This window comes from Chrysemys picta, chromosome 6 (genome assembly GCF_011386835.1).
Source record: "Chrysemys picta bellii isolate R12L10 chromosome 6, ASM1138683v2, whole genome shotgun sequence".
Lineage (NCBI taxonomy): Eukaryota > Metazoa > Chordata > Testudines > Emydidae > Chrysemys > Chrysemys picta.
The window spans coordinates 96,328,611-96,616,968 of NC_088796.1; the positions used below are offsets into that span (position 1 = coordinate 96,328,611).

The following is a 288,358-nucleotide window of genomic DNA, read 5'->3' on the forward strand; positions in this document are numbered from 1 at the left end:
AATGTGGAGTAATTCCATTGATTTCAATGAGATAATAAACCTCATGCTTAAGGGTTTAAGGTAGTCTCTAACTATTAGGCATACGTTGCATGGCAGGTTATTCCACATCTGCCTCCTGTGGAGTTCTTGAACCTTCCTCTGAAGCATCTGTACAGGCCACTCTCAGAGACAGATACTGAACTAGATGGACCATGGATCTGATCCAGTCTGGTACTTCATAGACTTTAATGTCAGAAGAGACAATCATGATCATCTAGTCTGACCTCCTGCACGTTGCAGGCCACAGAACCTTGCCCACCCACTCCTATAATAAACCCCCAACTGAGTTACTTAAGTCCTCAAATCATGATTTAAAGACTTCAAGTTACAGATAAATCATTTGCACTAGTTTAAACCTGCAAATGACCTTTGCCCCATGTTGCAGAGGAAGGTGAAAAATCCCCGGGGTCTCTGCCAATCTGCCCAGTGGGAAAATTCCTTCCTGACCTTATATATGGCAATCAGTCGACCCTGAGCATGTGGGCAAGACCCACCAGCCAGACACCTGGGAAAGAATACTCTGTAGTAACTCAGAGCCCTTCCCATCTAGTGTTCCATCACCCACCATCAGAGATATTTGCTGCTTGCAGTTGTAGATCAGCTACATGCCATTGTAGGAAGTTTCATCATACCATCCCCTCCATAAACTTATCAAGCGCAGTCTTGAAGCTAGTTAGGTTTTTGCCCCCACTTCTCCCCTTGGAAGGTTGTTTCAGACCTTCATTCCTATGATGGTTAAAAACCTTTCTCTAATGTCAGCCTAACTTGTTGATGGCCAGTTTATATCCCTTTGTTCTTGTCTCCTATGTTTAACAGAGACACCCCAATTTACACTAGTGCAAATGAGAAGAATTTGGCTCAAAGCTTTGTTTACTCAGTCCCATCCAACTATGTTCCATCTATCTATGCAACTTGTCCTTTGGACCTGCTCAAATTTCTGATTTCCCCCATGTGGATTCAAAATATTTGTTCATTTCACTTCCCATTGTGTCTACGAATGAGCAATGTTGCAGATGAAAATTTTGGTTGAAGTCTCTCCTCTATATATTAAATTGTTAAATCACTTTGTGAGATCTTACATACACATCTTGAAAGTACCAGTCTAGAAAAAGTAATGTATTTTCTTTCCATTCTGACTCTGAGGTCACATGAGAACCCTGGAGTGATGTCAGGAATGACAAAAATCATTACTATGTTGGATAATAGAGGGTTATTAATAATTTTCCCTCTTGATGCCAGATGACTTAGTGCTATTAACTGAGATATTAAATTGGGCTTGTGCATTTATCTTTGGGGGGGGGGAAATCAATAAATGGACCTGAACCTAAGTACAAGTGAGAAAAGGTCACTAGCTCAATAAATTTTCATGCCCATTCATCTGAACTAGAAATCCAATCAAACAGGTATTTTAGCTATGCTGTCTAATGGCACTTAACAGAGCTAAGAAAAGCTAGATCTCAAGCCCATTTTCTGTCAGGAGTAGTCTATATTTAATCCTCCTCTTCCTCACATGCCCCATAAGAATCTGGGGATGTTTATCAATTGATAAGATTTCTTTGTGGATCAAGAGAGGCAAATTTTGATAAACAAATAAAACCCCTATTAAATAATTTGTTTTCACCACTCCACTTTTCCTGATTGAAAATAAGGGAAGAATAATCCAATTATTTATCCTAGTTAATTGTTTCTAAAAGCTTTAGGTTAGTGCTGGTTAAGAATTCTGCATCTAATTTTTTTCAGTGGAAAACGCAGTTTCTGAAAAGTCAAAATTTTCTGCAGGAAAATTTCATATTGAAACGAATTAATTCAGTTCAGCATTAATCTGTGTCTGAGCTGCTGTAGTGCCTCACGGGAGTTTTAGTTTGAGAGACTCATGCTCCCGTTCTCCGACATGGGCAGTGCCCTGTCTGGACTACATCTTCCATGACGCACTGCAGTCTCTCCTCTGGTAGAAATTCCATGGTGCTTCATTGAAGTCAAATGGCTATTGTGCATCATGGGAGATGTAGTCCAGTCAGGGAGCCCCCAAGCTGGAACCAAGCCAGAAGAAAATGTTTTAATTCAGAAATGTCTAAATGTTTCATTTTGATTGAAAACGTTAAAATAAAAAATTGATTTTCCAAAAAATCTTGATTCAAAACTTTCCATTAAATGAAAATGTCAATATTTCAAATTGAATCCCAATTTGAGATGAAAATAAATGTCAGAATATCAGAAATTCTGATTTTTGACCAGCTCTACTATAGGTACATTATTTGCTTTTATACAATTTGGAGAAGCCTGAGTGCAGGATGATCTTCAAATAATGAGTGCAATCCTAGGACATGAACAGAGGTCAGGGCTATTTTTAAGTGCATCATTAATCTTGATTTTTTTTTTTTTTTTGCAATTGTGGACTGATATTTGATTAACTGAATATTTATATTAGATTCAAAGTTTTTGGAACTGACCTAAAGGGATTACATTTGCATTGTTATTGTAGCCATGTTGGTCCCAGGATATAAGAGAGACAAGATGGGTGAGGTAATATATTTTATTGGACCATCTTCTGTTGGTGAAAGAGACAAGCTTTCAAGCTACACAGAGCTCTTCTTCAGGTGACCTTGGGCAAGTCATTTCACCTCTCTGTGCTTCTGTTCCCCCACAATCTCATTTTTTGCCTCTCTTATCAATTTAGACTGTAAACTCTTCAGGCCACAGACTGTCTCTTACTACTTCTTTGTAAAGTCCTTCACATAATGGGTTCCTGATCGTGGTTGAGGCCTCAGGTGCTAAAAATAAATGATAGAGAGGTATTGGTTTCACCACTAGACCTCAATCTTGCAATGAGCTGTGAACATAGACCCCCCTCCCTCATACTCAGCCTCATTAACTACACTGGATCTCTGGGCAAGTGCAAGGAATGGATCCACCTGCATGGACCTCACAGCAGGATTGCGATGTAACAGGTCTTAATACAAATTTAGATTTCCAGCATCAGCTGCTTTATTATAACTAATGATTTATTATTGATCAATTATATAGCTCCTCAGAGTGAGACACAGCTTTGTAGACACATACGACAATCGATAGATCCTTGCCCCAGAGAGCTTGCAAGCTATGGGTTTGATCCTGCAAAGAGATCCTCTTGAATGGACCCCCACTTCCCACACAGGGTCTCACTGGAGCCAAGGGGACTGAATGGGATCTGGGTCTGAATGTGCAGATCTTTTTGCAGGACTGGGCAAACACTGAGAAAAAGGAATGAAAAAGAAATGGGAAGGGATGCAGAATGAGCCCTTCCCCCCCTTTTTCTGGTAGCATTTTATGGCCACTGTGAGGAATAATTGGAGCAAGGAACATTACCAGTTATACTCTCTCAAAGAGCCTGAAAGAGAGCCTCATATTAATGGATCCAATGTCCTGCTCCCCATCCTCCATCTCACTGATGTTGGGTCCAGATGCCCACCTAGGGTGTCAGCTAAGACCTTTACCTTCACAGGCCCTGGTGCTTTCACTTAAAGCCAGCTGAGAGGCAGCTAATAAGTCACCTTTGCAGTGGGCCCTGCTCCTTAAATGGGCCAGTCACCCTGTGACAAGCTGGGAGAGATAGAGATGCAGCAAACAGCAGCCAGTTCTAGCATGTCTGTGTTAGAACTGCAGTTGTGTCTCTCTGCCAGTTTTAAAGCAAGCACTGCTGGGAAAATTTACACATCATCTTACACGTTCTTTTGCTTAATGCATGAGCACTCTTCAGTCTTTGAAAAAATGCTGTAATGTTGGATTTTTTTTTTAGGGGCGTTGTGGCAAGCAGCAAGAGAATTTGCTCCCTGCCTTAATCTCTCTGTCAATTTGGGGTCTGAGTTGCTCTCTTGGAACTGGAAATTGGCATTTGGGCTGAGGTCTGTGAAAGAGAAGTCAGCCTGCATGCTGTTTGTGACATCTCTGTTCCAAAAAACAAATTGAACTGAGAACATCACTGATATAGTCTCAAGTGGGATGCCAACTTGCAAGGCCCTGACATCCGATATCATTTGGCAAGGTGAGTTCTTATCAATTAGGGAGTCATCAAGGAAGTTGCCCAGTTTCAATGGTTTGTTTCAAAACATGTAATGCTTATCTAAAATCACCAGATTATTCTGAGTGGCTGGACTCCTCTTTTGATCAAGGTGCATCAAGTGTTCAGTCATAACTGTCAAGGAGTTAGTTATTATTTAGTCATAATAATAATAATAGCCTATATTGAACAAAGGCTGGTGCATCAGGAGGTACATAAATTCAAATATTTACTCTTCTTCAGTCCTATCATAATGGTGGCTGTTTGTCTGTCCTGTCTATGAGTAATGTTTGTTTCTGATGAAACATGAAAGAGAGCCCGCAACACATTGAAACCCATTTCTGGTAGGTAAGTCTCACTGAAGTCAACTCCATACCAACAAACCCCTTGCTCATGTCTCCTCTAGCCTGCCTGTTTCCAAAGCTTTCTCTTTGGAAAGTTTTTGCTACTTTAGCTGTGTTCTGCCCTCTACCCCTAAAAACCCCTGTTGTATTTTGGCTAGCACATCCCCTAACTCTCCCTGTTCACTGTATGAGCTCTGGTAATAATGTGCAAAAGCAGCTGTGGTCTCTTCTGCTTTCTAGGTCAGTTTATTATACTGTGGGTGAATCATCTTTGTCACTGCCCTTTGAGGACTGTTTCATTAGCTGGAATATCAACAGTCAACCCATTCTATTCCCAGGTCTGTTTATTGGACCTGTACGCCTGTCCAATATTTCATACACCAAGTGATTTATGTCTTTCCTACAAGACTGTGTAACACTTTGACTGAATCAGTTTATGTTGGGCTTCCAGCTCTTTAATTTTTTGTTTCCAGAGCAGTTTATTCGTCAAGCCCCTGTTTCTTTCTCTGCCAGGCAAAGGCTATAATTCAGCCTCTGAGAACGTTCTTTAGGGCCTCCCACTAAGTTCCCAGAGAACTATCATTCCCAATTTTCAGAGAGCCTGCTTTCACTCTGACAGTTATTTTAAAGTGGGCTTTTCCTTAAAAGGAATGATTTAAATGTCAGGTTTTAGTAAATGGGTATTAGCAGCCTTCAAGCCAGCAGAACTGGTACATGCCTTGAATGAAAAGAGGGGACATTGCAACAATCATGCAGGTCTAACAGGTGGATTTTTCAGGAGGAACCTCTCCTGGAATGGATACTAGGGACTGCTGAGAAGCAAATTTTGTGGATTCATCTTTTACAGCATTAAATTCAAGCTCCTCATCCTCCCCTTGAAAACCCGATATAATCTCACCCTAATCCTTAGCTCTGTTCTCATTTGCTGGTCTTGCTTCTTACATTCCTGCAATTTCTCTCGCCTTCTTTTTCTCCCACATGGCTTTTATGCAGTCCCCTACACCTGGATCAGTTACCCCCTTCCGTCCCCTTTTTGGCTGCCAAGTTCTTGTGCTTCAAATCTCTCCATAAACCCTGCTTTGTCATGGAATTATCTTTTTAGCCACACCAGTAACCCCTGCACCCTCAGTGTCTTGAGTGGTTTTTTTCCATCTTGCCTTATCTTAGGATCTGAACCTCCAACAGCTTGGGTGCTCGGTAACCAGGGGATTCTAAGAGCTACATTTATTTGGCCTGCTTCTCTTGCCATGACATACTGCCACAGCTGTGGTCAGCAGCAGCCAAGCTAGATCCTCCTCATTATTAAAAAAAAAAGAGGGGGCAGCTGGCAAGGTGTTCTCTGGCAGGGCTGCAGGGAGTCTCTCTCCCACTTGGTCTGAAATAGTCAGAACTTGGTGATGTTCCAGGCATACTACAAAAGACAGCTATTTGAGAGGGCTGAGGGTATGCTTCTATAATGAAAGAGGGGTGGAAAGGAGCTTTGAAGGTAGCTGGCTGGCTACATTCCTGTTCAAATGATTACTTGAATGTTGCTGCAATTTTATTGCATTACTAATGGTGTAACATGGCAGGGCTTCTTGTCAGCCCAAGCATACACTGCCATGCCCAGTCTCCTTTAACAATGTTTATTGTACAAACATAAGCAAATAAAAACATTCCCTTAACTCACCAACTGTCTGAAGTGTTCACAGCTGTCCCACCCAGGGTCTCTGGTGATCCTGCTTTGAGTCTTACAGCTTCCCAGTAGCAGCCAGCTCTGCTACTTCCCTAAGCTCCTAGCACCAGGCACCCACCACAGGTGTTAACTCCACATCTCTGTGGTTTCTACTCCTCAAGCACAGCCTGTCTCATTTACTCCTCCTTTCCTGCTCTCTGACAGGTCTTTATAGCCCCAGGTGTAGCCCTTCCCCCTTTAATTAGCTCAACTGGGTTACCAACTCTGACACACAAGAGCTATGCCAGGTCTACTCAGAGAGACGAGCTGTTCTGTGACAGTTGAATCGGTGTCTTTTCATTATTTAAATCTAATATATAAAATAAATTTGGCAGGTGCCTCAGGAGCAATCAGTTTTTAGCTTTGAAAAAAGGCAGCTAGACCACCTCTCCTGTGAACCTTACTCTAAAATGGTGGACACAACTTTACAAACCTGCTAAATAACAGATGCCAGTGAGAGGGCCTGATCAGCCATTGCCCTTCTCCTGTTGTATACCATTGACTTCAGCAGACTTGCACTGGCAAAAACCAGGAATAACACAGTAGTGAATGAGGGCCAGAAAGAAAGGGTCTCTTTAATTGCATCTGCAATACTTATAAGCATAAGACCTCATTTATGCATGCACAAACTAAGTAAGTACAAGCCATTATACCTATTTGAACATGCCATTGACAAAGGTTGTGCCTGTGGATGGATGGAGTCCATAACGTCGTGGCATAGTTAAGGAGACCCTTAGAGCATAGCACAGGGGTCGGCAGCCTTTCAGAAGTGGCGTGCCGAGTCTTCGTTTATTCACCCTAATTTAAGGTTTCGCGTGCTGGAAATACATTTTAACGTTTTTAGAAGCTCTCTTTCTATAAGTCTAGAATATATAACTAAACTATTGTTGTATGTAAAATAAATAAGGTTTTTAAAATGTTTAAGAAGCTTCATTTAAAATTAAATTAAAATGCAGAGCTCCCTGGACCGGTGGCCAGGACCCAGGCAGTGTGAGTGCCACTGAAAATCAGCTCGCGTGCTGCCTTTGGCACGTGTGCCATAGGTTGCCTATCCCTGGCATAGCACTTTCAATGAAATGTTCACATGTAGCCCCCAATTCCCCGTCCACCTCCCCCGAGCTCCTGAGGACAGCCTTAGACAGGTTGTAACCACTGCAGTTCTGCTGCATGGGTGGGGAGGGACAGAATACCAGGAGTCAACTCAGGGGATGTGCCCCTTATGTGCTCACAGAGTGAAGCCTTGACCAGGGCTTCTAGTGTGACTGAAGTTAGGAGCTCTTTAGAGGCAGCGTGGGTTGTTGCTGCAGGATCTACTGCTCTGAATATCCTCCAGTTTAAACCCCTCTCCCTGCTGTGGAGAGTGCAAGTACAAGGGCTAGGGAAGTTGTAGTAGTGCCACAAAGTGGCTCTGCTCCTGTCTGTACTCTGGAGAGGACTCCTCCAGTACCCAGCTGAGTTACTCAAACTGCATATTGGGGCAGGATTTGGACCTTTATGGATAAGAGCTTCCATATATTCTGAAACTCTCCTGAGTTGAATGTGTTTGTCAGACAATTAGACCTGATTGACCTTCTTATGTTACCTGGGCTACAGTACCTTGGTTTGCCTCATTCAGACATATCTCAAATACTTTGGACAAACACAAACATGTTTAGTCTTTTAGCCTTATTTAATCTCTTTACATTAGCAGTCCTTGAGAACAACTTCAGCATGGTATCAGATTAACCCAGTGTTAGACATGCCTCCACTGGAAAATATTGTGTATTCCTCTTTGGCTGAAGGACAGAGTTTGCCTTTACATAAACACACACACTCATCTGACCCAAGATGTTTGCAAAGACAGGAGCGTAAAGCCAGTGTGAGATGCCAGCTAGCTTTGTATGTCCAATTTTCAAATGATATTTAGTCATTGAAAGAGGGCACTCTTCATCTGCAAAATTGGAAACATGTTCAGATTTCTTTTGTGTTAGAAACTGCCAAACCACAAAACCAGATTCAAAATACTGCATAAAGCTCTAACAATTTTTAAAAACTGAAGGCATGAGAGATATATGCATATATCTCAGGACAGATTTCAGCCTCTCCAAAAGCCCTCTGTTTCTATGCCTTCTTTTCTTTTTCTCTTTCTAGGGTGAAATTTCAGAAAGGTGGTCACTGCTGGCTTAACTTTGCTCCAGTGGGCCTTTTGCCACTGACTTCAGTAGGAGCCAACAATCATAGCTTTATAACATCCTAACTCTAGACTCCACTTTGCCTTGTATCTTGCCAAATCTTTAATTCTTTTTAGTATCCATGTTTCCGCTGACTATTTTTTCTACAATTTTTTCATCTTTAAATGTTTTGCTTCATTTTCCCCCTCCTGAACCCCTCCTTCCTTCTTTCTTTCAAGAAGGTTTTCTTTTCTGATTTGGCCTCTATTTTACCATCAGTGTTTTCTCTCTTGCTCTTTCCCCCTCAGTACAATCTCCCTCAACCACTATCACCGTGCATTTCTATCACTGTTGATTCCCCCTCTACTTTTCTCTCTGCTCAATTTCTTCTACAGCCCCTTAGTCTTCTGCTGATGGGAGCTGGAATGTGGATCCTGCTTATTCTCCAAATGTGGGTGGTGATGAGACTGTTCTGGAGCATGAATGAGTTGATTTTGTGGGTATCATCTTCCAGAAAAGGATAATATAGAATCCTGTGTAGAGATAGGTCTGGCCACCAAGACTGGATCCTGATCTTATCTTCCCCAAAGTCCAGGGGAGTTTGTTAGTATCTGGAGAAGGAGCCAGATGTGAAGTTCCAATCATAAGCTATGTCTACACTGCAACGTAAGCCCAAGGTTAGTAGAAGTCAAGTTAGCAGACTCTGGGTTCTATAACCCAGGGCTTCAGTGTCTACACTCATCTGTAACCCCAGGTTAGGAACTGGTGAACCCTGGGTCCCAACCTGGGGTTCCAGAATCTACATTGCATTATGCAGGCCCGAGTCCAACCACCCATATCTCAGATGTCCTAGCGCCTTCCCAAAATATGGCTGCTCTAGCCCTTTGTTTGTGGTGCAGTGTGGGAAAACTTGACAGTACACCAAACTTGACTGTGTAAAGGACAAAGAAAATTGACCTGTGGGATACTTTTGGCAGACTTCCAGAGCAAGAGTCCAGTAGGGCTGAGTCTACAGTGCAAAGCAATAGGGCTCAAACCCAGGGTCTTGGCTTGATTCAAGCTCAGACCATCCACCTCATTAGAATCCTGGTCTGAGCCCTGGGTTAGCATGATTTGTGTATAGACAAAAGGGGAGTTAGGCTTGAGTTTGAGCTCAGGCCCTGGGCTTACACTCCAATGTAGATACACCCCTAATAAATAAAATCCTCTTCCATTCTGTACAGTGCAACAGCCTCTGTATTGTACATATTTTCTGTTTACTAATGTACCATATCCTGGCTAATGGACAGACTATAGTTGTAGGGCTGTCAATGGGGAGGGAGAGCCAGTGCAACTGCCCTGGGTCTTGACTTCAGCAGGGTCTAGGACCACTAAGCATATCTGATAGTGGGTCTGTGCTGTTGCAGCACTCTCTGTGCCGCACAGTGCAACTCCAGGTCTAGCTAGTGCCTGCTGGGGTTGCTGCAGGCAGCCTGCAGTGGGAGGGTGTGGGCAGAGGTGCTGTATGATAATATCAACACACTGTGCTTCCACCACATAGTACGAGGAGCCCTATTGTGTGAGAGTAAAAATAGGGGCAAGAGAGGCTGAGAGAAGGAGATGAACAACAAGAGGGATCAGGAAGAAGAGGAGGGGAAATAATGGAGAGATGAGGTTAAAGAGAACAGTTGGAGAAAAACATTGAGGGGTGTGTGTGTGTACACAAAGTGGAGAAGAGAAACAGGACTGAGAGAGATAATGCAGGTGTACCACCCCAAAGGAACCCTGCTTCTACTTCTTGTCTGTCTTTCTAGGGGTTTATACCATGTTCATGACTGAAGTCCTTATTTGGGGGCAGCTAGCCCCTCCCACTGCATGGCTACACTCTCTCTTTAGCATGGCAGCTCAATTAGAGCTAGTTTGAGTATGTCACCTCAAGTTGCAATTTGCACCTCCACTTTTAAGTGTAGACATACCCTAAATGCTGGACTCAGATTATCCTGGTCTCTGTATACCTATGTATTTGTTACAGTTTTCTTCTATAAGTAACATTGTCAAAGAATTAGGCTTTCCTAGAGCCAACTTAATATATTTCTAATGACTTAAGCACATTTAGTTGAGAGTACTGCCTATTCTGTAGCATCCAAAGTGTACTGTACAGTGCTCAGTGAACACTACTGCCATTTTAAATGTCAGTAAAAGAAACAATATTAGATTTGAAGGTAGATTTTAATAAGGTTTACATCCAGATTACATGTGTGGAGTACTTAACATGATAAACAAATTCAGCATTCTTAGATATGTATCCAGAGCAAATCTATGATTTTCCAAAGAGACAGAGAAGAATATCGATTTGATAGTAATTTGTAAGTGCTTTTGCAAAGGTCCTGAAATGTAAAGCCAGCTTGCCATCTAATATTTAGAATAGCACATTAAATCAAACTGCACAAGCTGTATGTATTGGAAAAAAAGACATTTTCATAGCACTACAGATATCTCCCATTGAAAAAAATAGTTCTTTCTCAATAAGAATTTCAAAATTTGTTCGCTATGTTCCAGGCATTAAAATGTTCCTTTCTCAGTTAATTACATGTAAAGTTTCTACATTAATCTCAATCATGTTAACGTAAGCAAATTCCTTATTTGCAAGTTAATGAATAATTTGGGATGTAAAAATTTTCACAACACAATTAACCTTTGCAGATTTGCTTAGCATTTTGAAGATGCTAAATTCCGCCCTGAAGCAACATTATGAATTCTTCTGTGGAATTTTGATTGTGACAGTCTTAACTTCTGTATATTCATGAATGCCATATTCTCCCCTAGATAAACGAGAAACAACAATAGCACTCGCTGCAATGCTGATCATATTAGTGATGTCTCAGAATGGATCTGTTATAGTACTGTGCAACTGGCCACATTTTCTTGGTCACCTTGGAAGTTTTCAGTATAGCTAGGCTACTGCTGGATGCTATTTTCAACACAAAAGCAATTGCTTCCCAGGAAAAATGTGTCAAAGGACTTCCATTTTGGTATGAAACAATGTTACTGAAGCAATTTAGCACATCTTTAAACTGCATTTCTGAGCCCCAAATCAGGAACTTGTCACAACATACACCTGCATGCTTACAGAGTCCCCTTGCAGGGCTTCCTCAGCTGTCTGAATTTTCCTAAGATTCTTATTCTCAGGTGAATGAAACACATAATTAAACCATTATGGGAACTTTTAGTTAGCGAAGAAATTGTATACAACATTATGTTTAAATATTGTTCAGGCTTTGACATAAACCAACAGAAGTCAGGAAACAAAGTTAAATCAGACTGACCCTTAACCTGTCATGATGGCCCTTTAAATTTCACATTGTGAAATCAGGATGGACCTGTATGCTTTAATTTCAAGTTACCTAGATGTTATACATTTTATGCCATACTGTCTAGACATAATTGATTGTTTTATAGCATATTAAGCTAGACCTTGCTAGAATCTAATTATATCTTGGCTCCTATAACCATACTATTAAGTATTCATATGAGAAAAGCTGAGATTTATCAACCATCAGGACCCTACACTGAGAAATCCTTTACTGAGATTACTTTCACAAGGCAACTTGGACATTCATAGCATTCATTTATTTACTTTGTAACCGCAAAATTGTATAACCTTCACTGTAATGGTTACCTTCTAAGTTTTCTTTTAGCTTTAGTTCTAGATATAGCCTGGCACATTTACTTTCTTGTTCACTGTGTTATTTATCACACATTGAAAATGTTTTTGCCAAATGTTGTGTATAGAAATGGATATAAACTGGCCGTGGGGAAGTTTAGGCTTGAAATTAGATGAAGGTTTATTGGAACGACCTTCCGAGGGAAACGGTGGGGGCAAGGGACCTGTCTGGTTTTAAGATTAAGTTAGATAAGTTTATGGAGGGAATGGTTTAATGGTAAAACATATTAGCTGAGGAATACAGAGTTATGGAAGGTAAATAGTATAATGGCTAACAAGGGTCAGGCTGGTGACTCTTGCCTACATGCTCGGGGTCTTGCTGATCGCCATATTTGGGGTCGGGAAGGAATTTTCCTCCGGGGTAGATTGGCTGAGGCCCTGGAGGTTTTTCGCCTTCCTCCGCAGCATGGGGCAGGGATCGCTAGCATGAGGGTTCTCTGCCAATTGAAGTCACTAAAACACAGGATTGGGGACTTCATCAGCAGAATCAAGGGAAGGGTAGGGACGGTTTTGTGGCCTGCAGCATGCAGGGGGTCAGACCAGATGATCATAATGGTCCTTTCTGACCCTAAAGTCTATGAGTCTAAATATAACATAAAATTTTATTCTTTTCCATATGACTTTTCTCCATAAATTCTCATTCTCTCTCTCTCTCTCGCTCATGTTTGGTTTACTTATGACTCAGATTCCCACGTTAGACACCCAAGCCAATGGAAATGTTGCCTCCTCATTGTCCTTTTATGTCACTCCATTAACTTTGATGATGCACTCCTACACAACATGAGGGAGGAGATTTTCAAAGGCACTAATGGGAATTAGATGCTCAACTTCCTTAAAAACCCTTATTATAGAGAATACCAGTGTTTACATTATTTTTGTACAATTTCCAGTGGTGAAATCATTCTCTAATAACTGTATGTATCTCCTGATTTCTGGAAGGGGGAAAAAAGAGTGGTTTCTAAAGACAGTGGTTCAGAAATGGCTGCCTCAGGTATTTGACACATACCAAATTTAAAACAGTCTTTGATAGCAATAGCTTAAATCATCATTTGTTCACTTTGGGTGGGATTTTCAAAAGTGCCTAGCTGTTCCCTTCAACATTACTGGGAGTTTTGCCAAAAGGAGCAGATTGAGGCCAATACTGAGCGCTTTTGAAAAATCCTTCTCGTTATCTCTAGAACGAGAGAGCATTAACTCAGATACAGTACACCTGTACATATGTTATTATCAAATTAATTCTGTTTTTCGATGCAAGTATCTATCATGAGACTTAATAAAAGGGAAAATATTTATTGTTTTGGCTTTACCCTTCAGTTAACAAATTAATGTAGATGGAACATTGCTGCTGTGATATATTGGTGTTCTTTAGAAACTTGCAAATGGCTGCTCTCAATGTATGTTCTGAAAATCAGAAGGCATAATGCTATTTAATGCCACAGGCTTACATGATGTCAGGTGTTTCATGATATTACTCATTACATGACTCATCACATTTGCTAATATTACAAGTGGGAATGAGTGAGCTGGCTCAGATAAACCAACAAGTGATCCAAAAGGAATATGAACCAAACTTCAGAGATTCAAAAGAGTCGGTTCGCTTTTCATTTGTATGCACCTTTCCACTTTGTGGTTTGGGTCAAAACCAGAGGTAGAAGGACTGGAAGACTGTGAAAGGCTATTTCTGTGGATACTTTTGAGTAAAGTGGAACTGGGAAGCAATTTAAAAATGTTGCCATAAACCTGCAAACCTGGAAACGTTCATCTAAACTAAAATGAACCTCCAAAACTTTTGAAATTTGTGCCTCACTAGTTATAATATGCAGGATGGGTTGAATTTTCAAAAACTGAGCACCCAAAGTGGAATCCACAAATTATACAGGAGCATTCAGGTAACTGCATGAAAATATTCCTGTGTGCACGCTAAATGGAAAACTGCACCCACAAATACCAATTTTGCATGTACATGTGAGCCCTTATACCTCACCACAAGTGCTCATGCTTTGAGACACTGGCTACAGTGTCAATAATTTAATTACTGACATTTATGAAATGATTTGCCTGATGCTATATGTAATAACAGGAAAGCTCTGAACTTTAGCTGAAATATATGACACTAGAGACACTAGGTAAAGCGTTCTAGTGAGAAATGGTAAAAGTGGTCCCCCAAAGTTGAGTTTTAGAATTCCTGGGAATGTCATGCAGCTAAACCCTAGTTTACAGATCTGAAGCATTACTTACAGTTCTCGTCCATTTCCTGACATTTTAAATCCTCCAAAAGGACACTGAGCAGATGCTGCACCATAGCAGTTAACCCTGAAAAAGAAAGATGACTTTACACATCATGGGCCAGATTCTCAGCTGGTGAACATCAGTATAGTGCCTTTGGTTTCAGTAGAGCTATGGTGATTTCCACCAGCTGAAGATCTTAAATATACTTACCAGGTATGTCGTTCATAATTCAGTGAAACAGTAATACTTGCATTTGCAGTAGTAGATATTGGATTTGTACTACAAATTTAGGGTCTTCAAGGGATAATGATGATTTTGTATTTGTAACTGACAACTATAACAAATCTTCCCCCTATTGAAAATCTGTGAAGTTCTGGCACCATTTTTCAGAGCCCAAGGAACAGTCAGTGTCTTTCAGGTTTGTTCTCAGAAACAAAATCTAGGGTCATTTCACTATTCACTCAGGATATTCTGTTGGATTCTGCATGACAGTTCCACTACACTATATTATTTGCTGTTGAGGACAAGAAACCTCAGTAGAAGTGTAATTACCTATGGCAAATATTGTTAATAGGGCTGGAAACTAGCAGAATTAATAGTGTGGGCAGAGGGAGCCTTCTACTGGTTCAATTGATTAATTGACTCAGTCCTCCAGAATTTTCAACTGAGGGATTCTTCATTTCTACATCTTCTAATTCCCTTCTCTTTCACTGCCAGGTCCCACTGACTTCAACATTGGCAAGTGAGGATTAGGAAGAAAACAGAGATTTCCATGGAGAACAACATTTATTTGAGACAAGAAAATATTTTTATTTAAATTAGTCTCTTTAAATGTTTTTGGTTATTGACTACTGGGATGTGCCACACTGTCTCTCTCGCTAAAGGGTTTATACAATTTTAAATAACCTAAAGAAAAATACTTACTCTTGAATCAAAACCCTAAAATTACTTTTGTAAGAAGGTGCATTTGTTTGGTTTACCAGTAACCATACATTATTCACAAAAGAATACAAATCTTAGTGGACAGGGGACTGGTGCTAATTGTGTGGTGTTTAAGATCTAACACAAAATAAGGCCAAGCTTTGGGTCCTTGAAAAATCTGTCTACCCCTTTCACTACCATGTGCCACTTTACTGGTGCACCAGGGCAACTCTCAATGGGGAGAACTGCATTAATTATTTGAGTCTTTCTCTCCATTCAGCTCATCCCCAGGGTGCCACTCCACCAAGGTTGATGTCTGAAGCATTTTAAGAGAATGGGCTTTTTAAGGTAACGTGGGAAACTGAGTTTTATGAACTGAGTTTGACATGCATCTGATGAAGTGGGTATTCACCCATGAAAGCTTATGCTCCAATACATCTATTAGTCTTAAAGGTGCCACAGGACTCTCGGTTAAGTTCATATTGTGCTACCACAGTATTGTGTATGAAGAGTCCATCAAGTCACCTGGACTTTCTAACGGGCAGATTCATGAGAAATACTACATAATAACAAATGAGGTATTGGAGGGCAAGGGGATGGAATCTGCCTCCCTAGAGTTCAGAAAGGTTTAGAAGAAAAACATATATAGTAAGTCACGCAATAAAGTGTTGTTGAAATGGCCTACTATTTCAGCATAGGCTACTTTATAAATATTATCAATGAGGGATAATTAAATCATTGTTACATACCATACTGTTCCAGCCTGAAGAGCAGTTGCAAATGTCAATGCTTTATCAAGGTCTTTGGTAAAAACTGCTGCTGCTAATCCATACTGAGTATTGTTTGCCCTCTTGATCACTTCATCTACAGTTTTAAACTTCATGATTTGCTGCACTGGCCCAAAAATCTATTTCACATCCGGAAAAAAAAAAGTTAAAATCTGTGAAAACTTCAGCATGGTTTACTGTTTGAAATAATTTATTTCAAAAGTATTTATTTCTGTCAGATGAGTCTTATTCCTATGTTATTAGTCAAATCAAGAAAATAGACTTTAGGGCATGATAACTAAATGTTCAGTACTATCCTAAGTGCAAGTGAAGTTAGAATAATATGGAGTCTACAATTAATTAAAGTAAGATGATTGTAAACATGAAAATAATTAAAGAGAAACAGAAGATCATCTAACATGAAGTTACAGAATGTTACCAGATCTGTTCAGTGTTCCAGTGAACTCTTAAATTACTTATTTTTTTGTCAACTCCATTTTTAAAATTGAAAAAGACATTCAGCTTTTCCTCTCATAAACCTTTTATTAGCATTTTATCTCCACAAGTGCCTGCACAACTAAACAAGGAAGCCAACTAAAATAACTAATTCTACTCTCCTTCTGGGTGTTAACTATTATACAGGAAAATATTCCATTAGACTCAGCTCTTCTTCTGTTATTGGGCAATTAATTCAGCTCTGTATTCTCAGCCAGAAATTGCAATGCTGCACTAGTTAGTACTTCTGTAACTAGGGATAGGAGACTAGTACTACATAGGCTCAGTCTTGCTCCCACTGAAATGAATGGGAGATTTGTGCATGACTTTACTAGCAGCAGCATCTAGTCCTAATTTTGCAAGTAAGGGTATATGAATTGGTTTGGATAAAAGAAGCAGCCACCTGAACATCCCCTCCCCCCCGCCTCCCAATTAAAATTGAAAGTCAACCTCTGAGGTTCAAAATTGTAAATTAAACTTGAACATTTTTAAATTGTCTCTGCCCATCCTGGTTTCGTCTAGATCAGTGCAGATAACAGAGAGGCTATTCTTGTGGGAGTGATGTTCTAACGGAAACCAGTAAATCTGGTGAGGAAGTATATTTCTGTGAGATTTCCCACCTGACTTCTAGACAACAAACAAACAAACGTTCCAAAACAGCTTTCAAATCTATTTGACTGAGAGGTTATTTTAAACCACTCTCCTGTTGCGCCTGGCCCCTCAGCATTCATTCTAGAGGCACCAGGGCTTTTTTATTCTCTTTAAGTTAATCTGTTGACAGCCAAATTGTGAACCCATGGGGGTGCAGCTACTCAACAGAATAGTTCCACTGAAGTCAATGGGACTACTGCAGCAAATAGCTTCTCATCAAAGGGTTCACAAGCTGTCCCTGAAAGATTTGTTTTCTCTGTTATGTGTTACCTTAGCTCTGGCAGTATAGGGTGATGTAACTAACAATTCCAACCACTGTACCTGTTGTCTCATATAGACTCTAACTGGAACCTTTTTTAGCCAGGCAGATTATTCTCCTTTTCCAGCACATTTCATTGAGTTGACTAAGCGAATGTAAGTAACTAAGAAAGAGATACTAAATGGAACCAACCTAAAATGAAAGATTTATTGTGAAAAATTTTATCTACTAAATTGACCTTTTAAATGGATATTTTGTACAGACATTTAAGCAGAGAACTGCGTGTGAAAGTACAGACTGTCATGAATTTATTTACCTCTTCTTTGGCGATGCGCATATCATCTGTAACATTAGAGAAAACCGTGGGCTGGATGAAGTAACCTTTGTCTCCCCATGGACGTCCTCCACATTCCAGTTTGGCTCCTTCTTTTTTCCCACTCTCAATTAGGTCGAGGATTTTATGAAACTGCTCCTCATTAATCTAAATGAAAATATATTGCAGGAGGGATAAAAGTAGCATGTACTGATAGCAATCCCTTCCCAACCCATTAATCGCTCCTTAACAATGCTGTAGCTTCATTAAACCTTACATGTTGAAATGAAACAGCTGGCATGCCCCATAAATTTTTTCGTCTTTAACTTCTCAAAACTTTACAGGCTTTTCCCACTGGTATATGTGTGGAGTACTTAACATGATGAACAAATTCAGCATTCTTAGAAATGTATCCAGAACATATACCGGTATATCAGTAATTAGAAATATAAGCACAGTACAAAGGGTTAAATGTTCTAAACGAGCTGATATTCTAATTGCATAAAAAATAAAGATTCTCCTTTATAAAATACATTAATTGCAGACTTCTGTCTGTACTCTGAAATCTGTGGGATTACTATTGGCCCATGCAAGTTGGCATCACTGAGACTGATCCTGCAATCCTAATATAGGGCCCGATCTAGCACCTACTGACGTCAGTGAGATTGTTTGGGATCAAGTATACCGGCAAGCCTTCCCAAGAACTGCTGGATTGGTCACACTCTTCTACTAACACTAGTAGAGGGAGAAAACACAGCAGAATTTGAATTCAGTACTATTTAATTTTGTTCTATGACTGGAAGTTGCTGGAATACAGAATAACTGTTGGCATTGAGCTTGAATGGCAGTTTGTTTATCGTGTTACACCAAAAACAAATGCAAGCAACGCCAAGCATATATCAACTTGGCAGGTCCATCCGAGCAAGATGTGGAAGGAACAGGCATTTACAATGGGAATGCAACTGAGACAAGCCATTCCCAACAAAATGGCAAAGTTGATAACAGAAAATAGAGTTGGACCATGTTAGAAAGTTATTATTGTGGCAGCAAAATAAACACTCTATTGTACAAAATTTCCCTACAGAAAGGAATGGACAAGTAACTCTGTATATGTTTCAAAATATAAAACCAACAACACAACCTGTTTCTTATAGGTTGAGAACCTTCCTATCTTGTCCATTTTCTTTGTGATTTTTTTTCTGCGTGTTTTTGGGGTTCAGCCCTACAAACACCCAGTCATGAAGACAATGAAAGACTACTCCCATGAGTATGGTTACCCCTATCCATTAGTGTAGATAGGGTCCTTACTCTGGACAGCACAACACTCAAAGTGAAATCCTGGTCCCAATGAAGTTAGTGGCAAAACTCCCATTGATTAATTTCAGTTAGGCACACTATGTTTACTTTTGCCCAGCATTTATCAGCATTCTTATTGCGCAGTTTTGCCCATTATTATATCATTTTGCTGAGGGGGGGAAGGGAGTTCTATCTTCTTGCTTAAGATGATATGTACAGTACTTTAGAGAGCTGAGGTGACAACTAAACTCTTGCTACAGAATTTGACTTCAAGCCAAATCTCACTGTAATACTCACATGATTTGTCCAGTTCTTAAAATTGTCAACTGCTAAAACCATTGTTTACAGTTATCAGGGTTGTGTTTTGAAACCTTACTGGTAGAGTTTCTAAGTAAACGCTTACTTAGTTTAGTAATAAGTAAACTCTTTGGCTAATAAAGTATACACAGAAAAGTTTATCTGGGAAGCAGTTTTTCTTCTTTTTCATTCTTTGTGGTCTGATATCATAATTCACCATGGATGTTTTGCACCTCATCCCTTTTCCACACAGTAGAGAAGGGGACCGGAGAGTTGATTAAGCAAACAGAAGGACAAGGCGGGAGGCCAAACACTTCAGCTTAATCAGCTCTAGTATTATCACATTCATTCCCATAAAACAGTATTTTTAAAAGGCTTTGGAGAACCCTGGGTCATTTCAGTCTATTTTGTAAGGTTCCAACCTACCCAATGGTTCAATAAAAGCTATGAGAAAAGCTTGAAAATATTTAAGAGGATTGAAGTCTAACTGTTTTCCTACCTTGGCCACCCACTATACTTTTAAGAAACTGCCTTATTGTACCCAATAGATATACAAGGTTACTGTTATCCTCATAGGCAAAATATCTTTGATATGTGCAACATCATGAAGAATAGAAAATATTGAATTGAAATAGCTGGCAGTTGTGTCCACTTTCCAAATTAACTCTTTGGGGACTTCAGTTATAATGTAAACTAGATTGTAAGCTGTTCAGGAAAGACTCTGTTTCATACTATTTGTTTGGACAGCACCCAGCACAATGGAGCCTTAATCTAATAGAGGCCTCTGGGCCCTATTGTAATACCCAAATAATAATAAGTGATGATAATGTGTGAGTCAATGTGCATGTACATATGAATGAATATATGATGATATAGTGTGCTCCCATGAGTACCACTGTGCAGTACCTCCCAAAATAACATCAAGTGTCATAACATTGACAATAGAAATGAAAGTGTCATGACCAGGCCCTTCCAGTATAAGAGACAGATTTCACAGAGAAGCTGGGAAGCTTCGCTTCCCTATGGAATAAAGCTCTCATTCTTAGCCTTACATGGTTGTTTGATAACACTCTTGGAAATGATTAGACTTTTGCATATAGAATCTCAGATAGCAATCTTGCCAATCCTGGGTATTGGGCTAAAGAGGGAACATTTCTCTAGCAGGTCAATTAAAAAAACTAAAATAAAATGAACCTGTGTCTCCTACATGTTAGAGTTTAGCTGGAGACACCGATTGTCTACATTCTGATTGGGTCCTTTTAATGACATCACATCTGCACACAAATCTCCAGTGGAACCAAGATTTTCCAAACTGGGTCCCTCAGACACCAAAATAAGTGGCCTATATGGGAGCTGCTGGGTGCTCTGAACTTTTCAAAGTTAGACCTCTTAGGGTACCTAAAAATGGACTTACAAATTTTAAGCACGCACTTTGCAAAATCTTGGTCCTGGTACCTCAATAATGTAAAGAACAAAACACACACATCCCATGCTCATTATATTTAATGGATATGGGGGAGGAGAAACAAGAAAAATAAAAGCAGCATGAGAGGATGAAGAGAGGCAGCTAGAGTAGAAGGGAAATGGGCAGAACTAAAAGTAAGAGTTTTAAGCTACCTCCTCCCCCAAAGTGCACAGCTACTCTTTCAACTCCAGGGTCTGGCCCACCCGTCACTTTTAACTCACTTTCCAGTACAAAAAATATCAATATTTCAATTGGAGCTCTTGGTGAGGTGAAAGAAGCGGCTGCATCACAAACTGCTGCTGCCTTTTGGACTGAGAAGAGGTCGAAAATAGGGACTTACAGAAAAAAGGGAAGGGTTTGAAATAATTACTAAACAATACTGTAGTTACTGTCCTGAATGTGTGTAACTGTTGTTCACCATGTCCAGCTGAATCCAGTCCATCATCCCTTTTTCAATTCAGTTTTGAAAAACAGTGTAAGCAATAGTATAGTATAGTGATTCTGGGGATAAAAGTTCTGCTGGCCTGGGAGGAAGATAAGGGGTGCTGGTGAGCTGAGAATGAAAATGAGGGCAAGAAAGGGACATGGTGGGAGTGGGAAGAAAAGGTTTTTTTATTTTCCTTTTAAACCTCTTCAGAAATGTACCTTTCAGCAGTTTGACCAGTCCTTTTGATTGTGGTAGGTTTGTTTTCCTCTTTCATATCAAGCAGGAGTACTTAATTTTAAACTCAGTACAGCAACAATAACATGAGGGTGGCTTCATGTTAGCTTAGTATTAGTCACACACTAGACTAAGAAACACACACACACCTTAATTCTCTGAAGTTCAGTGTTATGAACACCACATTCCTTGGTGTTTATTCAACCCAGGATATGGTTGTTACTTCACTAACAGGATACACCTTTCAAACTCCCCAGCTAGGATGGTTTTGGATGTATTTTTCCATTTTTTGTGATGTCTTTGATTATTCCAAGTGTCAGTACAGTTGCCAGGAAGAGGAACATTTTATAACCATTAATTTTGGGGAGTTTTCTTTGCTCAGCTCTAGTTTTATCATCTCTAAGAAGATACTTTTATTCTATAAGGAGCAGGTACACAGTGAGTAAAAAAAGTATATTTACAGTACATACCCTACAGTGCCTGCTCCCATTTTAGTCAGACTTTAGACAAGGAACAATCTAACAGCTCTATAAAGTAACCTAAAAAGAATCCTTATCAGTTGCATAATGTTATATTTTAAAATATGCTTAATTGGTTATTTATGTAACAGGCTAAGGTTCTGCAGAGCAAAATGGGTCACCACCAAATTGTGATACAATGTGTTTAAAATTTGCAATAGTTTGGGGAGCAGAACTGGAAGCACAAGAGCCTTGGAGGAGTGGGGAAAATATCAGTAACTGACTTCTGCACAGTTGTTCACTTATAATACAGTGGTAATACTTAAATATATTATTGTTAGAGGTCTCTGATTAGTATAGATGGGTAATAATAATTTGAACTTCTACAATGGCCTTCATCTGAGTTTTCTCAAAGCACTTTATGGGGTGGGTAGGTATTATAGTATTATCACTATTCTATAGAAGAGGGAACTGAGACAAGGAGGTGAAGTATGTTGCCCAAGAACCTTTACTTAAAGATAGTAAGGCATAAAATGCCGGTCTCCTGGTATGTAATCCTCTCCAGGACTCTAATTTGTGATGTTGCACCCCATAACGCTTTATGGAAATATGCTTATGAATGTAAATATGACATCATTGGAATATGTTTTATGCTACATATGCCATGTAACATATCTCTGCAAGTTATGATCTACTGAATATATTCATCCTATTTGTATGCATGTATCATTTTTGTATTTGAAGTTATGAATATTGGCTATGTACTTGTGTACCTGGTGTGGGGGGGGGGAACTGTTCATATCTCTCTATCAGTGTTATAGAGGGCGAACAATTTAGGAGTTTACCCTGTATAAGCTTTATACAGTGTAAAACAGATTTATTTGGGATTTGGACCCCATTGGGAGCTGGGCATCTGAATGCTAGAGACAGGAACACTTCTTAAGCTGTTTTCAGTTAAGCCTGCAGCTTTTGGGAGACGTCGTTCAGACCTGGGTCTGGGTTTGTAGCAGGCTAGCATGTCTGGCTCAAACCAGGCAGAGCACTGAAGTACCAAGCTGCGAGGGAAAATAGGCTTAGAGGTAGTCTCAGCACATCGGTTGGCAGTCCCAAGGGGGTTTCTGTGATCCAACCCATCACAGTAATTAATAATAGAATATATTTTAAAGTGTGGTGCCTGTCACAGAGGCCCACTCACTCCAGGAACCACAGTCTCCTCTTTGTGACCCAGCCCTCCAGCCAGGTCACTATGAGTGTTTCCCCTTCCGGGGCAGGGTGAAAGGGTGAAACAAAGACTTTCCAGAACAAATTGTCCCAGGCAGTCCACTGTCCTCTGCCTGGCCTGTGTCATGTCCCCAGTGGCTGGTAGGGGAAACCGGGCTCACTCTCTCCTCGGGGTTCCAGCGCAGGGACCCTCTAAACAGCAGCCAAGGTCTACACTCCTGTTCCTTGCTGCTTTTCCTCTGAGCCTTCTTCTATCTTCCTGGCTTCCCCGCTCTTTGGGTTTGCCAGACTCCCAACACTCCTCCCAGGGAATAACTGTGGACTATTCTCGATAGTCCTAACACACCTCTGTTCTTCCGAAGGAGTGACTGCAGCCTACTTCCCTACAGCCTCCTTCTGTTGCCAACTACCTGGCTTTATACAGGTCCCTCCTGTTCCTATCCAGTTGAGCCTCATAGCTGATTAATCACTCCCTGCTCCCTGGCTGCTCCTCCAGGTGCTGCCTATAGGTTAATTGGGCCTAATAGACCCTCTCAGGGCCAGTGTGGGGAGTACACCTCATCCCAGTGCCTCTTTGCCATAGCATTACAGGACCATAAAAAGTTAGAGAAGTATAACTTACCTGGGGACCGTGATTTGCATTACAAGACAGAGGATCACCAAGGATAATTTTCTTAGCTCGCTCAACGCTCCTGCGGACAAACTCTTCATAAATAGGCTCTTCCACAAAAATCCTAGAGCCTGCTATGCAGCATTGACCCTGATGGTAGAACAGACCAATGTGTGCAGATTCCACAGCATTGTCCACTGCAATGAAATGAATATTTAATCAAGTCTCATTTCTTTACCGTCTCTACATATACTGGTTTTGAATGCTCAGAACATGTGGAAAATCTGCCTTGCCTCCCTTTGTCATGCCACCTCATTTGTAAAACTTTCCACTAGGTGGTCTTTTAAGGCACAGATGATCACCTGCTTACATGTATTCAACGCTACTATTCAAAAGACATCTAAATATGATACACTTAGACAAGTGCACCTTTGAGTACATGGTACAGAATTTTCATTCCACATTTTCTCATGATGCTGGGTCAACAGTGCCAAAAGGAGCATTCATTTGTGGTAGCTGAAAATGATCAACTTTCAGCTATCCATCTGCCTGAGTTAGCAGCACTCTTGCCATTGGTCCAGAATCTCATGGATTTATATCTCACAACAGAAGCTAGTTTTGTAACCAAAGCTGATACTATCACACATTACTAAGGGCTGACACACTGACAGAAGTTCTGTCCTTCCATGAATGTCAGATCAAGATCCTTTTTTCCAATTTTTAAGTGAAAATTAAGTTAAAGGTCCTGAGGCATGACTAGAAAAGAATGAAGGATCCCACACGGGTACTGGACAAATGCAAAATGTGGTACACATAGAAAAGAAATAAAACAAAAGTGATTTGGATACATTGTCTAAGACCAAGAAGCAAAAGAGGAAGGTAGCTGTAACAGGAAAAAAGATAAATAGAACTACTAACAATCTGCATCCGCAAATATGATATTAGGACTTTTCCCTCCAAGTTCCAATGTAACCCTCTTCAGATTACTCTTTCCAGCAGCTTCTGTGATCAGTTTGCCAACCTAAAATGTAGCACAAAAGAGAATTTCATCTAAACATTTTCATAACAAAACCCATAAAACTTAAAAGTGTCGTTCCATCCCCAGCTCTCACTTTCCCCAAAAAGTGAAGGTTGGGTTAGTAACTGTCCAATAGGAGAATCATTAAAAAAACATTTTTGGGGGATCAGATGGTGGGATGGGTCCCTGAGTTTTATGTCCCCCAGGAATTCCCCCATCCTCAAACCAGAGATAAGCCCAGGTCCCACTAATGAATGCATCTGTGAAGGGTTATTCTGTGGCTCCCTCACGTGGACACAGCACCTCCCTCACCAATCATGTGCCTGTCTTGGAGCAGCACTGAGCACTAACATCACCCTCACCTCTGTAACACAGGCATTCTGAGATAGGGGGCAGGAAAAGTTGCAGTCACAGGGCACCAGGGCTCTGATCTCCCACCTTCTCCCATTCAAGCAGCCTTCCTCTACTCCAGGCAGTGGGAAAGACTTTTGAAACACCATATGTGGGAGGGAGCTGTGGAGAGGGGAGCTCTGTCTGCACAGGCCACTCTTTCCTGGTCCAACTTCTACCTCTTCAGTGGGATGAGGTAAGGAGGCCCAGAGGGGACTAGAGAATATGGGAAGGGCAGACACAGCCCATGACACCATTCTGTTTCCCCTCCACCTATTGCATTATTAAGGGGACTCCCCTGCAAACTGGACTGGAGAAGGTAGGGTGGCGATGCCAGCTTCAGTGTGAGGGATAGAGTCGGTAGAGTCCTGTTGGCTTTCGTTGCAGCTGGATAATTTGTGGGAATTGGTAGTGCCTAGATCTTCCAGCTTCCAGGAACAGCTGCTCTTTCTTGCTGCTAAGTTACTCTGTGAGGGAAGGAATTGTCATTGATTCCTGGCCTGGTCTCTCATGACTGCAGGGTTTGGGGGTTTCCTCCACTTCCCCTGCACCAGCCAGCTGTAAGAAGCTCTGGAGAAGCTCCACCTGCTGCAAACTAGCAGCTAATGGGAAGCATTATGTTGCCAACCCCTTACTGATCTCCATTAGGAAGGTCCGTGGGGGTTCTTCTCAGACCTAGAGATTCCTGGGAGGAAAAGCAGCTATTGCAATCAGTGGATATGGACCCTTGTCATATGAGAGGTGTGTTAACCTTTGGATGCTACACCCTTGATAGATAAGTATATTCAGTCTCTTACTCACACTCTTGTGTGGCACACTCTTATAACATTGGTGTTCTTAAACCTCCCACAGAAAACAAATACAGTATAATTAAATAATGCCCTTACTGGGCAACTATTAGCTCAGATCCTCGCTTTTTTGTAAAGTGAGGATTGGGGAAATTATCTGCAACCCCTCTTTAAATTATTGAATGGAAACATTATCAAATGCACTTTTCTTCTCAAAGAAAATTTCCTTTGATATACAAGTTATTAATGCCATCACTCATTTATGTCATGGTAAAGGCCTAAGCAGGGGTAGGCAACCTATGGCATGCGTGCTGAAGGCGGCATGCGAGCTGATTTTCAGTGGCATTCACACTGCCCGGGTCCTGGCCGGGTGGCTCTGCATTTTAATTTAATTTTAAATGAAGCTTCTTAAACATTTTAAAAACCTTATTTACTTTACATACAACAGTAGCTTAGTTATATATTATAGACTTATAGAAAGAGACCTTCTAAAAACGTTAAAGTGTATTACTGGCAAGCAAAACTTTAAATTAGAGTGAATAAATGAAGACTCGGCACACCACTTCTGAAAGGTTGCCAACCCCTGGCCTATGGCATTAGTGATCATCTACACTAGTGGTTCTCAAACTTTTGTACTGGTGACCACTTTCACACAGCAAGTCTCTGTGTGCAACCCCCCTTATAAATTAAAAACACTTTTTTTATATTTAACACTATTATATGTGTTGGAGGTGAAGCAGGGTTTGGGGTGGAGGCTGACAGCTCATGACCCCCTATGTAATAACCTCACAACCCTCTGAGGAGTCATGACCCCCAGTCTGATAACCCCTGATTTAAACAGAGGCCCATCCTGTAAAGACTTATGCATAAGTTTGACTTTACACATGTGAACAGTCCAATTGACTGTAATAGGATCACTCACGTGCACACATATGCATAAATCTTTGCAAGATTTGGGCCTAGATTTCAGGTGGTTTTCCCTACCAAAATGCCATTGTTGAAATTAAATAGTAGAAAGTTCCATTTGTTGCATTTTCAAATTTTTAAGACAACCTCACCCCCCAAAAAAGATATGAGAATAATATTTTAAAAAAGAAGCTTTAAAATAGTACTGCTAAATTAGAACCAATTGTATCTCATTGGATTCCTTTGTTTGAAGAGGCCTTCCTACAGTACAAACATCGTTTAGATATGTTTGAAGTTTTCAGTAACTAACAAATCATTACACAGACTTTGTTTAACAAAACAGCAGCCAAAAAAGAAAAAGTTAAAATAATTACATAAAGCAAGCTAGACACTAAATCATTACTGAGAATCAGAGGAGAAGAGCACTCCAGTTTATAGTTACTTGCATTCAGAATAATACCTGTGTAGAGCCTGTGAAAGCCACTTTATCTATGTCCATGTGGTGAGAAATTGCTGCTCCAGCTGTGGGTCCAAAACCTGGCACAATATTCACTACCCCTGGTGGAAATCCAGCCTAAATTGTAAAAACCAACAGAACTATGAGTTAACGATGAAGACTGGATCAGCACTTCTATTACTCTGATTAAATTGTTTCTATTCTACAGCTCCCCAATAATTTTTCCCCAACCACCCAATAAGTCATTCTCACCCCCAACTCAAATATTTTTCTATTTGACAGTTTTGTCTTTTTTGCTTTTCTTGCAGACTAGGTATCTTGCTCCAATCCATTGCAGACATTCTTTTGGAAAAGCAGACTCATTTTCTGTCATTATTTCAATGCTTTTGTCAAATGGTGAAACAGCATTCATTCAATATGCCCCTCCCCAAGTCAGAAAATGTTTAATGACATGAAAACTGGTTAATATCTTTTTCAGCTTCATTAAGGCAATTCCATTCATCAGACTAAATCCATCTGATTTAGAGTGAGATTCTGCTCTGGAAAGTGACTGTAAAAATGTCATTGAAGTGTGCCACACAGAATGGCTTGCTTCTTTCCATTGGCACAACCTGAGCTGTAGGTCTTTGGTGGTTGACTGCTAGCAAGGAACTTTCCAATACAAAGTGGGTGGATCTGGCTAGTGAGGAGGCATGTCCGGTGTACCTAGGAAATGGGCTGTTTAGCCTCCGTTTAAAAGCATTCTGTTTAATGCTGTCCTTCTCCCTGGTGTACAAATTTTGGCTTGACTCAAACCCATTGTCTCTCAGTGACTCCAGATGAAATTTGCTCAGTTTACAAACAGCATATATCCCCCCCGCAACTGCCACCCCAGCAAACTCCCACTAGGGTCTCTGAATCAAGTTGGGTTCCCTTCCTGCTCATGAATCCTCACTCCTAATTTAGACCCAGCTGAGGTGTATGGTAAGTATAGTTAAGGTGGGTCTCAATTTCATAGAATGGGTCTGCAGGGCTGGCAGTTAGCAGAAGATTGTTTTACTTTACATGAAACAAATGTGGCATGGAATCACTGAAGGTAATAAACATGGATCCCTCGTGTTATCACTTTAACAGAGTCCCTTTTTAGAGTAGAACTGGGACTTTGAAATAAGAAGCCTTTGAGGCACTTAATAGTGAAATATAACTCCCAGACAGACATGTTTAATTAAGAATAACACATAGCTGAGACTCATACACATATTGTATATATTTTTTAAAAGTTATTTCATATTCCCTAACATAATAGCACCCTGACCCTAGTTAGCTTCTAGGCCCTACTACAATATACATGTTAAATTATAATATCAAATGTAATATAATAACATATATAAGCAGGTTTTTTAATTTCTTTTTAAACTTAGTCTTTTTAAGTGCTCATTAAAGGTTCCAGATTGACGTCATTGGCAACTGAAGTCCTCTGTTTAGCCACAGAATGGGTCTGTAACAATGAAATCTTCTCCATGCTGCCTTAGCTGTGTTTTGTCCCTAACCTAAAAGGACCACCGTTAGGGGGGGAAAATGAGAGTGTAGGGTCTAAAAATCGATTCCCTCACTCATCTCCATAATGAGACTGCCAATGAGGATCACCAATTGGTTTCACATAAAGCAGCTATCAGAGTAACAACTTTTTGCCACTACTACTAAGCTCAGATTTCAATAGGTGATTCAGATGCAAAAGCAGAGCTGCGATGAATTTTGGTTCACAAATTTGGACTCAGAAACAATTTGACAACTTTGATAAGAATTTGCACATTTTAGTGCCCTATAACTTATATCGGAGCATCCATCAAAAATATTCAATTTGGATATATTCAAACTTCAGATATACCTGAGCTTTCAACAGGTGAAATTTGGATAAAGAAAACAGAAACAAAATGAAAAATGATAAAACTTGATTTTTTAAAAATTAAAAAAGTAATTCTACTCCATTCTATATAAAACTGCCATAGTATTATATCAGTTATACTCTGTTGAACAACAGCACTGAGATTTTGAATACAGTCGACTCTTTATTGCAGGAATGTTAATCTTATATTTAGAGAGAGATGGTACTTCATCAAGGTCAGGGTAGAACTAAGTTAATTTCTCTTTTATATTGCTTTTCAATGGAGCCATCATCTTTATTTTAGCTGTTTAAAATGAACAGATGGAATACTTTGAGCAGTAAAAGCAATTCCCCCAAATTGTATTTTCTAGTAAAGTTTTCCTGTGTGACTCACTATGAGCAGCATTTGGCTTTTTTGTGAATCTCGTCCACTTCATCATATTTTTATGTTTGCCCTAAACGTACTATGGGCTGTATTTGTGATGAGTCATTGTTATGAGGCAGAACACTAAAATGTGCTGAGTCAGGGCTGGTAGTACTTGGGGAAGTTACTGACCTGGTGATTATTGACCTTGGTGGCAGTAATCACATCTAGATAAAGTTTTTAGTTTGTTTTATTGACCGTAACGAGAGGCAGTTTAACCATTTCAACACTCTTCTCTGGCGTCGCTTCTATGCTTGGTGACACCCAGTAACATTACTTTGAAACCAATGGAATGTTAAGGAGTATTATACTTGAGACATTCAGAAGCACAGGAGGTGTATTATACCTGGACATATTGTACATGAAGTTTGGCAGCAGTCAAGCAGTTTAATTTTATCCTCATTAATCATAAACCCAGGTGAACAAAATATGTGTTCCGTAAAATCACCCACACAGATTTGTTACTAAGATAACCATGATGATAAACTAATCACAGTCATCTCCAAAAGCTTCTTGTTTGCTTTGAACTTTGAAAGGTATGATGCTGTTATAAAACAGTCATTTGCCAAGAAATTTAGTTTACTAGATTGTTAATGTGATGGGATTTTTTTTCAGTAGGCTAGATTGTAAAATATGTAAGCTTTTCACCCTTCATTTGCTTCAGTGGTTTGCAGTAAATTCCATAGTACAAGGCTAGATATGCTATTTTCTATTTTGGCACAGTGCAAACTAGTTCTTACTACTGTACTGGCCTTTTCGAAAAGTGTAATAGTTTGCTGTGGCAAACTTACCTCTTTAATTAAAGATCCCATGTAAATAGCAGACAGTGGAGTTTCTTCTGCTGGTTTGATGACCACTGTGTTTCCACAACAAAGGGCAGGAGCAATCTTCCAGACAAACATAAGCAAAGGGAAGTTCCACTAAAAGACAGATGAGAAGATGTATCCTATTTCTAATACAACATTGTATTGCATTTGCTTTCCCTTCAATAGAAGCACGAACTGTCACATAGGCTGTGCAAAACCCACTGATTTGGGTTTATGCGATTTCAGTGCACTCAAACTGGCAGTTAGAGATCAGACGAGGCTGAAAATATCTAATGCAACTCAAGCGAAGCATGACAAAAGTTGCTAGTTTAGTGATGAAACTGGTGAATCTTGCCATCACCTTCTCTCTCTAATATCTCACCAGAATTGGCCTATTGAAGGGGATGGGGTTGTAAGTTGCAACCTCTCACCTCCGCATGGCTTTGGTGAATGGTTGATTGGTTCTCTCATTCTCAGGAGTCTTCAAGAAGCGGCTGGTTGGCTTGCTCCCCTTGCTGTGCATCTCCGGAGAGTCAACTGATTGGTTTGTTGTCTCACAATCAACAGGAAATAGCTTCAGGGTCACTAACAGCCTGTTCCTCCACCCCACAACCTGCTGTAGCTGGTATTTGAAAAGGTTTACCTTCTACTAGGGTTGGTATGTACTGCTATCATAGGGAATGAACATCATGGGGTACATAAAGGGTCTTTAAATCATCCACACAGCACCGGAGAAACATCTCCTGGTCAAGCTGCTGCAGACTATGTAACTGGGGCAAGGTGGGCCAGCTGTCTGTTCTTTTGAAAATACTTCATGCAGGCAGGAGGCAGTGGGTCTCTGTGCCTGCAGCTAGGGACAGAGGAGGGTACAATGTGCCAACTGGCCACCTCTGAAGATCTGTGAGGGGTGAAGTGGCCAGTGAATACACCAAAAGGTACTTGGAGATTTACAACTTATTATAAGAGATAATGCAGATTGTTTTGTTTACTCCTTGTCTGCCTGTATCCATCTGTTATTTCTTGTCTCATACTTAGATTGTAAGCTCTTTGAGGACAGGGACCATCTTTTTGTTCTGTGTTTGTACAGCACCTAGCCCAGTGGGTCTTTGTCCATGACTAAGACTCCTAGGCACTACAGTAGGGAAATAATTTATTTTACATTCTAGACTGTACATATTTTAAACCGTGCTATATTTTGTGAGGGGTTTACCCTTCATATGTCAAACACCTTCTGATTTTAGCACAGCTCCTCTCAGGGTCAGGTCCAGAAGCAGTCTGGCCTGAGAAGGAAGGTTCTGATGGTTAAAGATCCATACATTCATTCGTGCAGAGATAAATTTGAAAGCAACTCCTTTTAAATAAAAAACATTTTTTTTAATGTAAAGGTTCCAACTCACAGGAATAATTTGGCCACACACACCAATGGGCTCATGTCTCGTAAATGTGAAAAAGTTTCCATCTAAACAAGAGGAAAAAAAGACTACAGTCAGACAAAAGCTTTTGTGAGAAACAGCTCAAGTATAAAGAAGATAAACTTAGTTACCAAACATAGCTACATACTCTTGTACTTATAAACGATATTTTCAAAATTTAAGTATGCAACAAAAAAATACATCTGGATTCAATCTGGACCTTCCCTATATGCCTCAGTGTTTGAGTCTGCCCAGCCTGGCTGATTTTTTCCTAGTGGCAGCTCTGCTTCTGTCTGTGTGGTGGGTAGGCCTCCTGACGCGGTGTGTAAAGCACACCCACTCAGCATTTTTAATTCCTTCTTCTCCCCTCCCCCCCCCCTTTTTTTTGAAAGTGTTTTTTAAAAAAAAGCTACTCACAATCCTAGGTGCTTATCAGACATTTTTTAATATTAGATTTTAGCTGGTGTGAAATCCATTAAGTATAAAATCCTCTTGGTTTCAAATAAACGTGTTCCAGTAAGCCTATTATAGAGGTCTGTGTGATGCAAAAATCTCTGAAGTTTGAAGTATTTGTCACTCTAGTTTTCCCTAATTCCTCCTTCATCACAAATCTATCTTTCTTAGAGAGAAAGCTGGGCAGCCAAATTCCTTAGAGTTGATCAATGGAAGGGACAACAGAATGGGCTTTGAGCTAAATCAGGTGAATTTCTTCCCTTCCCTTCTTCCAGTCAGATTCTTCCTCATCCACCCTCAAATAATGGAATCAAAGAATAGTAGGGCACCTCACTTTCTTCTGGCCCAGGTCTTAGTCTTTATTGAGCCAAAGTCCTTTCTTAACATCTGGTTTCCAATACTGTTACACTGTTATGTGTAACCTCTACCACTAATATTGTCCATTTAAAAAAACTCTTCATATTTACTTTCACATGTAGAACCTAATATTTCTCTAGTAAATAATTCATATTATTTAGTTGAATAAATACCAAAAATGTAAATAAGTAAGTTATGTTAACTGTGCCAAATGTGTAAAAAGAGGCATCTGATAAGGCTTAACCAACCCATATTAATGTTTGTCTGAAATCTTTCCCAAGGCAAGATATTTTTCCACATTACAGAATTTTTAGCAGGAGGCAGTTCAAAGGCACAGCACACTCATATCAGTTCTGACTTGAAAAGTCTCTTAAAACTACTCACCCACTGGAATGGTACGACCTTGAACTTTATCAGCCCAGCCTGCACAGTAGTGTAAAGTTCTAAGGCAGGCTCCTAAATCCATTAAGTAGGCATTGGGAAAAAGTTTTCCACCATCAATGGCTTCCAATGTCTAGAAGAAAACATATCAGCCATGTATTAATAATGGCAGTTACTTTTTATATCTATCACTTGTTATTGGCTGCCCAAATTATAGATTTGCAGCTCTGGTATATTCACTTTCTAGAAGGCAAATCACTTTCTGAAGGAAGCAGAGCCACTGAAAAATCAATTTGGAAATCTGCAAACGAGACGTTTCCCTAGGGCTTTACTCTCAGTGATTTATGCAGATAATTTGATAGTGGTGCATTTTAAATGACGCAGGTTCTGGGGAAAAAAAAACAGATTTCTGTTAGCTGAGTAAGTGAAGCTGCTGTAGTTTAGACTGAGTATGCTACTGATATGTATAAAAAGAGCTACAACCGGAAGCTCCTGGCTCAGATGATATGAATGGATCCATAAATACTGAGCCAGTGGGCCTTCTCAGTCTGCACTCTCTGCACCAGCTTATTCAGAGCTGGTTAATCCTTCTCAATGATGTCCAAGGAATGCAGAAGCTCCCAGCAATGACAACACCACTCAGGTGTCATTGCACTAGGATACTGTGGTTCTTCAGTATTGTGGGAGACCTTCTATGGACCCTCAATGAAAGAGTGAATAATCTGCAAATAATATGAGCAGGGTTCTACTGTGGAGGGCTCCCAGGGCAGAATGGCATCCAAAACCAAACCAAAGTCTCCCAGTCTGCATATGAGAGCCCTGTACACATGAGGAGCCTTTGATAGAGAGCATTTCAGTATGGAAAAATAAACACCTCCTAAACAATGGATTGTCTTTTATTGGCTAGCTACATAGTGGTAAATGAATGAATAAAATCCTCTAACTTGGTTTCCACACTCAAACCCTCCCTCCACCCCTGGCAAATACCATCCAAAACATTAACTCTCAGAGTGACAAGTTACTGATTCCAAATCTGTAATATTCCCCTTGATCATGGATGCCCACTTCTGTCAGTACTCCAGCCCAAGAGTTAATATTAAAGAAATCCCACATTCCACTATATTTTGACTTCATTTTACTAAAACTTTTCAGAATAGCAAAGATGTTGTTATAGAAAAAATAAACAGTTAAAATTAGGGTTGGAAAGTAGGTTAACATAAATTAAGAATGGACCTGAACATTTGCCCATAGTTCAAAATAAATCAGAACTGAACTTTTAAAACATTGTTGATTTGTGTTTTTCACATTCATCCAGCTGTACACTTACTGCTTTTTGAGATTTCTGACCTAAATGGCCCCAGAATGTACAAGCAATCTCACAGAAACACCTATTGCTAATAAGGCAGATTCCCAGGCTGAGACACAGATCATGGAAGTTTGAGTTAAACCTCTAAAGGTTGGGATGTTTCACTAAGCAACCAAAGGTGTACATGTTCATCCAGAACTAAGCTGAAGATTAAGCAAACTACTCAGAAACCTCTTGGAGACTGAAATATTGTTAGAACAGTTTTTCTCATGTCTCCCTATGCACAAGGATACCAGGGGTCTTAAACTGTGTGAAGGCTCTTGTGGGGATCATCAGTAGGAGAAGCACCTTGTATTTCCTGCTCCCAGTTAGGCCAGAAATCCCAAAAAATCCTCATGTACTGTATCGGAGTTTCAGCATTTATGCTTTTGGTCCTGGCCAGACGTGCAAACTCATGCAAAAAAAATGTTTTTTAAATGAAATGAACTAAAATCAAAACAAAACAAAAAACCTTTGAATTCTCCTTAAGTTTTGATCAATGGTGTTTGCAGGGGTGCTCTAAGTCTACCCAAATTGGTTCAGCTTTGGGAAGGGAAAAGTCTCAAACTATTGTTGATGAGGTCTGGAAGGCACTGCATTCAATAATAATGATGCAGAAAAGGCAGACTTGTTCAATAAATATTTTTGTTCTGTATTTGGGGGCGGAGGGGGGGGAGGGGAAGAACCAGATCATGTACGCATATCATATGATGCTGACACTCTTTCCATTCCACTAGTATCTCAGGAGGATGTTAAACAGGAGCTACTAAAGTTGCACATTTTTAAATCAGCAAGTCCAGATAACTTACATCCAAAAGTTTTAAAAGAGCTGGCTGATCTTGCTGGACTGTTAATGATGATTTTCAATAAGTTTTGGAACACTGGAAGTTCCAGAAGATTGGGAGAAAACTAATGTACCAATATTTAAAAAAGGTAAACAGGAAGACCTGGTAATTATAGACCTGTCACTTTGACATCAATCCCAGGCAATGTAATGGAGTGTCTGACAGAGGACTTGACTAATAAAAAATAATTAATGTCAATCAACATGGATTTATGGAAAATAAATCCAGTCAAACTGACTTGATTTCTTTATGAGATAATAAATTTGGTGTATGAAGGTAATAGTGTTGATGTAATAGACTTCTGTAAGGCATTTGACGTGATACCACACAACATTTTGATTAAAAAACTTGAATATAAAATTAACACGGCACACATTAAAGGGATTAAAAGGTGACTAACTGATAGGTCGCAGAATAAAATTGTAAACAGGGAATCATCATCAAACGGATGTGTTTCTAGAGGAGTACTGCAGGGATTGGGTCTTGGCCCTACATTATTTCACATTTTTATCAATGTTTATGAAGAAATGTAAAATTATAATTGATGAAGTTTGCTGATGACACAAAAATTGGGGGAGTAGTAAATAATGAAGGGGACAGGTCACTGATACAGAGTGATCTGGATGGCTTGGTAAATTGGGAACAAGCAAACAGTATGTGTTTTTAATATGGATAAATATAAACGTATACAACCTGGAACAAAGAATGTAGGCTATGCCTACGGGATGGGGGAACTTTATCCAGGATAGCAGTGACTCCAAAAAAGATTTGAGGGTCATGGTTTATAATCAGCTCGACATGAGCTGACAGTGCAATGCTGTGACCAAAAGGGCTAATGCATAAACAGGGGAATTCTGAGTAGGAGTATAGAGGTTCTCTTGCTTCTATATTTGGGACTGGTACAATTTCTCTTGGAATACTGTGTCCAGCTCCGGTGTCCACCATTCAAGAAGGATATTGGTGGAAAGGGTTCAGAGAAGAGCCATAAGAATGATTAAATGATTAGAAATCATGCCTTATAGTGATAGACTCAAGGAGCTCAATTTATTTAGCTTAACAAAGAAAATGTTAAGGGATGACTAGATCACAGTGTTTAAGTACCTACATGGGAAACAAATATTTGGTAATGGGCTCCTCAATCTAGCAGGGGAAGGTATAAAATGATCCAATGGCTGGAAATTGAAGCTAGAGAAATTCAGATAGGAAATAAGATGTAAATTTTAAGTGTGGGTAATTAGCTATTAGAATAATTTACTAAAGGTCATGATGAATTCTCCAACATTGATAATTTTAAAATCAAAATTGGATTTTTTTTTAAAAAAAAGATATGCTCTCGGATTTACTTTCAGGAAGTTCTATGGCTTTTGTTATACAGGTGGTCATCTCAGAGGTCTTGGAATCTATGAGTTTATGAACACTTCCTATCTAAAATGAAAGAGGGATCCAATATCACGTGGAAGGTGTGGGAAATAAAAACAAATTAAGGAAAACAGAGACGTAAAAGAGGTTTTGGTAGGGGAGGGAAGGAGTAATTAGATATTATAGGACTGGCAAGTAAAAAACAAATCTGACTGCTTCAGCTGTCTTGTGAAAGTAGCTTATTTTCCTTTTCTCTTCATAGAGCTGGACGGGACCTCAAGAGGTGATCTAGTCCAGTCCCCTGCACTCAAATCAGGACTAAGTATTATCTAGACTATCCCTGACAGGTGTTTGTCCAACCTGCTCTTAAAAATTCCCAATGATGGAGATTCCACAACCTCCCTAGGCAATTTATTCCAGTGCTTAACCAACCTGACAGGAATTTTTTCCTTATGTCCAACCTAAACCACCCTTGATGCAATTTAAGCTCATTGCTTCTTGTTCTACCCTCAGAGGTTAAGAACAACAATTTTTCTCCCTCCTCCTTGTAACAAACTTTTATGTACTTGAAAACTATTATCATGTCCCCTCTGAGTCTTCTCTTCTCCAGACTAAACAAACCCAATTTTTTCAATTTTCCCTCATAGGGCATGTTTTCTAGATCTTTAATCATTTTGTTGCTCTTCTCTGGACTTTCTCCAATTTGTCCACATCTTTCCTGAAATGTGGCACCCAGAACTGGACACAATACTCCAGTTGAGGCCTAATCAGTGTGGAGTAGAGCAGAAGAATTACTTCTCGTGTCTTGCTTACAACACTTCTGCTAATACATCCCAGAATGATGTTTGCTTTTTTTGCAACAGTGATACACTGTTGACTCTTACACCTATATAGTCTGTACTGTATGGCAAAGATACAAATATCAGTATATGTCATCATTAAAATTGGTATATAAAATCCACATCAAAAGTACGACTCCTTTAAAATAGGTAAACCACTAGTTCAAATAGTGGAAGGCTCAAAATGTAGCTCCCCCAGTGTTTCCCAAGAAGTATGACAGCTAGTTCTTCCGTTAGGTCTGACAGGACTAGGTTAGAGTGCGTACTGAAGAAAAGTATACGTTCAGATCTGATTTTTGAAAAATAAACTGCCCAAGACACTAGCAGTGCCAACTCTCAAGTGTGAGCAAGTGACCACAGCCCCTATAAATCTTCATTTTTGGTTTTAAAAGCCTTTTGGAATGCAGGCAAGTGTTATTTAAGAAGACTGAATAGCCAGAAAGAAAGGGAAGGACAAATGGATATTTCTTTGCAGATATTTATGTATTTTTGTAGGCTAAGTATGCTGGTTCCGTTACATTAAATTGTTGGTGCCATCTGCAGCTGCTGGCTGTATAGTTTGAATGCTGTAATTGAATTACTCTGGGTGATGTGGTTAAATCATTGTGTTGTCTTGGATGTTAGCTACACTGGATGCTATGGCTAAATTTCTGGCATCTTTGGCAGCAAAACACTGTCCCAGCTCAAGATTTTGTGAACAATTACAATACCTGCTGGTTATTTTTTATGTAGCTAACTACTATAAGACCCTATCTCTAACACTGCTTCCAATAGCAAAGTGAACGTCTCAATGACAACAAAATTGGGCTACAGAGAAAGGTATAGGTAAATATTTTGGACCAGGTACACAGCTATTTGCAGCACTGATGTAAAGTTTTAAAGTGCATTAATGCAAGTTGTCAGCCATCTGATTGTTAAAATGTTCCAGTAAGGAGCACTACTAAATATTCAGAGTTAGGTGATCCTCTATTTGCTCACCTTCTCACTGTCAACAGCAAATATGTTGCTGCCTTTGGTCTTTGATTCAAAATTTGTCAGATACAAGGGAGGAGGGAGGAAGAGGAGGCAGTGGCCGTGATGAAAACGGTGCATTCATGAAATCCCAACTTCCTTCCATCTTTAAATAGTATCCACTGTAATTCTCGAAGAACGGAGCTTCACTTTTAGGCCCTGATTTAGCAATTTTGAGCATGTACTTAAATACCATTGAAGTTACATTGATGTTAGTGGGAACTGAGTATGACTTAAAGCTGAGCATGTGCTTAAGTGCTTTGCTGAATGAGGGTACAAAAGTGCTGGTCATTTAAACATGCCAATTAGCAATACAAAACAAGCCAGTTAGAGATTTGGCTGAAAACAAGCAATGACATGGCCTGGTTTTCAGAAGGACTGAGCACCAACTTCTCCCACCAATGCTGAGTTCTTTGAAAATCAGGGCAACAATATAAGACCACCCTTTCCCTTCTCTCTGTAAATGCTTTATACTTACAGCTAAGACTAGACGATCTCTTTCAATTAAGTCAGCTAGTTTATTTAAGAGCCTTCCCCGTTCTGAAGCATCCATTGTACGCCATGGCGACCCAAGCTGAAAAGCTTTTCTCGCTGCTTTAACAGCTTTGTCTATGTCGTCCTGTGTGTGAACAATATGGAGATTTATTTGATTGATATTTGATTCTGTTATATAATCCTGTTTTTTGCTATTTGTACAGCACCTTAAGTGTGCTAGGCAGAATAAATACAAGAAATCAACCTTGCTGCAAGCAGCTTACAGTCTAATTAGAAGAGAACAATCATTTTACATCTCTTTTTTTCAAACATGCTCACTATCACTTGACAAGTTTCCCAGTTATATGAAGTGATATAGGAAATAGCTGAAGTCTCAAAGCCCATACATAAAAGTATATTAAGGAACTCCACTTTTAAGTCTAGATTTTCAAAAACTTACCTCCCATTTTAGCACCCACAGTTATTTGCAGTTATATGTCAATGTCCAGGTAATTGCCACAAATCAGGCATCTAAACATCTAATGTAGCCTAACTTCTGGACATAACCCTCCCCCTCTCCCCCCAAAGGCTTGGTTAAGGCCAGTTTCAAAATATGTCTCTTAAAATATTTCATATGATAACCACAGATGTATTTTTTGGAAAACAAATCATCTTTGTTTTTTTAATTGTAAGTGCAGGACCTAAGCATTCTAAATCATGGAAGCGTCTGATTAATTGACCAGGTTTTAATTGCCAACCCTAAGCACTCCACAATGCTGGCACTGTCTCTACATTAAACATGTTAACTTGTCAGCCTATGGCAGTTTTTATAATACTGTTTATTATTAATCTTTTGGCTTTCACAACAATGGACCAATGTATATTTCACTGTGTGGAATTGTATTTACATGGAGGGTATTCTAGGATGCAAAAGAAGCAATTAAAGGCCTACTTAGAAATGATTTTCAGTATTTGAGAGTTTGTCGTACTTCACACATCCTGCTGCTCCTAATCCAAGTAAAATACAAATGGAGGTTCAATTCAGCCATTTGGGTTTTTTTGAAAGCGTTTTCTAGAAAAAGTAGGAATTTATCTGTAGCACAATTTTCTGTGCAATTTGCATGTACAATTTAAGCAGCAACTTCTGAAAATTTGTCCCATGCTGTAATTTGCCTGATTCTCCTCTCACACTGGTGTAAATCAGGAGTAACTCCACTGAATTCAACACTAGGGTAAAATTGTTGTGAAAGGAGAATCGGGTCCAATATTTTAAATTAATATTGATAACTGAAATTGAATTATCTTTGGATGACTTAATGAGGGACAAATCATGTCATGGAGAGCTCAGAAAGCAAAAGAACCAGTGCCGACTTGCTATGCAGGCAGGATCTTCCAACAGTGGGTACTTACAATCACAGCACAGACAGCTCCACAGTGGCTCTCCATGTCCAAGTCAGCATGGGGTTTGGGGGCAGGATAAAGGAAAGGAGTGTGTGGAGCAGGTGGATTCATGACCATGTAGCTCTGCTGACCAATCCTACCTACATGGGAAGGCACAGTAGCTGTGGGGAATATTGAGTCTACAATAAAGCTAAGATGTAGTTCCGCTAATATTTTGTAGCCTGATGGAGATGGAGAGGATTCCTTCCCCCAGGTACCAGTGGAGCTACCACATGCATAGCCCATGTATTTGGACATTGTGAAGGGATAAGGATTTGATCCCAAATTGAACATTGATACTTATCTGTCACAGATGAGAAAACTACACCTCTACCCCGATAGAACGCTGTCCTCCGGAGCCAAAAAATCTTCACCGTGTTATAGGTGAAGCCGCGTTATATCGAACTTGCTTTGATCCACCGGAGTGCACAGCCCCGCCCCCCTGGAGCGCTGCTTTACCGCATTATAGCCAAATTCATGTTATATCGGGGTAGGGGTGTATATACACTGTATGATGGAATGTAATCCATGTACTGATTTAGATGTAATGTTTTCCTACAAGTGTAAAAAAAAAATCAATGGTACACAATGTCTCTACGGTCTTATGCCATACACCTTCACTCAGCATGGATACCAGGGGAAATGCACAGCAGAATGAGGGAACATCTACCCTACAAGCCCATGGAGTAGCCTTGCAGAGGCTCTGTTGAGCCACAGCTCAATGGCTGAAGTAGCCCTCATGTACCCTTAACGTGGCCCTGCTTTGAGAGAGAGGATTGAATGGTCTGCACAGTGGCAGATCCTCTTCCTAACTCCCACAAATTCATGACCCATCTTATCCACACATAAGCCAATAGTGAGTCGTGGGTGCTCAGCACCTCTGACAATTAGGTCACTTATTTAAGTGCCTAGTTTAAGGCACCCAAGGGGAAAATATTGGCTTAGACCATTTAAAATTGTCTCAAATGTGTCTCAAATTCTCATTTTAATTATTTGTGGTTCCAATATCATATAATGAATGGAATGTGCAGATCTGACTGTAAAAACAAATGCAAATATGTTCAAGACATTTTCCATCATACTTGTTGAAATTTCAAAATTCTCCCATGCACTCTATCAGATATTAATGACCCAGAACAACTGCATAAAATAATAATTAATACCGATTAATTTTATGATGCCTAAGGATAATAGATGCTTATAGTCTATATATGATCAAATGCTTATTTTTGCAAGGATCTTTTCAACTGTACAGTCAAAAATAGCTAGTTAGAATCCATAAAACCAGAAAGCTAAACTTAAATTCAACTAATTAAGTCCTGTGAGCAAAAAATATAAAAGCCTGCTCTGTCAGTTGTATGAGACTAAATTTAATATAGAAATCTACACCAAGAGACAGAGACAGATAATTATGCACAGGGCCAGACTTACTAATTTTTTTTTACACTTGTTATAAATGTGCATTTACTTTACATCTCACTGACCATTTGTTAAATAAATGTAGTCATGCTTTATTATTACTAGGGGCCTTCAGGATTAGTGAGCATAGCCTGAAAGAGCCATCTAACTGAAAGGAAAACAGTTCCCATCCACATATGTGTCTGTGCTTTGTAATCTTCACTTTAAAAAACAAACAAACCACTGAAAGGCAGTGTACAGCTCTTTGTTAACTCTATTGTACACACAAATTAAATTCCTAAAATCTCTTGGCTCATTATCTAAAGACTAGACTCTAGAATATTAGGTTTACAATGACTGTGTAATTTACTAGATTTGTACATTTCACTAGACAATTTAGTTAATAGCAGTTGTCATTACACATTAGTTTACAAAATTACTGGACATGAAGCAAACCTGTATGCTGAACAGCATTATCTCTTTATTTAAGGAGTTGTTAGATTGCTTGTAAAGAATGAAAGCTACAAGAGTTTCAAATGTTAAGTGAACAGTTTCAGGTCATGAGTAATTTAATTTGAGGATGATTAAATATCAGGTCAACCTGATTTGCAATGTAACTTGATTTTTAAAGATTAAAAAGAGAAGAAGTAGAAGGGTAGCATTTTACATGAAAGGTACCTACAATGCCAGTGACATACAATCAGACAATCAAGAGTGGTTATGAAATTCTTTGCATAAGGACAAAAGGAATGAAAAATGAAGACGAAGCCACTCTGAGCATCAGCTACAGACCACCTGGACTGGAGAAGGACAAAAATGAAAAATTCCAAGACCAGATTTCATAGGGCCAGATTTACTAGAGTTTTTTTTTAAAACAGAGGTGAGGGAGGAAAAATCTTGGATGCCCCCAACCACTTGGTGCCCTAGGCGACCGCCTAGTTCGCCTAGTGGTTGCACGGGCCCTGCACTGAGCATTTGTTCAATAAATGCAGCCATGCTTCCTACATCATGAGTCTTCCTGAGGTATTTGAAACCATGGGAAACCATTCTCATGAGGGACTTTATCTAGCCATCTGTTTTATAAGAAATAGATCCAAACTTGCATAACAAAGATGTTCCAAACATTGCCAGGTATCTTATAATCAGCTCTTGTGCTTGGACACCTCCCAGACAAATCACACTTGGACCTGAATCCTATCATCAAATCCATGGTGTAGGTATCTGGTAAAGTGCTGAAACCTGGAACTTAGAATCCACAGAATTATGCTATAGACAAAATATTTTATGCTGAATCTGGATCTGTACCATATTAGGGCCAAATGATTACTGGAAGGGGATGGGAAGCTGAGCAACAGAGACACTGAACTGTGCTCCTATGTATTCAAAGGCTGAACACGTAATAAAGTAAACAAATTATTTGGTCTAGTTAAAACCAATAAAACTGGGAGAAATCAGAAAAACTTAAGAAAGGGGGCATTTCGGCTAAATATGAAGAGTTTTTTGTGACAGTGAAACTATGGGTATGACAATCTGCAATGTAAGTCCAGGCCCAGATTCAGGCTTGAGCCCAAACCCTCTTTTGTCTACACACAAATCTCTCTGGCTCAGACCTAGGTCCTAGGACCCTGCAGGGGTGGAGGGTTTGAGCCCAAGTCAAGCCAAGACCCAGGATTTAAGCTCTATTGCTTTACTGTGTAGATGCAGCCTCCTCTGACTTGGTCCTGGGAGTCTGCCAAAAGTATCCCACAGTTCCATGGGACAACTTCCTTTGTCCTCTCTGTCCTTAGCATCTCCAATCCACTCAAGGGAAACAGACACAATCCCCATTGGTGTAATGCAGCGGCTTGGTAAGTCAGTGTTTAACCCTTCCATTGTCTTTCCAATGCCAAGCTACAAACACACCATGAGAGAGCCTTCTGGGTTTCCAATGAAGGCTGAACAGAAGAAGACTTTTGCAAATCATGCTGCTTCATGGTCATGGGAGCACAGCCAGATTTGGGTAAAACTCTGGTACAAAGCCAGCAAAACCGTGGACTTTAGTCAGAGTACTTGGAATGACCATGCATACCAGCAAATAGCAAAGAAACTGGCAGCATTCCAAATTTACTAGCTCAGTGACCAGTGCAGGGAGCGGATTAATCATCTCAAACCAGAAGTGCACCTTGGGCAACTCACTGGCATCATGCCCATTTTATGACTGGAAACAGTGAACTGGGGGGAAGTGGAAATGTTTTCCATTTACTAATCTAATCCATGTCAGTTAGAAGTAGTCCATGCCATTCATAGGTGACAAAACTCTTTGTGTCAGATTTGACTGGAGTTTGAAATTTTGTCCAGAAATGTGGCGGGGGGGATGGAGGATGGCTGTGGAGTTCTATGTGTTTGTGTGCAGCCATAACAGGCTAAACCATGTGGAAGATAAGAAATCATCCTATTGATTCATGAATTCTGACCCTGTTCCAGGTGCTGATACACCTCTATCCTGATATAACGCGACCCGATATAACACGAATTTGGATACAACGCAGTAAAGCAGCGTTCCGGCGGATCAAAGCAAGTTCTATATAACGTGGTTTCACCTATAACGCGGTAAGAATGTTTTCTGCATTTTGTTATTAATTTCATCACAGACACATTTATATTCACAAAAATCATTATTTGTGTGCAAACTTCTTGAAGCAAAAATGGGCCAATTTTGAGGCCAAAAATTATGTCACAAATGAGAAAACTTTATAGAAACAGAAAAAATGTGTGCCTGTGTATACGTGCATGCTTGGGAACGAATATACACAAAGGCAAATATTTGCATGAATGAAAACATTAACAGATAAAACCAGTAATTTTTTCCACAGGTCTAGTTAAAAGTTTTTCTACAGTTGTCAGCTGGAAATAGAACACTCGCATCTCAGGCTTCCTTTTAGAGAGTTCATCCAAAAAATGTCTCTGGTCATCAGCTCTAAAACTATGGAAACAAAAGAGCCTACTATATTTAAACATATCACCCTGTACTTGATAATGTGCACTGAAAGTAGATAGTATTATTAAGCAAAGTCTTTTCAAACAGAAAATTATACAAAATTATGAAAACACAGGAAATTTGCTCTTGAGTTCTTAGGGTTCCAGATTTTTGAAGTTACTGTATATAAGTGATTCCCTCCCCCCCAGTGGTCTTATACATGGCAAAATAAGTACATTTATCTTCAGCTATTACCACCTTTTGCAGTCCTCCCATCAAATCTTAACAATTAAGCATGTATGAGCCAGCTCTGTTTCGCAGGAACTGGTGCTGGTGATTCAGCAGGCCGCATTCATCACTGCAAATCTGAATAGGTAGTATCCCAGTTATTTTCATCATATCAGGTATATCATTATATCTTCACTGAAGGAACAATCAGAACAAGGAGTTGGGCAGTATGGGAGGAAAGAAGTCAGACATAAATAGCCAGAATAATAGTAAGATGAATCAAGAAAGCAATTAGCTAAACACAGGGTTTGGGGCTTTCTTTCTAAAATACTCTCTTTTTTTTCAAGTTTACTTAAGCGACTAAATCCTTCTCCGGTGTACAGTAGTTTGTGAACCTGGAGTAGTGCGTGATACAAAGATCTTGATCCTGGTCTCAGGGTAATCAATAGCAAAGCTGTCGTGGAGCCAAATGCTCTGCTGGTGGAAGCTGGTATAACTTCACTGAAGTCGTGGAACTGTGCCAATTGGCACCAGCAGAGCATATGTCTCATTGCCTTGCTGGATTGGATACAAAGAAAGCCGTGACATGACGAAGCTTTAAAAACCTACCTTGTCTCCTTCTTCTACCTCACAAATTTTATCTCCAGTTGCGGGGTTATAGACTGCAAATTTTTTGCCATTAGTTGCATCATGCCATTCATTATTTATAAATATCTGCAAGGAAATAAGGAAACAAAGAGTGGAACATCATCAATAACACAGTTTATTACCTGTTTCAATGAAAAATCAACATGGTATCATCCAATAGCTGAGAGCTATCCAATGATCCTTTTTTGTTTTAGGTCCCTATGCATTAATGGGTAATAGGCCCCTTCGATTTCTGCAGAGTAAATATGGATACATAAATGTGGAATTTTAAAGATTTTGAAAATTTCAGTAACATTCATCTATCTGCTTTGAGTCACCATTGACTTAAAAATGCAGCCATTCTCTCATGGTTTTCATCTCATATAATAAAATAATTGCTTCTTTAAGATTATTGGCACTCAGGGAACTAGCACAAGTGGATAGAAAGCAGTATATGACTTATAGAGTCTTCTATCCACTTACACAACTACTGCAGCTCCTCTAGTATTAATATATGCCTTCAACATGGGTAAGGATGACAGATGGAACTATGTAGCAGTATATTCTCCTGTCCTGCTCCTCTAGCATACAGGGATCTCCTTGGGGAACTGAACTCTGTGCCGCACAGGGAATGTAAACTCCCTGTATAGCCCTCTTGAAATCCTGTCTCCCCTTTGCCCAGAAGAACCACACAGGTTTTGCTGCCAGGGGAGCCTTTTTGCCTCAGAGGCAGACAATTTGTCACCTAACAGAAGATGACAAACAACTAGGTCAGAGTAGTCGTAGATGTTTTGGAGAGAACAATTTTATTTAACCATTTATCTAACTTTTCTTTCATTTCCTTTCAAACAACATGTGCCTCTGAAATGAAAGACAACACTAAAGAGCTGCAGCCAGTTTAATGAAATCTACAACAAAGAAGGAACCATTGAGGCATAGTGCAAGAGCCAGAAAATGTGGTTTGTATACTCCTCTACTTCCATAACACAGGAGAAAAATAAAAAGGAACCCTAATCTCTGTGATTTTATTTCCAAATCCCTCTGGCCTGAGGATTGGTGCTTCATTAAATATGATCCTAATAAAAGCCTATTTAAAAGCAGAAATGTAATGCTATTAATCTTTTACAGGAACTAAGGGATCTATTTCATTTCATGGAGGAGTATCCACAGATCAAGAGGCATTTACTACAATGACACTGCTTATTTAGCAAAATCATGGATTGTCTTTGTAATTATTAGATGGAGCTTAAAGACACATTGCACATATATTTCAAAATGCAAGCAACGATGCTGGAAACTTATTAAAACTGTTACAAAACTATAAATTGTTGTGTTATTTAAGTGAAAACATTGTGAGATGTGATATATTTTAAAGCCTAGGAAGTTTCACATAAACACAAAGTGAAGCTCTCAAAAGTCTAGCAACACAAAAGTGAAGGCTGTATATCTGCATTACAATAGTATGGGCCTATTTTTCTGCTGGTGCTGAGCTGCACCAAATTTACACCAAGAAACTTGGCGCATGGTCTTTAATTACATAACCACATACACCTCTACCCCGATATAACGCTGTCCTTGGGAGCCAAAAAATCTTACCGCGTTATAGGTGAAACCGTGTTATATCGAACTTGCTTTGCTCCGCTGGAGTGCGCAGCCCCGCCCCCGCAGCGCTGCTTTACCGCGTTATATCCAAATTTGTGTTATATCGGGTCGCGTTATATCGGGGTAGAGGTGTAGTATTTTTAGACAAGATGGCTACCAACTTTAGTTCCCAAGAGAGCTCCACTTTGCAACCTTCATGTTCTTTTAATTTGGAGGAGGGTGAGGGGGGGCGGTATATGGATTTTAAAATGTATCTGCTATAGTGTTATATATTTTGTGAAAAGGGGATTTCCAATCATAGGAAATGAGAAAAAAATAAAGGTTTTCTGATATACAGTAGTTTTTTTGTGATTACGTCACCACCCACTTCGAGTGTCTTCACTGGATCCCCGTCATCCACCACATCAGATTAGCATTTCTTGCCCTCACATTCAAGGCCTTACACAACTTTTCTCCACCCTATATCTCTGATTAAATCTTTTATCATGTCTGTTTCACCATTTTCCCTCTACAAATGACACCAGACTTGATGCTCCATGCATCTCCTTCTCTCATACATTTCTCTGTGCCTTATTCCATGCTTTTGCCTTTGCCTTTGCCTGGAATATCTTCCTCATCCCAGGTAACCAAACCAGCAACTGGTTCTCATTCCAATGATTTCTAATGACTAACTTCTTGCACGGTCTGCACTAGAAGTGGGCTAGTAACATTTAAAAACAAACAAACCAAACCAGTAAGCTATTCTCCCTTCTAAGTATCCTGCCTTATTGATTTCTGTCTTTTCGATTTTAAGCTCTTATATAATATAGTACTGAGCATATTTTTGGCAATTCACAAACATAATGAAAAACAAAAGATGTACTGTGGCCAGTATAAACCAAAGATAATCAAACTGGTTTATGCAGCAGCCTTAAAACTGCTGAGATCACCAACCAAAGATTATTTCATATTTGCCAGGAACTGCATTACATATGCAGCTTTAACCTTTATGCAGGCAGAAAGACCAGCGTGTGCCAATTTCCCTTTTTATAGCTGGAACAACCACCCTCTTGCACAGATAAGAACATTGAGATATCCTGGCACACAAGCACACTTTAATAAAACTAGATGGAATGGATATAGTTATCCATTATCAGTATCATTAAAAGCACAAATCAAGTCACTCACACAAGAAATGATTTGATTATCTTATTAGCAGATTCACTCTTACTCTGGAATAATCCCCCCCAAGAAGAATTCCTTAGACTGTCTGGCTGACAACAGAATCAAATGTGAGCACTTTCTTCAAAGACGGCAGAGAAGTTTCAGGATCGGCTTTTTACTCTGAATTTTGTAGTCTGTTCCATATGGCACTTTCCTTCCCCTTGGTATTAAGCCACACTGATCATCCTGACTGCATATGTTCTAAAACTACACAAAATGAGGATTTCATACATGGGTAATTCTGTCTCTCTCCTTGGTGTTTAGTTACTTGTAAATCCTGCTTGAAGGTTAGTACAAGTGCCTGCTCAGTCGGTATAAACAACGTTTCCCTATAAAATGCTGTGAAAGAAACCACAGCAGTTGCTATCAAAAAAGTCAACATTAACCTACAATTACCACCAAGTGGTATTGGAGGTACTGCAGTTATTTTCTTTTGTAACTACAAGTTAAAATTGACATCTCACATATTACCATGGTAAATTAGGGTAAACGGTTTTTTTTATGGTGAACATAAACTAGTAAACTGATTATAATAGTTCTGCATCAAATACTGTGATCTCTTTTGTGCCTTTAAGACATAGCCTCTTTTTGAGAGTGGTGCAGAACTGGACTGGCCCAGCAGTTGCTGAGAAAGTGAAACAGGAAAAATGCCTCCCCATATATGTCAGATCTGTAGGGTTCTAACTACTGAGTGCCTGTAAAACCTTAACATTGATATTGAATTATAAAAGAGCCCAGTGGGAAGTAAGTCACTCAACAATCAGGTGATAGCTCAGTGGTTTGAGCATTGGCCTGTAAAACCCCGGGTTGTGAGTTCAATCCTTCAGGGGGCCATTTAGGGACATAGGGCAAAAATCTGTTGGATGATTTAATTGGGGATTGGTCCTGCTTTGAGCAGGGGGTTGGACTAGATCATCTCCTGAGGTCCCTTATAGTCCATGATTTCTAAAGTACTGTTTTTGATATAAATGTTAACTAGCACAAGGTTTTGTTTATTAACTGGGCAATATCCACACTCCATTAAAGATTTCTTCACCAGCTCTGAAGAGCTAATTTTTCTTTCACAAAAAAGTCAACACTTTTTGGTGAAATACCTCACAAGCAGCATATAGTTTGGTTTAGAAAAGGAAGGAGGAAAAACATCAGGAAGAAATATCCTGGTGGGTAAAAAGATTAGTGCTCACACTGGTGCTTGCTGTTACCTTAGCTATTCTTTATTGTGGGCATTATTATATAGGAAGACCAATAGTAAAAATAAGTACCATCCCCTATCAAGTCTTCTCCATTATCTGTGGATCCAGACCCCTCACTCTCTGCATTATATTTTGCAACAAGTGGAGGTTTTTTAGTGGGCATATCTCTATGAGCATAGCTAAAACCATCGACTTCTGGCACAAAGATCCTCTGCCAGTCCCTCATATTACCACCACAGAAACAAATCAGAGGGTGCAGAAGGACAAAGCTGCAGCAGAATGAGCACGAGAAAAAATTATTCCCATTTCCAATATCACCCTGTTCTGTAGCTCAGCCTAGTAGGAATTTGTTTTAACTTGCTTGATTTCCCAGTATGCTACAGTATGCCAGATTCATATCTGTCTGTGAAAGGAGTAATAGTGAAACATACCCTTTTTGGAAGTTGTTCAAATATTGGTTTAGGTACTGCATTTAGAGTACTGACACAATGGTATTATTTTAGTGTCCCTTACTTATTATTGTTCCTAATGTCACTTCCTCCTAATCCCAACCTTTCACTATGTACAAACCTGTACAATGTACAAGAGCAGGGAAAATTGCAGTATCCAGACATCTCCATTAGGATACATTATGACTTTGCTTATACAGGTATGAACTAAAGAAAATGGTACAAAAAGCCAAAATCCAACCTACACACAATGTTACATATGTTGTAACACTGGGTATATTCCGGAATATGTTGGCAGCTATGCTCCTTTGGAGTGTACACCGCATGGACACATGGGTTGGGGTGTACTGAAAACAGAAATAGCTAGTGCACAAGCCAACGTGAACAGACACTGCCACAAAGATCAACCTCTGGCTTGCTTGCATTGCAGTACACTCGTTGCCCATGCTTATGAAAGCAGTAGCAGTTATCTTCCATCATGGTGTGGCAGTTTGCTATCAGATATCCAGGTCTTCCATAGTAGGGTGTTTCTTTTGCCAGATGTTCATCCACTGTTGCACATGCTGCATGGGTGTTCACCTGTAAGGACTGGCCATGACTCATTGGGTTTAAGAGTTTTTGACAAGTCAAATCTTTGCTGCAAGTAACTTTTTACTTAGAAATGTTATTGGGTGCACTGTATAGCTATTGTTTTCACTGAGATCTTCAAGTAAGATGGCAAGTCTCTTAATGACCATATGAAGAGCTGTCCTTCACACTCCTGTCTTTTCCACTAGAACTAGAACTCAACATTTGTTATAGATGGATTCTGACACGGTTCTACAGTTCTGAAGCTTTATATTTAAAAATACAGACCCAGATGGTAGCTCTATGGCGGCTGCAAACAAAATCTCATTTGATTGGCATTCATCTTCAGTGATAAAAGTATAGTAAAATCCTGATTCTCCAAACTACTTGGGTTACAGGAATTCATTCCAGATCATCAGAAATGTGGGAAATAGGCAGCTCTGCAAGGGTTTAGCTTCAGCCTTGTAAGGTTTAGGCAAAATTGAAGTCTTAAGTTTCTTGTCTGGGGATTTTATTTTATGGCTTTGCCCTTTTTATGGCTCAGTTTCACAATCTGGAAAATATAGATAATATTTCTCCATCACACAGGTGTATTGTGAAAATTGATTAGTGTTTGCAAGACACTCTTAAGACAAAGAGGGCTGTATTTTACTATTGTTATTTATCACACACAGACAGCATTTGACCCACAGAGGGCTTGGTGTGAAGTGGAACCTACTGCAGCTCTGCAGAAAGAGAGAAGGTTTCACAGGGTTGCACAGTGTGCGCGTCTACTGTATGCTGTGGAGCACAGTTCTGCAGGACCTCTTTATGTGCGTGACCAAAGGTCTCTTTAAGGGTGGCACAAGGCAGGATTATCTGCTGTGTGACTCCTCTGGCAGTTGGTCCCCAACTGGCAACTGGCTACTCTGCAAAGGCTTCAAGCCCCGAAGGCTTCAATAGCAATTGAGGAGTGGTTCCTAAACTACTCTATGCCTTCGGCGAATGAAATTCCTCATCCCCAGCTCTGCAGCAATCCTCAGCATGTACCCATGTTACAAATTGGATTTACCCCATGTTTATCCTTTAGCAAGAAAGATTTCCATCTAACTAGATATAATTGTTGCCCACTGTAAGATAGTGGGCAGATATGCCAGCCAGGAAGGTAAAATTACACCCCATCCCCCCCCCCCCCCCCCCAATAAATAAACCAGTTCAATCCAAGGTTATTTCCTCAAGAATGGCTTCTATCATTACAAAAAGACTCAAAACAACAGCAAAACAACTTAAAACACCTGAACCTGGCCAGCAAGTCTCAGTAAGTTGGGAAGGGAAGAACACACTCTTCCCTACAGGTAACCTTTTCTAGGTATCCTATAATTCCTGTCATGGAGAGACTCTCTCTCTAAGAGCCATCATATTCCTTCACAGTGAGCTCAGTGCTCAGGTTACCCATTGCATTGTTCCAAAGGTGGTCACCTGACTTCCTGGTCATGTGCCCTCTAGACTTGCAGTCCCTCCCGGGAAACTACATTTCCCAGAATGCCTGCTCTTAAGAGGCCCAAGGGATGTAATAGGAGCACTGTGCCCAATTACACTAACACTAAATCAAAAATTTGAAACACAATATTGAAAAATAGCTGGTATCCACTCGTGTACACTCTTACCAACTGTGATAATTGCTCCAAGTTTATAGTTCTGTACTAGGGTTGCCAACTTTCTACTCACACAAAACCGAACACCCTTGCCCCACCTCCTGCTCTGCCCCTCCTCTGAGGCCACACCCAGCCCCTTCTCACTCCATCCCCCTCCCTCTGTAGCTCACTCTTCCCACTCTCACTCATTCGCTCATTTTCACCGGGCTGGCTCAGGGGGTTGGGGTCCAGGAAGAGGTGATGGCTCCAGCTACAGGCTCTGGGGTCGGGCCAGGGATGAGGAGTTTGGGGTGCAGGAGGGGGCTCTGGGCTGGGAGGTGGAGCCAAGGAGTTTGGAGTATGTTAGGGGGCTCCGGGATGATGCAGGGGTTGTGGGAGGGGGTACGGGCTCTGGGCTGGGGGTGCAGGTTCCAGAGTGGGGCCAGAAATGAGGAGTTCAGAGTGTGGGAGGGGGCTCCAGGCTGGGGCATGGGGTGCGGGCTCTAGTGTGGGGCCAGGGATGAGGGATTTAGAATGATGCTCCAGGCTGGGACCAAGGGGTTCAGAGGGTGGGAGGGGGATCAGGACTGGGCCAGGGGGTTGGGGCACAGAAGGGGGTGAGGGCTCTGGCTGGGGGTGTAAGCTCCAGGGTTTGGCTGGGGATGAGAGGCTTGGGGGGAAGGAGGGTGCTCTGGGTTGGGATTAAGGGTTTCGGAGGGTGGGAGTGGGATCAGGGCTGGGGCAGGGGGTTGGGGCATGGGAGTGGGGCGGGGGTGCAGGCTCCGGGCAGCGCTTATCTCATGCAGCTCCCAGAAACACCGGTATGTCCCCACTCCGGCTTCTATGCGGAGGCATGGCCAGGTGGCTCTGCGCGCTGCGCCATCTGCAGGCGCTACCCCCAGTTCCTGGCCAATGGGAGCTGCAGAGCTGGTGCTTGGGGTGGGGGCAGCATGCGGAGTCTCCTGGCTGCCCCTATGCGTAGGAGCTGGAGGGGTGACATGCCGCTGCTTCTGGGAGCCTTAGGGAGCCTGCCTTAGATCCACTGCACCACCAACCAGACTTTTAATGGTCTGGTCAGCACAGCTTACCAGAGCTGCCAGGGTCCCTTTTCAACCGGGTGTTCCAGTCAAAAACCAGACACCTGGCCACTCTATCCTGATCATCTGTGGGTGTTTGATATGGTATGAATGGAAAATCCCACCAATTCAGCCAAACCTAAAGAGTTCCTTGAACCATCAAAAACCAGTCAATTAAACCTGAATCACTATTAAAGGGAATCTGCAGGGTCTGATTCTGCCCCACTTTCTTTGTGCTAGATCCACAAAGTGACTTAAGTATTGCAATGCTGAGCATTGTAGTGCTTCACTTTTAGGCATCTTGCTACCCAGTGAAAACCACAGCCCCAAGTTAGGCACCTAGGCCCTATACAATGCATAGGGAGAGTTTGGCACCTAAGATTGGGACCCACAAAAGCCAGCATGCTGCACGGGGAGCCACCTAAGCTAGTCAATCAGAAATGCTGAGGAGATGGATATAACATAAGTTCTGCCCCTCTCAGGGAGTTAGATGCCTAAATTCTGGGATTCTCAGCCATGAACTCTCTGCTGGAGTTAGGTGTCTAAACCATGTTTTGCAAGAAATGCCAAGGAGGCATGCAGGTGAGGAAAAAGGCCTCCCTTATATATTTTAGCACTCATCCAGGACACTGGAGACTTTGGTTGAATTCTCCTCTCTGTTAGGTGTGGAGAAGGAAGTTTGAATGCAGGTCTCTCATCAATCAGGGGAGTACTCCAACCACTGGGCCACAGAGTCATTCCTACTCTCTCGTTGGCCCAATGCATATTTAATTATTCATACACATTGGAACAGCTTCAATAGGAGAGACTGAGAGATCTGCAGACCAGAATATCTCATAATCAGCTAGTCAGGACCCTCCCTTGACAGGTGGGGAAAAAAGTTCAAATCCCTGCTCCACATCAGACAAAGGGGGGCACTGAACCCTAGTCTTCCACATTCCAGATGAGTGCTCTAGCCACACGCTAAAGGCTGTGATGGAGGAGTCCTCCTCATACTCCCTCTGCCCCGGGGCTATTTTGTGTGAAAATGCCTGTTGGATCAGGTGAAATAGGCAGAGGAATGCCTAGTCTGAGGATCTTGCCTAGTCTGAGGATCTGTCCTTAGGCATAAAATAGGTGCCCAGGAGTCTTAAAATGAGCTGGCTGTGTGCATCCTCACTGGCAGAAACATACTGTATGTAACCGTGGAAACTCAGGCACCTAGGGATTTTAGGCACCTACAGGGTTAGGTGGCAGCTGAGCAGGGTTTGACACTTTTTTTTAATTTTAAACCATTTTATTATTTCCTCTTCTTTGCTTCTAGCTGCAATGATTAAAATATATTGTATATTTATGTTTCACTTTTCCTTTATTTACCGTAAGTGATTTAACTTTCCACACACCATGGTCTTCCCTCAGACACTGAAGAGCAGCGGTGGCAAGAGAAATTTTGTTTTTTCTGCTCTCTCATGTAATTTAACTACCTGATAAGTAACTAATTGTGCTTTGATGCCTGGCTGTGGGAGCGACATAGGACCTGCTCTTTTCCGCAGCATCACAACAGAAATAATTTGTTAAACAATCATTGTCTAATTCTTTACTGTAACAAAGTAAAATATTTACCAGTACATGTGAGCCAATTTACATTTCTTAAATACCTAAAATACTTACTGATTTCATTGGCATGTCGCTTTAGGAGTTTAGGGTATAGAAGGAATTCAGGATCATTCCCCAATTCAGGATCCAAACTATCTTTAACAATTTAAAAATTAATCCATCCAAATTAAGAGCATGAGAACGGCCATACTGGGTCAGACCAAAGGTCCATCTAGCCCAGTATCCTGTCTTCCGACTGTCACCAATTCCAGGTGCCCCAGAGAGAATGAACAGAATAGACAATCATCAAGTGATCCATCCCCGGTCACCCATTCCCAGCTTCTGGCAATTGACTCTTCAGTGTGTTAAGTATCTCTTTAGAATGCTTAGTTCAATCTTTATGAGAAAGGTACAGACTATGATCTGGGAATATTTATATTTGGAAAAATTGAAGGTTAGCTCAAGAAGTCGCAACAAGAACACTTTCTTGATTGTTTTACTTGTGAACTTTTCTGTATAGCAGTAACATACTATGTGGCATTTTGATTTGTGTCCAGAACTTGAGATAGCCATGGCCAGCAAAAGCTACAATTGTTATAGAAATTTCTCAGTTTCTGTTTATTGCTGCATTTCTCTTTGCTCTACCAAACATTGTACCTGAAAGTCTGAGATTGCAGAAACTACCAATGACTTTGCTGTTTGCTCAAAGTTCAGAGACTCTTGCAACTCTCTGTGTACTGTGGTACGAAACACATTAAGTGTCTTTTTAAGCCAGGAATACAAGTCTCAGTTTAGGGTTAGCCCAGAGGATCCATTTCATGCTTACCTTATCTGTGTGTTTTTAAATGAGCATGGAAAGAATTTGCTATTGTACAATGTTCCTGATAATACTGACTAATTAGCAATGGTGGACTTTAGCTGTTTTATTGATAGTTGCTTGCTTAGCAAGACAAACAGATTTATTATCTGTAGGAAAATATGTCAAATGCAGGAGGACCCTTGCTTTAGTTTTGTTTTATTTTATTTTTTTTTAAAACCTTCCTTTAGACCAACATCATTGGCATAATTCTTAAAATCTGTTTGTAAATATCCCAGTTTATTTAAAAATTAGACTAACTGTTAACATATTCTACAATTACATTTTATTTTCTTCCTGTTCATTGAAATGATGTAAATGTTTCCTTCTCTGGGTCATTTACATTTTCCAGGATACTTATGACCACATATCTTAGCTTCTGAAAAAAATATGGACAGCACACCAAAAAATAGTAGTATAAAACTTACCAACTCTTTAGAAGAGTTTCTTGTGACAGAAGAGATCAGAGAACATTTCCAGAAATTACAATATACAAATTAAATCTAGGTAAATATTTGTAAATACACAATTGAGTTAGTGAGACAAGGGTGGGTGAGGTAATATCTTTTATGGGACCAACTTCTGTTGGTGAGAGAGACAAGCTTTCAAGCTTACACAGAGCTCTTCAGAAAAGATTATCTCATCCACCTTGTCTCTCTAATATCCTGGGACCGACATGGCTACAACGACACTGCAAACAATAATTGAGTTAGTGTTATTTCAATGGTTTGAACAAAACTACTTAAGTACATATATAGTCTTATATGAATGCCTAAGGCAAGTTAATAAACATGCATAATACTACTAACCTTAGTATACTTAATTTTCAGATCACTGAGTGGTGCAGGCAGAGCTGGAGCAGAATTGCTATCTGGGATTTGTTTTTTCGTATTTTCAGTTGACATGTTTAGTTAGTTCCTGAAACACAGGTGAAATGAGGAATCAGAGAAGCTGAGTGATTTTGTCCTGACTGAGCATTTAGCTTCATTTGTACTATTTTATCTGAACTGGCTATGGTATATTTGCATACAAGTCTATGATTGGATGAAAGATTTCACTGCAAAAAGAAAATGACACTACTTATTTCTAACACCAAGGGCAGCAGTGTTTTCACTTAGGTTGAAATCTGTATGATACAAATTCTTCAGAAATAAACTGTATTGAAAGACATTATGAAAGTTTGCAAATATTAGAGCATTTCTTGTTCTTACCTGCAAAATATCTTTCTTAGATCAGGCAGGTCCAGAAATTCGAACCTGGGCTCTTCAGTTTGGAGGTAGAGACAAATATGTTAGTTCGGGGTGCAGGCAAAGCCTTTCCCACTAGAGAGCCAGGCAGAATAACTTACAGAGCTGTAAAGTACTCAATTGTGATTTTAATACACTTGGAACAAATCATCATTCCTGTTGATAACATTTATTGTTGTAGAACATGTGGGATGAAGACAAATGTATTAATATAAGGTCCTCATACCCTTACCAAAACCAAGTAATTTAAGGGAGGGACAAAATGATGGACCTGCCTGATCAAAGAAAGAAAATTTGCAGATAAAAACAAAAAATTGCCTATTCTTTTTCTGAGGCAGCTCCACAGATTGTAAGTAGCATTTTTTTCAGCAGTGCCCGCTAGAAAGGGTATCTGAATTTATTAAAATAACAATGTGTAATTCATTATGAAAAGTGGACTGCTGGAGTACTATTGCATCCAGTGCCCCTCTGCTGAAGAAGGTGCCCACTGATGCTTGTATATGTTTAGTTTCTATTACTTAGTGTGGAGCAAAGGTGTTTACTCCACACATCTCTTCATAGAAAGCATGAAACTTCTGTGCCCATGAGGTTGCCATCAGTCTTGAAGAATGAGCATTGAGTTTTTGTGGAGACACTTTTCTAAGCTTCCGATATGCCTCCTGGGCCTGATCCAAAGCATACTGAAGTCAATGGAAAGTCTAATTGATTTCAACAAGCTGTGGATCAGGCCTCATCTGAGCTGTCTTGCAATGGAGAATGTAGAGGCTTTGTTGCCTCTCACTGATGGATGATACAGGCCATATAATTAAGCTGATCTTCTGATCCATTTGGTTCTTTCTGTATCTATCTTAGCAGCCCTCCTGACTTCTAATATGTGCCACAATTTCTCCACATTCAAGATCTATAAGGGAAAGATTAGCCATTAAGAAGCACTGTACACTAGTTTGCGTTGAAGCCCTGGTATATGCAATCTGTTTCCCTTTATAGTGTCTCTTCATGTCTTGATATGCACTTGAATTAGAGACACTTCAGGCCTTTTACTGCTTGCTACCACTTTCATTTGGGAAGCATGGTTTTCACTACCATTTTCACTTGGGAAGCATGGTTTTCAATAGCACAAATATTGACTTTGCAAAGTCAAGTCCATACTTTGCAATAATTTTGCTGTGATTTGGTTATCAGTTTTCCTAAAAATAATTCAGTCTCTAGTTAGCCAATCTGTTAAGTGTTCAAATTCACATGATTTAGCTTTATCACTCAGGTCTGCAACATAATGAATAATGGCCTCATTTGTTTTTTATGAAGAAATGTGCCTTTTCCAAATGACATTTTCCTGAATCACATTCTCATTTTCATGTATCACAGTATTCTTGAAATTTTTGAGTTAAAATAAGATACCCTGAAAACAATGGCACATATCCCACCTCCCTATATATTATGAGAGTGCAAAATCTCATCAGATATTATTTAGAGATCCTGGAAAGACTCCGGAAATCCTTGCTTCCTTTTCCATGCTATTCATTCTCTTTCCCACACACAGTTTACTCTACCTTCCCAACTATTCCGTGACCAGATGCAAGGAATTGGTTTTTTTTCTTTCAATCTCGGATGGACTTAAGCTACCTTCACTACAAGAAGTGCACTGACTCCTTCCTTCCCCTCATCCTTGGACCTTTTTGACAAAGTGCAGTCCATTAAAAAGCTTACCTGCTATCTTGATCCTCGAGTTTCTCATATTATCTGATCCTGTCTGCTGAAGCTTTTTGCCTTACATTACTATTATTGTCAATAATACCTTTACTTTTCCCAACTTTTTACTTTCTATGACTGCCTGCCTCTTTAAAATTTCTCCTTTCTACCTGAAATTCTAACTGTAGCCCTTTCTCAACAAAATACCTGATTAGGTAGATTTCTGTGAGCTATCTAGTCACCTATCAATCAGCAACATCCTTGACCATTTTCAACCTGGGGTTCACTCAGGCCTTAGTAGAGAAATTGCCTCTTTTCGTGCTCTCCTCCTGCTTCTTTTCACCATAATCAATTCTTTCCCCCTCCTCATTCTTTATTAAATCTGTGAAGCCTTTGACACAGCAGACCACAACGTCATTCTGGACAGGCAAATCTCATCACATACACATTTGTCAAAAGGTTCTTTCCTTGTATCAGGTGACGATTCCTTCTGTGTGGAAAGATTGCTCTTCGATACCAATGCGCAATTTTCAATCCTTAACCAATTGCTCTTTTCTATCTATCTTCTCCATCTCAATCATCATCTTATCTTTACCTTAAACCTCAATTAAAATATAACATCTGGACATATTGTTTTACATCGTTAGTGACTCTGATGGAGCAGTCAAGTAAACTTGAAAGTTCATGACAACTTTCTTCTGCAAAATATTTTGAAGATCTAATCTCAAATCTAATTCTATCTCCCTTCTTGATTCAGACATCCAATCTCCCCTCCCGGTCTGTATCTTTGGCGTTTTCCTGGGATCTCACCCATACCTCCCAGGTATGGAAATCTTCCTCTTCCTATCAGAACAGTATTGCCCATGTGCCTCTCTACTTCATCTTACACTGTTATCTCACCACTGCTGGTGTGAGAGGCAGATCCTCAACTTACAAGAGATTTCCTGTAACTAGATTCTCCATCTATTTTCAAATGCTATCTGATAGTACAACTTTTCTCCCTGGCCTAAACCCATTGATTTCTTTTTTCTTCCAGTGCTATCTTTAAAAAAAAAAACCTTTTCAATTGTGTTATAAAACTTGTTAATGTGTTTTGGGATGCTGTTTATGTGCAAGAAGCTGTACAACATCAATTGTATTGTAATGCATTACATTGGTTTCTTCAAAAAGTTTAAAAACAAGAAAAACAAAACAAACAGAGAGCCACCAACAGGGCATTTCAGAGCATCCAGTTACATACCTCAGGTTTAGTAACATTGGGAGATATCACCAAGGTTGTAAGCACTCGGTCTTTAGTTATATGTATTGCAACACAAGCTTGGCATTGAGCTGTTTGCCAACAGCCTCATGCCTCACAGAATCATCAATAAAAATTAGTCACTTGATATATCTCATTGCATAACAAGCAGGACAGAGTTTGATGTCAAGTTTTTTAGTAAACATGCATTGTCATTTTCTACTGATGCAATTACTGTGCTGTGGGTGTAAACTGGAATAAACCTGTCACCAACTAAGATTAAGGGCCCTACTTGGGTTTTTTTATGTTGGTTTCCTTCAGTGCTCCTCAGAGGTTACATATAATTTGGAAGCTATATAATCTACATAGTATTTCCCCTTCAGTTATCAATAATACAGAAGCATGAGCCTTCCTACTATTTCATAAATGGAGAAAAAGAAATACCCATTCTGAACCTTTCATGGAAGTAGACATGAATTCCACATTTTTGAGAATATATTCAAATTCAAGTTCTTTGTTCTTGTCTGACTCTCTCCAGTCCCATCCATTCAAGTTGCCAAAACTTTCCTCCAACCCAAACACCTCCATCCTGATCCCTTCCAAGCTTTCTCCTCCCACCCTGGGTAAAATGTTCCAGAAAAACTACTTCTAGCAGCCAAAATCCTCTTGCTTCTATCTCCCTCATCCTTGACAATCTTGGATCAACTAGAAATAGGTCTTTCACAGCTGGCATTACATCTTTCCACAACTAAACCAAGTTTGTTCTACTATTGTATATGTCATTATTGAGTGAAATTTTATCTTCCAACTTATAAACTTACAAATTTTAAGGATCAAATTTTGAAACATTTTAAAAAAACCCATTTAAATCATATGACTCATTATTAACTAAACTTCTAAACTATCAAGCCATCCAAAGTCAGGTTTAGTTTATTCTGGATATCAAAATGTGATCAGATTACAAATGCACTTGAAAATGACAGTAGTATGTGAAGCACTTCAGTTCTGGTAATCTTATTCAAGGTGTATTCAAGGCAAAGATATAATCTCAAATGTGGATAATGTAGATCAGAAGATGAGTGTATTTTAGAAGATGGCATAAAGGGGGAAGTGAACATAAAGGACGTGGCCAGAAATTCATATTGTGAATCTGATACCTCTGAGGACAGTATGTAAAATACATATCTTATTTTATAGGGTTACATTACACCATTATCACAAATTTGGTTGTATGGAAAGGAGAAGTTCCCCCATGCTCCAAGTCTGGTACAAGAACATCTCACTCTTTGGGGTGTCCTGAGACACTGCATAATATCTAAATATTTTACTTTGCATTACCTCTGCCACCAGCTCAGAAAGGGGAATGCTTACATCATCAGCAAGTGCTCTTCCTCTCCTTTTCATAATGTGATCTTCACATGCTAATTATGAACAGCACCCTCTTATGGGAGTGGAGATTTTACAAAAAACAACAAACAAAGTGACAAAAATGTTCCTAGACAACTATCGTGTGTGTCTGTGTGTTCATTCTTTTTTGGTTTAATGCCCTCTACCAGGCCCTTTTGCTTCACAGCTTACACCAAATCATCTTTATGATGTTAAAATATACCTGGCGATGTATTTTCATTGTGATTTTTACTATTCTGTTTACCCCAACTGGCCTGAAATGATAAAAGAACAGAGGTACATCAGGTCTTTCTGGGTTGCTATCTACAAGGGATAGATGGCAGGACTGACTATTAAATTCTGAATGTGGTAGTTTCCATTTCTCTGGCAAATCTAAGTTGACACTATGATTGGGATACAAATCACCTTTATCCAAGCAACACATATCCTACACACAGTTGCCTTCTACATCTAAAAGGACTGGGTAGGCCATCTCATATACATCCCCTGTGATTAAGTAAAATGAGATAAATTACTACTACTACTACAAACTAAAGAGGGAAACTACTTTAAAAGGCAATTTTTATTGATACTTCATTCAAACTTTTCCACAGAGGGGAATAATCCTCATATAAAGTTTTGTCTTTAGTTGTAGGGATGACTATAATTCTGGACCATTGTCCAGTATTTATGATCCTGAGGAGGGTCAGAGGCAAGTGGGGAGGTCAGAAATGCCATAATCTCCCATTATTGGTCCTGATATTCAAATACCACATCATTACTAAACTTGAAGTACAAATAAATAACACCATATTTCAGGTCCATATGAACAGAGATAATGATCCACTATGCACCAAACTAAACCAAACCAACAACAAAATAAGAGGGACAAGAAGAATGAAGGAAGACAAAGGAAAATGACATATAAGACAATATCCATTTCATCATAGGGATATCACACTGCTCCCTTACGTAAGAACTCTCAGTAATTAGGACCATACTGAACGTTCTTATTTTCCAGAAACAGCACATTTCCAATACACTGATCCTTAAAAGATCATTGCTGGCATCAATCAAAAGGCACAGTAGCTCTGATCGTGGAGGGCCCTGCTTGCTTAAATACTTTATTTACTACGTAAGCCCTGCCTTTTTTAACTCTGTTTGTAAGGGACATAAATTGAAGGTTGCCTTTAACCAAGTATGTCACAACTCCAAAGATGACTTTTTTTTCTCAACCCTTAAAATAACTTAATAATTCTTAAAATAACAATTATTTTATATTTCTAAGTAACTTATTTTATGCCCCAAATAAAATTAATCATTTGTTACGCTACAAGGTGAAATACATCTGAAGATTAACTACTGGGCCAGAAATACCTCTCCCTAAACACACACGGCTTGATTTCATTCCATAGAAATCAATGGGAGCATCTATGAGTATAGGATCAGGCCAATTAAGTTCCTGAACATTATATTAATACTATGGCATTGGTGGAAAAATTGAAGGTGCCCTGGATTTGCCCCACTATATAAAGGAGGGATGGACAGGAGAGGAGTAAACTTCTTCACTGACTATTTAATCAGAGTTGTCTTTTCATAAGGAAGTTCAGGATTTCAGGAAGGATTTTTTTTTTTTTGGTTCATATATATACAACGTTGCATAAACATCACCAAATAAGGAAGAAAACCTGGCACCATATCCATGTCAAATATAAAGGAGAGTTATGTGCTAAAAGAGAAGATGAAGTTATATGAAGAGAAGGAGATGCCCTTTAAAAGAGTCAATGGGTTTTGGGAAAACCCAGATAGTCTCACTCTTAACATAAACTGGTTACAGCATTTCATTGCAGGAGTCAAGCTAGCATCCTTTACATGTGCACTCCAAATTATTATTTATATAGCACTTATAAGATGATCCATATTTCACTCAAAGTGCCCTAGATGTAAGACAACACAGGGTTTGGAGAGTAGGTGTTCCCCATCTTTAACTGTTGCAATTCAGATGTTCTGAGAATGCTCCAAATGACACATTTTTTGGCAGGTGTTGACCAGGTAAAAGCCCAGCTGAATGAATTCCTCTTGATCCTCACAATTATTACAAGTCTCCTAAAAAGTGTGATAAAGAAAAATATATATATTTGAAAGTTGTTGTTTCAAAAGGTGAATAGCCCTTTTACAATTTCTTTCAGCCTTTTTGTAACCCATCTCCGGGTCCACAAGATAAGCAGATTCAGTCACCAGTTTTATTAATAGGTTTGTATCATGTATGCTGAAGTTAGACAACAGATCAATATGCTGAAGCACACATTTAAATTATGAAAAATATTACCATTCAAAAAAAGTCTAAATAGTGTCCCACGAGACAAACGGAGACATTTCTTCAGAGTCTGGATGGCCAGGAGATAAAGGGAGACTTTCAGTGGTTCAGACCTATCCCATGTTGGTACTGACAGAAAGTTATGTTAATCTAGAGGAAGAGTTTTCAAATTGCGAAAGGGGTTTAGGAGCATCATTGAAAATCTAGGACATCTAATAAATGGCTATGCAAAATGAGTTAGTGGTCTTTATCCAGTTCCCAGAGGACAGGAATAAGCATCAGAAAACCATCATCGGGGCACTAATTTGCACCAATATTAGCAGTCTGAGCAGAGAAGCCAAAGACATGAAGGGACATGAAAAATGAATTACCCCTTTACCAACACCCGAGCCAATAAGAATTCACAATGGATTTGAAGTGAACATAAAAGGTCTATTAACAGTCATTTTAAGAGTTATGAATGCAGGCCAAAGTGGCCTGATTTGCAGAGGTGCTGAGCAGTTTCTTCTTCAACAGCAATTTTAGGTGCTCTACACTTCTGAAAATCAGCACACTTACTTAAGTGCATAAATATAAGTAGGGGAGTGGGCAGCTTTAGGTACCCAGGTTTGCAGTTTGTTCTCATTTTATTTATTCTACCTTTACTAGACAAAATGTAACAGCATATGAGGCAGTGTCACAAGAAATACTTCTTGACAACATCTCCATCATTAACAAGTCTAAGCAAATACTATAATACAGGCTACTTTCTGTTCTATTCATATAAAAGAATTTGCAGTAGTCATGGTTAATTTAATTTGTATTGCTATGTATGCATCACAATGAAGTGTGCAGGAAATAGGATAGGTGGAAAAGGCAAGGCTGAAACTTTTGGAGTACTGGTCACATTATATAACACCTTAATTGATTTCCAGCTAACTTACTCTGCAGGGTGCTGATGCCAATATTTTGTAGATATTAATCCTGCTGAAACCCTTCCAGAATCTAGTAATTTCACATCGAGCCTGTAAAGGTCCGGTGTGGGGGTTGGGCCCTCTCAGGGGCCGTCGGGAGCCAGGCCACCTCACTACACGGCCTGGATCGGTCTCTGCAAGGGGCTACCGCCCTCCATCAGGGCTAGGCAGCAACCCTGGTCCGGGCTCCGGTTCTCACTGCCGGAGCTGAGAATTACAAAGTCAGTTAAGCCCACGCGCTAGCTCAGGGCGGGCAACACACAAGGGTTCAGGGGGGCTCAGAACCTTCCTGAAGGCTGAGCACTCACACAGTTAGTAGCTAAGGCCCGGCCCTCAATTAGGGCGGGGCGGCACACAATAGTCCCGGGGGGCTCAGAACCTTCCTTCAGGCTGAGCAGTAACAGTCAGGAGTTAATGCCCGGCCCGCAATCAGGGCGGGGCAGCACACAATAGTCCCGGGGGGCTCAGAACCTTCCTTCAGGCTGAGCAGTAACAAAGTTAATAAGCCCAGGCCCTTAGTCCGGGCGGGGCAACAAACAAAAGTTCAGGGGCTCAGGGCCTTGTATTAGGAGCTGAGCACTGGCAAACTCAGGACGTCCCAAGCCTTTAGTCAGGGCGGGGCAACAAACAATAGTTCAGGGGACTCAGGTCCGTGGATCAGGAGCTGAGCACTGGCAAACTCAGGACGCCCCAAGCCCTTAGTCAGGGTGGGGCAACAAACAATAGTTCAGGGGACTCAGGTCCGTGGATCAGGAGCTGAGCACTGGCAAACTCAGGACGCCCCAAGCCCTTAGTCAGGGCGGGGCAACAAACAATAGTTCAATTGCGCTGCCGGAACGCTGGCTGGAGGGGGGAGCTGCCACCCGTAAGTGGGGTGGCAGGGGGGACACAGGCCCACCCACTCCACTGTGTCCCAGCCCGGGGCCCTAAGAGCGGCAGTCAGTCTGCCGCTGTGTCGGTGGGGTCCTGACCGCAACACACCGACATTGGCTCCTCTGTTGTAGCCAGACCGGGGTCAGCTACCCCCGGGCTACTTTCCATCTCCCCCTCCATTGGTACCTGCTCATCGCTGGGCTCGGCAGCGGGGTCCCACACCATGGGTTCCTCAGCTCGCAGAGGGTCGTCTGGGTCGGGCCGCTCCTCCGGTCTCGGGTCAGGGGGGCGCTCGGGCCCCTCCTCGAGATACCGAGCTCGGGGCAGGTTCGGCCACTCCACTTTGGGGTACCTTGCTCGGGGAAGGCTCGGCCAATCCGCTTCGGGGTACCTGGCTCTGGGGAGGTCCGGTCGGTCAGCGTCCGGGTATCTGGCTCTTGGGAGGCTCGGTCCGTCTGCGCCGGGATACCTGGCTCGGGGAAGGCTCGGTCTAGCCAGAGCTCGCACCGGCACGTCTGTCCTCTCCGGCCGCTGGGCTCCAACTGAGAGCTGGGGCGTGGCTTTTATACTTCCTGTCCCGCCCCTTAACTTCCGGGGGGCGGGAACAGGTGGCGGTGGCTCCGCCCACTTGGGTGCCTGTTCTGGCTCCTCTTTCTCAGGGGCCGTCGGGAGCCAGGCCCCCTCACTACAGAGCCTAACAGACAAAACAAGTGCGTCTTCTGCCATATTACCTGTTCTTGTTCCAAACCTGAGCCACTGCAGAAGAATACCATGTCGTCCATCTAGATCAACAAGCTTAGCCCTGCTGATATGACATTATTTTAGTTCTCCCAACTGTGTGCACAGTTTTAGAAGGTGAATCTCCCACTCCACTTCCTATATTCTATGTGCATTGGCAAGAACTATGTGCAAAGTTGTAACAAATACAGCAATAACTAGTCATTACAATTATTGCCATAAACCCTTAAAAATAGACACTTATGTATAGGAAAGGATACAATGGAGCCAAACACAGTGGAGGCTGGGGGGCTCCCAGCCTCCTATATACCATATTCTGAACATGAATGACAGAAAAAGTAATCTTCAGCTACAAGCCCAGGAAGGAAAAGGGGCTGCATGCACCTGAATGACCCTACAAATAGTCCAGGTGGCTGAAGAGAACCAGTCTGGAAGCTATCTTTGCCCAGTTAGTCATGACCCCCCAACACCTAAGCCCAACTGGGCTGATATGACATGACTGGACGGTCCATCAAGATCAGGCCCTTGGGGGCTGCCCCAGGAAACTGGTTTCCTGTTTAAGATTTAGGAATTGTTATATTTCTGTTGTAGATGTAATATTTTGTGATTACGATTTAATAATGCTAGGGTATTTCCCAGGGGGATACAAAAACCTGTCAGTGGTTAGCAGGTCCAAGAGAGAGGATTAACATTTCTTGAGTGCAGAGAGAGTCTTTGCTCATTACAAAGATTGACTTGGCATCCAGGCATATTTATGTAAAACCTAGCTGTGCTCAGCTGGAGCAAACTGCTTCATTAGAAGCATGTGCACCAGTCTAAGCAACCATGTGTTCTTATGACATTTATCCCTCTTTCTATTACCCTGACAATTACTATTTGTCTCCTTTGTTTTATCTAATTTTGATTGTATGTTGTTTGGGGCAGGGACCATGTCTTCTCTGTGCCTAGCAAAATTTGGGCACTAAATAATTATTTAGGGACAGCAATAACAATGCCAATAGTAATTAATGTAAGAAGAGAGAACTTTACAAGTCAATAAGGACCCAGGTCCAGCTTTTTAAGGTTATTTAGGTGCTGCTGCACTCAGCGTTGCAATACCTCACTGATTTAAGAGTTGAAATCTCATTTTCAAAAGGAATCTAGGCACCCCCTTTCACCCTTAACTCCTGCACTCCCCTTCTGTGCCCCTAACCCCTGCACTGTGCCCCCTGCCCCCTCTCATGTCCTCTAACCCCTGCATGCCCCTCTTGCACCCCAACCCCTTCCCCCCCTCTTGCGCCCATGTGGGGAAAGTAACTTGGATGCACAGAGCAGCTGGCATTGCGTCTTGCTCCCCAGCTCAAATGCTGCTCCTCCGCAGACCCCTAGGTTCTTTTTTGGGGGGGGGAGGGGGTAGCGAGAAGCAACATCAGGGCTTCCTGCATCCAGATCACTTTCCCGACCTGGGCTACATAAAGGGAGGGCAGGAGAGCAGAAGCTCCTGATGCCTCACAACAGAGCCCGGGTGGGGAAAGTGACCTGGATACAGGAAGCCCTGGTGTTGCTCCATGCTACCTCTCTCTCAAAACCCCTAGGGGGGTGCAGAGGAAAGTTGGGGTGGCGGAGAACAGTATATGTGCATCACCTTTTCGCCCCCACCCATGTTCCTCCACAGAGAGGAAGCAGGGAGAAATCTGGGTGCCCCCCCACGACCGCTTCCCTGCCAGCCAGGAGCAGTTTCTGACTCTACACCAGCAGTGCACACCTCTGTGCTGCAGCATGGCACCTCCTTGACCGTGGCACGCCTGGGCGGTCATCCAGGTGGCTCACCCCTAAGGCCGGCCCTGATCCCAATCAGGAGTGCAAGTATGAATCTTAAATTAGAGCCTGATCCTGCATACACTTACCACAAGGTATACATCATATAATCCCAAGTAACCCCATTTATTTCAATGGGATTTCTCACTCTCTGAAAAACTATGACTGATATTGAGTGTTTGCAGGGTCAAGCACACACAAATGAAAAGAAATCAGCAGATTTATAATTAATAATTAATACAACAAAAATCTGTGGCATTTACTCAAGCAAAATTATCTTTGCTGTCAATGGGATTACATCTTTTAATAGAACAGTATAAATGTCCTAGTTTCCTTTGGCTATCCTCTAGAATTAATAGAGAAATGGGTCCCTGTTATAAATGTCTAGATGGTTCAAGAAACTTATAGAAAATATGTTATAATTACAGGATAATAAATAGGGGATTATGTAATATAAATAAAATAGTATTCTCTATGAAACTTATTGAGGCAAATTCTATGCTGGTGTAACTCCATTGACTTCAGTGCACTCATGGCAGCCGAATTTGACCTTATAAAGATTTAGATTAATTTCTATAGAACACTATTGATTTCATCCTTATTATATTCTATAGGACCGTTGAATTATATAAGGAAGTTTTACTTGAAGAAAGAACTCATAATTTTTTTCCATTTTTCTACTGTTAAAAGAATTTAAGATATGTAATTCTGTTCATCTCCCAACTTGCTAGTAATGCTAGAGTAATAATTAGCTAAATGGTTCAAAGTTTTCTCAAATAATTGTGTCTGGATAAACAGATGGGTCTATGCCACAGGTTGCAGATAAATGACCTTAACCTGATCTCACACTGAAGTAAATCAGGAGTGACTCAGCAGAAGTCAGTGAAGTAAAAATGGTTTGCGTGAGACCAGGATCAAGGCCAAAGTTGTTAGTTATTAACCTGCATTGTTAGTAACAATTGCTGCCAAGTAGTTTTCAGCATTCCCTACATGAACATTTGTTTCAAAGCCAAGATTTAGACAGCCTCAATTGATTTTACATAATTGCTTTGTGTGCTTTATAAGCCTGTGTGTCTGTGGAAGATTATGTCCTTTATTATGGAAGTCTTGTGTGTAAAAATAACCCTTTCTCCTTTTTTTGAGAGTTTGAGGGAGTATTTAATAAATGTAGTACAGTTAGAAATTTTTGATAATATGGGATAGGTAATGGTGAGACATTTATTCTCCTACTTACCTTCACATTTAGCTTTTGATTATATACCCAAATGCATTTTCCAAGATAGACGGTACCCACTTTTTTATTATTACTAATGGCATTATTAGAGGTGAAAGTTCATCACGAGTATAAGTTGCAGTGCCATTTGTTTTCATTTGATTTACAGGATCTCAGAATCGGCAGATTAGAAATTTACATTACAAATCATGTACAGTTTGAGATCCAGTACTCACTTGCCACACAGTACAGGAGTAAACATGCAGGGCATGATTCTGATCTCACCTGCACTGCAGTAATTCAGGAGTAATCCTGCTGAACTGCATCGAGTTAAACTGTTGTAAAACCAGTGTGGGATCAGTATTAGACCTTTTGTCTATTCTTGAGTCTGGCCTCACTGCCATTATTCACACAAGTATTTCCATTGACTTCAGTAGGAACTACTAGCCTGAGTGAGGAATTACAGGATCAGGACCCCAATTTGTAAAATCTGAAGTGGAATGGGCAGGGTCAGGAAAATTCCATCTATGTCATAAGAATCTTTGTTATCAAAAATGATTGCCCATAGGGCTTTATCAGACAACATTTTCAGATTAATTTGCTGTGCAACTCAAAATATTATCCTAGACGTATAATGAAAGTAGGGCGTTTACAAAAGAAAAGAAAACATCAGTCCATTTACATTTTGTAAAACATTGCTGAGCATTTCATCGTGTCCAGAGCAGTTAATTAAAGATGGGCCTGAACCAAAACTGTGGATCTGAATACACTCAAACTTTGGATTTCGGATTTTGAATCCAAACCCAGATCTGAATCCAAATTTCACCACTGACTGCTAACTTTATCATGGACCAAATAAACCCCCCACACCTGGATTTTGAGAGGTACCCTATTTTAAGGTAATTAGTAGAATTTACATTATCCCGTTGTTCTGTAGTACACCTCTAATCCTCAAATTTAAATACAGTGTAACTGACTTCATTAATTAACCATCTGAAATACCTGTTTCTCATGTATTTGGTTGTTTTGTGATCACATGTATACTGTTTGCTGAACCAGTGATGTACAGGTTCCAAGTCATCTGCATCATTGATAAGCAAAAATTAATAAACAAAGTAGAACACTTTATTGTAGTTTTTGGAAATATAGTTTAATTTAGGTGCTAGTCCTGCTCTGCATGAAGTTAATCAGAGTTTTGCTATTGTCTTTAGTGGGAGTAGGTCAGTCTCATTTAATTAAATAAATATTTTTAAAAATTAATATATTTTGTGGCAAATAATATGAACGTACATTGAATGTATATTTGAGTCCAGTTCTAAAACTCAGTCAGGGAATGGCATTCCTATAACACCCACTTATACCCAGAAATAGAAAACAATCCTAAAGCAAAAATCAAACCTATCAATTAAAAATCTAGGAATTAATTTGCTAGTTTGTTGGAGAAATGCTGTTAGTCAGCAGAAGTATAAAGCAAACCCAATTACAGTACATAGTAAATCCTAGAGATAGCCAAGCCTGCATTAAAAACCCCAATGTGTTTGAATTTTCTGCATGTTGTATAGTGACACTATTAACTATATCATCCAAAATTAGGGTTAGCACAAAACAAATCCCTTTCCTGTTTAAAATTTTTTTTAATTGCAAGAATATTTCACAGATTCAGAATAGTAGCATCATCGAATGCAGCTGTGATTTCAGATTCATTTAATACATGTGTTTCATCTTACCATTAGGGAAGTAACCAGACAAAGAAAATAAAAAAAGCCCTTTCTCCAGGTATTGGCAATCATTGCCTTAGAAATGTGTATATTTTAACGAATATATTGGTCTAACAAAAGGTAATACATTATCTACCTAGTCCACTCATTCACAAGAACCAGTATGGTTACAGACATTTTCCAAATGTTAAGACAGCTGTTTATTTGCAACATAAATATTTTCTCCCCTTTACTTTTTATTTTTATAATTGTTTTTTTAAAATATATAATTGTTTTTTCGCTATAAAAATACATGGTTAAATAATGAGAGTATCTTTTAATCTCACACTGTATATTTCATTCTGTTCTATTTAAATTGTACATAATATTGGCTAGAATAATGCTCTGAAGCAAGTTTTGGTAACCAGTGGATTCAGGCCACTCATAATCTATATAATCAAGAATGTAAATTAAATCCTTTCATTGCCACGTGTGTGTAACATTATCTGGCTGGGCGCTGCCCAAATATCTTAAGAGGAGAAACAAACCCTGATCCTAAAACAAATCCTTTAAGAACTTAATATACTTCAAAAAGTTTGAAATGAAAAGAGATATATTTTTGTTTGATTATTAAATTTATCAGCTAACGAAGTAGTTAATGCCTACTTGTTTTCCATCATTGTACATGAGAGAGAATATGATGGCTGTACACTGGAAACATCAATGTTTCATTTAATATTTGGTTCATGTATCCCAAGAAAAATCAGTGTATGCTTATAAAGTTTCAGTGCATATGATTTTTTTTCTAAGTTCCTGACAACAGTATCTATTGTCGAATCCACACTCTCCTACTACTAACTTTATGGTTTGGGTGTGTGTGACAGACAATGTCATACTGTACGTATAATAACTATAGTTATACTAAACATAATGATAAAAAATATAAGAATTATACATTACCTGAATTATAACCCAAAGTCATAGCCCCTGCTAATGATGATAATAATAATAATCAAAAAGCAATTTACCTGCAGAATCAGCAAATTGTAGAGCAAACAGAGGCAAAAGTGAGTCAGAGGTTGTTACAGAGCGCTCTCCAGCAAACCAAGTTTCTCTTGATTCCCAACAATTTGGGAGACTTCCTGAAAACAAGTGGCATATAGTCTAGGTGATGCATCAGGGTAAAAAGTGATGATAAAGATTAAAGCTGCATGAACCTTCCATGCCATATCCAGCTTGGTGAACTCCCAGTAACTGCAGTGGGAATTTTGCAAGAGTAAGGTGAGCAGAATTTGGTCTTTCATAGCCAACCTGAAATTCAACCTAGATTTCCACTGGCTCATAAACCAATACCACACCAAGTTTCATACAAACATGGGAATGAGTTTTGCATGAAATTTTTTTCTTCCCATAGATGATGAGAAAGACTTCATTTCAAAACCAAGCTAGACATTGCAGATACAGCTGAGGTTCACTTTGAGTTTTGGGGTTGATTAATACCTGAAAATCCCAGGAAAATAGAAATGAAAAAGGTGGGAGGTTTATCAGGCTCCATGCAAACTGAAACTGCTGAGGCTAATAATGACAAAGAAGGGCTTGAGGCGATACGGAAGATATGCTACGTAGTGGACTGAAATATACTTTAGACTGAACATTGGTTGTATATGTCCCAAGCTATAAATAGAAACAAACAAAAATGTTAAAAACAGATTGCAATAGGCAATATGGGATTCTTACTTACTTTTAGCTCTGAATATTTGTCTATTATTATATTTAAGTATGATTCAGTATTAATGAACAGGATTAATCCTTCACCCACCTACTTCAATAAGAGCATAATCAGATCCTTTTATCTCCTTTATATCATTCAGTACACATATATCCATAACATCCAGGTTGTGCCAATAAAAGTAAAATATGCTAATATTTCCAAAACCAATTAAATCACTGTAAGGCTTAACATTTGTTGGGAGTTAGAAGACAACTATGAGCATATTTTACATATTTCTAAAATTATTTTCCTTGTTTTTTGTTCCAACCACACCATATCCATTGTTGGGTCTCTGCATCGGCTCCTAATCTCCTTTTGCATCACCTTCAAACTTCTTCCCCTCAACCATAAGGCCCTCAATAAATCTTCCCATGGCTATATGTTGTCTCATATCACTTCCCTGCTTATGACTTACTATCTGTAACCTGGCACACTGGGATGCATCCTATTTCCCCCCCAAGCAAGTAGCTCTGCACCTCCTGCGCAGTCTCCATTGGGACTGGAATATCATCCCTGATACCCGTTTTCCATTCTACTTTATTGTGCACCTTATAATCTCTCCACAAAACTCACTTCTTTAGGCACCCTTTCTTTGCTACCATCTCACTTGGCTTGCACCATCCACCAAGTCAAATATGTGTATTCATTTATTTTCAAACATGAAAAGTGAAGCTAACAAAATAGATTCACAACACTAAGCACATCTGACCTTACAATGTCACTCTCATAATCATTTTCCACTTTTCCACTCCACAATTTGTTATCCCTTACTGTGTAAAATCTCATCTCAGGAGCAGAAACCTCTCAATGTATGTATTTGTAAGGGGCTCTATCTACTTATGGTGCTGTAGAAATAATAACAATAATAATACTTTTACACAGATATGACTACATGATGCAGTTAATCACATACGGAAACCAAAATTCTCTGCACTGAATACTTTCTTCCCTCTATACAATTTGTTGTTAATTCATTAGGATTGTCAGTCCTACAGAATAGTATTAATGGAATACCATCACGTCTATGCAATAAGTAATGGAATTCCTTGCTGTTTCCTCCTACCCACTCAAGATTGTACTTAGTAAAACTACAAAATGTCCGTACTTTGAGAGAAAATTACAACATTCAAGTGCCATCATTTACAATGAAGAGGAAGAACAATTGTAAAACTAGGCGGTAATGTCATCTACCAGTAAAGTCATGCAAGCTCATACCAAGCTAGGGCAAGTTATTAAGATGCTGCTTTGCGACTAGGTAAATTTATAGCTGCATATAGTATTCATAGTTCAAGAGCATTCAATGTTTTGAGAATTGTATCATGTATTTTTGGTTCACCTAATGCAATTAAAAGTGTTTCATCAGAAACCACAGATTTTGGGTGGAAGGATAATCAACATAAGACCCTTTGAAAAGCAAAGTGTATGTGGTATTTAACAACATTAATCGTATGACTGACTCTGTAAATCAGTTTGTGATACCACATATAAAAGGACATTATATTAGATTGTGATACCACATACATGGATATTATATTAGATTGGATTGTAGTAAGTATATTGTGCATTTTCAGTGCAGCCATGGCTGTAAAAATAATTCATTTAAATGAAAGTCAATGATGCATCTTTGTTTTAAATATTTATTTGTGTATGGAGATAGAAGGATCGATCTTGCTCTCTTTGAAGTCAATGGGAGCTTTGTCCTTAACTTAGAGAATGAGAACCATAATAGTGAACTTAATGCAATAAAGTTTTAATAACAAGTTTCAAATTCATTTGGTCAAAGTAATACTCAATGCTGCATTTTATACTGAATTAAGAAGTAAAGTTAGTTGAATAATACACACATATGACTCATTCAGTGACATCTTATTTTTATGTATAATATCAAACTGTTTGACTTTCTGAGTTGTGGTTAGAACTAGGATAATAATAATTAAAATTATTCCCAGATATCTTGTTTGGAAAATGTTGTGAAATTCTTAAGTATCTGAGAAATATTTTAATAAATACATGTTAATTTCACAACATTTGCCAAATGCAATCTTTGTGAATAATTTTAATAATTTCCCCCTAATCTAACCACATATCAGAAAATCAAATAGTTTAATGTAGTATTTTCTCCAGTGTGAAAAGAAAAAAGTTTTCAGATCACTAAACTTTACTTAGTAATTTGAAACATATTAGTAATGGTAGCACGTGTTAAAAAACAGGAAAGACTAGATCCTCATGCCCAAGAATGGACTTAAATATTATCATAGTAATCGATTAAAGATACTTATTATGTTCTGAAATCTCATTTAGGTGTGTGCCTGGAGCTGGAGTGCCAGTGAGGAACTTCAGCATAAGCAATCCTGGTAGTAGGTGCTATGCCTTGTAGTAAGCATTCGTAGTAATGGGATCTTATGTTACATAACATATGTCTGTTTGGCGTTTTTTAATATGTGGTGGACCAACCTAAAGAAAGGAAAGTACATTGGCGAGTGGGGAAATCCATTATGGGCACAGAAACTCTTTGCTTTGTTGTCCTACAAATGAATTAATTATCAGATATCTGTCTGCACCATCAACATATAGTAGTCAAATTTCCCTTCGATAAAATACTTTATAGTGGTTTTTTCTTTACTGCATCTCCACTGTACCATTAGGGGGGAAAAACCAACCACACCACCCAGAACTCTCCTTTTCACTGAAGTATCATTAAAAAAATCTATTTATCTTTTTAAATAGAAAGTGATGAAAAAACTACCGGTAATCATCACATTATGTTAAAAGGGCTTAAAATTAGAAATAAGTCAGACCTGTTTAACACAGATTTCCCATAAAGAAGTCCTAAAAACTAAAATTTCATTAGGTATTGGTTTGTTTTAAGAAAGTAGCATGCATTGCAGAAGTTACTCACCATGTGATGTAATTGTTATTGTAAAATGTGGATATTAGCCTGAACTGCACACTTTGTCGGTACAGTGGAGCTACAATTGCCTAGGGTGTGGTTATCCCCCATACATGCACATACCTTGCAGCCAGTTTTTCAGTATTTTCAATCACTGTTTTTTTTGTTAGACCATGAAATACCATTTGTGTGCCCAAGTCTGTAATCCCCCTCCAGATATGAAGAAAACACCACTCAAATGCAAGGAGAAAACAGATTCAAAGATTAACAAAAGGCCTACTTCATGTTTAAAAGTGCATACCTAATGCTGTTTTCTAGGAAAATAAACTGGACTTGTGGGGAAATGGCAATAAAATGGACAATCAGGCCCTTTGTATTTAAACTTACAATTCTATTTTCCTCATTAAATCCTTGCCAAAGATAATAGGTTGCAAGATAAAACATACACTGCTGAAGATAAAACACTCCAAATCAGTGTAAAATATTCCAGTTTGTAGGAAATGGTTTATGGAAAAAATTGAATTTTCAAACCCCTTGTTAATAGTTGTTAATATTAAAAAGTTGGTGAAGTCATTAAGATCGCCAGCTATATCTCTGCCTTTTGAAGAAATCGACAAAGTGGTAAATACACTGTACATGCCTGAAGTAGCGCATAAAGTGGAATCTGTTATTTATTGTTGATGTACTACACAACTAACACAAAATATTCATTTTAGTTAAGAAATATGGTGTTACGACTTGAACATTGGACTCTGTTGTTACTGTGCTTTCAATACCTTTCCCCTGACTTCTTAGACTTGCAAAATTCTATGGGTGTTAACACTGTACATGTATGTTATTTTTTAACATTCAGGCTACACACACACACACACACACACACACAGTTAAGTAAAAGCAAAATAAATATTGTCTTCTACTCACTAATCGCTCTCTATTTTAGTTCTCCTATACTTAACTTGTAGCATAACACTAGGTACAAAAAATATAATTGTTTTGATCTTTATCTAATGTTACAGAAAAGAGCAATGTAAAGTCCACTGCAATACACTCATCAGCTTTAGGGTCATAGGGGGTAACCTACCAACACAACTGAATCATTTGAAGCAGCTTCTACTAGCAAATCTGTTTATCCACAGACATAGGGGTGTTGTTGTTGTTTTGGTACAAAGCAGTGTAAATAGGATAATGGAATGTGAAGGACAAATTATAAAGTACATGAGCTTTAAGTGTTTTAGGTTTTGCTGTTAGACAACACACAAAGCTGCCGATACTGTTGATTTTTCTGGTACACAAACAACCCATATATCTCTACTCAAATGCAAACATTATTCTGAAATTACTATAGCATATGTTTATTACAAATAAAAGGATCCTGCATTCTATATGTCTTCAACAATCCCAGACTCAGTTCAGCTGGAGTTGTAAGTGTGCAGAGAAACCAGAATCAGGCCTAAATTTTATAGTAGATAAATTACATAATCTTTTAGATTGTCATTTCTCTCTCTTAAATAACAACACTTTTCTACAGTAGCTCCACTTAACTGACTAGAAACAAACATTTGTGCTAGCTAATTATGTTCTAAAATTGTTCTCCTCCAACTGCAATGCTGTCTCTATACCCCTCCCTCAGTGGCTGTTGTTGGGAGCCAAGGATTCTGTATGTTATACTGCAGGGGTCGGCAACCTTTCAGAAGTGGTGTGCCGAGTCTTCATTTATTCACTCTAATTTAAGGTTTCGCGTGCCAGTAATACATTTTAACATTTTTAGAAGGTCTCTTTCTATAAGTCTATAATATATAACTAAACTATTGTTGTATATAAAGTAAATAAGGTTTTTAAAATGTTTAAGAAGCTTCATTTAAAATTAAATTAAAATGCAAAGCCCCCCAGACCAGTGGCCAGGACCCGTGCAGTGTGAGTGCCACTGAAAATCAGCTCACGTGCCGCCTTTGGCACACATGCCATAGGTTGCCTACCCCTGTTATACTGAGATGCATGCTATGCTTTGAATGGTACATTTTCAGGTGTCTTGCATGGCAGTCTGACATGGGCAAAGGCAATGAACAGTAATGGGACTTGTGGGTCTAATCTGCTGCACATGGTGCCAAATATCTACTCCAGTAAAAGTCAATGTTTTGGGGACCCACAGCATATTAGTCTTACACAACAAGTATAGTCCATAAAGAACAACGTTACAAAAGGGGAAACCTTGATTGCTTTTCCAGAGATTTGGAGTTGGTAAATGGACATTAATATTTTAATACTTATTGTACTTTTTGAGTAAACTAACAAAGTATACATCCATATATCTGTATGTTATGGCTATTCTTACAAACTCTCTAGCATACTGACATTTCATTGAAATTGATAAGACATCAAATAGCAATAATATGAATACTTCTTAATCTTAACTACTCTGTTGTTTCTAATCTCCTTGAAATTTTTAAATTAAGCCAAAATGTTGTAATTTCTAACATTTCAATCAATTGCCTGTTTAAAAACATTTCACACTGTGATCTAAGACACTTATAGTAAGAAAAGAACAAATGGAAATACTAGAACATAATACCATCTGCCTAATATTGAGTCAAGAGCCATTACTTGAAGTATTTTCTTTTTAAAATATTTTATATAATTATTAATAGAAAATACTTCAAGCAATATATATAAAATCTTTTACACAGAAAAAGCATTTGAAGACTAACTTTGAATTACTGTATAAAGCACAAAAACATTGGGTAAATTTAAGGGGCAAATTCTGCTCTCTTCAATAAGGTGAGCACACTTTGGCCCTAAATTAATTTTTGTAAGAAAACATGATTTTATTTGAAAATCTAGTGAAAGCAAATTTACTACAGTATATCCCTGTCTGAAGCCAACTGCATTCTGCTTAGCCTGAAATCTTTCAGAAAAAGCAAACGTCCAGGAAAGCCTTTCAAAAGAAATACCAGATTCCCCTATTTTTAATGCCTTTCTTTGGTCTGATTATGAAGCTTGTACTTTGTTCCTCATTACAAATTCCCTTTCTTCCTCTTCATTCTGGTGCTCTGTCTCATTCAAAAATCATGTTTGGGCGGGGGAAAGCAGAATATTTTCCCTAAACAATTAAGGTCTCTTTCTCCTTTTCTCAGCAAAGGTCCCTGATTTTTCAGTCTGTGTCCTGCATATCATATGTCAAAGATTATTGACATGTTTTTAAATTTCAAAGATACTTGCATCTGCATTAAGCATTTTAATACTTCACAAATAAATTTTAACACTAATTACAATCTTAATTTTGCACACCTTCACACAAAGCTGTCAGTTTTATTTAACCATTGCTACAAACTTAAATATTGGTAGCTCATATAATATGGCATAACATTGCTTTGAGGGCTAAAGCATTATAAATATTCCTCTTTGTATGTGTACTATTATGCTTTTCTTCTTGGAACATGCATCTTATTGAATTCAAAATGTACCATACTCAGACAATCAATAGTCCAAGGCCTTACCTTTACAACCAAAGCTTGATTTCCCAGATCTGCTAAACTTCACTTCCACAGCACACTCTGCCCTCAGGTCTGTGATCAACACTACAGTCACAGCACCAGGCATGACCTCTATATATACACAAAGCAGTAATAGCAACAAGTGAATACTTAGATTCTTACTTCAATCCCACATTTATCAAGTGATATTACTCATAGAAAGAGATCCTTCAAACAAACACTTAATCTGCACTGAATTGGGAGGGATCTTGATGATACACTTGGGAGAAAAAGCAGCTTATTATACAACAGAGCAGATGAAAATACCCATAGCTATTGCACGTACCACTCATTCTGTTAACCATGTAATATACATTGTCATTTTGACGTGTAGACCATTTCTCTTCCTCCATCACCTCCACGTCAATCCAATTCACTCATTCTTGCCTATGATGAAATGGAAAAAAAGGAAACATGGAAAGATTGTTATCCTAGATCTGCATTTGTGGGACATTTTAAAGCCAGTTAGATTAACCATTGGGAAGATGTTAGCCTTGATAAGAGAAGCCCCACTGGCTTTCTGTCTCCCATAGACAATGAAATCACATAGTTGTGTCTGTGCCTCTCTGTTTGGATTGTTCTATTTTAACACATAACAGATTGAGGGCTGCCTTCTCTTCCTAATTAACTCAAGTTAAACTAATGAGAGAGAGGGGGTAGGGGGAAGCTTGGAAGAGAAGAGAGATCATGAGTTGGAAGGGATTGAATTACAATTTAAAGGGGACGGAGAAAGGGGAAAAAAAGATTGATACAGTTAGGCTGCATTCTTGGGGGTGGGATGGTTGCATGGTTTCCAAGAAAAGACAATGACATTCTGTAAAATTACTAAATAAATATAACAAATCCAATGTTGTGTTAGATTCCTGCTTCTTGTTAGGAAGTATTTCAGCACCACAGGGGAACAGCTCAGATTCCAAAATCTGATATCTCATCAGCAGCTGTTCCTACCTTGCACCCACCTCTAAAAAATATATGATTTATTGCCACAGTTATTTTTGCCAACCAAAATACTACTTTTAGTTGCTAAATGTTCATGGAAGGAAGTGGTATCTGACCGTTTTTTATTTTTTTTTTTAAACTTCTTCTAAACTGCCAGCAAAATGGCAGGTTTTGTATTATTCTAACCAAAAATTAAATGCACCTTTCCTTATGATACCAGTTAAAAATATACAACATAACAAAAAGTCAGGATGGAAGGATCTAATTGCAGTGCTCACACACAATGCATTTTAAGATGTAAGTGGGCATAATTTATGGCTTACAAAAGCGTGTGTATACGTGTATGTGTACGCACACATTTGTGGAAAAGAAAGAGAACTCTTAATCTTCAACTTTCATTCCTATAATTACATCTCTATGCATTGATAGTTTTGTATAAGATATAAAACAGTTATATGAAAGCATATATTTTTGATGCCACTTCTTTGGAAGACTTTCTAGGTCTAGGCATGAATTTAAGCTTCTGGTGACCTTAAACATAAATACAGTATCCCTGATTCTAATCTCAGTTATACCAGTTCTACACTGCTGTTACTTCATTGACTAGGGGCACTACTCCTGATTTATACTGGTGTGAGACAAGAATCAGGACCAATATGTGTGTGTGTACATGTGTGTGCAGTGGGTGTTAACAGGAACATGTTCCGTGTCCAGCCTCTACTTCAGTGGAGGCATCAAATTAACTAACACACTTTTCTGGCTGGGCCTTCTGGTATCTCCTTTCTCTTCTGTCCAGTGCCAGAAATGCAAGCCTCATGGCAAGCAGAAGAGGAGCCAGTAAATGTTTCTATTGTAGTTGTAACACAGGCAATACCATATACCAGAGAGGAGAGCTTCCCCCTTAACATGCACCACAGACAGACTGGTTAAAGGAAAAATCAGACAGAGTGAGAAGATGTTCAGACTGGGGAAGCAGAGGCTGAGGAAAGACAGGGAGTGTCAAGCCAAGAAAGGGGGAATAAGAGGGCTGGGTGACAAGAGGGCCATGTCAAGCTTGGAAAGGAGGGGTAACGGTGCAGGAAGAACTGTCAGGCTACTAACGAGAGTGTGGTGAAGACGGTTTCAGGGTGGAGAGGGTAAAGAAGGGCAGGTGAGAAGGGAGAGTTAAGCTGTAAAAGGGTGAGGTAAAAAGTAGTGTAAGGCTGAATAAGGGAAGAAGGGGAAGGGGATTCAAGGCACCAGGTCAAGCTCAGAAAGTGGGGGGAAATATTGCAAAGCAATCATTCAGAGGGACAGGAGAGGGGTCAAAGCTGAGCCGTTGGAAAGGGGCTCGGTAAGCAGAGGGAGGAGTTTCAGTAGGAGGTGGAGTGTGGAGGGGTGAGTTGTCAGGGCAGAAAAGGGGAGAAAGGGAGGGTAGACGAGGAAAGATTTGTCAGGATGGGTATGAGGCTGGGGCAAAGGGAAGGCCAGATTTGGGGTTCCTCTGCTTTCAAGTCATTATCAACTTGAAAGTAGGAGTTCTTGTCCGAAGCTCTGTTGTCTGTGTCTGTGTGTCTGCCTCTCTGTCGTGGCTCTGATTGGGGTTAATAAAAGCACTGGCTGGTTTAGCAAAAGCCGAGGGGATGTGACAGGTAACTGAGAAGGAAATCGCCATCTGCCTTTGGCTCACTGTGGTTATTTGTGTCTAACGAGGCCAGCTCGTCGCCAGCCTCTTTGCAGATGAAATGAAGCGATGGGCTGAAGCAGGGCAAAGGAGGCGCCGTGTCCTGACAGGCTGAGGTGTGACCTGATGAATCCTAACCATCCCGGACATCTTCAGAAGAGCAAGTGGAAAGACGGGAGGGGGCGGAGGGGTGCAAAACCAGAGACCAGACTTTGGGTAGGGGAGAAGGGGTCGGGGAAGGAAAAGGGAAAGTGAGATTATAGATCACCTCCTTTCAGATTTAATACAAAGCACACTACACCACAGCCACTGCCTCTGGGATCTGGAACTTCCCAAGAGGAAATATTTTGCTGAAGATACTGTAATCATTCTCCCTTCATGTAGTTAAAAATATCACTGGATAGATGTCTCTCATCCAGGTACAATTTTCAACAGGTTTTTTTGCATGCAGTATTGTGAAGGAAAACAAAGGTTTTCTTTCTAACTGGGCTCAATAAATCTGCCCTCAAAGACATGCCTGGGAGGACATACAGCTTGATTTTCAGATCCTGTAAGTACACGCTGGTGTGCATGTGTATATCTGTAACTATGTACTTACTTTGCACATCCAGAGGTGTGTGCTGCTAATTAGTAAGTGCAAATACTCATTGCACACACATGGAAACATCTTTACATCTGAACACATCTGTAGTCATCAGCATTTAAACATTCACAGAAACTGTGTTTGAGTTAAAATACACACAATTAATAAGGCTGCTTGTTTGACATGGCAAAGAGAGAAAGAGAGAACTAATAATTTTAGTTTAAAACATGAAAGTTGTTGGCACAGAATATTTTAATTATTATTATATTATTAAATTATTCTCCACTTGAAAAGTGCTAAATAGCTGCCATTAATAATTTAAAAGCAAATAAGGCTAGCCTAGTTAGATCTGATAAAGCATGTTATACATTCCTAAATTACAGCTACATTAGAGATCTCCTATCATTGTTAAACAAACCTGTATAGCCAAAAAAAAAAAAAAAAAAGTGTGACAAACACTACGGTCCTGATTCTCCACTGCCATGTATCTTATGTGGCCATTTTCATGTGTGGAAAAGGGGTATAAAATGCTACCATTCTGATTTGGTTTTACACTCCTTTTACATTAACTTTTCACAGGTGTAAAAAACTAAACAAATACAGGGCTGTGTATATTCAGGCCCCAGGATTTTTCTGTGAAAACTCCTAATTGTCACTGGTTTGGTACAGAAATCATGGCCAGGACAAGTATACAGCTTTAGGGCCTGATCCCAATGCTCACTAAAATCAATGGGAGTCAGTGGTCATTGGTTAGTTTCGTTCTGGGCTGAACCAAACTTTTTCACCACTTTCTTGTACCAAGAAATTTAGAACACTGTGCAGCAATCATAGGACTGGCAGGGACCTCGAGAGGTCATCCTGCACTCATGGCAAGGCCTAAGTATTATCTAGGCCATGTTATACCAACATTCTTATTCTCCATATATGCAAACATATTAAAAATACATTCTCAGTTACTGATAATTATCCAAGACACTCAGTGATTTTTTAGGCAAGACAGACACTGGCCTCCACATTTGCCAATGTAAATAACAGAGGTCTAGTTGAGGCAGGATTGTTGGCACTTTCATTGTTTTCCCCCCACAAGAAAAAGGTTTCAAAAATTGATCAGGCTAGTTCCTACAGAAATGGGGGGGGGGAGGGGGAGAGATCAGGCCTGAGCCCTTTGGAAAAACCATCCTGTAATATTGTGACTTTATAGCCAGGAAATGACTCTCTTAAAATATGAGGGGAAAATGCACAAAATAAATGTTACAGCATTGTATTTGATAGTTCTGGATTATGAAAATGAACTAAAGTTAACCGTATGATCATTGGCTGGAGTTATTTCTCACCTCACAGTCTCATTGCCCAACAGAGGATTGTTCACGTCAATGTTTAAATCTAAATATGTTTGAAAAAATGGGTGGAAAATCTTTCCCTTTTGCTAGTGAACTATTACCAAAATAAATAGGAAGGAAAGTTGTGTGTGTGTGTGTGTGTACGCGCATGCATGTGGATATGGTGTGGGGGTAAGAGAGAGGCTAGATTTATGAACCAAAATCTATAACATTTTTTCAATGAAAATTATGTTTTTCACAATGCATAATTTCTCACAGTTTTACTGAGCAAACTGGCCTTCCTACTGGGACATAAAAAACCTTATGTGAACGGATGTGTTCATGAAAAAAGGAAAACAAAATGGTGGACAAAAATGACTATTGCCCCACCATGACTACATTAGCGTAATGTGAGACCATTCTGTGCAAAATGTCAGGAGAGCTCTCACATGCTCCTATGTTCTATGTATATAGGATATCCTTGCAGTGTAGCTTACACCGATACAATAATCAGATATGCAACTATTTCATTTAGAGCTACATTGTCCTCCTGTTTTATTTAACTAAGTAGGGACATTTGTTCCTCAACCACCCCCTTGCTTGACCTATCAAGACCTGGGGTCTGGTTGGAGCGCAGCCCCTACTCTTAGGATATTCTCCTCTGTGAGAGGGGCAAAAATGGGTGAGCCCTGGGCTATGACCCCTCCCCCTTCTTGCTGGCCAGAGTAGACATACAAAGTAGCCTAGGCACAAAAGAGAGATTAAGAAGCTGTACCTTTGGAAAATGTTAAGTATATTCCAACCTCCCAACCCAAAACCAAACCAAACAAAACAACACAAGAAATGAAAAATGTTATTTTCCCCCCTAGATTTTCACTGAAAAACTGAAAACTAAGAACTTTTTGATTTTTGAAAACTGATTTTTTTTGTTTTTTCATCCAAACCCCAGAAACTTCAAAAACCATGCAAAAAAAATCTACAATTTTTTTCATTTTTTTAAAACAGTGATTTTTTTGCCAAAAGAAAAACTGTAAATGGAAAAAAATATGACCACCTCCATAAAATGCCTCCTGGGTTACTCCTGCATGGTGAAATTTATGTACAATCCAATGCTCATGGCTGTGCCTTTAGTCATGATCTTGTGCTAATGTAGACAGAATGAAGGGCCTGAGTCTCCTTTAATGTCAAACAACTTAAATCAAAATGAGGAGCAACTGCATTCACATTATATGGAATTACGCCAGCACGAGAACAGAATCCGATGCTAGCCACTTAGCAACAAATACATTTTGTTTAAAAGTTAAATACAATTTGCTTTGCTGTCACTTTCTCCATTTCTTTTAGCCTCCTATGACAAACAAATAAGTAGAGAACAGTTTGTTATGCTACAGCAAATTCCCATGCACACTCCTGGCTAGGGTGACCAGATATCCCGATTTTATAGGGATAGTCCCGATATTTGGGGCTTTTTCTTATGTAGGCTCCTATTACCCCTCACCCCTGTCCCGATTTTTCACACTTGTTGTCTGGTTACCCTACTCCTGGCATTCACCTCTCTCCTGCAAAACAGGAGGAGTTTATAAGCTCTCAGACTGTAATTATCACTGTTCAAGCAAGAAGCCTGTTTCTTGAAAAGAAGTTAAGTGACAGTGTCAAGCCATTAATAATCTTTCCCATGTATAAATTAGTCATATACTTATCAGACAGATCATAATTTAAGATGCAAGTTTTGCTTTCAAATGACAGTCTTTAACATTAAGCCTCTCAAGAAGCTATTATCTAAAAGACTAATCATAACAAAAAAAAATTCCATCTTGCAAGCCACTACTCTATACCTGAAGGCCCATGAATCTAGTGACTAATCAGCCACCAACTTTATACTGTATTTCACCCCATGCTGCAGAATTATGTTTGAGAAACTCAGCTTTCATTTAAATAACACGTTATTATCCCTTTTGATTGTGCAACATCCTTAAAACTGTAAACCAAGCGTACAGGATGGAGTGATGACTGCCCGAGGCTATGTCTACACTAGCACTTTTGTCAGTATAACTTATGTCGCTCAGGGGTGTGAAAAATACCCCTCTGAGCAACATAATTTACATGCACAGAAGTGCCGGTGTGGACAGCGCTATGTCAGCTATGTATGCTCTCCTGCCAACATACCTACTGCTGCTTGTTGGGGGTGGTTTAATTATGTCAATGGGAGAGCTCTCTCCTGTCGGCATAGAGCGGATACTCAGGAAATCTTACAGCAGCGTAGCTGCTTCTATACAGCGGCGTCGCTGTAAGGTCTCTAATGTAGACATGGTCTGAACCTGCAGAGAGCTAAAACAATCACAGTGAGATAGGTGAACTGCCCCACCTCATTTAGGGCCCCATGATTCTGTAGCTGTAGAAACTGGTATTTGTCCAAGATGACACAGAATACAATATTTTACCATAGAATTTTTTTATTTTGCTGCAGCCAGGCGACTGACATTTTGTTTTCTGGCTCCCTGACCTGGCAGAACCTGCCTGAGGCTACCTCTTCCTCTTCAGCTTTCCTCATAAGAGGGAATTAATTGGCACACAGGAGTTTTTTTGGTAGATGCCTGAACAACACTGAGAAGCCAACATCAAGGGCTGGGCCACCTGGTAAGTATAGCAAAAAAAAAAATTACTCCAAAATTACTGTTGAAAATAATTATTGATTAATTTTATGTCAATGAGGATTTCCAGCTATAAGCCACAATTGTGTGTGATTTGTGGGAAGGGGATAAGGGCATTTCCTGCTAACATCCTCACCGAATCCTGCCACAAAATGTAAAGGTTGTGCCATAGAGTACAAGGGCCTTGTCTATACCTTTCTTCTTCAAGCTTTGGGGCACAGAGGGCTGTGAAAAAGTTCTAAGCAGTTAGCACAGATTCGCGTCTGTTGCTTATCTCAGACCAGTTTTGCATTAGTGTAACTGCACTGAGTTCAAATCAAGATTTAGACCAGCGTTAGATCAAAATCAGGCCTGAAGAGTCAAAAATGGTGAAATGTTATACTCTTTTTTGGTGTTTGAATTGCACTCAGTTTAGTAATTTGCACATATTTTAATACCTTTTATATTCCTGGTATTTTTCAGGTTCCCCAGTTGTAACGTGTGAAAAATAAACATGATCTAAGATTATATTTACTAAACAAGATTTCCCTGTGGATGGTAATACAGTATGCAGTGGGGAAATTATTTTGATTTAATTAGGTTTGCTGACATATGGTGAAATAGTCACATTAATATCACTTTTTCACTCAGGTTTCAGAGTAGCAGCCGTGTTAGTCTGTATCCGCAAAAAGAACAGGAGTACTTGTGGCACCTTAGAGACTAACAAATTTATTAGAGCATAAGCTTTCGTGGACTACAGCCCACTTCTTAGGATCCACTCTTTCACTCAGTCATTTTCAGACCAGTGGAGGATGAAGGACCGTTTAGCACTTGTCCATCAATTTCCATCCTCATTCTTCTGAAGGTCTTGGAGCCAAAAGCTCACTAGAAGTAGCCAAATCAGGCTAGTGAGAGCATAGACAAGACCATCCTCTGAACCATGTGTCTGGCATGATTGTACCTATTATTTATGAAGGTTTGTTCATTTTGGTCACATATATGGCAGTGACAATGAAGCAAATGTCTCTATCTTTCAGATGAGCTGCTAAAATTGTATCTAGTGTTATAGCAGGAAATAACCTCACAAGATGAATCACATCCTGTCTTTCAGAGGATAAGTAGTTCATCTGAGTCTAAGCAAAACAATTAGAAATTAAGGTCCATTTGCTATGCAACTAGATGATATTACAAATATACAGTTGTTTCTGTACTGTTGATAGTCATTTTATGGTGACCTGTTCATGTTGCAAATCTTGTTGGTTATCTTATTACTTGGAACAAAAATCTTAAGCAAGCTGAAAAATAACTAGTTGCTTCTGCTACTCTTAAAGGGGAACCAGATAATGTGAATAACCAGAATAACACATTTTCCAGGTTAATTATAAGGCAAGATTTCATTAAACCAGAGAATATACACAAACTTAGAATTTTCTGTGAATCCCTCATGTATCTGATTTCAAGGAATAAATTAAGTTGAGGCTCTCCAGGATGATTCTAGTCAGCATACTGCTAAACTTGTTGCCAAGCAACAAATCTCTAACTCTAGTTTATAATTACATAGTACTGTAAAAAATGCTGCTTGAAAATTGTCCCCCAAAACAAAAAGGAACTGATGAGTCACTGTCAGCTGCTGGCAAATAACACAAGAGACAATCTAGCAGAAAGTGAGTTATTCTCAGTCACTGAACTGCTTCCTACAATGCATGTCCTCGCAGTTAAAAAGCCAGCTCCAGAAATTAGAGTCACAAAAGGATGTGTGGTTTATGAAATCCCAGGTATAGAAGAAATTCAAGATGAAAGTGTTGGAATGTACAGTTATTCAGATCACAGAGAGCTCTGGAGTGAACTGACCAGCTCTCAGGTGGATCACCCACCAGGGGACCCAGAACTGGATGATCAAGATGACCAAGGCCAAGTGTGCATGTGTGCTTGCACCTGGAAGTGTTCTATTTGATGGCATCATTTAGGTTTCCCCACATCTTTGGTTCCAGCATCTTGGTTTTTTAAAAAAAATCAGAATAGGAGCTGGTTGTGAGAGGCTCTGTTGTGACTTTTCATGATGAACTTGGCTGAAGTGAAGGTAGCCTGAACTATCTGTGAAAGAGATCTGTCACATGAAAGCCTGTTCTCTGCTTTTCCATATAATGAAGCTTGTTTCCTTCCAGGACTGCCTTTTTCATACTGGATTTATTTGAAGTTAACAGGGTCACTCAGAAGAAAAAAAACTGGCTATGAGAAGGGCCTAATGTTTTCTCCTGTTAATCACAGAAGATTGGATGGAATAGAACTGGAGTTTATCTTTTGCTGGGCAATCCCGTGTCAATGCATTTGCTGTTTGTTTATGTTTTCTGTTGCATGTGTGACCCTGCCCTGGTTGCAGTGGAACTAGGATTGTTCTTGGGATAAATGCTTTATTAAAAAAGCTTGGCTGGAGTTGGACTGCTCAAATCAGCTACTTTGCCTGATGAAGAAACCCCTGCATTGAAAGCTGTTTTACTGCTGCCAGGTAGGCAAATGAATTGAATTAATTTCTACTAATACTGAATAAGTCCAAAGGATTTATTAGGCATATCTACTCAGTAATGCAAGTTGAGTTATACTTAAATAGGTTGCTTTCTGTACTTAACTGTCATTGTAAATCATAAGACTTTTAAAATGATTGAAATGTGTCGTTTCATTGATAATTTGTACACTAACAGATGGAAATGTAATGATGCTGTGGGATATTTGGCATGTCATGACACTTATAAATGACTACTCAACTGATCTTTGTACTGAAACTCAGTTTTCTTTTAAGTGATATGAAATAAATACATTAACAGCTAGTTATTGAATTGTTAAAAAAGGTTATGTTACAGTCCTTGTTTTAATTTTAGAATCTCATTGAAGTTTATTTCTGAAAACATGTTATATCGTTAATATTATAGAAGCCAGTCTTGCACTTCTTATTGATAAAAAAACTTCCATTGATTAAAAACTGCTGGAGTTGACACTTAACTTGCACAGTTTCGTTCCATTAAATCTACTCAGTGTATGCAGAGAAGTGGGTTTGTGATAAATGTTATACTGCTAATTATTGTTTGTACAGTACACTGATCATGTAAAATGCTCTGGAAATGCTCATTATTAATCATGATATTATGTGTAACTCCTCCATCTGAACGAAGGACACCACACTGCTTTAGGGTCTGATTCTGATTAGAGTTGTGTGAATAACTGAATTTTAGGTTTGTTTGCCAAAATAAAATAAAAAATAGTTTCAGGTCAACCTGAAATGAACATTTTTCAAATAGTTCTGCAAATAATTTTTTTTTAATTGTTTTGGGTCAGTTTTGTTTAACCTAAAAAAGTTTCATTTAGTTTTAGACTTTTTTACATCTTTATTTTTTTTTAATGAAATTGAAGAAAAATTTGAAATGAAACATTTTGAATCAAAAACATCAAAATGTTTTATTTCAAAAGTGTCAAAATGAAATATTTCTTTTTTTTTCAGAATTTTTTGTGTTTGTTTTCAACTGGAACAATTTGGTGAATTTGTCATGAGCTTGGCAATGTTTCGGTTGACCCAAATCTGTTTTTTTTTTTCAGGAAAAAAAACTGTCCAAAATATTTTGCCCAGTTGTAATTTTCATCTCATTTACACCAGTACTTAGAAAATCAGTAGTAGCCCCACTAAAGTCAATGGAATCATACCACTTTATAGCTGATGTAAGTAAGATCAGAATCAAGAACTTAGGCTGTTAGGTAGTGAAAGCAGATATTGCTGGGAGTTTATACTATATTATTAAAATGCCACTGTGTAAAGATTGGAGTAAGATTTTCAAATCTAAAAGTTTCACTAGATTCTTGCCATGACTTGGGAAACATATTATATCCCAGTTTTGTTTTCAATAATACTTATGGGCCTCCACTGTTAAGAGGGGATTTGAAGCAAAGACCTAATCCCTCCCAGGTATAAATCACTATATATTTTACAAAGAATTATGATTAGTAATTGCAGCTCTTTTTCTTTAAGGGCTGCTTTTATTTCTTCTGAAAGTTTGAATTATTTTCCTATTAAGAAGAAAGCCAAAAAGCAAATATGATCCTTTTATTAAAATTCCTGATATACTAGCAGAACCTCAAGCTTTGCTTACTTTTTTTTTGCATTTAAAATTATTCCTCTAGTTATCTGCTGATGTATCTAAGAGAAGAAGATATGATGGAAGTAGTGGAAGACAGGAAGTTAACTATGGCCCTGATTCCCCTCTCAGGTCTAAATCTGGCATAAGTACACGGGTGTAAAATTGTTGAAAGTGAGAAGAGAATCAGTATCAGAATGATGATCTTTTACTGTGTGGTCCTGATCTGCGCTGGGATCTGAGCTGAGTTATACCTGATGATGAAAAAGCCAGATTACAATTCTGGATGTATGATGGACAATATTATTGATCAAGAGAAACCCTCTTGGCCTGTGTTGTCTGTGCCTCTGTTAGACTTCTATCTAGATTTTGTAAACTGTAAAGTGTTTGATTAGGATGTTTGCCATTACTTGCATTTATTCCTTTCTAATGGAAATGCTTTTAAAAGATCTGATGATTTTACAAGTGTTGCTCACTAAAGCAGCTATTCAAGCAGTCATGTTTAGAAATACTAAAATAAATTGGATATAAAAACACAAGAAACAATATTTACATGGGGCAGTCAATGTTTATAACCCATAATCACAAGCTCTCTCCGTCCCTTTTATAAACATTAACCAAACTGATAAGTCAGTTTAAAATTATATTGTGTAAATGTTATATTAATAATTTATTCCAAAAAAGTTGGGAAAAATCACTGAATAGATTACTTAATATACGGTTCAATAATTTATTATGGAATTAATATGGGACTAATCTTCAGCATAAGAATGGAAATTATACGTATAGCAAACATTTTTTAAGCAAGGTTTTCATGTTCCTGCTTTTATTGTTAGGAGATGGGAGAAATCTGGTAAAAAAAAAATCTTTTAAAAATATTTCAGAATTAATTTGTGATTAATAAAATGTGGTAAAAAATTTTAAGAAAAATATATCACGACTTCTTTTTCTGTCTGGTTTTCTTCTTGCTCACATCCTGCTAATGCAGCTGGAATCAGTTCCGGGAAATACTGTTTCTTTGGAAATTTAATAAATACCATAATTGTTATTAAGTTAATGAATGAACGGTTTGGGATTTATATTGCACTACTGGATTTATTCCTTTTTTATTCCTTCCCAACAATAGCACACTCATATAACTGTACATTTTTCAAATGTGATTGTTTCAGCAGGAAATATTTATTTCCAGCACACTGATTTTGAAACATACTCATTTCCAGTTTAATAATTATTTCCTTCTAGGCACATTGATTGTTTTTATCAAAAAATCAATGACAATTCTGTTCCCATAGTTGAAGCTGAATGTACAGGTTTGATCATGCATCCACACAACCCACTCTTAAATACAGGTTTCTATTTCATTGTGGAGATTGACATTAATGAGATCAATGTATCTTAGTCCTATTTTTCTCTTTAGAATTATGTGTTTTCTATAAAACTTTAATGTTAATACCAAAATGCTTATTTAAATATCTCCTCCCTCTTTCCTACACATGCTGAACATTAGTTTCTTCAGTACAACTGAATCCTTGATAGATTGGACAGTTGAAATAAAAATATCCTTTACTGATTTGTAAGTTGCTGAAAGAGGCTTTGAGCCAAAACATTCATATCTTCCTCCTCCCACTTTTGAATTATCTACTTTTTGGACACTTTTGCACTTAAAAAAAAAAAAGAATGGATCAATTCCTGCTCTTATTCATACCAAGGTACATCACTTAACTCAATGGCATTACTGCTGATTAACCCTGGTGTGACTGAGAGTAGAATTTGGCTTATTAAATGATTTAATGCATCCTATTGATAAATCTATGTGGGTTCATTGTCCCAAAGACCAAAGAAAAAAGCCACTGATTGTTTAGAGATGTATTGTTGTTTATGTGAGAGTTCACAGCGTTACCACAATAATATTTGTCTTTTGAGTGTTCTATATGTTCCTGTTTACTGAAGTATTTAAAATAGCTTTCATTTCATAGACTTTGTTAATATTCATTAATGAAAATGAAATTATTAAATGGATATAATATTAAATTGATTTTGGATGTGGGTTTGTTATTTTTAATGATTTTTCTTCAGTCACATCAGAGCTAAATGAACACGGTAGTGAGCACTGCTAACTCATAGAGTTTGATAGTACTTTACAAAAGATTATAACATGAAGCCACGAGCTGAACAATCTTAGTTCAAAAATTGGACTGATAAAATTGGACTTTTGCATATGATTTCAAGCACCTACACAAAAGGGCACAATGGGTAAATACAAAGCATCAAAGTATTTAAATAAGAATAGTAATACGTGATTTTTTACACTTGAACAGAAGATCTCGAAACACACAAGGGAAAATAAAAGACCTGTGATACAGCTGTGGCTGGCCCAGGTCAGCCGAGTCAGGCTCACACTGTGGGCTGTACAATTGCAGTGTAGACATTTGGGTTTGGGCTGGAGCCTGGGTTTTGGGGCCCTCTCCCTTCACCCTGGACTTACACTGCAGTGTAGACATACCCATAGTTGATAGGTTTCACAAACAAAAATCCACACATATTTCAGTATTTTCTTCAAAAAAATTCAAATTTTTCAATGAAAAAACACACCTTTTCCAAAACATGTGTGTGTTTGGATTTTTGTTTTCTCCCCACTCTCTCTCCTCGTTTTTCCTTTTTTGACCCCTCCCTCAGAACATTTCAAAAGAAAAAAACCTTCTGGGAAAATGTTCATTTTAGAAAAGAGATCATTTTTCATCAAAAAAGTGTTAAATAGAAAATTTCAACCAACAGCAATAGTAACCTCCATTTTAGTTCCATTCACGTTATCCTTTGACCTCTCTAATATTCATTCTTAATCCTCAGGGCCCATACAAGGATCAAGTAAAATAATGTCACCAAATCAATCATAAAACAGACATTTAGCACGAAAGATAAGTTTGAGATGATTGGGTGTACCTACTGGTATAATACCGTATATCCTGCTTATATTCTAAAGTATTCCTTCTATGCTCTGTGCTACTATACATAACCCAATCATCAACTGTGGAGTATACCTAGATGTCCAAATGCACATTTAGTAACATCTAAATAAAGCAGATGTGAAAACTTGTCCTCACTCCCCTTTGGAAACTTCATTTGAGGCAAAGATTAAAAGAGCACAATTGGCAGGTTCTGTTGGTACCTTTTCCTGGTTTCCACATCTGTTTTTTCTTACCCTTAATATGTCAGCTTGTCTCTCTCTCATTCTCCCCCTCACTCCTGGAAAGCCATTTGGTTTTTCCCATTCTCCCCCGATGTTGGGCTTCTCTAATTTCTTCCCATGGGGATCTACATTCCCACGCTATGTGGCGCGTCTCTTCCTACTTCCCTCCCAGCCCTTCTGCCACTTCGAACTGCATCCCACAGCTCATCATCACCTCTGCTCTTCCACAGCCCTTCTGCACTCACAGAACCCCAGCACTCCTGCATCCTCAGAGCCCTTCAGACTACCCCAGCCATCCCAGTAACCTCACAGCCATTGAGCTATTTGGGACCGCGAAACGGTACCTAAAGCCGAGCTCACCTTCACCCAGCAAGCCCAGCTGAAGAAGTTCAACCATCTATAGCCTATAACCTGCAGAAAGGAATGAGGAGCCTCAGGGAGCTGCTGGAGTCCATGCCCTCCCCCTGCGGTCTTCTGCCACAATGACGTCCAGGAAGGGAACATCCTGCTGCTGGTGGGGTGCCAGTCGCTCTCACCCCTGACAAGCTGATGCTGACTGACTTTGAGTACAGCAGCTACAACTGCAGGGGCTTCAACACTGGCAATCACTTCTGTGAGTGGGTTTATGACTACACCCAGGACACATGGCCCTGGTACAAGACCTCCATGGAGACCCTACCCTCCTTGCCAGCAGCAGCTGCACTTCATTCGGCACTACCTCTGGGAGGACTTGGGGAGGCCCAAGGACATTATGCATGAGGAGCAGGCCTGCATTGAGGAGGAGATTCTCACTGAGATCAGCCGGTTCGCTCTGGCCTCTCACTTCTTTGGGGGCCTCTAGTCCTATCCTGCAAGCAAAGATCTCCACTACTGAGTTTGGGTACCTGGTCTATGCGCAGAGCCACTTCGAGGCCTACTTCTAGCAGAGGGCGTGGTGCACGTGACCAGGCTGGCCCACAGCATCCCCCAGCCCAGCTCTGCCTGCTCCACTCTCAGACTCTGCCTCCTGCAGTGTGGCCCTGACCTCAGGTTGCTGCAGACACGTGAGGCCTGGCAGTCACTTCCTGGCCAAGGGATCCATTTGCCCTGTGCTACCAAGGGACAGCAGCTGGTAAGTACCGCAAGGGAACAATGTGCATACCCCATATGTATGTATATATATCCCTCCTCCAACCTCTGGTACCTGGGAGGACCTGTCTTTCCATCTGCAGTGGAGGAGTCAGCTGTGACAGAGACTGATGATGGCAGCAATCAGCTCCACCTGCTGGCAGGGACTGGAAGATGCAGGATTATTCAATGGAGTGAGAAGAGCCTGGGGAGGCTGAAGGAAAGATTTGGAGAGGCATCACCACCTAGTGGCTTCCCAAGGCATTGGGTCTGGTCTCATAGGAGTGGTTTATTTCTATTGTGTTATAAACAAACTTGCATTCAATAAATTTACTGTTTATATGACAATTTTAGAGGGTGGCATATGAATAGATGGAGGTCAGAGACCTCTCAGCTGTGGTTCAAACCACATCCCCAGCGAGGGTCTCTTTTAGTCCAGATATAAAAGATGTAGCTGTCCTAAATGCATATTTCAGAGGCTATTAGGGGGACAAAGTGTGTGAAGTAATATCTTTTATTGGGCCAACTTCTGTTTGTGAAAGAGACAAGCTTTCGAGCTGCACAGAGCTCTTCTTCGGGTCTGCGTATTTCAAAGGATTGCAGGATCCAGTGGAACTACATTTGAGAGCCCTTATACCCTGATTATTCTGCTTTGGTTCATATGACTTGCAGCTCTGAGCTCAGGACAAGGCTATTAGTGCTTGAATCTACATAGAAACCTGGAGTTGCCATACTGAATTAGACCTGTGGTCAATCTATTCAGTAGCCAGTCTCTGACAATCCCTAGTAATAATCTGTTCCCTATGCACATCTCATCATAAATAGTTAGCTTGTCTTAAACCTCAAATGAGAGGTTTCATATCCCTTCCAAAACTTTTTTTGTTCACAATAGTTAATGCTAATCTAGATAGTCTTGTTATCCATATCAATATCCAGTCCCCTTTATATCTTGATAAGTGTTTGGCCTCAATGACATCATGTGACATTGATTTTAATTATGTGTTATGTGAAAAGGTATTTTCTTTTATCGGTTTTGAATTTGCCAACTTTCAGTTTCATTGAATATCCCCTTGTGTTATGAGACAGGAAGAAAGTTCCTGATGTATTTCCTCTAAACCATTCATTATTTTATATACTTTTATCACACCCCTCTTCTTCATCTCCTTTCTGAAGTAAACATTCCCAATCATTTCAGTCTCTCTCACTATTATTGATTTTCCAGTGGAAATAGGTTCCATCAGAGAATTCTACACTAGCTTTACGCAGCTCACACACTAAGTCAGGGGTGGCCAACCTGTGGCTCTGTAGCCACATGCGGCTCTTCAGAAGTTACTCTGCGGCTCCTTGTATAGGCACCGACTCCAGGCTGGAGCTACAGGCGTCAACTTTCCTATGTGCCGGGGGTGCTCACTGCTCAACCCCTGGCTCTGCCACAGGTCCTACCCCTACGCCACCCCTTCCACTCCCTCCCCTGAGCCTGCCATGCCCTTGCTCCTCCCCCCCAGCCTCCTGCACACCACAAAACAGCTAATAGGGAGGTGCGGGGAGGGAGGGGGAGGCACTGATCGGCGGAACTGCTGGTGGGCAGAAGGCGCTGGGGAGCGGGGGTGTGGGGGGAACTACTGGGGGGCTGCGGTGGCTCTTTGGCAATGTACATTGGTAAATTCTGGCTCCTTCTCAGACTCAGGTTGACCACCCCTGCCCTAAGGCTGTGGCTACACTCGAAACTCCAAAGCGCTGCCGCGGGAGCGCTTTGAAGTGCGAGTGTGGTCGCACGCCAGCGCTGGGAGAGAGCTCTCCCAGCACTGCAGGTACTCCACCTCCACAAGGGGATTAGCTTACAGTGCTGGGAGCGCGGCTTCCAGCACTGGGGCACTGTTTACACTGGCGCTTTATAGCGCTGTAACTTGCTGCGCTCAGGGGGGTGTTTTTTCACACCCCTAAGCGAGAAAGTTGCAACGCTGTAAAGTGCCAGTGTAGCCATAGCCTTAGTCTTCTCTTTCTAAAGAGACACTTCCAGTTCCCTTATATTCGGATAGGCTATATAACAGGCTACCTGCTTCAGTGATTGAACAGAAGTCACTTATTATTCCCCAGCAGGATCAACACCTGATATCAGGGTGGGATATTTCACACAACACTGACAACCTTTTTATCGGAACTCGGCAGGGAGGCTATGGAGGGGGATGGGGGCAAGGGAAGAGACGTTTGGAGAGATGTGTTCATGTACATGAACATCCCCTGTGTGGAGTGGGTCTTTACTCCGTGTCAGTCCCTGCAGTCAGAATACTGGAAAAAGGAGGAAGTCGGGCATGGAGAAGGTTCCAGGGTGGGGTCAGATGATCTGTTGCTGCTGCATAGACCCTGCTATATTCTACACTATAAAAGACCTCACAAAGTCCTATGCAGGCCTCTCCAGCCATGGGGTTGGAGTGCCCATTGCGCAGTGGCTCTGTGAGAGGGTGTCCGTTTGTGTCTCTGACTATATTTTTGTTTAGAATTACCATTTTTTCAGTGGGCCAACTGCCAAATTATCATTTAGGACATTATACAATATCTTATTCCATGTAGAGAAGATAACAATAGGATGGTGATGAAGAGCCACAGGCTGAATATCATTTCCAGGGAGTGTCCCAGTCCAAATCCCCAGCTCTTCACCTTAGAACTAGGTGTTTGTGTTCAGCCCATTATAAAGTAACAAGGCCAGCAGAGGGGTTTTCATCAAAATTAAAACAAATTTGACAAGCCCTGTAAAGTATGTTATTGCATCACTGGGCTATATTTGATTTTTGCTTCCAGGAATAGAAGATGTAAAATGTGACAACAATTACCAATATTTTATTCCTATTTGTAAGCTATCTATATGCTGAAATTTCACCTGAAGATTTTTCTTCACATGTTCACAGTTACTTACTATGCTGGTCTTTGTTATGTCTGGTTGAGAAATTACTAAAACCCCCTTTAGTAAAGCCACCTACATGTGTTGATGTGTAGGTTAAACACTGACTATATTTAGCAGAAATAAGTATCTGGATCCCCTGCTCCCAGCCACATCTGCTCATAAATAACAGATCAGTATTCACCCATGAAAGCTTATGCTCCAATACATCTGTTAGTCTATAAGGTGCCACAGGACTCTTTGTCGCTTTTTACAGATCCAGATTAACACGGCTACCCCTCTGATACCAGATCAGAGTGGTTATGCTAATGAAGTGATATTTCAGTGATTTTACCGGCAATTTAAGTGGATCATAATATACATAGAAATGAACTTTGTTATTTATCTGGAAAGAATAAAACTGTAACCGTGTTTCATCTGTCTGATGCTGTCTGGGAGTTCCTCAAGCTTATAAAGTAGTTTCAAGTTCATGAAGTGTTAATAATTTGCTCTCTCTTGCTAGGCTTGCTAAAATTTCTTCTGCATCTGCTTTTCATTATACCATTAAGAATTACAAAGTTATTGCACTGATTTCTACTCACAGCATGGCTCATTGTGATATAATGATTACAGAGCTGGACGTGTAAGTCTTGTCTGTGTATTTTTATTATATTTGTTAATGGCATTCATTGTGTGATATTATTCAAATTTTTGAATTTAAAATGGTATAAAAAAAACCTTTTTAGGCCCTGATTCACCACTGTGTTACTCCCGTTTTTTTGCCAGTATAGCCATAGAATTACACCAGCATAAAACGGGAGTAACATAGTTGTGACTCAAGCCCTTAATGGACAGCTGTGAAAGGACAGGGTAAATAAGAAACCAAGTAGCAACATACCAGGAAGTCAGTAGAAATTAGGGCTCCTGAAACAGACTTTTGAAGAGAATGGCTTAGATTGTAAAGTAATCTGACTTTAAATTTCCACTATCTGCTTAACTGGCAGTCATGCAACCTTGGGCTGTGGTCTTGTAAGATCAAACACAAGCTCAGCAAGGTCATGGATAATCAGTCCTTGGATGGAAGATTTCAAAGCAAAACCCTAGGCAGCTGCAATTCTATCCCCTCTCAGTCAGAACTGAGGGCTTGATTGTGCCTGGCTGCTCCTGAGGAGTTTGAGGGGAGGGAACAAAAAAACCTCCCTTGTACTCTTGAGCAGTGGTCAGGTAAAAAAATCGAAGTTCACATGTTCATGAAAGTGCAGGGGCTGCTTCTTTTCAGCACCCTTTCAGCAAAGGTGAAGCGGGGGAGGGGCAAGTACAGAAGAAATGGGGCTTGTCGGGTATACAGGAAGAAATATGCTGCACCCTCTGAAGCAGTGGGTGCATCTCTAGTGTATGTGGGGAGCTCTGAGGACAACACTGTCTAACTGAAGCAGAATTCCTCCTGGGGAGCCCTCTAGACAGAACAGCGCAGCACTGTCCCAACACAGGCCAGTGTTTATAAGGCATAACTAAGCCCAAACCAATTCCTCAATACATTTTTAGGGAGAACTGAGCTGATGAAAGAGTCACCTTTCAGATGAGATGCAAAACTGAGACCCACAGTACCGTAGCATTTTTTCTTAAGAGTGGGGTTTTAGAGGTGGTGCCTGGCTAAATTCCAGTTGGGGATTTCGTTTTTGCTACTTAAAATGTCCTTGTTAGTCATAACTGGGGAAAGTGTTCTTTGTTTCCTGTTGTACAGTGTTGCGCAGAGCTGTGATGTGCTATTAACAGGTAGCCTTTCAGGGATAGGTGAAATGATCCCTGTATATATTGAGTTCCAGATCCTGCAATCAAATCTACTAGCAGAGACCCGAGCTTGGCTCTACATTGGCCCAGGGTTTCACACTAGTGGATCAGATTGCAGGTTTGGAGCCTTTGAGATCAATTTGCTGATATCTTTAGAAAATAGATGCCATGAAAGTCAGTTGCTGAAGAAAACATCTAGTGATCAGTGGCATTTATGCTCCCATTTTAACTGTGGGTTTTTTTACAGAGATATTTGGCAAAAGTATTAAGGGCCCAGTTTTGAGAAAAGAGGCCTGAGGTTTGTGCACAAACAAGTACGCTCAGTTACATGCACAATTATTTCAGTTGTGAGTGCACACCAGGTGATTGCACAAGCAGCAGACATCTAACTGTGCCCAACTCACCCAACCTGAAAACATGATATTGATGGTGCACCCCATAAGGCTTTATGGAAATATGCTTATGAATTTATATATGACAAAACTGGAATATGTTTATGCTATATATGCCATGTAACATATCTCTGTAAAGGTTATGATCTACTGAATCTATTAATCCTATTTGTATGCATGTATCATGTTTGTATTCGAAGTTATGAATACTGGCTGTGTATTGGCTTGATTTTTAAGTAGCCTTTGTAAAGCATTTGGTCAGCTTCTTGAGAAAGGAATGTGCAAATTAAGTGCCCAATCAAGAAGCACTTAAGGGACAATGGATCTTGGAAGGCTCCAATCCACATAAGAAGTCTACATGAAGACGTTCAAGGTAGCAGGTAAGCAATGGCTGCTGCCTGTAAAAACTGAGTCATGCATGGACATGTGAGTTGCCCATGTGACTCCAAAACTCCATCTTGGAGCTGGACTTTGAATAGGAGAAAGGAGGGGATCTCCACCCACAAGAGAAAGTCTATTTAAGCCTGTGGAGACCCCTCCATTTTGTCTTCAGCTGGCTAGACAGAGAGCCTCTCCACCCCCAAAGATACCTGAAAGAAACTGGAACAAAGGACAGTAACTACAAGGGGTGTGAGTGATTGCTGGACCCAGACTAGAAGGAGACTAGTCTGTAAAAGGAAGCTTACTAGAATTCCTCTGAAGGTGAGGTTTTATCTGTATTCAGCTTTCTTAGACACAGACTTGCATGTTGTATTTTATTTTGCTTCACATTGTTCTGTCTGTTACCACTTGGAACCACTTACATCCTACTTTCTGTATTTAATAAAACCACTTTTTACTTATTAATTAACCCAGAGTATGTATTAATACCTGGGAGGGGTGGGGTGGGGGAGGGCAAACAGCTGTGCATCTCTCTCTAACAGTGTTATAGAGGGCAAACAATTTATAAGTTTACCCTGCATAAGTTGTATACAGGGTAAAATGGATTTATTTGGGGTTTGAACCCCATTGGGAGTTGGCCCTCTGTTAAAGACAGGATCACTTCTTAAGTTGCTATCAGTTAAGTCTGCAGCTTTGGGGCATGTGATTCAGACCCTGGGTCTGTGTTGGAGCAGATTGGCGTCTCTGGCTCAACAAGACAGGGTGCTGGAGTCCCAAGCTGGCAGGGAAAGCAGGGGCAGAAGTAGTCTTGGCACATCAATTGGCAGCCCCAAGGGAGTTTCTGTGATTGTCTTCATTTTTTGCACATTTTTGCATATGAATCACAGACCTCCTTTTGTTTAAAGTGTGACTCTGAGACACTGTCAGTATTTCCTTTAAACTACTGTACACAAAATGGGCAACTAAAGCTCCTTTATCAACTTCTCCCACAACGTAGTGCTACTGTTTAGAATGTTTTTATGCCTCAATCAGGGATACCAAAGAAGGCAGTAATTCACACAATGTTTCTGAATGAAACTGTCTAAAAATACTCTCTCAGCAAAAAAAGGGATTGCTTCTGGATCACTGATAATTGAGAATGAAATTTGCACTGTTCCTTCTCACTCAAGTTCAGACTTCTTTCAGACTTACAGCAGAAAGTGTCATGCTATGTCTTCAAGCAGTTACTAGTTCAAATCTCAACTGATCCATCACACAGGTGACATTTTTCAGGAACACTAAATTGTTTTTAAAAATCTAGACTCTAAAAAAAATCATTTCCCCACTTTAAGCATAAGAACATGAGAAAAAGAAGAACTGACTGAGCCCCATTTTAAGTACTTTTTTGGAGAATACACATATTGGAGGATTTTATCTTGGGCTGTTGAAGGAAAGTAGAAAAGTTTTTGTGGACAGAGAAAATTTAAAACAACAAAGTATGTTTTTTGTTTGTTTGTTACTGAAATTATTTTCCTTATCTGACAGCATAAATTAAAACAGAAACTGTAAACATAGTCCTGTGAAGAATATGTTGGCTAATCAATAGTCTCTATTAAAAAGAAAAAGAAAAAAAGTGTTTCCCCCTGAATTACCATAGATCAAAGAAGTAAAAAGGAAATAATTGAGGGAAAATCTCAACAGCTGATCAGTGGAAGGGAAATGTAATAGTACAGGTGCCCTTGAAAATCAATATGGGGGAACCTGGAGAAGAAATATCAAAAGTGCACCAAAAATGGAAAATATAGAAAAAGAATCCATTACTAGTGACAATGGATTTACCTCAGGCCCAGATAAGAGAGAATGGAAAGAACTCTAGACAGACTGCCATCTTTTAAATGTTGCCTTCCATTTGTCAGATCATAATGTTTTAGCCACAAAGATATTTGGGGATGTGTTCAATATCTTGGCAGCTTTGTATTTGCAGGATGCAGGATAACCTCAGAAAAATCAGGAATGTCCTGCAGAATGCAGCACAGGAGGCAAATTTACCTGCCATGCTCTTCAAAAAAAAAGTATGGAAGTACAACTGAATGCAGATATGGCAGATTTCACACACAGGCTCTTAAAACATGTAAATACCACTTCTTCTGATTAAATCAGACCAAAATTCTCCATAGCTGTGCACCTTGTGTGGTAATTTACACCTGTTCAAAGTGAATACATAGTGGACATTAAACCCTACCATTTCAATATGACAGTGATTTATATCTAGATTGTAAAGCTATTAATTAATACACAAAGGACAAGGCAGGAAAGAATCAGGTAGATTTTTACTAATTAGTTCAATAGAATCTAGAGATGGAAAAGTTTATTTAGGCATCTAGTCTGTCTCCCTTCTAATGTAGGATTGCTCCCCATTGTACATTGACTAGGGTTTTGTATACACTAGTTTTAAATGTCATAAATGATGGGGCTTCCACATTTTCCTTCAGGCAGTTTTTACAGGCTAATAAATCTCACTGCCAGGAAGACAGTGATTTTGGAGGTTCCTCACTGCAGGTGAAATTTCTGTCTGTCTCTACTGTGGCTTGAACAACAGCAAAGATGATTGTCCAGATTTGGAAAACTACCTGGGCTCTGAGATCTGAGTGCAAGCTGAGAAACTGAAGATGGAACTGTGAGAGGACAAGAAGGAAGAAAGAGATGAACAACTCAAAGAGGGAGTACAGTTTAGCAAACACAAAAGTCAAAGGATGTGAAAGTTTCATGTCCATCCTCCACCTCCATCAAATGCCATGAAAGAAGTACCACAGACAAACACAGAAGAAAACATTTATCAAAGTAAAAAGCATTATTGACACTGAAAAGAAACTGTGCCAAGCCAAGAAAGACTGCATAGGTTCATTGGAAAGATCAATTGCACCTCCTGGTGGCAAACACAACATTACCAACCTCTAATGTGGACAGATGCTTTTCCCACTTTGAAACAAAACAAACAAAATAAGAAATAATTTTTATTCATTTTAATATGTAACCTATGATTTACTCAAGAAGCTTAGAAGATTGTCTGACTGATAGAATATCCATTCCTGTTTTAGAAACAATTAATGTGCTGTGTACATACAATTAAGGCAGATCATTGCAGGAGGTGTGCTATTAAATAGGGTTCTGGTATTGCTTGGATGTCTCTGTAAGTGCATGCAGAGAGAGGGAGAAAATTGGCTCATGACTAGTATCAGTGTCTCAGCTTCATCAACTAAAAATTAACCAATACCTCCTTTTTTCAGTTCTGTACTGCAAATGAGACGTGCCACAAAAGTGAGATCTGACATCACAACTGATACATCACCCCTGTCTCCACACCTATGAGTTATTTCAGCCAACCAGGTTTTTGATATAAAGCAGGACAAGGCTGAATTCTAGGTTCTCCTTTAATTTCTTGATCCCAGTTAGACAAGGAGGATAACTTGTCATAAAGTTGGCTTTTCCACAGTACCTTCTTTGGTTGCCATTCCACGGAATATATTACAGCATCTAGGTCCCAGCCTGGCCCCTGTATCCCAAGGGTGACTTATCCTGAGCCATGCTCAGTAATGGTAAACTCTTTGTTGGGGTTTCACCCAGAAAGGTGGCATCAGATCACAGCTGAAGCTTCAGCCAGGGCTGCCCGGGCGGGGGGTGGAGGGGCAAGTGGGGCAATTTGCCCCAGTCCCCAGGCCCCACAGGGGCCCCCACGAGAATATAGTATTCTATAGTATTGCAACTTTTTTTTAATGGAAGGGGCCCCTGAAATTGCTTTGCCCTGGGATCCTGAATCCTGTGGGCAGCCCCGGCTTCAGCTCCAGCCAGCAGTGCTCTGTCCCCTTCCAACTGAATTTCCACCACTGGTGGCCTCTATAAGGGTAAAGGCTGGTAGACCCTGAGCTATATCAGCTTCTTAGCTCACTTTTTTGTGCTTCACTTTAAATGTGGGTACCATATTATTTAATTAGAGGTTCATGGATCTGAACTGCATTCAAAATGCATTGTACAAGTACCTTGTTCATCAGTGGAGACACAGTTCCATCCAGTCTAGCCTAGGTTTCACTGCAGGATCATCTTCCAAAATCTCTTGATGCTGCCAAGAGAAAAAAAATGCAAAGAAACTGTTCAGAAGAGAGAAATAATAATTAAAAAAAAAACAAGAGCAGCTCTGTCCTGCTGAAGTGGCTGGAGCATGAGAGTGGAACCGCCCACTTCTGTTCTCGGGCACTTATTCTACCCCATCCTGCACCAGCTGCTTTTCGGTCTCAGAGACTTTACCTTCATAGGACTCTCTCTTATTAGGGAGGATGTGTATAAATTAACATAAAGGGATTCAAATTCTTGTAGTATATCTTTGGTTTGCGTAGTATCTGGACTGCTGGTTTCCTTCCAATAGCGATATGAGTTGGTGGGAATTAATACAGGTCTGTCGCATCTTATGCACATTTAACATGCGCGATTTCAGCTTTACGCGGTCGGCAAAAACAAAAGAAAGAGACAAATAATTTTAATACTGTACCTGTAGTGCGGACGATTCCACCCGCCATTACACTAAATGTAATTTTGACTATACATGATTTTCGCTTTACGCGCTGACTGTGGAACGTAACCCCAGCGTAAGATGCGACAGACCTGTACTGCTAACTGAACTGAATGCAATTCTCACGTTTCCTGCTGCACTCACAGAATTTTGGTTTCATGAAAGTGATGTCAATGGACTGAGCTACGAGTGAGGAAGCCAAAAACTCACTGGCCTGAGACAGATTATTGCTCTTTTTGTTATTAGGTTGTGAATAACATTAAGGCTTGAGTCTTCTCTCCCTTACACTACTTTATGCTAATGAAATGCCACAGACCTCAATGGAACTAGTATGGGAGGAGATTTAGGCCCTTGTGGCCTTTACATTGACTTTGGTGGGCTCTGAACCAGGCCTTTGGATTCTAAGGAGCCCCTTACTTCTGACTATTCTCAACTGTCTCAACTGTCTCTGAGAGCCAGACTGAAAGGGAAACATAATATCACCCTTATTCAATGCTATGCTCCAACAAATGACAGTGATGAAGAAGTAAAGCACAAATTCTACCTTGCACTACAGGCGGAGTTAGAGAGAGTACCACACCACGACCTAATTATCATCATGGGAGACCTGAATGCCAAGGTCGGTAAGGACAACCCAAACAATGACAGAGCAATGGGAAGACATGGATGTGACACCATGAATGAAAACGGAGAAAGGCTTGCTGATTTCTGTAATATGAATGACCTAGTCATTGGCGGAACCCTATTTGAACATCGTGAAATTCACAAGCTGACATGGTGTTCTCCAATTGGCAGAGATAAGAACCAGATTGACCATATCATGATCAATGGCAAATGGTGACGCTCACTGACAGAAGTGAAAAAGTGAGAAGGGGTGCAGATGTTGGCAGCAACCACCACCTTGTGACAGGCTCCATCAAACTAAAACTGAGATATGTGGGTCCACCAAAAAAGGGACATAGATATTATGACATTGACAAGCTAAAGTCCCCTAAAATACAGAAAGCCTTCAATCTGCAGTTAAAGATCAGGTTTCAAGCACTTGCAGACCCTGCTGAACAGGAGGGGAATGCAGATGAGGAGATCAACAAGAAGTGGGAGAGAGTAACAGCAATTTATAAACAGAGCAGTGAAGCCTGTCTAGGCTACAAGCAGAAGATACGGAAGGAGTGGATTACACCCAGCACATGGAACGCCATAGAAACCAGACGAGCCCTGAAGAAAAAGGTTATAGACACAAAATCCCAGAAGCTAAAGGACAAATACCATGAGCAATATAGCAAGACACACTGGGAGGTCAAACGCCTTGTGAGAGTGGACAAACGGCATTATATTGATAAACTGGCAACACAAGCAGAGGATGCAGCTGCTCATGGTGAACAAGGAACCATCTACAAAATGACGCAGCTTATCAGTGGTAAACGGCAGACACCAACAAACACTCTCCTCAGGAACAAACAAGGACATCTACTAACAACCGAAAAAGAACAAGAAATGCGCTGGACAGAGCATTTCAAAGAATTGCTGAACAGGAAGCCACGTAAAGAGAAGCAAACATCCAGGAGGCAGAAGAAGATCTTCACAACAACACAGACACTCCAACTAAGGAAGAGATCATTCAAACTATTAAATCCTTAAAAAATGGGAAAGCTCCTGGCAAGGATAACTTGAATGCAGAATTGTTCAAAGTAAATCATAATTTAGCAGCTTCTATCCTGGCCCCTCTATTTACATCAATCTGGGAAACAGAAAAAGTGCCAGATGAGTGGACCAATGGGGTCATAGTGAAGATACCAAAGAAAGGAAGTCTCAGCGATTGCAATAACTAGCATGGTATCACATTTTTATTTGTGCCAAGCAAAGTATTGTTTAAGATCATAGTCCAGCTTATATCAGAGGCAATTGATAGACTTCTCAGAAAAGAGCAGGCTGGTTTTTGGAAAGGTGTGGATGCACAGACCAGATCTTCACTCTACGAAACTTAATAGAGAAGTGCTTAGAATGGCAATGGCAACTCTACATAAATTTCATAGATTTTGAGAAGGCTTTTGATAGCATTCACAGGACCAGCCTATGGCGCATTCTGAGAACATATGGAATTTCTTTCCCTATAATCAATGTCATCAAAAGCTTCTATTTCAACTTTACATGCAGTGTTGATCACAGTGAGCTCAGTTTTGAAGTCAAAACAGGAGTACGTCAGGGGTCTGTCATGTCTGCAATCCTCTTCAACGTTGCCATCGACTGGGTAATGCGGCGTACAACAGAAGACATGCCAAGAAGCATTAAATGGACACTCTTCTCATCCCTTGAAGACCTGAACTTCGCAGATGATGTCACTCTACTATCACACACCCAATACCATATACAAAAAACCAATTCAACTCAATGCATTCAGTCAGCAAATTGGACTGAAGAGCAACCGCAATAAGACAGATACCATGACTTTTAATATTGCCTCACCATCACAGATACGATTATGTTCTCACCAAGGTAGAAACATTCACATACTTGGGCAGCACCATCAGCCAGGATGGTGGAACAAGCCAGGACATCCGGAACAAAATCAATAAAGCCAGAAACACCTTCAGGAGCTTAAATACAGTCTGGAAATCATCAAAATACAACACCAAAACCAAACTCAAGATTTATCAGGGCTGCATACTTTCAACACTACTTTATAGTGTAGAATGCTGGGGAATGAGAAAGTATGACATGTCCAAACTGTCTTTATTCCATACAACCTGCCTCAGAAAAATCCTCCGTATCTTTTGGCCAGAACAATCTCAAACCACAATCTATTGACACAGTGCAGCCAAGAGGATCTGAGCACCATCATTGCCAGGAGGCGTTGGAGATGGATCGGTCATGTGCTTTGGATGGAAACTGATTTCATCACCAGAGTAGTAATAAGATGGACACCTGAAGGCAAGCAAAAACGAGGCCACCTGAAAACAACATGGTGAAGAGGTGTGTAAGCCAAGCTGAAAAACCTGGGAGACAGCTGGGGAACCATTGAAAGACTTGCCAGAAACAGACAGGAGTGGAGGAGCATCGTCACTGTCCTAAATGCCGGAGGTGTAATAGGAACATTGATGATGATGACGATGAAGTGGTTTATTAGTTATGGAGTCAAATGCTTCACTATATGTAAAAACTCCTAGGGTTAAGTATTCACCCCACAACATATTTTTAGGAGATGAATGTTAATGGCATCACCCCAAACCCATCTGCATCTTGGTCAGCAATAATATCAGAATTTGAGGACAAAGCTTTTAGCACATGAGCCTGATCAAATGTTGACAAAAAACAATAAAGCGATGAGGCTAATTTCATTCCTTTTCCTTGTGAAAAGCTCTATGAAGCAAAAATTATCAATTTCCCAGCAGTCTCTTCATACTACATCATTTTCAGCACAGCCAATTAAAAAAAGATCAATATTAAATATTAAGGTAATAGGACATGAGTTCAGGGAAAGAGAAATACATCATATAACATAGAGAAAAAATACATAAAATAATGCCATGTCAGGCCTATAAAAGCAATGCCTCGGGCTTGATTTTCACTATAGTAGATGCCAAGCTGCAAGACCACTGTGGTGAAAATGTCTGCTTGAAAGGAAGGCACAGTGGTTCAAGCAATCTAAAAAGCCCTCCCCCACTGGGCTACAGGGGAGGTCTTTGAGGCAATTGGTGTAGTGGATGGAGCCAGGATACCTGACAGATGTGCTTATTCATGGCCACTTCCAGACAGCCTCAGTCAGCAGGGATCCCATTTGCATTAAAGCAATGAGAATTTATATTTAACAATTATTCCTTTATTCAAAAATTTTATATTACAGCAACTAGCACCTACTGACTGGTACCATCTGCAGTTTGCTGATCTATCCTTGCAATCCAGACCCTGCCTTCCAAGATGGGGGATCACATTTGGTCTCTGCAGCCACACTCCCACACTGTTGCCAACTCTCTTGACTTTATTGTGTGTCTCGTGATATTTGGTATTTTATTTTAGACTTAGATCCTGGAATGCTATTATTACATGAGAATGCAGCTCTCATTTTATAATAAATGTAAGTTTCTAACCCTCATGGTTGCAGAGAAAAGCTTAAAAATGTGAATCCTAAGGGCATAAAACCCAGAAGGCAAGAAGAAAGAACCCCAAATTTGACATGTTAATTTTTTTTTTTTATCTGGCTCATGGTATTAGAATGTTTGGAGTTGGCAGTACTGAGTTACAGTGTAACTACATTAACTTCAACGTAACAACACATGTAAAACTGGTGGAAGTGAGATCAGAGTGCTATATACATGTATACTTGCTATACATCAAGTATAAGTTATAATTAGGTTCCAGGGGAGGTGGCAGGAGACAACTAAGGATGTGTGGTCAGAGGTTCCCCTCCCCCCCCCCCCCATGTTAAAGCAGGTTCTCTCAGGGTTTTAGGGTAGCCAATTCCATGATGTGATCTACTTCTCTGGTTGAACATCCTTGTTTGGTGAAGGCAGTTTTAAGTGTGTAAAGGTGTGCTCCCGGATTTTCTCCTGGTATCATAGTCTGTGGTATCTGAGGGCCTGGCTGTAGATAACAGATTTCTTGGTGTGACTGAGGTAGTTATTGGATCTGTGGAGGTAAGTGTGGTGATCTGTGGTATTCTTTTATACAGTTGTCTGAATAGGGTTCCATCATTGAAGCTGATTGTAGCATCCAGGAAACTGATGTTGCTGCAGGAGTGTTCTAGAGAGAGTTTGATGAATGGGTGGTGGTATATCATTGGTTTTGTGGTGCATTTGTCCAGAAAATCTTCCTCAAGGTGGCCCATGAAGAAGTTGGCATATTGGAAAGCATCCTCAAATCCATGGCTGTTCCCATAGTTTGGCCAAAGTGTTAGTTGTTGAACGTAAAATTATTATGCGTGAGGATAAAATGGATGAGTTTAATGATGTGTTGGGGGGAATAGCTGAGTGTTGTCCATTGTCTCTGAGATATGTGAGGCAGGAATCAATGCCACCATTGTGAGGGATGTTGGCGTATATGGAGGTGGCATCCCTAGTGGCAAGGATGGCATTCTGAGGGAGATTGATAATATTGCAGAGTTTCTGGAGGAAGTCGGTTGTGTCCTGAAGAAAGCTGGCTCCTTGTGTGTGTGTGAGAGTAGTTTGAGGACGGTGTCTATGAGTCCTGATATTCTTTCAGTAAGAGCCAGATATGATGGATCTACCTGCGTTTCCTTGTTTGTGTATCTTGGGAAGCATATAGAAGATCCCTGGGATGGGTTTGTGGGGATGAGATTGTAGGATTTTTTCTTGGAGTAATGTTTGGGGGAGGATTTCATGATATCCTTAAAGTGCTGGGTGAATTGTAGTGTGGGATCCTGAGTCCTTTATAGTAGGTGTTGGAGAATTTCTGGTTGGCCTCATTGAGGTAGCACCCCCTTTGTCTGCTGATTTGATCACTATCTGGTGATTGGATTTCAGGGACTGCATAGCTGTCCTCTAGTGCGGAGGCTAAAGGTTTGTTTCTTAAAGGTTTCACAAGTCTTTTTTTTTTTGTTTGGACCTATGACTGTAGGGGTGTTAACAGGCCACTTCATCTTGAATGGTCCCTTAAAATGTGTTAACTACTTGTAAAAAGAACAGGAGTACTTGTGGCACCTTAGAGACTAACAAATTTATTAGAGCATAAGCTTTCGTGGACTACAGCCCACTTCTTCAGATGCATATAGAATGGAACATATATTGAGGATATATACACACACACACACACACATACAGAGAGCATGAACAGGTGGGAGTTGTCTTACTTAATTGGCCTCTCAGAGTCGGTAAGAGAAAAAAACTTCTGAAGTGATAATCTAGATAGCCCAGTACAGACAGGTTGATAAGAAGTGTGAGAATACTTACATGGGGAGATAGATTCAATGTTTGTAATGGCTCAGCCATTCCCAGTCCTTATTCAATCCTAAATTGATTGTATCTAGTTTGCATATCAATTCCAGCTCAGCAGTCTCTCATTGGAGTCTAATTTTGAAGCTTTTCTGTTGTAAAATAGCCACCCGCAAGTCTGTCATTGAATGACCAGACAGGTTAAAGTGTTCTCCCACTGGTTTTTGAGTATTATGATTCCTGATGTCAGCTTTGTGTCCATTAATTCTTTTGCATAGAGACTGTCCGGTTTGGCCAATGTACATGGCAGAGGGGCATTGCTGGCACATGATGGCATATATCACATTGGTAGATGTGCAGGTGAATGAGCCCCTGATGGTATGGCTGATGGGATTAGTCCTATGATGATGTCACTTGAATAGATATGTGAACAGAGTTGGCATCGGGCTTTTTTGCAAGGATAGGTTCCTGGGTCAGTGTTTTTGTTCAGTGATGTGTGGTTGCTGGTGAGTATTTGCTTCAGGTTGGGGGTTTGTCTGTAAGCGAGGACAGGTCTGTCTCCCAACTACTTGTGTTAAACAATTGTATTTAGCTGAGACATGGAATAATTTTCCCACACCTGAAAAAGAGCTCTGTGTAGTTTGAAAGCTTTTCTCTTTCATCAACAGAAGTTGGTAAAATAAAAGATCATGCAACTTGTCTTCATAATATGGTGGGACCAATATGACTACAACAGCACCACAAATGTGAGGATAGAATCAGGATTAGATCATAATAGTGACCACCATGTCATTCCAAAGATGATTTCTGGCTTTATGCATTCAGATGGGCACACCCTGGGGGTTGCTTTTGGATAAGATTTGGTGACTATGGGGGGTGAAAATTACAAATGTCATGGTCAGATCATCACCTCCTGTAGTTTGAGGTCAGGGTTCACCTCTGCTCTGACTGAGGCAGAGGTGAATTTGGGAGGCCCTTTTTCTCTCCATGAGCAACTACAACAACTGAAATCAGATTAGGAATCCCAGCTAACAGTTCCCAGATTTAAATGTCAGAGTCTGGTGTGTCGGAATGACTGCTTGTTGAAAAAAAATAAAGTATTGTGTTTAACCGAATATATGTGCTCAGAGACATTGGTGACTGAGCATAGTTTCTAAATTGAGCAAACACACATTAAATAAATCTCTCTGGGTAGTTTCAAAAAGCAAACATCAGAGGGCACCACAGTCTTTCTAAATATGGATATAACCTTGTCTCTCATAACTCCTAACAATCAAACAATAATAATTTGAAATGAGGCAAAGCCACAACACTTTATCCAGGTTCAGGTACAGATTTTGAATAATCTCAAAATTTGGCAGTGTTTGGATTCTGGGTTCCCATTTGAGATATTGCAGAGGTAAACCCTAATCACAAAATTCAGATTGGGGTTTGTTACCGATTTGAATTCTGATTTAAAGTTCAGTGTTGCTCAGATTAGAACATTTGGTTCAGGCTGATTTGTATTATTAATAATTACCTGATTGATTAACCTCAACAAGTTAGGCCATACTCCTGTATTTCTTGGCTCAGTAAATTTGTCTCATGTTTTATGTATGTGTGGAATACTACAAAGGACCTATATGTCTGCATAAGATCTCTTGCCATGTTCAGGACATATCTGTGTGTACAATGTATGTTAGAACATTGTACATGAGTTCAAAAACTCATTAACATAAGTGTTTTGTCTAATGTACTATTAATTGGGGAAACAAAACTAAAACAGGAAATTGTCACAGCTGGGTTGTGGGCAGCCAGACCTAATAATCAGAGCCAGAGTCCACAGTCATGAGACTGGAGTCAAGATTCAGCTGGGTCGGGATACTGGGAGGTCAGAAGCAGGAGATGATTCAGAGGTCAGGAACCATAATTCCGCCACCAGGAGTCAGGCCAGATCTGAATGCTAGGAGAGCAAGCTGGAGAAGCAGGAGCAGGTGACAGGAAGCACACAGTCCAAAAGAGGGTGGAGCCCAGTTGTTCAGACAGCTTTTTATTCCTACTGCTGGCTTAAGTCAGGCCAATCAACTGCTCTGGGAAGTTGGCCAATTGGACATCAGGGGTGGAGCCTCACACTGGGGCTGGTCTTCATGGGTCTCAGGTAAGCTGTTGCCAGCAGGCTGCCACAGAGAGGCTTGAAGCATGGCAGCTCCCATGAATCTTGCAGGCCTGGATTTGAGATTCATGGGTTGTGACATGTAACGGGGTTGGGACTCACCACCGTAGCGCCTCCTACTGGTTGTTCCAGGAATTAGCTTAGTCCAGTGGAGCGCCCCCTCCTAGTGGTGTACTGACCGTCATCTCGCCCTCGTCGCTCACCAACTCGCAGCGTCCTCTTCAGGACCACTGCCCTCTGGCAGTGCCCCCTCTGTCTTTCCTCACCCCCTTCCGGGGGGGGGGGGGGTGTCAATCAGCAGTCTCCTTGTCCAGCCACCGCAGTCAACCACACACCCCAAAGTCTAATCCCTCCCATCAGGGATCTGGCGTGGTCTGTATTGGCCACTCCCTACAGCCAATGGCTAGATGTACTGCAAGGGGGTAGGGGGGGGACCCAGGCCCACCCTCTACTCTGGGTCCCGACCCAGGGACCCTCTGGCGGCAACCTCGCTGTCGTCCTACTCTCCCCTCATCTGTCCGCTTCCCTGGGCCGCTTCCCCTATGGCCCCTTGTACCCGCTAGGCCCTTCCACTCAGGGCCTGCAGCCTGGCAGGCCTCAGGCTAGAGCTTCCCTCTGCTCCCTGAGCCTGGCCAGCACTGCTCTGTCCACAGTGCTAGTCTCCCAGTTTGGAGATAGACCTTCCCCTCTTGAAGGCCTGAGACAGACTGACTGCTCTCTCCCTGTGCAGCCTTTTATAGGGCTGAGCCTGGCCCTGATTGGCTGTCTCCAACCTGGGCCCTGATTGGCTCCCAGTAAGCCCTTCTCTGATTGGCTGTGCATCTGCACAGGCCCACTGGCCTGCCGCAGCCCATAATCTCAGGGAGTGGGGCAGCCGCCCCACTACATGACAGAAATGTGTTAACCTACATTCTCACCACTTGCTTGCAGACAAATTGAATAGAGTGAGGCTCTCACTAAATCAAGGCAAAATAAGTGTTGTGAGCATTTTGTCATAGATTATTGCCAGCAGAGTTAGATGATACAAGGCTGAAATGGTATTGGCAGCTAGTGGCCCATTTATACTGGGGTTCCCCACTTTGCTAACACAGAAAGAGGAGAGACAGATTCTGTTCACTGTGGGTACTCAGAATAGCTGTGTGTGCAGCTTGGTGGTTCTGTTAGTTGTTGCTATTTCATATAGATTTATAGATAAGGCCAGAAGGACCACTCTCATCATCTAGTCTGACCTCCTGCATAACACAGAACATAGGCTATTCCTGAATTAATTCCTGTTTGAACCAGAGCAGATCTTTTATATAAACATCCAATCTTGATTTTAAAATTGCCAGCAATGGAGACTCCACTATGCCCCTTGGTAAATCGTTCCAATGATTAATTACCCTCACTGTTAAAAATCTACACTTTGTTTCCAGTCTGAAATTGGTTAGCTTAAACTTCCACCCATTGCCCTTGTTATACCTTTGTCTATTAGATGGAGAAGCCCATTATTAATTATTTTATTCCCTGTGTAGTGCTTCTGGGCTGTGATCAAATCACCCCTGAACCTTCTCTTTGTTTAGCTACATAGATTGAGCTCTTTGAGTCTGTCACTATAAAGGCATGTTTTCCAATTCATTAATCATTCTAGTGGCTCTTCTTTGAGCCCTCTCCAATTTGTCAACATACTGTATATAAAATAAGGAAAATAAATACATGAAAGAGCATATATAATTAAGCCATTTATTGTAGACATTACAAAATAAGTAGGTATTTTTTCTTCACTGAGGATTTAAAAGAGAAGGAAGTAGCTTGGCAGATGAGAGAAAAGAGTTTATTCCAGGAGCAAGGGGCTTCATGATAGGAGGCACAGAGATGTTTGTGGTGGAAATGGATGAACAGGGCATTGAGGCTGGCATTCACTGGTGGAGCAGAAAGGCTGTGGGGAAGATAAGAGGCTGTATCAGATAAGTAGGGAGGGAAAGAGTTATGTTGGTATTTGAAGGGAAGGACAAGGGCCAGATCCTCAGTTGTTGTGAATCAGTGTAGCTCCACTAAAGCCAGGGCAATTCACTCCAGTGAAAGAAGGTGAAGTAACCTTACCTCGAATAGCACCCTTATACCCCAAATCACACCGCAAAAGCAGAGGGCAGAATTTCATGGCAATGCAGTGACCCTGGCAGACCAAGAGGAATTCAGGACAAATATTCAGCTATGCAGACATGATATGTTACTACACTAGATATGTACTTTCACATAACCCTATGGACCCTGCCTAAAAGAGAGAGAGCATAGAAGGGACAGAAGGATTACAGTGTCTGTCTATGAAGTGTTATTGCTGTACAAACTATAAATAATATTCATAATTTGCTTATTGTATTAACTACAAATCTTGTATAATATAGTGTTTTGTTGGTTCATTCAAAAGGTATCACATTTTTATATGAAAAGAGCAAGCCTCTTTATTTAAAACTTTGCTATGCTTTGTAATATTCAGTATGGGTTAATTTTTTTCATGCTTTCTCTCCATACCTCCCTGTCCTTTCTAGTGCTCTTTGCATAAGAGAGGGAATGGCTAACAAATAAAGGACAATTTAGCAATGCATGATGTTATTTCTAAATCCATATGTTATGGATTCACTGGGATATTTGCAGTTCTCATCTAGTTGTCATGAAAATGTTTAGAACACAGATTTGTGAGGAGCAAGAGATAGGAAGGAAAAGAGGGTGTGAAAATAACTCTACACAACATAGCATACACTTAAGTCCCTGGGAAGAGGATGTGTGAAAGAATAAACAGCAAGGAGGTAGGTGTGGTGGTGGTAGTGGGGGAATGCAGTGGGGGGGGGGGTGTAGTCACATTCCTTATGCACTACTGGAATTTGCTCAGAGTCTAATCTACAGTAATGAGAGCACTATAAGAATCTGAGGAGAAGAGAGAATAGGAGGCAGAGTACAAAAAGAGAAGCTGAAACTCCAAACTCTCCTGTGGAGTAATGCATTTGCTGTATAGTCAGAGTGATTCCTTTGAGGGGAAAGGTTTTAGCAGCAGCCTCACATGTTCTTTGAAGCTTTTTTCAGAAAACACACTGATGTTTTACACATAGCTGTGTGAATTACATTCTCCATCATCTATAATTTAGTGCTTGCTTCTCCAACATCAAACTCATCCTCGTCGCTCCTCCCCTGAAATTTGGAAGCACAAGAGTGTCTGAAAGTTCTTCATTCCAGCCTCAAACTGCTGCAGGAGCTCCACGCAGAACTGGCTGCAAAATACCCATCCACCCACCATCATCACTACACTCCATAAACAAAATCTTTGAAAGGATTTTTTTTTTCCAAAACAGATTCTACCATAAAAAAAAAAAAAAAAAAAGAAGCAGAATAGCTTCAGGAGTAACTTTTTTAATGAAATGCATGGATTGTAAAGAAAGTACAGACTGCACTTTAATAATTCTGAGGAAAAATAATGGTCAGATTGGGTAAAATTGATGGATAGGATTCTGTATCACAGTATGTATATTTGTATTTATAACCTTTAAAAGTTAAATTGCTTTTTTTAATAACAACTTGTTTCTTATTGGTGGTACTGTTGGATTAATCATATTTTCTTAAGTATTGTATATTTCTAGAATTAGAGCTCTGGCATGAATAGTTTACAAAACTGAAATACATTTGACGAGCGATCCCTTCATTTAGAAAAAATGTTTTACTAGTTTTTACCTCAATGCAAGTGCAGTTTAGAATGTCTTGTAATTTTTAAAGTTATACATTTTGTTTCTAAATTCCAGTGCTGTGCAAACAAACCCTAAACATCTCTAATGTCAATAAATGTATGATTAAAAAGTAAGAGACCTGAGGAAGAGCGCTATGTAGCTTCAAGATGGTCATGACAATGGAGTTTTAAATCCATTACATTAATTTATTAAAGTTCAATTAATTTAACAGTCAATTGGCATTTATTAGGTTACAGGACAATAACTGTCTTATTAAAGCAAAATTAAATGTATTTCTAGGAGACATTAATTTACAATTTGGCTGACATGGAAAGCAGAAGCACTCAAGGGCCTATTCCAATGGCCTGATCCTTATCCCAATGACATCAGTGGCAAAATTCCCATTGACATTATTAGTGAGAATGTGATTGTGCCTGTTCCTTCAGTTCGTGTGAGACTCCTAGCTTGATTTCCAGCCCAAAAAAGGTTCAGAGAGGTTTGTATAAGTGTCTTAATTCCTCAATATTATTTGAGCAATTTAACAGTTAATCCAGTTCCATTCTACACCTGTTTTTTTTCTTTGTTCCCCCTCAAACTCAAATTAAACCACACTGGAAACTGAGATTTTATAAATGTTCTGCAGACTACATCAACTCTGTTGTGTGTTTCATCTTTAAAGTAAATAGGCTATGTGACAGCTAAACTGTGGAAATCTACAGAAGATACATGACAAAAATACCAATGAAATCTGACTCCCTTTTCTTTTCTTTTCTTTTCTTTTCTTTTCTTAATGCTCTTAGTTAGTTGCTTCAGAAAAAGTGCTGAGTGCCTCTCTGAGGCCCATGGGAGCACAGTGTGCTTAGCTCTGTGCAAGCAAAGGCCTTGCATGATATTGTTCTAGTGGAGGTGGTCACCATCAGTGGGTGGGTGGCCCCAAGGTTTCCAGCAGGTGAGCAGGGCTATCCCTCCCTGACCCTAACCCAACCCCAAGCATATTCCTAAACTGACAATCAGTATTACTGGGCAGTTACAAATTGAGTCATTGGGTTTTCACAGAAAACTTCATTCTGGGCAGCCATTTTACTCAATATTGAATCCCACAGTCCCTGGCTCTACCCTCTATGTAGCAGTACTCAAAACATCATAGATAAATAGCTTTAGCCTTCCTCAGAAGCAAAGAACGACTCTGCTCGGTTACCCTGACTAGAAGCCCTAATGTGGCTCTCAGACCGGGCTCTGCCATGAGACAGCATACTGTACTACCAGTCAGACCACTCATGCAGCCAAATGTAACTGTATTTCTTCTTTCCACAAGGGGGTGTCCTCCATGCCCCTATCAGAGCCTCAAAGATCACTGTCCACACAGTTTTAAAAAAAAGAGTAATTTCAATGCAAAAGGGAAAAAGGTGGGCTTAGTACTCAGGTCCGCCAGACCTTTGCTCATTGTAGGAGCAGGAAAGGGGCAAAGGTGACTTCCCCCATGCCAGTCCTGTCCAGGGACCATTTTTCCCCTCTCATTTCTAGTAATCTGTAATTATTCCAAATGACCTAATTCCAGTTGCTCTCAATCTTGTAAGATTTAAATCTCTGTATTTTTACGTTGATTTAAATCTCTGTATTTTTACGTTATATATTAAGGCTGTTTATTACAGAAGATAAAATTCCCATTTAAAATAACATCAAGGCTTTTAGTCCAACCTTTCAAAGCTGTTTGCTGTGACTAGTCAAGTCTAGAACACATAAACTAACAAAATGTATCACAAGCCTGGTACATGCAACCAAATCAAAATAGAAAATCCCTTCTCAGCTACATTATATCTTTGATTTTCTTTCACCAATTGTTACATAGGCTCATTTCATTTTCTCGGCTCAGATAAACTTATGAATGTTGATTAACGGACAGACACAGAAGATCTCTATGCAAGCGAATGTGTATTACAACTAAGTAGAATCTATGGTGCTTATTTTTTGTATCAGCACCCGCTTTCAGACTGCAAAACAGCAACAGAATATTTCTAGGAAGGCCAGTCTTTAAATTTTGTTTCTTTGGTGATTCAGAATATTTTTGTTCAGTGGAATTTGAGAACTTAGAATATAACAAAGGTAAGATATGAAAATGTGTAAACACAACATTAGAACAATTTTACTGCTAAATGCTAGAAGCTACAGACCTCTTCTGTCATCCTGGCAGTACATTACATTCTGGAACACTCAAGAGCAGCTTTGTTTTAAAGTTTTCCTTGATTTTTCAGTGTATTTGCCATTACTAATGTACAGAACTATAACTGTTGCAAAATATAAAGGAGGCATTTCAGTTCCCATTTAATAATAATTTGGAAAATAGATTTAATAACCATGCTACCACTGAGTTGCCACCATAAATATGCAAAGGTTTTTCATCTAAAATCAATATCAGCAAAAAATTTCAGGCAAGCACAATCTTCTAAAATCAAACATTAACCACTTCCAAATGACAAATCATTCACTCACACCACTGTAAATCAGGTGTGAGTTCACTGAAGTCACTGGATTTTCACCAGCGTAAAAATTGGATAAATCAGAATAGAATAAATCTCTCATTCAAGATATATCCAACCACATTGCTTCCAAGTACTCATGTACCACAGTGACAGACACACAGGGTATGTCTACACTACGGGATTAATCCGAATTTAGATAATTCGGATTTGAGAAACAGGTTGTATAAAGTCGAGTGAAATTCACCTGTATCCTGAAGGCCAGCTCCAAGTCTATTCATTACTACAGCTGGTAAAAAAAATGCCAATTATTTTTCTGAAAAAATTAGAATTTTTTGTTTTTAGTTTCACATACTTTTTAAAAGTTCTGACAAACTATTTACAGTAACAATGTTCAAAATTGCTTCAATAGACAAAATAGTTAAAAAAATAATATCTAAAAGTTGCTCATTTTAGCCACCCATCCTCCCCCCAGTTTGGTAGTGCTGGGCAGTCTTAGAAACAGGCAGCACAGCACTTTCAGTCACTCAATGAGGGGGAAAAACTACTCAGGGATCTTTTCTTAAACACACTTTCTGTTACAGTTTGCTCTGTATTTTAAATCTGATGTTTTAATTCATTTAGTTTTCAATGAATTAATTTAGCTACCCTGAAACGTGCCAGATCAACGTGGCTAGAATTGAAAAGCCTTTACTGGACTAGAAACAAAAATGTAGCTGAGGCAGTAGCCACAAGAAACTTCTTCACAGAACCTTTATAATGGTCTCAAGCCTAACCTGATAGGGGTATTTAAAACATTTGGTTACTGTTGACATGGACAACTGTCTAAAAAGCAAGTAATAGAGATAGAGGCCCATGTTCATATCACCAGGGCTGTGCACCTCCTGTTAGGCGGGAGTGCCCTCAACTCTCATTGGCTCAGAGGAGTCACTCCACAACTCAGGAAACAAGGCCCTCAGTGCTTAGCCTCTCTGATCCCAGCTGTGATGCCTATGTTATGTGGAGTCTACTGGGAACTGGAATGGAAACATCACATGCATTTCACATAGACCAGCCTCTAAGCTACTAAGCTCAGTGAGTCTAAAAAGTGTCTAGATAGATAGATATTATTGGACCAATTTCTGTTGGTGAAAGGTACAAGCTTTTGAGCCACAGAGCACTTTTCTTCAGCTTTATACCCGTATAAGTTATACGGGTATAAAACACTTTCTATAACTGCATCTGCACTAGGGCTGTTACTGTCATAACTATTTTGCAACTAGTAAGTTCTACAGCCAGGTTTATGTATTTCCATTTTTTCATCCTTAGTTGCTCTGTCCATTCAGTCCAAGAGGCCAGGTTGAGGCCTCTTTGAAAATATGAAATATGCATGTTTTCATCTTGTAAAGTGTTACACTCATCAAAGTCTATTTCTTAGTATGGTGTGATATCTTTCACTGACATTCGTTTTTGTCTCTGCACATGCAGATAAGAAAATTGGGTCAAGCTGGCTGCCCGGATTTGAAGATAGGTCTTCTGTTCCCTACACTGAAGCTTTAATTTATGAAGTGTTCAACATGCATCTTAGATGCCTTTCATGATTCCTCATTGGTAAGTATTTAGTAAAAAGTTTGCAGTCTGTATTGTAAAAAACTGTTACATCGATAATTTTCCATAATAATGATGATAGTAGCTTTTAAAGATATTACACCATATTAAGAGTTTTTTATTATTTATTATTATTTAGGCCAATATAAAAACTGGAGCCTAAAGTTAGGATCCTAAATCCAGAGATGGGCATCTGGCTGATTTTGAAATTTGTTAAGCCAAGGATCGGCAACCTTTGGCACGCAGCTTGCCAGGGTAAGCATCCTGGTTTGTTTACCTGCCGCATCTGCAGGTTCAGCTGATCGCAGGTTCCACTGGCCGCGGGTCGCTGCTCCAGGCCAATGAGGGATGCGGGAAGCGGCGGCCAGCACATCCCTCGGCCCGCGCCGCTTCCCACAGCCCCCATTGGCCTGGGACAGTGAACTGTGGCCAGTGGGAGCCGCGATCGGCCAAACCTTCGGATGCGGCAGGTAAACAAACCGGACCGGTCCACCAGGGTGTTTACCCTGGCAAGCCGCATGCCAAAGGTTGCCGATCCCTGTGCTAAGAACTCAACAGCTCTCACTGGCTTACAGAAGGTTTATCTGATTCACCTAAATATACATATTTTTATATTAGGATGTAACTATGATTTATATTGTATTTTTTCTTTGTTGCTTAAGAAAATAAATAACATTTTCATTAAAAGAAAGATAGGAACAAAACGCAAAGAAATGACAAAGGGTTCTTATTGTCCGAGTGTTTTACAAATAATTTGTATTGGTTGATTTTTTAGTATCCTTGTTTTCTTGCAGTACCACTGAAGATATTGTATTGAGTGGATATTTTATTGCCAAAGATTCCTGTGTTTTCATCCATCAATATCAAATCAACTATGATGAGTAAGTTGTATTTTGTTGCCCAGTATGCAAGGTTATCGCAAGTTTTAGACTGTATGTATCCTGAATATTCAGACTCTCCATGATGAAATCTGTATAAAGACATGCTTCAGTTAAACACACATTATTTGGCACAATGCAGGGGGAACTTGGTAAAATTATACAGCCTGTGTTATGCAGGAGGTCAAACTAAATGACGTAATGGTCCCTTATGGCATTAAAATCTATGAATCTATATATTTGTTATGAGATTAATCTCTTACATGTAGTGACTTCTTTGAGAGATCAAAACTAGACAAAAGATCGGTCATAAGAAAGAAAGAGATCTTGGAGTCATTGTGGATAGTTCTCTGAAAACATCCACTCAATGTGCAGAGGCAGTCAAAAAAGTGAACAGAATGCTGGGAATAATAAAGAAAGGGATAAATAATAGGACAGAAAATATCATATTGCCACTATATAAATCCATGGTATGACCACATCTTGAATACTGTGTGCAGATGTGGTCGCCCCATCTCAAAAAAGACATATTGGTATGGGAAAAGGGTCAGAAAAGGGCAACAAAAATGATTAGGGGTATGGAACAGCTTCCATATGAGGAGACATTAATAAGAGTGGGACTTTTCAGCTTGGAAAAGAGATGGCTAAGGGGAAATATGATTGAGCGCTATAAAATCATGACTGGTGTAGAGAAAGTAGATAAGGAAGTCTTGTTTACTACTTCTCATAACACAAGAACTAGAGGTCACCAAAGGAAATTAACAGGCAGGTTTAAAACAAATAAAAGGAAGTATTTCTCCACACAACACACAGTCAACCTGTGGAACTCCTTGCCAGAGGATGTTGTGAAAGCCAAGACCATAAGAGGGTTCAAAAAAGAACTAGATAAATTCATGGAGGATAGGTCCATCAATGACTATTAGCCAGGATGGGCAGGAAGCTCGGAATGAGCGACAGGGGGTGGATCACTTGATGATTACCTGTTTTGTTCATTCCCTCTGGGGCACCTGGCACTGGTCACTGTCAGAAGACAAGATACTGGGCTAGATGGACCTTTGGTCTGACCCAGTAGGGCCATTCTTATGTTCTTATATAAGTTATTAATTATTACCTATATGCTCTGTGATCATCATTTGCATTAACTTGAAGCTAAATAATTGTGACCTATATTGGAAAAATAATATACAAATACAAATTTTGTTAAGTCCCTCCCTCCACGCAACTCTTAAGGCTTGGCCTACACTACAGGTTATGGCAGTATAACTTATGTCGCTCAGGGGGTTGAATTAGCCACCCCCTTGAGCAACATAAGTTACACCACACTAAGCACTGGTGTGAACACCGCTATGCCGATGGGATAGCTGTAGCGCTTCTAGTGTAGACTAGCCCTTAGTATCAGATGCATTTCACAGTTATTGTTTTCTATGTTTCTTCTTTGGTTCATTAAAGAACTTTACTGTTCTAATATAAATCAGTCTTGCAAAATACATAAGAATAGACTTGACTAAACAAATATTGAGAGGTTTACTTTTTTAAATTACCAACATTAACATTCTGTTATTCTGGGACTATTAGGGACAGATCCTCAGCACCCTTAACTCCCATCACAGGCAATGGGCTTCCAGGCTATGATTCAGGAAAGCACTTAACCACATACTTAACTTTAAACTTTAGTGGGGCTTAAATATATGCTTAAAGCTAAGCACCTGCCGAAATACTTTCCAGATAGAGATGCTTTCCTGAATTGAGGCCCAATTAGGTCAATAGGAATTTTGCTGCTGGCTGTCATTTGATACAACTGAGCCCATTGGGAGCTGCAGGTTCTCAGCACCTGAACATGTTTATAGTATATGAAAAAAGCACATGTTTTCTATTGTTCTGAAGAAAGAGCTGTGCATGAGTCAGTTAGTAAAATTAGAGATGTATTTTCATGCTATCTTAGAGCCTGATGCTCCAAGGAGCTGATTGCCCTGGATTTGCATTGAATTCATTGGGAGTTACAGGTGCTCAGCACCTCATAGAATTGAGATATTAAACTATCAAATACCTAACAGTGTAATGTTTATTTTTAGAAAATTATAGAAGAACCCAGGTTTGTTTAGCCCTGAAAGATTTCTTGATGAAAATAGACAAGAAATCAAGGACCTAGCTGAAAAGTAATGATCTTCAGGATTGACAAGAGGAGGTATCTGGAAGAAAGCTTTGCTCACGTGGAAATATTCATCTTCCTAACAATGTTACTAGACAGACTGAACATCAAGCATCCGATAGGCCACAAAATAGATCTAGATCTACTATTTTGGACTAACTATGAAACCTAAACAGTTTTAAATTGCCATCTCTCTACACATAAATTTCAAGTACATTTTGGTCCCAATTTTGAATCAGAGACATACCCATTTGAAAATCTGGGCCTTCATAAACAATAGGGGGAGTTTAACAATTGCTTTTAAAAAAGGACTTAAATCAGGGTTTGTGTACACAGAGCAGCAATTTGGGTGTGATTTCTAAAGTACACTAACATGTTGTGTGTTAACTGGTATGTGTAGACCCTGCTGGTGAACACAAAAGATTCCCTAGTGTACTTGAATGTAGTGGTGTTTCAAACAGTACTACGTGAAAGCATGCTAGGAACCCTTAATGTGCACCACCAGGGTCTACATGGACCAATTAATGCACAACACGTTAGTGTGCCTTAGAAATCACACCCCATAGTGCGCATTGCTGCTCTATGTAGACAAGAGAAGCACATAAATAAGTATTTGCAGGTTCAGGACCTATATTAGTAATCAGGCTAGTATTTATGGTAATTTTCTGAGACTTATACCAAGTAATATCATTTGTGCATCCTTTCAACCCTTAGTTGTGTACTACGTATATGGCAGTCATTAGCACAATCAACTTATTTCCCCTCCCTACCATTGGCTAGACTCTCTCTTCCATCTAATACAGGGAATAAAAGGAACGGCTACGTTAGGCCTGATTATCCTTTTATTCATGTTCTGCATTAGTGTAAATTCATTGATTTCAATAAAGTCATTCCTAGTCTACACCTGTGTAGTGAGGAGAGAGTCAAGCAAGATATTTTTTCTGTTACACTTCACAGTATGCCAGATTAATCTCCCTCTTTTATGCTGTGCTGTTCAACATTCACAAATGAGATCTACCCACTTCACCGCTTTCCCATTACCCTGTCAAAAACTGAAATAATCCCTTAGATCTGGATGTCATTTTCTGGGGCATAGCCATAGATACATTGTGCTGATGCAGAGACTCAAAGCAGGCCCCCTCCACTCAACTTTGAAGTCCTTCTTCCACAGTCCCTGCCTTTTTTGCCACCCACCCAAAATATTCACCTGATCCCTAGCCACCCTCTTCTAACTTTCCTTCACACTGGTCCTTGGTTCTGCTCCTGTCCATGTCACCCTCTTTACTCATGTGAATAGTTCCATTGAGATCAATGGAATTACTCATGGTAGTAAAATTAAGCTTAAATGGAAGTGTTTGCAGGATCAGGGATATAATTAGGTATGGAGATTTGTGATGAAAGAACCAAAATTTCAGGCTTGTCCAACATATATGATGTCCATACAGATTGGACAAAATGACTGGTCTGAAATGTGTTTAAATTATAGCCTTGTGTCAACAGCTATTATCAACAGTGCAGACAAAGACAGTGGAATAATAAACAACATTCAATATGTATTATGTTGACATTAAGCACTGAAATAGCTTGTGAACCAATTATTTTTATTATCATGTCTAAAGTGGAAGGCAATAAAATAGATCTGTGATTAATAAAAAGGCTTGGCTCCCTTTCTTTATGTAATGCCAGTACGGAATATGAGCATTTCTTCCAAACATGATACAATAATAATTTGAGAATATAAATGTCAGTGTTTGTAGCAACAAAGTACTCAACTACTGTGTTCAATTTAGATCATCCTATCTCAAAAACAAAAGGTCTAGAGGAGGACAATGAAATTATTAGAGACATAGAAACATTTTCTCATGATCAGAAATTAAAAAGACGAGGACCGTCTAGCTTAGGAAGTTGTTAAGAGGATTCATAATAAAGATATATAAAACATTGAATGGTATATAGCTAGGCAACTGGGCATTTTTTCTTATAATGAGAATATATAGGTCACCTAAGTAAATTTAAAGGAAATACATCTAAAAGTAATTAAAATATTTACTCCAAATTGCATAATTAACCTGTGGAATACACTGCCACAGGATATTAGTAAAGCAACCAACTTTGTAGGATTCAATAATGGATTCTATATTTATATGATTAACAAGAATACAATCTACTTTTATTGCAGCTAGGATAGACATTTATAAGGGATATTAACCTTCATACTTAAGGACATAAGTCAAAGTAAAAATCATCACTACTAGAAAGAGGTGAAATCATATTTTTCTTTTTCTTTTTTTTTTTAAATTGGAAAATTTAACAAAGGTTAAAATTTCATAAGAAAAACAAATTGCAAAATTTTATATTGCAATGGCAAACATTTCCAGCTCCCACCAGTGCTGTCTGTATAAGCAGAGACTGTAGCAACTGACCATATCTACAACCAGCTGTACACTGTGAAATTTAGCAAATTATTATTATTATTTGAGTGAAAACCATTATATATTTTAAATATCAAAGTATTCCATAATAGGTAAGCAATCAATATTTGGAACCTAATCTGCCCTCAAATGTCCCTATACAACTTCTATTTTTCAAAGTCAATGAGAATCCAGCACACACATCAAAGGGCAGAATGGGTCCTTAAAGAGACAGCCTCCTATGCAAAAAACTGATCACAAACATGCCTGACTCACAAAGCTAATATAAACTAAAAAATCAAATTAACAATATTTTAGGAAAAGCAGCCTATGTTATACCAGTATTATTCAGAGAGAGAAAGAGGGTCAGTAATACAGGTATCATTTTATAGTTCTAGACAAAGATATATAGTTACAGAGATAACATTTATAAATTTGAATTGACTTAGAGATACTTTTAGAGTTAAGCAGTTTAAACAGACAGACCACTTCCTCTTTGGAAGGGTTAGATCAAGTACCCAAAACTACCCTATCATCAGAGTTGAAGAAGAACCCATATAATGGTCTCCTTACTTTAATTAAAGAAGTTTACATTTCTGCAAATGTAACTTCTCTTACTGCCCATTAATGAATGTCTGGGAAACCCATGAGTATGAGACAGTTGGGTGCAGAGAACTGGGGGAAGGAAGATAAAATTATGGAGCACACAGGAATTTGGCGAGATAAGCTGCTAGAATGAGAAAGGTCTGGACAGAATATTTAACAAGGCAGTTGCTGGAATTGTACAGGTTTACGGAAAATACAGAGATGATGTTGAGTGCACACAGAGTTGGAGCGCAGACAGACTGGGGAAGAGAAAAGTATGTGTGTGAGAAGAGGGTCAGGGCTACAGGAACACTCAAGAGCAGCACAGGAAGGCAGAGGAAGTTGGTATTCTTAGTGTTGGGGAAAGTGAGCTACTAGGAAACAGAGTTGGGGGGAAAAGACACGAGATAGCTAAAAAACTGAAAATGCAGTTACAAACAATAGCATAGTGACAATACTGGGAACCTGATTATTTCACCACTGCATTCCAGCACATCATTGTCAAGGAGAGTTGGTATTATGTAACACCAACATATCTGGGCCTTAGAACTGCAGGAGCTTTAGGTCCATGTTATTGAAATATTTTGGGAGAGCCTAGGCATTTGTGTCTGTCACCTTGGCATCAGGGCACCATGATGAGGGGTGGGGATCAGCATAGGGCCTGGGAAAGAATTCCCACCTTCAGGATGAATTATTCATATCTTGTGGCAGGAAAAAAACTTCCAGAGGCCCAATTTAAGGATGACTATGTAATTGCCAAGTGGGTGCCAAACAGCCTTTCCCTTGGCCAGTTTACACTTGGTTTCAGTTTTCCTGCCTTACTTCACATGCCTTCTGCCTCCCCTATCGACTCTCCCACCACAGTACCTCCACAGACACAATATGGGGCAAGCCAACTACCTTCCGCCGTCCTTTTCCCCTCTCCTCCTATTCTTTTCCAGTCTCTCCCCTTCCCCTTACATCCTCTAGAACAACACAAATCTCTCTATAAACTAGTCACAGCAGTAGCCCTGTCTGTGCCGCGCCTCTCACTCCCCCTGCTTCCCTCTCCCTAACTTTCCGACACCCCGCCCCGGCTAGCCTGCTGCTTCCACCCTCCTGCCGCACCGCTCCCTCCCCAGCGCCCGGGGCCCTGTGCTGGGAGGGGCAGCGCCAGAAGCGGTGTCTCTGCGGCGCTGGATTGAAGGCTAGGTGCAGCCCAGGCGCTGGGAGGATCCGAGGCTGGAGAGAGGGGCGCGAAGAGGCTGCTGGACTTTAACCTCAGTTTTGCTCTGGCCAGGTGAGATTATGGGAGTTTCCTGGGAGAACAGCGTTAGATTTCAAAGCAACCGTGTCGGAGGGTTTCGAGCTCCAGATTCCTGGCCCGAGCTGGGCTGTTTCACTCGCAGAACGCAGCTGTTCAGCTCTCACTGCGCAAGCGAGGGACAACCTCCCAACCATCCCCAGCCCCCATCATTGAAGCAGATTTTAAGCCGTCTCCTTCTTCCAAGGAAGTATTTTGCAGTGTCCGAGTGTGACATTTTAAATCTCAGTCATATATGTTGTTTTTAAAATCTCATTGATTAAAATTCATAGCCCTGAACTGATGGCCTTAAATTTTATACAAGAGTCCTCATAAACAAGCAGCAAACGTATTCCCTTCTGATCAGCCAGCAAACAACACGTGGGAAGTGCGCCAGGATTTATTTTAGGAATTGCAAAGCAAGGGAAGGCTTCCAATAATTAACTAGACTTCAGGGGACCCAGTAGGGAAACTTAAAAACACATCCCATGGGACCAGCCACAAAATGTAGTATCCTCTTCCTCAAAATTCAGGGACTCATTAAAAGTACTGGGAGAGTAAACTGAAGAGAAAACAATTACATATTTTGTTGTCATGGGAAATCTTAGAAGTTTTGCAAAAGCAATATCAGTGAGTCATTTCTTTTCAGAAATGCATGTTGAAGGCTTTCTGAGCATCTGTATTTTTTATGATTGTATTTGTGTTGGTTCCATATTAGTTGGGCACGGCACAAATAATGGGACAACAAGATACAGATAATGAGCTGCCAAGAAACATATAAAAGTATAAGAAACTATCACTATTTTCAAGTGGTTTATTAGAAACTCACAAAACTTATACACATTGTCATTCTGGTATGTAAGTCAGCAAGCAGACAAATTCAGGCTCATAACTATGCAAACTTAAACCAAACCAGATAGCAAGGTCTCAGGTATATAACAGGATAATTATTGTTAATCTCTTGGTGTTAAATAAATCCTCAAATATTTAAATAAAGTGGTCCATGAAACTGCATGTCTTTGCCTTTGAAATCACTGGGCTTTGTTTACATCAAACTGAGATCAACCCCAAATGAAAAGATGGCTATACCTTAGAACCACTGATGGCAAAGATCACCTGTTAAAAAGAATCTGGAATTCCAGAGACATTGGGAAAAAATAACACTACCCTTAATTCACAGACCCATTCACAGTCTTCTCAATCAGTGCAGCTGAATATCTTATTTAACATACTGAGTTATGTGCTTAGGTTCATATGATAAGGTCAAAACTCTTATTTTTAAATGTCTCTGTGAATTTAACTACACTGTAGTATTCCAGACACCCAAATACATTGACTCTTAATTTACCATTTTTCAGGTATTTTCCAGACATGATTTCTATGGGTTTCACCAAGGATAGAGGCAGCTCAATCTCTTTTGAACACCTGCACTCACCAGCATTATGAATTTTGGTGCATAAAATAAGAAAACTATCATATAAAATATTTTATTAATATCTATCAAAACCACCTTGGTTTCTTTTTCTGAGTTTCCTTTTGATTTAAAGCAGCAAGAAAGAGGGCAAATATTAACTAAGGGTTCTGTGTGACTATCTTCTGTGCAAACTTCATGCTGCAAATGAATTACTACATCTTCATCAGATAAGGTGCCAAGTGAATACTTTAGCGTGTGTTATTTTATTATCAGTCTTTTAGTGAGAGGCTAGCAGCTCTGGACCAGATTTTGGCTTCTTCTTGTGTGCAAGGGTGGGATATGCCACAAAAAAGTTCCCTTCCTCTTGTATCCCAGTTCAGGGGTCAGCCGCAGTCTGGTTGGGGGAGCACAGCCATTGCATGAGGCTAGCACGACCCTTTAGGCCTTGGCTACACTCGCGGATTCACAGCGCTGTGAAGCGCGAGTGTAGTCGCACCACCAGTGCTGCGAGAGCTCTCTCGCAGCGCTGCAAGTACTCCACCTCTCTGAGGGGAATAGCGTGCAGCGCTGCAGGCGCTGATTACACTGGCGCTTTACAGCTCTACACTCGCTGCGCTCAGGGGGGGTGTTTTTTCACACCCCTGAGCGCAGCAAGTGCAGCGCTGTGAATTGCCAGTGTAGCCAAGGATGAGAGTCGGGATGAACATAGGGTGGTCATTTTGCCCCTCCTTTGCATGGGAAGTCTTGCTGTATCCTGTCAAAACAAGGCAGATCCCCTGTTACAATATACAGTGGCCCAGAGTCTCAAGAGCAATATCGTCTGAAATAGTCAGAATTCTTGGAGTTGTCACTGCCATCTGAAGGCCGTCGTCTTCCCCGCCGCCCCCCCCCAGCCTCCCAACCGCAATTAAATAAGTCTATTCAATGTAAGAAATGCTGCTGTGAAGTGTTTCAATTTGTATTGCTATATTTCCCACCTCTATTCAAGTCTACATTTTTATTTCAAGTCTTTGGGGGTTGGGGAGGGGATGGTGTTTTTTTGCTATTCTAGTTACTGCTAGTGATTAAGTTTTCCAATATTTTCTCTTTTAGGTGCTTTTACTTCTGGAAATGATGTTTGAGGCAAAGATTTCCCTTTCAGAGGTGATGGCCGCCCTCTTTACTATGACATTAATTTTAATTTCTGTAAGAATAATAGGTAATATGACCAAAAAGCACATCCTTCCCCCAGGTCCATGGTCATTACCAATTGTGGGGAACCTGCTTCAGCTTGGAGAACATCCTCACCTTTCATTTATCCAAATGAGGAAAAAATATGGGGACGTGTTTCTCCTAAAGCTGGGGATGATACCTGTTGTGGTGGTGAACGGTCTAGATATGGTGAAACAAGTGTTACTCAGAGATGGAGAGAGTTTTGCTGGCAGGCCCAAGATGCACAGCTTTTCTTTCTTTGCTGATGGAAAAAGTCTATCATTTTCTGTAGAATATGGAGAGAGCTGGAAACTCCACAAGAAAATTGCCAGTAAAGCTTTAAGATCCTTTTCGAAGTCAGAAGCCAAAACCTCTACTTGCTCTTGTCTTCTGGAAGAGCACGTATGTGCAGAAGCTTCAGCACTGGTGAAAATGTTCTTGGAGCTCTCCTTAGAGAAAGGTGCCTTTGACCCCACTGGTATTACTACCTGCACTGTTGCAAATATTGTCTGTGCCCTGTGCTTTGGCAAAAGGTATGACTATAATGATGAAGAGTTTCTTAGCATGATTAGGATCAATGCAGATTTTCTAAAAGCCACAAGTATTGTCAACCCAGCTGATTTTATACCTTGGTTTCGGTACCTTCCAATCCCTGCTGTGAAGGCTGCCCATGGGTTTTATGAGGTCTTAAATAACTTCATCGCACAACGAGTAGAAGAACATTATACCACTTATGATAAGGTGAGACTTCAAAACTATAGACCAATAACAGCAGTTTTGTAATGAGTATTCTCTATTGTTGCTAGGCAGAGAGAATCTGCACAAGTAAGATTTGGGTCCAAAGTTGAATTTTTATGGCTCTGTTTAAAATGCTGACATGATTATCTACTTGTACATTGGTTTTGCTGGCATACCTCCTTTAAAGTTAATGGAATTAAACCTAAATTTGGTGCAACAGAGCAGAGGATCAGGCCCCTCGTTTTAAGCAGGCTTGTATACAATCTTTTCATAAATGCTGGAAATTAATTCAGCAACTCTTCACATGTGACACAGACCAGGGCTAATGGGAGGGCTACAGAAACCTGTCAAGACTGAAGTAGTTAAGAGCTGTACTGAGGAATCTCTCATTTCATCCTAGAAGTATAAGCCCATACAAAGGAAATTAAATTAGCATGGAAACAAATGTGCTTGGATACTGATATTTTTTTAACTCCAGAAGAAAAATTTCCATGAGACCACTTCTACCAACCACTAAATAAATAAATAATAATAATAAAAAGTTCCCCGCAAACCTGATGTCTGCATCTTCTAAAGAGAGATGTTTGAAGGAAATAGCACCATTTACAGGATTATTTTTTAAAGTTGTTCACAATGAAGTGTTTTGGTCCTGAATAATGTAAGGACCTGATTCTCATATCAGTTGCACTGGTTTTACAACACTGGGGACCCAGTTCCATAACATTCAGTGGAGATACTCCAGATGTATGTGTGCAATAGAGAGGAAAACCATACCCTACACCTCAGACTCCTGGACATTCCTTACAGATTATTGTGGGGAAATTTCTTGAGTCTTTACTCAGTTAAATCCCATTTACTTCAATAAGAGATTAACCTGAGTAAAAGAAGGAGCAAGAACAGAGGTCTGGGTTCATCCTTCCTTCCTGGTTGTCTGTAGTGAGGGTCCATTCTTCTGCCCCAGCTCCTCTTATCCCATTCTGCATCCTGTCAGCACAACTCCCTGACCATGAATTCCCACCATGAAGGGTTCTAAAGAAAATTTAACACAGATCCATTATAATTTGGTGTGGCAGAATTTAATTATTTATAATTGTGACAGATATTGATATTTATTTTTAAGTTTTTTATTATCTATTTACATTTTCAGAATTGCACAAAATTATGGGTTTTAAGCATCTTTTTGAATGTTTATCTATTTGAATTTTCACAGTTGTGGGAGATTATGGGGGCTGGGTGAATCAGCCAATAATTATTCAATGACAATAGACATTGAGATGTACAAAGTTAAAGCTTTATAACCATTAAAACACAAATTGTTAATACAGTACCATGTCAAAATATACAAAGTAAATATCCTTAAATTAAACTGTAATATGTTCTCAAGGATCATTTTTCTTACTTTGCCTTTCTGTACATTTCAATTATTATTAATGGACTTTTTTTTTCATTGGTTTGCATGTGTTTGATGTTTACTGATATTTATTGATTTAAAAATTTTGAATGTTTCCAAGCCTAATCATAAGTACAGCTCCACTGTAATACAGCCCCATTTTCCTGTTGGTTCCCTGCAAGATTGGTGAGGTGATGATGATATCTCCCGCAGCTAAATTCCCAGCCCACCCATGCCACTGCCTGCTCTCTTCCTACACCTGGGTCAGACAAAGGCAAGATCCATTAGTGGAAGACCCTTCTTTGGGTGGATCAGTAGCACAGTACTTCAGGATTTGGCCCCATGCTTTTTATAATGAAGAGTGGCATGGAGATTTTCAAAGACCCAAAGGGCAGTTAGACAGCCAAGTTCTTCCAGAGTAAATCTACAGACTTCTAGTATTTCTGTCCCCCATTTTACTAAGTAATTTTTTGTAATATAATCTGCATATTATTAAACAAGCGCTCAGATGAATTCAATTATCTTGATTTTTCCATTTCAGGAGTAATCAAATGAAAGGAACTTTCCGTTTCTACTAGTAAGTAGTACATATTTTCAGGCAACAATTGATAGAATGGTGTCAGATTTTGATGCAGTGTAACTCTATTGATTTAATGGCATTACTCTGGAGTTACAGAATGTAAATGAGAGCAGAATCTGGACCATGTTTTTTTGAGCTACTGCTGACTAGTAGCTTAATTTTCTTTTGCAGAAATATACAGAGGTCAGTTCTTTTCCAAGATAAATTGCCATGCGTTGTGGCAAATATTTAAAAAATATTAATTGTACTAGCAAGAATAGTTTTAGCAGGAATTTCCAAGATTCATGAAGATACATGGTCTGTGCATCTCACGTTAGGAAACTACTGGTTACAGAATGTTGTGTTAAAGCTTGTTGGATGAAAATATGTCAGAGATTTTTGTTTCCTTTTAGAATCATCTCAGAGACATTACTGACGCTCTAATAAGTATAAGCAATGACAAAGGAAGTGATGGAAAAGCTCCACCCTTATCTAATGATAAAATAATAAGTACTGTGAATGACATCTTTGGAGCTGGTAGGTATTAAAAAAATCCAGCCAACCTTTTAAACACCACTCTTGGGAGATTTTCGGTGTACTTCAACAGGCATATATCCTGGGCCTGATTTTTCTCCCATGTACATCAGTTTTATTTCAATGCAACTTCATTGACTCCCTGGCCAATATAAGAGGACAATCAGCTCTTATGTTTTGTGTGTGTGTGTAATCCTATTTTTATTAAAGCAGCATTCTGGTTACCCATTTATTTTGCAGGGTTTGATGCAGTATCAACATGTTTATTTTGGATCTTCCTATATTTGGTAAACAACCCAGACATTCAGACAAAAATTCAAGAAGAAATTGGTAACGTATTTACTTTTTCAAAAAATGAAGCTCCGTGTCAATTTCATGAAGCACATTAAACATTCCTATTTTCTTCTTTGAAGATGGAAAGATTGGACTCAGGTCACCAAGATTTGATGACAGGAAAGATTTGCATTATACGGAAGCTTTCATAAGTGAAATCTTAAGGCACACTTCATTTATACCATTTACCATTCCTCACCGGTAAGAAGCAAAACACAAGTTTGTTTCTGTCTAAATAAAATGAGTTGTAGAGATAATTATCATGCTTCCTTTCTGAATTTGAGATTGAAATCCCCATTTGTCGATTTTTCCACTATAGGCAAGGTGAAATACGTGAAGGAAATTAAGGAATTCTGATACTGTTATGACAGTGCATCACAGTCGTAGCTTAAAATGAACACCAGATGCTCAGCTGGTGTTAATTCATGGCACTCCATGGAAGTAAAATAGAACTCCACTTATTTACACCAACTGTCTTCTTGCACTACCATAGACATTAAGGGCCTGATTCTGATCTCACTTATACCAGTGTAAATCAAGAGTAACTCAGGTTGTGTTACATCGGTGTCAATGGGTGTGAAATCAGATTAGGCCTTTAGTTTGCAGGAACAGTTTGCTGTTGTAGATGAAGGGGATCAAGCCTGGTGCCTTGTGACATGGTCTAACATTCAGTAACAATAAGTACGATCATCCAACTCATTAGATATAAGCATAGGGATAAGAAAAAGGATTATTTTGTTCCCTGAATGTTCAGATAATCAGCATATGTTGATATGATACATTTTCCTTTTCTAGTGCAATGAAAGAAACCATTCTCAATGGGTACCTCATTCCCCAAGATACCTGTATCTTTGTTAATATGTATCAAGTAAATCATGATGAGTAAGTATCTGCCAATTTGTTTATATGTTTCATAATGACATTTGGCACTTTATTATAGTCAGTATTTTCACTTGTTTATAAAATGATAACGTGTGTTCACTTGGACACATTGTACATTACTATTTTATATCTATACAAGGATAATGCAGTTCTCATTCTCCTCAAAACAGTCTATGAAGATGATTGGAACAGAGACAGCCATTTGGAAACAGATCATTGGGCCATCTAGCACAGTACTCTGTCTCCAACAGTGGCCAATACCAGATCCTCCCTGGAAAAGCCCCAGCATGCACTTTATCAATGTATAGTCTTAGGTGATATGGTGCAGAGATTATTTCTAGACTCCAGCTGTCAAACAAAGTCTGATAACTGTAGTAATTTTAGCCTAGTTAGTGCAACTGCCCATGTTTTTCTTATTCTTATAAAGGTAGAGTCTAAATCCTCAGTTGAGGTTAAAGAGTTCTCAGTGCAGCTGAAGGGATGATGGGGTGGGTTTCGGCCACCGATACATTCCTCCAATCCGGGGGCTGTTTGGGTGTTGGGCTGGGCCCTGACACAACTCAAGGCTTCTCTGTTTTACACCAGCTATCTATGGCCCCAAGGAGTCAGCCCAGCACCTGGGGATCATTGGGGCACAGGGACATCCTAGTCACACCCAATTTTCCTTGTTCATCCCTTTCCCTGCGGTGCCTCCACTCTACCTAGAGAGTACCCAAATAGAGAGTTAAACTAGCTTTAGGACTGGTTTTCACCAGCTAAATGAGCAGGAGATCTGGTCCACTTCATGCTTTACCCACTATGGCTCTGAATCTGATCTCACTGAAACAGAATTTACCCCACTGTAATTCTGCCAACTTCATTGGACTTTCTCCTCCTTTATGCTGGCATCAGTGAGAGCAGAGGCAGACTTCATTTGTTAATCATTATCTGAGTGAGGGAACATCTCTGCTAGGTTCTCTTTGTGCAGTTTTCTTCCAATTTGTTCTGTCAGTGAAGCGGGGATCCCCACTTTGAGATCTTCAGGGAACCAGGACCACCCATTTGGAGGTTCTGTGCCTCTGCATTGGGCTGTTACTTTCCCACTACAGTCTCTAAAGGGTGCAGGTATCATGCATCCCTCCAGCACTGCTCACTACTGTCAAGGTTCACCCATTGGGCAGCCCCCTTTGGAATCTACTCCATGCATGGATCAAAGGAGTACAGTTGAATGATGAAACAAAATTCCATTTCATGCCATCTTTACATAATTCTGGGAATTTTTGAGAAAAACCAATGCAAATTTCATTTTGACTTATTCAGGAACTCAGATTGGCCATAAGTAAATTCATTCATTTAGAAGTACAGGCTCTGTATTTCTGTCTTTGTTTTCTGTACATGTGATATTCTGTAAGGGCTTCTAAAAATTTATTTCTTTTTGCCATAGAACATTATGGGAAAATGCTGATTTGTTTAGACCGGAGAGATTTCTGAATGAAAACGGTGAACTCAACAAAAGCCTCGTTGAGAAAGTTTTGGTTTTTGGAATGGGAATAAGAAAGTGTTTGGGAGAAGACATAGCTTGTAATGAGATTTTTATTATTCTCACCACCATTTTGCAACAGCTGAAGCTTGAGAAATGCTTTCAAGACCAGCTAGATCTGACCCCAGTGTATGGATTATCCATGAAACCTAAACCATACCAAATTCAAGTGGTACTGCGCACCTGAACAGTGCATCTGGAGAAGCTGCACTTCAAAACATAATTATCACTCAGTACATTAGTGTAGGGAAATCTATTATCCATAATGTAGGTTATCCATTACCTAAGCTACTATAGTGCATTTTTAAATGAAAGGTGTATAACAATAAACACAATCTCCTAAATCTCCTTCTCTCTGATTGTACTAATCAGTTAAGTGCAGGTTATGTTATTGCTAACTCTTTGAATAAGTTGAGTTAATTTTTGTTTGTAACTGACTATTTTAGTGCACCTCTTCTCACTGATTTCCTAAAATAAAGTTTAAAAATGCTTTTCAGTTTTAATTAAGAAAGTCAATGGTTATGTTCAATGAAATCTTTCCCCATGACAAACTATTCCGTGTTCCCTCTCACTGATGTCTCTTTTTTATTTCATTGCCTTAAACTTGAAGATTCTTGTAATTGCATGAAGTGTTTTTATACTAGGGCAGTCTGAGAGGACATTTCAGTATATAAAGAACATAACAGAATCTGTCTTACCTGTCAAGGTGTAATGATATTTTTTGCATGATACATTTAGTTGCAGCTGAAGTGTAGGGAGGCTTGCAATTTATTTAATTTTTAAATTTATAATTTAGTTTTGGTATTAAGAGGCCAAACTCTGGATCCCAAGCCAAAGCCCAAGTAAACAGACCTTGGACAATGGTCTGCACTGTGGCCTGAAATCATCTCCCCAGGCAGTGAAGCACCAATGTAGCAACTCTGCAGCTGTTACTACAGCCCTTGAGCTGTAGTAGCAGCTGCATTCACTGTGCCATCACTTACCCTCCCATCTGGTTAATCTTGCTCAGTTCCAGGCTTTGATACAAAATAGTGTCGCCTTTATCAAGCAGCCAGGCCTTGAAGCAGCACATGAGCTCAGTAAGATCCCTTTGACCGTGAATTCTTCAGGAACACCACATTCTCTGAGGAGGGACTGTGACTTCTGATACATAGGACATTTAATACATTCTTTCAAAGCCTGAATCATTCCCATACACACCCAACTTGCCTCCCAGCCCAGGACAAAGTGTGAAGGAAGGGGAGGCTCCCTTGTGGTTGTGTTAAGGCTTGGTGCGGTTAAATTCTTCATTGACTTTGTGAGAAAACAGTGTTGGCAAATAGGTCAGATTCTCACTACAGCAGTTCCCCACACAAAAGATGCATGGCCTCAAACACCAGCATTCTCATAAAAGCCCAAATAAGGAGAAGAAGCCTTTGATAGCGACGATTCGTTACAGCAAGTAAACAACTAGAACAGCTGCCAGAAGGGGCCAGGGAGTTGTGTGTAACAACATAGCATGCAAGGCTATAGGGCAGATCTGCCAGGTGCATTTGTTTCAGGACCATTAGCATCAGCTTCACTTCACAAGCAGGAAGGGGAAAACTGATGCACTCCAGGCTGAGGTGTAGGGAGGCTCACAATTTAATCACTGCAGTAAGTGAAAGAGAGCAGTGGAGGCAGACAGCTCATTGGGAGCTAAAGTAGCATAGAGGAGCAGTGGGAACTCCTTCTTAAGTATTGTATGGCCCCCACCCCATAATCTTTAATGCATTTGTGCTTTGCCATAGGGAAATGCTATTATCCCACTTACATACAGAGAGACCTGAGGCAGAGTGAAACTAAGTGACTTGCCCATACTCACACAAGCAATCTGTGACAGAGTAGAGGTTTGAACCTATATCTCCTAAAGCTGAGGCTGGTGTGTTAACCACTGAACCATACTTTTCCCCCCTAAAAGTAAAATGTAATGAAAGAATATGTGAAAATTAATATTCTTAGTGGTTTCATAAAAGATCTGATCCAAATTCCAGTGAAGTCATTGGGTGTCTCTCTATTGACTTTGGTGGGCCTTAGACTAGGCCCAAAGAAAGAAGGGAAGGGGAATTATTTGTGCTTATAAAATGTTTTGTTTGGAAGCTTAAGTGGTTACTGGTTATAAGACATTAAAGAGAAGCTACAAGCTATCAGCTGCATTCATTACTTTTAAGTTCATGTCTCACAAGTAATCACTCTCTCCTGCTGCCTAATGCACTGCATGTTGGGATAGGGCATAGGGTTGTTTACTTTTGTTGTCTAAGTGTTTGACTTCTATTATTTGGGTTGTATTTTTAAAGTTGTTATAGGATGGTGTAAACACTTCAGCAGGAGGTAGCTGGTAAACACTACTGTTACAGTAGCCATTATTTGCTGAAAATGATAAATGAGATGGCCATTTTTATACCTGCTCAGTTGTAACAATAGTATCCTGTAATATAAAAGAGGAAGATGCAATATTTTTGGTATCCTATATAGAGGCTTAGAAGGATGGTGGGACAGGAGTAGCCCAGAGGTGGAATCAGGTCAGATCTCCTCGACCAATTTTGCATTAGACTTGGGCTAAACAGTAAATAGGGAAGTTACCATTTCTTTTCATACTGAAGTTTGCTCATGACAGTGTATTTTATTCTGCTGCACACAGAAAAGGTCAATGCCTGTTGAATGGGTAAAAGCTGCATATAGCGAGAGGTGCCACAGATCCAAAATCTGCTCTGACTTGTGGCAGGGGAAAGGCCTGATGCAAAATTGAGAGAATTGACTTAAAGTCACCTTTTCCCCCTTCCCCACCCCCAGCAAAGTTGTACCAAGTGTTTCTTGACTTCACCTTCAGGCCGTTTGTGTCCTTTATGCAATTCTTATATAATTTTAATAAGGATTTTTCTTTTTCCTCCTTCATGGGTTAGTGAGTATGCTGCTCCTATAACATTCCCTGCTTAAATGGAGAGGGGGAGGAAGGGTGGTTATTAGCTCTGCTGCATCAGAAGAATTGGCATGTGCATCACTGAGTGGTGAAAACACAGCAGCGCTCTTTTCAGCTGGAGAGTCTCTTTAGTTATTTATGTCAGCACACTTTCTTCTCAGGCACATTGCTTTAGTGAATCTCATTATTAAGGATACTTACCCTGCTTGCTTCAGGTAACTAACAGAATAGCTTGGGGTTTTGTTTGTTTCTCCCTCCCTTCCCTTCCAACGAGTATTACAGCAGTTAAGTGAGCTGATGGCACAAAAGATTATTCTCTTGGAACAGGGCTGAGAGGACATAATGAGAGACACTTGCTAGTTTTTTTTATTTTTAAAGAAATAAACATAAGTTAATTGTATTCCTTTAAATACATTTAAAAATATGTTCCTAGTAAAGCACTCTCCTACCCGCATCTCCTTTTTACAGAAATGTCATTTTATCTTGGGTTAGCATTTAAATTCCAGGGGGGGAATTTAAACCTTTTCAAAACTTTGTACATGCAGTAACAAACTAATGCAAAATTATCTGTTGCCCCCTACACTGCTCCCTCTAAATGCTGAAGTAAAAGACTTGTTTTCAACTTAGTATAAAGGGGGTGGCATTAAGGATGCAGCTTTGGCATTTAATTCTGAATATACTTGGTTTTGTGGGTTGTGACAGGGTGCAACTCACCACTGCAGCACCCCCTACTGGATGTCCTGGCAATCAGCTCTGCTAGCTGGTGCATTTCTCCAGCCCTCTTCTGGTGGCATTTCGCCACCCTCACTTCTGCTCCAGGGACCCACATCACTCTCATGACCACAGCATCCTCTTCATGACACAGCCCAGTCCAGCCACTTCCTCAGGGGCTAGTAGGGTAGGGGAGGACCCAGGCCTGCTCACTACTGTGGGTCCCAGCCCAGGGACCCTGTAGCTGACCGCCACTTGCTGCATCCCCTCTGACTCCTCTGTAGAGCTCCCTGGGTAGGGTGACCAGATGTTCCTGATTTTATAGGGACAGTCCTGATATTTGGGGCGTTGTCTTATATAGGCACCTATTACCCCCCATCCCAATTTTTCACACTTGCTGTCTGGTTACCCTATCCCTGGGCTACTTCCCCTGTTCCCCATGGCCGCAGCACCCTCTTTGCCCTTGCCTCATGGCCTCAGCCTGCAGATCCCTGCAGCCCACCCGGAGCTACCTTGAGCTTCCCAGGTTTCTGCCTGCAGCACTGCTTTATCCCAGGGTGCTTGCTGTCATCAGCCTACAAGGCAGCCAGTCCTCCTCAAGCTTCAGGGAGTGATTAAAGCTGCGCTGCGCTGCGCTGCTCTGCTCTGCTCTGCAGCCCTTCTTATATGGGCCAGCCCGCCCCTGACTGGCTGCTCCTCGCAGCTCCTCTCTGATTGGCTGCCTCCTGCACAGCCTCCCAAGGGCTCTATTAACCCCTCAGAGCCCAGTGTGGTGCAGGCACCCCATCACATGGGTATTCAGAATAACCTACCCCAGAATGATCAAAAATCACATTTTGTGTGTGTGTGTGTGTTTTTAAATCTGATTTTTGAGCCTTTAGGGTTCACACTTTCAGGATTTTTTCCACAACCATGAAGGTTTGAAACTTCTATTTAAAATAAAAAAATGCTGAAATTTTCATATATTCACATTACTTGAGGAACTGGTGCTTTAAACACTGAATATTGTAAATCAGGGCAGAGTTAAGATGGTATGGGCAACTTACCTTAATTGTTAATTTCCATACTTTCCATGGGTCACTTGCAAGGTTAATCTTAAATCTGAAGTTCCTGGCTTTTTAATGGTGGTTGTATGGCTATCACCTCTCCTTAATAACCCCTGAAGTTAATGGTAGTATTATTTTGCCCAGTACAGGGAAAAGAGGTCCTCTCCATCTATAGTTCAGAAATAGGCATATTTTTCCATTAATTATTTAATATGTTTGTTTTCCTTCTTGTGTTTGGTAGCCTACAATTTTACATTAAAGCTTTGGCATTTTACTTACATCAGTTGATTTTTGTCATACTTGACATTTTCTATTATCAGAACAATTTTTACCCTTTTAACAAAATTGGTACCATTTTCATTTTTCTAACAGGCTTGATTCATCAGAAAAATGCATTCCCAAGGAAAGAATGGTAATAATGGAAGTCTGAAAAGGAAATTGTGAAATCTGCTGTTGTAGAGTATTAACAGAACACACAAGACACGGGAAAGAACATAAGGTATAACATAAGTAGGCCCATAATGGAGACTTGGATCTCAGAAAATATGGGGCTGCTTTCTTAGTTGATCTAATGGAAAAAGTACAGTTCTGTCTGCCTTAACTCAGAGATCTGATGAAGATGATGCCTGTTCTCATTCCCACTAGTAGTGCCTCTAGAAGTCAACAAATCCAAAAATCATGCCAGTGTCATGTCATCTAGTCTTTGGGGCATTCAGCAGGTAGATAAGAGTAAGGATGTCCAGTGTGATGAGGGACATTACACTTGAAAGTGCCTTCTCAAGGTACCTAGCATGAGATCCTGCCTAAGTGAGAGGGAACTGTTTTAGGAATACTTGATGTAAGATGGATGTGTCAAAAATAAAAAGTGGCCATAAGGGCAGCTTAGCTGTTGGAAGTGCAATAAGATAGGAGGAATGCAATTTGTCATTTTCCTACATCTTCCTTAAGACAGAGAGCTCTAGTGAGCACTCATGGTTTTTATATTGGGAAGGTTAAAAAAAAAACCCCTCTAATAGATGAGATATAACCCTGCGGTAAATTGCAGAGTACTTTGCATAAATAAAGGTAAAGGGTCTGTGTGTGAGTATGTGTATACACCTTAGTGTTTTAGTCTTGGCTGAGAAATTGTATGACATCCAAGTAGTCCCAATCAAGTAAGTGCTGTTTATTAGACTGAGGAAAGGAGACCTCGTTCTACATGTGTTTTTATATTATACTAGTAGTTCTGATGGCCTAAGAAAGTGAATCTTGTAAGATAAAAAGAAGAACAGGAGGACTTGTGGCACCTTAGAGACTAACAAGTTTATTAGAGCATAAGCTTTCGTGGACTATAGCCCACTTCTTCGGATGCAAGAAAGTCCACGAAAGCTTATGCTCTAATAAACTTGTTAGTCTCTAAGGTGCCACAAGTCCTCCTGTTCTTCTTTTTGCGGATACAGACTAACACGGCTGCTACTCTGAAACCTTGTAAGATAAGTGTCTGAGCCTGTACTGTAGCCCCATCTGCTGGGTGCTGTTAAAACATAGCTCCTTACACCTTGAGGTTCAGTAAAAAATAAACAGTATACCAGTCAAAGTCACAGACACTTCCCTACATGGAGAACGATTGATTCTGTGCTATCATATGTTGTGGAAACCGGCAGCTGTAAATCTTATAATGGAATGAATAGTTGACAATTAAAAAGCAAAATACCAACATCTATACTATTATATAAAACATAACATATTTACCTTTGTTAAAATCCAGATTTAACCCACACTGAGAGTAGCCTAGCATTTCTACAAAGATGTTAATTAATTCACTTTTTAGCTACTAAAGGACCACAACATTTTGTACTTTACTGCAGCTGAGCCAAAAGTTGTAGCATGAACTGTTGACTTGGGTGCTGTTAGAATCAGTGTGACGTTCTGCCATGTCTCCACCATAGCTATGCCATATCTAGCCTATAGGGTAGATGTACCTATAGCAACGGAAGGGGTATTTCTGTTGCTGTAGGAACACCACCTCCCTAGCAACGGTTACACTGGGGGTTAGGTTGGCATATCTACAACAGTGGCTCTCAATCTTTCCAGACTACCGTACCCCTTTCAGGAGTCTGAATTGTCTTGCGTACCCCCAAGTTAGCCTCACTTAAAAATGACTTGCTTACAAAATCAGACATAAAAATACAAAAGTATCACAGCACACAGTTTCTGAAAATTGCTTACTTTCTCATGTATCAGAGGGGTAGCCGTGTTAGTCTGAATCTGTAAAAAGCAACAGAGGGTCCTGTGGCACCTTTGAGACTAACAGAAGTACTGGGAGCATAAGCTTTCGTGGGTAAGACTTCAGACTTGCATCTGAAGAAGTGAGGTTCTTACCCACGAAAGTTTATGCTCCCAGTACTTCTGTTAGTCTCAAAGGTGCCACAGGACCCTCTGTTGCTTTTTACTTTCTCATGTTTACCAAATAAAAATACAATAGATCAACTGGACTATAAATATTGTACTTACATTTCAGTGTATAGTATATAGACCAGTATAAACAAGTCATTGTCTGTATGAAATTTTAGTTTGTACTGACTTTGCTAGTGCTTTTTCTGTAGCCTGTTGTAAAACTAGGAAAGTATCTAGATGAGTTGATGTACCCCATGGAAGACCTCTGTGTACCCACAGGGATACAACACTCAGAGATGAGCAACATAGGTAGGTTGATCTAAATTTTAAGTGTAGATCAGGCCTTATTTAATGCCTTCACTCGTGCTCATGAAAAAAGGGTTAGCTGCATATTGATGAAATTCAAAAGTTGGGCAACAATTCATAATTTGTTCAGTTAATTTAACCGTTTTTTCTATTTATGAACTATCCACGAGCCACTCATTCTGTCCTTGAATTTATTCAAGAGTCAAAATCAGTAATTCAGTAAACAAATTATGCTTGGCCTTCCAGTTCTATCCCAATCACACAGCCAGTTTCGGGGCCTGCTTGGGGCTGAGAAGCCATCACCCTTCCCCCATCTCTGCATAGGAGTTCGTCTCCCTTCATCCCCTTTATTCCTTCTTCCTTGTTTTCTCTCCATGCTGGAGGTGGCATCCAGTCACTTCTGACACCATGTCATTGCATAGTGCAGATAGCAGCATGGCACGCTGAGACACATGGTTGTTTGTGACAGAGGTAAGTGCTTTATTAGTAATAAACCAGAAGTGACACAGATAGAGTTGGTTAGATTTTTTTGACACATGTGGGGGGAAAAAAAAGCCCAGAATTTTGCAAACATTTTCATGTTTTTTTTCTTCATTTTCAGACTGACAGTGTTACAAGAGACCTCTCCATTGATCACCATTTTGACCCAAGTGGTTAGACTATAGTCAGTGTTTTAAGGGTTGTTTCCATTAAGAGGAGAAATTGATGATGGGGTCAGTATTTCTTTGATGCAATCCTGTTTATTTACCAAGAATGTATACCAAGTACTGTTTCAGTGAACACAGTAGGAATCAAACAGCAGGAAACAGTTTCCTTGCTTAATATTCCAAGCCTCTTTTTCTAGCCAGTACTCTACCCAAAAAGCAATCTTAGCTTTCTCTCATGGTCATGCTACTAGTGTTTCTCTGTCTCTCCATGGCTTTCTGGTGCCTTCTGTCTGCTTCTTTGGTGTTTCTGGCTGCATCTGGGTTCAGGTCCACCAAAACCTATGTCCAGCTAACTCTTTGTGTTTGCATTCTGACCCAGTGAAACCATCTTGCATGTGGCCTGTGTTTTGGGTGATGGCTCCTATTGTTTCAGGTATCTTACTCCAAAAAGAGAAGAACTGCTTCTTACATTTATCCTGAATGAAGAGTGGCTGTTATACCATTCAGCTTTATTGAGGTTTCACTCCAGCATAACTGTGTGTGTGGTGTGTGTGTGTGTGTATCTATCTATCTATCTATCGAGTTATAGATAAGGTGCCAGTAAATGGTGCTCAAGCATACATAGTATATAGTTCCTGGGTTCTGGGGGACTAATAAAACTTTTTGTGCACTACAAATGGCTTCCTTTGTATAGCACTTTACATCAGTGCATAACAGTCAACACTTCATCTAGGTGTACTGAGACCTACAGCTTATTTTAAAGCACCTTACAGTGTGTCCCTAAATAATGCTGGCCAGTTATATTAACCGAATCAAGGACATTGGACCCGGAGATCTTTTAGGTTATCTGTGCCATCCCCTGCCACAATTCACTGTCAGGAAGTTTATTTTATATTAATTTTCTTTCCATTATTGCCATCAAATGTATTTCAAGTTTTTTCTATGTAAATAATAGCGCCCCCCTCACCCCCGAACATCCGTAAATAAGTCCCTTCTGTCCTTAGTGTTTACACTGGCTCAGATTGTGTCAGGGTCTGGTGCAAAGGGACTAACGAGCACAACTGTCATACACTACACCAGACCCCTGAGGTCAGTGAAGTGCAAGGATTTCTTCTTCCTAGCATCTTCAGAGGTGTAATGAATTCTTTGATGAAGGCATGTTAAAAGATTTTAAAACACGAACGCCACATTAATGTGAAGTTCCATTTAATAGAGAGGCCAATGGATAAACCCCCCATCCAGAGGGCATGCAACATCATCAACCCCCAATCACTGCAAAATACCTTTTGGGAACTAGTGGTGCTTGTATGAAGAGGGGCAGGTTGTGAGGGGACAGAGTGGAGGAACCCCTGAGGGGGGCCAGCGACAGCTCCAGCCACCGCTGCGGGGGGGGAGGGGGCGGAGGGGAGAGGGGAAGCCCCAGGGCCAGCCATTGCTCCAGCCACCCTGGGATCACTGCTCAGGCGGTCCCCAGAGACAGTCGCATCGGCTGCTGCTTGGGTAGTCTCTGGGGCCAGCTGCCCGGGCTGCCAGAGGAGGGGCCAGTGCGGTGAGGGTAGGGTCACTTCAGCAGTGGCTGGTGCGGCTGGCTGCAGGGCCATCCGAGTGACTGGCTGCAGAGCCGCTCGAGCAGCAGCCTGTGTGTCTGTCCCCAGGGCCGCCTGAGCAGCTGGGGTCAGCCAGACTGGCTGCTTCAGAAGTCAAAGAGGTCGCACAGAGCCCTAATAACACAGAGGCCTACTAGTGACCCAATATTACCTTTTGCTTAGCCACCCTCTGAGCTGTGGAGTGTTCCCCAAAAAGAGTCAGTGGAAGCACAGAGCTCAGGAGAACACACTTCCAGGTGCAAGAGTAGGGCCTAGAATCCCTTGGCAGATCCAGGAACAGACTTTAGCCAGAAGAACATTCGGCCTGTTCCAAGATTTGAGATTTAGGCACGAAATATGTACTTTAAACACACCTATCTCTCAGGAGAGTGTGGAAGAAAAACATATCGGGCTTTTAAAAAAAAGTCTAATTATAAAATTGGACAGGGAGAAGAGATAATTATATTCCATTTTCCCATTTAAAAAAATAAACTAAGTGGAAAAAAGTCCACACCCAGAATCATATTTTCTATTGCAGGGTACCAGTCAGAGCTGTGTAAAATTAAAAAAGACACTTTGCCACTTGTCCTGAGTTCAGCAATTTTTGATGCAGTTTACTTTAAAAGAGAACTAACGGCCAAAAAAAAAAAAAAAGTCTTGCTACAGCTACAGTCTTCAGAAACAACAAGGAGTCTGGTGGCACCTTAAAGACTAACAGATTTATTTGGGCATAAGCTTTCGTGAGTAAAAACCTCACTTCTTTGGATGCATAGAGTGAAAGTCTTCAGAGTAAAAGAAAAAGGGCTTGTTTTAGACCTACAATTACTCTTCAGACTGCAAGAACAAGAGACTCTTAACTTTTCTCTAGGTTGCAGCCTCCTCTCTCGGATCCAGTTATTCTAGTTAGAATCTAGGAGGAGCTGGCTAACTGGTGAAATGGGGTTTAACCCCTTCCCTGTCAGAAACTGCAAGGGCTCCTTTCACCCCAACACATACATATATTATATAAACACTACAGTAACATGATCTTTATAAACAGGCTTTATGCTACAGATTTAAATAATAAAGTTACAAAACTGAATCAAGGTTCTCTCCCTCTTATTACTCTGGAATATTACAGGCCAGGGGGAAAAGAGGACATTTAAAACAATGGAGAAATACATGCATGTATATTAGTACTGGATAGCTATCTACCATGCCTGGCTTCATTTCCCAGTCATGCTGCACTCAGTCACATTTACACAGAAAGGAGCCAAAACCAACATGAATTTAAACTCAAATGGAACTATCAATATTTAGACACACTTTTCTAAATACAAACATTTAAAATATTTTTATTTGTATGTCCAAAAATTGTTGGAAAGCAGTCAGAACTGTGGTTTTCTTTCACTAACAAAAATAATAAAGTGATGAACCATTTGTAAAACTCAATTTTCTTGTTTAGAGCTGACTGGAAATGTTTCATTGTACACAATTTCTTTAAAAACAAACAAATAGAAAATTGCAAACATTTTCTCTAGAGTTTCAACCAGCTTTAGTGTTGGTGGGAAAATTTCTATCATTTTGCTGAAGAGTGGACATTTATTTTTGCAAACAAGTCATTTTCTGACCAGCTCTATTCCTGTTAATGAAAGTAGGAATGTGACATACTTTAGGTCCTGATACTGCGATGTGATCAGTGTGGGTGCATCCCTTTGATCCCTCACAGACCCTGTTAAGTTAATGGGGTTCTGGGGGGGCACAAGGGGACCCATCCATCCAATCCCATTGCGGGTTCAGGCCAGATTTTTAAAAATTATATTAGAATGCTTCTAAACTTGGGGTCACAATTCCAAAAGCACCCAAGTGACTGAGGAACCAAGTCCCATTGAAAGCCAATGGGACTTAGGCTTCTGCATCATTTAAGTGCTTTTGAAAGTTTTGCCCACTCTGTCAATCAGTTTTCGCTCCAGGGCTCTTTCATAATGTGCTTCTCTGCTCCACCCTTTCCACACAACACCCCCTGATCTGTGATGGGGGTCTCTGCCCAAAGCTGGTACATCCCTTGCTGCTCCTTTGTCTCATCCACATCCTAAAAATATAAATATTATTAAACTAACCAATAAAAGTTTTACAGTTCATGTTCATCACTTGTCAGTGCAGCAACCCAACCAGGCACCAACGTGGAGCCAGTCCAATTCTAGAAGAATTAGCTTAGCTGTAGGATTGCAATATACATGCAACCCTGTGTGAGGCCTTGGGGGAAGGACTTAATGTGAATTAACAATAAATTGGTATAAGAAGTGGGACACCCCACTGGAGTAGTAACTGCTGAACTAGAGACTTAATAGTTAGTCCTTGTTTGATATTAACAATGTCGTCTTTAAAGCCACCTCTGTATAATTTATGGGAGAGAGAAAATTCCTAATGAACAATGTATTGTGGCTGACCTTGGATTCCAGGCAATGGGGCCTCTTTGACAGCTCTCTGCATTACCACAGGAAGGAATGACTTTTGTGAGGGAGCATTTTGCATCAGGTCATTTTCATCAGAGCAAACCCATTTCAGTCAGGCCTTGCTATATTTTGTATCTAATCTACACTTTGTTTTAGAATGAAGTATAGTATAAACGGTACCTCATGCTATTATGAAATAGGCAGTCTGAACGACTGAAATTCTCAGATGTGTGTGTATAGAAGTCCTGCCATGGGTATCCAATGCTTAAAAGGCTGAATAACCACCAAGGAATATGAAAGATTCATAGGAGAAAAGTGAATAAGTGAGTATACACTGTAAACCCCAAAGGATAGATTACATGATTTGCATTATGGTGTTTTTTTTATTATAAATGTGCTTAGTGGTTGATGTTAGACTCTTCTTAAAAAGGGAAATAGATAAACGTATGATATATTTGCCTAGATCTGTGTGTAATTCTTACTGAGAACTCTGTTTTAGGGATAGGCACATAGCACATGAGGGCAGAGCATACAGTACAAAGCAAGTATCCAAACCCTTAATGGTAATCAGAGGAGGGTTATATATTTTCTTAATTTTTCCTGTCCTTTCATACCCAAAACATCTTAACACGTTACCTGTGATTTTCTGTTGAGTGTTTGCATGGCTTCATCTGGAAGGTGGCTTTTCTCATCAGCATACTTTTTTTCGTCAGAATCTGGTCAGGATTACAGCACAGTTACTATAGTACAGTATATACCTTTAGCAAATCAAAGCATATGGCCAGTGTTCAGCCAAGAGTTCTAAAATTCCCTCCCCTCCTCCTCGACCATATTGCTCAGCATAGGTGCAACATTTCACCCACATCCTGTTGCAGAATCAGGGAATAAGTGAGCTGAACATTTTGGGAGGAATGCCATTGTGGTACTTCTAAGCTGGCCTCATTAGTTTCTGTCCTTTGGAAGCAAAGGCAAGTTTCTGAATTCAAAGTGACACAAGACTTAAAGTCTTCCCATAGATAGTCTGAAATAGCAGTGCTAACAGAAGTGTGAATTTCCCCATCCATTCCCCCATTTACGGTATTAACTATCAAGTCAGATAATGATTTTGCAGCCTAATGATAATTTAAGGTTCCATCTCCCTTGTAAAAACTTCCATTTTTGAGGAACCTCGTTACAATACTGTAGTGTCACAAACACATTTTGGTCTTAAAGTGTAGAAGACACAAACCAATGTTTTTACGATGTTCCCAGATTATGCTATAGCCTTGGGTTTTACAGGACGATTCAGGAACTGGGTTAAAATACATGTAACCTTGGCTGTTTCATGCTTCTAGTACCTTGCAACATAATAAATCATAAGTGTCTTGTTATAACCAAAAAATATGCTAAATGCCTTTGGCTTCACTGATAAACAGGTCATACAATCCCTAAAATTAATTGGCTCAGAACAGTTCAGTTCTTCTGAATTAAAAGGAAGCTTTCTCACCTGTCAAGGTTAAATATGGAGAATGTTTGCTAATCCAGTCTGGGATTTCCCCCTTTTGGATGCAATCCAATGCAATCTTCTCTGTTTCAGCATATTCTAATTCAGACTTTGCAGTCACAAGATTTCTGGAAAGCTTCACTGAAAACTGTTCCCTATAAATTATTCAGAAAGTCAAGAGGTCATTAGGAATGGTTTACTTCTTTGTTGTGTTTCTAGTAGTCTGCACAGAGTGTACTGGAGGAAGGATTTTGGAAAAGAAGTGGCAGAAAAGTATTGGGAGGTTGTCGATTCCTTCCAGTTTATATTTCTATGAATATATATATAGCATGAACTAGCTAAATAGGCTTATTTCAGCAATGTTTGCTCTTTGTATATTTTAGGTTCTATAAAATACCAGATGAAAACTATTCAAACCAGCTACCAAGCTGTGAGTCTGTTTGCTGTATTTTTATTGCTGGTTCTTTGCTAAGCTCTCAGACCCACTTCTTTCATGAAACATCCAGGGAGACAGTCTCTACTTTTATTTTTCCATATTATGGATCTGAGAAATAAACACTCCCTAAGCAGGGGCTTGACATGAAAAATCCATAGACAAGAATGTCTGGTCTTGACCCCACAGACCATAAAAAAGGCCCCTAAATATGGATTTACATCACAATAAAGCATCCAATGAAACTATTGACATATCCACATTGGGTCTGCAAAACATATTTATAAAATATATGGTAATCATCTGATTCTTTCATGATATTGCATGGAATGTTATCAGTGTGAATTATGGTACGTATAGAGTATACATAATATACTGTAATACCTAAACATTCAGAGCAAGGGAAAGGACAGTTATCTTTAACATTGAATTACTCTGCTTTTGACAGTTTATAAAATATGACATAATACGTTCTATTTAAACTTCCTTTTTGTGTATCTTAGTATGAAAACAACCCAGTATTCTCTATATTGTGTTTATGTCCTGCTTTACTAAATATCCCATATACCTTTTGTAATCCGTAGGTTTATTTCCATAAATAACTTTATAGGACAGGATGTCAGCCTGCGCATTATTAAATTCTTCTTTCCGATCAGCCCTTTCAGCATCATTCTTCTCAATAAGCTGATTGATGCATTGTTGTGCCTCAGGTACATCACAATATATAGTGTGGACCTAGTATGGATTAAAAATTGGATTTTTTCATATTTCCCTTAATTCTGGAGCACTTATTTGCCATTTGCGTGGTTCAGATGCATTTTTTCTGCTCCTCCAGTGTGATTTTTTCCATGCAGTTGATCTCTCATTTGACAAAATTGGCAATGAAAATAATACCAATGAAACCCTTTAACTGAATTCCTGATGCAATCAGTTTCTTTGGGAGTTACCATTTACCTCTGTATGGTGAATTTCAGTGGGGTTCAGGTGCCTTACTCCCTTGAAAATCCCAGCTGTAATCGTTATATAGAACATGAATTTACAAACACACACACAAAATAAATATATAAAACCTACATACAGTATAATATTTTTCTTATTTTAATCTATAAAAATCTTGAATAAATTCATATATTTTCTAGTCTTAGAAAACCCCATCTTAGAAAACTCAACAAATATTTTCCAGGGGTCTAATTAAGATTTACCTTGCTCACAAGAGTTTTTAGTAATGTTGTAACTGTGATTTGAGGTTTCATTGTTTCATTGTGTCCACTCTCGCTTTGTAGAAGTTCAGCTACCTCTCTCTCTCGTTTATGTAAGGACTGCTTTGCCATTTCCAGCATGGCCTGTGCTTTCCACAGAAATTCTTTTTGCAGCAAATGTTCATGTTCCTCCACCTCGTCAACTACCTGAAATGTAACAAAGCATAAGTCACATTCATATTCTGGCTGGAACTAGGATCTGGCCCAATAGTTGCAGAATCTCCATGATTTTAAAGGAAGAGATGGAGCAAAAATGGAAAAGAGCAGAAGAGGTAGTTAGAAATAGGAAATGTTGGTTTTTATCATTGAGAACTTGGATTTGCAATTGAGAGGATCAAACTAAGAGAGATTTTTGTACATAGCCTTATGCTGTCTAAAATTACAGAGTGGGCAACATCAGTAATACTGGGGGAGATGGCTTGTACTTTAGAAATCACAGGGAGTAAATGTTTATAAAGCCATAATAATGGAAAATACAGAGTGATTTCCTTTAGTTTCATAAACAAATAGCTTAGAAAAGCAGCCATTATGGAATTTATAAAAATGTCTGCATCTTTTATGCTTTATGTTATTCCACAATATAACTGAGGCATCAAACTTTTAGTGATTAATAAAAAAAAGATACAAAACCCAAAGCATACATAATCTAAAGAGAGCATAATGTAACTGAAAAATATGTGGAAGTACATGATTAGCAAGTTATAAATAAAGTAGGAATATAAAGTAAATTTGACAGTACTATCCTAAAAAGCTTTCTGCATTAAAAATCCCCATATGCCTACATTATGGAAATAGATCAACTGGTATAAGAGACAGTTAAAACAAATATTCTGCAATTGAGTCAAGCATGAAATGTTATAAGTAAGTCTCAGTGTAGAGCTCAAATAATATTAAATTGTGTTAATTTCTCATTAATTGTAAAGTAATAAATATACATGGACAAAAACTCCATCAATAACATGAATGAACAAGATCTTTAAGTTGCCCTAATCTTTTAGAACATCTCTATATCTGTTATACGGTATTTTATAAAGTTGTAATTCACCTTATGACACTGCTAAATGAAGCTGAATTAATCTATTCTCTGCTAACTGTGCAATAGGCCATCTACATTCAAATGGAATTATCCTCCGAGATCACATGAATCAAGTATAAAGCATTGCAAAAAAAGTGAAATTTTAAAAACTTTAATTAAAGGTAAAATTGTCAGAAAGACTTTAAATTGGGAATGAACATAATTTAAAAATAGTTAAATGTGGATAACTGAAAGGCTGAGGACTTTATAATGGTAAAAATCCTTTTATTCCTAGGTCATTGATTCAAACCAACATGCTGGTCGTACATGAAAGCAGCTACCTTTCATCCAGTGGCTTTTCAGAGGCCTATATACATTGAGACTGTGGTAACAGTGCAATTCCTACTATATATTCACTGTACAATCTGTAATTTGCATTCTGTTGTCAGTCTTAGCAGATAGCAAGGTTTGAATGGACCATAAAGATTGAACTACCCTTTCTTTCCTAAAAGGGGTCTTCAGGCCAGTGTTGGGGTGGATAGGAAGCTTGCCCTGCTAATACTTGTGCTGTAACTCTTCTGTGGATTTAGGGGACTTCAGTCTCCAAAGCCGAAAAGCCAGCCAGCACTGAATTCATTTTTTGAACTTACTAGGAGGAGTGAGTTGCATTGCAGGAAGTACTCTCTCTGTGATATTGTACAGCAGAATATACAGTAAATGCAGTTATAGGTCTGACTGAAAAGCCCGATGTGATTTATAATAGAACATGCAAATATGAAAAAAATCTTGTAAATATTCTCTCATCATTATGGTACTTTCCACAAAAGATTTGGAACTCAAAGCTGGTTCCATACACTGTAACTCTTGTACTTTGACAGTAGCATAGTATTTACCTCCTTCTCCACAAATCTGTTTTCTACAGTTTTATGAAATAAATAAAGATGACTATGGCTTTTTGACATCTAGTATTTCATTAAATAACAATAAAATCTACATTAACTGAACATTAGGTTGCAAGGTTCAATCACTCAAAAGTTAGGAAATCCGAGAATTAAGTTTGCCTCTGCAACCTTTATTTACCCTCATATGTATATGCATTATGTCAGTCTTTAATTACATGATCACATGCTATTCTTTCCACATGACCCTGCCTCCTCATCCTCATTTTCCTCTCCTCTCTCCACCTCCCACTCATTCCACTGGCTCCCATTTCCAGTTCCCTTGCTCCCTCCCTCCTTGTCCAGTCTCAGCCTCCCACCTATGCCTATCTTTCCTGACACCCAGTCTCCCCCGCACCAAGTTCCGTGTCCTGATCAACTCCTTTGGCTGCCCTCCCTCTCCCCAGCTCTGACTCTCTTCTCTACATTAGAATCAGGTTGAATCCTCCTCCATCCTGCCCAGGTGCCAGCAGCAGAAGCATAGAGATCACAGGACAGAGTGTTTCCCTGCTCTCATTTCTGGTGCCTGGCACCACAGTGACCCAGAGCAGCAACTGAAGGGCCTGTTCAGCCCCTGCAGCCCTGGAATGGTGCATGCACTGTCCAATATTTAGGAGCGGTGAGGTGATGGAGCATGCTCAGTGAAGACAGAATCTTCTGATAATTTAGCTGCCAAATCCTAACAAATCTCTATTGAGCATATGCAAAATGAAATTTTTCAAAGGCTTATCACTGGGCCAAATTTGAGTGAATTTTCATGGCGAAGGCAAATGACACATCCCTGACACCATTACCAAATTTCAATCCCTGCTCCAAAGCATATGGCACTAAACCTTCTCAATGAAACAGTTATAAGAAAATTTTTAACACAAGGAAAAATGTGTTTTTCCTCAATCTCATTTTCAGAGATGGCAGAACCATTTTGGCTGAAAATTTCCAAAAAAATTTCAACCTAAGGCCAGCAACTAGAGTTGAATATTTCAGCCCAAACAGTTAAAGTTTGGCAAAATTATAAACAACTGAAAAAGGAATCTTACAATGGGAAGTGCTAGGCAACCTTAATATAGACAATGCTACTCGCATCACATGAATAAACTTGTCCCATTATTATAACTACTACAGTATTGGACACTAAAACCCCATATAAACATACTGCAACAATATTAGTGTAGTGCAGTGTTTGTACAGTACTTATTACTAGAACTGTGTGACTAGTTGGCAGTGAATAGTTTATCACATCAGTTTGGCCTCTTTCCTGCTCACTGAATTTTCTTCAGCAGATTGTGAGTTGAACATATGCGTTATTCAAAAGTATTCATTAATTTTTTTTCTTTTAAACCCAATGATGTACAGGTCATAATGGGAAGAAGGACTTGACTGTCATGTCCTTAAAGCGAGCAGTTCAGAGAGGGCATGTTTCAGTTTTCTACCTTGAAATGATGGGGTACTGCTGGCCTACTCACATCCGAACGCCCTACTCAAAGACATGCATCTGAGAAGCACCTTTACTCCAGGCTTAGTCTGGAGAATACTTGTTGAATACAGCTTGTTCTTCTCCATGCAAGGAGAAGAGCAGTTAGAACATAACAGGTTTCAACTAGCAAGCACCAGTGAGGAGCTAAGGCAGAAAAGAAGGTGACAGCCACATTTTCAGAGAAGTGGAATTTCTATAGCAACAATAACATTTCCAAAAATAAATTCTGCACCTATTTCAATAGTCATGGAACCACAACGTTCATGGAATCTAGATTACAGCTGTATTTCAACTAGTCCCCACCAATCTGTCATTCTCAAACTACACACATATTTGTATGATAACACAAGTGTAGTAAGATGAGGCCCTGAGACATAAACCCTTGGTATCAGAGGCCTGGTATGAAGCCTGAGGCCTGAACTGAAGTAATGTCAAGACATTGCTAACATAAAGCAAAGTTAGGCTGTGAGCCAGAGGCAGGCCCTGCTCACAGAAGGTGGCAAGAGGAAGACTGCCAAAAGCACATATACACATGAAAGCACTAATAAAATGAACGTATGCCAGGACGGCACCAGAACAGCCTGGTACGAATACATCCCACACAGATAACAAGGAACATGCACACCCAGCCTAAAGATAGTATAAAAGGACAATATGATGGATAGACAATATGAAAGAACAATACAATGGATAACCAATACAATGGATAGCCAATATGATGAATAGATAATATGAAAGTACAATACGACAAATAGACAGTATGATGGATAGACTTATTTGTTCGAACCAATCTGTACAAGAAGAAAGGCAACACCCTAATGCATAGAGGTGCTGTACCTCAGTACATTCAGTGATGCGTAACCTGTTTGTACCTGTGTATAAGAGTGCATCCCTGAGTGGACGTCTTTGTCTGGCCTAGGGGGCAGTGGCCACTGACTGAGCCGGTCCATTGCCAGGGAGCACATATGTACTAGCAGAACCATAGATATCTAATCCAGGGAGCTAGAACCTGTGTTTCTCTTCGACAACAAACCTGGCCAGGTGCCTTCGTACCTTATCGGAGTCTGTGATCATTGGGGGTTCTCTCGGGGGTCTGCTGTGTCAGCTATCTGCACAGAGCCGGGGCAGCACACAGAGGGAACACACGCACGCAGCCGACTGATATTAACATTGAATAGAGCAGAGCACCACACCGTAGCCTCTGACGACATTCCCATACCAGCTGGACACCTTGTTTATTTCAACATTTACCAGACTGACTGCCTTTGAAACAGCTTGAACAATTGTAAAAATGATGCTATCAGAAAACCAATTACATTTTCATTCTTCCATTTTGTGTTCAGTTGTTCTGCCATAGCCTCTAATACCCCTGAAACATCTACCTTTTCTGCTGTAACTAATGCTTTTTCCTGAGGAAAATCCATCTGTAAATTCACAATCTCTTGCACTTTTTCCATATTCAGTCTGATCCTCTGAAGTTCCTGCAGTGCTGAATTGGGAAGGAAAACAAGAAAGAAAAAATCATAAGCATTTGCAATACATTTCCTAATTAATAACTAATTGTAATCCTTTACTGCCAGGGTGGGGATCAGAATAAACCTTGATTTATAGGATAAATGTTATTTTTATTCAAAAATATTTTGTTTGTTAATATATGAAATGCTCTCTAGAAAAAAAAAACACATTGTATTTTTTTTTATTTTTTTTATTTTTTTTTACTTATTTTGAGACAAATATTATGGCTGGATTTTTAAAAGGTCAGCATAGTTGTATGACTCTTTCACATGTCTATCTTTCCATGATATAATAAGGATAATCATGCTTACCCTTGCATCAGGGAGGCATGCAAGGAATTCTCTACAACTTCAACTGCATTTATAGCCTGATCCAAAGCCCACTGTAGCCAATGGTAAGTCTCCTTGTTAACTTTGGATTAGGACATAATAGAGCTAATTAGAAGTGAGGCTACACTAAACATTGAGAATAAAGAACAGATTAAGTATATCTACCCCATCTAAGCAATCATGTGTCTGAAATATGAAACTTACTCAAAGAGTGCTGAGTATACAGATGATCTAGTTTTTGAGAGAAACTTTCTAGAATCCAAGTCTGCAAAACATGATAGGAATGCAATTAGGAACACCGGTTCTTCCCAATGAAATAATAAATAATAATCAGAGTAATAAATCACAACTTAGTTTTGTTCAGGTAAACAGTATTACTATAAAGACTATGAAGCAATATTACTTCATTATAAATATCAACGGTTAGAAACAGAATACCAGAGCTACAATCAAGATCGATCAGTCTCTGCTGATTTTATCAAAACTTGCTCCCAAATGTCATTGATATAACTTTTCTGTAGCATCTGTCCTCATCAACAAAGTCACATTATACAGTATCCTTTTTTATACAATAGTTGGGATACATGTATTGTATATTACAAATTATGGGCTTCTTTTGTTATTACTATTTGTAGTATTATAGCAGCACCCAGATTCTCCAAACAGGAATGGGTTCCCATTGTGTTAAACACCGTACAATCATATAGTAGGAGAAATCCCCTGCCTCAAAATATCTTCAAACCCCTACTCACACAAGTAATCATGGAATCACTTCTTTTCTTGAAATATGATGTTACCTTTCTAGTCTTTTTATTTATGGTTGATTCTCACTGTGCATTGCTTACGGACTGGTAGGTTTAGTTCTGATGTATTTTTATTCATCATGTATTAAATGTACATTAATTGTAGCAATCTATTTCATCCCTCTGAAGTTGCCCCGATTGATATGTACAGAAAAGGCACTTTTCCAGCACATTAGGTGTTGTGCCATTTTTAAAAATACTAATACTCATAAAAACCAAAGAAAATCAAACAACTTCTCCTATCCAGGAAGGAAAACAAAACCAAATTCTCCTCCATGCACAAACCCCAGCATTCAACACATCCTCCCTCCCCAAATACCTGGGGGTGAAGGCGTGGGGGAATGGGCTTTGCAGTGTGCCTGGAAGATTAACAGATATGGGCTATCTCAGACCAAGGTTGTGAGGGAATGAATTTCAGAGTTCGGGGCTCCTTAAAGGGAATGTTCTCTCCAGTAGCTTGCTGACTTTTAATTGAGAAGGCTCCAGTTTGCATATCTCCCTGGCAGTGTTGCATGGCATTTAGGTCCCAAGCCATTTACGGCTTATACAGCAAAAGCCACACTTTAAACTATCCACAAGAAGAGTTTTTGTAGTTACTTGATATAAAAAAAATAGACCAAATATCTAATACCAAATTCTTATGAGGGAGACTGGTTAAGATGTCTGGTCTACTTATCTGAAAATTTGAATTCTTCTGAATAAATACTCATGTATAGCATGGCTAATCAGCTACCTGCTCCACTATGTAGCCACAACAGACTGTCATGTTTATTATGTCATGCACCAGACTGTACCAGATTATGTCCTGCACAAGTAGGCAGTACTGCCCTTAAGCACTTACTGATCAGTTCACCCCTCCACCTGGCATGGCTCTTTAAGAGATTAAAGGTCCAGTTATAGAAACACAGACCTGGGAGATATTGAGACAGAGGAAGCAGCCCCATGAGTAAGTTGAACTTGGGAGAAAACCCTGGTACTGTTTCTTTAGGGGTCTTTACTGTTTCTTTAGCAGACAGCAGGAGGCAAGGCTCTGCATCTCTCCCAAGAAGAGTTGGGAGAAGGGGACCAGCATAAATGCTGCCTCCTCCCTCATGGCAGGGCAGATGTCTGCAGATGCTGAAGGAAGTAATAAGATGCTGGGGTGGAAGCTGGGTTAGCAGGGAGGAGACACCAGCAGGAGAAGGCTGCCAAACTCTCTGAGCCTGAAGACTAAGTGGGGCCAGCTGAGGGATAATAATTGCTTGAATTACCCAACTCCACAAAGAAGGCTGGGGCTGCTGCGATGAAGAGAGGCATAAAAACAGAACCCTGTGCCATTGACTTCAGTGTGACCAGGATTTCACCCCATGTATCCAGCCACAAGCTACATCACTACCTTCCCATGGCTAGCATATAGGCTACAGAACAATGCTGGAGTTGACAATACTCTCTAGCTGCCAGTATGGCCCCAAATGGCCATTGGCAGCTGGTGTAAATTTATAGCAGACTTCAGGTTGCTCTAATTAATAGCAAGGAATTAATCAGGTGCATATCCAGCCCAGGTTCAGGGAAGCATAAACACGGCTTAAAACACCATTTTCATCAGCTCCTTGGTCACAACTGCCTATCTGGGCTATTATCTCCAAAGGCGTATCACTGGATTATGACATTACAGCACAGCAGCTGCTGATTTCCTTGACAGTGTAAAAGCATTATCAACGCACTTCTGGGCATGATATGATAACACAATGAAACAAATTAGCTGTGTTTGCTCAAAGGAATTCTGGACACTAGACAATGGGGGATATCCAGGCTCCATTGTAGTAAGTGACAAGACTCCAATTGACTTGAATGAAGCCAGGATTCCACTCAATATTTTATGCCACAATTCTGTTAAATAAAATTGTGGGTATTAAAATACCCCTACTTCCTCTGTGTGGTCTGATGACTCCTGTGTTTGTGGAGTCCTGAATATTTTCTGAAAACATCCAGAGAGCCATAATTACTAGTCATATTAAATTACTAAAATATTCATGCAACTTCCCTAAAAATACATATGAAAAAATTTCTATGCAGAACAAAACCAAAAGGTGGCAGTAGATCATTAACTAATCATTGATTCCTCAAACTACTTCTTGAAACATCTTGTGACATCTTACTATGGATGTTCAGTATTTTATAGACAGATATGGTAGAATTCAGTTCAATCATTTTTGTTGTTGTTAGCCAAATATCCACTAACTGTATCCACAAACTGTGAAATTCAAAATAAACTCATTGGCACAAGACAACACTAAGTCTTGGCAGCATTCCAAAAAGGACTGAGGCAGTTACCTGGATAATGGGAATATCCAGAGTTATAATAGTGTGGATTTAAAAATCAAACAAGACCATGGGTGAAATTCTGGCCCTACTGAAATCAATGGGAATTTCCCCACTGACTTCAGTGGGGGCTAGGCTTTCATCCCAGTAGGTTTGGAAAGGATACATGTCCTCAAGTTTCAGAGCATAATCCAGCCTGGAAACATTAGAAGGAGCAGACTACAGGAATTGTGAGGAGTGCGGTGCACTCAAGTCATACACGGTGCCTATGCAAAGAGACAAGTGATCTGAAGAACAGGGGACACCTATGAGCCAGGAGACCCAACACTCAGAGAAAGCCTGCAGAGATAGAGCTAATCAGAAAACGGAGAGGCAAAGAGTCATCTGGAGGCCAACCCCACAGGAAGAGAGGAGACTCTGCACAGAGATAGTTTGTTAGATTCAGAGGCAGGTGATAGGGACACAGAGGGGTCATTTCCAGTGTGGTCACATGTTAAGGAGGCCAAACTACCTCAAAGACTGTAACTGGCTGAGTCTGTGGTAAAGACAAGACTCCAACTCAGCTATGTGCTAGCAACCTTTGACTGAAGGGATATGGGGTGGGGCCCTGGGCATCAATTATTTGTTTTTAAAGTTTATATTAAAATGTCTGTAAATTAGGGGAAATTTATCATGATCAGTGGAACTGCAGTTAGAGAGCCAATGTTTCCTGGAGGGAACAGGGAATGCGAAGAGTTAGGCTGGAAACAGCTGAGCCACATGGAAGAAGCATTGCACAGGCTTTAATAAAGTTCCACTTGTTCAACTTAACCTGCATTCAGCTTCACTCTTTGCTAATGAGACATGTTCCAGTCTGGAAATTCTTGTGTTTCAGTGTAAAATGTGAACAGAAGCAAAATCTCTTACTCCACCAGTGGAGGTGGGAGTAAGTGCCGTCGACAGGGAGCCGCGGAGGTCGATTTTGCCGCCGTCCTCACCGTTGGGTAAGTCAGCTCCGATATGTCGAATTCAGGTACACTATTCGCGTAGCTGAATTTGCGTATCTTAAATCGACACCCCCCGTAGTGAAGACCTGCCCTAAGTACTTGTCTGCAGTAGGAATTTTGGGGAAAAAATTTCCCAACATTGGTAACAGCGCAGCTCCACCCATTGTAGAAATGGTGCAAGCACTAATTGTTAGAACTGTTTATACACACATTAGATGACTAGGTTTCAAAAATGCTCATGGCTGTGAGACCTTAATCCACATAAGAACTCCTGCCACTACCACTACCAGTGGAGTTGCATCTGTGTCAGTAATAGTTGGTAGGTGGTTTTTTTGGGCGCGGGGGGGGGGGGGGGAGCGTAGTGTATTAGAGATGGTTGGAACATTTCTACAAAATGAAATTTCATCTAAATGTTTTGTGGAGACATATCGGGTCAGGAAGTTTTGCAAGTGAGATTCTCTATAGTGGTGCTTAAGTCACTGCTTTGGGATATGGAAGACCACGGTTCAAACCTTTGCTCTCCCTGAATCAGAGTGATCTAGGATGAAAAAGGATAGTAAGGATTTGAACCTAGATCTCTCACATTCCAGGCTATATGCACCCATAAAACATTCCTGAATAAGAAAGCTCCAATAACAGGCAGTCTAACACGATTCTATTTTTACTGAAATGTTTGCTTTCATTCTGCATTGGAACAAAGATTTTGAAACCTTGAAAGCTGTGGAAAAACAGAATAGTTTTTCTCCAGTCAGCTCTAGAAAGTATAATGCTCTTTATTTGCAGCCCAAGTGTAACTGAAAGTACTCCCTTTTTATGTGTGCTTCTGCAATTAAACAAAACCAAAGAAAGCTAAGCCTCATTATTCTCTCTTACACCTGTTTTTCACTGATCCAGACAACCTTGATATTCACTGATCAATATTAATGTTATTCAAAGACATAAATGGAAATGCAGTTAATTTTTTTTTATTTAAAACTATCATAATTTAGGGAATGCCATTATGACAATGGGCTCTTGTCAAATCTGATGACATGGGAAAAATGAAATTACTAACATTTGAGATAAATGTTTCTTTCATTGCTTTGTATGTCAGCCAATGGTTCCATGCTGTGGAACACTGTAGCAATAATAATTTGGTATATAGATGTCTGAATATCCCTTTAAACATGTGGTTGCTCACTCTGCATATAAAATTTCAATAATTACTCAAGAACTTTCCCCTCGCAGACCTGAAAGTCCTGGAACAAGCCATTACTCTGCATACTTTAGTAAGGGCCAAATTGTGAAATCCTCACCCCCGGTGATTTGTACTTTACTTCACAAGTCCTATTGAAGTTAATGAGACTTCTTGTCAATAAGATACTACTCAGTGTGAATAAATGCATCACGATGTGGCTGTGAATGTTTTCATATGCTTCCATGATAAGTTGTGTTTTGGGCCTTTTTTTTAATCTACAGTCATAGTTATTATTTTGGGATTATAAAGGGTATTTGAGGAAATACTGTCCCTTTAACGTCTTTATATGAAATATTAGTACTGGTACATTTCAAAATCTACTTTAAAACACAGAAAATTATAAAACAAAACACATTTTAGAAAAGAGCTTCTGCTCTTGGCTACCGAGATGTAAATTTGGTGTAACCGAGAGCAGAATCTGTCACTGTGTATAATACATAGTAACAGTCTGTCCTTTTCCTACAGAGCACAAGTAAATTCAGAACTAAGACTGAAACTCCCACAGTTACAGCTGTCCTCAAAAGGCACGTGCTATTTGTGAATCAAAATGTACCTTAGCATTTATAAAGGAGTAATTTGAAATAAATGGATTTACACTGGTGTAAGTGCAAGAAGAATCAGGCCCATATACAGCATGCATTTTCAGTAGGGTGCTCAGAGAATATGTGAAAATTCGGGCCACCCCATTAAAGACGATTTACATAAATCCCATGCTCTATTTTGAAAATAAACCTGTTGGTGGCGCTTACTCAGTTCACAGTTGCACTGGTGTAAATAGGGGCTGACTCCATTGAAGTCAATGCATTTATCTCAGTGTATAATTGGCGTGAAGGAAAAGAATCAGGCCCAGTGCTGTATCATGACCTTTTGATACACTGTAATGCATTGTATTACGTCCCGAGGCTGTTGTCCTTATAAACAAAATCTCCCAAGAACAGAATGTAATGGAGGTGTTTCAGTCTTTCAAAATACTGTGTGACTGAAGTACTTTTTAGAGAACAATCTGATGATGACTCAGTGCAGAACAAAGTTTTAGAAAATCAAAATGAGATGGATAATCACCTATGTCCAAGTGATGCTTGGCACAATTGAGGAGGGGTAGGAATAAAAGCATCTTTCTGCCACTTTTGTGGCTGCCCAATCCTGGCAGCTGCTAGATTTCCAGGCTCTTGGTGTAACTTGGAGCAGCCTCGGGGCTTCTCTAAATTATGTCCAGCTGTCCACAGACCCAAGGGGTTGTTCCATCAATGAGAGATTGTCCAAGCTCAGGGATGCTACAACACCTTTTCCCTGGGAACCCCCTCACCCCAAGTTGTAGGAATCCTTAGCTGGGCAGGTTTGGCAGGTTTCTGGATGCTTTGCCCCACTAGAGCAGTTCTGATCAAGTGCAATGGGCATGAAGGATCTGGTCCAATTTGTTTAATAAAAGTTATTTTTGTTAATTTAAGGGCAATTATTGGATAAAAATCAACATGTTTTGTGGTTTCTTATCTCTCCTGAGCAAGGGGATAGGAACAGGCAATAGTATGGCTTTATAACCAGATACAAGAAAAAGGAAATAATGTAAGTAAAGATATGGAATTTGCAAAAGTACCTAAATGACTTAGGTGCATAGGCTGTTTCGAAAGCCAATGAGACTCATGTTCCTGCAAGTCACTTAGGCTCTTTTGAACATCCCACCCAAAAACTTGAAATAAGAAAAAAAACTTGTTTCAGTTACCTTTTCTTCTGCCCATTTCTCATTTTGTTGCTTTATCTGGTAAAGAAGATCTTTATTTTCTTGGCTCAATTGCCCGTTTTTCTCCTTCAGACTCTGGATGCATTGGAATAGGGCAATAAGGTAGAAAGTCAAACCTTTTGTAACAGATCTTCATTTTGTAAAACAGACATTCATTTATTCCTATCCATATATTTCAATGAAACGTAAAATGTAGTGCAGACTCCTAACCTCTGTGGATCAGCCACACAGGGGGACACAGGCACCCTTGCAAATTTGCTATAAACACACATAAAATGGACAGATTACTCTGAAGATACACCCTGCTTACCTAAAGCAAATATTGTACATGCATGAACTTATTTCTTAATGGGAGAGAAGAGACAACGCGATTAACCATGGCTATCTATCTACTACCAACAGGAATTATACAACTTATATTAGCTGAATATCTTGGTAAGTTAGGTCTTTCTTAATAATATTAATGAAAAACGATACCTATTACCAGGTGTGTAGTTGATAAGATGTGCAATTGTGCAATCTAGCATGGGAGAACCGTGCTCAGGGAGTCCATCCCTTAAATTGGGGTGAAGATAAGCTCAGGTATGAACAAAGCCTTGGAAAATGTACAACATAAAGAACAATCCTGCTCTGGCAGGGGGATGGCCACAATGTTATGCTAGGTCTTCTCCATCACTACATTTCATGACTTGATTATTTCCATTTGATTTCCCTTCCCCTGAGAAGAACTGATGACCTCGTTTGGGAATCAGCTCCTTCCTGGTTCTGCTCCACCATGTGGGAAGCCGCTTTCCAAGCAGCTTTGTGGCTCCTAAGTTGGGGCAGATCTTATGAAGTGACAGCAAAGGCTAATCAAGACTGCATATTTAGGACAGAGTGAAAAATAAAATTGAAGGGTGAAATCCTCACTTGGCATAAATCAGAATAGATGCATTGACATCAAATCTATGATCCTTTAGACCACCTGAGGATTAGGCTCTGAATAGCATGATTTTCTGCAAGGAAAATGTACAAAAATAGGTGAAAGTATTTTGAATAAATGTCTATGAAGTTCCATGTGCTTCACTTTACAGTTGTGTCACAAACTGCCCAGTGAGCATGTCTGCAATTTTCATCCCTGTGATGAAGTTTGAAGTTCTCAGTTACCTTAGTTGTATTTTGCCATTGCTTATTTTTCTTGTCTACCAACTCTTGGTAGGCTTCTAACTGGGCTTTCAGGATCTTCATTTTTCCACTGTGATGATTCTTTAGAACGATTATGGCCTGCTCCTATACAAAGAAGGTTGATGAGAAAAATAAAAAAAGCTGGCCTCAAAAAGCAAACGAAAAAGAAAATCCTAAATTTTCCAAAAGTTTCATTAAAAAAAAAAAAAAACCCTTGGCTCCATATTCTCATCTCTCTGTCACCCATCAGCTTTCCCTGTGCATCATACTGACTTCTGTATGTATCTTTGGATACCATCATTGGGATAAAACCTTTGAACAAGTGCTTCAGGTCTGGTGCCTTTTGTTCCTTTCTCCCTCTCAGCAGCTATCAGAAGTATATTTGTCTTTGAGAACAGATCAGAGCAAATTATGCTAAGAAGAGCACTGAGATCAAAGTACCTTAAACAAATATAGGTTTACTAGAAAATCTACATGACAAACTAAAATAAATACAAACAGGAAAAAACATAGCTAGGTTTCAGTCTACATCCAGACTTACCTAAGTTGGAAAAACAAAACAAAACACCCTCCCACCCTTGCACTCTTACTAGCAATAAAGGTATCAGATAATAAAGTATCTATACAACTTTAGGGCCTCTGGGCATGAATCTGATCTCACTGGTGTAAATTAAAAGCAATCCTATTAAAATCAGGGCAGTTATTACTGCTGTGAAACTGATGAAATCATCAGGTGCCCTGTGTTTGTATTAGTCTCTTTTGGTCTGTCTGTCTGTCTGTCAAAGCATGGCTATTTTCCTTTCATTGGCTGTGTCTCAGACTTGCCATCTGCCAGAGGGATACTCCCAGCTTTCTGTTTTCCTGCCCCCCCCCTTCTTCACCATCTCTGTTTATACTCCTAAGAATCTATGAAGTCGCTTAAAAGTGGTAGGTGTGAGTGTTTCAATTAGATGTGAAATCATACATGGTATTTGCATAGCTATCTGGTGTATTAAGTTAAGTAAATTCTGTTCTTTACCCAGGAACAATAGTCATTTTCTGAACTCTCTCAACACTAGATCTGTAATCTTTGTTTCTTTAATTCCATTTCCCCTGGGTGTTTCCAAAGCCTTTTTGAACCTGCATACGTGTCAATTTTTTTCTTTGTATACACTTTGGATAGAATAAAGTTCATTTGCATGTTAACAGTCCCATCTGTCTAGGAATTGGTTGGCTGTCTTTCCCTGGACCAGCTAGAGACTGCAAGAAAGATAGTGACCACAGTGAAGAGATATGGCTAAGGCAAAAGGTCCCAGCATGTGCTTACAGGACGGCTTACACTGGTATGGATACATGTGCATCCACATGGCCATTGTGCTAATAGAACTGCATTGGCAAGGGGTTTATGCTGCTTTGAAAAGGGAATAACTGTGCTGGCAAAAGTAGAGGCTTTTATTGGTAAGAGACAAAATTAAGTGTGGACACATGCTTAACTAAGCTGAAAAAGAGTATTGATTTGGTAGAACTTTTTACTGTAGATCAGACCAAAGCGTCAGACAGAAGGCATCTCCTTTACAGTCCCAGTTATAATAGCAAGGTGATTATGTTTCCTGATTTTACAGTAATACTAATTTGTATCAGACATGATGTCTTCAGGGATCATATCCCCTCCATCACATTAACCACTGCAAAATCAGCTATCAAAAGAACACATCTATGCACTCAAAACAGAAGTAGAATGGGATCAGTGTGCAAGGTAGAGATTGAGAAGTATATACCCCATAAAGGTGAATGCCAGGAAGTTCTTGTAGCCAAAATGCTTTTCAGTGCTCCCCGTGTGGCAGTACAACTCTGCACTACCCCTTGCATATGGCACAATCTAGCTCAATATGTATATTCTTTGACATAATTTCAGTGCTTTTAGTAATAAAGTCAGTCACTAGAGGGAGGTCTCATCTACTAAGAATGAGTGAAGCAAGTTTATAAACAAGGAAGTTGAGAAAGTTCCTGTATATACACTGCTGCACTTAACAATCAAATAAGAAAAAGGAAAGTAAATATAGAAAAAGGAAAGTAAATATAGCAATTCAAAGAGTGTAATCACATGATAAAAACTAAGAGCAGATTTCACTGCACCAGAGAATAAGGGTTTTTTTGTTTGTTTGTTTTTGTTTAAGGAGTTACAGGTGATATTTCTGGAGACTTAGATTGTGGAGCTGAATGAATGTAAATAAGGCAGAATTTGGCCCTTCATAGCATATTGTTGGTAAAAAAAAACACCTAATGATCTAACAGAACACTGATGTTAATCTTACAAGAGAATTACCTGGCTATCTTTTCTTATAGAGTCCAATTCTTTGATTACCTTCATGTGTCTGATTTTCATTTGTTGCATATCTTTTACAATCTGTGGAACATGGAAAAGGAGACAATCAACTCAGTGCACTCTTAACTAAGCTCAACTGCATATGAACCATCAATAATAAAGAGTGTGCTTCTTATAAAATGCTAATTATAGCTTTAGTACATGGGTAGTACATTTGCAAACACATATGAGTAACTTTACTCAGAGAAACAGTCCATTAAATTGCAGAACTAAGCCTTAAGATGAGAACAATTATTGTGTAAAGTATCAGAGGGGTAGCTGTGTTAGTCTGGATCTGTAAAAAGCAACAGAGAGTCCTGTGGCACCTTTAAGACTAACAGATGTATTGGAGCATAAGCTTTCGTGGGTGAATGCCCACTTCTTCGGATGCATGAAGTATTATTGTGCAAATGATTACATTTATTGGTTTAAAATGGCATTTTTCTGTTCCAGTACTGGACCTCTATGATCTTTCTTTCCATTGTAACGGTACGAGTCAACTCCTCTTGGGGTTCAGACAACATGACTCAATTGGTTGAGTGGCAAGTGGCTTTATTTTAACAATATTCTCTCTATTGCTTCAATCTTTTCCCTTTTGAATTTGGCCTAAATAGAGCAATTTTGAACACGATAAGTAAATAGGAAGCCAGCAAAGCAGTTGGAGGCTGGAGGTGAAGTAATTGCACTTCTTTGTACATGTGAGATGGTGGCAGTGGCACTTTGCACATACTGAAGTCTGGAAAGCCAGGATTCTAACTAATGGTGGAGTTGATTGCAGAGTAAAGTTGGTGCCAAGGTTAAGAGCAAAAGAGGCAAATGGAAGGTTTGAGTGGAGAAAACTGATGGAAGAGATTACAAGATGGAAGAGAAGCACTTTTGACTTTCATAAATCTAGCGGAAGGAAGATGAGACAAAACCACAAGTATATCTGATTGGGGTAAGCAAGAATGAGAGGTCATTAATGACATTAAAAGATATTTACAGTACAGTAGCATCAGTGCAAATGTGTTTGCTAGGGTAGAGATAAGATGATTAAAAAGGAAAACAGAAATGAATGATCAAAGAGCAGATGGACATTTTGAGAGATGCAACTAAAGTCTGTCCTCATTGCAGAGGTAGAGCCAACACCAGAAGAGGGAAAGAGCAATTTGATAGGCAAGACTGGAACAATGTAAGAAAGTGGCTAGGAGAGACACCTGCATAGCTATAGTGATGTTCCAAGAGGAAGACATTGTCTATGTTTAGAGCTGTACAGAGGTCCAAGGGAGTGAGGACAGAAGTAGCCAACATCATGGAAGTGGGAAAAAAAGGAGGACAGAAGTGGCTATCATCAGCAAAAGGCTGCATTGGTTCAATGGAGGAGAATTGTTTCTGTGTTATAGGCTACATGGATACCCAGATTAAAAATGAACAAGGGCATTGTTATGTGAAAGTGATTAGAAAGTTAAGGAAAAGTTACAGTTGGCAGGAAGGTCATCCCTTATATAGAGAGATAATTGGCACTATAGCAAATCCTATTACACCAAGTCAGTACTGTGGTAGTAGTTACTGGGAGTAAAAGGAAAAAGAATGGACAGTGCAGATGCCTATGCTCAGCTGTCCACATCACTGGACCATGGCAACTGCAGACTAGGATGGCACTAGCCAGTTATTGCTGTGTAGTGCAGACTGCAGTCTTACTTTCATTGTGAATTTGAAAAAAAAAAAATGAAATACCTCAAAATAGATATGGACATAAGGCTCGCCTCAGGCATTTGTCAGATTTGGATAAAAAACAGATGCAAACATGAAGGACTGGTAAAGCTACCTTTTTTGCTACAAAATAGTGAGTGGTTTCAGTGCAGAATAGCCCTGAACCCTCAGTAACTCAGGCTCACCCACCATACAGACACTTATGTGCTATGTCAACAACAACAGTTACAAAAGGAAAATTCCACTGACACTCTCCCATCCCAGCCCTGCTGTGTTCTCCTATTTGCTTTTTTGAGTGCCAATTTTTAGGCACAATATCAAATTACACAATACATTTTGTGTATTTTTATCTCATGGTGAAATGTAGCAAATAGAAAAACAGTTTAATTACATTAATAACAAGTATAAGTAATAGAAATGTGCAGATTCCAAAGATCTGGAGCTCTCCTGCAGATTTCCTTGGTTGCAAGTTTCCATTTAAATTTAATGGAATGCAGATTCTCATATGAGTGAGCAGCTGATCCAAACTCTCTAACTAAACCTGTTCTTAGGCTTGCAAACATTTGGACAACTTTGTAAAATGTATTATTATTTTTACTTGCCTCAACCCTTCCTAGTTCCACCTGGGACTGGAACCAGTGTCACCTGATAACTAGGTGAAAAGCTATTTTCCTAAGGGGAGGTAACAGCAATCTTGAAAGAGAGGTCACTCTTGTGAGATTACCAGTCCATCAACAATGAGAAATGGACAAACCTCAAAAGGTTTAGAATTTGAGCTAAATCTTGCTCTCTGTTGAGCTAGGGCATGAGAGAGAGGGGGAAATAGTGCATACAAACCCTCACCCTACTCCCTTTTTGTCGAAACCCAAGGATCACTAGAAATGACCCATGCAGTACACTCCGTCGAGGGCATAGTCTTTAGGTTAGAGGGCATATCCATCCCCCAAAGCAGGCAAGTGCATATGCTGCAGTCATCATCATGTGCTACTCAATAATATGGCAGCACATAGTGCTCCTGCTCAAAGGAGAGGTGTGTTTCATCCACTCCTTGCCTTTGAATCCTATTCTAATCAACCAATGTTCATTAGTAGATAGAAAGGTGAGTTCCTTCTCACTATTTCATTATGGACAGGGTTAACTCTTAAGGATCAGTGCAGATCGGGGTACTCAATAGGCAGGCCGCGTACCAAATCCAGACCACTAGTTTCTTCTGAAAGGACCCCGAAATCTTTTTATTTACTTATTTTTTTGTATTATTTTCTCTGGAGTCTGGACCTTGACTATACCTTGACCAAGAAATTTGGGCCTTGACAAAAAATAATTGACTACACCTGGTGTAGATGCATAATTAGAGATGAGCCCTAACCAAAACCAAAGATCCAAAGAGCCTCAAACTTCAGAGAGCGTGGTGAATCCAAACCTGGATACTGATTTAGATTCAATAGATGGGCCATATGACTGTAAGAATTGTGAATGTTTGATTTTATTACATCTGGCAATAAATGGTGCTTTCCTTAAAGCCCTGTGTCCCGAAGGCATGAGATTAGGTGAGATTCTTAGCTTTCATTGCTTTTTTTTTTAAGTACATTTCTAGCCCGTATGACTGCAGAATAAAGCTTAAAAATGTGATGCACGTGCACCCTACAGGCTCAATAAATAAATAAACAAATAAATAAATAAACCCAACCAGCAGACAAAGAACCCAAGATTTAACCCTGGGGGGGAGGGGGAGACTTGACTTGATTTTTAAATGCTTAGCATTAGCACTACTGCTCTAATAGGACAAGTCACATAGCAAGTATTTACAACTGAATATTTGCACTTGTCTAATCAGGGAGCAGAAATATTTCCATTTGACTAATCTGACTGATCCTGGCTATCCTGAAATCGTATGGAAAATGTTACAATGTCTTTATATAAGCCATAGGCCTTCATCTAGAAAACTGCATGCAGTACTGGTTACCTCATGTCAAAAAGGATATTGCAGAATTAGCAGGAGTTCAGAGAAGAGCGACGAGTATGACTTGGGACATGAAAAATTCCTCACATGAAGAGATTGAAAAGACAGTGTTTACCTAAGAAAGGAGATGAATAAGAGGGGACATGATGAAAGTATGTAAAATAATGAATGGTAGAGAGAAAGGCGATCAGGAGCCTCTGTTCTCCCTGTTTCATAACACTAGAACAAGGGGTAATTCAATGAAATTGGAAAGAGAGCAAATTGGAAACTGATAAAGGGAAATATTTTTTCCACAGACATGAGGTTAGATTGTGAAACTCGTTGCCATAGTATGTCTGTGAGGCTAAGAACTTAGCAAGAGTCAAAGAGGGATGGGTCATTTATATGGATAGCAAGAATCTCCTGAGTTACAATAGTTGATACTAACAAAAATAAAACCTAATGCTTCAGGTAAAACAATCTCTAAGTATTAGAATGAGACCTTTATGGGGCAAAGGATCAGTATTTTCCTCACCTGTCACCTGGGGCATTTCTTGCACCATTCTCTGAAGCATCTGGTAGTGGACACTGTCAGAGACAGGATACAGGACTAAATGGAATACAGGTTGGAACCAGTATCTCATTCCCTACCTTAAATTTTGAATGTCAAATATTGAAAAACTAATTGAAGTGTTTGAGCCCAAACTCTGTAGGAAAAAGATTTTAAAAAGTCATAGTAAAATTAGCTGAATAAAATTAAAATATTAGGGAAACTGCAATTTTCCTGTGATAGCCTATGCGTATAGACATACTAAATTCATTTGATAATTTCTTGTATTGTGAATTATTCATTCAACTCAACTAATATTTGAATGCTTTTTTATTTGTTTTTTACCTTGGTAATATATAATTTAGCTAACTTGTATGGAATATATGGTTCTTCTTCTTTTGCCATGCGTCCATCCAGCTCATGCGGTCTGTGGTTGTCATGAGAGCAAACTCCAGGAGCGTTTGGAGGATCTACTGTATATTAAAAAATATCTTTAACAACTTGAAATGCAGGACAGAAGTGTACAAATACCTAAGCTCTAGCTATATGCAAGTTATGTTTTACAAGTTTCATCCCAGACAAAGTACAATGTTTTAAACTTGATATTTTTGTTTTTGATTAATAAAGGAAGTTAATTAATTTTTAGGGGCTAATTTTTAGAAGTATGACTTTGAATTGCAGACTCTGGTACAGGCAGCTAGTCAGATGTAAAACAAACGGACATGCCATTACTCAGTTTGTTCCTGGAATCCATTTAATGGATCCCAAAATGCAGTTGGAAATCATGCAGGTAAAAGTGCCCTCATGTGCTGGTAAGCTGGACTTTAGCCCAACAGAAAATATGTGCCTTTAAAGTATGTTCCAGAACTACCTTTCATGGGTGTTTTGTTTATTTAAGGATTTATTTTGTTTCATCTCAATGCATTATGGAAGCTGAAAATATAACTTCCTTGCCTTTTTTCTTCCTTCCTTTATTAAAAATGAATAATCATTACATTTATGCATATGAGATCTTTTTGATTGGTGTTAATTACAGGCCACTTGCTTTACAATAGCATGAATGTTATTTTACCAACTTATTTGTTTTGTTCCTGACATTGCAATTCATAAGATTTTGAAGGCCAAAAGCGACCAATAAGATCATCTAGTCTGACATCCTGCATAACACATAATACAGCTTCACCAAAATGGGTAATTCATGAAATGTGCTTGAAAGGAAAAAAGAAAATTTGCATTGAGGAAGGTAACCATGTTCAGTTGTAGTTGTGTAGCGTAATATTTGTTCTGCGTGACAATGGAACTCTATTTGTGTCAAAATACCTTTTTCCACTGCTGTTTTGTTTCCTTTCCACCCAATCAGGCACTTCAAAAATGCCAACTTGTTCCTGTTGATTGTAAGTTTGTTCAGCCAAGATTCTCCTTGCCCAATTTCGACTGTTAACAAAATGCAAGCACTAAAATCAGCTGAAAACCCAACACAGTAACTTATTTGCATATTAGTATAATTTAATGTCCAACATGTTCTTAAACAGAAGGATCCTGCTGTTTTAGGCATGCACTACTTCTGTTGAAACCAATGTGAGTTTTGCAAGCGAAAGGATGGCAGTTAATGGGAGTTCTGCACATGGCACAAGAGCATAAGATTCAATTGGGATCTAAATTCTTCAATCTGAATCCGAGAGTAGAATTTTGCTGAAACTGTGGCCGTTCCCCCACAGCTTTGGTCCCCGATGGTCCATCTTGACCCCTGTCATTTCTGGCTAATGTTGTCAGCATGCCCAGAGGCTTCTAAACCAATTTTTGAAACTGCAAATGCATTTTAATCTGTTTTTCCATTACAATCTCTTTTCTTTTCATTTATACTGAACAAGTCATGTGGAAGCAAAGATATCAGGTGAAATTCTGGCTCTACTGAAGTAGCTGGCAAAGCTCCCATTTACTTCAGTGGGGCCAGCGTGTCATCCAATATGTTCAAAAGGGAGAAAAAAATCTTGTTGCTACCCCAGATGTGTTTGATTTGTTTTTTGTCCGCAGGCACTGCGTTGTGCAGAGTGTTTTCTTCACATGAATCCAAAACAAAATCAGAGCTGAGCACAACACCCAAATCTTTGGGTATGATACTAAATTTGGATCAATATCAAAACTGCACAGTTGGTTTAGATGTCTGTAATGGGTCAAATCAAGTCCCATGTACACTAAAAAACTATGGTCTTTGGGAAATTTTGGATCTAGAACCAACTCTGCAGTTCAGCCCCATTTCTGCATTAAAAACTCTCCCATCCCTTGTATGTGAGGCAAATACCAATAACCTAACAGTTCTAAAATATCTGAGACCAGATCCTCAGCTGGTGTTTATTGGTATAGCTTCATTGACTTCCCTGGAGCTGAGCTGACTTACAGCTGAAGATTCTGGCCCATAAATAATTACATTGGTTTTTATCTGGGCTATTAAAATGGAATGCTATTTAACGAGCTACTTAGTTATATATTGGAGCTTTGGCACTTCTATTCATATATCACCATGTGTCTTGTTTTCTAATAGCCAAGTTCTGGTGACAGATTTGTAAGGGATGAAAGGATTTTTTAGGGTAAAGACTACACTTAGTTCAAATGGTTACTCTCCTAAACCATATTCTATTCTCACTTAGGTAACAACTGTGATTGAGTAATAGCCTGGATGTAATTATGTGATTGAGTGATGCATGCAGAACTGTGTGGAGCGTGAAAAATCACATTTCAGGAAGGATTTCAAAATTTAAGCTTCATTTTGAATCAGGAGAAAACCCAATCATATTGAAATTCTCTGCAAAGGAAAACCTCAAAAAGTGTTTTGGAATTATCAAAACATTTTGATTTTTACTTTTTACAATTATAATATAAATTGAAAAATATCAAAGCAAAAATTCATTCCAAAGCTAAATATCAAAACATTTTGTTCCAAAAATATTGAAATAGAACATTTTGATGTTGTTTTTCTTCTAATACAATTTTGGCAAAATTGACACCGTTTTGTGAAGTGTTTAGAGTTTGACAGAATTGCACTTGCCAAGTGAAAATGGTTCTATCAAAGTTTTTCTGACCAACTATAGAAGTATGGATGTAAGAGAGGGCAGAATCTCGCACTAAAATCACAAAGGGGTAAATTTTGCCTTCACTTCTACCATGATGGAAATTCCCTTGATGTTGAACTCAATGACTGACTAATAAGCCCACTATAGTGTACTTTATACCTGGTAACATGTGGTATGTCACAGCAACCAACTGGTCAGCTGGAAATCTCTGTAAAATTTCTTTCTTGTATATTTTAAGCAGGGAATATGTAACAGTGTATAGTCTATGGGGAAATATTTTTCTGAAGCTCTCTATATCATAATTACATGTCTACTCATAAGAAAGAAAGAAATTACTACAATGCATATGTAGGTCAATGGAACTTTGAAAATATACAGATGAATAATGCTTATGTAATATTTTTCTACATTGAGTTTTGATTCAAAATATATTGCTTGCACTCTGCCATTCTGTTATGTGTTATTATATGTAATCTCCTCTATGCTTGCTTGACATGGTATTTATTCTGAAGTGTATAAGAAAAGCCCGGTACAAATTTAGAAATAATCGTGGCTTTACTATTTGATCATCATGATCACAAGATACCTTTTTTCCCACATTCCTAAAACATCTCTTTTTGACACAGCTATGGAAACAAACTCAACCATCAGAGGAAGATGGTAATAAATCTGCCCCCTCAAAGACAGAGTATGAAATCTTCCTAAGTAGCAGCTGTGGTTTGAGCATTGGCCTCCTAAACCCAGGGTTGTGAGTTCAGTCCTTGAGGGGGCCACTTAGGGATCTGGGGCAAAATCAGTACTTGGTCCTGAAGACAGAGGGCTGTATTTGATGACCTTTTGGGGTCCCTTCCAGTTCTATGAGATAGGTATATCTCCATATTTTTCTTTTCTCAAACTCAGAACAAAAAATGACAAAACAAAATGGTTTTCACTTATAACGTAAAATTGCACAGCAGCCATTGCCCTACAACCCAGCCTGGGATCTCTTCTCATCTGACTCTCATTCTCTCTCTTTCTTCATTCTTCCTGACCTCTGTGCTGCTTTTCATGCTGTCAACCATGACATCCTTCCCAACAGCTGGGTGGTTTTGCTCCCATCTATCAAAATCCTATTTTTCTGCAGCAAGCAGCAGAGAGAAAGGCTGGCCTAGCGGATAGGGTGCTAACCCTGAAAGACCTGGATTCATTTTCCTACTTCCCCCATAGACTTCCCGTATGACTTCAGACCAGTGCTGTAAGGACAGAGTTTCAAAGGTTTTTAGGCACCCAAAATGCAGCTGGGCATCTAGTGGGGTTTACAAAGCACCTAAACTTCTAGGCACTTTTGAACATCCCTCTAGGTGCCTAAATACTTTTGAAAATCTGGCCCTTAGTCTCTCTGTGACTCAGTGCCCCTACTGTACAATGGGGATTACAGCACTGCTTTACCTTACAGGCGGGCTGTGAGGAGAAATAGGTTAGACATTGTGAGGCATTCAGATACTATGGTGATGGGTACCACTTCTCTTCCCTTGATTTTGGATCCTTCTTTTCATCTATCCCCCCTCTCCTCTCCCTCTTTTGAATGGGAGCCTTGGCTATATTTCTTCTATGCTGATAATACTACTGTGGTCTCTCTTCAACACCCCTGTGCAGAGAGATTCCTGTTTTACAGATCTAGGAACTGGAGTTCCTGGAATGCTTTCAGGCTCATCTAACAACTTCCCTAACAATATCCCTAATTTAATTACCAGTCCTTTCTGATCTTAATCACCCTGCCTCTGTTTATAAACAAAATACTGACTCCTTGCCCCAGGGGGACAAGCTGGGAGCAGCTGCTGTCCTCTGCAGAACTCATTACATTGCACACTTAGGGCTTGTCTACACTAGCATTAGAAATTTACAGCGCTGCAAATTTCTTGCTCAGGGGGTTGAAAAAACACTCCCTGTGCGCAGCAAGTTTCAGCACTGTAAAGCACCAGTGTAGACAGTGCACCAGCACTTGTAGCTACGCTCCCAGCGCTGGTAGCTACGCCCATTGTGGAGATGTTTTTTTGAGAGTGCTGGGAGAGAACTCTTCTGCGACCACACAAGCCACGTTAAAGCGCTGCCACAGCAGCGCTGTAGAGTTGCCAGTGTAGACTAGTCCTCAGACTGCTCATCACCTTTGCCAGATGTCTGCACCGAAAGTCACTCAAGCTGGGAGCCATCCCCGTCCTCCTAACGGAGGAAACTGACCATGGGCAGGAACCATAGCTGGAGAACCCCGGCTCCTGGAGGAGGGGCCTAGCTGTGCTGCGTTGCAGTTAAGAGCTCTGCCAGGAGATGGGACATGCATGGCAAGCAGACCTCCGATATGAAACTTGGGGGGGAGGAGAAGTGCCCCCTCGCCCTCTCTAAATGGCGCCCCCCACTCTCAGGTGAGTACCTAACCACTAGGCTATGGGATATTCTGAAGTGGGGCTCTCAATCTCTTCAGTTGATGCTGTTCTACGTTGGATTATTAATTAAAGAGTCACATCAGACTATTTCACATCCCAGGTGAATGCCCTGACTACTAGGCTAAAAGCCATGCCAAGCATGCCTATTGGATCGGGCCCTGCACGCGAGTTAGGCAGCCAGAGGCCTATCTTCCCTGGTTTGTAATTCACTCTGTAACTTAGGTGGGAGATAGGCATCCAGGCACCTAGAATGAGGCAGCAATGTGCTTGCTCAGAGGCTGGAACATAGGCTCTTTTGGGACCTTTACTGCAAAAACTTAGGCGCTGAGAGAGTTTAGACCCCTAGAAGCACCACTGTTTCGTCAGGAGTTTTGTGAATTTCAATAGATTCTAAAGTTGGGATTTAGGCACCTAAACACAGATTTAGGTGCCTAAGAGTGGGGTTTAGGACCTAAGTACTTTTGTGAATCTACGCCTGACTTGCCCAGAGTCACACAGGAAACCTTTGGTGGAGCAGGCTCTTGAATCATAGAATTGTAGGGGACCTTGAGAGGTCATCTAGTCCAGTCCTCTGCACTCAGTATTACTAAGTATTATCTAGACCATCCCTGACAGGTGTTTGTCTAACCTGCTCTTAAAAACCTCCAATGATGGAGACTCCACAATCTCCTTAGGAAATTTATTCCAGCGCCTAAGCACCCTGACAGGAAGTTTTTCCCAATGTCCAACCTAAACCTCCCTTGCTGCAATTTAAGCCCATTGCTTCTTGTCCTGTCCTCTGAGGCGAACAATTTGCCTCCCTCCTCCTTGTAACAACTTTTTATGTACTTGAAAACTGTTCAAGGTCTCCCCAGGTCTCCATGTCTTAGGCTAGCACCCCAACTACTGGACCATCCTTCCTCTTGCTTTGCTGCCTCAGGAGTGAGAGTAGCTCACAAAATGCACTAAAATAGACACAATATTTTGCAATTCAATCCTTTCCAGTGTTAAATCTTGTCCAAATCAAAGTTCTTCCTCTTTTCAGGATACAAACAGGCAACACAATCAAGGTTCTTCCATTTGTAGTAGTGCCATCATGTTCTTCCCCCAGAATGAAACCAGAATTTTCCTCCACTACTAGCCACTCCTTTACATCCATGGCAGTTGGGCCCTGTACTTTAATAATAAGCACCAACTGCATCAATTCTCCTGCTATTTATTCCTCTGTTGGTCTAATACCATTTCTTGATGACCTGGTAACAAAATTGGGTGAGAGTTTTGCTCTACCTGGATAACTGAAGCCAAGCTTCTGAGGGTTCCCTAGGAGTCAGACAGGTTATATACCCTGTGTGATGAACTGGGACTGTTCTTACTGTGGTCTTTAAATGCTGACAGGGGAGTGTGGCTAGGATAGTCTGCATTGGGGGATGGGAGACTGACCGATGGAGAATACCTGAGCATGTAACATGAGAACCCAGGAAGGGGTTAAAGGCCAGGTGACACCTTTGCCCGGGAAACTGAACAAAGGCTGTGGGAGGGGTCGCGGAAGACAGAGTTTTTCAGGAGCTGGCTGGTGATATGGCTGGGAGGCAGACGGGGCTCTGACCTCCCAAGAGGGCTGGGGTGCCCGGGGACCCCAAGATGGACCTAACTGAGGGGGATCCTGTTGTCTGTGCCTGCAAGACCTGTCTTGGACTGTGTTCCTGTCGTGTAAATAAACCTTCTGCTTTACTGGCTGGCTGAGAGTCATGGTGAATTGCAGGAAGCCGGGGGTGCAGGGCCTTGTGTCCCCCCCCCCCCACACACACACACACTCCGTGACACCCTGTCACAGAAGGTAAGAGTACAGAAAACGTATTTGGCCTGGTTCTCCTCTTACACTTACTTTGTGTTTTTGTATCTCCATTGATTTCAATAGAGTTATTATTGAAGTACATACCTTTGTATGTGAGAATCAGTTATAACTAACTCTTAGATGTTGAGTCATGGCATGGGACTTTCCATTGGAATCCATGTACAAATCTGCATAAACACTGATTGCAGAAAATAAATCTTACTGATTCTGGTAGCACTGGTACAGAGAAGCTACCCTGTTGTCATTCTGCCTTCTTTTGTGTGCACAATAATGTAAAAATCCAAAGCGAGTTAGTAGTTTCTAAAACACTGGCTTACCCTGTCCAGTTTCTTCATCAATCATAATACTTTTAATAGCACATGAAGGATGGACTTGCATTTCATCCAAGTAGGCAGTAACGCTGCCCGGTAGAGGAACAGATGAGGTAATGGTTGCCTGTGATTTAGGTTCTACATCACTCCTCAGTGAATCTTCAGTTACTTGAGAGCTTGAAGGGATAACTGTTTGCACCCAAACCTCTGAAACAGTAAGATTAAAGAACAATTTGTAAAGTAACAGAAGAAAATGCTCCAGGAAGATATTTTAGTCAAGGCTTAATGTCATGTGAAACTTTTATAAAGAAACATGAAAACAGACTAAGGCTGGGTCTACACTACCTGCCTGAATCGGCGGGTAGAAATCGACCTCTCAGGGATCGATTTATCGCGTCCCGACGGGACGCGACAATCGATCCCCGAATCGACGCTCTTACTCCACCAGCGGAGGTGGGAGTAAGCGCCGTCGACGGGAAGCCGCAGAGGTCGATTTTGCCGCCGTCCCTACAGTGGGGTAAGTCGGCTGCGATACGTCGAATTCAGCTACGCGAATAGCGTAGCTGAATTTGCGTATCTTAAATCGACCCCCCCCCCCTGTAGTGTAGATGTAGCCTAAGAATCCACCAAAACAGAGTTCTGGTTTGCTGAAAGTTTTATAAAAGTTCCCAAACATTATGGTGAACCTCAATCAAGTTTTGAGAGAGCCTAGACCAAATTTTAAGCAGACTTGGGCTGAATTCAGATGTCAAGTGGCCTATGGTTTTGTGTGGAAGTCAGATGGGACTCAGCAGCTTTGCATGCAGAACTTGGTAGTTTCAGCTGTGTTTTGCTTTGTCTTTTCAGGTTTATTTGAACCTGAACAAAAAGCTAAATTCAAAGAAACCCAAACAAATATTCACAATAACCCCACAAACAAAAACTGCTGAGTTTCACACAGGTCTCATCAAAACATCATTGAAATATCCCAAATACATTAATCAATGAATATTTGTTGGCCAATTATGGCTTCCATTACAGTAAATGAGTATAGTTTCCATTCAGTGGCAGGCACTGACTATTTTACAAGTGCTCTCTTTTTCCAAAGCATTTCAAATAAGTTAAATGGTCTGTTCCTTGTAACTTTCAAATACGGTTATTTTTTGCCTGGCCAGGTTCAAACCTTATCTGGAGAAAGACATTGCTTGACTAGTTCATCATGGTGAAGAGAACAACCATGCATGAACAGATGCTATTAAATAAGACACATAAGAAAAACATAAAGGCCAGATTTTCAAACAATTTATGCATGTGCAAAATGTGCATGAAATTTCAGGCCTAATTTATGATGGCAATCAATGTGAATGCCTATGCAATTCTGATAAAGTGAACTCACAATGTGTCAAATTAATCATTTGCACTTTCAGCCACCTAGTTTTAATGCGCAACAGTGATAATCATGCATGGAAATTAAGCATACCTAAACTGTTTGAAAATCTTGCCTTAAATACACAGATAAAGAAATAAGCACACATTACAAATGAACACATACTGGGAAGAACTAGGACCTATGCAAGATATTATTGAAACTAACATGGGTTGTTTACAACTATCAAAAAAAGAAGCCATTGTATATACCACATGATGCAGTCATAATGTTTTCTCATCAGTCTGAGCAAAATACAGCTTGTCTTCAGTTTAATTCTGAATTTAGTGAGACCAAATTAAGCAAGTCACATTACTGTATAAGTTATGATCAAATTGAATTATTCAGTTATGTACTTTCATGTCCTGTCCAAACTGTAGAAATAGTCATGTTGCAGGAACTTAGTTGCAACACCGAAGCCTTCTGATGCATTTCATAAATAGTTCAATTGTAGATGGGACAAACAGTGTGTTAACAATGATCCTGAACTGTGCTATTGCCCTACTAAGTCAGAGAGGGTAAAATGTGTTTAAAATATGATACGCTGAAAGACTGAACTATGTTTTAGCTGTGCGGTGGGTTTATCCTTTTGTAACTGAGCTTCCCTATATACTGGTTTTTCACAATCTGTCCACTGGAAACAATCCATTTCACCATTAGCAAGGTATATTCATGCTGCTAATTGACAAAAAAAATCTCCACCATCGAATAAATTATTTCTCTGCTTCTTAGAGAATGTTCCTTGTACCAAGTATGGGCACCATTTAGGGACAGCTTGTGACTAGCTTGTGTAGGTACTTGGCTCCACCAGCAGCCTCCCTATCAGCGCCTCCACCTCCTGCCAGTGCCTCCTGCCTGCCAGTGCCTCCTGCCTGCCAGTGGCCCCACTGATCAGCGCCTTCCCCTCCCCACCCACCACGATCAGCTGTTCCATGGCATGCAGGAGGTGCTGGGGGGGAAGGGAGGAGGAGAAAGGGCAGGGCACACTAGGGGAGGGAGCACAACAGGGGGGGAAGAGACAGAGTGGGGTGGCACCTTGGGGGAATGGGTAGTGTGGGGGTGGAGAAAGTCGGTGCCTATGCTTGGGGGAGAAAGGTGCAAGAAGCCTTTACCTCCCTTGCATATTCTGCTCAAATGCGAGATACAAACATGATTCCTGTGCTCAAGGCCGCACAGGGATATCTCCCTTTGTGTGCCCCCAAGATGCACATTGTCCCAAAAGGGAATGGGAGGAGGTGGGGCCATATCCCTCACCCTCCGTGCCCTGCGCTACTCCAGGAGAGATTGTACTTTCTGAGGTGCAGTCTTTGCCCTAGTGTCCCCTGGACCTACTGAGGCTCCATAATACCCACAATGGACTGTGATGGCGTGTCCACCCCATAGGACTGGAAGGGTTAAGGTGGCCAGGTAGGCCTATTAACTTCACAGGCTGCACCTGGAGGAAGAGTCATGGAGCAGGGAACTGATTGCAAGCAAGTTCAGCTGTGCAGGAATATGTGGGGGGGAAAAGGGTTTGGAGCTGGTACTCCCAGAGAGAAGGGAAGGAGCAGTGGGGGCTGGGAGAGGAAAACCCAGAACTGCTGGGTTGAAGGTCCTTTGACTGGAACCTGGAGTAGAGGGTGGGCCCGGGTTCCCCTACCAGCCACTGAAGGAGTGGCACCTAAGGCAGTGGAAGGGAAGACCGCCTATGACTGCTGAAGGAAAGATGTTGATATACCCCGAAAGCGGAGGGAACACTGAGTGACCTGGCTGGAGGGCTGAGTCATGAAGAGGATGCTGTGGTTCCTGGAGTGAGAGAGGGGCTGCAGACGAGAGAGAGTGATGGTGTGCAATTGCAGGAATCAGTGTTGACCTGATGAGCTAATCCCCTGAGCGACCAGGAGGAGGTGCCAAACAAGTAGTGAGCGGTGTGCCACTTGACATGGACACACGTGTCTAAATGGCACTGTTTGGCCTTATTAATACTTTATTAAATGCAGCACTTTTCCGTGATGACCTCATGAGGTATTGGATTCCCTTCTTCTCTTTCACTCTTCTATTTGTTTCTCTAGGCACTATCCTCTCCACAGAATAGTCACCTGGGATGTCATCTGAAACACAGGGCACCACAGCAGCCATTAAAAATACCCTGTATTTGTTATGCCAAATATCAAGGAAGTTGTCTCTTTCCTATTTTAGATGTAACTAGTTGTGACCATAATTCTCTGTCATAATACAGCCTGATCCAGAAAGTGAAGTCCAACTTCAGTTTGAACGTGGATTTATGTTGTATTCCTGCCCTATCATGACGAAGGCTGCAAATTTCATTTAGCTGGGCAAAATAATATGTAACCTCAGTTTTGGTTATCCAAGGTGCATTGTTAGGCTATGACATTTCTGATGCCACACTTTCAATGGAAACAAAGAACACAACAGCATGGCAAGAAGCCTCCAGACATGAGTAGCTGGGTTATAAAATGGAAACACACCTAAAAGTTTACCACGTAAAGAAACTGAATTTCATAAGTTATTGTTTCACCCATTGTCTTCCTTTTGCAGATTTGCATGAATATTTCTTTGTTATTGTAAGTGGAAGAAATCAGCCTTTTGCAAGAACTTGCTAATAATCTGTTATTGTATGCCAAAATTCCTAGTGCAAGAATTTTTCGCAATCAGGGCATAAGAACAAGATTGCATCACTGCCTCCAAAAAGGCTCAGCCATGCAGTTAAATGCCTGCTCCATTGCTATTTTTCTCGTTCATTCTCTCAGAGCCCTTAAAGAATCACACAGTAAGGGGGAAAATAATCAGCGAAGCATGCTTTGTTGCTCTAGTACTGTTAGAGGTCATCTTTACTGTTAATATTGTTAGATTGACAGGCTCATCATAGTTTTAGCACCCTTCAGCTGACACAAGTTGCTATAAAAATATTTATAATATTAATATAAAAAGGTCAGAGTTGTGTACCCCCCTTCTCCAAATCTCTGAAGATTTCAAATGTTTCTTTAGGGATCTATGAATTTGTCCCCAAATTAAATTGTTCCACAGCACATACTGAACACGCAAAGCGATGATCTGTTCATTTTGAGATGATAGACCAGCCTGCAATGTTGGGTGAAAACTCATTGAAAATGGTGGGCAGAACAGCCACCTTGCAATCAGGATAAATGTAAGCAGCAGTTAAGGTCTTTTTGGAGTAAGCTGAAACACTAGGAGGTACCACCCAAAACACAGCACACATGCAAGGCTGATCATGAGCTGAACTGCGTGGGCAAACGGTTTTCATTGGGGGGGCTGAAGGCAAACCTAGAGGGCTGGGTATTTGCTTGATGAAGCTGTCTGTGTCAGAGAGGGAAGCAGCAGAAATATCACAGAAGCAGACAGAGAAAGCAGCAAGGAAGCCTGAGGCCAGCCAAAGAAATATGTATAGTGTGACCATGAGAAAAACTAAGGCCTGGTCTACACTGGGGGGTGGGAGGGGAGAATCGATCTAAGTTACGCAACTTCAGCTACATGAATAATGTAGCTGAAGTCAACATACTTAGATTGACTTACCGTGGTGTCTTCACCTCGGTGAGTCGACTGCTGCCGCTCCCCCGTTGACTCCGCCTGAGCCTATCGCAGAGGTGGAGTACAGGAATCGACGGGAGAGCGTTGGGGGGTCAATTCGGCGGGTAGTGTAGACATACATGGACGTATGTGATCGTCGGGTGGGGGTCGATGTATGTGGACAGCGGGCAGCGATCGATCCAGTGGGAGTCGATTTATCGCATCTCTCCCGTCGACTCCTGTACTCCAGCGGCGCGAGAGGCACAGACAGAGTCGATGTGGGAGCGGCAGCAGACGACTCACCGTGGCAAAGACACCACGGTAAGTCGATCTAAGTATGTCGACTTCAGCTACATTATTCACGTAACTGAAATTGCGTAACTGAGATCGATCCACTCCCCCTCGACCCACCCCCAGCATAGACCAGGCCTAAGAGAGAAAGCTGTTGGGTAGAATGGTGGCTGGAAAGAGGCCTGGAACAGTGAGAAATGAAATGGTCTCCTGTCTGATTCCTACTGTGTTCAGGGATACAGGACTTTATGTACATTCTATGTAAATGAATAGACTGCACCAAAGAAATACCTGACTATCATCATTTTCTCCTCTTAACAAAACCAACCCACAAGATCCTGAATATTGGCTTACGATTTACGACAAAAGGGGTAACAATAAGAAGCTTTGTTCATCTTGTCCAAGAATAGTTCAGACACCTTCACTCTTGCACTCTCCTCCAATCCAAACACCTCCCCCATAGTTATTAGAGTTTAGTATGGCTGGAAGTCAATTATGGCTGTCCCAACTAGGATGCAGTCTAGTCCCCTCTGTCTCATGATTGGAGATCCCACTAAATGAAAGAACGAACCCTAGTAGTTCAAGGCATGTCTTTTCAGATTGTTAACTCTTGAAGGTAGACTCTGAGTCTTCTGTAAAAGAAATGCCTGTGCTTGATCTTATACTCTTACAGGTTTATTGTTATTTCTGAAGAATGATCATTCAGGAAAACAGAGGGAAGACTGCATTGCGGGTGCTTATAGTAAACCCAGAAGAATATTTTGGTCCTCAAGTTCTTTGGGGTTTTATTTATCCTCTTAATTTCTCTATACAGTGTTTCATGCATATTAACACAGCTGCCCTTGGTATTTTTTGGATAGGCTTGCAAACTAGACCTTGCCCAGCTCAATGTCCACAAACATACTCAATTTCTGTCCACTATTATCCAACCCCTATGCACAGTGTAGGCCTAAGGATTTAGGTAAGTCATAGTAATATGATTCTTTGGGATGCACTTCAACTTAACCGACCTATTCATTTTACATTAAAAATGTGAAGGATTAAGTCCCCTCCCTTTCTACACCACCCAGTCTCCTGATATAGAAGTGGATCTCAGCAGCTAGGGCTGAAGAGAACAAGCAATCAGTACACCTCTACCTCGATATAACGCTGTCCTCGGGAGCCAAAAAAATCTTACCACGTTATAGGTGAAACCGCGTTATATTGAACTTGCTTTGATCCACCGGAGTGCGCAGCCCGCCCCCCCCCCCCCCGACCACTGCTTTACCGCATTATATCCGAATTCATGTTATAACGGGTTGCGTTATATGGAGGTAGAGGTGTATATAGGGCTTTACATTATCCAGGCTGTCTTTGCAAGGTAAAAGGCCAGAACGTGTGATGTTTTTTAAATGAAAGTTGGGATTTCCCTTTATAGTTTTAGTTCTCCAACATCAGAGAGGCCTGCAGTTCTGGGCTTTGTGGGATGAAAGATCTATTCAGCAAGTTTAGCATGTGGTTTTCTTTTCTCCATTCTTTCTTCTGAGTGTTAATTGGCTTCTGTACAGTAGGCAAAACTGCTGATAAATGCTTGGTAAAGAACATAACATGTATGTCAATTGCGTGACAAAGGACAATGTCTGCTCATGATGAATTATCTTTGTTCTCAGAACTGAAAGACCAACGTGGAGTGTGAGTAGAGACTGTGGAGGTATTGAGGAAAATTAGCTGTAAAGAGATGGGACTGTCTGAATGAAGCTTATCCTTTGTTGCTTCCATTTAATCACAACTAAGAACAGAACTATCGATGATAACGATACAAACATGGCTTGTTTCCATGCCTCTTTGTATATGTGAGATAACTAATTTGGGGTTTTGACAACTCTTGTGGACATTTTGTGGGGGGCTGGGAAAGTGCTGAAGCTGCTCACTGTGTTCTTTGACTACAGTTCCTCATGTTATTTCTCAGGCTTCTATTCTTCTGTCTTTTGCCACTATTTGTTTTGTGGAAGCACAGGATCAGCACACACAATAACTCCAAACACACATAGCCCTTCACTACAGAACAACCCCCCCACACACATATTTGCCTCTTACACTACTCCACACAACTCTCCCAGAACAACATAAGTCACACAGAAATCAACACAACCACCCACACAACAACAACGAAAGTCTCACTATGAAGCCTAGAATGTCTGTTGAGTAAGTGTGATGTGATGGAAACAGCTACAAGCATTTAGAATATCCCACGTTTCAATCATCTGGCATTTATGGTCTGTTACTATTGGATTTTTAAATTCTCAGCCATTTCAGGGCCGGCTCCAGGCACCAGCTAAAGAAGCAGGTGCTTGGGGCGGCCAATACAAAGGGGCGGCACTCCATCCGCTATTGGGGCAGCACGTCCGGGTCTTTGGTGGGAATTTGGCGGCGGGTCCCTCAGTCCCTCTCTTCCTCTTTGAGCAGCCACTGAAGTGGAAGAGAGGGAGTGAAGGACCCGCTGCCGAAGTGCCACCGAAGAATGGAGCGGCGCGATTATTGAGCTTCCGCCGAAGTGTCGCCAATCAGCTTTTTTTTTCCCCCCACTTGGGGCAGCAGAAAACCTGGAGCCAGCCCTGAGCCATTTTCAGCTTTTTTTACACACTACATTATGAATTATACCCATATGACAGCACAGGCATTCAGCTACTAGTCTTGAAATATATCCCCAGTACCAGCATTGGTGGGCATCGCAAATTATTCCAAAGGGTCCTGACTACAGGCCTTGAAGGTATTGTTCCAATGGGATCTCACAGCATCACCACTGGGTCTCTAGTCAGCTCATGGGGTAGTGCAATGTTATCCTGCTTCTTACACACAGCCCATGACAATTCCAAGTTGCAGTATTTGAATAACACTGAACATGAAATGAGTGATCTGTGTGCTGCAGGAATTAAAAAAATAAGAAAAATAGGAGAGAGTTTCCAGGATCAAGGGATCTCAATATGATTAAAATCTATGATTTGGAAATAAAGATGATTTATCATAGTAAAACTGCACCACATGACTCAAAGCATAGAAACATTAAAACAATGACTGTATTACATGGGAAAAGTACATGATATCAACCACAAATAGATCAGCTGAGCATGCCAGGCTCACATGAATACAAAAAAAATGTACAGAACAAACTGTTACTGAGCCCATAAACTACAATTCTTCTTAAAACAGGCTCCACAGTCTATTTAATAGTGAGATATGAATTTAATTTTAAGGATCCCAATTTATGTCACTCCTGGATGTTCATAGAACCTTTGCTACCATCAGAGGCAATTCTTTTTTCCTCTGAGTTTCATTAGGTTGGATATGCAAGTTGTATAAAATCACACTTCCTAAATTATCCCGTTGACTTCAGTGGGTCTACTCATATTACAAATATCAGTGGAATATAAATTAGTAAAGAGACCCAAATCTTGAAGTGCTCTGTTTTTTAATCAGGAAGCTTGTCTGAGTAAGGACTGAGTAAAAATAAAGACCTCTGAACTTAGATATAGCAGCAGAAAATATGTGCAAATACTTTTTCATGAGGGTAACCTACCCACCACAAAATTTCCCTATCACCACCCTTCTTCTGTGTAGCTTCTTCCTGTGACTTGCCTGTCACATTGAAAACTTTTAGGATGCACTTTCTAGGGGTTAAGCAGCATAAGTTCTGAGGTTTTTGTCTTGCAGCTTTATCACAGGCCACCAGACAAGAACATTATTATCTCTCTCTGTTCCAAACCAGTACCATGGTACAACTTCCAGTTGAATGCAGAAGCAGGGGCTGCTTCAAAATACTGCTTCTTCAGGCAAATAGACAGTAGGGACTGCCTCTTCTTGGAGATGAAAGTTTTACCTTCACTGTGCTACTACCTCTTGCCATCCCAGTGAAGGAAAAATCAAAGATCTCAGGAGAATTTCATCTTTTAGTCAGGTATGCCCCTAACCCTCAAAGCCATTAGGCAAGCTATGGTGCATTTATTTGGCCAAACAGCTTAAAGAAAGACTATAGTTCCAAATGCCAAGGTAATTTACATGTAGCAAAAAAGATATTTCTGACAAATGTGAACAACAGTGAATGCAGTTAAAAGTACCTGCAGACAAGATATTTATTAATAATGGTTCCCTGTACCATAGTTATAAAGTAAATAATTCTAGAACTGGTAATACCTCATCTGTTGGTAGAAAGATAAAAGAAAACTTTAATTGTGCTCTCTGTAGTGAATATTTAGATCATAACTACTAAACACAAATGCTCAGGAACATTATTTAGGTCAAAAACACCAGGTCATTCAAAAGACAATGAAATACCCCTCTGCAAAGGATCTAATGCTAATAACAAGCCTGGTTCTGCCACCCTTCCTCGTAATAGACTCATAGACTTTACTGTCAGAAGGGACCATCGTGATCATCTAGTCTAACTTTCTGCACATTGCAGGCCACAGAACCTCACTGACTTCTGAAATAGACCCCTAACCTCAGGCTGAGTTACTGAAGTCCCCAAATCATGATTTAAAGACTTCAAGTTATAAAGAATTCACCATTTATGCTAGTTTAAACCTGCAACTGCCCTGTGCCCGATGTTGCAGAGGAAGGAGAAACCCCCCCAGGGTCTCTGCCAATCTGACCTCGGAGAAAATTTCTTCCTGACCCCAAATATGGCAAGTAGTTAGATCCTGAGCATGTGGGCAAGACCCACCAGGCAGACATCTGGGAAACAACTCTCTGTAGTAATACAGAGCCCTGTCCATCTAGTGTCCCATCTGCAGCAGTTGGGGATTCTTGCTATTGACAGTTGTAGGCAATCTCATCATACTGTCCCATCCATAAACATATCAAGATTAGCTTTGAAGTGAGTTAGAGATTTTTCCCCAATTGCTGCCCTTGGAAGGCTGTTCCAGAACTTCACTCCTCCGACGGTTAGAAACATTCACCTAATTTCAAGCCTAAACTTGTTGATGGCCAGTTTAGAGCCATTTGTTCTTGTGTCCACATTGGTGCTTAACTAAAATAACGCCTCTCCCTCCCTTGTATTTACCACTCTGATGTATTTATACTGAGTAATCATATCTCCCCTCAGCCTTCTATTGGTTAGGCTAAACAAGCTAAGCTCTTTGAGTCTCTCTCATAAGATAGGTTTTCCATTCCATGGATCATCCTAGTAGCCCTTCTCTGCACCTGTTCCAGTTTGAATTCATATGTCTTAAACATGGGTGACCAGATGATGTCTCACCAGTGTCTTGTATAATGGTACTAACACTTCCCTGTCTCTATTGGAATATCTCACCTGATGCATCCTAGGACTGCATTAAACTTTTTCATGGCCATATCACATTGATGGCTCATAGTCATCCTATGATCAACCAATACATCCAGGTCTTTATCCTCCTCTTACTTCCAACTGATAAGTCCCCAGCTTATAGCAAAAATTCTTGTTGCTAGTCCCTAAATGCATGACCTTGCACTATTAAATTTCATCCCATTTCTATTACTTCAATTTACAAGGTCATCCAGATCTCCTCCTCTGTATTGACTATTCCTCCCAACTTTGTGTCATCCACAAATTTTATTAGCACACTCTCACTTTTTGTGCCAAGGTCAGTAATAAAAATGTTAAATAAGATTGGTCCCAAGACCAACCCCTGAGGAACTCCGCTAGTAACCTCCCTCCAGCCTGACAGTTCGCCTTTCAGTTTGACGGATTGTAGTTGCCCCTTTAACAAATTCCTTATCCACTTTTCAATTTTCATATTAATCCCCACCTTCTCCAATTTAACTAATAATTTCCCATGTGGAACTGTATCAAATTAATGAGTAACACTTTCCTCAACAAGTGGTCACATTCAAGTCAGGGTAATGTATTGCCCCACATGATTAAGGATAGCTGAACGTGGCCCACAATAAATACTGAATAGCTTGATTCTCCCCACTGTAATATTTCTCCTTTGACTCTCATATCTGTCAAGATCAAAATGTGTCAATATGAAAAAACATATACACGTATACATTTACTTTGACTCCGATAGGAGTAATATCGGACCCTTTGGGACATTTCAGTGTGATTTTTCAGAACAAAACTTCAAATAAGTTGATCAGTCAAGGTGTTGAGTGACTTTAGCTCCCCCATTGGTTTCAGTAGGAGTTGAGGATGTTCAGCTCTTTGCAGCATCTGAGCTCTTAAATATTCATGCATACATGAACTTTAGTGATACACTATTTCAGCTGAATGGAGCAAAAGGTGCACGCCCTGGCAGCCCAGGAAAATTTCCCTACCCTGTCTTTGAAAATCACAGGAGGCTATGTCTTTAGGGAAATAAACTATCCCTTCCTGTTGATCCCTGTACTTCAGTACATTTTCTGCAGCTGAGATCACTGAAGTATTATGTCTCAGGGCAACCTCAAAGGAAGGGTAGGGACATGTGCATTTAAACAATAAGAGCCCTTATGGCTACAAGGTTACTACAGTGTTATTCCTGATATTTTGCATGTTTGCATATGCTGTGTGAGTATATTCATATTCTGTACAAACACTACCAGTTAGTAGGGACCCATCTTGTTCGCCAGTTGCAACAAGTTCAACATTTGCTTTGAGTTTAGGAATGCAGCCTTACTCACTGATTCTTGTTCTCACAGGATTACAACCTTTTGTGTACGTTGCTATTATGACTGCAAGTTGCTTACAAACCGTGGGCTGGATCCTCAGCTAAAGCTGTTCTGCGCGCAGAATTGGTCAGAAGGCACAGAACTGCACACTAGCACAACGGGGCTAACATGGTTGTGGCCTTTAAAGGCTACATCACTTGAAATGTTAAATAAGAACAGGTGGATTTGGTGAAACAAAAGTAGCATAAAGTTAATATTGGTGCTAGGGCAGGTGTGGGAAAATATAATTCCATTTCATGAAAAATGTTGAGGTTTTGACACTTTTATTCTGCACCAGAACAGAACCAAGACCTTTCCAATTTTTTACACAATAAAAAGCGAGAGACCCATGCTAGTATAGCCAATTGCCTGGTGGTCAGCTGACTCACCTGGGATGTGGGAGAACCAGGTTATTACCCTAACCACTGGGCTGTTAGGTTTTGAGGGGTTCATTCTCTCTCTCTCCTTCCCCATAGACACGAGGAAACCTTCCCAACATAAGTTTAATTGAAATTGATGTATTTTTGCAAAAAGCTTCGGATTTGACCAATCAGCATTTTCAGACCAAAAAAATATTCTGTCAAAAAATGGAGCAGCTTGACTTTGCACTCCCCTGATCTTACTGGTGCTGTTTGCAATGCTGATACCCCAGAGCTTAATTAAAATAGACATGGGACTGAGTATTAAATTGGGAATTAGTATGGCATAGGGGCATGTTGGCCATGATGATCTCTCTTTTTTTCCAATCATACTTCCTTTTTTTCCCTACACACTAACAACAGAGAGCCAGCTACTCCACCTGCAATATGACAGCAGAACACCCCACCTACCCCGTGGTGATCATTCTAGGACTGAACAGACCAGCCTTAGAGCCAGATTGCACCAGCAGTGCAGTGCAAAGTAGCCATGCCACATGGGGGGATGCTGAATCTGTATTTATACTCTAGAAAGGGCTAGAATCAAAATACCTGCAATCTGCTATTCCTTCCTGTTGGTCAGAGAACAAAGTAAAAATGGGTGAATGTTTTCACAACTCTTCATTTCTGTTTTACATCAAAATTTTCCAGTCAGATGGAACCAACACCCCTTGGCAGCTTATATACTGTACCTGCAGTTAGAACAAACAGCCATAAGGCACTATGGAAAATAGGGATGCCATTCAGTGTGTCAGCCAAGCAGGATTGCAACACTCAGTTGCTCCTAGAAGTTTTTATTTCCCAGGCTGTACTTTCAGGAATGTCGTTAAAGCTATGGTTGATGCATTTAATTGGTGTTTGGAAAGAAAGAAGGTTAATGTTACCTGCTTTGCTCTGGCTTTCAGCTTCAGGAAACACAGAATTTCTTTTCTTTTTCCAGAGCCAAGATCGTGATGCCAGTGGGATATTTTCTTCAGAAGCAAGATACAATGCTAGGCAAAAAAGAAAATGTCAAACTCTGGGGTTTTTATTTAAAGTTATAGTAAGATTTTTTTTTTTTTGTAAAATAAGACTAGGATTAGTTAATGTGGAAAGGAAAAGAGTAAAAAGAGAGAGGTCAGAGGTATAGCATGTAATATACAGAAGATCACTTGGGCACTCCTATTTTTACAATATGTCATAATTAAAAAAAGCAAGGGGAACTCAGGGAAATTTAAGAAATACATTTAAAAGGTTCTTTTTATCTTTTTTACACAGCATATAATTACCTATGTAACTCACTGACAGAGAGAGAGGGAAATGGTCTGAGCACAAGATGGGGAAAGAGCAACTCCTCAGTTTCAAATACAGCTTTGCCATTGCCTTCCTCTGCTGTCTTGAACAAGTATCTTTTGTTCTCTCCCTCAAATTCTAATCTGTAACCTGGGGATAATTACTTAATTCCACAGAGAGGTGACAGTGTTAATTTGTTATGGTCTTTAAAATGTCTTACAGATGGAAATCACTCTACAGTGATCAAGAACAAGTCACCAGTTATCACACCGTGGCATGCATCATTATTCTTTTGGATACCACTGTAAGGTAACTCTTGGTAATTGCTGACATTTTAATACCCTTTAAAAATGTTGTATATTGCTTACACTTCACAGAAATTTGAGGTAAACAGTTTGGTAAGATTGATAAAAGAATAAGGGTCAAATCCCTGTCAGGTGCATGACCCAATTAGGTGGAGAAAGGAATGTGGCCTAAAGCCAACTGATGCTCCCTGTGTGAATTAGACCAATTTATATGATGATCTAATCTATGTCAGATGGTAACAGCCCTGTTACACAGCCAGGGATTGCTGGAACACAAGGTGCTCCGCCTTCTTACATTGACAAGCACCTGACATTTGAAGGAAGAAGCGTATGGCGGGGAGGGTGAGGAGGTTACTTCATTCAGTACCTTTGTCTTGATTCTGCATGTACATTGTTTAAGCTAGTTATGCACAAAACTAAATTTTTATATGAAAAGACGTACTAGAGATGATAAACTCTAATCAATTTAACTTCCTCTACCAAGTATCTGGATATTTCATCTGCATTGCCAAAGAAGGGAAGGGCAAACACAACTCATTACATTTGTGTCTGTTTCCTGTTGGCATTATGTGACATCTATTGTGAGTCAGTCTATAGTAGGATGAGACTTCATTAAAGTGTTTTCAAGTGCATCACTGCCAAAAGTACAAACAGATATTAGTTTCTCAAACTTAACTAATCTCCTTATCTGGCAAATATTTAGCAAATCAGGAATTTGCTGAAAACAGGTCATTTCAGTTTTCTATGGGGAGAACAATTTAGGTGAGGCTGAATTAAGACAGCACAGGGCCCTAGCCACACCCCAACATCTGGGTGTGACGGGTTGGATCACAGAAACCCCCTTGGGAGCTGCCACATAATGTACCAAGACTACTTCTATTCCTGTTTTCTCTGCCAGCTCAGGACTCCAGCACCCTGTCTTGCTGAGTCAGACACTCCCGTCTGCTCCAACACAGACCCAGGGTCTGAATTACGTGCCCCAAAGCTGCAGGTTTACCTGAAAACAGCTCACAGAAGTGTGCTTGCCTATAGCACTCAGATGCCTAACTTCCAATGTGGTCTAAACCCAAATAAATCCGTTTTACCCTGTATGAAGCTTATACAGGGTAAACTCATAAATTGTTCGCCCTCTATAACACTGATAGAGATATATGCACAGTTGTTTGCTTCCCCCAGGTATTAATACATACTCTGAGTTAATTACTAAGTAAAAAGTAATTTTATTAAATACAAAAAGTAGAATTTAAGTGGTTCCAAGTAGTAACAGACAAAACAAAGTAAGTCACCAAGCAAAATAAAATAAAATGTGCAAATCTATGTCTAATCAAACTAAATACAGATAAGATCCTCACCAGTTCCAGAATGCTCCCTTTTACAGCCTAATCTCCTTTTAGCCTGAGTCCAGCAATCACTCACATCCCCTGTAGTTACTGTCTTTTGTTCCAGTTTCCTTCAAGTATCCTGGGGAGGCTCCTTCTTTAGCCAGCTGAAGACCAAATGGAGGGATCTCCCTCGGGTTTAAATAGACTTTCTTTTGTGGTTGGAGACCCCCCTTCTCACTCCTATGCAAAGTCCAGCTCCAAGATGGAGTTCTGGAGTCTTCTAGGCAAGTCACATGTCCCTGCATGACTCAGTCTTTACAGGCTGAAGCCATTGTCCACACGGTATCTTGTATGTCTCCAGGAAGACTTCTTATGTGGATTGGAGCATTCCAAGATTCATTGTTCCCCAAGTGCTTCCTAATTAGATACTTAACCTTGCAAATTCCTTCCTAAAGAAACTGACCAAATGCCTCACAAAGCTTACTTAAAAACCAGGCAAGTATACAGCCCATATTCTGAACCTCATGTAGAAAATGATATATGTGTACAAAAAAAATGAATAGATATAATAGACCATAACCTTTACGGAGATATGTTACATGGCACAGGCAGCACAAAACATATTCCAGTTATGTCATACATACATTTATAAGCACCCCCCCCATAAAGCCTTATGGGGTACATTGTCACACTGGGTCTTTGTAAGTATTCCTCATTACCCTGCCCCACAGAAGTAGCACCATCCCCCACAAGGTATGGTGGTGGCAGGGACCCACAGAAACTGTCTGCAATCATGGCAGGAAATTAATCTTTGGGCAGGCTGAAGCCTCTTTCCAGTTCTGTATATGGGGCCTACAACACCACTCGACCAGAGGATCCTATGGAAGGATGCCTCCCTCTGTTCCAAACGAGAGTTCTACAGGGAGGCCCCTCTTGCCACATGAGCAGAGGAGTTTGTGTGTGTGTATAGGGGGGGGCTCCTGTGTGCCAACTCACCAGAGGGCATATGTATGTGTGGGCTTCCCTCCTACCAACTGAACAAAGGGCTCTGCTGTGGTGGAAGTGGCAGAGCCCCGCCACCCCGAGGGCTTTGTCAGAATAGTAGAAATGCCCCTTTCATAAAGCCCTGTATTGGTTGGAGTGTTGACACAGTCCCTTGGCTGCACGAGGTGAGACACCCAAAGCTCTTTGCTCCAGAGGTAGGACACCCACTACGCACACAGGGTCCTCCTCTCTGATGCTGAGTGGCAGCCCTGCCTCCCACAGAGGTGCTGCAGAAAATGAGGGTGGTGGGTCCCCAGCCTCAGGGTCTGCTCTGGGGGGCCCCAAAGAATGGCAGAAGTGTCCCTTAACACTGACTTGGTAGAACCACCACACTGTGACAGCAGCAGTGGCAGTGGGCTGGAGATGAGGGAGGTCCCAGCCTGCTTGTCTCCTCCTCCTTGACTGCCTGAAAAATGGGGAGTTGCAGTGGCAGCTGAGGAGATGCCTAGCTTCTTGAGTACAAACAGCAACAGCTGCAGTCAGTGGCTTCCTGTCCCATTCCCCAGTCACCCAAACACAGGTGGCACCAGTAACCAGAGCCACGTTGCTCCTCCCAGCCACGTGAGAAGTAAAGGAAGTGGCATTTGGTTTCCCCTACTACCATCAGCCATAGTGGTTCCTCTAGCTAGTTCTCTGCATGAATGGAGTCCCAATGTGTTGTAATGTGCAGCCTAGTATGAGGAGGATTGAGCAGGGAAAGACATTTTTCCTCCTTCTTGGCTCTGGATGGAGCAGTTACTATAGTTCCTGTCTCTTGTGGAGCAGACAGCCTCATGCAGCTAGTCTGCTCCTCTGTGGTCCACGCTGTGCATTAGCAAGCCATCAGATTAGGGTGTTAAGACATAGGGTTATTGTGCCTAGTGTTTACCCAAGCCCTGGCCTCTTTAGGGCACATATATATATGTGTTACCAGGTCCCCATTCTCTCTGGGAATGAATGGCTGTAGATATGCCATCCTTCATCTCTTTCTTTTCTACCTTGAAGTCATTTGATAATTTCCCTAATAATTCTTTCAATTGGAGGTTTGCCTCAGGGTGTATAAAAATGGTGTTTAAAAACAAATCTGATTTATTTACATAAAAATAAACCCATTTAAAATTAAATGTGAAATTATGACAACCTATGTTCCTGCCCTACACTTACTGTAATCTATTACAATCATTTAAATTAAAGATAAATATTAAGCAGGACTCATTTGCTGCCAAAGTTTTAAAAAAAGTCAAACTGAACTGGTGGAAGTCACTGGCTAACCATCTGGAGAAATTGCTGAAGAGCTAAACCAGTTTTTGACAGCAATAGCCTCTTTTGCAAGTGCAGAGAAAATATTTTATTCATTTTATATTATTCAACTAGTTTAGTTCAATGACTAGATCATTCCAAATTGAGAAACTAGTGGGAGTAGAAGAAGCAGAAAAGCTTGTTTTCCTTTTCCAATTTATGAATAAAAACTAGGTGTGAGAGGAAGAGATTTGTTAGTTCTAAAATCTTAAAGGACATGGTGACCTGAAATCAGTTGAATTCACTTACTGCAAATATTTGCTTTGTTTAATAAATTATTTTTAATACAAAATACATTTTGATAAACTAGTCTTTTATGTATCTAGCACATTAGGATAGTTTTATTTAACTAATAATAAAAATAAAATGCTGTTTTTGAGCATTTTAATTTAAGTGAAATTTCCATCCAAATAGAGCTTGACACAAATCACAAGTAAAAAATTAATCTGCTAGTAAATAAGAAATTATCTTTCACTGTTTTCTAAGACAATGAAAATGTAAAAATTCAGAATCTGAATAAATGTATCTTAAGCTATATAATTGCTTAAATAAATGTGTATAGATATAGCGTATTCTCCTGGTTAGCAAAAAGAAGCACCAATGTAAGGATAAAAATGATATTTATGGTTGTGATTCAACATGTTTTAATGGTTCCCGATCAATGAGAATCAGCCTTTCTTCAGGAAAATAATTAAAGTACCAATGCGAAACATGATTAAAATCAGTTATTTAAATCAAAGTTTCCTTTTTTGGTGACTTAAGTCATATTCAAATTGGTGATTTAAATTCATCCAACATGACTTGCTTACATTATCACAAACTGATCTTCACAGCTTTTTCGGGAAGGAATATTAATATATGAGAAGATCTTTGAACATAGATGTCACAATATTTTTTCACATATCCTTTCCCCCTCACCCTCTTTCACTTTGGTCAAACTATATTTCTTCGTTGACAGTTCCTGAGCAACTCAGCCTTGAGCAACTGCCTTGCCCAACAGCATTGCCTAATGGAATTGACTAACAATGTTGCTAACCTCATTCTTCTTAATGGCTCCTAGTCTCTGAGATTTTTCTGAGACAAATATGAGCCATTAGAGCTGATTGACTTCTTAGCCCTGTGATATTAAAACTCATTCAAGTTACAGGATCTCCCTAAATTCTCTTATAATGAGAAAGATACACAAACATAGCTAAAATATCAGTCAAAAGCCTAGTATCCACAAATAATCCTACAGGCCATTACCTTCTCCTACTTACTTCACAGCTACACATTATTCCTCCCTGCCTTTTGGCAGGGAGATTCACATAGTACTTGGCTCCAGGGAATCAAATTAAAGTTATACATATTTCTGCTGTAAACAGCAGAACCACCATAGCAGTGATGGGAAATATACAGCTCCAAACAACTTTCCTTGGAAATTATATATAGTAGTGTAATATTATTTGGGGAATGAAAAAACTGACTCCATTAAGATTATAACAATGCTTCACATTTATATAGTGCTTTACATATTCAAAGCACTCTACAGGCATTGAGAGCTTAATCCTCACAACCACCCTGTGAGAGAGGTGAGCAAATATTATTAATCCCAAAGTTCTTATGCCTGCCTTATTTAGGTTCAGCTGCCTAAGAGTTCAAGCATGAAATAATGCATTAATACCCCGAGTGCCTCTTATCTGCAATCTTTGACATATTTAGCAATATAGATACTTTTAAGCAAATTGCTTGCTAACGGATGAGTAGTATGTATCATTTTTAAATGTTTTATTTATAGAAATGGGGAGCATGTGGGTGTTGGGGTGTTACAGTGTATTCACAATCTGATCTGTCTATTAGGATGGAGCAGATTGTTCCCCTCTGCGTCAGCCCACAGAGCTGATCTGATGAACCATGGGGGAGTGGCATCATGCTTCTTCCTCCTCTTCCCTGTTCATGATCCTGCTCCCTGGAGTGGAGCAGGTGTGAACAGACCTGCTATTGTTATAGGCTGTGGTGCAGCCATACAAGGGAAGGGAAGGCTTCTTCCTTGGCCCTATGCACCTGCATGCCTTTGAAAGGCTCTGAGTCTGACTCTTTTACTTATTTATTATCTTTTCCCTCAGCAACATTTGCATAAACATACAGTCTCAAATTTTCAAAAGTGACTAGTGATTTTGAGTGACACAAGACATATTCACACTGCCCCACAGTTCAGTCTACGGGGTGCAAATAGCAGTGCACACCAAAATGCTGCGCTGTAAGTCTCCTGTGTGGATGCTGAGGGCACAAACTAAAACATTCCTAGTTTGTATTAATGTAATTGTGCACATTGGGAAGCACTGCTAATCACAGCCCCAGAGTCCAAACTGTGGGGCAGTGTAGAACAGTCCTCAATTGTTGGGTGCCCAAATTGAGCCACCTTAAGTCCAGATCTTCAGAATGTGCTGAGCACGTGCCATCTGACAAATAAGACCCCTTTAAGGCCTCAAGATGGTCATCCAAAATCGGAAGCCCCCCAAATTACTAGTTGCTTTTGAAAATTTGGGCTAGAACCTTTTATTTTTAAGTGTTCATATGCTGCAGAGCAAAATTTATTTAAAGAAAGTATATTTGTGAGCAGAACAAGAGCAAACCTATGCAAACAACTGATTTTTCAGTTCACTCGCCAAACCATTCCCAATTGTTTGCCAAATGCCAAACCATTTGTTTCAGGGCTACCTGAAATGATGGTTTTTTTCTAACTTTTCAGGAAACCAAAAAGGTCCAAAGTATTTGTTTCAGGTTCAAATAAATGTTTTTTTTTCAACCCGAAACAATGTTTTGGTTTGCTTTTGTCTTTTTTATCCTTTTAAAAATTTTAAAATGAAATTGAAGTTTATTTCAAACCAGAAAGTTGTTTATAATAAAAAACTGAAACATTTCATTTCCAAAATGTCAAAATGAAATTTTTCCAGAATATGTTTTGACAAAAACAAAATTCATCATGAATTCATGAAATGTTTTGATCAACTGAAATCTATATTTTTCAGCAAAAAATTGTCTGAAAACGTTTGACCACCTCTAGACAAGATTCTTGTTTAAACCAATTATATTTCCTACATTTTGAAGTTAATGTTTTACATTTTTGTGCTATACATGAGCCACGTGTTATATGCTTTATGTGGAATGTTATAATGTCAAGTTATAGCTCGGTAAACGGAAACCGAGTAAAAATAACGTTTACTAAAATCAATAGAAAAGTTTTTCTGCTCCTAGTTCATATTCTCCTCCTGATGTCAGACCCCTCTGACAACAAAATTACTTGCCTTGCAAATGATTATGATGTTACAAACAAGTTAATAACTTCAGGTGAGACGTATGCAGCAGCAACATAAGAACTAGTGAACAAAGCTCTAGCTTTCATGCAAATATCCCTAATAATAACATGCATGGGAGGGATCAAGCATGGAATGTATAATATATAAGCAGAATTGTTTGTAAACAGAATGTGCTTCTGAAGATTTTGATGGGACATCAAGTGACACCTTGTATAGGCTTCCCAAATTCTGCCCCTAAGAGCTAGGTTTTTATTATATTAATTATTATTATTATTTATTAGTCTTCTCTTGCAAAGCAGAACTGCACCAGCTTCACTGCATCTTGCTTCTCCACAGACACAGAAATAGGGGACAGGATTTGCACCACACTGAAAAATAAATGGGCTTAATTCTCCTCTTGCTTACACCTGGTGTAAATCAGGAGTAACTACACTGCTGTCATCACTGAGATCAGAATCAGGCTCAACTTTGTTTCTCTTTTATTATTCCCGCTTACTTTTTAGTTGTTTCCTGTGTTTCTTCTTTACCTTCCATATTCTTATTTGTCCAATTCCCCAGTCTAATAGATGGATTTATAATTTCACTCACAAGGAGGTTTATTTTATTAGTTTGTTTAAACATTTCTGTTTTCAGAGACCTGGTTAGGGTGTGTCTACATGGAGACTTACTGCATGGCAAGGCGGGGTGTAAATAATTCTACAGCGCTCTAACTGGCCACACGCTAACTGTGTGAATCCGGCTACAGTGCACTAAAAATGCTGTAGTGCACTCTGATGTATCGCTGCAGAGGTGAAAGTGCACTATGAAACGTTTAGTGTAAAACAGCAGGGAACACCCAGTGACTTAGTGCCTAGCAGGCTAGTGCACAGCAGGCTAGTGCACGGCGGATTCACATCTGGTCTTGCCGTACAGAAGTTCCCATGTAGACAAGCCCTTACTCTAAACGAACAGGCCAAATTAATTCGTAATGTAAGTCTGCTTAAGTCAGTGGAGTTAGAAACCAAGGATGCCTGTGTCCCATTGTGTTTAATTAATTTTTGTTTGTTTTGAAAGTCTATTCTGAGCTGGGTAAAACCTCGTTATAAGTTGCCTTAAAACCCCAGTGAGGTTCATGGCGATGAACTCACCCTTCTGTTAATATAACTGTAAACATAAGTCTCGCCTAAGACAAAAGGTGTGAACCCACCCTCTTTTGGGATGAGTATTGTTTTGGGTGTGTGTGTGGGGACGGGGGGAGAGAACACACACAGACTGAGGTCACAGACAAGAACAGGGAGAGGCAGAGGAAAAGTGGGAAAAAAGCCAAGCAGGAGCCTGTAAGCACAATCTGACCCTGGGTCTGGTATTGGCTAAAAAGGCTTGAGCAGTAAGCTAAGACACTGCTTCTTTTGTTCTTTGTTCGTTTGTGTTCAGGGACACAGGACTTTGTAAATTCTCTGTAAACAAACAAAACTGCATCAGACAAATGCCTGATTATCACCAATTAATACTTCCAACTGGAGCATCCCCTGGGCCCCAAACTTTGGCTAGTTGCTAGGTTCAAAAGAGGCATTACCTACATTTTTTTGGTAGTGCCAATTTAAAAAAAAAGTCCATTAAAAGATTGTTTTCTTGTGAATGACGATGTTTTACAAATATCTAAAGCAAACGATTAATTTTAGCCGGGGTTTTATCACTGTAACATTCAGAATATTTACCCTACGTTTCCTAACCTCTCTTTTTGCAGATGTTAACAACTTGCAATTGTTAAACCACACTTGAAATATAACAGGCTTGTCTCATATAATGGTGTGACATTGTGTAGATTTCAGCACGGACTGAAGAAGGAAGATGCACAATATATACTGTTACCTTTAATAAAGTCATAAAATATTTGCAAATCAAGTAGTGGCTTTATAATGGGAAATTTGAAGTAGTCATGAGATCCGGCTCTGTTTTTGTGATCTTCTCACTAGCTCAAGCTTTCTGAAAACAACACACAACCTCTCCTCTTCCAAAAGTAAAACTGTGAGCCACCAGGACAGTTCTAAAAGGTTAAACACAAACATTCTTACTCTAGCAAGATTATTAGGTTTGTTGGTTCTTTCACATCTCCATCAGCGGAAACAGTTTTCAGTGCGTATTTTTTTTTGTTACACTGACAATTTAGCTCTCTCTGAACATTCCTTAAGCAGCTATGAAATCCAAATCATCTTAACTTTACTGAACTTTGTCTGTAGCTGTATAGCCTAAGAAGCGAAGAGTAGGTAGTAAGTCCATTTTCAAGCTCTGCACTCAGCTTCCATGTGCAAGCAATAAAATATGTTAAATAACATTTGCTTTGCACACCCCTTGTGCTCCCAGGAAGCTGTGTACTGTAATTCTACTGAGCAAACATTTTACCACTTTTCACTAGAGAATACCCGAAAGCAAATTTACCTTCATCCATAGTAAACAATCTGTAGATCAGAGACTGGCTCCACACAGGTAAAAAATAAATCTACTATATGTCAGACTCCTGCATTGGGCACATATTGATCTCAAAAAATGCAAGAGCCTTGCTAGGGAACAGGATACTGTTTTCAGTGGAAAGTAAGAAGTGCTTTTGATGGGGATCAGGTTTCTTGTTCTTCCAGTGATCACGCTATTAAGGAAATTAGTACTGATGGTTTGTCCTACCTACATTTATTTGTATAGCTACTAACACTGAAAGCTACAAATGTCTGCTTTTTCAGGGAGGTTAGTTTAATGATTAAATACAGCCCAAACCTGCTGTGCCGCAGACCAGGCTAAAAGTCAAGAATACACAAGCACACATTATATACTTCAAAGCATGTAAATCCATATAAAGGCCTAGAGTGGGGTGATTTACACACTGCTTTATATATGGGGCAGCATAGAGCACCATTGCCCTGAGGGATAAATTACAGAGACTGAGCCTTTTTCCCCAATTTCATTGGCATACAAAAGGGTGCACACCATTCAGATGGTGTAGATTACACTCCTCTCCCATGTTCTGGCCCTAGTCTGGAAGTTTGTGGGAGGAGTGTGTGGAGGCATATCCTGCCCTCTTCCTGCATCCTTTCAGGCAATTTTCTCACTGACGAAAGGAGGAGTGAGCAGTCCTTGCTTATAGGAATTGCTATTGTGATTGGCCCTTGTGTGGGCCATGCAAGAGTTGTTAGGGAGGCGTCTAACATGATCTCCAACCCCATGTACCTGAGAATGGCAGATCACAATCCGGTCCTAAGAAAAGTAACAACTGAGTTGAGAATTATTTCTTTTATGTTCTTTTCTTTCTCACGTGTATATGTAGCTCTCATCCTGCCCAAGCACCAGTATACAACACAGAGCTCTAAAGTGTGTGAAAACAATGCAAAATAAAGGATGCCCCCTAAATTCTTATAGAAGAGGAAATTTAAACTATCAGTGATTGATGAACTGTTTTGGATGCAATCAATGCAATCTGCAACCTTCACTTAAAACTCAAATCTTTTTGAGGTTTAGAAATGTTCAGTTTGCAAATATCTTCTGCAGGTCTGAGCTGTCTAATTTCTGTTGAAAGAATGTGAAATATGATATTCTTGCCACAGTTCCACACCTGCTGAAACCAGGAAGCACTGAATATTTCATGAGACAGCTTGTTTTCAGGTGATTTCAAGTCCAAATTTCAGATAAAAAAGGGTTCAGATAAATGTACAAGCTTGCACATGTTTATCTGAAATGGCTTTTGAGCTTCTGATGTTTTTGTAATGTGTGAAATTGGTATTACATTTAGAGCAAATATCTTCCCTGTGTTGCAAAAGTGCTCTGTGGGGAAAGCGTGTACAGAGGCCTCTTGCCCTTCCCCCCAACCCCATGCACTTGACAAAGATCAGGGCAGAATGCAAACTTAGCATACTCACAAGCATCATGGTCCCAGCTAATGCACCTGACAGTGTGCTACTATGGGGGGCATATTCAGTCATCTTGGGGAAAGACCAGACCCAGACCCTCTCTCCCTCTGTATTCATACTGCTGTCCAGTAACAAGCACTGGGGCAAGCATGCATGAATTAATCCCTTCTGGAACAGCGGTAAGGAGAACTGTAAAATGTGCTGCTCCCAGCCTTTTGTGAACCATCCTAAGGTAGGGCAGGCAGAATGGCTCAAGCATCCTTAGATAGCCGCTATTGTTCTGCTGCCCCACCTTTGTGACTCAGAGGAACAAAAGCAGAAGTTTGACTTTATAACGTAATCTGAAAGAGGGTGGGTTTTTTATTGTTGAAACCAATTCATTGTCAATAATTAACAGAAGAAACTTTTGATTGGAGTCTACTTACAAGTTAATACACGATATAACTCACAAGACCATTCCATTAGCACAATGGCCTATTTCAAGTAATATCTCGTAACATCTGAATTGGGTGTGAATTGAAGGAGACGAATAAAGTACAATATTGGATCTGTTTGAATTTTTTCAAATGAAAACTTTTTTTTCACACCAAAAAACAATTCTCTAAACAAATCTCTAAAATAATTTTTTTCACACATTTCACTTTTTGAAAATTTCTGCATTTTATTTGTAAGAAAAAAAGTTTTCAGATTTTGATTTTCTTTGCTCCTTCCGCTTCCCCCATTTTAAGAGGCAAAATGGAAGGATAAGAGGGTGGGGAGGAAAGAAGGAGGGGGGAAAAGCAGAAACAGTGAAAATTGAGTATTTGAGTAAATCAGGTCCTTTTGAAAACTACAAAACAAATATTTCTGAAATTTTCTAATTTTTTTCATTTCCCCCCCCAGAATTCTATATAACACAAGCTATTAGAAGCTTCAATCCAATATATTTTGTAAACATTTAAGGCTCCATAGAAAGTCACTACTAACAGGTTTTCTGGAATAATGGGCTACGCAGCTCCAACTTTCCCTTACGCTCCTTTTATCTCACTTTGATTACTCTTATTGTGGTAGTGACTAACAGCCCCAGTCAGGGACCAGGCCCCCATTGTGCTAGCCATTGTCAAAACAAAATAAAAAGACTGTGCAGGATACACACTCCGTTTGTATTCTTTCCTTACTCTCTTTCTTTTCTTCTTTGTGCTGACCCTTATATTTGGAACAGTCTCCATCTTTTTGTTTGCCAAAAGACAAAAACCTTTCCTGAAAACGCTCCCGGTTTCATAAAGTTTTTCATTAATAATCACTTAGGTATGTTTTAAAAAATTAAAAATCAACACCAATTTGAGATTGGACATTGTATTGTTTGATATATTTTGTGTCCAAACTGCACTATTGGTGTCAATTAGAAGAATGCAAGCTTCTTGGGTCAAGAACCTTGTCTTACTTTTGGTACAGTGTTAATCACAATGATGATGTTAAAATATTAATAACAGTTCTGATAATATTTTTGAGCCCCTGGGATAAGTAATCCCTGGAGGGTTGATTAAGTCTAGAGTTCAGTCTGATCTGAAATACCACATTTGAACCTCTCTCCTTTGAGGAAATTAAGATCTTATTCCTGATTTGGATCTGAACTGCATGCCTTGGGCAATCTCTATTATGGGAGAAATTCCAATGCCAAATCCAAATGTGCCTGTACTATTGAGAAAATTAGATTTGGAGTTAAATCCAGATCCAAACAACCCATCTCTAGTTAAATACCCTGGTCGTTTTCTCTCTTCTAAATGAAATCAGTGCAACTCCTTTAATTTTTTTCTCATGAAAGACTCATATTTTTGAACCCTGGTATCACCTTTAGTGCCTTTCTTCAAAGCAAAAATATCGTTCCAAGTATTCCAATATTCCTGGAGTAAGGATTATAAAATTATAAAAACAGGAGATATTTCTGTTATCTTGGTTGGCCTAACAACAAGCAAATTCTGTTTAATACATGAATCAAGATCTGTGGAAAAAGTATTCTTGATTCAAATTCTTTATTGAAGGTCACAAGAGATCTGATATCTTAAATTTCAAATGAGGAACAGACACTTAACTTAACATGGAGGCAGGCTGAAAATGCTGTAGTTCTACTTGTGGAATCTCTGTCTGTCTGTCTCAATTTTTATATGTCAATCATTTTGGTGGCGTTATTGAGGGAAGGCTCCATCAAAGAAATAGGCTGTGTTGTTTGTTGTGAGGTTTGAGGTTATGCTGACCTCTTCAAGAAGTGAGTCCCACAATCGTGGGCTAGTTCTTGAGAAAGCTTTGTTTCCTGTGCACAAGATTTTCACTCTTGATTTTGACATTTCCGTTGTTCCAGTGGAATGTAGCTGTCACAAGAGGTCTCTTATTTCCCAAAAGAGCCCAGTCCAGATTAGTGCCCAGTAGCAATTATTTCTTATTCGTTTTCTCTTGAAGTTTTATAAACTTGTTGTGCCTACCTGTCTAAAACCCATTTTTCAGCTGTTTCTAGAATACCTTCAGAGCAGACAATGACAAAGAAAAATGGGTTGAAAACTTCTGCTATAAAAAATATCCCACCTCTTCTGTTGTTTAAAGCCAGGTTCTCCCATCAATATTTCTTTTTGTCACTGTCAGTTCTACCACTGCATATAATATTTGCTAGGGTTTCCAGCAAATCATCACTCTGATTGGCAGAGTAGGCATATAATATAGTAGCATGAATAGACTTGCACATTCTGTAAATCCAGTACCTAATTCTTTCAGTATCCAATTCTGACACCCTTATACATACTGAATGTATACATACTTACTCTTCAAGTAGTCCCATTGATTTCAAGTTCAAGGGAGCAGAAATGGGCCCATACAGTATCTGCAAACCTGATCTAGAACCTCCCTCTTCTCTGGGTTGCAATCCAGGGACCCTGTAACTGGCAGCCAAAGTCTACTCCCTCAGGCTCCTTGTTGCTTCCCTGGACCACTTCCTATCTCTTCTATCCCCCAGAGAGTGACTGCAGATTCTCTCCCTGCAGCCCTCTGTCTTTGTCTTTGTTTTCTGGCGCAGCAGCCTCCTCATATAAAACTACGATGGCCACTTTCTTCATTTTTAGCCAAGGTTTTTATATATATTGATTTCCTTTCACTCAGTCTAGTTAGTACCCTTAAGGAAACAGAGCAAGGCTTTTTCTGCACCATTCCATTTCCCTGACATTCTTACTAATCCCTTTAGGGAAAAGTCTCTGATTCCAAGCTGACTCAATTTTTCATAAAGAAACTTTCTTACCATAGAACATTGCCCACAATGCCACAGAACATGATCAACAGTTGCTTTGGTTTTGCACACATTACACAGCTCGTCTTTATGTCTTTTTAAATAAGTTTAAGTTATCTTTTAAGGCACAATGACTTGTTAACACACTAAAAATTATTACTTCATTTTTTGGTCATGACTATGGAGTATAGTATAGTCTGATTTTTGAGCATACATTACAAAACCTTTGTCCTTTTGTTTCCTTAGTCTATAGTTCTTGCCATTCCTTCACAAGCTCCTTTGTGACCACACTTTTAAATTCTTGTCTACCTAAAGGTATCTTAATACCCTCATGTTTTGCTGCTTTGTCAGCCATCTCATTTCCAGGTATTCCGATCCACGTCAAAATCCATTCTATTGTTACACAGATACCTGCTTGCATTATTTCCCTAGTTAGGAACATTATTTCACTATGTCATTTCTGCTTTCTCAAGTCCCTGTTCTGATTGTCATAATGCCTGACAAAGGATCAGATAAAATTGCAGCTGCAGCCAGTCGTACTTACCCAGCTTAGTGCCAATATTATCCCCATTAATTCAGCCATCTGAAAGGTCACATAATTCAATAGCCTTTTAGATTTCTGGATTCCAAGACTAGGACGACAGAAGGCTGGTCACACTCTACCCATACTATCATCTTTTGATCCATCTGTATGAACTTGGCAAAACTGGCCTCATTTTTCATAAAATAAATTCAGAAATGTCATTGATCAAACTGTGATATTTTTCCTACCCTCGGTTTTTTCATACAATTCCAAATCCATCTGTAATTTGATTTCCCATGACTGAAACTTTTAGTTCTCTCCGTTTTTCTTTTTTACAGTCTCCTTTACCCATTCTTTGACCCTGATAGTATGAGGAAGTGTGTGTAATCCATATAATTTGGTTTGCTTAGCTCCCAGCAACCTTCACAGATCTGCTTTGTATTTCTGTTTTCACAACTCCCTTTTACCTTTGGCCAAAAAGTTAGATCTAATAATTTCATCCTTATATTTATAGGTGCTTCTCCATTGGCTATTTGCAGCATAATGCTATCATTGCACCACATGCCAATCACAGAACTTGGGCCTGGAGAAGTTAGAAGTTTCTAAGGGTCTATCTACACAACAAAGAAAAACCTGCCGGGGGGGGGGGGGGGGGGGGAAGGTCCCAGAGCTTGGGCTCCAACACAAGCGTGGAAGTCTACACAGCAAAGAAACAGCCTCACAGCATGAGCCCATGTCAGCTGGCATAGGCCAGCCACAGTTTTTTCTTTGCTGTACCTAAAAAGCTGTTTTTGAGGCTGATCCAAAAGTTTGGCATCCATAGTCTAAAACTGGTCTGCTCAATGCTCTATGCGTCATCAATACCTTCTTATCTGCACCCCGTTTCCAGCTACACTTTTATGTAAGTTCATCCTATTTTTACAGTTTTGTATGATATCGATGTGATCTTTCCAAGTTCAGTTTCCCACAGAAATTTCTCCAACTTTCTTTTTTTGGTCTTTTTGACAAATCTTTGTGCCGCCAACTTATATCTTTTATAATTCTTTCCGTCTTCACTATTCATTGTGTGTTTTGCATGTTGTATGTCTTATTTCTTTCCTTGTGTAGTAGAAAGAGAGAGCCTGAGACATGAGGCCTGGTATAAGGGGCTGGGTATAAGGTCTAAGGCCCGAATGCCAGGCCCTGCTGATATAATGCAAAGTTAGGAAGAGTCAGGCTCTGAGCAAAAGCCAGGCCCTATTACAAAACATGCCTGCATGCAGGTTCACTGTCCGGAATATGAACTTGGCAAGAACATGGCTGGTGATGTAAAAACACAAACATTCCTAAGAAGTGCTAGGCACTGGATATTTGCACAGGCACATTCCAGAAGGATTGTGATGAACATCCCAGTAGTAAGTTATGGTTATAAATACACTCCCCGAAGGTGGCACCGGGACCCACAGAGCCCTTTTAAAGGTAAGGTCAGGATGACAGGGTGATGGATAGAGATGTTTTGATCCAACCAACAGGTACAAGGTAAAGCATGCTGAGAAACCATATCAGAGTGGCCATCCGTAACCTGTTTGTATCAGTGTATAAAAGAAGGGTCACAGAGGGGGTATCTTTGTCTGGCCAAGGGAAGAGGGGAAAGTCCTTGCTGAGCTGGTCCATTGTAATGAGGTTACATGTGTTAGTGTATCTGCAACCATTGAGCTGGGGCACTAGGATTGTGCTTCGTTAACAATAAATCTAGCCAAGCGCCTTTGCTACTGAACCGAGTCTTCTTGGGCAGTTTGATCAAGGGCTGCTGCACCTGCAGAGCTGGCACAGCACACAGAGAGAACACACACGCAGCCAACAACAACTGACAACACCTTCATTGCTTATTTGCAATCCTCATTCCACCTGGGACTCGGATTTCTAAATTGGGGGCAGTGTGATATTTTGTAGATGGTCAGATCCACTGCTGCTGTAATTCCTTTTATGATGTCGTTATAGAATTCTCCTAGGTGGTCACTTGTGCAGTTACTACATAAACATTCTCACATTTAAAGTTGAAAAGGCACCAATCAATTTTTTGAAAATTCCAGCCAGGAATTCTTTTTGTGTTTTTGACATTTCCTTGGCCTTGGTACTCAATAAGCATAAGGACGTGATCACTTCCCATTCTGTCTTCTTTATGAATTTCCCAGCTGCACTTATTAGCTATATTATTTGTTGCAATTCCCAAATCAAAAAGAACGCTTTGTGCTAGAAATTTCCTGGCTTTAAAATCAGCCCCTCCCCAGCTGGGCTTCATTACATTGCTGCCAGGTATGTTAACCGGCCTATCAGACCCATATTAACTCTTTCGGGGCATGTGTGGTGTACACACCCCATCACAATCCCACTAACTTAAACTGGGCCAGGATTTCACCTCTAGTTTCTAAGGCTAGGTCTACACTACCCGCCTGAATCGGCGGGTAGAAATTGACCTCTCGGGGATCGATTTATCGCGTCCCGTTGGGACGCGACAATCGATCCCCGAATCGACGCTCTTACTCCACCAGCGGAGGTGGGAGTAAGCGCCGTCGGCAGAAAGCCGCAGAAGTCGATTTTGCCGCCGTCCTGACAGCAGGGTAAGTCGGCTGCGATACGTCGAATTCAGCTACGCTATTCACGTAGCTGAATTTGCGTATCTTAAATCGACTCCCCCCTGTAGTGTAGATGTACCCTAAGATGATAATTGTCAATCATGTCATAGCCCATATTGTTATGGAAATGGGTGATTTTAGTTAATTATTATTAATAATTATTTATTCCTTTTAATACATGAAATTTCACTAGCATTTTGTGTGATCCTTGATGGCCAAATTGTGCTTTACCATGAGACTTAGAGAACACCTTCATATTCTTAGAAATCTAAGGTCCAGTATATATTGAATGCAATTAAGTGAATCATGAGGATTAGTAAAAAAAATGAGGTGTCCTTGTGGCACCTTAGAGACTAACAAATTTATTTGGGCATAAGCTTTCGTGGTCTAAAACCCACTTCATCGGATGCATGCAGTGGAAAATACAGTAGGAAGATATATATATACACAGAGAACATGAAAAAAAGTGGGTTTTAGCCCACAAAAGCTTATGCCCAAATAAATGTGTTAGTCTCTAAGGTGCCACAAGGACTCCTCATTGTTTTTGTTGATACAGACTAACACGGCTACCACTCTGAAACATGTCACCATGAGGATTAGTGTTAATTAATGTTGTAGTGCAGTGGTTCCTTGCCCTTTTAAATAATACAGTAGTGCTGGCATATAGACAGATGAGTAAGGAGCAGTTATTCCTCTCACAAACATGGGATAACACCATTTTTTCACTTCAGAATAACAAAGATAGAAAGACAAAGCATTTTTCCTCCTCATTTCTCTGGAACTCTCACTCTTTCCCCCGTACACTCTAGTCCCACAGAAAGTATTATGCATGCCAGGCAGGAGTATAGTTCCACTAGAAGTTTGGTTAGAGTGAAAGAATAGCCTGCAGAGAGTAATCTATAGTTAGGATGACCCCCACCCCCCCATAATAAAAGTTAAGGACTAAATTCTAACTTGGACTATATGCCTATGCAGAGTGAGAATCTCCCTCAAGTCCCTGCGAGGGCTACCTAGACCTTGGGTCTGGGTATAAAATACTAAGAGGGTGCTGTGAACCTGCTTACTTTCTGCCCACCCCTACCTTGGACTAGGTAGGCAGGAAATGGGTAGAGAGTGGGCAAGGCTGGGTGGAAAATGAATGGAACCAAGCCCCTGTCCTCCTCAACATGCTGGTCAGCAGAGATTTAGCTAGCACCGGGATCCTATAATTTGCTGCTGATATAGGCCAACAGCATCAGATCCAGCCTGCGGGCCGTAGTTTGCCCACCCCTGGTCTAAAGGCACAAACTAGCACTAGATGTGATAGAGACCTGATATGCTATCTAGTCCTCTGTTTTCTTGTCTACAGTTACACCTAGTATCAGACAAATTTACTATTTCTAGCTACGAAGCTACCAAATTAAAGGGGCTATCTATTGCTGATTTAATTACTTACTGTGTGGAAAGTCAGTTGAATCCTGTAACATGGGACTAATGTTCTTATTTTAAGGTTTCAGTTTATGGCTAAAACTTCTGTTTTCCAGCCTCTCTACTAGGAATGCTTTCATTGTATATTAATTATCATGGCAATTAGAGTCATTTTCAAAAGCTGAAAATCTATGTGTATCATCTGTGTTCTCAGACCACTTTATTCTGTATTATTGAAATAAGCCAGGAATAAAACTGAATAGGCCCAGAGACTCTCTGTTTATTGCTGACATTTTATGATTAATGGAAACAATGGAGAAATATTTACTACAGGGCTGTAAGAATAGGAACTAATAGATGGGGAATATTTGATGAGGCATATACAGGCATTTTACCAAGGCCACTATTTTTCTTTTGCTCTGTCAATAATTTAATGAGTTTTTCACTTTTCCATCCAGCATTTATTCCTCTTTTTTACTATAATGTCCCATCGCCTTGTGTTCCTATTTGCAGAAAGTACTGAAATCAAAACAGTGGCATTTTGCTGGGCTTTTCTCTCAGTAGCTGTTTGCAATTACTTCTTTTTTGTGGGTGGAGCTGTCTGACTCATCGTCTTCCTGAAATTGGAGTCGTGAGTCACCACTACAGAGCTGTACTGTACAGTCAGCACGGCCACAAATAAATGCAATAATTTGTCTTACAGATTACTTGTTGGTTGGTTAACTGTATCATCACTCTTTTCTAGAATGAAGATGTTATAACATGTGCAAAGACTCCTTTTCTAGGATTGTTTATAAATTGCAATATACAGAATGAGGGATTATTGTCATGGTACAAGTTATAGAGGGAGAAACACAAATGTTCTCCCTCTCTTGTAATTTCTACCCTCATCTAATACACACACTATTCTCACAGATAATATTGGCATACAACCAAATACACAGCATTCAAAATTACACTCATTTGTGTCTAAGTTGGTGCTAAGTGATTATGATACTGAGGATTCAGTTCTGCTCTCCCCACCCCAAGGAATGGGACTCCTGGAAGGGAAACAGAGCTGTATGGCATGAGTGGAATTTCCCCAAGCCCTTCTGCCTACATAGTGCAGATGGAAGCAGAATGATTCACAAAAGCTCTAGGGCATTCAGCAGCAGACTTTATTTCTGCTTCAGAAATGTTGTGTTCCCTGTAGTGCCTGCTGCTGCTGGAAGTCGGTATGTATACTGGGAAGAAACTCACTGAAACCTCCACCCATAGGTCCTGCCATGAAGGACTAGCAGAATTTACTCCTAAGAGTGGGCCTTTTTTGTATTCCGATACCAAAGAGTAGCCACTGGTACAATGTTTGAGATTTCTTGGGGAGGGACCGTACTGCAGCTAGCCTAAGGGGACTCCAGTCATGATTGAGACTGCTGGGTCCCTCTGTAACATAAATACTAAGGACTAAATTGTTGCATGAATGAACTTGCATTGCTGCCGCAGGAGCATTCTTGGTACATTGGGGTGCGGGAGTGTAATCTGTGACATCTTCATTTATTGCCTTCTTTTGGGTGAGTTGCTCCTCAATGGAACTTGGTAGCAGCCTCTGCACTTCCCTGAGCACTGGGACTGCGATTCTGGCTGGCCCTTACACAAGCCCCGTAAATTGAGGAGTGGCTTTTTACTCCCTCCCCCTTCCAAGTGCACAGCCACAAAAAGGCCATTTACAGTTTTGTCCTTAGTTATAATGACACATATAGCTCAGGATGTTGCAAGCCTCTGAATTTCCAAACGGAAATGTTTTTGCCTCCACCAATATAATACACTAAGTAGAGAGGGTCTCAAATGTTGCAGTGTTAACTTCAGAGAGACTCATGGAGAGCTCAGCACCTACTGTTGTTGCTGAAACCAGAATTTTGGGATTCCATTACGTTCTTATACCTGGAACTGCACATTGTGTCTGTGATTCCTCTATGGGTGGTCACATTTTCTTTCTTTGTTTTTAGACTGAGCGTGTCTCTTTCAGTAGCTCTGAAATCTTGCTCTCCTGGCTTTTCAGCAGCATGATGAAATAGAGGGGAAAAAAGTGGAAAAACTGACTAAACCAGTCAGTGAATATTGGGTTAGAAAAGATGTTTGCTACAAAATAGGGTTGCTGCTTTGAATCTTGAGACATTTAAAAATACAAAGGATAGAACGTGATCACTTCCCATTCAGGACAGTCATTCACTGGCAGGAGAATGGTCTAGATGACATTTTCAATGACTATGAATCTTTGATTCCTTCACCCTACATCACAGTATAAACTCTTGTTTTAGCAAATATATCCCTGTTGATTTATTCAAAAAATCTTTGCTCCTTTCTGAAGGGTAATGCCTTCACCAAGCCTATCCAGATCTTTCTTGCCACCTCTAGCGCCAAAGCAAATCATGCTTCAATGAATCTCATTCAGAAGAAAACTGCACTTCACTCTAACCAACAGTCTATATTTTTATATCTCATATGCATGAGGCATTATGGATGTGGCCTAGTTTATGAGAATACAACCTAATTTTACTAACTGTTCACCTTTCTGGTTTAAAGCCTCCAATCCAGATGGAAGGCAGAAACTTATTCTTTTATTCTTAAAAAAAGAAATAAATAATGGGGGTAATCTGAACTTTCCATATTAGCTTTTCTAGCTTTTGTTTTAAATTTAATGACAGTACATCTCATTTTGTTCACATCTCAGCTATCGAACTTGTTTGCCTCATTTCAGATATGAACAAGATCTACCAATATGCAAATTGTAGATTTGGTTGCATTTCATACTTTTCCATACATTTCTTTAAGGAACATTTCAAACCGAGTCCCACTGTATTTATTTTTGCATTGCATAAATTTTTGCATTGGCTTATGTCTCTTTCTCTCTTGATTGACTTGCTATTAGGTAATATTTTGCTAGTGCCTTATAAAAACATTGAATCACTGTGGGTTCTCTGGGAACAAAATCCTTACCCTTCCATCTTCCATGCACTTTCTTACTAAAGATGGACCCCAAAACAGAACACACCCAAATATGAAAACATTCAAACTCTGGCAAATCTGAGAGGGATTTGAGGTCAAAATCCAGACTTGTATATGGATTTCAATTGCATTATCATCAATTATTTGTACTGCAGTAGGGTATAGGAGCCCCAGTCATGAACTAAGACTTGAGTTAGGTCCTGTGCAAACACAGAAAAAAAAGCTGGTTCCTGCCTCCAAAGAGCTTATAAATAAAAATAAAACAAGAAACAGGTGGATACAGACAGACAGGGGATCATAAGAACATGATGAGACACTACAGGTCAGCATGATAGGCAGTAGGCACAGCACACCAATTGCCTATCCATTGTAGCTGGTCCCTCTGTGTGCAGAACCAAATCCCTCACACTTTGAAGTCAGAGCTAAATCTGAATGTTGCAGCTCAGGCCCATTTGTATGTTTAAAAATACCACTTATGGGACATCCATTAAACCTGCCTGTTATTACATCTTGGTTCTCTAAAATGACCACGGGCAATATTATAACTTTTGCACCTACTAAGATGTGAGATTGAAAAAATCAACGATGGATACTGGCCCATTTCTGCTATGATCAACCCCAGTGAAGGCAAGGTCGATGGCCACCAGTTCGCATTGAAGACATCTGCTGTTCTTATCCCTTTCTCAGACTCCCTGCTAGTCGGACTCCTCAGACTAAAGTGCTGCTGCTTTCTGTTTTGATTTTTTAGTTGTACAATCAGATGTGTCAAAATGTGAAAGGATTAAGATTTTATTTAGCATTGAGCTTTATTTTTTATCTCACACTGGTTTAAAATCTATTGACTTCAATGAACCGATCCCAGTTTACACCAGCAGAGAATCTGACCCCAGAGGTGTAAAAAAAATTACAGTACCAAAACATTTCTGTCATTCTTTCTTTCACTCTGAAATCTGCTCTTAGTTAACTCCAGTGAATGGTTTTGCAAGGCATTTGTGTGTGTGTGTGTGTTTTGGATAGAGCCCATATTTAGCATTCAAACAACCATCAGCCAATCATTGGAGTCCTAGAAATATTCTCTGGTTGCTAGGTGTGGTTACCCAACGTCTTTATAAAAATCACAAGCCTTAGGCTTTCCTCTTCTAGACTGCAGCTTCCAGAGAAGTAACACTTTTTTAGCTGTGTGAAGCAAAAGGTATGCATTTTTTAGTTCTTTGTGGGTCTGTGTTGATTTAGCAAACTTTAATAAATATGTACTACATTTACCAAATGATTTTGTGCAGTTTTCTGCAGATTGTTTTGGTTGGCACAGGCATGAATGGGTGTGGTCAGTTCTTAAAGTATTGCATTTACATTCAGGGGTTGGAACTGTCACTATTTTTCTTTACTTGAGGTGCACAAGAAATCTTGAATAAATATTAAGGATTGGAGAGCACATTTGTTTGGAGTTAGCTGGTTTCTGTTTTTTAATGGGTTACCATGGAAAGTTATTTTTACAGCAAAACTATGAATAACAGGAAACTAATACCTTATATGGAAATGATTTTTTAAAACTGCTTTTACTTTGACAATAGTTAGCTGCTTAAAAACAGTATTCATTGTTTCACAAACTTCAGCTGTAAGTGAAAAAGAAACCTCAGTGATAGTCTTAATGAGATAGCTACAAAAACAATCTGCTTTTATAATTAAACACTGATATAAGAGCAACTCAGTATGAGTAAGTGCTGCAGAATCTGGTTCTTGGTCTGCTCAGACTTTCCATTAATTTTTTCTCCAAGGGTGAGGCCGTTTCTCACCTCTCTGTAGTTCTTGTGTGTCCTGAGGACAAGTTTTTCAAGCTTTTGGTACATATAAGAATGAAGCACTATTTCCTGGGTGTTGGCAGGAATGTACAGGAGGCATGGACAATAGGTACACAAACACTTCTGATGTCTACACTATCAAAACTTTTTGCTAATAGGGTTTAACAATGTTAATAGACTCTCAAGACCAACTTAATGAGTCTATAAAATCAGTCATGCTGGTCCATCTAATATAGTTCCTGGAGAGGCAAACCCCCATATGAAATGTGGTATGCAAAGGTTTGGCTTGATTCCAGTCTCACAGCAGTGTGAATCACAAGTAATTCCACTGAAGTCAATGGAGTGTAAAAAAACAATGTAAGATCAAATTCAATCTCTTGTTGTTTCCAGAGACAAAAATTAAAAAGTATTTAGCTGCTGTTTAATATTACTACAGAGATTCAGCTTTTGGATAGTGGGACAAATTCTTGCCAGCCTTCTGATAATCAGTCAAATAACTTTCCAGGTACTTATTAGAAGCAGGAAGAAATGTCTCTCCCCCTATGGTACCTGCAGCTTGGCCACTTTTTCTCCCTTTCCATCTTGGTCATTTCTAGATGGAGTCCCAGCCTGAGCTTGGGAGTGGAGGGAAGTTTAGGAGAAGGCACCTCTCCTTAGTGATCCTGGCAAGAGTCCAGCCAGCTTCTCCATTTCTCTTGATAGCAAATTCAAATCCTCTCTTACTCACTTCTCCTGCTAAATTAGGCTTCTCATTCTCAAGAGTGTGCTCAGAGACCCTGGACGTGTCTTCCTGCACTCTTGCAATCTTTTATTATCACTTATAGTAAGCTATCATGTTGCTCCAATCAATATACTTTGTTTAAACTGGGCCGATAAGGAATTTCATCATGTAGACTCACTTATTTCTTAACCCTCTGAACCAACAGAACAAACCAAAGAGCAATCAGAGTAAGGTATTTAACCCTGCCAGAGTGCTGTTTACCTTGTAGAATTAAAAACAAACAAAAACAAAAAAAACCGAAACTGCTAGTAGTTTACTAGAAGAAAATGGATGGATTTGTTTGCCAAAATGTCTGTATGGAAAAGGGAAATGAGGGACTAGACTTCCTCCTGCACCAAGATCAGGCTGACAAAGGAGGGAGGGACCATAAAGGGAATCAGTTAGTTATGGCTACCTGAATCTTATGCCATGTCTACTCAGCCTCGATGGAAATTAGAGCAGCCTAGGGGTTTATAGCAACTGCCTATGGGTCCTGAATGGACTTACACTGGCTGAAAATTTGAAGAGCAGAGCTGTGCTCTAACTGGCCCCTCCTTACCTGCATCACAACCTCTAGACCAGGGTATGTGTGTATGTGTAGTGGGGGGGGGGGAGTGGTTGGTGTAGAAGCCATCTCCACCAACTTTATGCCAACTAGAAGTTCCCCTGCTCTCTGAGATTCTCAGTGGGGCAGCTGTGGCCAGATTCCAGTCCCTTTGTGCCTCTCAGGAAACAGAGTGTCAGAGACTGGGAGAGAGAATCCAGCCCAAGAACTTCTAACTGTAATTAAATGATTGATACATTCCCATTTCATTTAGGGTACACTAGAGATTACGGCTCATATTCGGGAGCACAGAGTGCAACTCAGGAGTGGTATTGCAAAAGCGGTTTTAAGTTACCATTGTACTTTCTTGATCATGGGCTTGCTGTGCACAGGGCAGTCACCTAAGGGACTGAGAAAGCATCTGGGAACCACCAGCCACACCTCTTCCCTGACCACTCCCCATATTTGAGCAACCAGGATGGGGGATGGCATAAGAGCCACTGCAACCGCTCTATTTATTATTGGTATGGTCCTTAATTAATACCAACATTAGGGTTGCTCTACTGGCCCTCAACTAGGGTGAGGGGTGCATAAATGTGAAAGCTGTTCAGCTAGAACTGAGGCTGGGGACCATCGTCCTTTTCAACCACACAAGATTTTTATGATTAAAAATTAAGTTTCCTTTTAGATTATTTATCCAATCAGGTATTCAGGCATTGAAATGGGCCTGTGTTTTTTTTTTCATTGAACCATAGGACATGAATAGGACAAAAGTGTGTGTCCTACTTTCACCAACTGTAGGGTGGCCTTATGCTTGTTCCATGGCCCAAGATTCCTACTGGAATAAAAGTGAGTCATGCAGGCGTCCGTAGCAAGAATGTGGCCGTAGGTTTGACACGGGATGCTAAAGCTATGAGATACTGTCAAAAGAGAAGATATTCCAAATGCAAAGCTAATATACTATCCTTCACCTACAAGTTATTATAAATGCTTAAAATTAGCTCTGCTCGGGAATATTCTGCTCTGCTCAGGATGTGAAGGCCAAGACCATAACAGAGTTCAAAAAAGAAAAAGATAAATTCATGGAGGATAGGTCCATCAATGGCTATTAGCCAGAATGGACAAGGATGGTGTCCCTAATCTCTGTTTGCCAGAAGCTAGGAATATTGACAGGGGGATGTATCACTTGATGATTACATGTTCTGTTCATTCCCTCTGGGGCACCTGACTTTGGCCACTGTTGGAAGACAGGATCCTGTGCTAGATGAACCTTTGGTCTGACCCAGTATGGCCATTACGTTCTATTCCATAGAAATGTTTTTTAATGGAAAATGGAACTGCTGCAAAATCAGTATTTGGCATAGAAAACTGCAATTTTCCATCAGGAAAATTGAAATTAAGTACACTTCTACCCCAATATAACACAACCCGATATAACACGAATTCAGATATAACATGGTAAAGCAGTGCTCCGGGAGGTGCAGGGCTGCGCACTCCGGTGGATCAAAGCAAGTTCGATATAACACAGTTTCACCTATAACGCGGTAAGATTTTTTTGGCTCCCGAGGACAGCGTTATATCGAGGTAGAGGTGCATTTTGTTTTAGGTCAAGCTGCCCCAAATCAAAACATTTCAGTTTCTTGAATCAAATTGAAACGTTTAGTTTTAGGTCAGTTTGACATTAATCTGTGTCTGTCTGAGCTGCTGTGGCGTCTCATGAGAGTTGTAGTTCAGGTTTATTGTGCCCCCATTCTCATTTATGGGCTGGCTCCTTGGGCTGAACAGCATCTCCTATGATGCTCTATGGTCTCCATTCTGGTTGAACTGACACTGTGAAGAAGGAAAGTAACATGACATTAGTGCCTGATGAGAGATGTAGTATGGCCAGAGATGTAGTGTGAGCCCAGCACATAGAGGAGAACAGATGTCTGAGGCACCCAAACTACTACTCCTATTACGTACCATGGCAGCTCAGGCAAACACATTTCCATATCGAATAAGGCTAGAATAAAATGTGTTGACATTTCCAAATAGATTTTTTTCTGAAATTTGTCCGTTCCATAAACATTTTTTATTTTTTTAAATTGAAAATTCAAAATTTTAGAATTCTTACAAGATGGAAATTCCAATTTTTTACCAGCTCTCTTAGAATTCCTTACATCCCCAAATCCCACATTGTTTTTCAATCCTTTCAGTATTATACATCAATCTTAGAGCCTCAGCGTTATACCCAGGAGATGCAGGTGATCCAGGTGACGGGGATTTTAGCAAAAATCAAATCAAATCTTCAGCTTCAACATTATACATTCTATCAAAAGTTCTATTTTCAGACATCCTCTAGTCTGATTTGTTTTCCTAACATAAGTCTATAGGATACTTTATTTAGATACTGTTTCTTACTGTGCTACAGTAGGATCTGATCGAACCCTTTATTTAATATCAACAGTCTGAGCTAAAATGAAGCTAGGTGTGGCTTACATACCCATCTATCCCCTCTTTTATAATATATCTATGTTTCAAGTGCTGTGTTTTATAGTGAGTACCACACATTAATTACTCTTTGAATGTAAGCTGATCCTGAAATGGTCATTTGTCTCCATTTACTTAAAGCAGGATTCAACCAAGCCCTATTAATGAATCCCTTATAGGCACAATAAGGTAGGATAAGGATGGAGCTGCAGCCTTTAATTCTATATTTTTTTGTGGGTAGGAGGCTGAGAACACTAATTGTATCTTTTCCCAGTGGTTTAATACTCTCTAGCATGCTTATCTGAAATCCTATCCATTAGAAAGACATATTACACACACACACACACACACAGTGGAAAGTGCTCCCTCATTGAGGCACTCATGATGCCACAAAGTTAAAATCTGATAAACAACAATTCAGATCACACACAGTATATAATAAAAAACCCAGTTCTAATGTACTCAAAAGCCAAACAAAAGTGAATCATGAATGTACTATAAAATACCACACATTCATTCTGGCCCAATACATTTTTGATTGGGGAAAAAGAATAGATGAGATTTACTATTTTCAATTTTCTTCTTCTGTTGTAGAAAATACTCCCTTGTCTCTAAAAACTGGAGAGGATGAATAAGAGGGGTCATGATTGAAGTATTCAGAGTAAGGAATGGTATGGACAAGGTAGACTAGGCACTGAATTCACCTTCTTATAATACAAGAGCAAGGAGACATTCAGTGAAATTGAAAGATAGCAAATTTAAAGCGGCTAAAAGAATACTTTTTACACAGTATATAAGAGCTTAGCAGAATTCATAAAAGAATTATACGTTTATATGGCTATGAAGAACCCAGCATTATAACAATAACTTTTGAAAGGCTACAAACCCTTGAAGCCAACTTTTAACTAGTGGGGGGGTCAAGGAAGAAATTTTTCTGTGGGTTTCTTGCTTTTTCCTTTGGAACTGCTGATATTGACCACTATTGTAAACAGGATGCCAAACTAGTTGGAACACTGGTCTGATCTCCTCTGTTTCTAAAGGCTAAGGCTGTGTGTGAGCAATTGCTTAATGCCGTAAGGGCTACCACATATATCTTACACATTCACTTGCAACTCATTGTGCCTGAATTTGCAAACATTACTCAGCCTTCCACTGTAGTCAACAGGAGTTTAGCAACTCCAGGATTGGGTCTCTTGCTTGTAAAATCCTTTGGGATGCCATGAGGATAAAGGTGATGAAAAACAAATTTTGTTTTCTAATATTTCATTTTCTGTCTCCAGAAACTTGGGTCAACATGGCGATGGTGCAAGCATTTCTGAAGCAGGCCTGGTTTATGGACAATGAGGAGCAGGAGTGCATTGTAAGTACTGCAACCTCCCAAGAGTTTAACTTTCACATACAAATGACTTTAGAAACACAGTTAAAAACATCAGCACAGATTTCTAAAATGTTGGAATCAATCTGTATTTTCTTATATACGTAAGGGATGAAATCATTCCTTATTTAAGACAATGGCAAAATTCTCATTAACTTAATTGGGGCCAGGATTTTACACTAGGCACTACTAGCATATGTCTATGATGCAAGTCCAGTATCAGATAACAGATATTATTCTTATTTACACACACAAACATTTAGTTACCAGTTTGTATCCAACACACATTTGGGACAACCATTTCAGTTACTATAATGAAATGTCATTCTCTGTAGCCAGCCATTGATACTATAAGAAGCAAAGCTAAAATGAGTCCATCTGCCACACAAAGGAATATGGACACATAAGACTATCAGGATTAAATGACATTTAAAGAGGACACAGGGACTCCTAGTGCCATGAAAATTTAAAAACAAACAAAACAAACAAACATAGGAAACTAAGTCTGAGACTAGTAATGTGAAGGAGGAACTGATTCAATCAAAATAAGTTCTTTGTTCTCATGCAGATATGGTATGATTTGGATAAAAAATGATTAGGGTGGGAAGGGTCACTGAATATTATAACAAATGGGATCTCAAACAATAAATACTGGGACCTAGTCTCATCAATGATACCGGAAAGATTTGCAAAACAGAAATATGTTGCATCATTTTAAAAAATTCTGATGATACAGAGATAAGAAACATTGTTGATACAACAAGGAGGATTCTGATAACCTAATGGATGTCAGTGTCAGTAAAAAATAAAGTGATACACCAGTGAGAAGTCACAGTATACGTGGAAAGTAACATTCCTTGATGAAATAGGAGAGGAAAGGAACCTAGGAAAGATTGTAATAGTGTGAAGTTGGGAGTTCTGGTCTGGCTCCTCTGTGCTGGCTGAGTTGTGTTCGGGGCAGATGGTGGGCTAAGGTGGCTTTAAACCATTTTGTGGAACCCCAGTCCTGCAGCCTTTCCATCCAGGGACTGCCTGAGCACAGCGGCCTTCTGGTCAGACTCCCTTTTCGCCAGCATGGCAGCCCCAGTTGCATCATTACAGCCTGGAATTCTTTTCATGAGCAGTTGCTTTGGCTCAAAAGATTCGCAATGGCAGCCAAAGTAAAAATTAAATCATGGCGCATGTCTAAGACCTTGGGGCACTGAAGTAGGCAGTGCCTCCTCTTAATGTGCCACATCTACCAACAATGATTCTAGTGCACATTTAATAGTATTAAGTACATGCGACGCTCCCTAGTCTAGCTTTGCCAAATTACATGTGTATGTTAATAAACACACATAATGATATAATTATGGAAGTAGGCCATCCACACAGTTGCTTAGTGAGATATCAGCACTTCAAGTATATTAGGTAGTTCATTTTGCCCTATGCATCACAATGTACACCTTGCTTCTTGTATCTTCTTCCTTAATCAGAGAGAAAAGGCAGGAGATAAGACTGAAGACACAGAGAACAGATGATTAATTCTATGAAAATTCAGATATTAGCATTTGACCCAACTGATGTAGTAGTATAATTCGCTATCAGACCTCACACCCAAACAGATTTGAATACCAATAGTTTACACTTATATATTTTATTTCATCCTAGGATTTCAAAGCATTTTACACATTAATTAATAAAGCTTCCCCCCACCTCTGAGAGCTAGGTAACTATTAATCTCACACTGACTTCGGTGGGGTTGCTCCTGGTGCACTGGCGTTGTTGGACCAAAACCAGATCCTACATCACTTGCCCAAGGTCATAGCAAGTCAGTGATAGGGCTGGTAATTATATAACTAAATAGCCTTGTGCTCTACCCTTTCCCTTCTTTAATAATAGGGTTACAAAGGGATAACATTCCCTTCCTTGATAATGGTACAGAGTAGTACAGTTCTCCCAATTAGGAAACTCACATGAGCTGCTTCTTGGCATAAAATGAGTCTCTGTGAAATGACCAAATTCTGTTTCTTTTAGAAAACTTCAAAAGGTGGATCCGCAGTCCATACCTATCCTAACTTCAATCCATCATCTGATGCTGCCGCATTGGACAAAGCTATAACTGCTAAGGGTAAGAAGAGTAAAAATATGACATACAAGTACAGAATTAGGATTTTTCCCCAGGGAAGTTGAGAATGAATAACCTTAAATAAAATGACAGAACCAGAGGTAACAGCATTCAGCAGAGAAAACTCATACATATCTAAAAGACTAGCGAGTTATCAAAACTACTGCATTCTGAATGTGTCATATGGGAAAAACCTGAACGTTTTGATTTCTTAACTTTGTGTTTCAATTTCAGACTGTAACGCTGCATTAACAGTTCATGCATTTATTGCACAAAGGGTAGCAATATTATAAATGTAATCTTTAGAGAACTGAAGGAGAATTTTATTACATGCCAAGTTAATGATTTTGATTTGATTCCCATAAATGTCCCCAAGATTAAGAATATGTGAATTTGCTATACTGTGCTATGTGCTCTTTCAATTACTCTTTGTCTTTAATGAATTTCACATTGGTCAGAATATGACATCTTTTTCAATTAGACTTACTGAAATTAAACATGAGCATGATAGCTAATAATATTTATTCTGTTTAGCTATGGCCTAGTGTGGGTACTTTAATCAGAACATTTCAGTGACTTTGTATATGACACCATAGCAAGCACGGATTTCAACAACCTTTAAGGAATCTATTTATCTGCTTTCTTGACTATAATCACAATTTAGTAAATTTAATTACTAAATTTTCTCCTTGGATAAATGTAAATGTGTCTAGCAGTGTAAACAGGACAGATTTCAGAGAATATAATGTACAAATCATGATTTGTACACATAACTTAGAGATACTGGCAAGCAAAATGGAAGGATTATGAAAATGATTTACAAAGATTTGATTTCCATCACTTTCAGGTGTGGATGAAGCGACCATCATTGATATCTTGACTAAAAGAACCAATGGACAACGCCAGCAGATCAAAGCTGCATACCAGCAGTCTAAAGGAAAGGTACAGTAACAACAAGGCTGCTGTTAATATGCAGCTTGAGTTTTTCAATTTTTGCAGCTAGTCCTAACAGTCCATGCAGTTTTAGCTTCCCAAAACATAATATTATAGGGAATCTTCTCTATGTAGTTGCTGAAGGCTGTGGCTGGGAATGATGATGTTGTACTGCAATTACACTGCACACTCAGATGTGCAAAGGCTATTAATCTTTTAACTTAATGGCCATCATCGTTCTGAGGTAAAGTTCAAGGCTCTAATCCTGCAAATCACCAAGCACCTTAAGGCCCCAAAGGGCTCACTGAGAGTCATTGGGAGTTGAGAGCTCTCACTAATATTTTGGAGGCATTTAGTACTTTGTAGGATCATGCTCCAACATAGCAATTCTCAGCATGATATCCTGGGTATCTATATGCATTGCCAATCTAATGGTATATAGAAAAGCAAACATAAAGGGCAGGCTGCGGCTAGCCCTTGTGCAAGTGTACAGGGGGAAGGATGCAAGAAATCTTGTGCATCTTGCATAAGGATAGGGTTGCCAATTCTCAAGGATTGTCCTGGAGTTGCCAGGAATTAAAGATTAATATTTAACTAAATATTATGTCATGATGAAACCTCCAGGAATACGTCCAATCAAAATTGGCAACCCTACATAAGGTCCAATTCCAATCACAATATCTGTGCTTGGAGAACCAGGAGTAGGGTTACCATATTCAAACATTTAAAAAAGACACTCCACGGGGCCCCGGTCCCGCCCCTGGCCCTGCCCCTTCCCCGCCCCTTCCCTGCCCCAACCCCACCCCTTCTCCGCCCCCATTCCAACCCTTCCCCAAAGTCCCTGCCCAACTCTGCCCCCTCCTCTGAGCACCCCGCATTCCCCCTCCTCCCTCCCGCTCTGATCTTGGTTGGGGGTTGCTAAGTGCTTCCCTGCTCCCCACTCGCCCCGCAGCCCCTGCAGCCTCTATGCCCTTGCCTGCCCTGCTCCTCCTCACCCTTTAGCCTCTGCACCCCCCCGCCCCTGCAGCCTCTGTGCCCCCTGCTCCCCACTCGCCCTGCAGCCTCTACACCCCCCTGCCCCTGCAGCCTCTGTGCCCCCTGCTCCCCACTCGCCCTGCAGCCTCTACACACACACACACACCCACTGCCTGCCCTGCTCCCCTTGCTCACCCGGCAGAGGGAGAAATGCAGGCTCCACGTGGACTCAAACACTTCTGCGCTGCTCTGTAGGGGAGGAGGGAGTGGGGGAGGGGGAGGGACTCTGGCTGCTAGAGGCCCTAGTGGCTGCGAGCGGCTTTCAATCAGGCCAAGCGTCCAATCACCGCGCCGCACTCCGCAGGAGGGGAAGGGGGAAATCCTGGACATTTCTACTTCATTAGAAATCCCCCCCCAGACGGCCATTTAAGGCTGAAAAAGCCGGACATGTCCGGGGAAACCCGGACGGATGGTAACCCTAACCAGGAGGAATTTCTCCATGTGTGCTCAGGAGGGGGTATCATTCCAAAAGGAGCAAGGAAGAGGCAGGATCATGGCTCTGCCTCACTTCTACACCAGCCCATTGAGTGGGTCTGGTGCACAGGCTGCTCCATCCTAGTGGATGTTACAGACTGCACCCTTACTGGCCCTGGTGCTCAGGGGAGTTCGGGGATCATTGTATCTCCTTGAGAAGGTTGTAGCTCTGCACCTCCCTTCAACAAAGTCTCCAGTCTAGCCCATAACTTTACTGAAATATTATTTAAACAATCAACATATCTAAATTATTGAGCCTTTAAGTCACAAAGAAACCAGCAATCAAGTTACTCACCCTGAAGTGGCTTGCAGGGAACCACTAAGAAAACAGTTCTAATAAAGTGCCTTTTTTTGTCTAGGTTTTCTGTCTTCCTGTTCAGCAAACCTCACTGTGGTTTACACAGCCTTACCCCTCCTCAGAGAGGAAGCCCCAGTTTTGCAATTCTCTTATTTTATTAAGGCCTACATTAAAACACAGTTTCAAAGTCACAAAGACCCTTAGGATTCATCTCACCCCTTTTTAAAACTAAAATTTAATTTTCAATTTTGATAATATGAAAGATTTTTAAAATGCTAAAAGCATATTCTCCAGGGACCTATGTACTCTAGTGGCTGGTGGAGTATCAGAAACTAAGCAGAATTCAGCAGATATTGACTACTGAATCTAATGCTCCCTTAGCAACCCCACTGATTTAGGGGTTGCTGAACAGAGTACCCTGTTTGGAGTATCAATAAAGAGGTGACAGGTTCTTAAAGCAATTATTACAGGCTTTTTTGGGGGGTGGGCATAGGGCTATAATTTTTGCACACACTGAAATATCAAGAACTGCATTTAAGTTAGGAAGAGATGGTATCTAGGATATGTGAAGATCCACTACCAATCCTAAACTTGCAATATCTCTCACGTCACTTGCCAGTACCAAGCTTGTTGGAAAATCTCCATTTTAATAGGGTGGTTTCCAACTTCTTTATTCCTAACCAGGCAAACACAAAAGCCCCCCCCCCCCATGCAGTTTTATGCAAGTCACTATCACAATAACAATATTAGCTACTTATAAGAACTGGAAAGTTTGCTTTGCTTTTATTTTGTCTTCAGTGCGGTATGCAGGAGAAAGAGCACTTCTGAACACTTTGTAATAGCTAGTTAAAGAATCATCAACATGACTAAAAAGCAGACAAAGTACCCAAAGTTTAAAACATGATTTTCTATAATGGAAGGTGAATTTTTCCTAAGGGAGGTAGAATAGGACTGCTCATTCATTTTCTGGGTGCTTCTGAACTGTGGGTCTTTAAAGCTTGCCAGCTTACAATTGTGTATCCTTCCTTGTAGTCTCTGGAAGAAGCTTTGAAAAAAGCCCTCAAAAGTCAGCTTGAAGAAGTTGTCCTGGCTCTGTTGAAAACTCCAGCCCAGTTTGATGCTGAGGAGCTCAGGGCCGCTATGAAGGTAAGGCAATAAAATTTCAGCACAACTCCCAACTTAAAGAACTCTGCTGCTATCCTTGCTTATATTCTGCAATTATATTCAGATTCGAATATTGGTTGCAGTGCCAAATAAGAACACCAATAAATTCAAAGCGTCAGACAGGAGTAGCATCTGTATTATTTATTTAAAAGTTTGTGAAGATGCATCCATTGCTTGCAAGTACTAATCAGTTAAAAGTATGAGCATGAATAGTTCTACTTTCACCCTCTGAAAACTGGACTATTTAATACCCTGGTGCAATAAAGCCAAGCTATCGATTTGCACCTGCTAAATAATTTCCTTTTGTTTGCTTCATGACTATAATTATTTCATCAAGTTTGTTAACATCTGATTTTACTTGCATCAGTTTGATGTGTACAGTCATCTTGAATACAGTATTTGGTTCTTGAACAGTTCATTTTGAAGATGAAACAAGAAAAATTCCATGTAGAAAAAAAGCTTTCTGAATTGCCCCAGGTGAATCAGAAGAAGAACAAATGCCCCACTCCTTACATTTTAAAAAAATATAACACTACCACAAAGCAGCAGAATGGACTAATTATTCAAAACTAAAGTTATAGTCAGGCCAAGTGAAAACTCTGATGGAGAAAACTTATTTAACACTAGACATATGGAAATATAATCCATAAACTAAAGTTCAGGTGGCAAATGCAGCCCTTGACAGGGGTTGAACAAATGGTGCTCTTTCACTTCTGTCATTTCCCTATAGCATTTATTAAATTACTAATTTAAAAAAAAAGGAATTTTATTTCCTTCCACCCAGTTTCCTCAGAGCAAGCCCTACCTATAAGCTGCTCAGTCTTTGTAATACCTCTCTCAGACATTAGTAGCATTAAGTATGATAAAGAGGAACTATAGTAAAAATAATTTATAGGATGGTGTGAAATGCTTATTGTTTCTGATTTACTGGAAGTCTTGGCTTACTGTATTTGGGCTCCCAGATGAAATAATCTTCCAAAAACTTATGCTTCTGTAATCAAGGACATTGATTTTATAGTTATCACATGTGGTTCTGTGCTTCTAGATGTTGTGTTTCCCTAGTTAAATAAGGTCAGACAAAATTTGCTCAACCATTTTCCAACAGGGGCTTGGAACTGATGAAGATACCTTAATTGAGATTCTGGCTTCAAGGAACAACAGGGAAATCAGAGAAATCAACAGAGTCTACAGGGAAGGTAATTCATAGGTTGTAAAATTACATGAATAGAACATATCATTGTGGAAGGAATAAAAGCATGTTCGGTCAAGCTGTTTCTCTCCCTAGTGTTGGTGATTTTGAAGCATCCATGGCCAATGAGTCTGAGAAATTCCATTCCTGGCATAAAAAGTTTCACTCCAAAGCAGCAAGAGAGCCTTACTGTCCCCTGCTTCTTCTCATGTAAACCAGACTCCTTATGGAAAATGTGACTCAAGGAATTTATAAAAAGAGATGGACCTAAACCATCCTCCCCCTTCTATTCCCAAGGTTAGATGTTTGGATCAGAATCCAGACTTCAAAGTTCATCTCAATTTAATAATAAACAAATTAGAGAGGGCACATAAAAATTACTCAAAGATAGCTTCCTACAAAGATAACGATGGGACCCAAATCAAAATGACTAATTCCAATATTGATAAAAACACATATTTAAGTTGGAGATTTGGAACTGGAGGGAATATTTCTATAAATGAGATGGAAGAATTCTTTAAAAATATTGTGGGATTTTTTTTTATTGTTTTGTTGTTTTATTGTAGAGCTTAAGAGAGATCTTGCAAAAGACATTGCCTCAGATACATCTGGAGACTTCCAAAAGGCTTTGCTTGCTCTAGCCAAGGTATGCCATGTTCAAATACTTTCAATAAACTTTATTTTTAAGAAAGAGTTAATAGTCTTGGTTGAGTTAGATGACATATGAACATCAGCCAGAGAAACCATGGGGGACTTGTTTATTGCTTATTACTCTTTATTAAAAAAATCCCCCCAAAAGAAATCTTACTATGTGGAGCAAAATTTCTTTTTAAACAAGTTGATATTTAGAATAATGTTTTCATCCTACTAGAAGTTACAAGAAAAATCCTGATTTTTTTACTGGCTTCTGTTTGCTTTTAAACTTTTTCACATGATCAGAGTTTATAAGTATTTTGAAGGTAATAATAGAAGTCATCGAAATTATTTAATCTCAGAAGATGGCAAGTTAAAAAGCAATGCCAAGAAATATGAACGTAAAACTTTCCACTATATATCAGGAAATATTTCTTAATAGTAATACGGCTGGATAAAAGCAGAGTGTGTCGAAGGTGGACAAATTGCCCTATATGCAGATATTTAAAAGCAGATTAAATAAAACATTTATTTAGTGGGTATGATATATAAAATCTTTTTGTAAAGTCAACAGGTATCAGACTCCATGATTCAGGGATCTGAAAATGTCACAATCTGTGTGAAATTTCCCCCCCAAAATGAAGGATTGAGATTTAAAATATCATCTTGAGATAAAATCCTTGATCAGAATGAAATTTATTAAGTCTATCTTAAAATGAGTTCAGTGTCTGAATTTCTACCTGATGGTTAGATTCTGACACCCCTTATTTTATGGTGAATAGTACCTTACTTCACAAGGAATCTCAATGAAGTTCATATGATTATTCAAGAAGTAAAGCACTACTCAGGTATGGTCCTAAACAAAGGAATCCCGATTGGTTTGCATATGCTTTGATTTCATTCTTAGAGCAATTGACTTACCCATTGGAACTTCACCTTAGTGCTCTCAAACTTCATGCTAAAATGGCGTAATGGGAAATGTCATTCATTCCAGGGTTATATAAACAAAATGGTAACGTGAGAAAATTAAAATTTTTAGGGTGACCGTAATGAAGATGGCCGTGTGAATGAAGAGCTTGCTGACAATGATGCCAGGGTAAGAAAAGGCTCTGCACTCTATTTGAGAAAAGTTTTGTCTTGTCTGTTTTCTTTCCATGCTCAACATAGATTGTAACAAGCACAATCACTCGAGCTGAGGACATTATATAATCTGCTGTACTGGTGTCCTCCCTATCCCACCCAAGATTCTTTATTAGTTTAGGGGTCGACGGAGTCTCTTTTCTTGGAGAAAGCTGTTATTACATGAGCAAGTAGAGGTCTGTAGTGTGGTTGATAAGTTACCCATGACCTCTTCCTTTCATTTATAAAAAACAATACATCTACCAATCTCTGAGAGGGGAAAGAAGCGTATATGGGAGGGAAGAACCACCTGCACCATCCTAGCCAAAGGAAACTTGTTAGCACTTCCCTTTTTAGCTGCAGCTTTACCTTTGTAATCATAGGCCTTTCAAGATTCCTTGATGCTTATTAGTATGTCATTACTTCAGATTTTAGAAACTTTTTAATGAAAGTTTAAATACCACAATCATTTCCCATAGTACAGCTTCTAGATTAGTGTGATTTTTATTATGGGCAAACACCCTTGTCAACAACACTGAAATAGCAGCCTATCCTGACCTTTTATGCCTGTAGGTAAAATCACATCATCACTACTCTAATTCAGAGCTTCAAAATTGATATAAAGGCCAGCTGGTTGGCCTCATTGTAAAGCTCAATCCTACAGTATCTGAGTTCAGTTTCCTAGCACGTGTTTGTTTCAAACACACACACACACACACACACACATGGCTGAGAGGACAGCACAGTCATCCTTTAAAATGGAAGGAGTACATTACAGCACTCGATATAATCTCAATAGGTCAATTAAAGTGCATCATTGTTGGGCTCTGAATGGAGTACTATTGGCAATTCCTTTGCTGAATGGATTTAACCATGATAGGGGGTCCCATCCCACAGGTGATTATTGTGGGTGGAGGATGTCTGGAGAGCTGGGGAAAAGGAAGAAGATGAGTCTGGTTTTTCAGGTTTTCCATTAATGGCCCTCATGGAAAGAAAAGGAAGATCTGGTGTGTAGCTTTCCCATATTATATTTCTGTGGAATTCTTATCTGAGTTAATTTCACATTTGGGTCCAGCAATAGAAAGCCAGTCAGTCCTGTACTTTCCACACTGACAGCAGCATACTTCTCTCAGGAATGGTCATGTTAAAAAATGTTTGGAAATGCCAAGCACAGGTGTCTAGTGGCCTGTGAAACTATTATGAATTTAGCCCATAATGCAGTAATAGTGGGAAAAGCTAAGAATAACAATCATCTGTACAGGTTTATGACATGTGAGTCCTTCTATATTACGTATGAAATGTCCTTAGTCCTTGATGAAGATAATGGTGCAAAGGCCTATGTTTGGCTGAGGGTGAGAGCATTAGATGTACAATATTCCAGGTCGTCTCATTATAAGGATAATATATAAACTTCTGTGCTTTACAATAGGCCTTATATGAAGCAGGAGAGAAAAGAAAAGGAACAGATATCAATGTATTCATTACCATCCTTACTACGAGAAGCTTCCCACATCTTCGAAGGGGTAGGTTGAATGAAGCTTTCTGCCTTAGGGGAACTGTATTTTAAAAAATGCACCTCTCATATATCTGAGTAACAGGTGCCAGAAGTATTGAAACAACTAAGGATGTGAACCAGTGCTCACCAAAATCAAACAGTCTTTCCATTGACTTTAAAAGACATTGGACTGGGCCCCAATTTCCAAAGCCAGATGCTATATCAGTGTAAATGGATACTGTATAATCCAATGAACAGAAACATGCACATGAGAAGGTTATTTCAGCAAAGGCTTGAAATAAGTTATTCCTATGAAATATATTCCCAATACACACATTTTGGATGGTGGTATACAATAACCAGTGCATAAAGTTGACACTTCACATTATGGGTTGAACTGCATCCCATTTTGAGGATCTTCTAAAGTAAATGCAGTAGATGTGTATCTGTCTTAACTTGCTTTTTGGAGGACTACTTGTGCTTCAGGGAACAATCCAATGCACTAACTGACTGACGTTAGGAAGGCAATTCCCATATGGGCAGGTTATCACATAATTAACTATTATGGGGTTTCTTGTCACTTCCTCTGAAGTATCTGATACTAACCACTGTCAGAGACTGGCTATTGGGCTAAATGGGCCTGGAACATAACTACACTTTCTATCATGTGATCAGGTACATCAATTCCTGTGTCAGAAGTTGGAAACTCAAAGCTGCTGCAAGCTTTTCAAATTGTAGCTTATTTCCTACACTGTATATCTCTTGCTGCTCTGATGACATCATCAAACTGTTAGCTAACTGTCTACTCCAGTTGGTGGACATCAGAGAACTTTCTAACATTAACAAAATAAAGAGAGCAAGAACATAGCATTTTCCCAGTTTTCACTAAGCTTGATATCCATGTTTAGTCTTTCAGAAATATACCAAATTCAGCCAACATGACATGAACAAGGCACTGGATCTGGAACTGAAAGGCGACATTGAGAACTGCCTGACAGCGATTGGTATGTAATCCCCCTTGCCAAGTAACTCATTGCTTCTAAACTGTGCTTCTTTCCATATTAACTATATGAATGTCAGAAGTAAACTATCTTTCATTGCCCCAATGGGGAGGGATCCTGGTCTCCTGTTGTGTTTCATTAAAAACTAGCATAGCTACTGTACATGACAGTTTGGTATCTGACACTTTGAAAAGTCCAACTGGAAAAAAAAATGGAGTAAACAGGAATTGTTTCAAATAAATACAAAATATAAATTAATGTGTGAAAATGCACATTTCATAAACAGATGTTTTTGTTGAAATCCACCTATAGACTCTGATTCTCATTTGTACTAAAGTCGCTTTAAAGTCGCTCTGGCTGTGTAAAAGGCCCAAAGTGCAAGCATAAAAGTAATTTAAACTCACTTTAAAGCTCTTTATTCTGCCAGAGTGGTATAAAGTTGCTCCAGTGTAAATAAAAATCAGGGCTGTAAAGTTTTTATTCTCCACACTGATTTACTTTACATTTTGATAACATATTACAAACCATCCACCTAAGATGCTGCTCAGGAGAATATCTTTGTAAAGACTCAGGGCAGATGTTTATTGTCGCATGTCTGTTATTTCCTTTAAACTTTCTGTTCACCATGCACAGTACAAATGATGGGAGACTGGGTGGAGCTACAACATTGGGGATTACCCTATGGCTGAACAATCCTCACTTAAAACATCACACCTCAGTGGAATGAGCATGGGACTGGGAATCAGGAGACCTGGATTCTATTTCTAACTTTGCCATTGACTCTTTGGGTGACTTTGGGCTAATTGCTGATAGACAAGGCTATCTCCTTTCTAACATCTCCTGGGTCCACATCCCACTTCAAAGGAGGGAGGGATGAGGCAGAACCATGTTTGTGCCACACACACCAGCCAGTGGATCTGGCCAGTGATACAGAAGAGTTGCATTCTCCCTAAGGTGTGATGAAGTGGGCATGTAATTTGTGCACCAGAGAGCTCCAGGAGACATTGAGACTTATGGATGCAAAGTGCTGCATAGGTGTGAAATATATTACTGTACTCCCAACCCAGCTCAGTGTTTGGTGCAAACATAACACACCAATTAGCTTTATTCCTTTGCTAGGTTTAGTTTGGGCACAAAAAAAAATTGGAAAAGTACTATCAGCACCCTCTAAAATACATCATATTAGGCATATGGTTGGTATAGTTAATTGCTCACTGCATAATGTTTCTAGCTGGAAGAAAACTGCTTCACTTTGCCACCTGAAAACTGCAGCGTATTTCTTAACCTCGTGCTTGCAAATCCCAACTCAGCACTGACGACAGTACCCTTCCCCCACTTTGCGTGTGCGCTTTACTTATGTGTCATATTTAATTCCGTCACGTTGTTTCATTGCAGTGAAATGTGCCACAAGCAAACCAGCTTTCTTTGCAGAAAAGCTCAACTTGGCAATGAAGGTAGAGTATGCTGAAAAACTTTTGTTTGGGGAGGGAGAACTTTTTAATATAAGATGACAAACTGGGCCAGAGCATCCTGCCATGAAAAGCCCCTCAGGAGGGAGCCAAAGGGAAGAGAATTCAGTGAGTTTCCATACACTTTCCTGTCTGGTATAAGGGGCTCGGGGCTTTATCTCTATAGGAACTCATCTGCATCTACCTATCTACAATGGACACAGTTAAAAAGTTAATTTGGTTTCAGTGGTATTAACACTATATAAAATGGGGAATACTACTAGAACTGATAATGTCTCTACACCCAGAATGAACTTTAAGAGCATGCCAGTGGACACTGTATCTATCTAGTAACTTATAAGGCCTCATCACTGTAGAATTTTGGAGTTCACATGAGACCATAAGGGCCACTGTAATGAGGATGTTTCCCCATCCCAGTGGTTAGGAGTTTACTCACATAACTCCCATAGGAGCTATGCATGTAAACCCAATTGTATCAAGATGAGAAGACACCTCCTCATGTTTTTTTTTTAAATATAAATAGAGAGCCTGTGCTTTCCCTGACATTGAAAACAAGCCAGATTTCACTTACACCTCCACACACCAGAGGGAAATCTGCTTCTCTAGAGAACCCTCACTTTAAGGGGCAGTCCACGGCCAGCAGAAAGCAAAGGAGCCTTATCAGCATGTCTCCACACTGTCAGGGGGCTGAAAGGGGAGGATCTGAGGGCATCAGAGGCAATGTAGGTTCTGGGGCCTGAGCCCCATGCTCATTCAAATGGGGGTGGTCAGATGAATTCACAGCTATTTTTGATTTATGTTGCAACAGTCCATTTTCCCCCAATTGTTTAACATGCAATTCCTTTTGATGTGAAAAATCATTCAGGTTGTCAAAATAAACACGTACCACCGTGATTTAAGAATAATGCTTTGTATGCCCAGGTAATCATGATTTATTTTTAACAGGGCTCTGGGACACGCCACAAAACACTGAACAGAGTCATGGTTTCACGTTCTGAGGTTGACATGAATGAGATCAAGGGCTATTATAAGAAGCTGTATGGCACACCTCTCTGCCAGGCCATCTTGGTATGTTTTTCCTTTCAGCTGAAGCTATATCAACTACTGAATGTAAAATGTTATTGTAATTGGCTGGCTCAGGAGGCTGGTAATGGGCTTTATTGCCATCCTATAGGTCACCAATTTTAATTTAGGTGGGGTTGAAAAATAATTAGTAGCTGATGTTTCTTCAGTGACTCACATGAAAATGGTGTTAGGCCTGAGTCCTTTCCTGGTGGATAAGCATGTGTCACAAAAGCCATTGCAAATGGCGATATACAGCACTTTTTGGCAGTTTCGACCCAGTGGCCAAAAGACTGAGTGAACATAGAGACTGAACTACTCTCTCCTCCTTTTAGCTGTGGTTCCACATGAGACACAGTGGGAGGGCAGGGTAGGAATGCTTACACCGCCCCTGTCCTTGCTGTAAGGATTCTGGGGGTAGACAGAGGTCTTCAGGGCTGCCAGTCTGGCACTTTTCCATTACCAATTCTACTGCTGTATGCCATGTAGTTGTAGCTGTGCTGGTCCCGGGATATTAGAGACAAGACGAGTGAAGTAACATCTTTTATTGGACCAACTTCTGTTGGTAAGAGGGACAAGCTTTCTAGCCACAAAGTTCTGACCTGAAGAAGAGATTTGTGTGGCTAGAAAGCTTGTCCCTCTCACCAACAGAATTTGGTCCAAGAACAGATATTACCTCATCCAACTTGTCTCTCTAATTCAACTACTGAAATTTAAATTAAATATATACCTATAAATAGGACAAATGAATTTAGCATTGAAAAAAGCTGCATTTCCAGAGCAGTAAGGCATCCTCAGCAGAACTCAAAAGGTGACACCCTTAGCTGGTGTAAATCACTAAGCAATGCCAGCTTATGCCAGCTACAGATCTGTCCTTGTGTCTTTAGGCTTACTTTTTTTAAAGGCAAAACCAGAATGCACTTATGGAAAATGTAAACAATCTCCTTCTAGTAGCTCACTGATTTAAATGTACCACTGCCAAATAGCTTTTTGAGAGCTACTGAATACTCTCAGTAACAAACACAGTGATTGTAGAGGAAACATACAGTACATGAACTAAAACACTCACATTAATCTTTGCCAGTATCTGCCATTTTACAGATAAAATACTGCAGACAGTACAATGATGCAATTTACTAGTATTCTTGTGTGTGTGTGTGTGTGTGTATACACACACACACACACACACACGATTCTTTGTCTCACATGATATCGCACTGCATCCTATCTTGATGCAAAATTACATGACTGCATTAGAAAATTGAATCTGATATAGTACATGCCATCTGAATCAGGCAAGGCATAGTCACACTTGAGAAAACATGGAGTTTAATAAATTAGATGCTTGTGGAAATCATATTCCAAATTGTTGAATTCTGTGAGCAATTAAATATCATAACATCTAAAATTACTTCAAAAGAACCCTATGCTAACACAAGTTAGGAATAGTCCAATCTTAATATGTATTAATTATAGTTTAAATAAACAATTCATGTTCACTGCTAAAGGGTGATTTTCCATTTCACCTATGGTAGGAAGATTAAGGCACTCGATCGGGACTCAGGATAGTCTCAGCATTGCCATAGACCTACTGTATCAACTTAGGCAAATCACCTAATGTCTTTGTGCTTCAGTGCCCCATCTGTAAAATGAATCCTTTCTGGTTCCCACCATTGTCTATCTTTAGGGTGACCAGATGTCCGATTTTATAGGGACAGTCCTGATTTTTGGATCTTTTTCTTATATAGGCTCCTATTACTCCCCACCCCCATCCCAATTTTTCATACTTGCTGTCTGGTCACCCTAGTATTTTGTCTGTGTATGCTGTGATCCTGAAGACTCTCTCATGTGTTTAGTTTTATGCACTCTGAATAGTCCCATTAACTTAGTGGGACCATACAGAGTTCATTGAGTTAATCTTGTGTGGCCTTAGTTTGGGGAAGGGACTGTCTCTCTTACAAGGTGTATATCCAGTGTCCAGCACAATGGGGTCTTGATCTTAGTCGGAATCTTTAGTCAGAACTGTAATAATAATTTTAGTGTTCTTAAATTGACAGGATGAAACCAAAGGAGATTATGAAACCATTCTGGTGGCTTTGTGTGGTGGTGACAACTAAGCTTCATGATGTTCTGATGCATTCCATCCTTGTCACCAAGGTTATCATTCCCTTCGTCTCAGCTGTTTACAAAATATAACATAGGCTTTAAACAGAGATGGATCTCTGGTTTAGACTGTGGTCCAGACATGTGCTATCTGGAAAATGTGTAGCCTGGAAAATGTATTTTAATATTCCTATGCTGTGTGGCATTATTAATCCCTTTTTTCTATTTACCCAAAGCCAAAGAGTGTACTTAAAGGTTCTATTTGCTTTAAAAAGATTAAGCATATACAAGGTACAGTTTTTCTCTGAGCTATGCAAGTATAACTTTATAAATAAAATTAACCTGTGAAGAGGTCTAATGTGTCCTTTATGGCTTCTCTACATTTTATGCCTGCTGTTGTTGCATATAGCATATGATAATGAAAGAGAATTTAAAACAAGGAAGAGAATTCAACAGCTTCCAGCAGCACAATTAAATTCACAACTTAGGTAAAACAGAACTGAATGGGATTATATAAATCAGCCTCAGAAGCAGAACAGAAGGTTAGCTAGCAATGCAGTGTATTTTTTTTTTAAATGAAAGTTATCGGCATCATGAAAACTAATGCTCTTCTGTCTTCCTGTCAGTAATGGTGAAGGCTTTGCATGGGGAATGCTATTCAGATTCTTTTTCAGTATTCAGAATAAACATAAAATTGTGCACCGAGCAAAATTTTCACATATAAGTAACTACAGTAGAACCTCAGAGTTACGAACACCAGATTATGAACTGACTAGTCAACCACACACCTCATTTGGAACTGGACATATGCAATCAGGCAGCAGCAGAGACAAAAAACAAACAAAAAAGAGTACAGTTATAAACTTTTGAAAGAACAACCATTATGTTTTGTTCAGAGTTACAAACAACCACCATTCCCAAGGTGTTCATAACTCTGAAGTTCTACTGTATGTATCTCACAAGGCTGAACACAAAAAAAACCCATGAATGGCCTGATGTTTCAGTGTTAAACCAGTTTTACACTGGTATAACTCTGCAGTGGTGAAATATTTTATTTATTATTATTATTAGTAGTAGTAGTATTGCAGTAGTGCTTAGGCCCATTGTCTTAGGCACTTTACAGACATAAGAATTATATAGCCCTAGATCCACAAAAGTATTTAAATGCCTAACACAGGCAAATCAATGGGAGGTAGACACCTAATATCATTGAGGATGTGGGCTTTACACTCCAAATAATAAATCCAAAGTTTTAATTGGTGGGCTTGATAGCTTTTCTCATCACCAACCCCAATGTGCACACTCAGTGTGGGTCCCGCTTTACACCTAGAGGTGCTCAAGTCTACCAGTGGCTTAGCACAACTGGTTGTGCAGGAAAGATTTGACACTACTTTAGATATTTGTCAGTATGAAAACATTTGATGAAACTGGCCTCGGTGGCTATGGACAATTCATGCTCAAAAAGCAAATATTCAGTGAGACTCCGTGTGCCGCAAAAAGGAACTTTTGGGACTGCTAGAAGTCATTTAGGTAATAGCCTCTGGAAGTCAGAGCTTTCCCTTCCATAAATACAGTGGTGGTGGGGGCATGATGCCCTCTGTTTTTTTTAGCTTAGGGACCAAGCCTGCAAGGCCCTACTGAGATACCAGAAAGATAAGGGATTTGGGGCCTTCCAAAAACAATGGAGGAATAAACTACTAAGACTGGATCCTCCAGTCTGGTCAAGCTGCACTCATGTGGCATTGGAGGTGGGGACAAAAGTGGCTTTCACCTAATTTGGGGAACCCCAATTCTGGACCTGAGAAAATCCACAGGTAGCAGGTTAAGACAGACTCATGGCCCCTTTTTCATTGCCAGTCTGGTTTCCATTAATATATCTCACCACTGTATAATCACAGCTTTCCTGATTCTGTCCACAAAGCATCACCATCTGAACATTGTGACTACAGAGGAACTAATATAAAAACAATGCAAATCCCAGCACTAACAGGGTTGAACTACATCTATAAAATTAAAGCACAATGTAAACAAGTATCACCATAGCTAAAGGTAAAATTCAAACAGACTAGCAATGCTATAGCTAAACTATGTGTAAAATCAACTACAGATCAGCCTGAACATAACTAACCTCCATATAAACTTAGTCATGGGTAACTTCAAACGGTTCAGAGATTGAATAATAACCCAAACCTACTGAAGAACCCATCAAGTTCTACAGCCCTTTGTGTGACTAGGACAATGACCCTTCAACCCATCTGATGTTATATTTTGTAGAGGGAAGACTGGCCTGCTTGTGTCTTCCAAAATCTTTGGAGGACATACTGTTCTCACGTCTGGTGATGGTAGGTTACCTATCTAATACATTGGATGTCTGACAGGAGGTGTAGGCAGGGCGGGGCACCCACCGGTGCCAGCAGAAATTGGCGCCTATAGTAGGAGGGAGAGTCCATGCAATCCCCCCACATGTAAGGACCCCCACATTGTTTGGGGGAGCAGGAGGAAGAAGAGCCCTCTCTCCCACTTGGCACCCACACAATGGTCAGCAATAACCTACTAGTCCTAAGCAGTGCCAGGTTTACAATGGCACCATAGAGCGAGGCCTATGCTCAGAAGGGGGCCCCGGCCTGCTCTGCTTGCACTGTGCCCTGAGACCCCACCAGCCCATTGGCTCCCTGCCCACCACTTGCTCCTCTCAGCCTGCCTGCTGGCCAGCACCCACTTCTCTCTGCCTCCTGGCCAGGCCCCAGTGCACCTCCGGTTCCCGGCAGTCTCTGCTTCCCACCACCTGTGGGGCCCCACCTGTCTCCCTGGAGCTGAGCTGCCTGGGACTGGTGCAGAAGCCTGGTGAGTCTCAGCCAGTTGTGGGGGGTGGGGGACTTGGCTGGGCCCTTCCAGGCAAGTGGGCCCTGAGGGAGCCTGGCTGGGACAGGCCCTGGCCTGGCTGATGGCACCACTTCTGAGGGGCTGGAGTGATTCCCTGCCTGCACTGGTGGCTGAGCCTGGCAGACACAGTCGCCTCCCAGAGGGCCAGTGAGTGCAGTCCGGAGGCAGGGCATGAGGGAGTGGGTCTCTGGAAGGCGGTGCTGGGTTGTGAGGGGGCAGGAAAGATCTCTCTGTGCTGGGGCATGAGTGAGTGGGGGTTATGTGTGGGGTGCTGGGCAGATGTGTTGGGACTGTGGGCAGAGGGGCACCGGGCAGGGGTGGTGGTGTGCAGGTCACTATGCATTTGTGGCAGGGTCTGGGGCGGGGGGGAGGCGCACTGTGCATAGCAGGTCCAGGGGGGCTCTGTCCATAGGGAATCAGGGGGGAGCTTCGGTGTTGGGTGGATGGGGGAGGGAGGGATGTATGGTAAGGCCTGGGCCAACCCCTGAGGGGAAAGGGCATGATGGCAGCACAGGGCCAGGCGGGTAATTGTGTGTCTGGCAATTTCCAGTTTGTAAATAGTGCCTTCCCACTGGGCTGGGCGGAGTGGGGGCCCCTGGCTGACCCTGCACTCTGGAGATCACCCCCCTTTTCCCCTTGCTCCATTGCACCCATGGGGGCCCACAAAAGGTTAATCCGCCCTGGTCCTAAGTGTTTGAAAACGCTATGCTCATTTTTACAGTTTATACACACCCTGTTTAAAGCATTGATATTTAGTTGTGAGTAGCTACAGCTCTGTTTTCATTTTCAAGTCTGTACTTGCTAACCTGAGTAATCCAAGTGCTTGTGTCTGAATTGCCATAGCAATTAGTACTTATTACAGTGCTGCTATTATGAATTTGGGTGTGGAAATGTAGACATTGCCTCTAACAAGCTGGTGTTGGCTCCTTGTGATGCAGAGGGGGTGCTTCCTGTCGTGGTTTAGAAAACATACAATTAGTACTGTAAATAAAAAAAAAGGTCATGGTGAGTCATTCCTTCTATGCAATGTTTCAAAGTCACTGTTGCAAGCATATTAGTATTGTACTGGAATTAAATTGTATAATGGAACTGGATTTTAGCAAAGTGTGAACTGCATGTAAATAGAAACATATGGGATGAAATCCTGGCCTCATCAAAGTCCATGGCAAAACTCCAATTGATTTCAATGGTGCCAAGAATTCCACCACATCGATGTCTGTCTGTCAGAGTGGGCACTCGCCCCTTGTGGCCCAGTGTGAAACCACAGTTAAGTTGCTGCCTCAGGTTCCCTTAGTGTAGGGGTTCTCAAACTGGGGGTTGGGACACCACACAGGGTCACAAGGTTATTACACGGGGGGTTGCAAGCTGTCAGCCTCCACCCAAAACCCATCTTTGCCTTCAGCATTTATAATGGTGTTAAATATATAAAGAGGTGTTTTTAACGTATGTGTGTGTGTGTGCGGGGGGTAAGGGTCATACTCAGAGGCTTGCTATGTGAAAGGGGACACCAGTTCAAAAGTTTGAGAACCACTGCCTTAGTGGGCTTTCAATACATTCAATGAGGTTGTATAAAGTGAAAAATACCCCTCCCAGGATCTAGGTTATTTAACCAATCACCCAATAGGATATGTAAACAAATCTTCTTATGCTATTCTGCAGTGAATCCCCAGGCTTCTCCACTGCCTGGAGCTCTGCAGTCTCTCTCTCTGTCTGGACAGCTCTGCTAACTCAGAGTATCTCTTGCCCTACCTGCCTGGAAACCTTCACAGGTTCTGGGGTGGTTCCTCTCTCCAGGAGCCTCTGTTCTCCAAACAGCACCACGGGAGTGGCTTTCTACCCAACTCTTCAGTAAGCTTCCTCCCTGGGTTGCAGGTCCCCTGCCTGAGCTATCATCACCCATTATAAGGTCCAGGTGTTCATTAACTACCACAGAGCCACTTACCCATTTACTATCCACAGGTGGATTTGGGATTGCACATGCTCCTTAGCAGAGCCTGTCACAGGAAGGCTGGGTGTTTGAGCCCTCAGAGGGCTAACCTTTGTGACACTGTCCAAAAAAATGTATTTGAAACTGATTTCCTAGGCTGAAGAGAAGCCAATATTTTGCTCTGCTGGTGAACCTTACCCTTTTCTGTGAGGTGGATAGGAAGACTTTGGGCTGCAATAGTTTTGGGAACAGATACAGAATATTCCTCAACATGTATTCACCCACACCTTGTATATGTAGGGGATGGAAGCTACACATGAAAATCCCATTTGAACAAGTGGGAGTCTCCCCAAAAAGTCTGTGCACACATAAGTGTGTGTTTGCAAAGTTGCCTGTTAAGTAGAAGATACCATCTTTCAAATATCAACTGCTCAAATTCTTCAGTGACACATTTTGAATGTGACAGCAAACAATAGATTAATGAGTAGGAAATGTTTTGCTTAATGGACATGAAGAAATAAAGGTGGCATTCTGTTTTTTTCTTTTTGTTAGGCTCCTCCCACTTCCTCTCTTGCCAAACAAAATGTGTAATTTACAGTGAGCTTAGGTAGTATGATTTGTTGCCTGTTACTCAGTACTCATGTTTTGGTACACAGTCCCAAAACACCCTTGGGCACAATCATCCATACAATAAGATAAAGAGGCTTAAACCAATGTAATGTATTCAGAGTTGAAACCTGTATTGTCCCTTGATGTTGAAAAGTGAAATTACACCCAACTAGACCCAAATTTTGGGAACCAAGGCACAACTCCATCTATATGCTGTACGCTGGTGAAGTCTGTGGGGAAAGAAACCCGATTTCAACATTTGTGGTCACTTTGAAATCTCAAGGTGCAGCATTGCAGAAAAATTAATAAAACAATTGTTTCAGATTAGGCTCAAGGATTGGCACAAGGGTTAGGTCTTATTTTTATTTTATCCAAATTGGTTTATCTATCAATAACTATTGTTGTATGCTCATATGTCAAAATAAATTTTACTTTGTCTAGCTCAGCAGGGCTCAACTGTTAACAGCCCCAAAGTCTCTTTTTCATTGAGAGACACCTAAGGATTCAACTTTGAAACACAAAAATACAGGTAAAAACAGATTTATTGTAAAGCAAAAATTATATGAAGATGGCTTGTGAAGTCAATAGGGCTAGTCATATGAATAAGGATTTCTCACATGAGTGAGGGTTTTGCAAATGTGAAAACCAGTAGAGTAGATAATAAACATAATTACTGTGCACTAAAACAACTTTCCTAAATTTAAAACATCATGGCAGCATTTTGCACTTACACTACTCTGTGAACAGAGTAGACGAACATAGAGTTAACTCTATTTGTATCTGTTTTCTGCTTTGTTTCAAATTGCCGTTTTTGCTTTTGGCAATTGTCACCTCAATATCAAGATATCACATGAGGCCTTTGCTCAAAGCCCTAAAGAAGTGAGATGTATGAAGGGCTATATAGACACAGATGGCCGAAAAGTCCTGGGTTGACTGTTGGTAGTCTCCAGTTATTCCTACCAACCTTTCACTTCTGTCATACAGCAGCAGATTCTGAGAAGGGAAAAATGCACATATTAGACAAGAGGTCACTAGAACTACTGATGTATGTCTCAATAACAATGCTTATTGCTAAAATAGAAAAATATACTAGTGTCAAGTTCCCAATCCCATCAGATCAGAGTTTGCAATATTACATGGGAGGGTCATTCGTGTCTATATTTTTTCACTAAAAGATTTGCTGCATTATAGTGACTGAGATGATTATAACTGAGATGATTATAATTTCTGTTTCACTAGTCGAGGGTTATTTTGCTGGGGGTGGGTGGGGGGTATTTCTAAAATGATGCATTATTCTTTTTGTTTGTGGTAGCACACCTGATTTGCTAGATGTTTTCCTGACATTTGAGATGGAGAGTACCTCAGGGCAGGAATTGTCCCGTCACATACTGAACTCTGTCAGCCAGAGGTCAGGGAAGGGCAAAGCAAGACAGAATTTTCTGTACAAATTAATACAATCCACCCCTAGCAGCATTACCTAAGTGGATTTTAAAAAAGGACTCTCTTTTTCTAAGGCAATCATTGTTGCTAGGGAATCTTTAACCCGAAGCAAACAAAAGTAATTTCAAATCCCATTCACTCCCATCTTTCCGTCTGCCAATGATTTTGTAATGCTAACATCTTAAGCCTTTGCTACAGTACAGGGCAATTGCACCTGTATTTCCCCTCAGTGGTCCAGCAAGGGCACCAGTTCTTGGCTTCCAGCTCCCCAGCAGTTGCTTTTCTGGATGGAGACCCATGTCTCTCTCCCTTCTGACTGGGGTATTCCCAGGCTGCACAGTTCCCTGCCTTCACTGTGTATTTTCCCAGCACAGATGGGTTACCCAAGGACATTTCCTTGCTTTCTCTTCAGAGATTGCTAACAGAATGACTGTCAACAGTTATAAGTTACCATGCAGCACCTCCTATGCAAGCCTACTTTATTCTTAAGGTAAAAATCATTACAGACAAAAATATATTAAAAAACAGTAACAGGACCTGCATGCTAGAAATAATCCCAACCTAAACATGGATTCTGGTAGGCCCAGTTCCATCCAATACTACCTGAAGGATTGGGGCTCTCCGTGGACCATGGTTCCTGTCCATTTGTTGGATCAGGAAGAAGGCAGGAGAGAGTTTAAAACCAGGCTATTTATCCAAAAACTGTTTCTTTGTCTGTCAGTCCCTGAAGAATTCAGTCTGAACTAGTATATGCAAACCTTTCCAAGAGCGTGAGTTCTCTGGAGATGTTACAACCTGAGTGAATATATCTAATCACTTCCAGCCATTGTCCTGTTTACCCTTCCCATGGAAATACATACAGATCCACAATTACATTTTTGACCCCAAAGTATTCACCTAGTTCAATAAAGTTTAATTTAATTCAATAAAGTTCATTAAAGATATTGCAGGAAATTGTCAGACTGTCACAAAGCCCTGATCCAGCAAGATGTTCAAGTGTGTGCCTAACTTTAACCACATGTACTTCCCGTAAGTCAATGTGCGAGCACGTTTTCTGCAAATAGTTTTCCCATTAATGTTATGATATTAGTCTACTCTGCTATAGAAAGATCTTAGCACTAAGATCAGTAAGAAGAGGAAAGCTGTTATAAAATGTCACTAGAATAAACTGCACATATTTTCTTATCTCCCTTAGGCTAAGGCAGAGAAAAAAAAATATATCAATCTATGTGTTGGTGTCATGTTTACAGAGAGTCACGAGCTAGCTAAGCCATCTGGCTCAAGGCTTCCTTATTTTTGGCTGGCCTTATGGAAAGACATCTTCAGCTTCCTCTCCTCCCTCCCAATGTCATGATGTGGTGGCAAGTCTTCCATAACAGAATGAAAAAAAGGAAATCAAACTTATACTAATTTTATTGAACTTTAAACCCAGGCCTGGATGTGAGGGGGGGAGGGAGGTTGAGGGTGTAGGAAGAGAAAAAATCCTGGTTTAAAGTGGTCATTCTCTCTTGAAAGTGTGTATGTAAGATTAAATAGACTGAAACTGAGGGCTCAATCATGGCTTTGCTAAAAACCCTGAGCAAGGGGCAGCATGACGTTCTTGGAGAAGATTGGAAGGCAAATTGTAACTCTGAGGGATCCAGAAAAGAAGTGAAACTGCCATTGGCATTTGAGAGTTAAAAGGTTTATGAAGAGAGCAGAGAGAAAAAAATAGAAAGAATATGAGGCAACAAAGATGATGAGATTTATGAGGATGAACTAAGGAAGCTAACCACTAGCAAGGGGGGGAAAGGGAGCAAAAGAAACAAAGGTATCTCAATCTGTATTTATTCATCAGTGTAAATTTCCCGTCTAAAAAGGAAACCATATAAATGAAGGAAGGGAACTATTCTGTCTCCGACCACTGCAGGACAAGGAGAACTATGTTCAGGAAATGGAATTTTTGACTAAATAGAATAAAAAAGTTATTAATTGATACAGTGGGTGAAAAAATGTGTCTTGGAATAGCACTAATTCATTCATTATTAATTGACCAAGGGCAGTGGTAATGAAATGTACGTTCCTATTTAGTTTGTTCTTAGGTTCAGCTAAGTTATTTTATGGACTCAATGGGCCTGATTCTCCACTGTCTTGTACCCTGAGCAGTCATTTTCAGCAGCACAAACTAAGCACAAAACACTACTGGACCGGAATGGTAGCACTCACTTTACACTGGGCAAGGGGCAGAGCAATGCCAACAGACAACCAGGCCCACGGTTTTCCAAATAGGTGTTCCCCATTTTCTGCACTGTACTGCCACCCAGTGGGGTGTCTTCATAACAAGAAAAGAAAATGCTGTATACAGCAGAGATTTAAATACAAGTGTTCTAAAAGTCAAAAGGGCTGGTGGAGATTTGAGTGTCAGATTCAGACACTGATTGTTTTCTATACAATCTGAATGATAGACAACTAAAATATTTAGCTTACTGTAGAAATTGTGACTGATGATTTCTATTATTTTCAATACTTTTGCTTATAGTCACATACTTTAATAGGAAAGAAGAAAAAGAAATGTGAACTAGTACTAGATAAATAAAACATAGCCAGCATCCAATTATGGGTGCAAAGAAAAATAACTGCTGTGGAAATTACAGATAAATTATTGTGGAACAAAATATGCCCTGGAGTATCTGTACTAGCTTAGTAGAGCTGTGCTCACACCAGGGCTGAATTTGGCTGTAACTAAATGGAGAGTATCCTCAGTCACATGGGACACTGAACATATGAGAGATGGAGATGTGGTGTGTGTGTGTTTGGGAGATAAGTTATTATGAGATGGGGCTTATTACTTGGTGGATTTTAGGGAGAGATATGCAGATAGCTGTCACTAGAGTTTTGGGGTAATAGGAATAAGTGGAAGAGAGTTAATTTTGAAGAGGGTGCAGCTGTCAGGAAGTTGATTAAAGCTCCCTGATTCTCTGCCGGGCTCCCCCAGAGCTCTATTCCCTAGCAAAGAGCTGCCTAGGGATCATGTGCCAGCTGGGACTGTGCACTCAGATGACATGGGGTTTGGTTTATATGGTGAAAAACTGAATAGGTTTACGGGTTTAAAAGATGAGTGACAGTCACATTATTATGAAATGGTGATGCAGGCGTGTCTAATGATTGGGGAACAGCATAGATATCTAGGAACATAGGGATTGCCAGACTAGGTCAGATCAGTTGTCTCTCTAGACCAGTATACTGTCTCTGACAGCAGCCAGTACCAGAACCTTTACAGGAAAACATGAGAAACCATACAGTGAGACGTTTATAGAATAATTTGTGTATTGGTAAAGTTCCTTTCTAAACCTTAGCAACTAGCGGTTAGCCTATGCCCTGTACCAGCAGGAGGGTTTACATACATTCAAATTTTTTTCTCCTGTTTATTATAGCTGTGGATGGTCTTGTTTCTCGTGTAAATATCTAAATTTTTTTTCTGAATCCTATTAAACTCTTGTTCTCAGCAATATTCGTGACAATGAGTTCCACCATTTAATTACGTATTGTGTAAAAAAATGATTTCCTATGATGTGTTTTAAAATTGTTGCCTTTCACTTCTTCTTCTCGTATAATGGGAAAAGGCAAACAGAATGTCTAATTTATATTCTCTTAATATTTTGTATACCTCTTTCATCCTCCCTCTTATTCATCCCCTCTCTAAACTAAACCATCCCAGCCTGTAATCATCTTCATTGCTCATGTCTGAATCCCTTCTATTTCTGCCCTAGTAGTTTTTGATGGAGAAAAAGAATGGGCCAATGGTTGTGCTGCTAGCCTGGCACTTGGGATACTCAATCCTCTGCCACAAATTTCCTGTGTGACCAAGTCACTTAGGGAAACTGAGGCACAGAGAGACTATCTATAACAAGGGTAAACATATTAAAGACTGGGAGGTGCTTAGATATTACAGGAATGAGTGCCATATGTCTTAGGTTGACCAGAACTTGATACAGTATTCCAGGTGAGGGTGTATGGCATATTTTCAGCATTATTTTCTGTCCCATTCTTTCTGCATCTTACCATCTGGGTCCCAATCCTGCAATGAGTTGTGAGTGGACAGAGTCTGCTTATGCATTTGCCTGTGAATAACTCATTGCAGGAATGAAGTCTTGTGGTTCATGGATTTTATTTATTTATTTATTACTACCACTGCACACTGAGTAGAAGTTTTCACTGAGCTGTTCACAATGATGCCAAGATATTTTTTCAGAGCAGTTACAGTTGTTTATTACCTACCATGCCACATCCCATGAAAGGGAAAAAGCCACCACATTATCCTGCTTGAAATCCCTCCCCTTAAAACCTACCTTTGATGTGATACTACAAATCATTACTGTCTGGCATTATTTAGACAGGCAGGGAGCTGAGACTTACAATTTTCTGCTACTATTTCCTGTTTATTTTGTTACCTCATCCTCCTGCCTTTCCAAACCCAGTTTTGTCCACCTGTCATGTCCTGTCTGACCTGTGGTATGCAATCCTAGCTTCATCAAAATCAATAACAAAGTTCTCATAGACTTCAGTGGGGCTAGGATTCCATCCTTAGCCTGCAAATATTCTGGGACAAGGACTGTTGTCTTTATTATCTTTCTGTACATCACTTAGTACCTTGTGGCCCTGATCCCTGAATGGAATATGTAGGTACTATTTAATGTTAATATTAATAATAATTATGTGAGTAATCAATGAATACAAAACAAATTTGCATACAAATCAATAAGAAAGTTTTTAGGAGTGATTCCACTTTTACAAGTAAACATCAGTTTACCATTTGTAGTATTACACTCGACAAAAAAGTCCCTTTATGATAGCTTAATCCAGAGTTTATGTGTTTACACTGATGCATGCTTACAAATTTAGGCCTCTGACCTGCAAAGCGATGTGTATGTGATTACTCTGTGTGCTGTTCCATTGAGTTTAGTGGTGCTTTGCATAGGAGCAAGGGTCAAACTGTGGCCTCAGTTAATACTTCCTGACTATAGGTAAAATTTTCAAAAGCCTAAATCATATTAGGATCTGTAGGAGTCTAAGTCTCAGGAGTCTAAAGTCCCACTGACTTTCAATGAGACTTAGGCCATGTCTACACTAGCACAGTAAGTTGACCTATGCTACGCAACTCCAGCTATGCAAATAATGTAGCTGGAGTCAACGTACCTTAGGTCGCGTTACCGTGCGGTGTATTCTCCCATCGACTTACCTTACTCTTCTCGTCGGGGATAGAGTACGGGGGTCGACTGGAGAACAATCTGGTGTCGATTTGGTGGGTCTTCACTAGACCCTCTAAATCAACTGCTGGTGGATTGAGCTCAGAGCGTCGATCCCAGCTGCAGTGTAGACCTGCCCTTAGGGTTCCGAGTGCCTAAATTACTTTTTTTTAAAATCCTTAATCTGCAGGTTATAGCAGAGAAATAAACATAGCTAAACAACTCTCCCATAAAAAGAAAGAAACCTAAGACATACAAGTCAGAGTTGTATCATATAATCTCCAGTGGCTAGAATTTAAGTTTTAAAATTTGGAATTTATCATACCAAATTTTCTTTAATATATTATATTTATTGAAAGTTTTTAATGAGAAATACATATGTACAAGTACAAGAAACACAAACATAAAAGACAATAAGGCACCAAGCCAATAGAGCACTCAAGCATATGCTTAAGCTTTTCAGCAGATTGGTAGTTTCATCAAAGCACCAAGGTAGTTTTTTCAGCCTAGAAAATATTTTTACCTTTCCTCTTAGGGTGGAATAAAAAGTGTGATCCTAGACAAGGATTTGTTAAGAGAAACTGATTGTATGATCTATCCCCACTAGATGTAGCTGTTGATGCTTGAGAGAGTCTTTTTCTTACCAGAAAACATTTTTCTCCCCAGCAAGGTTTCAGGGATTCTGTGAGGGGCTCCATAATGTTCCTAAGTAAACCACTCAACCTGCATTTACCAGTCTCCCCTCCCAGTAAAAAAACAAATCAGGCTGTCAAAAAGTAAAGTGCAAAACTTAAGCCTGACTTGAGTTCTCATGAATTAATTATGAAGTCCAATGCAATGGTGTTCCAAAATAAATTAGGATATAAGTTTCCAGCTATCAGCCTGACATTGTAACTACACTAGTGTAGTGCAGGTTTCTGTTGCAGCATCAATGCATTTTACATGGCTAGGATATAGCAGTAATCCGATCAGCTGCAATTGCCACAATACCAGACGGATCCCTAAAAATAGAAGCCCTATGGTAATCCGTCTAGATAACTGAATTCAATGACTATCTGGCAACAAATCAGGAAATGTTTGCAGAACTGGATTTAAGTATGTCATGAAATTTTGTTTGCATTACAGAGATCCACAAATGATCCAAGGTTCAGTGCCACTGTTTTAATGGGAAATACACTTCCAAAAAAGGCTGATTTTGCCATATTACCTTTTAAGTTTTTTTCCCAATTAAGTCAACTATAGCAAAAATTAAAAACCTAATTAATAGTGGTCCTCTGTTTTAATATATTTTGTTAAAATTGCTTAACTCTTAGAACACATTTAAAAGTGTGAAATTTCTTAGCAACAAACATGTTGTGATGTACCAGTCTCTTTTTGTATCATTTAGCTATCGACTTCATGATTCCTATGATGAAGTATATTTGTATGTACATACATCTAGACTCATACTGCAGTGATGGATGGCAATATAAAACTCTGAAATTCACATGAAGAGAGAGACAGAGAATGAATGAGATGGTGGATGAATAGTGCACTTTTTTTTCATATGTTAAGGATGACCTGAGAATGGCAGAGTGAACCAAAGCCATGGGTTGATTCTAACAGACAGACATAAGAACTGTTATAAAGTAAAAGCTAACATACATTGCATTAACGCTGGATCATTGACAAGTATATAGTTGCTGGCATATCTCCAAATGTTTACTGTTGCATATATCTGAAGATTGGCAGATTTAGTTCAGTGGAAATCTTTTTTCCAGTTTTATTAGCAAGAAGGTGTGGTGCATGGGAGTGCTCCTAAAAGTGAATGAAATTCATTTACTGTCCCCAGTCACCTGACCTGAGTCAGGATTACAATGATTAATACCCCATCACATGATAGGGACCAATATCTATTCACTCTGGTTACTGTTACACAAACCCTGGGGCAGGAGCGCTGCCAGCTTTTCTGCCGCCTATGGCGGCAGAAGGTCCCGCGCCGAAATGCCGCCCCCCCACAGAGGTGGCGGAAGGTCCCGCCGCTGAAATACCGCCTCGGTCGCCGCCCCCCAAATTGTAGCGCCCTATTGTAGGTCGCCTAATGGGTTGCGCCCAGCCCTGCCCTGGGGCCATATTCTGTTCTCAGTTACACTTTTGCAACGACTTCAGTGGAATTGCAGGGCTGTAAATTAGAACAGACCTTGGTCCCCGGAGTTTTGCTATGACAAACTCCAGATCTCAAAGTAAAATTCATCTCCAGACCACCTATATTAAACATGAGTTACACAAGTCCATCCGCCATCTCCCACTCCCTCTGTGATGCAGCAACACTCTCCAGCTGCCTAGCCGGGGAGTCGTACCATTGCATCTTCATCACCCTCTTCAAATTCTGCTGTTTTATTTACCATCCCCCACAGTCAGGACCTTCTAACTATCCTGCATGGATATCTGCCTCTTCTGCTGAGTCCCCAGCTCCATGCAATACCCTGTGTGACTGCTGACATTATCCAGTTCCTGCTTTCACTAAGCTACCCCCGAGCATCTCAGTACCTACCCATCCCTCACCACTAGCTCAGTTACTCTCTGCATCTTCATTCATCACAGGTCTGTCTGCTGAGATAACTGACTCACCTCATAGCTCATTTGATTGATTGTGTGTCAGTTCATTGCTATTGATTCCCATTTATTGCTCCATTGCTGAATTGTAAATCACGTCCATCTGCCACTCAGCCAGGGCTCTCACCACACCCCTCTTCTGCATCGTAGCATCAACCCTCCTCCTCCTCCATTCCCCCTCACTGGTTCCATCTCCCCTTCCTGTTACACACATCCCCTACAGTTCCCACCAATGCTACGTGCTTCTCTTCCTATCTCCATCCCTGTCACCTCTCTTCCCACCAGCACAAATCCAAGATTCACACCCCCTCCTTTGGTGACATCTGTGCCAATCCTGGCATTCTCTCTGACTGCACAGTCTTCACCTCCCACGCCATTTTCCATTCCCATCTCCACCTCTTTGTTGCTCCCTGTGGGGGGGGGATGTATCATCCTTACGCCAACCTAATGGAAAGTTCCATGAGGAAAAAAGGGTCACGATGGGACACTTGCCAGGCAATGGCTCATGGCCTTGTAAGACAAAGGCGCCCCCTGGTGGTCTAGGGATTATACAAGATGAGGTAAACAAGGTAATAAATCATGGCCTTATGTAAGGAATGGTTGAACCAATCGGTGTGGGGCTATACATGTGATAAACACATGATTCTCCTTCTTGTCCAATCGGTAGATGTGTGATTATAGCCTAATTGTGTTATGTAATGTTAAGAAAAACTATAAAAGAAAGCTTGTAATAAACAAGATTGGATTCAGCTTGCAACCACATTGGTCGTGTGCTTTATCTGCTCCGCATGGGACCTCACAGCTCCCATTCCTAACCTCAGATCCATCCTCCTCCTTCCCCTTCTTCCTTTTCTCCTGCTTTCTCTTGAGAAATGAGGTGGGCGTTCCAAAGATCACAGCCACCAACAACCTCTTCATATCTTGTTCCCTCCAGGTCCTGCCTTCCAGAGACCTGGTTTCCTGCATCTGACATTGCCTCATAGGACCCCTCTCTTATGCAGGCCTATCCATCTCTCACACTCTCTGCCCTGGCTCATTCTGTGATGAGGGTGTTGGGGTTCTCTTCCCCTACTCCTGGCTTCTAATAGATACTTCCTTCTTCTTTCTTCTCTTTTGAGCAGCACTGCAGCATCTGACCTTTCTCTCTTCTCCCTCTCCATACTGCTGTCATCTACCACCCACTCAGGTTCTCCCGCAGCCTTCCTCTCTAATCTTGACTCCTGGCTCTCTCTTCCCTTCATCATAATCTCCCACACATATCTTTGATGACTTCAGCTTCCAATTCCTTAGCCACAAGCCTCCTGTCTCACCACCTCATTCGACCTGCAGCTCTGGTGAAGTTCACCTACTCACCCAAAAGGCTGTTCACTTGATGTGGTTTTTACCAATCTTTCTGACCTCTCCTTTGCTGAGTTCTCCTGCTCTGACCATCCCTTGCTCTCTCTCAGCATCACCCATCTTCCCTCTCCCTCTTGCCCTGTAACCCAGCTCTTCTATGATTTCCAGTCCATCAATACTGATGGCTTCTTTTCTGATCTCAGCCCCTTCCTCTCTTCCTTTCCTTCCACTGATACAGTTGTTGATTTTCTCCATGTTTCATTCTCCTCCACCTTAGATTCTTTGGCCCTTCTGACTCATTGCAACATTGCCCATGCCAACCCCGAGGACACCCCTAACATCTGCTTCTTTGTTCCTGCTCTCAAGCTGTACAATCTCTCTGACAGAAACCTCTCAGGCTGACTTCCTCTGCTACAAATTCATTCTCTTCTCCTTCAGTTCTGCCAACTTCCTAGCTAAACAACTCTACTTTGCCATGTAACGGTGGCGAGACTCACTCCTGCAGTGCCTTCTGCTGGTATCCTGGGAATTAGCTCTTTTTCCAGCCTTGGGTCTCGCTACTACTGGGCCCCCGTGTCTCTCCCAGACCCCAGTGCCCCATTATCTGGGGTGCTGCCCCTTGGCAGTAGCCCATCATTCTCAGGGTCTCCCCTCCCCAGGGAATCCCAACCCCCTAATCCCACCTTACCTCAGCTGGTGGCTACTGCCAGTCAACAATGAGCCCCTGCTTCCTGGGGCAGACTGCAGTATAAGAGCCGGTCATCACAGGCAAGGGGGTAGGATCTGCTATCTTCCTCTACCACCCAGTACATCAGGGGTGGGCCTCAGACCAGCCTCTGCAGCCTAGGGAGTCACCAGCCTAGAGCTCCCCTGCTCCTCTAGCCTTTCCCCCCAGCCCTACTTCCCATAGACAGCCAGGCCCTGCTCCCTCCAAGACTGAAGAGAGAAACTGTCTCACTTCAAGCTAGCAGTCCTTTTATAAGGACCTGCTGTGCTCTGTTTGGGGCGTGGCCCCAGCTGTGCCTGCTTTCCTAATCAGCCTGGGTTTTTCCTTATAGCCCCAGCCCTCTCCCAGGGCCAGAGTGGGTAACCACCGTGCTACACTCTACTTAACTGAGTCTATGCCTCAATTCCAGTTATCATTTTGTGAGCTCTGACTTATTCCTCAAACCTCTCACCTCCACTTCTCTCTGCACAGGATCTTGCCAATTTATTCAAAGAGAAAAGTGATCAAAGATGATATAACCTTCCTTCTCCCCTCAGCTTACCTACCCTTCCCCAACTCCCTGCCTTCCTTAACATACAGAAGTTTCTCATCTGCTCTCCTTTAGTCCCTGTTACCTCCATACCTTTTATTATGCCCATTTTCATCCCCTTCTTTACCCTCCTCCTTAACCTCTCACTCTTTTCCTGCTCTTTCCCCTCCTAATACAAACTTGCTTTATTCTCTTCCATTTTAACAAAATCCCTCCCTTATTGCACTTGTCTCTCCAACTACTGACACAGCTCCCTTCTCCCTTCAGTCTCTTGAACATGCTCCTTACAGTTGTTGTCTGGAGTTCTACTCCAATTCCAACCCCCATCTTCTCCAATCTGGCTCCCATCTGGTTAGAAGATTAAATACTAAGATGGGTGAACCAGAGTATCTGGCATTAAATGAGGGTATTGAAATCATAGGCATCACAGAAACTTGGTGGAATGAGGACCAGGGTGGAGTAATACCAGGGTACAAAATATATAGGAATGACAGAGTAGGTCACACAGATGGAGGAGTGGTACTAAATGTGAAAGAAAGCATAGATTCAAATAAAGTCAAAATCTTAAATGAATCAAACTGTACCATAGAATCTGTCTGGATAGAAATTCCACAGTTGAACAATGAAAGTATAGCAGTAGGAATATACTATAGACAACCTGACCAGGGTGGTGACTTTGATTATGGAATGCTCAGAATGATTAAAGAGACTACAAAAGCAGAAAATGCAATAATAATGGGAGATTTCAATTATCCTCATAGTGACTGAGGGATGCAGAGATAAAATTTCTAGACACATTAAATGACAGCTTCTTGGAGCAGCTTGTCCTGGAACCCACAAGGGGAGAGGTAATTCCTGACTTAGTAGAACACAGGATCTGGTGCAAGAGGTGAATATAGCTGAACTGGTTGGTAATAGTGATCATAATGACATTAAATTTAACATCCTTGTAGGGGGTAAAATGGCAAAGAAACCCACCACAATAACATTTAACTTAAAAAGGTGGAACTACACAAAAATGAAGCAGCTAGTTAAATGGAAATGAAAAGGAACACTCCTAAGGGTGAAATGCCTGCAAGCTGTTTACAGATTATTTAAAAACATCATAAAAGAGGCTCAAAGTAAATGTATACACCAAACAAACAAACAAAAATATAGGAAGAGGACCAAAAAATGACACCATAGCTAAACAGCAGAGTAAAAAGTTGTTAGGGGCAAAAACACATCCTTTAAAAATCAAAATCAAATCCTAGTTAGGAAAATAGAAAATAAAATAAACTCAGCAAGTCAAGTGTAAAAGTAAAATAAGGCAGGCCAAGAAAGAATTTGTAAAGCAACTAGTGAAGGACACAAGAACTAAGAGCAATTTTTTTTAAGTCCATCAGAAACAGGAAGTCTGCAAAACAGTCGGTGGGGCCACTAGACAATCAAGGTGCTAAATGAGCACTCAAGGAAGACAAGGCCATTGCAGAGAAGCTAAATGAATTCTTTGCATCAGTCATCTCTGCAGAGGATGTGAAGAAAGTTCCCATACCGGAGCCATTTTTTTTTTAGGCGACAAATCTGAGGAACTGTCCCAAGTTGAGGAGATTTTGGATCAAATTAATAAATTAAACAGTAATAAACCACCAGGACCAGCTGGTATCCACCGAAGAGTTCTGAAGGAACTCAAATATGAAATTGCAGAACTACTAAGTATGGTATGTATCACTTAAATCAGCCTCTGAACCAGAAGACTGAGGGTACCTAAAGAATGCTTTTTGGCCTCATCTTGCCTACTTTTAAAAAAAGGCTCAAGCGGTGATCCTGGCAATTACAGGTTAGTAAGCCTAACTTCAGTACAAGACAAACTGTTTGAAACTATAACGAAGAACAAAATTATCAGACACCGATGAATACAATATGTTGGGGAAGAATCAATATAACTGTTGTAAAGATGAGGGTGTCAACAAACGTGGAAAAGGGTGATCCAGTCAATAGAATGTATTTAGACTTTCAGAAAGCCTTTGACATGGTTCCTCACCAAAGGCTCTTAAGCAAAGTAAGCAGTCATGGGATAAGAAGGAAGGTCCTCTCATGGATCAGTAACTGGTTAAGGGATAGGATACAAAGGGTAGGAATAAATGGTCAGTTTTCACAGTGGAGAGAGGTAGATAGTGGAGTCCCCCAAGGATCTCTACTGGAGCTGTGTTCATCATATTAATAAATGATCTAAAAGGAATGAAAGGTGAGGTGGGAAAGTTTTCAGGCAATACTAAATTACTCAAGATAGTTAAGTCCAAAGCTGACTGCAAAGACTTACAAAGGAATCTCAGTAAATTGGGAGACAAAATGGCAGGTATCAGAGGGGTAGCCGTGTTAGTCTGAATCTGTAAAAAGCAACAGAGGGTCCTGTGGCACCTTTGAGACTAACAGAAAATGGCAGGTGAAATTCAATATTGATAAGTGCAAAATAATGCACCTTGGTAAACATGGTATAGATACAAATTGATAGGGTCTAAATTAGCTGTTACCACTCAAGGAAGAGATGTTGGAGTCATCATAGATAGTTCCCTGAAAACATTTGCTCAATATGCAGTGGCAGACAAAAAAGCTAACAGAATGTTAGGAACCCTTAGGAAAGGGATAGGTAATAAAATAGAAACTATCATAATGCCACTATATAAATCCCTGGTATGCCCACATCTTGAGAGTGTGCAGTTCTGCTCACCTCATCTCAAAACAGATATATTATAATTGGAAGAGGTGCAGAGAAGGGCAACAAAAATGATGAAGTGTATGAAGTACCTACCATATGAGGAGTGATTAAAAAGACTGGGACTTTTCAGCTTAGAAAAGAGATGACTAAGGGTGGATCTGATAGAGGTCTATAAAAGCATGAATGGTGTGGAGAAACTGAATAGGGAAATATTATTCACCCCTTTACATAGCACAAGAACTAGAGGTCATCTGAGGAACTTCATAGACAGCAAGTTTAAAACAAAGAAAAGGAAGTGCTTCACAGAATGCACAATCAAACAGTGGAGCTCATTGCCATGGGATGTTGTAAAGGCCAAAAGTATAACTGGGTTAAAAAAAGAATTAGGTAAGTTCATGGAGGATAGGTCCATCAATGGCTATTAGCCAGGATGAACAGGGATGCAACTCCATGGTTCAGGTGTCCCTAAACCTCCAACTGCCAGAAGCTGGGACTGGATGACAGGGGATGGATCATTCAAAATTGCCCTGTTCTGTTTATTACCCCCGAAGCACCTTGCACTGGCCATAGTCAGATATCCACTGATCTGACCCAGTGAGGCCATTCTTATGTTCATCTCCTGCACCTCCACTGAAATCACTTTTGCCAATGCTCCAGTGGCTTCTTCCTGGCCAAATCCCAGAACCATTCTAATCCTCTTTGACCTGTCAGCCACCTTTGATGCAGTCAACCATGTTCTTCTTCTTGAAACCTTGTTTTCACTTGGCTTCCATGTCTCACTCCTCACTTGGGTCTCCTCCTACCTTTCTAATGGCTCCTTCAGCATGTTGTTCCGAGGGTCCTACTGATTCCCCCCATCTAACTTTCTGTGAGTTCCACAGGGCTTCTTGCTTGGTCCCTTTCTCTTCTCTCTTTGTCACTGTGCAATCTCATTCACAAATATAACTTAAATGTCATCTCTGTAGTGATAGCTAATAATTTCCCTACTTAATCTGTACCTGTCTCCTTCTGTCCAAACTAAAATCTCAGTCTGTCTCTCTGATATCTTTTTGTGAACGTCCAGCCTTCAGCTTAAGCTTAAATCTTAACTTTTCCCTCCAAACTCTCCCTTGTCTCACCTTTCTCAATCACCGTGGACACCATCACTGTCCTCCCTGTCACTGAGGCATCATTTTAGACTCAGTCTTGCCCGTTCTTTCTGCACAACATCTCTAAAATGCAGCCTGTCCTGTCCATCCACACAGCTAAAACTCTTGCCCATTCTCATCTCATCTCGCTGCAACATCCTTTGCACTGACTTTGACAAATGCCGTCTTGTCCCACTCACATCCATTCAGAATGCTACTGGCAAAGGTAATATTCCTAACTCATTGCTTTGACCATGTCATCCCTTCTTCGTATGCTTTTGCTGGATCCCCTTTCTCCATTGCATCAGGCATAAGCTACTTGTCTTCACTTTCAAGACTCTTCATGTCCTATCCCTGTCTTACCTGTCATCTCTCATTCACCATCAAGATGTTGATTCCAAGTGGCTAATCATGGGAGCCTTCTTTCCCCACTTGTTACATTTTCACCCAAGCACTTCCATGCTTTCTTCCACACTGCCCTCCCTGCTTGGGAGGAGTTCCCTCTACATATTCACAAAGATACCTCACTGTCTTCTTTCAAATCCCTCCTTACAATTCTCCTTTGCTGTGATGCCTACAAAAAAACCTGACAACGGTTAGGCAGCTGGTGTGCTGAGAGTCCCCAGCCTATCATGCAGACTAATATTGTCTCATTGTTTCCTTGCACTCTCCCTCCAGTCTGTCTGTATCCATCTATTGTCTCGTAGATTTTACTGGAATACTTAGATTGCAGGCTCTTTGGGGCAATGACCATCATTTTGTTCTATGTCTGTGCAGCACCTAGCACCACTGGGTGCTGGTCCATGACTGGGGCTCCTATACACTATCACAATACAAATAATAATCCACAGTGTCTGTCTACAATCATCAACTGACAGAGATTCCCAAAAAAACTTGGTTTAGGTTTGCAACAAAATATGAGCAGTGAGTTTTGTTTGATTTCAGGTTTTGTTATGAAAAATATGCACAGCTAACACTTGCATGGTACCCATGACAGACAGACAGATAGGAATGATACTGCATACATAAGCTAGCATGCATTTGAATTTTTATTCTTTAAATCATTTTAACTTGCTTTACTTTTCTTTTTTCCTCTTGCTGATTTCTGCCTTGGATTGGCATATTCCTTCTTCTAAGGCACATTCAGGATGAGTGAGCCACACAGAAGAAGTAACCAGAGCTGACTAAACAAGATGTAATGTATCAGAAACAGGGATTTGGCTCTATTTTTCTAAAAAAAATACAGTGAGGGGTGCATTTTCAAAGAGAGACCTCCATTTCTGGGCAAGCAATCCCCAGTGGGTTTGGAGCGATATGAATCCTTGAGTCCAATGGGTTTTTATACAGGCAAATTCTAACACCCCACAGGTGTTAAATTAAACACATACAATTGGAATATTTAGCAGATATTTGCACTTGAAAAGTGTGGGTACAGTTATTTGCATGAACAATTTTGCATCTGCACACATAGAGGCCTGGTTGAAAAGTGCCCTTGAAACATGCTATATTGTCAACTTTTGAACCATTCTGGAAGCTGGGATCCCTGAGATGTATGAATGCCACAGCCATACCTTTCTCCCAGTCACGGTCCCTGTTCAGGTGGGGCAGAGTGGGTAACATTTTCTCTACTATTTCCTGTGCTGTATCAGATTTGTGGACGAACTGAGGCCTACGTCACATTTTTGACACCTTTTATTGACACAAAATTCATTTTCAAATATTTAAATAGAACAGTTGATGAGCTTACATTAAGGAATAGTCATTTGTGGTGAAATCTGGTCCTATGCAGCGGTCAAGTACTAGGCTTCCTGCACTACATTTTGTAAAGGGCCTGCTCAGTGCAAGAAAAATAAGTCTACTCACAGGACTTCCAGCTGGGAACTTGCTACTTTATTTAACTGCATCACAACAGAATGAGGGGAAAACTCCTACTAACTAAACAGGAAGTAAGGGAGGGGTTGGAGCATGGCTCCTTCCCATAATACTCTGAGTAACCCAGTTTACTCTGTCATGACCACTTTATTACACTACTTAAGTCTCATTTGATCTTTATGGATTGAGCAAAATGCTACAGTGGTAGTAAAAAACAATGAGAAGAAAACATGCACCACTGACATGCTGTGAATTTGAAGCTCCTTCAGAGCAGGTGCCATCTATTCAGATTTAGTTGGGATTTGTGTCTGCTCCTTCTGTAAAGGAGGGCTTAATTGGGACTTCTTGTGTCCCATAGGGTTTATGTGAAACTTAAGTGGTGCATAGTCCTTATGCTGGACCTCTAAACAGGAATGAAATTCACCCTTACAGATCTCCATTGGAAAAAAAAATGAAGTTTTTTTCTTTTCTTAATATCAATAACATTATTTCAGGTTCTTTTGGCTTTTTCAAGAAACTTGTTTCAGTGAAACTTGTTTATTCAATTTTTCAGCAGCACAGTAGTTTTGCTTCTTGAGCTGGTTGAGTAATGAAAAACAGATTCATGTGATTTGTGAATAAACAACTCAAATTCAGTTTGCTGCTCTTTGGAAGGTCACACACTATTTGTTCTTTGTGATTATTCAGAAAATAGTGTTTGCACTGGCAAATGTCATGAATTTGAACTGGAAATGTGTACTTGCTTGTTGATTGCACTATTATCACTGTTATTCATCATTCACCATTCGCAATTCTCCTGTTAAAATTCAGTCATGCAACCTGGGATCAGAAACAATAATAGATGATCAGTCATAGACCTTAAATATTGAATAAGTGTGGTTAAAAGTTCGTGAATCATCTGCATCATGAAAATTATTTGCCTAGCTATTCAGTACATACTTAAACAAAGAATACATTAGCAGAAATCTGGAGTGGCCTATGAATAATTTGTGAGCCAAAAAAAAAATCTAAATTCATCAATTTTTTGACAAATATTATTTAACCAGGTCAATTTATTTCCCACATTCAATTCTCCCAACTCTCACATTGAGCGTTCTGATCTTCCTTTCCTTTCCTTTTGTTCTCCAATCCCTTATTTGCCCTTCTTTTATTCTCTGATGCAACCTTGGTCTTTAGTGTCATCAGTGCTTAACTAACCCCATCGGCCCAACCTTCTCTTTCAGAGACAGCCACATGAGCTAAGATATTCAAAGGAGCCTAAGAGCTTGGCACCCAGCTCCCATTGAATTGAAGTGGGAATGGGGTGCTTAACTTCTTTCGAATCTTTTGTAAAGCCTAGCTGTGGGGCAGAAGTTCCTATCACCACCGAGGTATAGAGTGTGATCTCTGGGAGGAAATACAGACTTTCAGGTGGCTGCTGCAGTTGCAGCAGCAGATAGGAGGAATTCACCACATGCTCACCCCCAAGTATCCAAGATGAGACTCCAGCAGCCACCCAATCCCTCTGAGTCAGACAGGTGGGGCAGCAACTTCCTCCACCTTGCAAGGGTCCGATGCCTGTGAGGTGAAACACTCTCTGGTGGCACATCCTCATAACCCCCATTGCCCTTTGAAGCATCAGCTCATTTCTGCAGGGTGAGGGAATGAGCATTTGGACTGAGGGATATAGAAGATCCTTTAAGGGACACTATGGGGTTGCTGTGTGGAGGGAGGTCAGGCATGGGAGCTTTTATACATTCCCTTGTCTCCTCACTTCTTATTTTGTACTTTGGTTTGCTCCTATTGTACCAGCATTATCCATCAACTATAAAATACTAATATTTGGAAATAGCACCACATCCTGCCATCCTTATCCAGACTTTACTCAGTCCTTGCATAGGAAAACTTCAATTGAAATCAGTGTAGACTAAGTAAAAGCTGACTGATTTGGTAACTATGAGCTTGGACCATAAAGTTTCAAAAGAGAAATAATTTGGGTGTTATATTAAAAAAAAAATCTGACAGGCTCTTAAATGCAATAGAGCTGCTGAACACTGTGTGATTAAATGCTTCACCGTGCTTAGGCAATTGTCCACAGCCCCTTCTTTCTACAGTCTTTCTTTCAATGGGCCCTGGTCCTAAGGCCTGAGCACTCGCAGCTTCCCTTAAAGTTGATGAAAGTTGTGGGAGCAAACCGCCCCTTTGAATCAGGCCCTGATATCACAATCCATTCACAATCCAATAACTGACAAAATACAAAGAAAACAAACTGTTCCTTAGATAGCAAGTCTTTATGGTGGGATCCTCACCCCTGCTCCACCCACTTTATGCTAGGCAAAAGAGCCAGAGTGGGGTAAAGGGTTTGAAAAGCCCTACTTCCACGTTGGGGAGGATGTCCTAGTGCAGGAATTGAGGTAGTCAGCCATAAGGCTGTTTTCCAAGGACCCCCTCATAAGCCCTGGGGGAGGGATGTGTCAGAGGTAAGGCTGCAGCAATTCCTGTCAGTGCTGCAGCCCATTGGGCAGCCTGGGGGGAGACTGTTGTAATTTAGGACTGTATAATTACACTGGAGGCTTCTTCAGGACCCAGAACAACCTAGAATTGGGAGAGCACAGGGATGGCTTAAAGCCATCAAAGCCCCTGCTTCCCTTGAGCTGCGAGTTTGGAGTGGCATAGAATGTCATTTTATATGTTTGTTGTATAGTGAATGGGGTATAAAGACAAATACAAAAGATGCTTACAAGTTTGCTATATAATTTCAATAAAGTCTTAGTTGGTTGATTTGCACTTTTTCATCAGAATCTTGCAAATGCAATCAAACCAAGCCACTACAACTTGAAAGTTTTAGCAATGACTCAGTCACTTTGTTTAATAAAACAAAGTCATCCACTTTATGCTAAGTGGACTTTAACTTAAACGAAGCTCATTCAAATCCCTATTTTTGCTTGGTGAAGTGTGCATTTTGGAATCCAAAAAGCATTGTCAGTTGTTATGATAAAACAATTCTGAAGTTAAATCAGTTGCTGCAAGACAACTGCACTTACTTCAGAAGAGAAATGTGAATATAACACATTAACATTCTTTCATTGTTTTAAACTTGGTCTGTTCTCACTCTAACTGCAAAGGGAGCAAAAATGGCCATGTCTTCTTGTCTACTGTCTTTAGGTAGATCAAGCTGGTTCTGACCCAGTTCAATACAAGTATTTTTTCTGCTTTCTTTTTCCCATCTTCTTCATTAAGGGTGAAATTAATTTAAAACCTAAGTAATTTTGTTTTGGGATTCTAGCTATTACAATAAGACATATAAATACATAAATAATAATAAATGTTATTAATAACATGGATAAGCCTGAAACCCTGCTCTAACCCACTGGTTGTTAATTCAGCCTGTGTAATGGAGTAGTGGTCACATCCCCTCCAGAATGCTTGCAAGGTGGGTTAGGATTCTTGGATGCATATAAATGGATCAAAGTCAACACCTTGAATTGCAACTGGAAACAAATAGGAAGCATGGAAAGACACTGGAGAATTACTATGATAGGCTCCCTGTTGCTACTGCTGCTCAACAGAGGGGTAGCTACATTCAGCACTGTAGCTTTCAAATAGTCTTTGACAATATCTCCATGTAGAAGTGCATTGCAATGATTCAGTCTAAAAGTCACAAAGATATACATACCATGATGAGGTCTAATCCCAAAGAAGAGCTAGAAAACGCCTTGTCAGACACAGATAAATAAAGGTGTTCTTGATCGTCAACACCAGTTGGGATTCTTCAAACAGTCACAAATTTTGAATCTCTTAGAGAAAGGCTGGTCTAAACTCTTCAAGAAAGGTGGTAGGAATTTACCCTGACATACAGTCAAGATCCTTCAATGTTGTGGATTTCTCTGAATGGATCCAGCTGCATATACATGTCTAGTATAAGTAGTTTACATTCCCACAGAAGACAGTGAAAGTTAAATAAAATGAAGAATATTTGCATCTTTTAATTCTAGTTTGTTTTATTATGCTTTGACCATTCCAAAATGAAGACCACTACCCAATATCACAACTCTTTCAGATGAAACTACTGTACATATGAATGAGTTTAATAATCCATTCCTGGGTTTATAGATCCAAGATCCTTACAGAAGGGTCACATAAATGGACTTGATCTTCAGTGCATTCTGTCTCCTGTGCATAGGGTTGTCAACTTTCTACTCACACAAAACCAAACACCCCTGCCCCCGCTTCTCTGAGGCTCCTCCCCCACTCACTCCAACCCTCCTCCCTCCATCTCTTCCCCACCCTCACTCACTTTCACCGGGCTGGGGCAGGGGGTATGGGCTCTGGGGTGGGGCCGGGGATAAGGGGGTTGGTGTGTGGGAGGGGGTTGGGGTGCAGGGAGATGAGGGCTCCAGCTGGGGGTGAGGCCAGGGTGAGGGGGTTGGGGTGTAGGAGGGGGCTCCGGGCTGGGCCAGGGGGTTGGGATGTGGTGGGCGGGTGCGGGGTCCCGGGAGCACTTATCACGGCTCCGAGGAAGCGGATACCTGGTACCTGTAGAGGTTGTGGTGCATGCTGCCTTTGTGTCCGCAGGCACACACCCCCCACAACTCCCATTGGTCACGGTTCCCAGCCAATGGGTGCTGCAGAGCCGGTACTCAGGACAGGGGCAGTGTGCGGAGTCTCCCAGTCCCTGGTCGCCCCAGCGCCTAGGGGCTGCAGTGACCTGGCGGACGCTTCCAGGAACAGCGCAGAGCCAGATCAGGAAGGGAGCCTGCCTGAGCCCCAAGCCCCTGCTGCTCTGCTGACTGGATTTTTAATGGCCCAGTCAGCGGTGTTGACCATAGCCACCAGGGTACCTTTTCGATCAGGCATTCTGGTTGAAAACTGGACGCCTGGCAACCCTACCTGTGCACCAAGTTCCACTGATAAGTGGTTCTAAAGGCAGCATAACCAGTTGTAGGAGGATCACTCTAACATAGACAGACCCTTCAATGGCACACAGCTGGTGTAACGGCTCCTATGCTACTCTCTTTCTCAATTCCAATGTAAGGGGCATAGCTGGGAAGACAGACATGGCCAGAGCTTCCCTGCACCCTGATAATCTCTGGCACAGTAGGGCCATTAGAAGTCAGCATAATTTATAGCAGCAATTAGGCACAGCCAGCCCAGGATTAAGGGAGTACAAAGGTGGCTAATGTCCTCCTGGGCTGCACTATGTATTCGTTGGCCATAGTTGAGGACTAGGTCTAGTTCTTATGGGAAATAGAGTTGACATATATTTTTGTACACTAGTTAGAACATGAGCACAGGTCCACTGTATGGAGACACATCGTTCCCTACTGAAAACATATCTCAGGAGTTTCATGCACATTGTTTATTCCAATAATAAATAATAATAATAATACCAAGCTCTACAGTATAAATTGCACTGAAGAATTTTATTCCTGATGTACACATTTAACAGTCAGACCATCTCCTCTTTAGAGCATTTTCAAGGGCATTTCATGTCCAAGTCATACATAGATTTCCTAATGCATTTTTTTAGAAGATGGCACTCTCCTGGTGAAGTGACACTTTACCATGCAGTTGTGCCTTCAACCATATATTATTTCATTTATTTTGACAGAGATGTATGTATGACAATCTGAGAGTAGAACCAGGCCCACCAAAATTACAAGATCACCACTGTATGCTGTCGTCTAGGATGGTTAGGACTAGACTGAGTTGTTAAGGCACATCCCTGCAGTAGGGATGATGCCAGATGAAAGAACAGTTCCTCTGGAGGAACAGAAGCCAGAGCAGCCCCTTTTGACCACATGCGTTCACCCCACCCCTGAGTATGGTGCCAGCTCCGCTGTCCAGTTTGGAGGACGTGCTAAAACAATGGCTAAAACAATGGAGTTGACAGTCATTTCTTATGAACTCTATCTGATGAGGTTGATTTCTCTTTGCATAAAAAGAAGTGACCTTCTGGAGATAAGCATTGCCAAGGGGGATATCTTTCTTCTTAGTACTTCCCTGCATGTTCCTGCAGTCGAGTTTTAAGACAGATGCCAATTAAGCCCACAGGAAACTACATCTAGGTAAGAAACCTATCAGAAAGCTCCTCTTGTTTATTGTCTCTTCTTCTAAATATGCAATAATCCCCTCCCAAAAGGACACTGATGTAATGTGGTCCATTAAAACAAAACACCTCCAGAAAGATACCAGGCAGCATGTATTTGAATTTCAATTATTTGTATCAAGGTCTTCTCTGAGTTTCACACTGGGTAAGAGATGTATAGGAATCAGCTTTTTTACTACTCTAAGTTCAAATACTGTGTTGTGTCATGTTTGATTGGTATGTGTGCCTATGATGCAAAGTATTTATATATCAGGAGTCAGGCTGAAAAAATATTGGGATGTTCTATTCAACTTCTGTCTTTGATACAAATTCCATCAACCCTACTAAAATAGCTGGATGTTTCTTCTAAAATGACCAGAAGTGATATAGCACTGGCATTTAAACTGCAGCCAATAGGCTTCAGAGATAACACATTGTGGTGATGAATGTGGAGGTTGAGTAGATTACATTTCTTTTAAAGCCAAAAGTCCAAATTGTCCTCTCACTTACCCTTATAGAAGCCAGGAGTAACTCCACTGAAGTCAAGAGAATTACATTAGTGTAAAACTGTTGTTTCTGACAGGAAAATTAGACCCATTGTTTCTCACTATCTTTTTATAGAGTTATGAAGACAACACAACATTGATTAATTATTTGGAATATTTTCTTCACAGTTATAAAGGCTAAAACCCTTGTATATAAATGAAACTCTAAAGTCTGCATAAGCTGTTACCAGTACAGCATACAAGCCAGTAGCAGCTCAATCTGACTCCAGTGTGTATTTTCAGATACAACAGATTGTTTGGAAATAGAGAGGGGGCAACAAGTCGCAATGAGACAATGAGATATTTTGTTTGTGCACATGTGTGTAAAACCATTGCCTCTGTCTTTTTCAGGGTGTGGCTGTCCCTTTTCAATTTGCAATTACAGTGGAAAAAGAGAAAATAATTTACAAGACAAACACCCCCCAACATGGTTATGCCTCCTGGCATCTTTGATCTGTGTTCTTGACATGCTGGTAAAATCCTGGATGTCTGGAACAATGAGAATAACAATGAGAAAACCTGCAACAACAAAGAATTATTTTGTTATTCTTGTGTATCAAATCAGGGGCCTGGTTATAGTAAGAGATAGTCTAATCAGTGGTAAAAAATAGTCTGAGGTCTGCTTCAGTGAATGATAAGCTGGGAGAAAAGTCATTCAAGGATCTTCCCTCGATTTCAAACAGTTGATTGCAATGATTGTTGATTGGAATGATTGCTTGAGCCATTTCATATTATAAGAAATGTCAAAATTTGTATTGTCCAAGTGCTCACAGGTTTATGAAAACACTGGTTTGGAGCTGCAGCTAATACAATCTACAGCCTTCTTAAATGTTAGACTGAAACAGCATTTCACCATGCTCTCACCACCACCCCATGCTTCTGTCCACCCCACTCACCCTACTGTTATATTGATTATTTGCTTGTATGATTTTATTTTGTGGCAAGTTTTGCTCTTTCTAGTATTATCCCTTACTAATGCTTGCACTAACCCCAATGTTTCCCAGGCAGATTATGGACTTCAGCCTGGCTCTCCAAGATGCCAGGTGAATGCCCTGACTAGCAGATTATTCTGGGGTGGGTCTCTTTCTCTCTCTGATTTTGACCAAATATTCCATCCTGGACATCTGAAACCTTTCCCAATGAAAGTTTTCTCAAAACAAGTATGTTCCTGTGACAAATTTTGGTATTGACAAGGAGTGAACAGGTGAGCCTGCACCCTGATCTCTTACATGCAATTAGTTCACTGGAGAAAGCTAAGTGAGGTAAATAGATAATCATGCTGGTGGGCTGGGTGGGATAACGAGCCAATTAGCTCATCAGCCCAAACATGATAAAGAGGCAGGAATAGGGAGCAAGGAATGGGGCTAACTGAGCCCAGTCACATAGAGAGCTTAGGAAAGGGAGCCCTCTGTTCCCCTCAGGTCCTGATGAGAGGGCCAAAAGCAGTAAAGATCTAGTAAATAAACTGTTGCATAGGGAGTGTAGTGGTATTGGTGGAGGAAACTCAAAATAAATGGCACGGTGAATGCAAAACTAGTGGAGTCTGGGCAGTTTCTGCGGGGCAGGAGGACAGGAGTGAAGGTGTGTCCTGTTATCCACCACAACAAAAGAATTCATACTCAGCTCTGGCATCATCACAACCAAAGCTCTTATTCTGTCCCAGTTTGTTCTTACGGCCAATCCTCACAGCTCTTCCTACGTGAACTCAGACTTCTGTCTCTCGCCTCCAAGTCCAAATACAGTCAGGGTTTCCCGCAGGAGCCTCTGACTCACTTGGCTCTGTCCCCTAAACTCCCTGATGTCAGGGTCTTTCCTGCTGGATCCTTTCTCACTCCCTACAGTTTCCTGAGCTTCCTTCCTCTTCATGGAGCTTCCTGTTGCTCCTTGTAGGGAAAACATCTAATCATGCTCAGGGCTGGCTAGCCAGAGGCCTTCTAGTCTTTAAGGAAAGCCACCATGTTATGTTGATAGTGATAAGTCTAGGGAACTGGGAATAACATCAAAGATCTGGCCATGGAGCCTAAGGAACCTGTGTGAACCCTGATTAATATTCTGAAGTATTAATTAGCAAGTAGATGCTATAATGTAACAGGGCTTTGGGATCTTTTCTCTATACAATCCTTATATTAAGTTTATCCAACAATTTCCCCCCAATATTGTTTTCCAAGAACTCTAACACATCTATGGTTTGCAGAGAAGAGATATATTCATGGTAGAGCTGGCCAGCCAAACTGAGAAATAAATGTTATACCCCATTAAGTGGAATTGATAAAAAAATAGTCCCTCAATGTCATGAAAATTTGTGAAATCTCAAAGTTGTTTCAGTTTTTCAGGTCTTAAATATTTTTTTTCAATATTTTTTTCAGAAAATATTTGAGAAGTTTTGAATGTTCATTTCCCCCGTTCTTCCTTTTTTCAATACTTTAACTTTGGCAAGAATACAGTTTCATGTTTTAGTTTTGGTCCTCTCTCAAATTTGGAAATGTTAAAGGTTTATGGCAGTTAGAGTAGAAAAAGGGAAAACAAAAACCAAAAACACCTTGCCAGACATCACTTACTCTACTGAATTCAGGGACAAAAAAGGGAGAGGAGGGGAAAAGATAAAAATTGAAAGGTTGACATTTCAATTTTTTTCACTTTTCAAAAGCCAAAATGATAAATTCACTTCAAAATGAAACACATTGAAAATTCCAGTAAAAATGTTCCAAAACATTTAATTGAATGACATTTTCCCCATGAAAAAAAATTGCTTTTGACAAAACCCCACCAGAAACATTTTCAACCAATTCTACCATTAAGGGCTTGAAACAGTGGGCAGATTCTTCATCATGTGGAACTTCTCTTGATTTTTTTGTATTGAACATCATCATTAAATGTTTCTGTGTTAGATTCTGTTCTGCAACAATTATTTCTAAAGATGTATATTAACACCTCCCATTCTGAGTTCACTGAACAATGTCAGCCACTGAGCTTTATATATGTGGGAACCAACAGGACTAATGAAACAAAATGTCCCTTTTAAGAACAAGAATATCATATCAGCACGAGCCCATTCTTGTCATTGTTATTGGTATTTTGATGTGGGAACATAGCAAGTTTGAGTCTGTCATACTGATATTTGTCAAAGAGAGGGAGGGTGAATCAAGAACAAGCTCTATATAACAGAGGGGAATTATTTGTTCTAAAGGCATCCCATAATGCCAGTTAGAAAGGGATGGTGTGTGTCACTCTACTTAAGCTCATCAATCTCTTCACTGCTTTTTACACTAAATCATCCCGTTTTCCTCCACTCTTTCTCCTCACTCAGCTTCCATGACCTTCCATGGTTCTCTTCCTTCTTTTCACCAGCCACTCCTTCATGCTCTCATTTGGTCCCCCTTCTTCTGCTCTCCATCTCTCATCAGGTACTTAAGGGTTCCATCTTCAGTGTTTTACATTTATCCCTCTGTTCTATTTTTTATGTGGCTTCAACTACTACCCCCATGATGACAACGATTCACAAAGTACCTTGCCACCAGTAACATCCTGTCCAGTCTTACATCAGCATCTATAGCTTATGTAACTGTGGGTGTCCTGCCACTGTTTCAAATTCAGTGTCAGAAACTGAACTCCTTATCTTCCCTCCCAAATCCTCTCCTCTTCCCATACAGCTATATGTAATGTACCAATCATGGCTCTCCATACACTGCTACAATAAATTATAATTGAAGGCTGAACCCCAAAACACAGTTTGTTTTTTGTTTTTGTTGTTGTTCAAGCCAGCACAAAATGGAGGAAGGAAATAAACACACAGGTAGTCAAAGACCAAAGGCCTTCTGTTAAAAAGCACTTACTGTAAGACTCTCTTAAAGGAAGGAACTCCAAATAATACTTTTCAGTGCTTTCTTCCTTCAAAAGTATGAGAAAAAAAGGTTTTTTTCCCCTGTGCCAATATATATTTTGATCTGATCTAAGACCAGTCAAGGGCAAGAACAGAAGAAAAGGCCCTTTGATTCCGGGTCTACACCAAAGATCAGTGACTAGGTGAGAAGAAGACATAAGATGCCTAAAAGGAAATCACAAAAAGAAAATTGGCTGCAGCCTGCATGTAAAAACCCACACCGTTTCTGTAACATCAAGCAAATCTGAAATAGAATTTGATCCCACTCCTCATGCTCCTGCTGCTCTAGCTGCTAAACCCAGTGTTACTGGGAAACTGCCTACCAAAAGCACAGCCCTCCTGAAAACCAAGTGTCAGTCCTGACTGCCTGATTTTGAAAAATACTGATGGCTTCTGAGCATCAAGAAAGCTGAGAGGCCAGGCTGACTTCTCCCTCCACCCTCCTGAAGGGCTCTGAAATGGAAAAAGCTGAGAATCAATCTGAAGTAAATGTAGTTGGTACTTGGAGTACCCCATTAGGAGGCCTTTTGAAATCAATGGGACCTCTGTTGTAGTAAGGTACTAAACAAGTCTGGCAGAATCTGGCTCTAAAGGATTTTCACTTTGTGGTATTGCCTGTGTTCATCAAATTCCAGGCAAAACAATCTCCATCTCAGAGCCACTGCTGCCCAAATCCTTAGGTGCACCTGATTTGGGCTTGGTGCACTTGAGGGGTGGGGATACATGTGGCTTTCCACCTCTCTGATGCTAGAGGCAGTAAAAGTCCCGTTTTTTACTCACGAAAGCTTATGCCCAAATAAATCTGTTAGTCTTTAAGGTGCCACCAGACTCCTTGTTGTTTTTGAAAAAAATTAGTGCAATCTCAGGGTGACTCTAATAGTGCTGGCTGGAACTGCCTCATGAGGACCTCTCTGCTGGCCCAGGATAGCCAGAGCGCAGCATTTTCCAGCCACACTCCTGGAATATTCACTATGTTATATTGTTTACAGAAAACTCTTTGAAGCAATTTTCTCTTTTTCCTATTTCTTTTCATATATTTCCTGCTGTACACACTGGTTTGTAGTTGTAGGACTGCTCAGCACAAGCACTTGACTGTTGATTTTAATTTTATTTAATTTTAGAAAAAAAGAATTGGAATATTTGTTTCAGTAACAAGCCACATATGAACAATTGCATAGATTGTCTGAATAAATAAGCAGATCAGCACAGGAAAAATAGGCCAAGTTTTGGGAACCTTGACAGTATGCATTACATTTTTGTTGATTAGGAGATTGAGGAGGAGTGGGGAATGATTCTACATGCAGGACTTGAGGAGGACAACAAACATCAGCAGAGGGCAAGTAAACGTAAACAAAAATGCTTCCACTTTGTTGCTGTGAGGGGGTATACCAAACCCCACACTGGACAACAAGGGATTAAGGAACAGCTCTGGGCTCAGGAAGTTCCACCCTGATACACCTGCAAGGCATATCCAAGATGGAGGAGGAGTTTAAAAGGAGAGCAGAGCAGCTCATTTGTTGGCAGATCAGGGGAGCAAACAGACCTTCAGGCCCTGATGCAAGGGCTGACTGAAGGCAGGAGCTTACCTGATGACCACTGCCTGCAGGCCTCTCCCTGCGGGGAGGACTAGATTCTGATGCAGTCTGAGAGGGAATAATTTCCCTCTATTTCTCATTACTTCACCTTATTTGCATTAATTCCCCTTGGTTTTTATTCATGAACTGCTCTGGAAGAGCAGAGGCTTTAAAGTGACCAGACAGGAATCACAGGAAAAGGCAGGTCACCCCAGAGGTGGAGCAGCTGTCAGCAGGAGACATCCAGTGGAGAGTCAACTGCTACACCATGCCTAGCTACAGGGAGGTGCCAGCAGTAGATCAACCCCTTCACAGTGCTAAAGGGTTGGTGGGATGGCTCTTGTTCATTCATGTTTCAACATTGCCATTGCCATGGCTACGGTTCACCTACATCACACACAATGACAATGGGCTCCCACAACATGGGTTCTTTGAGATTGATTCAATGGTCTTTGAGGAGGGCTAGTTCAGGCAGTTTTGGAGGAGTCTATCTGGGCCATTCTACCAGCCCTCCTTTGAAATCACTGTAATCCATGATATCTGACTCATTTTGGATGTATTTTGGGATATTTCTGTATGATGGGTGTTATTAGAAAGCTCAATTATAACCCTGTTCTCTCTATCTTAAGGTTTTATACTGCCACCCCTCACTGTAGTATCTGAGCACCCTCCATGTAAAATCAATAGCAGCAACTAAGTCCCTAGTAGACTTCATGGAGTCTCTGGCCCTTCTCCCTTTTCAAGGTGAAAGTTCTTCTGGGGGTATGGTTTTAGTTTTGATTTTAAAAAAGATTTTATTTCTATTTTGGGGACTGGGAGGGGTTAGGGATAGAAAAGGGTGTCAGTGTTGAGTTTCATTCTGAGAGTGGAAGGGCCAGCAAGGGTTTCAACCATATTATACAGATATAAAACTCCATTTCCTCAAGGTCTATGCCAGCATTTGATAATGCAAGTCTTTCTAGAGAGCCCAGTGATGGAGAGTCTGCCCAGTTCTAAGTAAGTATAAAATCCCTCTTATAGGGGGGTCTGCAGGCAACCAGTATATCCCCCTAAATGAGCAACACTGGCTGGGGAGAGGCAGCCAGGGCATTTCTTTGGCAGTTCCACTGACAAGGTTTGAGGAGATTTTCATCAGGCACAAGGTGTTGGGCTACATCCTAAATTTAATATGTGATAGGCACACTGTTCCTCTTAGACAATTTCATTGCAATTATATTAGACCCATGTAGTCTGTCATATGGCGACCACCCCAGTCTTGACAGATTCAGGTGCACCTCTTCATATTCTCATAGGTGATGCACAATATTATAGAAAATTCAGGGTAAATGTCACAGTGAACTTAAAAATGGCAGACACAAATAGTGTGTCCACTTAAGGCTATAGACTTAATTATGCTGGAGGTTTTTGTGCTTCATTTGTTTCATCGGCTTTTAAGTGTACACCTACACATTCTCTTGAGTGTCAAATATTTTCTGTCCAGGATACTTTGGACATGCTAGACAATTCAAGGTATTTTAAGCATTTTCTCAGTTAAGGATTTTATTTTTACTAATCAGTTTGCAGAGTCATGCTCCTGTTTATTGTTGATTGGAGGGGAAAATGCAGATCCTTATTACCATAAAGCTAATAGTCTAATAAACAGAAAGCTTGGTAATGATGCAGAAGAGTATTCTAAAACACATTCTTTTTTAATGCTACAGAGCAAATGATACCAGTATCTCAGCAGAACACCCTTCTTGTACTAGTAATGCACTTGTAACTAAACCTACAGTATGTAATAGGAATCTTCTCCTTTACAATTAAACAGATTCAGGCATCTGCTTATTGCATTTTGTAGTTTCCCTCTACTTTTCTGTTGTAAAATTGTTCAGATCACATAAGATGTGCCCAGATCCAGTACAGTACAATACTTGCATTTCACTAAGGGGTCAGCTTCTGCTCTCAAATACACCAGTGTAAGTGCTGAATAACTTCAATGAAGATAATGGTGTCACTCTGTATTTACAGTGGTGTAGCTGAAAGTAGTATTTGATCCCTATGTTCTTCATCTGTAAAAAAGAGGGCACGCATCCATACACTGTACCACTCTTCCATTCCCCTATGTGCTTTCTAATGTTGTATTTGCCCTTCTCGTTACAGAAAAGTTACATGCTGTTTCCTCTTAAACAACAGTCATGAACAGCAACATGCAGAGGATTATTTAATCTTCTAAAGACTAAGAATTCCTGTTTTACAGTTTCACGCACATGATAATGTTTACTTGAAACCCTTTCCATTCATCTTAACTTGCCCTCTACCTGAGATAGAGTTTCCTATTCATTTGTTAAGTTGCTTAAGTTTCATGCTGCTAAAAGCGAATTTGGATGCAGATCCAGCACAATTTGATATATTTGACCAGTCAACAACTGACCCCCCTCACAAAGCTCTTCCACCAAAATAGAATAGTTTAAATCTTGAATAGCTTTCCTGTTAGTGGCTCTGTGCTTGTTTCCTGCATGTATTTGCCTCCTGTTTCTCACAGTAGTTCCAGCCCTGTCATTAAAATATAGCTGTAGAAATACAGACAGCAAACACAAAAAATATTTTTATCAGGAACTATTTTCATGATCTTTGGAACAGAAACATAAAAGTCCACGAAAGCTTATGCTCTAATAAATTTGTTAGTCTCTAAGGTGCCACAAGTACTCCTGTTCTTCTTTTTAAAGATACTTGAGGCACCCATTTTGCTACTAAATGGTACTTGGTTAACTCATTTAAAGAAATGTTGGGCAAGACAGCTGCCTATGAAAATTTCCCCTTGCAGATGGGGCAGTCAGCTTCACCAGGCATTGTCATTTTCTCTATATAGTTGGTCTAAAAGTTTATTGATGCTACTGAGTTTATATTGTTGTAACTTTTTATCCTTCGATTGGAAAGCTCTGAAGATTGGGTTTAATAAAAGTAACGTATTTTGTCAAAATATTCCCAAGTTCTCAGAGTCAAGGATTTGTATTTAAATTTGTCTAAGACATCCTTTTTGGTAACACATTAAGTTACAGGGTAAGTAATCATCATTTAGTATTCTTGTGTTACAGCGGTAAGGCAGATTAAATGAAGTTGTCTTTGCTGAACTGCAGAGAGCAGAGCCAATTCACTGAAATGGAGATTTCAGCACCTTGACCTGCAGCAGAGAAGCTCTTTTAAGCAGTTTTAGTGGTAGCTATTGACCATTTAATTCTGAGGAAATGAGACAGCAGGGTAGTCAAATAAAAATTAACATTGACCCTGTTCATCCCTGTTAATGGAATGGGTGGGATGGGTTTGAGAAAGATATTTATACCGTAGATCTGTAGCCTCTAAGAAATCTGACTTTATGATTCCTAACTACTGCTCATTTGAGCGCTTGAGCACCTTGCTGGTATTCCTGTCCTTTTTGGCTTCTTTCTTGGAGTTCCATTGTCCCTTTGTTCTTCTGTATGTTGGCTCTTTCTTCTGTACATGTAACTGTCCTGCAGTTCTAGGGTGTGATTGGGGTGGTTTCCTTGGCAGTACAGCCTCTAGTCCAGGGGTCGGCAATGTTCGGCACGCAGCTCGCCAGGGTAAGCACCCTGGCGGGCCGGGCCAGTTTTATTTACCTGCTGATGCGGCAGGTTCGGCCAATCGCGGCCCCCAGTGGCAGCAGTTCGCTGTCCCGGGCCAATGGGGGCGGCGAGAAGCGGCACAGGCGAGCGATGTGCTGGCCGCGGCTTCTCGCCGCCCCCATTGGCCTGGGACGGTGAACCGCGGCTAGTGGGGGGCGCGATCAGGGTGCTTACCCTGGTGAGCCGCGTGCCAAACATTGCCAACCCCTGCTCTAGTGCTTGATTTATTGCCACTGTGGGTGACTGCTGATGGCACATCCAAATATGCACCCTGCCAGGCAGACTTTTCAAGTACTGCTCTGTTATTAGTATGTCTAGTAGCTTCCCTGTCATCTGAATCTTGAGCCTGAGCCCACAAGCTACCCAATTTATCATGCTCCAGGCAAAGGTGCATGACCTTAACAGGTTTCTCATTGAAATTTCTGATAGTACTGCTCCTCTGAGACATTCAGCCTCTCCCAAAGAGCAGCCTTCTTGGCTGGTAATCTGGCCAAATTCTCATCTGGGGCTTGATCTGACATTTGTGAATCTCTGCTCAGAAAACAAGACAAATAGATAAGAATGGCCACACTGGTCCATCTAGCCCAGTATTCTGTCTCTGACAGTGGCCACTACCAGAAATTCAGGCGGAATGTACAGAACAGGGCAGCTGGAATGATCCACCACTGACTTCCCCTCCTGGCTTCTGGTAATCAGAGGTTTAGGGTCACTCCAAGCATGGGGTTGCATCTCTGACCATCTTGGCTAATTGCCATTGATTAATTTGTCACGCTGTTTGGAGTGGTTCACAACCGTGAGTGCCAACCTCAGGGCAGATTGTCAAAAAGCAGGGCAGAAACCTCAAACTGGTTGTATGTTCTGTAATTAGATTTCACCAACCCAGTAACATGTGAACTCCTAAAGCACTATAATAGTCTTAACATGGAGTCATAAACCGTCCCCTTGGGCATTTCAGTCTATCTTTCCACTCAGGCAAGCTGGACTATGTGGTAGATGGTCACCTTACAGCAAAAATCCCAACAATATTCAGGTTATTACCAGTCCCAAAAGACCGGTTACCCCAGGTCAATTTGCACTTTAGATCTCAAACCAAAGACTATGCCTGTAGCTAATCCTGTAATAAACACACTAAAGATTTATTAATTAAGAAAATAAATGAGTTATTTACAAGGTTGAAACACATACACACAAATGAGTTAGTCTTCGATTTAAAAAGGTACCATGAGCTTCTACAATAAGCAGTTCTATATGTCTTTTAGGGCTGACCCAGGCCAAGTAACATGAGCTTATGTTTAGGAGTCCAGACAGTGTAAAGATCCCAGTTTCTCCTGGTCAGGGATTTTAATCCCCTTCACCCCGGAATCCAAGCTGGTGGGATGAGTTCATGTGCAAGCCCCTCTTTCCTAGAGGGAGTGAGGAATGCAATCAACAAGGTCTCTGTCCTTTGATGATACCCAATGCCTCATTTGCCTTCAATGGGCCATCTTCTGTTCTGGATGAGCACTTTACCTTAATTAATGCTTCTTTTCCTGTTTGGTGATTTACAGAGTTACAGAGGTTTACAATGCAAACACTCAATATAACTTTATACCCTGGGTTACAGATATTATATGCAGGATTAATACACGCAGCATCCTACAAGCATTCCATAAAGACTAAACACATTCTTATAACATTAACACTATTTTAACTATACTAACCCAGGTGAGCCAGACTGGTTTCCAGCTATGCATTTGTCAGTGTGCTGTGGGGCCCTGGATCTTGGCATGAACTGGCACCTAGTCTGCCAGGATCATAGAACCTATCCTCCATGAATTTGTCAAGTTCTTTTTTGAATACAGTTATATTTCTGGCCATCACAACATCCCGTGACAATGAGTTCCACAGGTGAATTATGTGTTGTGTGGAAAAGTACTTCTTGTTTGTATTAAACCTGCTGCCTTTTAATTTAATTGAGTGACACCTGGTTTTTGTATTGTGAGAAAGAGTAAACAATTCCCTATTCACTTTTTCCACACCATTTATGATTTCATATCCTCCTTAGACATCTCTTTTCTAAGATGAATAGTCCTCATCTTTTTAGTCTCTCCTTGTATGAAAACTGTTCCATACCCTTGATCATCTTTGTTGACTTTCTCTGAACTTTTCCCAGTTCCTTTTGAAATGGGAACACCAGAACTGTATGCAGTATTCAAGGTGAGGGTGCACCATGGATTTATATAGTGGCATTCTGATATTTTCTGTTTTTTTCCCCTCTCTCTTTCCTAATAGTTCCTAACATTGTGTTTTCCTTTTTGACTGCTACTGGACACTGAGCTGAAGTTTTCAGAGAACTATCCATGGTGACTCCAATATCTTCCTTGAGTGGCAACAACTAATTTAGAACCCATCATTTCTACAATTCCTAACTTCTGATTCATTACTATCAATTTCCCCTTTCTTCCCTTTGGTCTATATTTTGAAATTTTTTTACAGCTGCCTTCACTTTGCCTCTAAGCCAGTTGTTTTTAAACCAGCATAGCCTTCTTCCTCAGTTGTGGGATTGTGTCTTTATGGGAATATAGTACAGTGTTAGATGATTCCCAATTATCATTCACATTTTTCTGATTAAATTCTTCTTCCCAGTTGATTTGGCTGATGGTTGTTTTCAGCTTTGTGAAATCGGTCCTATTAAAGCACCCAGTGTGTGTGTGTATTTTATATATATATATATATAGTTCCTCTTTATCTGTTAGGACAAGATCTAATATAAAATTTCCCCTTTTTGATTTAGGAAGTTGTCATCTATAATGTTTAGAAATTCCAAGGATGTTTTAATACTGGCAGCATGAGACCTCCAGCAAATGTCACTCAAATTGAAGTTCCCTCATGTTTCCCCCCCCTACACATTGTAGACAGGTGCGTAAGGAAGCAGCCATACTGTTCCCTAGTATGGTTTGATGGTCTATAGTAGATATCAGCTAGTACCCCCATCTTATGCTTTTTAGGACATTGATTTATAAGCATTCACCATCATTTTCTTCAAAGTTATCAGACTTGGAAACAGGTAATGCCATTTTTGACAGAGTGCCACTCCCCCGCCCCTTTTGCCCACTTGATCCTTCCTTAATAGGTTATCACCATTGATTTTAACATTCCAGTTGTGTAAATCATCCCATCAGGTTTCAGTAATACCAACTAGATTGAATTTGTGATGATGGAGAGATGCTTAATGCATAGCTACTTTTGGCTGATTATAAAGATGAGGCACTGTACAAGAAGGAGTTCATGCCAAAAGGAGTGGTGGAACAAAATGATCATTTAAAATACATTGAATCACTTGGGCAGGATGGTATTTATTGAAAAGTTCTGAAGAAACTTAAGAATGAAGCAGCTGAGCAGCTAAGCAAAAGTTTGTAATCTATCTTTAAAATCAGCTAACTTACCTGGACTGCAGGGTAGCCAATCTCGTGCCTATCTTTAAAAATAAAAGTTCTGGGAATTACAGCTCAGTGAGCCTGTCTCATTTAAATGTAAATTAACTGAAGCAAGAATTAGAGAGAGGTCTAATATACCTAGATAAGCATAATATGATAGGAAATAACTAGCATAGTTTCTATAAAGGAAAATGTGCTTCCGCAACTTGTCTGAGGGAGTCAGAACAATGGATAAAGGAGAAATGGGCAATGTCACTGGTGGTGGCATCTCCTTTCTCTCCTAGGTTGTTTCAAACTCATAACTTCTGAGGAGGCTGGAACTCACCCAGGAATCACTCCAATGCACATATCTATCCCAACACCTTTATTAGCATGGACAGAGCCACAGTGTTACTGAAGTCAATCAGTGGGAGTATAACGTACATACAAAACGTCTCAAATGAATGCTGCTTCCAGTAGTCACAGTCTTGTTGGCCCATCCAGCTTCAGATCCTTAGTTCCGGATTAAGGCACTTCCTTCCCTTCGCCAGTTCTTAAGTGCAGTGCAGGCTTACAGGGAAACCACACTCAAGCTCATGTCTGTGCCTATCCCATAGAGCTGAGGCTAAGTTCCATTATGGCTCGCTGTGTCCCCGCAGCAGTAGCCAGCACAGTACCTTCTAGAATAGCATCACCATCCTCAAATTGGAGGAGAGCCAAGAGCAGATTTTAAAGATCTTGAATTGGGATACAATCTATTTTATTATGGTATTTATATTCCACTCATCACCAGTATGTTATATGAGCACTTCAGTACATTTATATCAAACCATAGCATTAGTTTGATGAAATTATTTCATTACAATAGCACTTAAATGCCCCAGATGAGCTCAGGGTCCCATTGAATCAGTGTTATACAAATTCTTAGAAAGAGAATATACAATCTACTGAGACCCCCCCCCCCCCCCAAAAGACAAAGGGTTGGAGAAAGAAGGGATTGTTATTCCCTTTTTATAGATGGAGAATTCAGACACAAATAAATCAAGTGCCTTATTTAAGGTCACCCAAGAAATCTGCAGCAGTCAAGAACTGCAGCCAGATCTCCAGAGTCTCAGTCCAGTCCATTAATCACTTGTTGAGGAACTACTCATACCTACTGATAAATTCTAGATTAACTGTAACCACTCAAGAAATAGATGTAGCTATCATTGTGGACAGCTCAATATCCATTCAATATGCTGCAGTGTTTAAAAAAGCAAACAAGATGTTAGTTTGTATTAACAAATGAACAGAATATATTATTAAAAATATAATCATGCCATTATATGCATCAGTAAGACATCCTCATATGGAATATTGTTTTAGTCATTCAATCCCAAGAAAGACCTAGCAGAAATAGAAAAGGTCCAAGGAAGTGCAATCAAAATGTTCGGAGACATGGAAAGATTCCTATATGAGGAAAGATTAAAAATATTAGGAGTGTGTATTTTAGTGAGGAGAAAAATAAGGTGCCATAATAGAAATAAACAAAATAATGAGAAGCATAGAGTATCACTCCTTCTTATAATACAAGAACCAGGCATATACACTTACATTATAAGGAAAATATTTACAATTGATAAAAAAATATATCCTTTATTTATAAAATGCATATTTCACCCCGTAACTCTCTGCCTGAAGATATTATTGGGACTTAGAGTTCAGTAAGGTTTAATAGAGGTTTAGACATTTGTATGAAAAATAATGTGCCCACAGTTTCACTATCTAGGATAAAATTCTATATGCTTCAGGCTATAAGGCAATCACTAACTGCTGGGGATTAGGAAGAAACTTGCCTCTTAGTTGTTATTGCATAATTACACATTTAGGGGGGTTGCATCCTATGAAGTATATTATTCTAGCTAGTGTTGGACACAGGATAGACAAGAGGGTAATCAGAGGTTTAGGGTCACTCCAAGCATGGTCTGATTCATAATGGCTGTTCCTCTGTTCTCATATAATCCTTTGTGGGATGATGCCATGCTTGCATGTTAGACAAACCAGTCAGGAATTTAGCAAGTGGATTTAGCCTGTTACCAAATGCACCCAGTTTTTATTCTTCACAACTTTATTTACAGTACAGTGGGACTTTTGAGTGAAGGAATGGCAGTTAATAAAACATTTGATGGGTATTAATTACTTTTCACTTAATTACCTGCCATGTGGATCTTGTTGAGCTATTGATTACTGGCAAACATACATCCCACTGGGGACAGTGTGATTTAACTCCATCCAAGGAGTCAATTAGCCCAAGTAACACTGGGAGAGCTGGTGCTTTGCCTCAGTAGCTGGGGTTTCTTGCCAAGAATGGTAAATAAGCCATTTATTTGTTCATTAAAACACAGTACTACTGTCAACAGGAGGCACTTACCAGGTGTTATTGAGATTGGTAAAATGTCACTATGTTTCATCAAATATTAGCTGTTTCTTTTAGCAGCAAAATGGTCAAAGAGACCCCTTCTCATTCGAGAGCATAGATGGATGGGTTAGGTCAAGATGTTAACCCTTACATGTGCAGCTTGTAGTTTGTGAGAACTTCAGCTAGAAACCATCATCAAAGATATCTGAGAACAAAAATGTTTCATAATGTGATCATGGTTATGGTCATGGGATAACAACACCCATAAAATATGGATTTTAATGTTAATGAAATATGGGGAATGAACCTCTGTGATGCAGCACAGAGGAGCTATTTTCTAGCTTGCACAGAAGATAAGTTTCCAGGCTGACAACTAGTCTGCTAACCATAAGCTTCTGGGGCATTTGAGAATGAGGAGCTCCTTTTACCTTCATGGGATCTGATTTAACATTAACTTGTAGAATGATGGTTTAATGTTATTGCACTTTATCATTACCCTATTAAGATACTTTTGAAAAGAAATCAAACTTAGAAAAAGACAATAAATTATTAAAGCCTGAGAAACTATATGGATAATCAAGAGTATTTAAAGCAGTCTGGACACAGACCTTCACAAATGACAAGGGTTATCTTAAGAGGGAGTTCCATTCCTAGGACACCATAATAACAAAGTGTCAGGATGATGTATTTTTATTTTAAATATGAAATGTTGGTTAATGAGCACACTTAACACAATGAAAATTATATATTATATCAGAGACTGGACAAAACATGGTTTAACTTATGTGTTGAAAAGCCAATGTGAAGTGCGAATCTTCAAGGTAAATCCAACCACCAAGTGCCATAAGAACTGAATGACATGTCTTGTTAACTGCTTGATTAGAAGTATATAGACACACAGCTCAGAAGTATATAGATGACATGGCTTAACTTCATAACTATGGGCTCAGCTGTGACTTTGCCCCAAGTGAGCAGCAACAGATAGTTATGCTGCTCTGAGAGCAGACTGGGGACCAGATTCAAGCACAGTCTATCACAATCTGGTCCCATACACCTGGTTCCCCTTTCTCCGGGGGGAAGTAATCTGTGCCAGACCCATACCTGGGTCAGATTATTTCTCACTGTGCTAGTCGTATGTAGGTAGAAGAATTAGGCAAAGACAAGGTTTCACCCACTTCTCACCCATGCAGTGGGTATGTATAGACTATTCTATCCCCTGCACTGCTACTGGAGATATCTGAGGCTTGCACAGGGAAGGAAAGGGGTGTCTTATCCTTTTCTTCCCATGTGCAGGCACATAGCCAGAGTCCCAATTGTTCTGTAAGAAAAGAATGAGCAGGTACAGATATAAAAGTTGAAGATTTATATTGTGGTTCCATGGTTAGTATTGTACTAAGAATGAAAGAAGGTAATCTGTTGCAGAACAGATTATTCAAGTGACTTCAGTGGTGTATAATGGGCTGATTATAAAATCATCAAAATGTGGACAAACTATGCAATAACGCATGCTGTAAATTTCAAGGATCCAATTCTCCACTCTATTAGATCAATTTTATGTTCATATAATTTCCCTGATTTCAGTTTTCATCCTTGGAGGTAGCATAGAGCTGCACTGGCTCAGCATCACCCTGCCACAGGGAGCCACCTGCTTCATGAGGAAACAAACAGTTACACCTCTTCAAGGTCTATAGCAGTACTCACCCTGTGCAGCTGGTTGAGTGTTGTGGGAAGGAGCCAAGGACTAATGCCACTTTCTTTCTTTCTCCTCGGGGGGGCATCATGTTCCCTCTGGGAAGCATCTTGGTATTAGCCCTGTGCTCCCCCAAGTATGGTGCCTGCAATTTTGGATAGTCTTTACATGGATGTTCACTGGCATCCAAAATCTATTCTTGAATGCATACTTCTGAGTGTATGTCTAAGAAAGAGAGGATGTTTGGCTGTGAATTATCATTGTCTGGGAAGATAATTTGGAACTAAATAGATTTGAGTGGTTAAGACAGTGTTTACAGTTTCAGATTTCTAACATTACTATTATTCTTGGTTGAAATGTCACTGGCAGTCCCATAACTCTTGAATTTAGATATAAAATTTCATTGGCAAATTGATAAGGATCTGAAAAATGGCATCCTAATGCCATAATGGTACCAAAATGACCTACCCATAGTAGTGGTGAATAAATGTGCCAATGTATGAAATGACTTTTATTTATCCAGATTTGATTGTTTTTAGTGAATTGCTTATATGTTTTGACATTATATATGTTAAATTAACTCAAACGTTGCACATCTTTATTTTGTTTTCTGTAATTTCTTATTTAACTTTAATTTTATTTTTATTAATAACATTTATAAATGTATAAGAATTCTAATTCACAATTTAGCTAAACAATGCCAAAATTCAACAAATTAATAAAAACATGGCATGGGTAATTGATTAATTAAAATCATGTAACCAGTGAATGACTGATATCATAGCTATCCTGATATTTTTGTAGTTGACTTAACTCCAAATGGTTTCAGAACCCCTAATCAACCATTAAAAAGTCCCACTGGAGCATCATGTTATAGCATTGCTAGCAAAGCTTGCATGAAAGCAAAATGGTACTGTTAGAATAAGCATAGGAGATATTTATATCTTAAAAATGCACTCATAGTGTGATGAGGTGTCCACCTCACACAAGACTCAAAGGGGTTAAGGTGGCGGGGGGGGGGGGGGGGAATTAACTGCCCAGGCTGCACCTGGAGAAGGAGCCAGGGAGTAGGGCTTAATTAGATGAGGCTCAGCTGGATGGGAACATGAGGGGCCTCAATAAAGGCCAGAAGCTGAGAACAGTTAGGGCCTGCAGGGAAAGAGCTGCAGTTTCTGCTTGGGAGAAGGGAGGTGTGTTTGGGATAACAGAGGGAGACCAAAGTTACTTCCTGGGAGGAGAGAGTTCAGGCTGGCAAGCCCTGGAAGGGAGACATGCACATAATGATCTGGACAGAGGGCCAAGTCCCGAAGAAGGAACACATGGAGTTGAAGAGAGGGGTGGAGAGACTGCCAGAGGAGAGCACTGCACCTAGAGAGGAGCTACTCCCCAAAGAAGCCAGGAGGAGGTGCCCTAGTGGTGAGTGGACCCCATGACACATGGGAACAGGATCATACATTTTAATCATACTTTAAGATCACATTTTTTTAATAAGTTCCACTACATAGAACAAAACAGTGGAAAATATATTTTAGAAAAAATTCTACAGGATCAAGAATAATTGCTCCAATGTATAGGTCTATCCATTCCTAATTTCTATAATTCTATGATACTTCCTTCTCCAGTAAAACAAAAAAAATCTTATTCTGTCTTCTCCATCTTTTAGTAGAAGAGTATATAAGATTTATGTAGATGTACACAATAGTCATGCTTGAAAACTTGCTAATTTTGCCATAGTAAATAGATATCTCAGTATTTGCAGTTTTCCCTATACTTATGACACAGAAAGAACTGAAATAAATAAATACTAAAGAAACTAAGAAATTACAAAATAAATAAACTTGGTATTTGTGTTATCTAAGGCAACTGGCAATTTTTTGAGTGACCATTGTACCTGTAAGAGCCTTTTCTAACAATATGTTCAAGAATAAATCACAGAAGTACTAACATTCCTTATTTTGCATTGACTTGGGATGGTGTCTCATCTTCTCTACTATCATTTTAGGTGCACTAAAGTAATCTAATTTGACCAGGATTATTTTAAAAGATGAGAGCATAGTGCACTAGGCTGGGTTGTTGCAACACATTCCTACAAGCAAGGAACTGCGCACAAAGCTAAGCTGTAACCCTTTAAAATATTTCTGATTTTCTATCATAAAGTTATAAAGTCAAGTAGTTATTTATTTTGGTGAATATTTGATTGCACAGTGTGTTTGATTTATATAATTACATCTCAGTGTTACAAGATGACTTCGTATTACTGTTGATGTAGTTTTGCCTGCTCTCTCTGTCTTTTGCTTGTTCGTCTCCTGCTCCTGCTCTTAATGACATCCATAATACATAATAGCTCCCTCTATCCAGTAAGGTGCAGTACTGATTCTTTGCCTAGGATCTTCATGTGCTACTGATGAAAGAAAGATCATTCACTTCTTCCCTTTCTCTGGACAATGGAAAGAGGAGGCAATGGCAAGGGGATGGATGAGGAAGAAGCACCTCTTGGAATGTATAATATCCCAGGTTCTGGAACTTTGCCACTCCTCGCTCTGAGGTTGAATAACATGGCTTGCCTGCTCTGGCTCTTCTTTGGCAGACCACCAGACTGGCCACTGCCAACACCATAGAACTGATCAAGCCTGTGTCTGACTAGAATTTTTGCATGAATTTCTGCTTCATTGCAGGAACAGTATTTTGGATGAAGTACTTGCAGTGCAAGTACACTCTGTAAGGCTGAGTCATAATATACAATACCACCCAAAAGCTATGTTGAGCCATGAAAAAGGATTCAAGACAAGCAGGGTTAAAACCAAACCTATGCTAGAAAAGATGGGTGATAGACAATTATCCTAATTAAAAACACAGCATCATAAAAATGGCACAAATTGAATTCACTGATAAAATAATCTTCCAAAATGTTGAAAAGTGAGTGTATTCATTTAACCCACCTTGATGTTGTGATAATGCTTTTCCTTCCAAAGCCCTCAATGAGACTTCCAGGATATTTATCTGAAACTACTGCAGGAGCATCCTCAGTTACCCTTTGTTCAGCAATGATGCTGTACCACAGCCAAAATTATTGTGCTCCAGGGCCTCTCCTACTCCTGCTTTTATTTAGGTTTTGTTCACTGCAAAGTGTTTGTGTCCTTTCATTTCTATTTGTGTGCACAGTAGCCTGGTCCATCTTTTTAAATTTTCATCTCATAGGGGCAAATCTATGTCCCCATCGCCACACTGCAGAGGCTGCTGTCAGAGGAAGTGGTGTGGTTTCCCTGCACAAGGGTGCAGCTAAATTTGGTGGGAACATGAATGGGGCAGATAGGGCTGAAATAGATTCAGTGTCAAGGCAACCACAACTAGACCTTCAGAATCTTATGAAGGGGCTGGGTTATCCTCATGAAAGAAAGAGCACAGATCCCAGCAGCAAAGATATGTTGCTCTGGAGATATAACAGCTATGCTGTTTGATATGTTTGGAGTTTACTGACTGTTAAACTGCTTGAAGGCAATGTGGTTAGAGACTTTTTGCTAATGTGTGTGTAGTTTAGTTGAACAACATCCTAGAAGTAATAGAACTTGAAAGAAGGTTTTGATTAATTTGGGTCTCTAGTGAACTTTCTCTCCAACTGCTCAGAACTCAGCACACTGGAGCAGGACTTTGAATTTGTCCCATAGGACAGCGTTTCCTAACTTTTGAAAGCTAAGCTCCCCTTCATGTGGTGGTAAAGGCCTACTCATTTCAATTTTTACACCATCTAGCCTAGCCTGCACACCCAAATTAGGTCTTTGCTCAGTGTGTGTGTGTGTGGGGGGGGGGGGGGGGGGGGGAGGGGAGGGGGGGAGAGAATCAGGTGCATCTACTGCAAAGCCCTACTGGAGTTACTGTGTCTGAACTCACCTCCATATGCAATGCTAGGACTTCTGGTTTTTTGTGCCCTAGCAAGTAGAGCTGATCTATGATTTTTTTCATGGTGAATTGTGGAAGAACATGTCTATCCTTCTGGGAAGAGGGAGGAGGCAGCATTGTGGGAAGGCATTGGAGGATTGTTAGGCTGAATTGTTTGTTTTTTGGGGGGGAAATCTTAACTTTTTTTAATTAAACACTTTTTGATATTTTTGCTTTGAAAAGACTTTGAACATTTCTTTTAATTTTATTTTAAAAAATCCCAACACATTTAAAAATGGCTTAAATCTAAATGAAATACTTTGATTTTGTCAAAGTGAAATATTTCATTTGACCCCAAATTAACTTTCTCAAGACTTTTCAATTCACTGATTTGCTCAGCTGTACTGCAAGGTGGATGCGTTACCAGCTTTAAGCCTATATGCCAGAACAGTCCAGCTAGCCCAGGTTTAAAGCACTACTGAAGTGAAAAATTGTAGCTAGGTTGATCAAAGTACGATGGTAGACAGTACTAAGTTAACAAAAGAATTCTTCCGTTGATCTAGCTACCGTCTGTCAGTGCAGACATTACTTTACTTTTTTTAAAGTACGTAAAATGAAAGCTGGGTGAGCTCCATTTTTTTCCCCCTCCAAACTCTCTGTGGTGTCCTTCACATTTGCATTTGCCCCAAGAGGGAAATGCTGCCTTTGAGCATGCTAATCATTGAAGATTATCATGATCTATCACTGAAACTGAAAAAAATCCCATAGACTTGAACAGGAGTTGGATCGAGTACAATGTCTGGTGTATAATGACAAAGCTGCTAAATGCTTAAAGAATCTGTAACCTAAAAACCTTTACAAAAATGTTGGATCATTATTTACCAAGCTTATGAATAAATAAT

General features: G+C 40.2%; 4 protein-coding genes, 1 long non-coding RNA gene and 1 pseudogene across 15 annotated transcripts; 3 read left to right on the top strand and 3 right to left on the bottom strand.

Annotated features, from left to right (window-relative positions):
- Window positions 1–10,472: 10,472 nt before the first annotated feature.
- Window positions 10,473–56,613, bottom strand: ALDH1A1 (aldehyde dehydrogenase 1 family member A1). Its single transcript, XM_024105420.3, has 13 exons — window positions 56,351–56,613; window positions 45,390–45,494; window positions 38,763–38,903; window positions 32,889–33,018; window positions 31,680–31,741; window positions 30,268–30,396; window positions 27,192–27,305; window positions 24,548–24,650; window positions 23,642–23,826; window positions 17,625–17,789; window positions 15,886–16,043; window positions 14,225–14,299; window positions 10,473–11,084 (listed from the first exon to the last, which is right to left on the bottom strand). Exons 1-13 carry the CDS (start codon window positions 56,444–56,446, stop codon window positions 11,012–11,014), a joined length of 1,536 nt encoding a protein of 511 aa, XP_023961188.1. The 5' UTR covers window positions 56,447–56,613; the 3' UTR covers window positions 10,473–11,011.
- A 31,144-nt stretch (window positions 56,614–87,757) lies between these two features.
- LOC101932249 (cytochrome P450 1A5-like) lies at window positions 87,758–156,110 on the top strand. 7 transcript variants are annotated; one of them, XM_065549404.1, is made up of 10 exons: window positions 115,177–115,236; window positions 116,446–116,641; window positions 120,090–120,212; window positions 121,004–121,090; window positions 130,021–130,860; window positions 133,220–133,343; window positions 133,581–133,670; window positions 133,754–133,874; window positions 134,469–134,555; window positions 135,979–136,577. In XM_065549404.1, the coding sequence occupies exons 5-10, from the start codon at window positions 130,039–130,041 to the stop codon at window positions 136,259–136,261; spliced, it is 1,527 nt and encodes a 508-aa protein (XP_065405476.1). In that variant the 5' UTR covers window positions 115,177–115,236; window positions 116,446–116,641; window positions 120,090–120,212; window positions 121,004–121,090; window positions 130,021–130,038; the 3' UTR covers window positions 136,262–136,577. The 7 variants fall into 7 exon arrangements, 6 of the variants coding, with proteins under 6 accessions (XP_005297803.2, XP_065405476.1, XP_065405477.1 ...); XM_065549405.1 differs by lacking the exon at window positions 115,177–115,236 and adding an exon at window positions 115,318–115,942; XM_005297746.3 differs by lacking the exons at window positions 115,177–115,236; window positions 116,446–116,641 and adding an exon at window positions 87,758–88,519.
- Window positions 93,462–94,265, top strand: LOC101943947 (choline/ethanolamine kinase-like; annotated as a pseudogene).
- On the bottom strand, window positions 146,708–242,239 carry LOC122173758 (golgin subfamily A member 6-like protein 22). Of its 4 annotated transcripts, none has more exons than XM_065549400.1 (15): window positions 242,074–242,239; window positions 192,122–192,229; window positions 178,962–179,162; window positions 172,640–172,753; window positions 171,665–171,792; window positions 167,100–167,180; window positions 164,777–164,899; window positions 163,613–163,705; window positions 156,770–156,830; window positions 156,104–156,210; window positions 151,238–151,441; window positions 150,604–150,770; window positions 149,606–149,757; window positions 148,756–148,835; window positions 146,708–147,755 (listed from the first exon to the last, which is right to left on the bottom strand). In XM_065549400.1, exons 1-15 carry the CDS (start codon window positions 242,222–242,224, stop codon window positions 147,621–147,623), a joined length of 1,905 nt encoding a protein of 634 aa, XP_065405472.1. In that variant the 5' UTR covers window positions 242,225–242,239; the 3' UTR covers window positions 146,708–147,620. The 4 variants fall into 4 exon arrangements, with proteins under 4 accessions (XP_065405472.1, XP_065405475.1, XP_065405473.1 ...); XM_065549403.1 differs by lacking the exon at window positions 242,074–242,239 and adding an exon at window positions 202,176–202,313; XM_065549401.1 differs by lacking the exon at window positions 242,074–242,239 and adding an exon at window positions 192,506–192,631.
- Window positions 212,621–237,794, top strand: ANXA1 (annexin A1). Of its 2 annotated transcripts, none has more exons than XM_065549407.1 (13): window positions 212,621–212,641; window positions 221,265–221,344; window positions 223,376–223,469; window positions 224,314–224,408; window positions 227,239–227,352; window positions 228,476–228,566; window positions 229,126–229,205; window positions 230,232–230,288; window positions 231,741–231,834; window positions 232,715–232,810; window positions 234,203–234,261; window positions 235,222–235,344; window positions 237,396–237,794. In XM_065549407.1, the coding sequence occupies exons 2-13, from the start codon at window positions 221,279–221,281 to the stop codon at window positions 237,453–237,455; spliced, it is 1,029 nt and encodes a 342-aa protein (XP_065405479.1). In that variant the 5' UTR covers window positions 212,621–212,641; window positions 221,265–221,278; the 3' UTR covers window positions 237,456–237,794. The 2 variants fall into 2 exon arrangements, with proteins under 2 accessions (XP_065405479.1, XP_005297802.1); XM_005297745.4 differs by lacking the exon at window positions 212,621–212,641 and adding an exon at window positions 215,429–215,604.
- LOC135972232 (uncharacterized) lies at window positions 221,424–223,444 on the bottom strand. Its single transcript, XR_010588641.1, has 2 exons — window positions 223,315–223,444; window positions 221,424–222,825 (listed from the first exon to the last, which is right to left on the bottom strand). It is a non-coding gene; the product is annotated as an uncharacterized LOC135972232 (long non-coding RNA).
- Window positions 242,240–288,358: the final 46,119 nt, after the last annotated feature.

What these genes read in the sequence shown, in the direction of transcription:
- ALDH1A1 (XM_024105420.3), bottom strand. Translation starts at nt 56,446, where the DNA reads ATGTCAACTGAAAATACGAAAAAACAAATCCCAGATAGCAATTCTGCT. An exon ending in TGAAAATTAAGTATACTAAG is followed by an intron (nt 45,495 to 56,350) that starts GTTAGTAGTATT and finishes ATTTCCTTGCAG; the next exon opens with ATATTTATAAATAATGAATG. An exon ending in TCAGGAAATGGACGAGAACT is followed by an intron (nt 11,085 to 14,224) that starts GTAAGTAATGCT and finishes TCGTTTATCTAG; the next exon opens with GGGAGAATATGGCATTCATG.
- LOC101932249 (XM_005297746.3), top strand. Translation starts at nt 130,039, where the DNA reads ATGATGTTTGAGGCAAAGATTTCCCTTTCAGAGGTGATGGCCGCCCTC. An exon ending in GAATGACATCTTTGGAGCTG is followed by an intron (nt 133,344 to 133,580) that starts GTAGGTATTAAA and finishes TTTATTTTGCAG; the next exon opens with GGTTTGATGCAGTATCAACA. An exon ending in TATCAAGTAAATCATGATGA is followed by an intron (nt 134,556 to 135,978) that starts GTAAGTATCTGC and finishes TTTTTGCCATAG; the next exon opens with AACATTATGGGAAAATGCTG.
- ANXA1 (XM_065549407.1), top strand. Translation starts at nt 221,279, where the DNA reads ATGGCGATGGTGCAAGCATTTCTGAAGCAGGCCTGGTTTATGGACAAT. An exon ending in ATGAGGAGCAGGAGTGCATT is followed by an intron (nt 221,345 to 223,375) that starts GTAAGTACTGCA and finishes TGTTTCTTTTAG; the next exon opens with AAAACTTCAAAAGGTGGATC. An exon ending in ACCAGCAGTCTAAAGGAAAG is followed by an intron (nt 224,409 to 227,238) that starts GTACAGTAACAA and finishes CCTTCCTTGTAG; the next exon opens with TCTCTGGAAGAAGCTTTGAA.
- LOC122173758 (XM_065549400.1), bottom strand. Translation starts at nt 242,224, where the DNA reads ATGGGTGATGATAGCTCAGGCAGGGGACCTGCAACCCAGGGAGGAAGC. An exon ending in GTATACTCAGCACTCTTTGA is followed by an intron (nt 156,211 to 156,769) that starts GTAAGTTTCATA and finishes TTCCCAATTCAG; the next exon opens with CACTGCAGGAACTTCAGAGG. An exon ending in AAACCTACGGATTACAAAAG is followed by an intron (nt 149,758 to 150,603) that starts GTATATGGGATA and finishes AATAATTTATAG; the next exon opens with GGAACAGTTTTCAGTGAAGC.